General features: G+C 35.9%; 32 protein-coding genes and 1 non-coding gene across 46 annotated transcripts; 17 read left to right on the top strand and 16 right to left on the bottom strand.

Moving 5' to 3' along the window:
- The first annotated feature begins 6,561 nt into the window (after positions 1–6,561).
- LOC147296646 (zinc finger protein MAGPIE-like) lies at positions 6,562–9,631 on the top strand. Its single transcript, XM_086251069.1, has 3 exons — positions 6,562–7,012; positions 7,115–7,511; positions 8,135–9,631. Exons 1-3 carry the CDS (start codon positions 6,880–6,882, stop codon positions 9,120–9,122), a joined length of 1,518 nt encoding a protein of 505 aa, XP_086107195.1. The 5' UTR covers positions 6,562–6,879; the 3' UTR covers positions 9,123–9,631.
- A 1,620-nt stretch (positions 9,632–11,251) lies between these two features.
- Positions 11,252–14,556, top strand: LOC147296645 (S-adenosyl-L-methionine-dependent methyltransferases superfamily protein). Its single transcript, XM_086238913.1, has 2 exons — positions 11,252–11,975; positions 14,243–14,556. Exon 1 carries the CDS (start codon positions 11,287–11,289, stop codon positions 11,956–11,958), a length of 672 nt encoding a protein of 223 aa, XP_086095039.1. The 5' UTR covers positions 11,252–11,286; the 3' UTR covers positions 11,959–11,975; positions 14,243–14,556.
- LOC147296644 (NAC domain-containing protein 73-like) lies at positions 11,969–15,661 on the bottom strand. Its single transcript, XM_086238901.1, has 3 exons — positions 15,465–15,661; positions 14,995–15,190; positions 11,969–14,371 (listed from the first exon to the last, which is right to left on the bottom strand). Exons 1-3 carry the CDS (start codon positions 15,570–15,572, stop codon positions 13,833–13,835), a joined length of 843 nt encoding a protein of 280 aa, XP_086095027.1. The 5' UTR covers positions 15,573–15,661; the 3' UTR covers positions 11,969–13,832.
- Positions 15,662–16,106: 445 nt separating this feature from the next.
- Positions 16,107–21,128, top strand: LOC147296643 (palmitoyl-acyl carrier protein thioesterase, chloroplastic-like). Its single transcript, XM_086229501.1, has 6 exons — positions 16,107–17,328; positions 17,444–17,577; positions 18,483–18,596; positions 18,721–18,895; positions 19,001–19,069; positions 20,874–21,128. Exons 1-6 carry the CDS (start codon positions 17,167–17,169, stop codon positions 21,126–21,128), a joined length of 909 nt encoding a protein of 302 aa, XP_086085627.1. The 5' UTR covers positions 16,107–17,166.
- A 1,285-nt stretch (positions 21,129–22,413) lies between these two features.
- Positions 22,414–25,825, bottom strand: LOC147296642 (receptor-like protein kinase 5). Its single transcript, XM_086242555.1, has 2 exons — positions 23,213–25,825; positions 22,414–23,036 (listed from the first exon to the last, which is right to left on the bottom strand). The coding sequence occupies exons 1-2, from the start codon at positions 25,791–25,793 to the stop codon at positions 22,639–22,641; spliced, it is 2,979 nt and encodes a 992-aa protein (XP_086098681.1). The 5' UTR covers positions 25,794–25,825; the 3' UTR covers positions 22,414–22,638.
- Positions 25,826–31,912: 6,087 nt separating this feature from the next.
- Positions 31,913–32,548, bottom strand: DMP7 (transmembrane protein, putative (DUF679 domain membrane protein 7)). The gene has a single exon (XM_086229955.1). It carries the CDS (start codon positions 32,546–32,548, stop codon positions 31,913–31,915), a length of 636 nt encoding a protein of 211 aa, XP_086086081.1.
- Positions 32,549–35,308: 2,760 nt separating this feature from the next.
- RLT2 (Homeodomain-like transcriptional regulator) lies at positions 35,309–50,970 on the top strand. 2 transcript variants are annotated; one of them, XM_086244979.1, is made up of 19 exons: positions 35,309–35,483; positions 35,882–36,034; positions 36,131–36,580; positions 38,491–38,576; positions 39,270–39,692; positions 39,769–39,858; positions 39,936–40,100; positions 40,178–40,400; positions 41,453–41,553; positions 42,545–42,631; positions 42,760–42,912; positions 43,017–43,172; positions 44,802–45,011; positions 45,099–45,788; positions 45,874–46,425; positions 46,814–47,440; positions 47,539–47,643; positions 48,867–49,130; positions 49,962–50,970. In XM_086244979.1, the coding sequence occupies exons 1-19, from the start codon at positions 35,480–35,482 to the stop codon at positions 50,790–50,792; spliced, it is 5,370 nt and encodes a 1,789-aa protein (XP_086101105.1). In that variant the 5' UTR covers positions 35,309–35,479; the 3' UTR covers positions 50,793–50,970. The 2 variants fall into 2 exon arrangements, with proteins under 2 accessions (XP_086101105.1, XP_086101115.1); XM_086244989.1 differs by lacking the exons at positions 35,309–35,483; positions 35,882–36,034 and having other exon boundaries at positions 36,445–36,580; positions 39,270–39,429; positions 39,498–39,692.
- Positions 50,971–53,181: 2,211 nt separating this feature from the next.
- On the bottom strand, positions 53,182–55,976 carry LOC147296639 (DNAJ heat shock family protein). The gene is made up of 3 exons (XM_086238759.1): positions 55,639–55,976; positions 54,714–55,144; positions 53,182–53,816 (listed from the first exon to the last, which is right to left on the bottom strand). Exons 1-3 carry the CDS (start codon positions 55,801–55,803, stop codon positions 53,378–53,380), a joined length of 1,035 nt encoding a protein of 344 aa, XP_086094885.1. The 5' UTR covers positions 55,804–55,976; the 3' UTR covers positions 53,182–53,377.
- Positions 55,977–57,491: 1,515 nt separating this feature from the next.
- LOC147296638 (taximin) lies at positions 57,492–58,290 on the bottom strand. The gene is made up of 2 exons (XM_086229285.1): positions 58,054–58,290; positions 57,492–57,854 (listed from the first exon to the last, which is right to left on the bottom strand). The coding sequence occupies exons 1-2, from the start codon at positions 58,149–58,151 to the stop codon at positions 57,731–57,733; spliced, it is 222 nt and encodes a 73-aa protein (XP_086085411.1). The 5' UTR covers positions 58,152–58,290; the 3' UTR covers positions 57,492–57,730.
- Positions 58,291–67,860: 9,570 nt separating this feature from the next.
- Positions 67,861–73,293, top strand: GLK2 (GOLDEN2-like 2). 3 transcript variants are annotated; one of them, XM_086252749.1, is made up of 6 exons: positions 67,865–68,719; positions 69,173–69,313; positions 69,578–69,949; positions 70,644–70,700; positions 70,932–71,054; positions 72,805–73,293. In XM_086252749.1, the coding sequence occupies exons 1-6, from the start codon at positions 68,147–68,149 to the stop codon at positions 72,952–72,954; spliced, it is 1,416 nt and encodes a 471-aa protein (XP_086108875.1). In that variant the 5' UTR covers positions 67,865–68,146; the 3' UTR covers positions 72,955–73,293. The 3 variants fall into 3 exon arrangements, with proteins under 3 accessions (XP_086108876.1, XP_086108877.1, XP_086108875.1); XM_086252750.1 differs by lacking the exon at positions 70,644–70,700 and having other exon boundaries at positions 67,861–68,719; XM_086252751.1 differs by lacking the exon at positions 69,173–69,313 and having other exon boundaries at positions 67,862–68,719.
- A 6,931-nt stretch (positions 73,294–80,224) lies between these two features.
- LOC147296636 (E6-like protein) lies at positions 80,225–81,418 on the top strand. Its single transcript, XM_086229605.1, has one exon. It carries the CDS (start codon positions 80,556–80,558, stop codon positions 81,261–81,263), a length of 708 nt encoding a protein of 235 aa, XP_086085731.1. The 5' UTR covers positions 80,225–80,555; the 3' UTR covers positions 81,264–81,418.
- A 1,067-nt stretch (positions 81,419–82,485) lies between these two features.
- On the top strand, positions 82,486–91,948 carry LOC147296635 (26S proteasome non-ATPase regulatory subunit 2 homolog A). The gene is made up of 25 exons (XM_086250074.1): positions 82,486–82,677; positions 83,023–83,123; positions 83,982–84,102; positions 84,182–84,241; positions 84,407–84,474; positions 84,636–84,678; positions 85,083–85,148; positions 85,614–85,652; positions 85,783–85,865; positions 86,474–86,588; positions 86,702–86,776; positions 87,243–87,401; positions 88,106–88,213; positions 88,335–88,439; positions 88,533–88,673; positions 88,749–88,853; positions 89,143–89,364; positions 89,620–89,733; positions 89,813–90,028; positions 90,443–90,502; positions 90,587–90,700; positions 90,794–90,879; positions 91,028–91,136; positions 91,239–91,417; positions 91,499–91,948. The coding sequence occupies exons 1-25, from the start codon at positions 82,564–82,566 to the stop codon at positions 91,572–91,574; spliced, it is 2,679 nt and encodes an 892-aa protein (XP_086106200.1). The 5' UTR covers positions 82,486–82,563; the 3' UTR covers positions 91,575–91,948.
- Positions 91,949–93,035: 1,087 nt separating this feature from the next.
- LOC147296634 (WD repeat and SOF domain-containing protein 1) lies at positions 93,036–100,546 on the top strand. 2 transcript variants are annotated; one of them, XM_086241123.1, is made up of 18 exons: positions 93,052–93,128; positions 93,293–93,370; positions 93,464–93,553; positions 93,663–93,774; positions 94,342–94,369; positions 95,268–95,366; positions 95,496–95,565; positions 95,655–95,689; positions 95,799–95,873; positions 95,978–96,073; positions 97,641–97,704; positions 97,848–97,901; positions 98,390–98,475; positions 98,582–98,642; positions 98,738–98,802; positions 99,028–99,133; positions 99,413–99,501; positions 100,049–100,546. In XM_086241123.1, exons 2-18 carry the CDS (start codon positions 93,305–93,307, stop codon positions 100,206–100,208), a joined length of 1,356 nt encoding a protein of 451 aa, XP_086097249.1. In that variant the 5' UTR covers positions 93,052–93,128; positions 93,293–93,304; the 3' UTR covers positions 100,209–100,546. The 2 variants fall into 2 exon arrangements, with proteins under 2 accessions (XP_086097241.1, XP_086097249.1); XM_086241115.1 differs by having other exon boundaries at positions 93,036–93,370.
- A 3,679-nt stretch (positions 100,547–104,225) lies between these two features.
- CBP20 (CAP-binding protein 20) lies at positions 104,226–109,867 on the bottom strand. The gene is made up of 9 exons (XM_086244127.1): positions 109,734–109,867; positions 109,221–109,303; positions 108,005–108,228; positions 106,934–107,072; positions 106,818–106,851; positions 105,922–106,032; positions 105,035–105,088; positions 104,801–104,907; positions 104,226–104,472 (listed from the first exon to the last, which is right to left on the bottom strand). The coding sequence occupies exons 2-9, from the start codon at positions 109,236–109,238 to the stop codon at positions 104,398–104,400; spliced, it is 762 nt and encodes a 253-aa protein (XP_086100253.1). The 5' UTR covers positions 109,239–109,303; positions 109,734–109,867; the 3' UTR covers positions 104,226–104,397.
- A 369-nt stretch (positions 109,868–110,236) lies between these two features.
- Positions 110,237–113,880, top strand: LOC147296632 (protein NUCLEAR FUSION DEFECTIVE 6, mitochondrial-like). 6 transcript variants are annotated; one of them, XR_015124199.1, is made up of 4 exons: positions 110,237–110,471; positions 110,623–110,744; positions 113,446–113,514; positions 113,634–113,880. XR_015124199.1 is itself a non-coding variant. In XM_086256706.1 (4 exons), exons 1-3 carry the CDS (start codon positions 110,320–110,322, stop codon positions 111,656–111,658), a joined length of 282 nt encoding a protein of 93 aa, XP_086112832.1. In that variant the 5' UTR covers positions 110,237–110,319; the 3' UTR covers positions 111,659–111,707; positions 112,030–112,272. The 6 variants fall into 6 exon arrangements, 5 of the variants coding, with proteins under 5 accessions (XP_086112832.1, XP_086112819.1, XP_086112815.1 ...); XM_086256706.1 differs by lacking the exons at positions 113,446–113,514; positions 113,634–113,880 and adding exons at positions 111,651–111,707; positions 112,030–112,272; XM_086256693.1 differs by lacking the exons at positions 113,446–113,514; positions 113,634–113,880 and adding an exon at positions 112,964–113,342.
- Positions 113,881–114,548: 668 nt separating this feature from the next.
- On the bottom strand, positions 114,549–116,400 carry LOC147296631 (uncharacterized protein At4g28440-like). Its single transcript, XM_086240972.1, has 2 exons — positions 116,022–116,400; positions 114,549–115,048 (listed from the first exon to the last, which is right to left on the bottom strand). The coding sequence occupies exons 1-2, from the start codon at positions 116,281–116,283 to the stop codon at positions 114,861–114,863; spliced, it is 450 nt and encodes a 149-aa protein (XP_086097098.1). The 5' UTR covers positions 116,284–116,400; the 3' UTR covers positions 114,549–114,860.
- A 1,537-nt stretch (positions 116,401–117,937) lies between these two features.
- LOC147296630 (pentatricopeptide repeat-containing protein At2g13420, mitochondrial-like) lies at positions 117,938–121,097 on the top strand. Its single transcript, XM_086228692.1, has 4 exons — positions 117,938–119,605; positions 120,245–120,349; positions 120,444–120,565; positions 120,640–121,097. The coding sequence occupies exon 1, from the start codon at positions 118,000–118,002 to the stop codon at positions 119,551–119,553; it is 1,554 nt and encodes a 517-aa protein (XP_086084818.1). The 5' UTR covers positions 117,938–117,999; the 3' UTR covers positions 119,554–119,605; positions 120,245–120,349; positions 120,444–120,565; positions 120,640–121,097.
- Positions 121,098–122,110: 1,013 nt separating this feature from the next.
- Positions 122,111–124,705, bottom strand: LOC147296629 (reticulon-like protein B17). Its single transcript, XM_086229401.1, has 8 exons — positions 124,051–124,705; positions 123,790–123,940; positions 123,630–123,704; positions 123,404–123,545; positions 123,234–123,303; positions 123,069–123,134; positions 122,858–122,980; positions 122,111–122,410 (listed from the first exon to the last, which is right to left on the bottom strand). The coding sequence occupies exons 1-8, from the start codon at positions 124,580–124,582 to the stop codon at positions 122,244–122,246; spliced, it is 1,326 nt and encodes a 441-aa protein (XP_086085527.1). The 5' UTR covers positions 124,583–124,705; the 3' UTR covers positions 122,111–122,243.
- Positions 124,706–130,424: 5,719 nt separating this feature from the next.
- Positions 130,425–132,258, bottom strand: LOC147296628 (zinc finger CCCH domain-containing protein 2-like). The gene has a single exon (XM_086256735.1). The coding sequence runs from the start codon at positions 132,096–132,098 to the stop codon at positions 130,791–130,793; it is 1,308 nt and encodes a 435-aa protein (XP_086112861.1). The 5' UTR covers positions 132,099–132,258; the 3' UTR covers positions 130,425–130,790.
- Positions 132,259–141,760: 9,502 nt separating this feature from the next.
- On the bottom strand, positions 141,761–147,121 carry LOC147296626 (uncharacterized). Its single transcript, XM_086229493.1, has 3 exons — positions 143,863–147,121; positions 142,879–143,763; positions 141,761–142,749 (listed from the first exon to the last, which is right to left on the bottom strand). The coding sequence occupies exons 1-3, from the start codon at positions 147,119–147,121 to the stop codon at positions 141,761–141,763; spliced, it is 5,133 nt and encodes a 1,710-aa protein (XP_086085619.1).
- LOC147296627 (small nucleolar RNA R71) lies at positions 146,511–146,617 on the top strand. The gene has a single exon (XR_015120130.1). It is a non-coding gene; the product is annotated as a small nucleolar RNA R71 (small nucleolar RNA).
- Positions 147,122–150,145: 3,024 nt separating the features above from the next.
- Positions 150,146–157,830, top strand: LOC147296625 (double-stranded RNA-binding protein 1-like). The gene is made up of 6 exons (XM_086251483.1): positions 150,146–150,546; positions 153,074–153,247; positions 153,709–153,944; positions 154,088–154,307; positions 155,273–155,455; positions 157,352–157,830. Exons 1-6 carry the CDS (start codon positions 150,222–150,224, stop codon positions 157,645–157,647), a joined length of 1,434 nt encoding a protein of 477 aa, XP_086107609.1. The 5' UTR covers positions 150,146–150,221; the 3' UTR covers positions 157,648–157,830.
- Positions 157,831–159,004: 1,174 nt separating this feature from the next.
- On the top strand, positions 159,005–161,172 carry LOC147296624 (large ribosomal subunit protein uL23). The gene is made up of 4 exons (XM_086243645.1): positions 159,005–159,071; positions 159,192–159,257; positions 160,414–160,777; positions 160,912–161,172. Exons 2-4 carry the CDS (start codon positions 159,245–159,247, stop codon positions 160,994–160,996), a joined length of 462 nt encoding a protein of 153 aa, XP_086099771.1. The 5' UTR covers positions 159,005–159,071; positions 159,192–159,244; the 3' UTR covers positions 160,997–161,172.
- Positions 161,173–161,486: 314 nt separating this feature from the next.
- Positions 161,487–162,095, bottom strand: LOC147296623 (putative RING-H2 finger protein ATL53). The gene has a single exon (XM_086229478.1). The coding sequence runs from the start codon at positions 162,093–162,095 to the stop codon at positions 161,487–161,489; it is 609 nt and encodes a 202-aa protein (XP_086085604.1).
- Positions 162,096–162,878: 783 nt separating this feature from the next.
- Positions 162,879–165,223, bottom strand: LOC147296622 (uncharacterized). Its single transcript, XM_086229374.1, has 2 exons — positions 165,107–165,223; positions 162,879–163,952 (listed from the first exon to the last, which is right to left on the bottom strand). Exons 1-2 carry the CDS (start codon positions 165,149–165,151, stop codon positions 163,029–163,031), a joined length of 969 nt encoding a protein of 322 aa, XP_086085500.1. The 5' UTR covers positions 165,152–165,223; the 3' UTR covers positions 162,879–163,028.
- A 17,742-nt stretch (positions 165,224–182,965) lies between these two features.
- Positions 182,966–184,459, top strand: LOC147296621 (aquaporin TIP1-2-like). Its single transcript, XM_086233192.1, has 3 exons — positions 182,966–183,178; positions 183,581–183,831; positions 183,935–184,459. Exons 1-3 carry the CDS (start codon positions 183,046–183,048, stop codon positions 184,307–184,309), a joined length of 759 nt encoding a protein of 252 aa, XP_086089318.1. The 5' UTR covers positions 182,966–183,045; the 3' UTR covers positions 184,310–184,459.
- A 1,046-nt stretch (positions 184,460–185,505) lies between these two features.
- Positions 185,506–188,220, bottom strand: LOC147296620 (Protein-tyrosine phosphatase-like, PTPLA). Of its 2 annotated transcripts, XM_086249394.1 has the most exons (9): positions 188,090–188,220; positions 187,924–188,009; positions 187,783–187,830; positions 187,601–187,686; positions 187,203–187,256; positions 187,063–187,130; positions 186,871–186,917; positions 186,643–186,740; positions 185,506–185,870 (listed from the first exon to the last, which is right to left on the bottom strand). In XM_086249394.1, exons 1-9 carry the CDS (start codon positions 188,146–188,148, stop codon positions 185,766–185,768), a joined length of 651 nt encoding a protein of 216 aa, XP_086105520.1. In that variant the 5' UTR covers positions 188,149–188,220; the 3' UTR covers positions 185,506–185,765. The 2 variants fall into 2 exon arrangements, with proteins under 2 accessions (XP_086105520.1, XP_086105527.1); XM_086249401.1 differs by lacking the exon at positions 187,203–187,256.
- Positions 188,221–190,412: 2,192 nt separating this feature from the next.
- On the bottom strand, positions 190,413–192,073 carry LOC147296619 (transcription factor MYB59-like). Of its 2 annotated transcripts, none has more exons than XM_086237341.1 (3): positions 191,877–192,073; positions 191,641–191,770; positions 190,413–191,343 (listed from the first exon to the last, which is right to left on the bottom strand). In XM_086237341.1, exons 1-3 carry the CDS (start codon positions 191,998–192,000, stop codon positions 190,806–190,808), a joined length of 792 nt encoding a protein of 263 aa, XP_086093467.1. In that variant the 5' UTR covers positions 192,001–192,073; the 3' UTR covers positions 190,413–190,805. The 2 variants fall into 2 exon arrangements, with proteins under 2 accessions (XP_086093467.1, XP_086093476.1); XM_086237350.1 differs by having other exon boundaries at positions 191,848–192,071.
- A 10,037-nt stretch (positions 192,074–202,110) lies between these two features.
- Positions 202,111–205,856, top strand: LOC147296618 (UPSTREAM OF FLC protein (DUF966)). Of its 2 annotated transcripts, XM_086229965.1 has the most exons (4): positions 202,120–202,543; positions 202,622–202,691; positions 202,782–203,699; positions 204,990–205,856. In XM_086229965.1, the coding sequence occupies exons 1-4, from the start codon at positions 202,309–202,311 to the stop codon at positions 205,168–205,170; spliced, it is 1,404 nt and encodes a 467-aa protein (XP_086086091.1). In that variant the 5' UTR covers positions 202,120–202,308; the 3' UTR covers positions 205,171–205,856. The 2 variants fall into 2 exon arrangements, with proteins under 2 accessions (XP_086086092.1, XP_086086091.1); XM_086229966.1 differs by lacking the exon at positions 204,990–205,856 and having other exon boundaries at positions 202,111–202,543; positions 202,782–203,703.
- Positions 205,857–213,502: 7,646 nt separating this feature from the next.
- MBD7 (methyl-CPG-binding domain 7) lies at positions 213,503–216,958 on the bottom strand. The gene is made up of 6 exons (XM_086254094.1): positions 216,630–216,958; positions 215,495–215,614; positions 214,540–214,656; positions 214,228–214,347; positions 214,019–214,141; positions 213,503–213,920 (listed from the first exon to the last, which is right to left on the bottom strand). Exons 1-6 carry the CDS (start codon positions 216,837–216,839, stop codon positions 213,684–213,686), a joined length of 927 nt encoding a protein of 308 aa, XP_086110220.1. The 5' UTR covers positions 216,840–216,958; the 3' UTR covers positions 213,503–213,683.
- Positions 216,959–221,910: 4,952 nt separating this feature from the next.
- Positions 221,911–222,688, top strand: RHL41 (C2H2-type zinc finger family protein). Its single transcript, XM_086249011.1, has one exon. The coding sequence runs from the start codon at positions 221,991–221,993 to the stop codon at positions 222,549–222,551; it is 561 nt and encodes a 186-aa protein (XP_086105137.1). The 5' UTR covers positions 221,911–221,990; the 3' UTR covers positions 222,552–222,688.
- Positions 222,689–226,296: 3,608 nt separating this feature from the next.
- LOC147296615 (DNA-binding protein) lies at positions 226,297–229,146 on the top strand. The gene is made up of 6 exons (XM_086256620.1): positions 226,297–226,463; positions 226,717–226,852; positions 227,282–228,346; positions 228,435–228,500; positions 228,607–228,805; positions 228,916–229,146. Exons 2-6 carry the CDS (start codon positions 226,850–226,852, stop codon positions 228,978–228,980), a joined length of 1,398 nt encoding a protein of 465 aa, XP_086112746.1. The 5' UTR covers positions 226,297–226,463; positions 226,717–226,849; the 3' UTR covers positions 228,981–229,146.
- A 1,495-nt stretch (positions 229,147–230,641) lies between these two features.
- LOC147296614 (ras-related protein RABE1c) lies at positions 230,642–235,141 on the bottom strand. 2 transcript variants are annotated; one of them, XM_086235612.1, is made up of 9 exons: positions 235,021–235,141; positions 234,711–234,852; positions 233,851–233,923; positions 233,655–233,755; positions 231,963–232,028; positions 231,724–231,821; positions 231,366–231,428; positions 231,194–231,286; positions 230,642–231,087 (listed from the first exon to the last, which is right to left on the bottom strand). In XM_086235612.1, the coding sequence occupies exons 2-9, from the start codon at positions 234,781–234,783 to the stop codon at positions 231,004–231,006; spliced, it is 651 nt and encodes a 216-aa protein (XP_086091738.1). In that variant the 5' UTR covers positions 234,784–234,852; positions 235,021–235,141; the 3' UTR covers positions 230,642–231,003. The 2 variants fall into 2 exon arrangements, with proteins under 2 accessions (XP_086091738.1, XP_086091730.1); XM_086235604.1 differs by having other exon boundaries at positions 234,952–235,110.
- Between the last annotated feature and the right edge of the window lie 1,395 nt (positions 235,142–236,536).

Genomic DNA, 236,536 nt, shown 5'->3' with positions numbered 1-236,536 from the left:
TATTTGTTGATCTTGTGCTTATATTTATAACTACATCCATTTAGACTTCCCTTTTATATCTTTTCAATACAAATATATATTATATCACTAGACCCTAAACAAGCTAAATTCAAAACGTTTTAAACTTTTTTCATAGAAGAAAAAAAAAAACTTAACGCACTCTTAAATTCCTAACCAACTTCATTTGGATGTAATATATTAAACACAAGGTACGCAGCAGATGATCGTAACCAAAACTATCACGTACAGAAGGTGTTTGATTAAATCTTGCACATTAATTTGCTTTCTTTCAATAAACATGGTACATTTTTAAAAAAGCTGTACCAAACAACTGACAGCAACTTCATTTTAAAGTAATTAATATTCTCAAATTAACACCAAGACCATCTTTTCAAAGTGATTCAAATCATGTCATGTCGAGGAAGAGATCGAGTACTTGAGGGGTTAATGACCTGGTCAATCTAAGAAAGCTAGAAAACCCCATTATATATTATCATCCACCAGGTGATCGACATATGCATGCTTTATATTCTCATATCTTTGTTGCTATAGGCATGTACTATTGTAGATGTGTTCATGATTGTTAACCTATAGTGAATCATGAAAATTACTATTTAAAAGGGGAAAAAGAAAAATATGTGAACCCACCATATATTTGTCTTGTTGGAAATATTTGTCTTTGCATGGTAAGTGATTTGGAGAATATATCGAGGAGGATCCAATTTTTCTCACTTCCTTCCTAATATATCGTGATGCATGCCACAGATCTATATATGTCGGCATGCATCGAGGAGGATCCAATTTTTCTCACTCCGTCCCCAATACATCGTGATGCATGCCTACAGATCTATATCTGTAAGTATGCATCACGATGTATAATATATTAAAATTGTTCAAGTGATGATAAATTTTAATCAACTGGGAGAGATTAATGTATAATTACAAATTTTAAATCGAACTTGGATACATTGTAAGTAATTTTACGACTCTTCTCTAATTGGACTACCCAACAACTATTAATTTTTTAAATTAGATCTAACCATATATTAAGTGAAATAAGTGATTACTAGTACTTAAAATTTGTCCATAAATGAACTGGACTATATAGTATATATACCTGACACCAAGTTACCAACAGCTTACAAACCAATTGTGATATTCTTGCATTTTTCATTGCCCAAACGGCCAAACCTCATTAAAGTTTTTATAACAAAATATATATACAATTTTACAGAAATAGTAGGGGCCAAATATGAATATCTGTATAGTACGTGTGACTCATAATTTTTTTTTTGGTTACAAATAAGGTAAAAGAGGAATGTTAATTCAACTTTCACATTGACTATGAGGGTGGTGATAAATGTTTCATCACTACATATATAAGGATTACTAGAGGATCCAAATCCTTACTTTTTAGGTACAAATTAAGGAGGTCAAAGGGTAGCATGATTTCATATTAATTGTCAACACGTGATACCTATACACTGAGCCTCATTGCAAACGTTTTGAAGCGTAACTATTGAACATTATGTAATTAAATAGACTCAATTAGTATTTATAGCCTTATAATTAGATACTGTGCTCATTCAATATTAGATTAATGCTCGACCTTCTCATCATGTCGAACCTCTCTTTTTAAGTGGTAATACATGTAGACAAATAGTTAAATTTTCGGTGGCCTGAACATCCTTATTAAGATAACCTAAATCAACACTTCATAGTCATTTCGAATTTCAAAAGTTTAAATGTTAAAGCTGCCAAATATAAAGGAAGTTGGACAATGCACTTCCATCACATCCTTCTGCCCAATCGAACCTTATTGAAGAGGTTTGCTTTTTTTTTTTTTTTTTCTTTTTGAGAAGGCACATGGTATTGTTATTATTTTCTGGTAGAACTTGACCATTATATATTGTAAGATCGAGAAATATTATATGCCTTCTCAATTGTGCATTTTTTCTTCTCATTAATTTCCAATTGTAGTGTACGTAGTCTCATGATTGAAATTGTTAATTTGCTAGATCATCTTTTAAATATCATATTTTCAAACAATTAACTAAATCAAAAATTATTTAGTCATATAATTGTTATCAAATAAGTAGACAATTTTGATAATAGTAAGAGTTACTGTCTATTTATTTGATAACAGTTACATGACTAAACGATTTTCAATTTAGTTAAATTTTTATAGATCTAATATTTAAATAGTGATATTTAAAATGAACGATTCTAATTATGAAATTATACAGCATAATAAATAAGAGAAAAAAACATAAAGAAAAAGATGAGTATTTCTCTTATTGTAAATTAAAAGTGCAAAAGCCCAAATCCAAAAGAATATTCATGCTACTATTTATAAACTGTAAAGAAGGTTGCAAAATGCAATGAGCCCTTCTAAGATTCTGCCGCGTGTATGGCATATAATAATAAAGTGAAGAAAAAGGAGGAGAAAATGAAAATAAAATACCTGGGTTTGTGAAAAGGTACATATTCTCCAACTTTTAATAAGCCAAAAGCATGTGGGTTTCTGTAATATGGATTCCTAGATCCAAATCTGCTTTACTTTTCTGGAATTTTTATTTGAAAAGTTTATAGCATTCTCCCTCTTCCAAATTTCCAAATCTTAAATTGACAATTTTGTCCTTTGAAGTCCAGTTATGAAACTTGAGATTCATTACTATATGTCATTTATTAACCTACAATTAAATAGCAAGCACAAGAATTTTCTATTGGGAAAGCGTCAACAATATTTCTTTTACAATATAAATTGTCACTTATTTGAAGAGGCATGACACGTACTCAATCTTTCCTCGAAAAAAAAAATTGTTGCTACACAACCCCTAGGGTTTGAATATTAATTACAATTAAGTTGCAATTATACGTGTACATATATGCTACATGACACAAATTTCATACCCTTTGTTTTTCTATAAAACATTCCATATATATATATATGTGGAATAAATTAATTGATTAGGTGTACTGTAATCTCACATGAATAATTAAGGAAGTTTGGTTTGAAGTTGGGGACATGGTCATGTCTTGAAATTAGAAAATACTTGTTCAAGGCTAGGTGGTTTGAATTGCTCAAACACAGTAATACTAGTTAAGCAGTCTTCATTTCAAAGTAAAAGACAAGCCAAGAAAACAAACATACCCTTGGTGACAACATTTTGCTTTTTCCCAAACCCTTCTATTTAAATACCTAGCTATATGCATGGTTCCTAACTCGATCATACAATGCAACACAAGTCTCTATTATTGTAACTCTTACCAAGAGAGAATAAATGTCTGATCTATTTGTTTCTTTTCTCTATAAGACTACAAGTTGGTTCATTAATTAAAATTTAGTTCATTATATATAATTAAGCAGACAAGAGAGAGAAATGCATATATGTGTATATAAATATAATCATAACAATAATGCTAGGTCTATCAAATATATTTATGTATTAAATAATCTGTCTGTATACATATATTTTACATTAAGAATTAAAGTTTTCAGTAACAACATGTTAGTATCTGACTGATTAAAAATAAATGAAATTTAAAATAGATCTAGGTTTGAAATAAATGAAATACAACTACGTAAGTTTGCTAACAAAATTTGATAAGTATAGCACTATTTGTATATATATGTATATAAGAAGTAATACTGTGGACTGTACTTAATTATTTGCATATAATATAAATAGGAATCTGTTAGAGCTAGAGGGGGGACCTAGCTTGAAAGTTGAATTGTTTGGGGGAGGAGAAGTAGTAGGAGTGAGTGTTGGGGAAGGAGAGAATATTCTAGGGCCAAAAGAGTTCAACAGCAAAAATCCAAAGATCAAATACTAAACAAAGTTAGAAAGCAAAAACATGATTAGATTATGATTAAGGGTGAGCAGGAAAAGTCAGCCCACAAGGAGACGACTGCTCACACTTCCAAAAATTCACTGCCTTTGTCAGCTCGCTGTCTAGCTTCGATCTCATCCCCTCCAGTATTAGTACTATTTATATGTGTAGCTAATAGCTTTCAGCACTATTTAATCCCAGTACTATAATTAATTCACTACTCCTAATTTCAAGTACTGATCGTTGCAAGTTTCCCAGATTATCTTATGCCCAAAACATGTGGCATCTCTCTGCACAGTTGTGCTTGTTGCCAAGAAAACCCTCGTGAGTGAATGTTTATAATATATGACCTAGCTAGTTTCATAAAGTACTGATGAGAAAGAGTAATACTACTATACTAGCTAGCAAGTTTAATTATATATAATATGCTCATATTAAATAATTTAAATGTATAGCCTAGCTAGTTACAATTGTATTCTAGCCATTAAGGGATAGATAGTAATTATAAGATCTTTAAATCTTACTGGCCGAAAAACCCGAAAGGGAAAGAACAAAAAAAAAAAAAATGAGAGCAGATAGACTCCATTTACTTATAAAATTCAATATCTTATAACTATTTAATTTTTTCCCCCCATTGAAGAATTTCATCGTGAAAGATTTTTTAAAATGAAATTTTTGGTAGTCGAAGACCATTTTCTTTCTAAATAAAATGAGTAAAATTAATTGTACTACATTCAAGGATATATTAAATTCTATATCTAATAGAGATGTGTATAAGTGGACTCGATCCATCTTTATTTTTATTTTTTAGTTTGATCTCTACCTTTGTTAGAAATGTAGTCTATGAATGGTCCATAAATGTGACGGAGTCCAGATCTTGTGTTGATATTTTTAGTGTGTTGTTTTTGTACTTAATTATGTCTAAATATACGCTGTAGACTTTCATAATATGTCAGTGACCATTAATTTGTTTTAGTGGATGACATTCAATCTCTCATTTATTGAGAGAGGTGATCATAAGTCATGTACGATAGTTGATTAATAAAAAAAATTATATTTCTAATATAAATGTTAAATACTAAACTCTAAGCTCAAAGTGCTTTTTTTTTTTTGCCATCTAAGCTAAAAGTGTTTAAGTACTCTTAAAACCCTTAATTCTTAAACTCCAAAAGGACTTAGTTTTGGACACGAGTACATGCAAAATCAGCAGTGAAAGATCAGTAGAAAATCCTATTTCAAATGTCACCTCTTTAACATTACTCAATGAAAATATATGAAATTCGTTCATGAAGTCTATCAAAAAATATCAGAAAAAGCTTAAAAGTGGCCGGACTATCTACCATTCAAAAATATAGCCAATTAATAACCAAACGTTCCAACATTTCTATATGATCATGTGGAAATTTCATGTTACATCATTCTGAGTATTTACATAATGATGAAGAGATGATAGAAGGCCCACTTGGTGATGATGGTGATGCCCTGGTCGTACTGTCATGGGGACGATTATTCCCTTTTATGTGTTCAATTTCGTCGTTTGCTGTGGATTCATCTTCCTTGGACAGTTGGGCACGTGCATGCATGGATGCACGTGCATGAGATATCGATTTGCAAGATTTCCATGTATAATCATGTAATCATATATAGATCGATATGTATCCCCTTGATTTAGAATAGCACAAAAAATTGATCATAATTAACTCGATCAGAAAATGAATCTCGACCGTCTGATTAATTAGTTTCAAGAGATAGCTATTACTTACAAGCCCAAATCTAATCTAGTTATCTTCTTGGGGAAGTGCATGCCTTAAAGTTTCACTTTGACTAGGAGGTAGCAAACTGAAAAAGATTTTGCTTTTGTGGAAAATAAGGATTAAAGAAGGTAGGTGTCTCTGATTGGATATAGACATCTCTAGCTAGCTAGCAAGTCACCCTCATTCGAATTCAGACAATTTAGGCCATTTTGGGGAAATCCATTCAAAAGTTTTTCTTAGAAATGCTTATAATTCATCTATCTTGTATATCATACCAAACCTAGCTAACTCTTTAAATTTCCAAAAAAGTGTGGAGGTATGCTTTATGTCACTATTTAAGGAGGCCTTCGTCAAAACCGCGCAATATACAACATAATTATTCCCTAATGAGACTCTCAGCAATCGCTTATATAATTTAGGAAATTGTAATACCTCTACGAATTAAGAAAGGTATTGAGCATATGAAATGATGAAAAGCATATATAGTGAATTGCGATAAGCAAAGGTAATCAAGAGAACTAAACCAATGCTTTCACTATATACTTGGAATATACTGTTCACGAAAAAATATTAATATAATTTTGAGCTTCCATGGTCAATTATATCCTACCATCGATGGTAAAACCAAAAAACACCATCCTCTACTACTTGCTTTTGAACACATATCGAATCTATGTATATATATAACCTAGCTAGGCAATATTCCATAAAATATTTGAGTAGTGGGGACCTTCTAAACAAATTATAAATAAAAAAATAAATACAAAGTGGATTATATTAATATTGGAAAACTAAAGGCAAACAAATTATGGGATAATCATTCCAAATGGTAAAGGCATGTAGACAAGCTTTCTCTCCGGGCCTCATCATATGTGTCATCATGCACCTTTGTTCTCTCTTAAACTCTCTCTCTCTCTCTCTCTCTCTCTCTCTCTCTCTCTCTCTCTCTCCCTACCTCCCTCCCCTCCCAACTTTAACTTTTCACCGCCTCCCAACAAATATTAGTATTCCATTCCCTCCTAAAAAGTAGATAATTAAAATGACTGCAACATAAGAGAGAGAGAGAGAGAGATCAAATCTTGCACAGATATTAATATATATATATATATAGCTTTTGTTGTTAGGGTTGAAACAACATATATTATAACCATTACTCTTGGGTTTTCTCTCTTAATCACAAGTCTAATACTACTAGTCCCTTTGGTGAGAGCTTGTCTTCTTCTTTTCTGGGTGTCTTATAGATTGAGAGTCAAACTGAGAAGAGAAGAGAAAGAAAGCAATTAAAGTTTGGATGTTAGAAAACATGGCTGAAGAAGCAATTATTAATCCAAATGGGTTTCATGCCCAAAACCCAGTTATAATTGCAGGATCCAATCCCCCTCCACCTCCTCTGAAAAAGAAGAGAAACCTCCCCGGAAACCCAGGCAAGCAAGCAACATATTCTCTGATTAATTTCTTAATTTGCCGAATATTTTCCAATTTTAATTACCAAAAATATTTGTTATTATATATGAACGTACGTGCAGATCCTGAAGCTGAAGTCGTAGCCTTGTCTCCAAAGACTCTGATGGCCACCAACAGATTCTTATGTGAAATATGCGGCAAGGGGTTCCAGAGAGACCAAAACCTACAGCTCCACCGCCGTGGGCACAACCTCCCGTGGAAGCTGAAGCAAAGAACGAGCAAAGAGCCGAGGAAGCGCGTGTACGTGTGCCCTGAGAAGAGCTGCGTCCACCACCACCCGTCGCGGGCTCTCGGGGATCTGACCGGCATAAAGAAGCACTTCTGCCGGAAACATGGGGAGAAGAAGTGGAAGTGTGACAAGTGTTCCAAGCGATATGCTGTGCAGTCGGACTGGAAGGCTCATTCAAAGACCTGTGGCACTAAGGAGTACAAATGTGACTGTGGGACTCTATTTTCACGGTAATTAATTAATTCATTATTTACTTATTTAATTTCTAACTACTTCTTTTGGTAGATTTTATATATATATACTCTGTGTGATATTATGAAGAAGCTATAGAAATTATACATGGATGGAAATAAAAGTGATCGATCAGTTTTGTGGGTTGTAATATCTTTGTCTGTGTTGACAAGCTAGCATATCATTTTGTCTTCATGAACAGTGAGGAATCGATCAATCAAACACCTCCCAAACAAGTAAAACAAGAAAGCAAATAAAGCATGATATGATAGTGATTTTTGTGGCCGGCTCTGATGGATATCTACTTTTCTGGCCGGACATCTATCTCATGATCAAAGTCATGGGATTCATCTTAATTAGCGATCGATGGGTTATGATAATTAAATAGATTGTTAAAAAACACGCACTTAATTATATTGTTCATCCCCATCGTTGAATTTGTTGTCTTAATCTTGCTAAATGTAGTTAACCATAACATATATTGTTGGGTTTCAATCAATGCCATGTTTTTTCTTTTTGAATTATTTTCTTAATATTCCAATAACTGACCTTATTTAATTTGTCAAATTGGGTTTTTTTTTTTTTTTCCTAATATATGTAAATTAAATTTTGTTTGACACAGGCGTGATAGCTTCATCACTCACCGGGCCTTTTGCGATGCCTTGGCTGAAGAAACAGCTAGAGTAAACGCAGTGTCACACATGAACAATGCAATGGCTGGTAATATGAATTATCATTACATGGGAAATTCCTCACCATCACTACTAGGACCTAGCAATATGGCACAACATTTTCCTTCAATTTTCAAGCCAATCTCAAACAATGATGAAACAATGAGTCAAACCACGCGCGGCCTATCCCTATGGATGGGTCAAGGATCCCAAGGCCATGAAGCTATGAACAATAAAAACAATAATTTGCAAGAGATTCATCATCATAATCAACTCGGGTCTGTGAGTTCAGCTGGGACAATATTTGGTGACTCTATTGTCTCATGCTCTGAGGCTCCGCCGCCCTCCGATTATCAACTAAATTGGGTTCTTGGAAATAAGAATATTTCTTCAACCAATGCTCATCATCAAGAGCTAACAAGCAGTTTGAGCAATAATAATGTTAAGGATGGTGGAAGCACTCATCATCAACAGCATCATCAGCTGGTTATTGTTCCTTCCTTGTACAGCAGCCAACAACACCATCACTCTCATCAAACACCTTCGGCAAACATGTCCGCCACGGCTTTGTTGCAAAAAGCTGCCCAAATTGGAGCAACTTCAAGTGTCGACTCATCATTGCTAGGAAGTTTTGGGTTGAAGTACTGCAACAACAATAATATGGGTACGACTCATCAAGTTCAAGATGGGAGCAAAGTTTGTGGACTCTATGGTACTAGTTCAAGTAGTGCAATGTCAAATAGTACTACTACTCAGCACCATGGATCTAATATGGACCAGCCTGCAGGGGACCATCATCTACAGCAAATGCATCAGGCCAAACGCCGCCACATTATGCAGAGTGATCAAGATAGTGCAGGAGGGCAAACTAGGGATTTCTTAGGTGTTGGTGTGCAGACCATTTGCCACTCATCACCAATCAATGGGTATTGGGTTTGATGGTCATGTGGGAACTCTAGCTATGAGATGCACATTTTTTTTTTTTTCTCAATGGAAGGGCAAAGTTGTAATAAGAGAAGTGGGCATGAAGTTTTAGAGAGAGAGAGAGAGAGAGAGAGAGAGAGAGAGAGAGAGAGAGAGAGAGAGAGAGAGAGAGATTTAAGTATTTGGAAAGGTTGCAGGGGGATGAAAAGGTAGGCATTGAGTGCTTAATGGGGGCTAAAAGTTTGTGCGTAGAAAAACTATTGATGAAGGAGCAGAAGAACGGAGATCCATGCATATTCTCTTGAACCCTGAAAGCTGATCCCTTTTAAAAAATGGTGGCTAGCGTTTATTTTAGATAAAAGAGGGGTGGTGGTGTAGTGGGAGCAAGGCAATATAACCCCTTTTGGACTCCATTATTACACTATTGTGTTTCATCTCTGTTCTGGTTTGTTGTCTTTTCAAACTGGGCTAAAAAGAGTATCTCAGTTCCAATGGAAAAAAAAAAAAAAAAAAACTTGATTATAGTACTAGTAGCTAGGCAAAGCCTATTGTCTAATACACTAGCTAATGCTTGCTTTTTATATCACCCAACCATGCATACTAGCTTGCATTAATATGTAAGGAGATTAGCTTATACAGGAAAAAATAAATAGAGAGAAAACACAAGTGCTTCATTTGTGGTGGTTAGGTACGTTACAGTAAATATGGGGATTAACAATATTGCAGAAGGTCATATAAAGTATAGCAACCCTTCATTTTTAATTAATTGAAGGATTCCCCAAATCAAACCTAGCTAGCTGCATCAAATTATTGATATATGAGAGTAAGAGCTAAGAGCACCTCCAGGAGAAGAAAACAAATTAAAGGCTCAGCCTATTAATTGGAGGATGGCCTTCAACGTAACGCAGCTTCTACATTCAAGCTCAAACACATAAAATCATATGACAAATCTCTATTATGTTTCTTTAGTTGTTCTCTACCGAGACTCGCTAAATTTGTTTGTCAAACTTTGTTCACCAAATAATGTAGCAATGTTTCACTTATTAACCTCTAAATTCATTTTGAACTTTATTTATTATTAATAAGTCGATATTTACATATATTCTATTTACACATTATTTAATTGGTGATCAAATTTAATGACTTGAGCATTATTGCTCTTTACTTTGCCCAAAACTTAATTCCTTATGATCGAAGTTTCTTCAGCACTCGAATCAATTGAGTTGACGCTCTTTATTAGGGCACAAAACTACAAATTAACTTGGGTTGATCACATCAACCTCTTGATTTTTCTGTCATAATCAATTAAGTAGCTAGATAGCCTGCTTAGCATTGAGTGCACACAGTAATTTAACATGGCTCAAAAGAAAAAGATCGAAAAAGGGAAATAGGGAAAAGAAAAAGAAGCCAGATTCTATCCCTAATTTCTTGTTTTATGTAACTTTTTCTCTTACATGATTGAAGGAGTGCGGTGCATCCGTGCATGGTGGGTTATGGCAATTTAAGAATCAGTGCTGCACACACCACATGTTTGTGTCAAATTTGAGTAGACATGCATATCATTCAGAACTTGAAGCTCCAAATGTGAGCTTTTGCAAGATATATGGTCCAAGAAAAATAGGAAGAAAGTCAAGGCAAGCAACACAACGTGTTAATTATTGTGTATGTGTTTGCCTTTTGGGCAATAGCCAAGAGGCCCATGGGGACATCAAAAAATTAAACGTACTCAAAGAGATAGGGGTTTTATTTCCTGGATTATTAGATGCAAGAGAATGTGCAGACTAAAAGACTCTTACGTACGTAACTAATCTCATTTTGATTTTGTGTTAGGATAGTTTCTTTTTTTACGTAACTAATCTCATTCCTGGATAAGATAGTTTTTTTTTTTTTTAATTGAATGATAGCCAAACCATAATTCAAGAAAACAAATAGGGTATTACATAGTATCATTAAAAAGTAAAATTAGTAAACGCATATGCAACTTGATTACAATTTCAAGAAATATAACTTGGCCGGGTACATGTAGAAGATAAGCCCATCCCAAATAGCCTTCTACTTCAGCCCACAGCTATCAACTGGGCCCAAATTGGAGTCCATTAGCCCAAGCGCCCAACCAGTCGACACTAGAAGTAGAAGATCTGTATTTCAAGAGCTCACAGACAAGTAGACAACAGTAGCCATGAAGTTCACTGACTCACCAGTGATAGAGCTCCCAGTCCGGGACTCCCTCCTCTCCTTCCAACAAGACAACGGCTCCCTCCACGTCGGCACCACCGTCTGGCCCTGCTCCCTCGTCCTCGTCAAATTCGCCGACCGCTGGGCCCCACCCAACAATCCCCAAAACCCCTACTCCACTCTCCTCGACTTCCGCGGCAAGCGCGCCGTCGAGCTCGGCGCCGGCTGCGGCGTCGCCGCCATGGGCCTCCACCTCCTCGGCCTCACCGATCCCGTCCTCACCGACATCCCCGCAGTCATGCCCGCACTCAAGCGCAACCTCAAGCGCAACAAGCCCGTCCTCGGCAAAACCCTCAAGCACGCCGTCCTGCACTGGAACAAGGCCGACCAGATTAACGCCCTCAATCCTCCGTACGATGTCGTTTTGGCCACCGACGTCGTTTACATAGAGGAGACCGTGGGCCCGCTGGTGAAGACTATGGAGGCCATGGTTAAGGACGACGGCGTCGTTTTGCTTGGGTACCAGCTCAGGTCTCCCGAGGCGCACAAGCTCTTCTGGGAAATGTGTGAAGCGGTTTTCGTGATCGACAAGGTTCCGCACCAGGACTTGCACCCGGATTACGCGTATGAAGAGACCGACGTCTTTATCTTGCGCAAGAAGAAAAAGGAGGATTGACTCACTGCTCACTCCAGGTTTTTGGGATTTTCTTCCTTTTTGTGTTGAAATTTTTGCTGGCTTTTGTTTGATTTTGTGATGATTCTTGTGCTGCTTTGATCCTCTCATGGAACTTGAATTGGGTCTTTTGGGTACTACATGCTCTGTTTTGTTTATGCACTGGACTGAAATTTGAATACACTTGTTGTAAATATGCTTACTAATTGATAGTAACAAGCAGTTATATTTAAATTGTTTGACACATGCCCGACATTGATACTCATATTTTGGGGAGTAAATGAGCAAACATCATGTGAGTTGAGCACATTTTAGAAGGGTGATAATACAAAAAGTGAATAAATTAGGAAAACGAGGTTACTGAATTAGATTATTAACATCATACACAACTAGGAAAACACTCATTTTTTCGTGGAATCGGGCAGTGATGGAGCCAGGATTCTAAATTGGGTAAAGGATAGAAGGAGAGAAGCGTGAGCCAAGGACTTCCTAGCTCCCAACTTCTGCGCAACTAGCCGATAAGGCTTACACTCAATTTTTTTTTTGTCAGTGAAAAATTTCTCCTGAAATTTTAGCAGTCTAATTTGTTTTCTTTGACGTTTTCCAAATTTACAGAACTTGTTAAAACACTTCTGTTTGTTTGATAAAGTACAAAAATCAAAGCACAAAATCAATAGAAATTCAACTGGACTTTTTAGGCATGAGAATTAGATGCCAATGCTAGAACAAATGATACCTGACCATCTGTTTTTATTTTGTAAAGGAGTGCTCGAGTGGTTTTAAATGAGAGAATTGTATGTGGTCTTCCTACTTATAAATACGCGCTCAACTGCACTTCCATTTCTTAGTAACAATCAAGAGGTTCCGATTTAAAGTTTCCATGGTTTAACTTATACTTTTTTTTCCGTTTTGTTATGACTAAGTAGTGGACTGAACTGTTCTTGTTTTTCTTTTCCTGAAAGTTCTTGTACATGCATCTTCTCTGATAAAATTTATATTCCTGAAGTCATATAGATAGATTATAGATAGGAATTTGGTGCTGGACAGAAAAAATCTATGCATGAAATTCTAAAATATTACTTCTTTAGATGATACTATAGTAAATTAGTTTATCAATAACTTAGTTTATATTTTTCATGCAAAATAATAATTTAATTCTAAACGGTTTAAAATGTGGACCTGGTAAATCAATTTGGGTTGGATATTTATGTATGTATGTGCCAAATATAGAGCAGAATTTGTTAAATCCAAAGCATTTTTGTCTTGTTCCCTTAAAAGTTAAAACATCAATTTGCTTTGGATTTAACAACTCTTCCCGTCTCAATTCACAAAGATTGTGCAGCTCTCTAGCGATTGTAGACAATGAATTGGAAGATTCAGTCTAATAATCAAAACAAGAATGGAATAGTTTACTTCTGATACATTTTGATGTAGACCTGGTAAATTTGAAAACTATATTTGAGAAACTCAATGAATATACTATTAGACCAGTTAAGGTAGGAGTAGTTTTTTTTTTTTCAGCTTTAGAGTACTATACGCTGTCCCAGATAAAAGGGTCATGACCCAGGTGATATATATTTACATCTTCCTGTCACTTACAGAGCATGCACAATAATTTCCCTTCAGGAGTCATCTTTATCTACTTATAGGAAAGAAAATTAAAAAAGCAGAAACAGCTAAATTAACTTTTCCTTATTCTTTTACCCTTTCCCCTCCTAAATCAGCATATGAAATTACTTCATCTTTCCACAATTATTGGAGCCAACAGTAGGCCAGACATGGCAGAGCCATATCCATTTGCTTTCTTATTGGATGAATATATATAATTTGTTCCCCTTCATAATTAACACCTCCAATTACTGCATCCCTCATTATTTTCAAGAAACAAAAGAACCACCATGAGCAGTACTACTAAAATGAGGAATTATTTTAGCAGTAGTGTTTGATCTATCTTGGCCATTTTGATCAAAGCACATAAAGGCAGGATTACAATACCCAACAAGTGCCTCATCATGCCCACCACTTTTTCCTCCCTTCATCAAATTTTCAGGACTAATAAGCAAGTCCTTCATATTAGTACCACATTGTCTAGGTTGTGTTTGGTAGAAAACTTTGGAAACCACAACTTCTCCATCTTTCTCTTCTTCATTGTTGCCAAGGTGGTACTGGTGCATTACCCAATTTGTTTTCTCAGGCTTTCTTTGCTTCCCATAGTTGGTGTAGAGCACAAGTATCTTTTTGTACCCTTTCACCTTGCCACTAACAATTACTGGTCTTGTCTTGCCAGTCTTGTGCCACCGGGTCTCGGCACCCTCACTGTGATCAGTGTGCACTTTTCTCCTTTTCCTGGATCCTGTTGTGTAAGCCTTGGAAGGTCTATGAAAGAAGTGGCGGACCAGCCCATCTTTGCTAACTCCTGCATAATAACAAGGTGACAATATCACATGATTCGTTTATATAATTAAAAAAAATGTGTTCTTATAAAACAATCTGATAAGTGACAATGTAACTTAATATTGTCATACTTAATTTGAATCTGAATTATTGTTAAATAGACTCTTAAATAAATGCGTGGTTTAGATTTATAGTTTGACAAGAGAACATTATCCTCATTCACATTCGATTGTAATTTATGTTATACTTTAATTTGTACAAAATGCTGATATTTTGATGCTAAAGCCACCAATTCATGTTGATATTTTGATATTACAAGTAGTGTTATAAAACATGCCAATGTTGAAGAATATTGTAGCGGAATTTGAAAATAAATAAAAGTAACAATGAACGTAAGTTTTTTAATATATATATATATAATAAAAAACTTATATTCCATATGTTGATCTTCTAACATTCTACATTTATCAAATTTGTTTACCAAATAGGCCATGTTGATCTCCTAACACGTACACTACATTCATCAAATTTATATTTACCAAGTTTTATTTGTGACAATATTTTCAAACTTTAATTCATTTATCTGTAGTTGACAATCCATAGAAGAGTAAATTACATATATTTTAGTCCCTTTTTGATGATCACCTGGCAACCTGTGCGGATGAGTGTAGCAAATTCCATTCTCCCCGTCAATTGTAGGGATGAACTCATCTATGAGAGGATGATGAAACTTGTTGCTGGCATCAGAGCACACCTTCCCCTCCAAATGTTCAAGCAGCTCTTGATCAGTTGGATCAAACTTCACTCCCGGAGGCAGCCCCGGCAAATTTTGAATTCCGCCCTATATAATTAATTTTTCTCATTAATTTACATAATTTTCTTCTTAATAATCTTAAAATTTTTGGATCACATTCCTAATCACAAAATGAGTCTCACTTCAATAAGTGATGTGGTACAGAAATGTAGTCAAGATCGATAGCTAGCATATATTACTCTTAAAACAAAGAAAGCGAAGAACATAGATATATATATATATCACAATAAACCAATAAACCATTTAAGAAATTCAAGGAATTGAAGTGAGAAAGGGAATCCTAAATCCCTAATTACTTTACCTGCTCTTGGTATTTGATCTGATAACCACATGAAGGACATGTTCTAGTTTGTCTATCTTTGTATCCATTGGCAATGACCAATGTTTGGTCCTCATTGCATTGAGACATGTCCTTGCTTTCTTTCCACTTATATGCCCATCATTCCGAGTGGATATAGGCTCTTTAATTTATTGTTTCCTCAACAGCTATATCTCCAACATGGGAATTAATCTAAGAAGAAGAAGAAGAAGAAGAAGCTAGAAGGGGGGGGGGGGGGGGGGGGGGGGTGTTAAAGAAAGGAAGAAATTAAAGCAGACTTGTACCTTTCTGAAGCTTGAGGGGTTATTGGGGAGCAATCAAATTACTATTGATCACTTTTTCTCCTCTGCATGCATGAATATTCCTTGATCCCAGCTCCTTAATTGCTCCCACTAGTGAGATAGATCTAAAGAGAGAAGGAGACCTGAAAAATAATAATGAAAAGAAACGAAAAAATAGTATAAATTAGTACAGTGAATTTGAAGAAAGGAATGAAAGACAATAGGGTTGCTTGGATCTCAAGTTTGGTTGTTCTTGTGTGTGTATATATGTATAATATATGTGAAAACTTGTAGGAGGATAAATGTAGTTCTGGGTCCTTTTTTAATACACTGTAAAGGCATAGCTAAGCTTTGATTTGTTAAAATTGAGATTTAAAAAAATGAGCAAATTACATATTAATACCTTATTTTTCAAGTTAGTACTCAACTTAAAAAAGTTGCAAAAACATACCTCCATTAACTTGAAAAATGAGGTATAATTGAAGTACTAATGTGTAATTTGTTTTAAAAGAAACAATTAAAAATTGGTATGGGTTAAGTGGAGATGGGGCAACGTAAGGAATGAGAGAGAAGAGAGGTGTCAGCTACTATGTCACCCTAGAGTAGTGAGTATGAAGGCTAAAGTATTATAATTGAATATTGATACTCATATTTTGAGGAGAATATGAGCAAACATACATAACCAAGAAACAAGACAACATACATAACCAAGGACAATTTGGGCAAAATATCATAAACTCATGGCTATTTTATTTCATTTTTGTGTTAAAGAAGCAATGCTTTCACTCTTACCCAACAACCCGGTCAAAATTATGGGAGGAGTTCCCAAGTGCAAGACAAACAACCTTCGTTAGGGTAGCATCTGTCTCATTGTACTATATATATATATAGCAGTGAATTCCGGTGCGACCATTTGCATTATGATGTGTTGTGACATTTTAATATTTTCTTAATTAAATAATTTTATTTTTTTTAATAATCTGAGTCATATTGTTGAACTTTTGTAACATCAAATACTTTAGGTGAATAATTTTAGGGAGACTTAGGGCCTGTTTGGTATCCTATTCAAATTTTTTTTTCAAAAATTAAGATTTTTTTATATTTTAAATATGAGTTTTCAAAATCAATTTTTAAAATTTGAAAACTTGTTTGATATGAAATTCGAAAATAGTTTTTTAATTTAAAAAATGATGACAACTAAGAAAGAAGGAAGTGTAAAAATAAAATAAAAACGATGTTTTATCATTTTTAAAAAGAGGCATGTTTTTTAATTTTTTTCTAAAAACTGTTTTTGAAAATAGTCTACCAAACAGAGAGTTTGATGGGAATTACCAAACAGAGAGTTTTTTCAAAACAGTTTACATGTTTCTTCAAAACCTGTAAACGTTTCATCAAAACATACCATGAACTTAGAAGCCAGAGAGTTTGATGGGTTGGTTTATGACATGTTTGGTGGGAAATTGAGGCAGGATGGGCATGTTTTTCGACAGAACTTCTCCATCAGATCATATGACTTAGGCCCAGATGGCAAAGCAACAGTTGGGTCCTTGATGAAACGTTTACAGGTTTTGGATTCTCATCTTAAATTTGTTAAAGTGATAGCAAAAGTAGTACTCCATCGATCTCAAATGAGAGCTTTATGTATGAGTAGTTGTTCATGGCTTTTGTTTGTATGTGTAGGAAACTTCAGTTCATCATTTATGGAGTGCTGGGGTCTCTTCTAGTGGTTTCGGTATAACCCCAGAAATTAATAAAAGGGGCCTTGTATGGGTGCTCCGTAAGTTGCAGATGGTAGTGGAAAACTATCCTTCTTGGTAAACCAATATACTGTAACATTATCACACTTTTATCGATCTGCATATGTATATATAATTATAATTCTCAGGTCCAGACTCCCGAACATTCTCAAATTCCAGATTCAGTGCCTATCGATCGGACGGTGTTTGATCAATGCTGTAGAAATTTCACAGCCAGAAGCAACATTACTTCGATCGACAATCAATTTTATCACTTTTTTTCATTTTGATCTTATTCCCAATTGAGTTACTTATTTTAGAGTGTAGGTTCACTATTTAGAGCTTATATTTAAATTTCTACTCTCGAATTTGGCTGGTAGTTCAAAATTCAAGAATTAAAAATTAAAATATAAGCAATGAACGAGCGTCAATCAATCTAACAGGCATTATATGTATACTTAAAGTTTAAAACTTAAACCTAACAAGACAACATGCATTTAATGATTTATGGCAATGTTCTCTTACTATATATGATATGATGTGTTGTCAGACTGTATCTAAAGATTTTGGACCATAAATTCAAACAAAAATCTAGCTTATTAATAGTCTAAATCCACAATAATATAACATATATGACAAATTGTGTGGCGAAAAAGCACTTTCTCAATAAAAATAGAAATTTTATTGAGATCCATGTATATGAAGAGTCATCTTAACGAAAAATTATTGGGTGTAACCGATACACTGATATGTGGTGTAACCAATCCAATGTGTAAGGATATTATTAAACAGTATATTTATATTAGTAAGGTATAATATTAATAACATTCACTCATATAATGATATTTTGGATTAATTACACCACTTAACGGTGTATCGGTTACACCAAATAATTTCTCCATTTTAACTTGTATATTTGGAGCTTATAGCTTATCTTGTGCAGTTTTTGTAGAATTTGGTTAATCTTATGTTTGTCTTTGAAGGGCTGATGTAATTCAAATAGACACCTGGATTAGTGCATCAGGAGATAATGGATTGTGCGGGGAGTGGATCTTTCGTGATTACAGAACTGGAGAAATTCTAATGCGAGCAACCAGGTTGGAGCCCACGTACACTATGATAGTTGTCAAATTTTAATACCATCTTTAGTCTTGAAGCTCTGATTAGGAACTTTTTTTTTTTAATGGTTGTGGTGGTTTGATATGGGCCCTATATATGCAGTATTTATGTGATGATGAACATGAACACAAGGAAACTTTCCAAAATTATAGCAGAAATCAGAGATGAGTTCAAACCTATTCTCATGGATTCTGATCCTCACATTGACATCAACAACACCAAACTTCGACAACTGGATATGGATGATGCCAGAAATTATGTTCGAACAGGTTTAGTAGTAAGTATCTACCTTATGCTTAGAATATATAGAGGTTGAAATATTAATTATTTGATTTTCTTGAAGCAGTGACTGACTATGCTTACCATCTTTAAATTACTGCAGCCTTGTTGGAGTGATTTGGATGTCAATCAGCATGTGAGATATGTAAAATACATAGACTGGGTTTTTGAGGTAGATCTTTTTGCAAGGCTGCTTGTTCAATTTTACCAACCAAGAAATTTGATGATTTTTGAGTTTTTTTTTTTTTTTAAAATAAAACAACCCGTTTTCATAGACTAATTAGAAAACTCATCATCTTTTTAAGACAAATATGTTTTAAATTTAAAATGACCATAATAGGTCGATATATGAATTGAGATATGGATCGAGATTCGAGAACTTACATTCCTATCTCAACTCACGTCTAACTCAATCTCGACTAAGACACTACATTGACATAGTCCTTTAAAACATGAAAGCAACGCAAGTCTTGGGCTTTTAAAGGCATGAGACAAACGATAAAAATGGAGCCTTCTGTTTTCTTTTGTATAAGATTTCAATATATACTCTATAGTAAATTATACTGAAGGTAATATTTGTTTAAAAAGAAAAAAAATCTCAAAAATGAATATATATATATATAGGAGTATTCTAAAGCTAACCAGTTAGTAAGTTAATACAAAGCTAACCATGCTTTTGGGCCTATCACATAACTAATTTCATAATATGAACCATCAATTATTTAAATCATACTTCAAAGATCATCATTACAAAAAATCAATTAAATCGGAAATCATTTAGTCATCTAATTAAGATCAAATAAATAGACGATCAATATTTTCGATAAAAGCATATAAATAGTTATTATTATAATCAAATGACTAAATGACTTCCGATTTTAGAGATTTTTTACATGGATAATCTTTGTAATAGGGCCTAAAAAATAGACGGTTCAGATTTTGAGTTTACATTATGCAGTAGGCCCAATAGGGTGGTTAGCTTTGTATTAACTTACTAATCAGTTAGTTTTAGAGCATTCTTAATATATATATTATTAATATATACAGACAAAAATAAACTGATAAACACTCGGTCCACGTGTCTCTTTAAACATTGCCAATCGATCGGTTATTGAAGTGCAGGTGCAACTGCATTACAAAATTTTTTCCCTGTTTTCTACTTATTTCTTAATATTGTTTAGGTTGATTGGAGCTTATTTGAGTATGTCTAAGTATGATTAAACAAGTTTTAGGGGATTTATGAGCTTTATTTTTAAAGGATATAAGTGTAACTGCAGTATAAAAAAAAAATGTAAAAACAAATGCAACTGCATTGCAATACCAATCGATCAGCGTATAGCTTTGACTGATCGGTGCTTTTTATGTCCTTAGAATTTAAAAACTTATGTATAGCAGGTTATTAAATTGTAGGTTAAATGTGTATTAGGCCTTTATTAGTCATAAACCTTTCAATTAAGGGTAATTTTGTCATAAAAATGATTGAGCATATGAGTTTAATAGGAATGTTGGGCATTCAATAAACATCATTAATTTCTTTTACATTAAGTAATATATAAGATAGATTTTAGTTAATTGGGGATTATCTAAAGGTATAAATTTTGGGGTCCGAGATAGTTATCTCATTGGATCTTGATATTTGCATGTTTGTTATCTCAAACTTAAAACCTTTCTCAATATTGGGTTTGTTTTCAAATGAAAACATGTAAACAAATTAATTTTAGAGGAAACTTTTTCTCTCTCATGTTCAAAGTGTGCGTTGTAATCAGAATATTTGTTCATAAAAAAAGTGTCAATCATTTGAGTACATTGTTTGTTGTTTCAGTAGTGTTCTTAATCTTGGTATCTCTTTATTTTGCTTTCAGATTATATATATCTCATGTTCATATATATACTTCATGTTCATATATATACATTGGTCCAAAATTACTCTCTTAATTTCTATAGGAAATTAATTCATATATACTGGTCAATATCAGAGTATTCCTGTCTCAATCTTGGAGAGTCACAAGATGTCCTCTATGACTTTGGAGTTTCGAAGAGAGTGTAGGACAGACAGTGTGCTACAGTCTCAGACTGCAGTTGCTAGAGATGGAATATTAGGCCATTCTAGGCAGGATGATGAAGATATAGAGTTTGATCACTTGCTTCATCTTGAAACAGGGCCGAAAATTTTGAGGGGAAAGACCGTGTGGAGGCCAAAGGCTCACTTGCTTCCTATACTTATTGCTTGAATATTAATATATTTTAGGTCCATTAACTTTATGTACCAAATTGTAATGTTTTTTCATTTTAACTATCAAAATATTTATATAATTTCACTTTAGGTACTAAATTTCAGTTTAAGTACCAACTTAAAAAAACATGGTTATATGGAACTGTGACTGTCTAACAGTCATAACTTTGTTATTGATTTGTTGTTTTTTCAATATTTGCAAGGCTTAAACTTTAATGTTTAGTGTTTGGGTTATAGGATTTTATCCCCAAAACCTAAATCAAAAGTATGAAACCCTTAAAAATTTTGATTTTTTATAAATTTTAAACAATCACAACTGTGACTGTTCGACAATTACAACTGTAACTGTTCGACAGTCACAATTGTTTAACAAACTGATTTGTGACCTAATCCAAAATGTCTTACTCTAAGTTAATATCTAAACTAAAAAAATTAGTATCTTACTGTTTTACTGAAAAACTATTGATATTTGGTATTTAATCCTAATTTTCTAATATATTTTTGGATCAATTGCAAATAAATCAATAAAATTTTTCACAATTACATATAAATTAATGTATTTTTTTATAATTTTATTTTAGTCATTGTTGATCAAAATAAAAAAAGATAAATTACAATAGATTAATAAGCATATATTACTATTCATATTTAAATTTGTATTAGATTTGTGTTTGACTGTTACGCATCAAAACGACTTAGGATTAGACATTAGAATTATTTTCTTAATCCTCAACTTTCTACATTAATACCATGAGATAAAAAAATCAATAAAACAACAGTTAGCAAAAATGAAATTAATAGGAGAAATTTGAGTAATATTGGGACAAGTTCGGAAGGCAACAGAAACATATCACTATAACACAAGCTCCAGACTTATTGACCCAAAATCTATCTCTCTTTTTCTAATATGGAGAAGAGATAAACCACGAAACCACAAGCTATTTGCGTATTTGGTGTCTAAACGAGTCGGGTCAATAAGTCATAGCACCTATAACCGACCTAATAATGTAGTCATTTTCCTGAAAAATACACTCCTTGATTCGTTACCAAACTCTCACGCTATATAGACATTGGACATGGGTCCCCAGCTGCCCATTCACTAAATGGGGGACAACCATGGGAGGCAGACAGTTGCATCTAAACACCATAATAAAAAAACCAACAGAGTTGTCACTACTGCTAGTTAGAGAGCCATTTCTGCACTAGTTTCACTGTCTAGTGCAGGAGATGGGAGACAACTGGAGGGAAAGTTCAAATTTCGGTTAATGTCAATTTCACCAACTGTTCATATCTGTTGCTAATCAATGGAAAATCTCATCTTTGACATTTCTCACATTTGCACGTTACAACCACCAAACAAAGCAGGAATTCATTCTATCCAGAAAACTAATAAACCTAGAAGCATCACATGCTATTAGGTAGTAATCTGAACCACTACTACTACTACACCATTTTCTTCCTCTCATATTGAATAGGATACAAAAAGTGTTTAAAAAAAAAAATGACCTTTAGACCATGGTTCCTTGGTCAGAGGCATCTTCATAGAAGTAAGGGGAGAGCTTGCCATCCTTACTCTTACCAGACTTGGACTTGCTATATGTGCCTGCTGCCTCCTGCAGCAATTTTACCACCTTCCGCATCGAAGGCCGGGTGATCGGAAGAGAGCTAGTACATTGAAGGCCTACATTGAGAACCTTGCTTATTTCTTCCTTGTGAAGGGAATCAAGTTTGGGGTCTATCACATGGTCTAGTCCTTTCTGATCCAAGGTTGTGCAAACCCATTTCACCAAACCTTTCTCCCCAAACTCTGGATCAACTGGGAGTCTACCTGTCACCAACTCCAGAATGACCACTCCAAAGCTGTAGATGTCACTCTTTTCATTCACTCCAAGAGTATAACCATATTCTGCATTTAATTAAGACACAAAGTAACCAACTAAATGAGCAATAAGCTTCTGATATTATGTGATCAATCCATACAGCTTAAGTTCATAACTAATGTTGAATATGTTAAAATTTAGAGAAATGAATTAGGAATCAAAAATATGATTTGTAACTTTAAATAGCAAATGAAAAAGATACCTGGTGCTATATATCCACAAGAACCTGCTATTACAGACATGGCATCACCAACAACTTTAGCGAGTCCAAAATCTGCAACTTTTGCTCCAAAATCTCCATCTAACAAAATGTTGTTTGATTTCACATCCCTATGAACAATTGGAGGAACACAATCATGATGCAAATAAGAAATCCCTTCAGCCGCATCCAAAGCTATCTTATACCTTGTTGGCCATTCCAACAAGCCTGCCTTGCTACTATGCAGCAAATCCCCCAAGCTTCCATTTGGCATATACTCATACACCAGAAGCTTGGAATCTCCACCATTGCAGCAACACCATAACCTTACGATATTTTTGTGCCGGATCTTTCCCAATGTTTCAACTTCAGCTTCAAATACATCTTTCTCAGAATCAACACTGCCATCCTCTTTCATAGGTCCTTTCCATAGTTTCTTCACTGCCACTACCTCACCATTACTAAGCACCACCTTGTAGACTTTCCCAGAAGCTCCACTGCCAATCACATTATCTTCTTTAAGGCAATCAACAATTTCAAGTTCACTGAAACCAAGTTTGTGGAACGACCTCCACTTCGATATAGCAACTCCTTTCCTGTTCTTCTTAAAAGTTCGGTACTTCCAATAGAACCAAACAACCCCAACAACAAGAACAACGGCAGCAAGTATGAATATCAATCGGAGAATCCACAAATACCCCAAGTTCTTACTTCCACCTATCCGTGGACAAAGATCAGGGAGGTCACCGCACAACCCAGGATTGCCAACAAAACTATTCCTATAATTCTCATTTTCATAAAGAGGAGGAAGTACACCAGAAAGCCTATTACTCGACAAATTTAACAAATTAAGCTTTAAATTCTGCAATTCCAGAGGAATTTTCCCAGAAAAGTAGTTCCTTGAAAGATCAAGATAATTAAGCACCGATAAACTCCCAATTTCATCTGGGATTTTACCAGATAACCTATTGTTAGCCAAATTGAGCTCATTGAGCTTCTTCAAAGCTTTAATTCCCACCGGAATCTCCCCAGAAAGTTCATTATCACTAAGATCAAGCTTTCCCAATTGGCTCAAGTTAACCAAACTCGGCGGAATTCGACCAGTAAGCCTATTATCCCTACCAGAAAATTCAACAAGGTTTCCCAATGACCCAATTCCCTCTGGTATGGACCCGGAAAACTGGTTTTTCGAAATCAACAAAATTGAGAGATTATAAGCACTATAAATTCTCTCAGAAACAGACCCAGACAGGGAATTCTCAACAAGCTCAACCAAATACACATGAGGTAGACCCCAGAATTGCTCAGGAACAGTCCCAGAAAGCTTGTTGTGCTTGAGCCTAACCCGACTCAAGCTCTGGCATTTTCCAAGACTCTCCGGAATTTTCCCGGAAAACGAATTGTATATCAAAATAAGATCCTCAAGAGCACCATTATCGCACAAATGTTCCGGGATTTCTCCGAAAAACCCATTGTACGAGACGTCGAGCTTCTGCAACCTCGAATTATTGCCCAGATCAGAAGGTAACTTCCCACTGAGCTTGTTGTTGAACAACATGAGCTCGTAAAGTTTCGGGGACTTGGCTATGCTCTCAGGCAATGACCCTTCGAACCTGTTGTCGTACAAGTTGAGCGACTCGAGCTGCAAATCACACAACTCGTCCGGAATCGTCCCAGTCAGCTCGTTCATCGACGCGTCGAGTCTCAGCAACTCGGTCAGGTTCGAGAACCCCAGAGGTAACTCGCCCGAGAGCGAGTTTTTGTAGAGCTCAATTTGGGTTATGCTCTTCAACTCGGTAATTGAACTCGGGATTAACCCGCTGAGTCGGTTCGTGGATAAGTCGAGGTTCGTCAGCTTACTCAGCTTGCCGAGACTCGCCGGAATCAGACCCACGAGGTTACAGCTACTGAGCCAAAGAACCTCGAGGTTCGTCAGGTTACCGAGTTGACTCTGAATCTGACTCGGCTTGAAGGGGTTGTAAGCTAGGTGAAGCTCTTTCAGACTCGAAACGTTGCCGAGCGAAACGGGTATGGGCTCGGTTAGAAGATTGTCGACTAAACGCAGCGTTTCGAGGGTCCGAAACTCGCCGAAACGGTCGGGAATGCCGCCCGAGAAGTTGTTGCCCGATAAGTCCAAGTGCTTGAGTTTCGGGAGCTGGGCGAGTGTTTCGGGGATGGGGCCCACAAGGAGGTTCTGGGCGAGGTTGAGGTAGGAGAGCTGCTGACACGTGGCGATGTCGGAGGAGGGGAGGGAGGAATTGATGGAGTTGTTGAGGAGGGAGAGGAAGGAAAGAGAAGGGAGGCGGCAGAGGAAGTGGGCCGGGAATGGGCCGGCGAGTTGGGCGTGGGAGAGTTCCAGTGAGTTGACCCGGCGAGTGGAAGAGCTGTCGTCATCGCCGTCGCATGTGACGCCGCGCCAGTTGCACGGGGTGTCGTCGCGGTCGGTCCAGGAGGAGAGGGAGTGGGCCGGGTCGGACAGGCCCTGCTTGGCCCGCAGCAGGTAGAGGCCCTCTTGGTTTAGAGAGAGAGTCAGGGGAGGAGGAGAGAGAAAGAAGAGGCACATCCACACAAGTATTATAAGCATTTTCAGTAGAAGTTCAGACTCAGAGAGTCGAAGAAAATGTGTGTGCTCTTCTTGGTTGCAGGTCGAGCAACATATTTGAACATGAATGGAACCAAGATGGTTTTCTCACCTGTGGGTCCTACTCCTCCTGTTCTTAGTTGACGGATGAGGATATTGAATAAGAATAAAAGCAATTTAGATGAATATTAATTTTAAAGATTTTTCATGGGTTCAAGAAATTAGTACATATTTTTATATAGGAATATAGGATAGGATAAGAAATGAGTAAATGGATAGTGAAAAAGATTTCCCACAAAAAAATATTTAATTAATAATGATAAGGAATGTTCATGTTGTGGTATTTGTCTAGTTAGAGAGTTCCTAAACTCGAATCTTCTTTCTACCATTTTTTCTAAATGTTGTTTAATACCCTATACATACAAGAACGGTTTCAAGTTCACCTCCTTTCTTAATATTTTTTTCTCTAATTCTCTCAAATGATGTGAGATTAAACATTTAAACCTTGGTTCTAATGTTCTATAGTACTTTTCTACTAAAATAGTGAAATTGGGTTTCTCTCTCTACCCATAAGCTTTTTCTTTTTGTCACCTGCTCCCTTTAACCCAGTCAGTCTTGAATTTTGGGTACATATTCAATTCCAATGTTAACCCAGTTAGTCTTGAACTCACCGTCAGTAGAAAGGTAAGTTACAAAGATGATTTTACTATGCTATATGTTGATTACTTGAGTACTACTTTGATTATTTTACTGTCCTAATATTCAGATCGGGATAAATTACAATTTTGATGGTTGTGATTTAAGTTATATTATATTTTGATTCTCACAATCTTAATTTTGTCAATCCATCTCTGCAATTAATTGACAGTTATAATAAAAATTAAATTAAAATTTATGTTTACTTAATTGACAAAATGACATCTATAGTGCAGGCAATTGATCAAATTGAAACTATCATATTAAATGAAAAATAACGTCAACTATGAAAACCAGAATTTTTTGTTTTAACCGGGAGAGGAAAATTCGAACTTTAAAATTTTAACATTAAAAATATAAATATTATTAAATTAATAATTATTTTAAAAAAAAATTTAAAGAAGGAAAATCAAACTTGAGTATAGAGTAAATAATTCTACGACCATTTGAACCAAATTACCTAACAATTGCAAACTAACGACTACTTAATAAATTATCCTCAGTAATACGCGAAATATACAGATATTTGATTTGGTGTAGCTAAAAAATACAGATGTGTTTTTGCCTTTTTTGATTCTTCTCAAATATAGAAGCATATGATAGCGACTGGTGTATAGCCACAGTGACAATCACATGATATGGCCATACTTGAAAACTGCACACTCAAAAGTCAAAAGTCTACTTGGCTGGTCAAAGTGATGGAGATGGTCAATGTGAAAGAGATAAAAGACAGCAACAAATGTCTGGATTTTAATTACTTGAAAACAGACTGCAGCTGTGGAGGACCTTCTTTGGACTTCCAAGTCCGGAGTTTTGAACAAATAATGAGACCTTTGAAACTCCACTATGCAGGACTACAACCTTTCCTCTCCTTTTTTCTTTTATTGAAGGATATATGGAGCAAATCTGAATAGTTATGAGTTTAGAGATTCACGATATTATATATACGCAGGCTCTTTCTATTGAGGTATATTTTAACTTATTTATATTGAGGTATATCTTATTATGGCTCACACTAGTCGTTTTGTATTGATCCGAATCGTTCATTTTTTACATTTTCATTGATAGATCATATTTGCAAAAAATTAGAAAAATCAGAAATCATTCGTCTATCTAACTTTAATCAAATAAATGGACAAACCAAATATTTTCGATGAAACTGCCCATTTGTTTTATCAAAGTTAAATAGGCAAATGATTTTCAATTTGACTAATTTTTTGCAAATATGATCTATCAATGAAGATGATTTTTGCAAACGATTCGGATCGACACAATCAATATGTACGGTTAATAAAAAAACAAAATCAAAAATACACTATATCTAATAACATCCCCTTCCAAAACTAAATGATCTTCCTAGCCCAAAAATAAAAAATAAAGGATTTTTTTAATGTGAATTCTTAATCAATAATTTGTTCTATGTATATATTGAATAATGAATATAACTCAAATAATTTGTATAGGAAAAGAGAAACAAAAATTAAATGATACTATTACAGTATTACTAATAGTATTGTTGGGGCCTGGGGGCCATGAAAAAGGTCAAAAACAATGATAAAGGTTCAAGGGATTCAAACCCCTTTGTGCCTTTGGCATGTTTTTCCTAAGTCAGTCAACTAGTGGAGCTACCTTGTTGAAAAAAATATGCTATTCTTGAAAAGACAAGCCCTCTACCATTAAAGTTGGATTAATTAATTGACAATCTGACAGTTAATAAAAAGAAATTTGACAATTTGACACCACCAATTATATTATTGACATGATGACATGTATTAATTAAGATAGCATAGTAGGTTTCAGTATGTTAATTAAAATCACAAGGCCCAAGTGCCGTATTCTCTAAGTCATGAGAATTAACATTCTAGATTCACTTGTGTATTTGATTTTTTGTGAAGCCCTAGTGCATATAATAGGCTCACATGTATACTATATTTAAATGAGGTTTACGTAATGAATGATTACAAACTTCTCAGAATTAACACAGTAACATCAAAGGGGTGAAGGTAGTGAGATCCTCATTATCTAATAGGCCACTGAGATTTCAATTTTGTCCTTTTTTTTCTTTTCTTTTTTGGCTTAATAGTTTAGAAGCTTATAGCCATATCCTGCTACTGAATTGCTTTAAGTTACATTAATCAACAAGTTCAAATTGGTATAATTCAGACTCCGAAAGAATTTCTAAAATTTTTCTTATATATAAGCATATGACATATTTTGTAAGCATGCATAAGTATAAGAATGATTAGTCATTGAATTGTATAGTACCTATTAAGCTCTGTTTTAATTTAATGACTTGTATTTCTCATTATTTTAGTATTTTATCATACTTAAAAGAAAACTTCTCGGGCATCTATATATGTTAATAAGAGTTGGTAGTAGGAAGCTTCGCGCGGTTCAGGGGCAGTCGCCGGCTCCAGTTCTAAAAACATAGAAAATGACGCAAATGCCCTTAGTCGTAGCAAGTAGAAGATGCGGTCGAAGTCATTTTCTATACAAGTTGGTTGGAACCTTCTATTAGATTACCTTCCACTACCATGCTTTCTGCAATTTCTCCGAGCTCAGTCTACCAATTAAGCATTATGGGGAATAGAATATTGAATCCAAAGTTAACTTTAATCCAGTCAAGATTGGCTATTTACTCAATTTCCTCTGGTAAGAGAAATTATTAAGTTGTTGTGTTATAGGCTTATAGCCACCAGTAATCTCCATTCTCATCATGTTTTCTATTGAATGGATGTATGTTTTTTATTTAAAGAACTAACATGTATTGTTTTTATGGCGTTTTATTAAATTTTTATTTTATTTTTTGACTGAATTTAATATTTTAAGATATAGAATCATTTTTCGATGTTAGATTTTATATTTTAACTCTCGAGTTTGAACCGTAGCCAAAACTCAAGAGTTGAAACTTCAAATCTAACTAAGAAATGACAGCCCAAAATTTGAGAATTAAAATTTAAAATCTAACTAAGAAAAGAAAATCCAAACCTTGAAAGTTGAAATTTAAAAGTTAACTAAAAAATACATCTCAATCAATAATATATACCTTAAAATATTAAACACTTTTAAGAATGAGATCAAAAAGTGTAAAAAACAAAACTAAAAAATATATGTATCCGTTCTTTAATTAGAAAACATAAGTCCGGATCTAGAGAGAAACAATATATTTTCTATTTTAATTATATTCATCAAAATTAGTTTGTATAGTGTGAAACCCATATCCCAAATTCCCCACAATTGATTAAAAACACTATATAATGTTATATACATTGTATATATATTAGTATCTGAAAGATATAGCCGCTAGTGGGTCTTTCCAAAATATGTGAATGCAAATAATTAAAAAACATGTTTCGGATGAGCTTCGCTGCCCGGTGATTGTTGTAAATTGTAATAGAAGAGACATTTGGCAATATGCCTGTGTTTATTTCAAAGGATTATGATACGCACTGCAGAAAACTGAGCCCCATAAATTCGGTTGCATCAAGGTATAGAGAGAGTAGAAGACTATTTCATGTGTTCTTTGTTCCAGACGGCTTCCTCAACTCCAATTTAGTCATGTTTACTAGTTTATCATAAACGGCAGATGTGTGTTGTACAAATATAAAACTGTATAAAGGGGTTGTAACGGAAAAATTATTATATATGATTGCAACATTACGTGGCATGATAACGTGACGTTACAAATTTATTTAAATTATAACATATGTATAATTTTAAGAATATTTTTTTAAGATAGATTTTAAAAATTAATGATTATACACATGTTATTGTATAACTAAATAGATTAGTACTACGTAATAATTTTTCGTTATAATGTGGCTGTTTTTTTTTTCTTCTTTTAAGTAGTAGTGTCTCTATGTTATTTCTTAAAACAGTATATAGGACTATAGGAGTTATTCTTTTTCCGTACACATGGAGGAGTTATTCTTTGATTAAAAAGTAAGATGATAAATTCTATGATTAATAACTTAAACTAAAAGAAAGGCTCCTAGAAAAAGAGTTATGGCTGATCAATTATCATGAGTTGAAAAGGTGTTTTTTTTTTAGATGTAAAATAAGCGTTTTAACTTTATGAGAAATTCCTTGACGTTAAAAAAAAAAAAAAAGAAAAAAAAAAAAAGCGTAAAAAAAAAAAGAAGAGAAATTCTATCAAATATAATGTTAACCTTATATAGAAATAGATGGATTCATTACTATAACATCCCCACACAAACTAATTAAAGGGTAGTAAACTTGTGCAAGAGATATGACAGAGAGACAATTCACTTTCAATGATATGAAAAAAAAAAAAAAAAAAATTCCTTACAAATAAAGAAAGGATTAGTACGTAGAGACTAAATACTAAGTTCAAGTTTTTTTTTTTTTTTTTTTTTTTTTTTTTTTTTTTTTTTTTCAGTTTTGGCCTTTCACATACAGGACAACACACATGTTGAAGTGTGCTTCGCCTTTTGGGCTTAAGCTATTGATCTTGCCATAGAACAGCAATAATTAATTAATGAACCCCAAAGACAGAGAAAATAAATAAATAAATAAAATCTCTTTGTAGGAACAAGAACTAATTAATCCGTGCATGAGTTATGAAACCTATAAATAACAATGAATTTTAGGTGGTAAAGGGAAACAGAACTATAAGGAAGATATATACAGAAGAATGTTAGCTATGAAGAAGATGATAATGGTGTTGGTTTTACTTGGGTCAGTTATAGCGCGAGCCAATGAGGAAGAGCCTCAATATTCTCTCCCTCCATCTCACTTCCCTTCTAAAATTCCATCAAGCCTTAGCTCATCCCTTTCATATGGTGATTATTTAATTTCTAAAAATAGTCCTCCTAGAAGGCCTAAAGGTTCTAACATTCCTATAAGGTCCCCTCAGGTGCACGGTCGGTCTTGTTGTAAAAGTAGCAACCCTATGCTTGTACGGTTGTTCTGTTGCTATCAATGAGTACGTGCACAACGTACTGCTTGTGCAAAGTCATTGAGGTCCAATTTCAGATTTCGTAAGAGCTCTCGATCTTTCTCTCAAAAAACACACGCATGGGCACATGCACACACATATACATGAGTGCTTAATTGGTATGTACTTTAGTAAGGAACTTACTATATTCTAAGTCGTTGGATAGAACTTAATTTAATGATTGAAAGGGCACATATATGTCACTCACTCACATGTTCTAAGTGTTTGGTTTACAACATTTGTAAGCTAGTGCTTTAAATTGGAAATGCACTTTTCTTTTGTAATTCTAGCATATATTGAACCCTGAAGAGGTCTCATAATAGATACTATAAGGATCACACCCATGACTCATGCATGCATGTTATGTATATGCATTTTAATACAATATATATCCAGTGGTGTAATTAAAAGTAAAACACAAAAAAAAAGAAAAAGAATAAATTAAAATGGATGCAGCTAGCTAGCTGGTTTAGCTACGAGAGAGAGGGAAGCCAATTCCATGGCGCCTGGTGGGGAAAAGCAGAAAGAAGAAACTGCACAGAACACCAATCCCAACCGGCAAGCCCACGAGGAGCTGCTTGGTCTCCACAGATGGGTTGGGAACGAAGCAGCTGACGACATTCTGATCGAACAAAGCCACCGCAGCAAACACCATTATGGACATCAAGGCATGGAGCAAGTCGATGAAGCTGAGCCTGTACTTGGCCGCCTGGTCCGGTCCAATCTCCAGTTTGGTCCCGTCAATGACCCAGAGCCCCTTGAACGTGGCCAGCCCGTACCGGACCTTGCCCCGCTCATCCCGGAGGCTGTCGGTGAAGCACAGGACGAAGCAGGAGAGGCTGCAGAAGACGAGGAGGCCGACTGTCATGCTCTGGTTCAGGACGGTGGGGCACTTGCCTTGCCGCGTCAACCCCGGGGACAACATTTGGAATATCAGCACCGTCCCTGTCGGCAGGAGATTCGACAACTGGGCCGTGCCTTTGAAGGTCTTTCGAATGGCCTTTTGGGCTGCTGTTTTTCCTGCTTTCGGGATCGGGGGTATTTCCGGTATTTCCTCCTTATTACTGCCCAGAAGTGGTTGCTGTGTTTCTTCGACTGAACCCATCATATATTATCAACACCCAAATTGATCTCTTCCTCTATATAGGATCGAAGTTCCTCAATTTATTTATTTTTTGATTCAGCTAGTGCTGCTTTGATATGAGAGGATCGATTGGAATATATCCTTTTGTAATATGGGGGGATGTTGTTCAACAAACTGAATAGGACAACAACAAGAGAGGAATTTAATTGGTTTTCTGTTTGTTTGGTGTGTTGGAAAACAAAAATGCAAAATGCATGGTTTTTAGGAACGGATCAAGTGGTGAACTGTTTTCATAACGTACTCTCCTTCTAGTAACTGCATGTTGTGAAAATTGGTTTTTACTTTTTAGGGAGTGTTTCATTCATTGGTTTTTAGGGAGGGGTTGTGTTTGCAGAGCGTTTGTTCACTACCAGAAAAACGCCAATTAGGCACGACAAATATAGTTTTGTGACACATTTTTTAAATATATTGAGCACAAATATAAGTAGACATGTGCTCTATAATTTGTGTCTTTACTCACAACATAAAATTTTGAATTGTGCTCTATGTTATTGGTAACGCCATTACAGCCGTTTACATAAAAATTATGATTACATTGTTATCAATAACATTAGGACATAATTAATTGTGCTTTTTGAGTAAAAAAGACACAAATAAAACATCGTGTTTTGTAAAGATTTTTCTTGCAGTGGGTCAGTGGGTCAGTGGGTGTGAGATTGAATGGACGGGAGTAAGTATGAAAAGTTGGCATTTGGTCTATTAGGTTTTAATCATTTTTCACTTGGTTTGTGTCACCTTTTACTTTAGGCTTTGCAGTCCACGTGGTTTACTTTTGTTTGCAATCAAAACCAAATTCATAAATGAGAAGAACTTACCTGCAACAGCAGGTATGCCAGCTGTTATCACACCCCCCATCTCTCTCTCTATCTCTCTCATTCCCTTTCTCTCACTTTCTTTCTCTCTCTCTGTTTCTCTCTTCCTCTCTCTCTCTACTGGGGATAACACCTGTCCCTATAACAGGGACAGGTAAGTTCTTCTCTTCATAAATACCTCAAATTTTTGTTTGTTGATGATTTGATGATGTAGTGGCTCATACGTGCCTAAAAGCAAAACGACCAAAATACTCTATTCATAGCAATCTAGAAACCATCACGTTATCTTCACATTCTCTGTTTTTTTTTTTTTTTCTGTCTGAAATCTCACATCAAGCAATAAAAAAATTAAGTTGACCGGTTGAGCCATTAATTTTTATGAATTTGGTCCTGATCAATTGCAGATTAACATATACCACCTTGATCTGATTGAAATTTTTTAAAACCATATAAACTAAAATAAAAAATAGCCCAAACTCCTAAAAAAAAGAAGAAAAGAAAAATAGCCCAATCTACAGTAAAATAAGAAAAATAAAAGAGTGGATCCAAACAAACCAACCTCTTTTGGCACTAGTGTACGGTACAAGAATAACCCCTTTCGTGACTGTACAGTGAGGGCTGACAAACATCTGTCACTAGTGTTGGGCTGGGGGCTGACTCTTAAAGTTGCAAGTTTTGTTTGGACCCAAAAGTAACTGTTGGACTGTTACTGTTTAATTAATCAATTAAGTATAATATATTTATTCTCTGAAATCAATTACTGCTTATTTACAATTTGGATTTTATTATATTTTTAATTATTTGTTAATTGAAAAGCCTTACATTAACCGGAATGGAACCTGCAATCTGTGTCAAAGCCACACTCAGTCCATACTAAGCAAGTTGATACGGATGCAATTATACGCAAGTTTTTGAGTCGTTCTATTGTATTATATCCAAAGTTACCACCATAATTTTAAGCTAGAGAGAATTATAACAGTGATTTTTTACTTTCCTGGAATATTACTTTGGTTTACAAAATTGTTTTTATAATTCTATAGTACACAAACTTTCATCCATATATTATTTAAGTTTATTTCGTTAATTCTATTAATTTTTTCGTCAATTTTAATCATGTGTATCACTTTTGAAGAAAAAAATAGAGATAGATTATCATTTTTATCTCTCAAAAGAGTCACATGCTTGACACGTAATTAAAATTAAAAGAAAAAATAGATGAAATTGATGAATAGACTTAAAGTGAAACATGAGTGAAAGTTAATGGACTATAAAATTTATGGACCAAAATGACATAAGACAGTTGTATTTGATTTTTTAGGTTACATATTCCTTTAATGTAAGTATAGATAAACATAAGAAATATGAAACCTTAATTTGCAAAACATTTATTAAAATCTTATAATCAAATAACTCATATCCCACGCGCATATGTACGCTCAACTTTCTCAAAGTTATAAGAGAATCATTCATAATTGGTCTACCAAAGAAAATTACTGAACTGACGTTGACATTGCTGTCATTGCCTTCTCTAAATCCCTGCTGATTGGCAAGGGAAGGAGTGTTTAACTTTTATACATATGTAGAAGAAAATTCACTAGTTAGGTGGCTTTTACGCGCCTTTAGAGCTCGTAGGCATACAATATCCCGACAGCTTCGTACGGACCGAAATAGATAAAGAATAAACCCGCAGAGGAAGCCATTTGGATTTTTGTAGTTTTTTTATGGGAGGATCGCAGATTTTCGAAGAGTATAAAAAGCCAATAGAATCCATATTCCATATTCCATAACCCAGACCCGAAAACTCATAAACAAATCACCAAAACAGAAAGAAAGAGAAAGAAGCCTTAAAAAGTCACATATATAAATAGAGAGAGTGAACTCACCACACAAAACCACAGAAGCCTTTCTTGAATCAATCACACTCTCTCTCTTAGTCTCTCACTTTCTCACTCTCAAATTTCCAAAAAGCATCTGACAATACCAACACCAAAACCCAATTTATATTTGACAAACAAAAACCATTCATTATTATTATTACCCACACCAATTAAATATACTCACAAAAACACTAGAAAAAGAAATGGGTGAGAGAAAGACTGTTGCTCCCAGTAGTACTTGTTTTTGTTCTTGTTCTTTAATTCCAATACCCCAACCCCAACAACAACAATCCCTTGTGGCTCTCTTTTATTTTATTTTTTCAATCAAACTATTTAATTAACTATAATTATTATTGTTGTTGTTGTTGTTAATTGCTATGGTGGTTGTTGTTGTTGGTGTTATTCCCCAAATCTCACCGCACATCTCAATCAAAACCCAAATCTTCGATTCTTGGTGCATAGAGAGAGAAGGCAAAAGTCAGTTATTTTAGAGAGAGAATAAGTCTTTTGATTTTTGTGGGTCAGACTCGAAAACCCAAGCCCTAATTGCACAGAAAGGGATTGAGATGAGGTTGTGTTTGTGCTGAGAGAGTTTTGATTTCTAGGGTTTTACGTTTGTTGGGGAGGTGAGCTTGTGTGCTCAGCAATGGAAGCTGGTTCAGAGGGAGAGAGAACGAGGCCACAGGAGGGTGAGATTAAGACCAAGCGGAAAATGAAGACTGCTTCACAATTGGAAGTTCTTGAAAACACTTATGCAGGTTTCTGATTTTATTTTTGTTTTTGGGAATTTTCATTTTAGTTAATTTTTTGATTGAGCTTAGTGTAATGGAAATGTGTGTCTGGGTTTTGTTTAGTTGACCAGTACCCGTCGGAGTCAGTGAGAGCTGAGCTATCAGGGAAATTGGGTCTCTCTGATCGGCAATTACAGATGTGGTTTTGTCACCGGAGGTTAAAGGACCGGAAGCCAACTCCGGGGAAGCGGGGAAGGAAGGACTCTCCAGCTGGGACAGGTGTTGCTGAGGAAATGGTGGTGAGTGAGTTGGGAAATGAGCCTGCTTCCGGGTCGGGTTTGGGGCACGCGGTGGATTTGCGGAGAGCTGTTCCGCGGCCTCCCGTGGCTGTCCCGAGGTTTGGTGGTGATTTGTCGGCAATGAGGAGGTATTACGAGCCGCAGCAGTCGATAGTGGAGCTTCGAGCTATTGCTTTTGTGGAGGCCCAGCTCGGGGAGCCGCTGAGGGAGGATGGGCCAATTCTTGGGATGGAGTTTGACCCATTGCCACCAGATGCATTCGGGGCGCCCATAGGTAAATTTAGTTTTTAGGTTTTCTTGGTCCTTGTATTACAATTTTCGTGCTGGGTTGCTGGCTGTACTAGGAATATATTTATGTAGTTTGCTTGACTACATAGGGATAGAACTTCTTTTGTATTATGAATTCTTTCTCAGTGGATTACTGGGTGCTTTCTTCTGCTCTTTGCATGTCTCTATGATTTGGGCTATTGAATTACAGCTTTCTTCTTTGAGATAATACTTATCGCCCCCGCCGGGGGGGGGGGGGGGGGTTGGGGTCGTATGAGCATTTACTGCTTTACTGCCAATGCAACTTCAATGGATTAGTGCTGGGCATTAGAAACCACTTGTGGTTAATTTATGAAATGGACGCGATGAATCTGACAAATCCTAGTTGCTGTAGGCATTTATGAGACAAGAATTTTGAGCTTCTGTAGCCCAGGTTCAGGAGGAGCTACGCACATTGGTTCTATTTGCAAAGTTTCTTTTTGTTGAAGAAAATGGTTTAATACAACATGTGACAAGGTATTGGGTTGATTCGAATGAGTCTTGAAGAATACATAAAGAGTGTAGAGATGTGGAATGCTTAGTAGTTTAGTAAGTAGTTCTCAACTCTTTGGAGAATAATAGAAGGGATAGAATCTCAGGTTCTGCTACTGTGGTGCAAGTTTCAATTTCAGTGCTTTTTGGTTTTTCTTTTAACATGCTTGGGGTGTACTGGCTCCATGAATCTTTTGAAGATACATTGGTGTTGGAATTTTTGTTCTGTCACACAACTGGAACCTTGAGTTCATGATTGTGTGTCATTTCACGCACCTTTCATTTTCTGCAGCATGAATTTGAGTAGGCTGTATGAAAAGAAGCCAGAAAAACATAACCTTGCCTCAACGATACACATAGATTGCTGATGTATCATATATGTCATATGCTATCATAGTGGAATTTGGGGTGGACTGGTTTGTGATATTCAACTTTATTGAATCTGTCAGCATAAGTTCAGGCTGTATGAAAGAATTTTGTTTGATTGGTTGAGTTTGGTGTTTTTTGGTTATGTTTTTTTCTTCTGGATTTAGATAAATATGCATTCTGGAGGTAAATCTGATTACATGTCTGAAATTGAGAATAGGTAAGGACTATAATTTCTTGCATTAAATGAGGCACTTCTTTTGTGTCCCTTTGTTATGTATGGACTCTTCTTATTGCATTCCTCAGTAATTTTGAGATAAGTCCTCTTTGAGATTACTGATGTACATGCATTAATCATGGCTGATAAGGTTTCAGCAGCAGTGCTACTATTGATTTTTTTTTTTTTCCCCTGAAAGTCTTGGAGGAAACTCTCTGATTACTATTGAATAGTTTTGCGATTCATTACTATGAATCAATGCAATGAGATCTTGACGATTCATTGTTACTGAAATATATTGGGCATCTTCTTTTTAGTGCAAATTAATATATATATATATATATATTCTGGTTTTGAATAGTAGATTAGTGTGCTTCCTATGATAAAGAACTCGTTCCCTTGCTTTTTTGTTTTCTAATTTTTTTTCCCAGTATTGCTTAAGTGAGTCATTGTGTTGATTAACTTTATTGTACTATTTTATCTAGAATAAGTTCATCCACCTTGTTTGAAATAGATTCCATGCTGCTCCTCTCTGGCCGCTCGTTAAACACAAAGAAATAGAATGAACAAGTGCTATATGGAAAACACTATCACAGGGTTTTGATCTTTCTTTTGACATGCTCATGTTCTGTTGTGTTTACTTCCTGAATTGAAGGTCATATGCATAAATTCATCTTTTTGTTTCAACCTGTCTTGTATTCTTTTCTTATTGTCTTTCTTGAATTCTATCTTTATTTGCATGCATCATGGGTAAAGGTACTTTGTAACGATTGTGCCCTGAATCCCTTTTTAAATTGTATTAGGAGTGGTAACTGTGAGGCAGCAGAAGCAATATGGATGGCCTTTTGATGCAAAAACATATGAGCAATCTGATGCTAAACCCATCAAGGTTAGATTTCATATACTTCACGTATTGAAGACTTTAGCTGATGTAATTGATGCTTACATTCTTATCTCTTCTATTTATGATAGTCAGTTGTCCTCGTGTTGATTCTGTGTAGCTGATGTAGTTGATAGTGATACTAGCATTCTTTTCTCTTCTATTAATGATATTCTCTTGTCCTTGTGTTGATTCTGTGTTGCTCTTGTGTCAGGTCAGGATAATTTGTAGTTAGCAGTACATGCAAATGAAAGACTGTGAGCATCAATACACATTATACGTTTGAATTTTAAAATCTTGATGCATATTTTTCTTGGATGCATATCTTGATTATGTGATGTTATTGCATTTAAAATCATGGGCATGTTTGTTTATTTTTTTTTCTTGGTGGTTCCATGTGAACTACAAGACTGTCGGGTTTCTAATTTTTCATATTTTGTAGGTGTTGCTCTCTCTCTCTCTCTCTTGTTCACTCACTTGTGCATTCTGTTACTCTGTAAATCAGACAGCATTTTTTGTGCCATCATTCTCCTCCAAAATATTTTCTAGCAGGCATTTTCTTTTTCTTTGGCATCTGTCTCTTTTTGATATCCTATTATTTGCTTGTGATGGCACAATTTTTGGTAGTTTTTTATTTACTTATATCCATTGGAGAAGAAGAAAAAGGTTAACCAGCTAAATTTGTGCCCATGTTACTGTTAGGGTGCTTCAAGGACTCTCCATGAATACCAGTTTCTTCCAGAGCAGCCAACTGTCAGGACAGAAACATATGAAAGGGCTGCCCCATCTTACCACTATGGTTCACCAACTGATGGTCCACATTCTAGGACCCCATCATCTACTGGGCGCTCGTTCATGCATGGTAATGAACAAGTACCCACTGTATATGGATTTCAAGGGCAGCTGACTGGACTAAATCTTGTGTCGCAGCAAGGCAGGCTGGGTCACTTCTTGCCTTCTGCTTCAGAAGAGTTTGACAATGTTCATCAGAAGAGCTTCACAAATATTACTATGGATGCTCAATTTGGTGCTCACCCGATTACTCAACTGGACAATCCTTTTATACCATCTGACAGAAGGGTTTCACATGAAGAGGATGTTTTACGAATGGAGAGGAAGCGCAAGGTCTCTAATGCACTACAAAATATTTCTTAACCTCTTACTTTGGATCATCATTTCAAGCATCTTTATTTATTTTCAGAGTGAAGAGGCAAGAATAGCGCGGGAAGTTGAAGCCCATGAGAAAAGGATACGAAAAGAGCTGGAAAAACAAGATATCCTGAGACGAAAGGTTTGGTTCTCTCACCAATCATATTTGTTTTATGGAACTTCTTGTAAGCTGATAATTTTTTTTTTTAATATGTCAAGAGAGAGGAGCAGATAAAAAAAGAAATGGAGAGGCTTGATCGTGAGAGGAGGAAGGAAGAAGAAAGGCTATTGCGTGAAAAGCAGAAAGAGGAGGAGAGATATCTAAGAGAGCAAAGGCGTGAACTGGAGAGGAGGGAGAAATTCTTGCAGAAGGAGTCAATAAGAGTAAGCTTTGAACCTACTTCTTAGCTACTTTTCTATAATATGGATATTTTAGTGACTGAGGTGTTTGATGTGCTCAGGCTGAGAAAATGAGACAAAAAGAAGAACTACGCAGAGAGAAAGAGGCAGCAAGGCTTAAAGCTGCTAATGAGCGAGCTATTGCTCGTAAAATTGCTAAAGAATCAACAGAACTCATTGAAGATGAGCGCTTGGAACTCATGGAGTTAGCTGCATCAAGCAAGAGGTTGCCTTCGATACTGTCTCTTGATTATGAGACTTTGCAAAATCTTGACTCATTTAGAGGTAGGCATTGGCTTTGTCCCTTGTGTTGTAATTGGATGAACTCTTTTCACATCTTTGTAATTGAAGTCGAAGCCAGATGTAACGTTGTATTTTACCAAAGTTGGATAATTATTTCCTTTTTATTTGGTATCCAACGTTAATTTAGTTCCAAATTTGGCTTTATTCTCATATATATATATATGTGTGTATATATACACACACCAGACATACACACACAATAACTCTCTAGAGTGGACATCCAAAAACTTGAATTTGCGGATGTTATTGTAACAACATTGTTGTCCTATGATTTGATTTTTCCATTTTTAAGTTCCCCTTTGTTTTCTTATGATATTTTTATGTTTGAAATTTGGTCCTTGAAAATGTCTTGTGAGAAACCACAAAACAACTTTTTTTTTTCTGTCTTTTGACTTTCCTTTTTCTTTTTTTATTGTATTCTACCGAACTCAAAAAAATCCTTAACCCAGTTTATTTAGCTCTACAGGTTGCCTTCGGTTAATATGCTTGAACTAGTGGCAAGAAGTAATATATTTTTTCAGAAAGATAATGTTAATATATGATTTGCCTTAGTATAACACCCCCTTGAGAAGTATAGCAAGTTAGCAACAAGGGTTTAGTCGAGTGGTCAGGCCCATGGTCTGCTCCTATGTGGTCTGAGGTTGGACTCCTCAAAGGTACCTATCTAGTTATTGGCTAGAGTTTCCTGCCTCCCAAAGATTGTAGGGTTTGGCAGGGGGCTGCAGTTTCAAAGCCGGGTCCACTTGGGAGATTTCTGGTTATTAAAAAAAGAAAAGAAGTATAGCAAGTCATCTAATATGGTTTGAACTTTATCCATAGGTGCATCGGTGATTATAAATTTATAATTGGAAAAGTATATGCATTATTCATTGTGGTTTAATTTTGCTTAACTTTATTGTCATATCTCAATCTAATGTTGTTTTGTTTTCCCTATAATGCCACTTAATCACCTAATTTTATTCTTAAATGACTGTAATATGTATGGCTTGGTTGATATGATGGAGATTTTGGCCTAATTTTTTTTTTCTTGTTAGATATGTTGGCTACATTCCCACCCAGATCTGTGCAATTAAGAAAACCTTTCGATATTCAACCTTGGATAGATTCTGAGGAGAACATTGGCAATCTTTTTATGGTAAGTTTGTAGTTCTTATGTCTCTCTCCATTTTTCTTTGTGTCATGAGATGCTCCAGGAGACTCTTAACTGGAAATACACAACCTCTCTGTACATCCTCTCCGAGGAAGTGACCCATTAATATATCGTGTTCTTTACTCATATGTAGATGTAGGGTAGGGGTAGGATCAATTAACACAGGTCTAAAAATAGCAAGTTTAACACTTGTTAACTTTTTATAGGATTTGTTTTTCATGGATCCTACTTTAGGCTTATTGTGTTAATCATGTTCTGCATGCATATAAAATTTAAAGTCAATCCAATATCTCTAAAAATTCCATCAACTTTGTGTTATTTTTGTATTTTTCTTATTCTACACTGAAATTTGAGCCTTACCAATGGAATGCCTATCTGTATTTTGGCTTAAAATTTTCTGAACATTATGATAAGAGCATTTAATCCAATGGTAGGATAGGAATCAGTGTTATCTTTACACACTGGGTAAGAGCATTTAATCCCTAGTTTTATTCACAGTTCTCGCTGGGTAAGATTTACACCATTATTTATCTTTTATACATATTATGGTTGAGTTCAGAAAACAGTGTTAGCTTATTGTTTGTGCAAGGTTATTTGTATTTAAATGAAATGCAATTTTATTCTCACTTGGTCAGTTTCATTGTTAAGGGTAAAATTCCTTTTTTTCTTCAAACCTAACATTATGTCATTTATTGTATTAACAGCTAATGGTGCTTTCATGATTTTCATATTCGTGAACAACATTATTTATGCTGGCACTCAAGTATATCTTTACCAATCTATGGAGGGCCTAACAAGTTGTTCAACGAGTGATTGATTGTGTGTTTAAACCAAATTTTCGAATGGCTTGTTTGTTTTTACTCAAACAATTTAAACCTGTAGTTTATTTAAGTAGTTTTAACTTGAATGACTCATTTTTATCTATAGTTACATGAAATTTTCCATTGCAACTTGTTAACTTTGAGCTTATTTCTAGGTATGGAGGTTCTTAATTACTTTTGTGGATGTTCTCGGGCTTTGGCCATTTACTCTGGATGAATTCCTTCAAGCCTTTCATGATTATGTAAGTTGTCTTATTTATTTATCTATTTTTTTTCCGGTTGAGACCTTTGTGTTGTGTCCTGGTATTGATGAGGATTCTGCCTCACTATATATGTGTATTTGATCATTATCCACTCTCTGATGTTTCAGGATTCTAGGTTGTTGGGTGAGATACATTTCGCACTTCTAAGATCCATCATTAAAGATATTGAAGATGTTGCAAGAACACCCTCCATGGGGCTGGGAGCAAATCAGAACAGTGCTGCTAATCCTGGAGGTGGTCACCCACAGATTGTTGAAGGGGTAAGCTGTTATGCGGCTGTTGTTACAGCTGCATTTTAATTTGACTTTATGTTTGGTTCTTTGTTCCACATTTAAATACATTTGTTGTTGGCATGTTATATTAGGCATACGCTTGGGGTTTTGACATACGGAGTTGGCAGTGCAACTTAAATCCACTGACATGGCCTGAAGTATTGCGGCAATTTGCTGTCTCAGCAGGATTTGGGCCACAACTGAAAAAAAGGACTAGTGAACCTGCATATCCTTGCGATGACAATGAGGTGACATTTTTTTTTTTTTAATGAAGATTTTGAAGTGTGGAAGTGGGCAGTTTTTATTATATTTTGTCTTTTATCTCGTGTCTTCGTTTAAAGCATTGCTATTGTCTAATGTTAAGGAAGTTGGTTCTTCTATTTATTATCTTTAGTCACTTTAATCTGTTAACCATGACTGTCGTTATTCTTGCTCTTCCATTACATTGTTACTATTTACAATTTTATAGCTTGTTTAAGAATTTCATTTACATGATGAGGTCTTCGTGCCTTATGGACAACACATGGTATGAAGGGCACGGGATTGGTTTATCCTAAACTGAGTAGAATTGTTCTAATTGTCTGATTTTAATCTAAAATTGTGTAGATAAGTCATAATAAGCATGTATATATACAGGCCCCTTCTATAACGGGATCCTGCTAACGGGATAAGGTTCTTTTCAAATGGTGCTTTGAAAAGATGCCAAAATGTGCCTGTTTAGAGCTTAGGTTTTAACTCTTGGGTTTTGGGCGTTAGGTTCTACACCCTAATGTGTGTGTATTATATATATATATGTATGTATATAAGTTATGTATCAGCAGTTTGATAGAGAGCATATCTGGGCTTTAACAAAAATCTGGATGTTTGGATTAAGAGAAACTCCCTATACATACATATATATATATATATATTTTTTTTTATTGATTGTATCCATGGTTATTCAAGTTTAAGTCAAAAGACTCAAAACAAGATATTCTATATGTGAGATTTTTGGTGCTCAGTTTGGGAAATTGTCAGAAAGATTGATTTGGAGTTTTTGTGGATAGAGCCTGAGTTAACAGTTTGGATCCACCCACCTGAAGTAATTGACCCAAAACAGTAACTTGCCATCTTAAATTAAAGAAACTTAAAATGACCCCAAATATCATCATAAAAAGACAAATATTTTACTTGTAGTTTGACCATAAATGTTGAATGTATTCTGTGAGTTTGTCACTGATGTGGTTTCTGATACTGCATTGGGAAGTGTGTTATTTATTTTTATGTAACATCTTGGACTTATTTCTTTGAGTGAATGCATTGGAAAAGAATCTTTGTGACACCTGTGCAGATTATATTGACTGTTTGAGATTTTAATAAATAAGAATCTACGAAGACTGGGCCATCAATTACTTTCTAATTGAGCTTTTCACCAAATTTCTTGTGGTTGGTATTGGAGGTTGAATTGAGGTCATGTTGTGCATGTAAATTTAAGGGAGGATGGTATAAATCGTAGTTCTTTGTGAAAGAGAAAATAATTTTTGGAAGTCATTGATGACAGTTGGGATGTGTAACCTGGTTTTATATCCATGCTAACTGCTTGAAGTGAATATTAAGATTATTGTGCTTGAAATACTTGGACAAATCACAAATATGTGGTTGATGAATTATGACTTTGAGAATGAGTTGAATATGTGGATCGAGGCTTTTATTACTGTAGAGTTCCCATATTATGTAATACATATGATGATTGTCTATTTTTGTGAAGTAATATGGTAGTCAAAAGCAATCTAAAATACAAATATCATCTTTTCCAAGAGTCCATTATCTTATTGATTTGAGATTCAGACTACATTGTTTCATATTTTTTTGTAATATATATTTTGATGCAATTGCAGGGTAATGATGTCGGGGATATAATTTCCAACTTACGCAATGGAGTAGCCGTAGAAAATGCCTTTGCTATAATGCAAGAAAGGGGCTTCTCTAATCCGCGCAGATCAAGGCATCGCTTGACCCCTGGAACTGTTAAGTTTGCAGCATTTCATGTTCTTTCTCTTGAGGGGAGCGAGGGCCTTACCATATTAGAAGTTGCAGACAGGATTCAGGTAACTTAAGAGCTGGTTACTATGACCTTTTCATTCTAGTAGTATTTAACTCATTGTGTTTATTTATGTATCTATTTTTTATTTAAGAAATCTGGACTTCGGGATCTTACCACGAGCAAAACACCAGAAGCCTCTATAGCTGCTGCTTTATCTAGGGACTCAAAACTGTTTGAGAGGACTGCTCCTTCAACTTACTGTGTACGTGCTCCGTACAGAAAGGACCCAGCTGATTCTGAGGCAATACTTTCTGCAGCCAGGGAAAGAATCCGAATATTCAAGTGTGGGATTTTGGATGTAGAAGATGCTGATGATGCCGAAAGAGATGAAGAATCTGAAAGTGATGCAGCAGAGGATCCTGAGGTTGATGATTTAGGTACTGAAATAAATCCAAACAAAGGAGCTTGCAGTTCTCAAGAAAAAAAATTCAGTGAAAGAACTTTGGCAAATGGAAAGGAGAGTTATAAGGTTAGGGAGACTCCACAAGGAGACCTTAGGAATGTCAGTGAAGGATTGCCTTCAATGCATTCTGAAGCCTACATCAAGGTGAAAGATATGGGTTGTTCCTTGGATCATTCTGTTGACACTGCTGGAATCTGCAGTGTAGCTAATCTTGATCAGGAAGATACAGATATTGATGAAAGCAACCCTGGTGAACCATGGGTTCAAGGACTTATGGAAGGGGAGTACTCTGATCTTAGTGTTGAGGAGCGCCTCAATGCACTTGTTGCATTAATTAGTGTGGCAATAGAAGGAAACTCGATTCGAGTTGTTCTTGAGGTATTCATTCTTTTGTGTTAATAAAATTTGATAATTTTCCCAAGTGGATTTAGTTTTTGTAGATTTAAATGTTAGGTCTTTTCAGGAACGTTTAGAAGCAGCAAATGCTTTAAAGAAGCAAATGTGGGCAGAGGTGCAGCTTGATAAACGGCGTTTGAAAGAAGAATGTGTCATCAAAATGCAATATTCACCTTTTATGGGGAGCAAGGCTGAACCTGCAATTCCTTCATCAGAGGGTAGGCAAAGCCCATTACTTACTGCTGATGAGAAAATTATTGAGACGACAGTGGAGCCTGCTGTCCAGCAGGATCAGATAATTGATCCACTGAATAGCCAAAATGATATTAACAGTTTTCCCTCTGAAGGGAACCTTCAAATGCAAGAGTTCTCTACTGGTCCAGACAGTCACGCATTTCAGCAATCTGTTCTTGTTGAAAAGTCACGCAAACAATTAAAATCTTTTATTGGACACAAAGCAGAGGAGATGTATGTTTATAGATCATTACCTCTTGGTCAGGACCGTAGGCGTAATCGATACTGGCAGTTTATTACATCTTCCTCTCGAAATGATCCTGGCTGTGGCAGGATCTTTATTGAGCTGCATGATGGTCGTTGGAGGCTTATTGATTCTAAAGAGGTAGTTTTCTCCAAGTGCCCCTTATGTGCTCTGGCAGTCCATATGGATGAAGTATTCTATTCTGCTTTCTCCTACTTAAGCTTACTTTAATAGTGTCTGTCTTCTCAATTTTTATTTGTCCTAGAGTATATGATGGATAAATAATCAGGAATGACAAGATATTTCAGAATTTTAGGTGCTTAACAGTTGCACATCCATGCCACTTTCAGTGTTTGCTTTTGGCTTTTGGCAGAGCTGTAGCAATTTTTAATGTTGTCTGCCTTTTGTGATCTAAGTGCTATTTACTGTGAAACAGTGACCTATTAGCTTCCTTTATTCCCACTAATTTCCTATATCTGCTGCTTTATTTTGCATCTGTTGGTTTTCATTTCCTACAGTCTGGATGCAGGGCTTTGATGCTCTGTTGGCATCTTTGGATGTACGTGGGTATAGAGAATCCCATTTGCAGACAATGTTGCAGAAGATTGAGATTTCCTTGAAGGAAACTGTTGGAAGGAATATTCTACATGCTAACAGGGGGAGGCATAGCAATGACAGTGTCAAAACAGAAGCTGTTGAAATGCCTTCTGGCGTTGATTGCAGAGTTGGTACAGACAGCCCTAGAAGTACTGTTTGTTGTGCTGATTCTGATATGCCAGAGACCTCAACAACTTTTTTGATTGAGCTTGGTAGGAATGAAACTGAGAAAAATGGTGCTTTAAAGAGATATCAAGATCTGGAACGGTGGATTTGGAAAGAATGCTTTGGTTCTTCAATATTTTGTGCTAACAAGCATGGGAAAAAAAGGTGCCTCCAGCTGCTGGATATCTGTGACTATTGCCATGGTATCTATTATTTTGAAGAGAACCACTGCCATTTTTGCCATAGAACCTATGGTAAGAGCGACGTAGATTTTTCTGAACATGTGGTACAATGTAAAGAGAAACTGAAGTTGGATCCTTGTTGTATTTTGTGTGGCTCAACCTCTTCTCCCCTAAGAATCAGGTTGCTCAAAGTGTTATTAGCTTTGACAGAGGTAACTGCCTTTCGCATTCTTGCTTGATCATTGAGTAGTTCACGTTTCTGCTTTATCTGTGATAATTTTGGAACTATGTTTATTTTCTGGCTTCATAGGTTTCTGCTCCATCAGAAGCTCTTCAACCCCTTTGGACTGACGAGAACCGTAAATCTTGGGGTAGAAAGTTACACTCCTCATCAACGGCTGGAGACCTTCTCCAGGTTACAGATTGGCCTTACCCTTATGAATATTTTTGGGACCTTTCTAATCTATATCTCTCTCCCTCTCTCTCTTGCACACACACAATCAAAATTTACTTGTCTATATTCAATCATGAGTTTTGGCTGACTACTGATTTGTAACAACTGTCTGGTGTATCGTAATGAACAGTCCATTAATTTCGGGACTGACAAAAATAAGTACTGTGCAACTACATGATGCATAAGGGTCTCCAGTTCCAAAAATAAAGTCGGTGTCCTGTTTCTTTTTAAGCAAAATGGAAATGTTTCTGAAGTGCAATAAAAAATTATATGATGTAGTTGAAAGATTATAATTTCAACGGAAGTGAGGATGCTATTGCTTTTCATTTTAGACTTAAGTGGCATGCGCCTCATTTCCTTCTCTTTAATCTCGCCTTCATAAGCTTTCTAAAAATGATTTTTTAAATCAAGGCTAAATTGCATTTTTATTTCCCTATATATTGGACCCGATTGTACTTTGGCCCTTATAGTTTCATTTATTGCAATTATACTCCTATAGTTCATAAAAGATTGCAATTGGGTTGAAATTACATTTTTGTCAATTTAGTTGACGGAAATGCCACGTGTTTATCAATTTTTTTTTTGTCAAATGGAAAGCTTATTATAGTCATTTTATCAGCACAAGTAACACGTGGCATTTCTGTGACCAATACAACATTTTCATCTACTGAATTTATGGAAATGTGATCTTGGACTCAATTGTAACCCATAATAAACTATAAGGGTATAATTGTAAAAATAAGAACTATACGGACCAAAGTGGTATCGGGTCCAAACTACATGGTTAGAAATGTAATTTAACCTTTAATCAAATGTTCAACTGCTTATCATAATAAGGCAATTTGTTTCTATTTGTTGGAAAATTCATTTGATCTGGGATTATATATTCTGTATTTATTGGTTCTGCAGTTGACTTTTCTGGGCCAAAGAATGGATTTGTGGTTTTCTTTTTTCTAAAAATAAAAAAAGAAATTATTTGTCACTCTACCATTTTGTTTTCTACCCACATCATTTCATGCCTTCATTATCATTTGTAGGGTAATTCTTTGCACAGCATGTGCTAGGCTGACCTATCTAGAGTGCTTTCATTGTTTTCCTATTCTTTTTATTATTGTTACTTGATATGGTCTGTACCATTTTTCTCTTATTAAAAGAAGTAAAATCTTGTTTGTATTTTTTTGTAGGTTCTGACATCATTGGAGAGTGCCATAAAGAGTGACTATTTGTCCTCAAACTTTGAGACTACCAGTGAACTGTTGGATTCCTCAAATGCAACAAGATGTGCCACTAATAATACTTCATCTCCTGATACTGTTTCTGTGCTTCCATGGATACCACTAACAACAGCTGCTGTGGCTCTTAGACTCATGGAGTTTGATGCGGCCATCTGTTACACGCTACAGCAGAAACTGGAGACTCAGAAGGAGAAGGAATCTGGGGATTTTATAGTAAGTAATATCCTATCATTTATTTTTATACATAATCCAGCACGAATATAATTCTTGGAAGGAAAAAAAAGAAAAGAAAAGAAAGAATCACCTGCCTTGTAAGTGCAGGCAGACATTGTGTGGCCTAACCAGTAATTTTCTCAAAGCCATTAATTATGCATGTTTGATAAAAAGAATCCAGGTGTGCGTGTGTGTGTGTGTGTATTGCTAGAACTAGTATTGTTCTCTTACCAAACAGTTGTATAGAAATAGACTGTCTGTGATCTTGATCAACTACATGCATATACTGATCAGTGGAATCACATTTGTGTATCATGCCAGACTGTCTCGAAAGAAAACATCATTCTCTAGTATTACTATAATTCAATTGCAGCAGTTTAGATGTGCAAAATGTGAAGGTGGAAACTTTTATTTACCCTTGCTATGCATTTTAAGTAGCATTATATAGAAGACATAAAATCAAGTTTAGCCACGAGTACGTCTTTGTTTTTGTCTGGAAGGTATCCATTAGACTGTTGCTAATCTTGATATCTAATCCAGCATTTAAATTTAATTCCGTCAACTATAAAAATCTTGGGTGAAAAGGAAATTGCAATAATTTGTTAATCAGTTTCAAGGTGCATCATTGGATTGATGGGCGAATTTCTATTTTTATTTTCCTGACATTGATGTATAGATAGTTTTATTTCTTTGAACAAAATAATAATTCGTATCTTTGTAGCTTTTGTTTCTTTGTCCAAAAAATAATTCATATCTTTGTAGTTTTATTTCTGCAGCAGTTGTTTCTTTGTCCAAAATAATGCTTCGCTGATCTTTTTATTGATATGTTAGAAGCTTGGATCAAGATATGCTATCATGAAGAGTTCCCAAAATGAGGAGACAGTGCAAACTCCACATCAAACTGAACATTTTAAAGAGGGCTACTGGGCTTATCCGGGGACTGGACCTACGAGCTTTGGCCGCGGACGAGGCCGTGGTCAAACCCGTGGTGGCAGATTGCCAAAAAAGACAATTGGTTCTAGAGCAAAGTCTAGGAAACAAAGTATGACCACAACTAAGGAGAGATTAGGGAAGGTGCAAGTACTGAAATGGAAAGGCAGACCACGTGGAAGAGGTGGCCGAAAACGTGGGCGCCGAAGCATTAGAAGCAAGCAGACAGCATCAAATAGGATAATTAAGATTGGTGGAGAGAGAAGTATCACCAAAGAGAGCGTTTTTAATAAATCACCAAGAGGCCTTGTCCAGGAGAAGTGGAATGAAGGTGAAACTGCAAGGTTGCAAGTGGAAGATGCAGCAAAAGCTAGCAGTTATGGAAGATCAGAGTATGAAGATGAAAATGTTCAAGCATCAGCAGATGAATTTGATGATATGGTTGTGGATGACTTTGGCGGTGGCTTCAATGGCAAGTCTGATGACTTGTTGGAGGGCAGTGATTATAATGTGGATGGGGATGAAGATGATGTTGATGTTGATGATAATGATGATGGCGAAGAGGAAGAGGAAGAGGAAGATGATGCTGCAGAAGATGAACGGGGGGATTTTGACATTGAAAATTACATAAATGGGGACTCGGGTGAAGAGGAAAACGGGGCTGGTGACGTCCAGCAAAACATGGAGCTGGATGAAAGTACTGGATCCTCGTCTTCAGACTACAGTGACTAACTAAACTTCACGATAATTGCAGAAAGAATTGTCAACTTGAAAGTGGTGCAGGACAATCAATCGCTGTTCCAATATGTATTTATAGGGTTCTCTTACTTGAAAATGATCAATACTTTTCAATCTGATGGCTCTGCTTTCGAAACAAAAGTACTCAATACCATTGGAAAAATTATGTTTATCAATCAATGTTAACGACTTAATGTAGGAAAATGGATTTGTTATGCACGAAAAGAATCATTGCCAAAAAGTCCAAATTAATTAGGCAATCCTATTAAAAATGAGAACAATTTTGTTCACTGACTTTAATTATGGTGTAGCATTGAGAGCAATATATACACTTGTGTATTGAGTGAAAGGATAATGCTACATATATACATGGATCCTTCTCCTTAATGTTAATCCTTTTTGGTGAGCTGTCACACATTCTTAAAGAGGAGTGTACTTAATACATTATCCCTCCCTTCTAAATAAGGTGATAAGGATACATTCTTATAACGCCCCATCAAGAAAAAAAAAAATTTATAATGGGGAGTGTCGGCATGTCCTATAAGAGCAACCCCAATATGGTTGCAGTTCAAGTCAATAAAATAAATATATTAAAGTTGCAAGTATTAAACCTCATTTTTAACTTCTTAGTTGAACCTTACTCCCAATGGTGTTGCAACTCTATAGTTGCAATAGCACGTGGCGCAATCCCATTGGGTGTTTGACTGCCTTGTGTGGGTCTTACGTCCAAATTGGAATAGGTAGGTGCTGCTGTGTGGGTCCTATATCCAAAAGCATATGCAAGTCCCTTTTTTGCCTCTTTTTCCGTCAGCTCAAGTTCAATGAAGAGTGAGGCTATGCAGAACACCCATAGCTGCTAAGTTGACCACCTTAACATATTTTTTTCAAATTTTTTTTTATTTTACCATTTATTGCAAAAACATGATAAAATCACCCAATTCATTCGGTGGTCATCTACCGAAACATTCACCAATGTTCGGCAGATAAGTGTCGAATAAATATAAATATTTTGACAGATAACTATCGAATGCCTTTTTCATTTCCATTCGATAGTTATCCACCGAATAATCCACCAATATTCAGCAAATAACTGTCGAATAATCATAAATATTTCGGTAGATAACTGTCGAATGACCTGACGAACAAAATTAAAATTTTTGTTTTAAGGGTAAAGTTGAAATTTTAAAATAGGGTGGTCAACTCAGTAATTTTGGGTGATCGAAATAGCACTGTCCTTCCATGAATTGCAAGTGTGCAACCCATCAAAAATTAACTCTGCATTTGAAATTTAATTTTCAGCAAAAGTTGCAACTTCTGCACTTGACCCAGTGCATTGGGCTTAGAGCAAGCCCAATTTCAAGTGCATCGCTTGCAACTTTTGGTGAAAATGGGTGTTCCCAACGCATGGTTCGAGTTGGTGTGGTTTCATTTGAAATGTACTTTCGCTTGAACTGGGAGATGATATGCAACAGCTGGTTGGATGACGGGCTTACGGGACTCTGGGTACTTTGCAGTTGGGTTACATGTGATCTAGTTAACATGTGGCGCTTTGTGGTTGCAGAAATTACTAAAATATCAACGTTTTTAATAATATGCAACTATGGAGTTGCAACCCCCGTTGGAAACCCACATTTGAGTTCAACTAAAAAGTAGAAAATGAGTTGCATCACTTGCAACTTTAATATATATGAGTTCAACCCCCACATATCGTAGGAAGCACTATTGTTCAATTGGGCTTTTATTAGAAGTGTTTTTATTAGAAACGTTTTTATTAGAAGTAAATAAATTTTTTTTAATAAAATTTAAGTGCTTCTTGTAATGTATTTGAAAGCGCTTCTTGAAGAAGCACATGGTGTCACCAAAAAGCGCTTCTAAGAGTTTTAATAACTCAAAAATACTTTTAGGTTTTTTTGTCAAATGCAAGCAAAACCGCTTTTAAGCCTTCCAAAAACACTTTCAAGCAAATCCTAAAATGGTGTTGAATTGAAACCCACATTGGGGTTGCTCCAAGGACCTATGTCTTGTAGCTAAAACAAAACCACTTTTCATTTCTACTTTGTTAAAAATAAAGGGGAATTATAATTTTAGTCTCTAAAGCTAAAACAAACCACTTTTGGCTTCATGTTTTGCAATTGTCCTTTTAGTTAGTTAACTTACCAATTAACATTGGGATTCTGTTAATGCGATCTGTCCTTAATTGTGATCTTAACAAACTAACTATTGGGAGTCGATTTTTGCAAAAATCGAAAATTATGGGGAGCAAAGTGAAAAGTAACCCCAAGCTACAATGCAATTCAATTAGGTTGCCACTTGCCCACCTATTGTTTTAAAGAAAGGAATCACTATTACGAACAACATCAAGCCACACTTGAGAACCAAGTCATTAAAAGAAAACGACAACATTAATCTTTATTTAATGATATGGTTTCTCAACAAATTCAACCAAAAATTACTATCAAAACCAATCATAAAATTTGCACTAAAGGTTTCTCCATTCTAAGACTAAAATTGTAGAGATTTTGAATATATATTGACAAGATGTTCTCCCTTGTTTTGAGTTTTGCACGCCAACACCAATTTCAGGAACCCAAGAGTTTCTTGATTCCGGCCTTCTGCTCTGCGGTCAACCTTGTTGGGAACTTGATGTTGAATTTGATTCTCAGGTTGCCTCTCTTGGTGGGTTCTTTCTGGATTGGCATTCCTTCCCTTGGAACAACCTCTTCATAGTCCGGATGAATCACATTATTGATGGGGATGGTTAGATTTCTACCATCCAGGGTGGTGAGATTGACAGTGCAACCAGTAAGAGCTTCAGCCAAAGATATCTTCTGTGTGACTATCAAGTCATTTCCTTCACGAGTGAACACCCTGTGCGGTTTCTCATCAATGATGAAAATAAGATCTGAAGGAATAACGTTTGGCTGTTCATTACCCTTCTCCGGGAAGGTGATTTTTGTACCCTTCTTCCAGCCAGGTTTGATATCAATTGTTAGAATTTCCTCCACCTGCATACCCTTCCTGCATCCAGAAGAATAGTGATGCATAATTCATCAACATGCTCTGTTATATAAGCTACTTGAACACTTAACCAAAAAAAAAAGCAAAGAGCAAACAAACATAATGATCGACGATGTAGACATCTGACCAGTAAGCATTCAGCAACTTCCTTTTACCTAGAAAACCCTCCACAATTCAGGACATGAAGTACTAAAATTGCTAACTCGCATCAACAATTTCATATCACAATCTTGCGACTTGCAAGGTACATTCCATTTAGACTTTGGAGCCTGTCTATACAGTTGAGGTGAACCAGCACTACGTAGAATCAACAGCTTTGAAGGAACAAATATCTCTCTTAAAAGACTAAAAAGTCTTACGAAATTCAACAGTTACTTCAACCTTTTGTAGAGCAAGCATTTATCATTTGGAATACAAACATGTTTTACTTGCCCTACTCTAAACAAAAGCAGAAATAATAGAAAGCCTTAGAAGGGACCCTGTCCATGTTGGTTATCTGCAAATTCAGTGTGCTTCATTACCATTATTTTTAAATTCACATTAAAGATATTATGGACTATATTTGTTTATAATCTAGGGGTAATTTCAAATGGGAAATCCAATACATGACTAGTATTTGAGTTTTCAAGCAGCAAATCAGACCCTCAAGCTAAAAAGTATGGAAGTATAAACAATAAATCCTATAAATTAAACCAAAATATGACCTCTTCTGATGAGAAACCAGCAAAACCCAAATTCTTTGTATATAAGATTAATTAAAAAAATAACTAAATCCCTCCTCAATTTGATAAAACATAAAATACCCACAAGTCAAATCAAATTCACAAATAAATTCAATGAACCAAAATCTGACAGGACATAAAAGATACTGATTATCAATAGAAAACAGGTACTCACCCACTGGTGTCAGCAATTTCTCTGGATATCTTCATCTTCTTGGCAGTCCCTTTGTAAAGCTCTTCAAGGCTACAAGGCAACCTATTTTCAATTGGAGGAGCTTTACGAGGAGCACCACCTTGGTTCATTGAACCACCTCCACCTTCACCAAAAGGCCCAAATATATCATCACCAAAAAAGGTACTTGAAAACTTTGTGCCTCTCATGCCACTCCCCATCCCTCCTTGTCCTCCAAAGGGGCTAGCAAACCCAAAAACCTCAGAGAATATATCGTCGGCATCCCGGGGATTGAACTGAAACGTGGTCCTCGTTGCCCCATCTCCAGTTGAGAAGAAGGAAGCTCCTCCAGAGTCAGGTGGTGGCACTTGACCCTTTAGCCCCTCCTCACCATACTGATCATACACTGCTCTTTTCTGGGGATCACTGAGCACCTACAAGAATTCCCAATATATTACAAACAACTACGAGAATCTTTAGCATCAAAACTAATGTGAAATATGAAAATATCAATTAATAACACAAGACAAGCCAGTTTCACAACATGGGTAATCCTGAAAAACAGAATGTGAGAGAGAGAAGTTGGGGGTTGAAGTTGAGAGACAATATGAATATGAGATTCTAAAGGAATCAATGCCCTTCAATGTGTGTGTGTGTGTGTGTGTGTGTGAGAGAGAGAGAGAGAGAGAGAGAGAAGTTGGGGGTTGAAGTTGAACATATATACAAAATCAATTGATAGCACAAACACAAGCCAGTTTGACAACATGGGTAGTCTTTGACTCTTGAAAGACAAAAAGGATGGGAAATTACACATACCCAACACCCCCAATTCAGTGGTCATATGAATATGAGATTCTATAGGACTCAATGCCCTCCATTGTGAGAAAGAGATGTTACTATGTTAGGGGTTTGAAGTTGAATGACATACCTCATAGGCTTCAGAGATTTGTTTGAATTTGGATTCGGCTTCTTTCTTGTTATTTGGGTTCTTATCAGGGTGCCACTTCATGGCGAGCTTCCTATATGCCTTCTTCAAGTCCTCATCTTTCGCATTCCTATCAACCTGCAATAACTTGTAGTAGTCCACTCCCATTCCTTATTTCCTCAACCTCTGTATATCTCTCTTCCTCGATCACTTTCTTTATTTTTCTAATTTCTTCGACTTGAAGAAGCTCAAAGCTTTCAATGGGTTTCGTAGGTTCTAGGTTTTATTGTTGATGACGGATGAATCGATGATTGTGTGTGCGTATGTCGGTATGTGTTATGGCGCTGAGGTTATTATTGGTGCGGTGTCTGCGTGGGAAACGAATGCTTGCTAGCTAGTACGTTTTGATGTTTTGAAAACACTGTGGAAGGTTCCAGAAATAAGTGGAGTAGCCTCCCACTCATTCAGAGTTGTGAAGCCATATATTATTTTCACAGCCTTTTCTTCTTCTTTTTTGGATTTTTTATATGAAATATATATGGCTTTTTTCACAAGTACCACTCATAAATTTTATTTTTTACTATATACCACCTAATATTTGTTAATATGTGACAATGTGACATTTACTGTGAATCTTTAATTTAATACAATATTATGTAAATGCTACATATAAAAAGATTCTAAGGTGAAATTTAAAACCTCTTCTTAATTCTCATCGTATAATTTGACCATAGATTATGGAATGAAGTCATTGAATGTTGCATGGAATATATCCTCTTTTATCGAAGATGCGATATCCTATGTTGCACACACATATGTTCTCATACACAAATCACTATACTTTAGTTACATATAAATGAACTAAGCCCATGATTGGAGCCTATAGAAGTTAGTATTGTCAAAGAATAACAACCAATATATGGAGCAATCATGTAGTCTCAAGTTTAGGGATCATTTATATTATGGCGACTTAAAATTCGTGTTTGATGAGTGAGCAAAATTTCATTAAGGCTTTTGATATGAGTAGTCACATTTAGTGTATCTCGATTATACTTGATCTATTAATTGGCACCTATGATCGTTTTTTAGTATTAATTTACACATATATAGATAACCTGAGATTGATTATTCTTGTCATTAAATAGAGACAAATCATATATGTTAATCTTATTGTATCAGATTATTATTGCCCAAATAACAATTTTATGGCTAGGAATAGATTAGGAATAAGTAGTTAAGTACTAAATTAAGGATTCTAACTCGTAGAACGTTATTCTATTAACTTTCTCGAATTCGTTCATGCATGCATATGTAATGGGGATAATACATAAAAGCTAAGGTTGTTTTATTAAGTAAAATATAATATAAAATATACAACTTTAATTAAGATTAACTTTAGAATATATTTCTAATATTAATTTATAGTAGTAGTTCTCCGCGTCCCCTAGAATTCCTAATTTAGGAAAATTCTCAAATCAACACTGAATAATCGTGTATAACCTAGCTATATGGCCAAAAAAAACATTGAAAATACCTATAATTTGTTAAGCTTGGGGACTCGAACCAAAGAGCTGATGGATTCGACCATGAAGATGACGTGACTCGTCGTACTCAGAGACAGTCAACTCAGAGGTACGTGAAGGTTGTAAGTCTTTTGTAACTGCATTGATTTTCTTCATAGTAGAGTGATTGCATTTTGTAATTTATTTATTTATTTTCCTTGAATAAGGTTTAAGATTTGTCTATTAATTAAGAAAGTCGCATCTTTCCGAGAAGGCCCAAGAATACTCAATTATGTTCCTGAAATAATTCAAAGTTTATAATTACGAGATGCTTATGGTGCATGCCATGTGATCAGCATTCCAAATTTCATAAAGATATATATATATATACTATTGTTCCCAATGATCAACCTCAACCATGTCAACAGATTAAGGAAATGAACAATATCGTGAAATCAAAACATGTCGATCTTAATTACAAATCGATCATGAATTTCCTCAAGAACCCAAACAAATATTTAACTGTGTAAAACTAGAACAACCAAAAAATCAAAAAATTTAGAAACCGCAGTACGTGGATGGATCTCATATCTTCAACAAGGGATCTGATCAATGAACCATCTGATTACTTTGACAGGAGCCTTGATAAGAGATACTGCCAAATTCGCCAGTCCACCAACGCAACAGCAACATGGGCACAAGCAACTAAACACAGTCCTGCACCCAATTAAGAGTAATCAAACAAATTATAAGCACACATACAAATATACAATTCAAAATTAAATGAATTAAAAATAATTAGCTGGGGTTCATCATATAACAAGAAATCAAGAAAGGCATTGCATCATATAAGAAATTTAGTAATTTCTAAGAGAAAAAAGGAAAAGAAAAATGAAAGAGATATATATGAACTCACCCCAAAACCCAGATAACTGCACCCACAACAGACAAGACCAGTGCCACCAAAGCAAAAGGCAGACCCAGCAAGAAACCCAATGGCCTGCAATCTCCCATTTTTCACTCTTAATTCGATCTCCAAATTCTTTGTGATCTGTCAAAAACTCCTCTTCTCTTCTCTTCTCTGCTATATGGATTTTGATCGAGTGTTTGTGAAGTTGTTTGTTTGTTAAAAGATGTTGAAGTTGTCATATGATTTTTTTTGTATTAATTCAAAGGATACCTACTGGGACGCGCAAGCGGAATATAACCGCCGCCCTCCATTCCACGTCTAGTGATTGACATTTTTGCCCTTCGGGAGTTGGTAAACTCAGTTGCTAACGTACTAACGTGAGGTTTTTGGTATAGGCTGTTGGGGTTATTTCGGGAATTTGACTTTTGGAAGCTTCGATTGCATTTCTTTTATGGTCAGAGATTGAATGCGATTTGCGTGTGAAGACTTCCGCATGGTTTCCACATTGATATTGGGATTGAGAATTAGTAGAGCGACTTCCTATCAAAGTTCAAATTTTTTTGTTCAATCTTTTTTTTTTTTTTTTAAGCCCATTGTAGAAAATAGGCTTTTTTTAACTCCATTATAAAAAATCGGGTTCATTTTTTAATGAAACACGTGAAAGCCGAGCACATATCTTTTTTTTTTTTGTTTATTTCATATTTAGTACTTAAACTTTGACCCTTGTTTTAATGTGGTACCTAAACTTTTATTTGTCCCAATTGAGTACCTAAACTTTTATTTTGTGTCTAATAGGTACCAAAATGAATTTTTGTTAAAATTGTCAATAAAAATTAGGGGCAATATAGTCAAAGTATATTTTAATTATTTTCTTTATATGTTTAAAATTATTAAAAAAAACACACAACAAACAAAAAAAATTAAAAATTAAAATTAAAAAATAAATTTTTTGAAGTGACTATATTGCCCCTAACTTTTGTTGATAATTTTAACAGAAATTCATTTTGGTACCTATTAGACACAAAATAAAAGTTTAGGTACTCAATTTGAACAAATAAAAGTTTAGATACCACATTAAGACAATGGTCAAAGTTCAGATACTAAATATGAAAAAAACCCTTTTTTTTTTTTTAGTCTACGTCAGGAGAATTGCCAGTACTATTGGTTACTGCTCTGCAACAACACTCGTTAAAAGAAACTTATATAAATCCTCTGTATTTGCCTTGATTTATATATGCCAAAAAAAGCATAAAATTAACATAAAATGATTAAACTCAAAAAATTAATAAGTTTCAGATTAAGCGTGATGAATCTACATTAATTTCCTAGCGATCAGCTCTGTAGAGATCAAAGAAGCAACATTGCTTCTATTGGTAGCCACTACAAATTGGCTAAGGTCCAATATTTCAGAGTTAAAAACGAAAACCTAAACTATAAATGAGTGCTGACCACTGAGAAGTCAAATTTTTCAACTACGTACAGATAGATCAATGCCTGCATCGGCATCATGCATGTATGTATTATTCTTAAACCACTACGTACGTACTCTCCACCACATAAGCCTTTATATAATACCACCGCAAAGACAAAAACTTCTTCTCCACACATATCTTTACTTGCATACTTGCATATGGTCCAGTACTTAAAATTATCATTTCCCTTATTAATAGACAATTCAGTATTCATTTCATTTTTTTATTCTTATCATATATATACGTTGTAATCATATTTACTAATATACGAGCAAAAAATACGTTTAAAATATATACATGTATTATTCAGAAGAGTGTTGCTAGGGATTCCAAATTTGTATCCCAAATATATGTAGCAGTGTGCAGGGACGGATGCACAGCCAAGGTTGGGGGGTCGCCCGACCCCCCGAACGGCAGAGCACGCAGGCTTGGACCTCTGAATGGCGACACCAGCGACCCCCCGACGTGAAGAAGGCGACCCCCTGACCCCGACGGCCTGACGTGAAGAAGGCGACCTCCAGGGCTCCACTGCTCCAGTCGTCAGCCTTCCAGGTGATGAAACGCCATGAAAGTGTTCACTGAGAGTCTGAGAATTGAGAAACAGAGAAAGAGAGGAGAAGAGAAGAGCTAAAGACTGAAGAGGGGGCTGGGCTAGTGGGCTGCAGCCTGCGGGCTGTTTATTTTTTGTTTTTAAGTTCCTACTCAAAACGACGTCGTTTTGAGCTAGGAATTAAAAAAAAAAAAAGACTTTTGCTCCCAGTGACCCATGTTGGGCTCTTTCAGCCTTTTCCTCAATATCAATCCTCATTCATTAACAGCAAAACCCACACGGCCACACACAGAGGACAAAGTCCAAGTGCCCAACCCAGCCCCTACCACCGGAGCCAGTCACCTGCCCCGATCCCTAAAAAATTTTGCCGCCGCTTCACGGCGCCAGGCTCTACCTAACCATGACCCCCCAGGTTGGGGATATTGGATCCGTCCCCGGCAATGTGTCATAAATGATAGATTTGTATCATGGTCCATTCTAGACTCATTTATTTACGATAAGCAAAACACTAACATATGCACTACCACATCATTTGAGATTTATGCAACTTTGAGATATAAATTGAAGATTCATATTCAAAATGTTTTCTTTAAATATACACTGAAATATTTGGTTATATATAATTTTATTTTTTTATTTTTTTATTTTCTAAATTAAAGTAAGTCCATCCACAGTTTGCTCACTTCCCTTTTAGCTTCAAAAGCATCCCCATGTCGGAATATGGTTATCCTCGTTAAGCTAGATATCTGGAGCTAAAAAGATAAAGTAATTATCAACCAAAATTAATCCAATGAAAAATTGTGGAAAATCTGAGTAGACCTGGAACAATTAATCAATGAAAAAAATAATTATATAATCAATCAACCACCCTCTCCCTCTCCTCTCTCTCTCTCCCCTGCTTTTCTCTCCCTCACTTGACGCTGCACAAAGCCAGACATCTAGAAGCCCACCATTTTTCTTCATCATTTAAATTTTTGGAGTGGGTTGACTGCACATGTTCATGGGTATTTGATGGTTGATTTAGATGACATCAATAACAACACCTTGCTATCGTTTATTCTTTCTTTTAAATATAGACCTTATAAAAAATGGACCAACTGACTGTATATAAAGGGACAAGTGCAAAGAAAACCAGAGCAAAAGGGTTGAAAAGAAAATGCCATGGGCTTCTAGATATCTGGATGTGTGCAGCGTCGCGAGAGGGAGAGAAAGCAGGGGAGAGAGAGAGAGGAGAGGGTGGTTGACTGGTTGCAGGTGGTAGGCGCGGGCGAGCTGGGCTGAGGATGGAGGTGCAGAGAGAGAGAAGCACGGGGATGGAGAGAAAGGAGGAGAAGGAAAAAAAAAAAAAAAGGGAGTGGAAGTTTGGACTTCTATTTAATTATCATTTTAATATAAACTTTAACAATAATGTTAGTTGTCCTATATTTTTTTTCTCACATTTGTATCCCACATGATGTGTCATTACTTTATTGGAAATGTATTTTTTTTTTCTTTTTTAGGTTTTATTTTTTAATTTTTAGTGTCCAATATGAATGTCATGTAGGATAGTATGAAATTATGGTATAAAAATGTGGTAAGTGTAGCATTACTGAAACTTTAAATATCAGTAATGCTACACTTACTACATTTTTATACCACAATTTCATACCATCTTACATGACATTCATTCATTGGACATTAAAAATTAAAAAATAAAACCTAAAAAAAAAAATACCCTTTCAATAAAGTAATGACACATCAAATAGGATATAAATGTGGGAAAAAAAATATGGAACAACTAACATTATTGTTTAAATATATACTAAATTGTAAAACCAAAACGCTTAAGGGCTTAATTCGTAAACTTTAAAAGGACGTGGTGATATGGTGGACATAAGCACAAGAAATCAGTTGAGGATTATTTTTCCCATCAAACAAGATAATTGATAGAAAACTTTTTTGAAATAACTTCAAATTAAAGTTAAATTAAAAGCACTATGATAGGAGTGCTACTAACAATTATTCATGCTCTGCCCTCTTTTAAATTCTAACTTTAATGATAACTTTTATCTCCATATAATGACGTTCCAACATCTCCTACACTTTAACAAGCTATGCATGTGAGACACTGTCACTGAAATGTGACAAACTTCTTATAGTGATAAAAAGGCAATGTTTTAGTGGAGATAGAAATGTACTTTGATTGTTCCGGCATTAAAAAAAAAAAAAAAAATGTTCCTCCTATCAGTATAGATATGTCTGGTTTGTGGTCTCTACATTATTAATTGTACAGTACTATATATAGCTACCTACCACATCGATCAAAACGACACCAACAACCCCACATAGCCAACCTAGACTTTTGGTATATGCCCATCAATCTAAAGCGTTATCATACCCAATCTTAACATTAATCATAGTCTGATAATTACACCCATTGTCTAAAATACCTAATCTCTTCGTGAAGAAAAAAATGATAATAGAGCTAGGCTAGCCCATAATTTTTGAAAAAAAAACCAACGCTGACATAAGATACATTATGCATATAACCAATTTGGGTTAAATTATTGAAAAGTGTGTCTGGGTCAGGCTAGCTAGTTAGCTAGGTTTGGATTATTTTAGGGTGTGACAACTGGGGACCTCTTTGAAAATGACCAATTGATAGAGAAGGTCAGATTCCTATTTGCAACATATATAATCACCAGCATCCAGCAATTATTGTTATTTTCAGGACCCATTTTGACATGTGTGTCCATGTGGACTAGGACCATCAATGAAGACGTCTATGTCCTTTTTAGTACAACTAACAAAATTGTCAATTGTCAAGAAGCATCCCTAATTAATGAATCTTGATCCATATGGACTAAAGTGACCCCCCCGGCTGTTTACTTGTGAAAAATTTAGACCATTCTATTGATGAAAGTTGGTTCAAAATGAAACACAAGGGTTTGCAAGTTGAACTTACCGATAAAGCATTACATTTTAACATTCTTATTTATTACCTCTTACTACCAAACAACTAATATACTTAACAAGAAGGATATTGAGATACTAACTTAACATAAATGATAATCTATGCAAGTAAACCGCATCCTTCGACATCAATTTGGCTGTTGAGTGCTTGGTGTTTGTAAAGTGTTCGGTAGCTGTATTTGCAATTACCGTTTGATTTTTTTATTTGAATTTTAATATTTGTGGAGTTGATTAGGTTTTTTATAATATGTTTTTTGGAGATTTGTTGATTGAATATTTTACAATTAGGGGTTTGTATTAAGAATATATAATATAGTTGCAATGTTGTCAATGCAAATGCAATAATTTTTATAGATATAGCTGTTGAAGGCACTGAGTGCCTAATAGAAATTTTTTTCCTGGAAGGTCTATAAGTGCTTGGGCCAATTAATTTATAAGTGCTTGGCCCTACCCAAAAGGGTTGTTATTTTGAATGTAGTAAACCACATAATTAAATTTGATTGAATTTTTTAAAACCACAGAGATTAGAGTAAAAATGTTCCAAATTAATCGCAAGGACCAAAGAGTAATGTGGCCTAAAGTTCTCGGAGCGGATGAAAAAAAATGACATCACTGTTTTCTTTCTTCCATGTGATACTTGGTCCTTAACGACCAGTTTAAGACAAAAACTTTGACAGTGAAATTAAGTGCGCTAAAGATGCAGACAAACGCTCTTGAAGATTAATATCTTAAATATGCATCCAACAATAATGTGCCCAAAGGAAAGGGGGACATGGGCAATTGCTCATTGATGTTCAAACATATAATACAAATTATACAACTCACCTTGAGAAAGGACATAATTAAAACTCTGACAGTTCGTGTTGTCTGACAAAATTTAGTTCAACACCTCAACAATTTCTTTTATCCATGGTCGTCATGTTGTGGATGTTAAATTGTGGCTTAAATTAACCAAATTTGTGTAGTTTCTCTTTTTTATTTTCCCACTACACGCCTATTAATCTGGTATAATATGAAAGCGTTCATTTATTATTACTAGTCTCTTGTGAAACACCTGTTGATTTATATTTTTACTTTGTTTTTATTTTTATTTTGTTCCTAAAATAGTGGGATGTGTTTTTTATTTTTAAAATTTTATTTTAATCGTTATATTTTACAACTATACCCTCATTTATTATATTGTTTTAAAATAATTATTTGTTAAATAAAGGTATTTTAGGCAATACTATTTGTTGTGAAGTATGTAACACCAAACTTTTCTCCTGACTTTATAATAGTAAATATTATTTACCTTACTTAATTATTTTTTACAATTATTTCTTGTTTGTTTGTATTTTGTTCTTTATTCTTTTGTAAGAGAGTGCTTTAGGTGTGTTTGGTTCTTGAGTTTGTAATTTACTCTTTCGTAATCTCTCTTTGACATTAGTGGAATTTCCTCGCAATTTTTGTCTCGGATGTAGTTCAATTACATTGGTTGAGCGAACCCTTTTGTATTCGTATTCATGCGATTTGTTTAATTTTTTATATTTTGCTTAAACCTCATATTTGTGGTTTCCATATAATAAGTGGTATCCCATAACTTCAGGGTCGATTTGGGGCTATTTTGGATTGCTCTTAGTTTCCAAATTTTTCTAGGTTGTGTACCTGCTAATTTATTTATTAGGTTTTCAAATATGTCGTAAAATATGAAATTTAGAAATTCAGTGGGAGGAATAATTTTAATCTTTGGCTTGTGAAGATGTGAGCCATATTAGTTCGACAAGGGTTGCTTAAAGAGCTTAAAAGGAAAAGATGTTTTGCCAACATCGTTCTCTGATGATTAGAAAGAAGATATCTTGGATTGGGCACATAGTGCAATTCAGTTGTGTCATTTTGATGAATTGCTCCGTGAAGCTGTTTATGAGACGGCCACAACTGGGTAAAGGTTTATAGTTTATACAGTAGAAAGAGTGAAAGACCCAATAACGCGTGCCAAGAGGCTTAAACATATATATAAATAAATTGGTTGTAAAAGCTGAATCAAAAATATTGAAAATGAATAATGCTATATTTAACATATTTTTATATCATCTTACGTGTCATTATTTTATTGGATAAATTTTTTTTTTTTTAGTGTACAATGCATGAATGTCATGTAAGTTGTCATATAAAGTAGTATGAAATTATAGTATAAAAATGTAAAATATCTAACACTACTGTATTGAAAATAGTCATAAAACACGTAACATAAAAAACATATATAATAAATAATAATATTGAAAATAGTAATAACAAATTAAACATATATATTAATAATATAAAATTATCCATTTCAGAATATATTGATGACCTTTATGCAAAAGGTTAAATGACAATGATCGAGATTCGAGACATATGGTGAAAGAGACAGAGCAGCAATATTATAAGAAGAGACAAGAATAACACGAGACAGTAGATAGTGATGGATGTAACGGCCCTTACAAAGTAGTATGTTATTTCAATCAAATTTTTCTGCACCATTCATACACTATTTCAATTCTCAGTTGAGTCGGTTTAAATTAATAGGAACGTCTTCTAGAGATTTACATCTAATTCAAATGGGAACACAAAATATCCTTCTACCCTTTTCTAAGTAAAATTTCATATTATTGTCATAGTTTTATAATTAGAATAGCAAATTATATTATTTATTAGATCACTTTTTAGTTTGGATACTAATATTTAATAGTATTTTAAATTAAGTACTAGTTAAAAAGTCAAATATAATAATATAGTAAAGGGTACTATAATTCACAAATATTATATCCTATGTCACTATAATAAATAAAATATGGTCAATTACAAATCAATTAATAAAAAAAATATGAGGTTTGTATTTAACTGCTACGTATCAAAATAGCTTAAGGTTTAACCATAAGCTCTGGAATCCTAAACCTCATTTATATACCATGCACTCTATTTTTATACCTTACATTACATTTTTATCCCATAAACTAAATTAAAGGCAACGTTGTAATTTTATGCTCAAAAGTACAATTAGATTATATTAGTCAACTTTTAAGACAATATAAAAGCTTTAAGGAAAAAATGTCAAATGGAAAGGCCCAAAACAAAAGGGTTAACATGTGTGATCTAATCTTAAAAATGACATTTAAATTTAGTAATCCAATTGAAATATTATATGGTCTTCATGCAATTTTAAAAAATTATTAAGATTTGATATTTAATCTTAATTTTCTATTAATTTTAATAGATATTTTTTGAAAAGAAAAATAGACTTAATTTATAAATGACAATATTGTCAAGAAAAGAGACGAATCAAATTCATTTACTAATATACTAAAGTGATAACAAGTTGGAATCCCCCTTCTCCTATTTAATGAGAAGCAAATTAATCATGATTATTAATATCCTTTTTTTAGTCAACGGCATTTGGATTTCTCCTTTTTTTTTTTTTGTGTTTTTTTTTTCTTTCCAGCCTGTGGCTACCACGTTCCTTAATTTATACTACGAGTCTACGAGTATGTGGTGATATATCATTTGGTAGAAAATTATACTTTGTTGGATTCAGAAGTAGCACAAATAATTTTATCCGGACCCTCCAGTCTCGTGACAGATGTTCTTTCCAATGAAGAATTGGCCCTACCCAAATTAGAAAGTCTCCGTTCATTATGAATGGGTTTACCAGCAAATCAAATTACGTTACTTATAAAATTAATCTTCTCAGAGGTTCTGTTCAGACTTGATTTATATGCAGATATACCAAAACTCCTCTCTTTATCTTATGTCTAATTTATAATAACCAAATGTTCTTTGCTAACCCAAGAAACAGATTTTTTTTTTTTTTGGGTAAGGTGTCACTTTAAAGCTAATTAGGCAATAGGCATTGCCCATCTTACAGATGAGAAAAATTCCACAGACATTTTTATCTATTATTAATTAATTTTGAGTTAAGTGTTTTAATTTTTTCAAAATATTAGAATAGCTAGACAATTTATGTAATAGGTCCAACAATCATACGCCAATAATCATTTAGTGCAATGTATGACACTAAATTTCTTTTTGTCAGAGTAAGTTCTAAGTTCAAAATTCATAAATAATAGTTTATTAATCATTAAAAAAAAATCATAAGATTATCTAAGAAATTCCTCAATGAAATGTCTCTCTTGTTATATATATATATATACGAAAAACATAGAAAACAACACATAAACCACTACTATTCAATGAGAGTTGAATTTTGTTTTTTTGTTTTCAAAGTTTTCCCTTACCGATCTACACACCGCAATAAATCCGTGGCTTGTACTAATCTCTATCCCCTACATATTTAGCCTTGACCTTTAAAATAGTGTCATTTTGGTCCTATAAGGCTGTAATCACTTAAAAGTATGATACATGTGAGGTTAATAAATTGTAGCAAACCATCATGCAAACAAATAGTAATGAAATTGTAGCAAACCATAATTGACCTTCCAAATAAACTCATTACATGGAGAAAAAAAGTACAAAGGTCAATTGGGTTTGTCCACAAGGTGTAGCACATCATTTTATTTTTCACTGTGCAAATGGATGTACATGAACTGACACTATCAATCCATTTCCAATTCCAGCCCCACCCAGCTGACAGCGAATTTGGAAAAAGAAAGAATTAATTAAATAAAGCTCGCGAGCAGAACTTTGAAATAATAGATTTTCAAAAGCTTCAAAAAAAGGCCATCCACAAACCAAATATATACAAGAAAAAATCATACGTAGCATCGCCATACAAAACAAAAACATAAAAACAAAATCTAGGAGAGATCCCAATTAAACACAAATTGTGGTTGAGATCCAACCTCTGTTACACTCTCCCACTATGCACTGCAAAAAGGCCAAAAACCAAAAAACCAAGCTCCAACCCATTACCACTTACTTGTCTCCTTCCTCGACTCCTTTTCCCACACCGACTGGAAAACGAGTCTCCGAGAGAGGAGTCCTACTACAAGTCCAGTAGTCGATCCTCTCCTCTATATTGTGCTTGAAATTGAAATTTTCCAATCAATTAATAAATATTATTATTTTTATTTTTACGTACGTAGTTGCACCATATATATATAGAGTATTATATATTTGGGGTGTTTGAATTTCCGTTTGGTTGTCTGAATTGATGCTTATATTATCGCCTTTGAGGGATCCGCACCACAACAACAACAAGGATGAAAACCAAGGACAGATGGTTGATACTTTTGGGGGAGGCGGCAACATGGGGGACGACTTCCAGGACTTTTCGGGGGGAAACTTGCTGGACAGCATTGACTTCGACGACCTTTTCATCGGCATCCATGACGGGGACGTCCTGCCGGACTTGGAGATGGACTCCGAGATGCTTGCCGAGTTTTCGGCTAGCGGCGGAGAGGAGTGTTCGGTTGAAAAATTCGATCAAGAGGCGGATAACAATAACACATCCACCAAAGATGAAAAGGGTCATTCGGGTATAACCACTTCGGGGCTCAATTATTCAAGTTCCAGCACTACGCCGGGAGGAGATCAAGAGTTTCTGAGTAAAAGAGATGATGATGAGAGTGTAATAGCACTCAATAATCATAATCATAATATTAATAATCCGTCGACAATACCCAATAAAGAAGCTGATGATCATAGTAATAATAATAAAAAAGCTCGAAAGTCATCCTCCTCATCAGCTCACTCCAAGAATTCTCATGGGAAGCGAAAAGTTAAGGTAATTAATAAGTTTTAGTATTTGCAGTTCAATTTTCAGTTCATAGGCTCATAGCTAGCTAGCTTTTGGACGGTTTCGTACTATATGTAGCAGCTCGTGCTATGGATAACTAGCTAGTCCTCTCTCTCTCTCCCTCTCTCTCTCATCATGGTCTTCACAAACTTCATGGAACCGCAAAAGGTTCACGGGAATCATGCAGGAGAGGCAGAGAGCTAGAGAGAGACAGTGTTTTAATTATTAGTAATGAATTATCAAGTATAATATATTGTCAAGGCAATAACTGAGATCAATTCAGAGTGAGATTCTGAGAATCATAGCTAGATTTTTATTTTTGGTGACTTTATAATTTAAATTTTTGTTTTTGTTTTGTGGGATATTATCAATTAAAGGGCCGGGGGAGCTAGCTGAGTCTGAGTCACTGAGTGTGTGTGATGTTTCTTGAACTGTGTGTAGGTGGATTGGACACCAGAACTGCACAGGAGGTTCGTGCAAGCAGTAGAGCAGCTAGGGGTGGATAAGGCTGTGCCTTCTAGGATTTTAGAGCTTATGGGGATAGATTGTCTCACTCGCCACAATATTGCTAGCCACCTTCAAGTACACATCTATCTATATATATATATATATATATACTCACCTCTCTATTCTCTACCTAATTTGGCTGTTTTTTGATTTAGATAAAAGGGTTTGATCCAAAAACAAATATAAAAAATGGGTTTTCTTCAAAGGGAAAAAATCTATTTGGGAATTGCAAGGAAGTTTGTTTCTTTCACAATTATATATGGAACTGGTCTTAAGTTGGTTAATTAATTTACATATGAGGAGTACTTATTTAATTTGAATTATTGATTTGTTGTGCAGAAATATAGATCGCATAGGAAACATTTGCTAGCCCGTGAAGCTGAGGCAGCAAGTTGGACCCAGAGGCGGCAAATGTTCGGGTCTGCAGCTGCAGCTAGTGGGGGAGGAGTAGGAGTAGGGAAGAGACCAGACATGAGCCCTTGGCTCGCACCCACTATGGGCTTCCCTCCCATAACTCCCATGCACCAGCACCACCACCACTTTAGACCCTTACACGTGTGGGGTCATCCCACGGTTGACCAATCCATGATGCACATGTGGCCAAAGCATCTTGGCCCCCATTTCCCATCTCCACCAGCACAACCACCTGCATGGCCTCCTGCTCCTCCACCCCCACCTGACCCTTCATATTGGAACCCTCATCACCACCGCGTAAGTTCTCTCTCTCTCTCTCTCTATCTTTTTTTTTTTTTTTTCCGATCACAGCTAGCTATATGCATTCTATATATTTATCTCTTTTATCAGATAACGTGATAAGAGAGACGTCTACATATATACACCTCTAAATTAAAAGTTTATTCTATCTAAATATTAATATATGTTCGTCGGCGGGTTTAGATCCAGATCCTTTAATTGTTGATGCTTTTTATATTCATACTGTACTTATGTTAAAATTACGTTTTTTTACGGTTTCATATATTTAATTATTTTGTAATATAAACCTTAAATATAAAAGCTCAAAATATTTAACAATAAATCTAAAACAAACTAGTTTTTCGGGTTTTTTTCTTCTCAGTTAAGCCTTGTATCTATACTCATGCAACGCATGTGCTGGCGTGGTTTGCATTCTCTTGTTCAGATCAACTAGTCTGGATGGAAGATAGTCCATACTAGTTGGCCAATATCTTGGATGAAGATGTATATCTTTCAATTTAGCTAATGAAATGTGAAGCAGATAATTGAAAAAATAAAAATAAAAAAAATCACATACATATAGAATTGGCGTATAGGATGTCAATTTCATGCGAACCACATGCGGATGTGAAATTATGCCAAAGTTCATATTGATTTAGAAACTGCGTCGGGAAAGTCTAAAAATTAAGTTGAATAATATATGTTGTTGCAGGCTCCAAACGTACTAACCCCAGGAACACCATGCTTTCCAAGGCAGCTGGCTACTACGGTAACATTTCATCCCTTGTTACTGTTTTGGAGTAGTCGTTGTTTTTGGTTTTGGTACAATAATTATATTATACTCGTTTGGTTTTGGAATACTCTTTTTGGAGTCTTTGATGCTAGCTGTTCATATTCTGCCATATTGGAATCTCTGTATATATTGAATGTGATATATCATATATGGAGCAATATTTTGGCTTTACTTGGTTGAATTAATCTCGTGCATATATATGTGTAGAGATTTGGCGCTCCAGTAGTACCTGTCCCGGGCATTCCACCGCATGCCATGTACAAAGTAGACCCAGGCATTGCTGTCCCGACCGGACAATCTGGCCCCCACCCTCTAGTGGATTTTCATCCGGTGAGTACATACTAGTACTATAAATGTATATTTATAACTTATTCTATTGAGGTATATTTCAACTTATTTATGTTGAAGTATACTCTATTAGAGTCCACAAGAGTCATTTTGTGTCGATACGAACCGTTCATTTTTTACATCTCCATTAATAGATCATATTTGCAAAAACTTAGTCAAATCAGAAATCATTTGTCTATCTAACTTTGATCAAATATATGAACAAACCAAATATTTTCGATGAAACCGTCTATTTATTTTATCAAAGTTAGATAGTCAAATAATTTCCGATTTGACTAATTTTTTGCAAAAATGATCTCTCAATGAAGATATAAAAAATGAACAGTTCAAATCGACACAAAACGACTCGTGTAGGCTCCAACAATGTTATACGACTCATACCTCAACACAAATAAGTTGAAATATTCCTCAATAGAAGGAATATGTATATATATATAATTAAGTTTTACTACCAAATTACTAATATACTTAGTAAGAAAGACATTCAGATACTAACTTTACCTAAAAACAAGAGCTGTATCCCATATTGAGTTGCATCTGTATCTTTGAGCAATTGAGCTACATCTCATCTTCGATTTTGTTTTCTTGATTTTCTAATTGAATTTTAATATTTTCGGAATTAAATTAAATATTTTATAATGTGTATTAGGAGATTTATTGGTTTAAAATTTAAAATTAAGAATTTTTTTTTAAATATTTAATGTAACTGCACAATGCACATGCAGACTATGCAGTAAATTTTTCATATAAATTTTTATAGATGCAGCGGCCGATTTTGTCCTAAAACTCAAGTTGTTAAGTCAATTGTCCTTCTAACCAATATTATTATTGATATATATATATATATATATCCAGTCCTTAAAACTAAAGGACCCATAATTATACTTGTTTCCCACGTACGTACCCAAATTAATTTCAAAGGGGCACAACTTTATGACTTACATGTTCAAATTAATCTTTCATATGATTTATAAGGAAAACTTAATGATTTATATGTTGAAATCTGTAATTTAGTACAGTATAGCTTTTGGGGTTCCGTATTTGCGAAACCCTTGTACGTACTCCTTCACAATAACACTATCATTACAATCATTACAACAATTTTATTTACACTTACAAAAAGAATGTAAATTAATAGTTTTCGGAGAGCGCAAATAACACTGTTTTTATCAACTAGTTATTATACTAATTACATTTATTCTAGTGATATTTCCTTAAAGTTGTTGAAGGAAATTCAAGTTTGAATTCTTCCCCTCTGGATGAAAAGAAAAATAGCAATCCATTTTATCATATATATTGAAATTATTTACATTCATCTTTTCAATTTCTTATTGTTGTTATTCATTAATACTACACACGTCACATATCAATCTCGTGATGTTGCATATAATAATTTTTCTTTAATAATGCTTAATTCAAATCCTTGGAAGATGTGTTATTTTAACTTCATTTTCTAGATTTTGGAGAAATAAAAAATCAATTACTAAATCACTCAAAAATATAAAATTGGTCTCAATCTAAAAGAAAAAGTAACAGAAATACTTATTTTTTTGTCAACACTTGATACAAACAATATTAACTAAATGATCAAATCTAATTAAATCAACCAAATGTTTACTCAAAAAAAAAAAAAACAACCAAATGTAATTATTAATATATCTCTTATTACTAATTAATTAGTAAAATACGTAACTGATGATATTATTATTATTATTATTTTGTTTTGTTACAGTCAAAAGAGAGCATAGATGCAGCTATAGGAGATGTTTTATCGAAGCCGTGGCTGCCTCTCCCTCTTGGCCTAAAGCCACCGTCTACTGATAGTGTCATGGTGGAACTCCAACGACAGGGAATTCCAAAAGTACCCCCCTCCTGTGCTTGAACCCAACCCACCCTCACAGCAACTATATTTCTCAAAACCAATTAAGGTTGTAGTTGTTTGATGGTGTAGTACTGTTCAAGACAACTAAAGAGAACACCCCAAATTTGACGACATGTCCTGTGATCGATAGATGTACTGTACACATGCATCGATCGATCTCATCATCTGCGAATTTTTCTTTTCTTTTCCTTAATTTCCCAGATCATTTTTCTAGCTCTTACTTTCTCTTTGCCCAAAAAAAAGCTCTTACTTTCTCAGATCATATCTGTACAAGAACAGCTTCTTCGATCTATTAGCATATATGTAATATGTGCAATAATAAAGCGAATGATTTTTGTAGTGGCTCTCCTGAGTAAATAAACCTCTCAAAATTTGTATGTGTTTTTATGTGCCACTTACTTATTATTATTAAGAATTTAGGACTATTAATTTAGGGTGTTAGCAAGGAATAAAATTTCGAGCTTCGAGGAAATTTCGATGGAAATTTCGATGGAAATTTCGACGGAAATTTCGAAGATTTTTAAATTTCGACAAAAATTCGACGGAAACGATGGAAATTATTATCAAAATACGGAAATTTTGAATGAAACTTCACAATATGTTTATTTAACATATTATCTACTACATTGATAAAAAACATTGAAAAAAACCAAATTATATGGTAGGTTTCATGTGATATGTGATGAATATAATGCGCGCTGGAGTCAAATACTGTTAAATAAAATTAGTATAAAATGAAATTAGTATATTATCTATACTCTATAATATATACACTAAACCCTATATATTCTATATTGTTTAGGATATAGTATATGATTCTAGGGTTTAAGCCCTTTAGGGTACTTTAAATTATTTTTTATATAAAAATATATTATAATTTACTAGTTTAGGGTTTAAAAATAACTAAACGAAACTCCAAAACGGGCAAACAAAACTCCAAACTATTTTTTTTCTTCACAATTAACCCAAAGGCCCCAAATCCCAAACAACTCTAAACCTTTTCTTTTTTTTTTTTCTTTTTTTTCTTTTTTTTTTTCTTCTCTTTCTTCTTTTTCTTTTTTTTTCTTTTTTTTTCTTTTTTTTTTCTTCTTTTTCTTTTTTTTCTTTTCTTTTTTTTCTTTTTTTTCTTTTCTTTTTTTTTTCTTCTTTTTTCTTCTTTTCCCTTTCCTTTCTTTTCCCTTTCCTTTCTTTTCCCCCGAGGCTCCACTGCTCCAGATCTGTTTTCTTCATTTCTTCTTCTTCTCTCTCTCTCTCTCTCTCTGCAACTCCCGCCGCCGTCGCCCCCTGCCCTTGCCCCGTCGCCTCTCTGCCGTCGCCCGTCGCCCCCTGCCCTCGCCCCGTCGCCCGCGTCGCCTCTCTCCCTCGATCTCCCCCTGCCGTCGCGCCTCTCTCCCTCGATCTCCCCCTGCCGCCGCCTGCCACCACCCCTCTTTCTCCCTCGATCTCCCCTCTGCCACCTCTCCATTTTTCTGCAAAAAGCCAAAAACCCAGCTCCAAAACCAGAATACCAGATCTCAAATTCAATGGGTTATGGGCACCGTCGAAATTTCGCCGAAATTTCGACGATTTCGGCGAAATTTTGATAATTTCGACAATTTCGACGAAATCATCCCGAAATTTTGGCAAATATGGGTTTCGATTTCGACACCCCCAAAAATCGAAATTTTCGGCGAAATTTCGCCGAAAACTTCGAAATTTAACACCCTGGGTGTTAGACACTCATAATGCTCCCTTGTTAAAACTTTGTTAGGAAAAATCTAGGGAAACAAAAACCTAGTCGAACAAAAAAGACCTAGTCGAACAAAAACCTAGTGAATTTCCCAAGTCGTACCTTAGGGTATCTCAAGTCGTTCCTCAAGGCATCCCAAGTCATTCCTTGAGAAATTCAATTCGTAACTTGAGAAATTTTAAATGTTTATATACCCTTGATGCATTTCAAATTGCACATTTTACATCTCAAGTCATGTCTTGACGATTTTAAAGTCACACCCTAGAGTTTTTCAAATCGTGTCTTAGGGCATCTTAAGTTGTGCCTTAAGGCATCTCAATTCGTTTCTTGAGAATTTCAATTCGTAATTCCAAACATTTTAAATGTTTATACCGTTGATGCATTTCAAATTGTACATAATGACATCCAAGTCATGTTTTGACACTTCCAAAGTCATATAATAGAACTTTTCAAGTCGTTCCTTAGGGCATCCCAAGTCGTTCCTTAAGAATTTCAGTTCGTAGCTCGAGACATTTTAAATGTTTATACTCTCGATGTGTTTCATATTGGACCTAATGACATCTCAAGTCATGTTTTGACGCTTCCAAAGTTATACCCTAAAGTTTCTCAAGTCGTGCCTTAAGGCATCTCAAGTCGTTCCTTGAGAATTTCAGTTCGTAACTCAAGACATTTTAAATGTTTATACCGTTGATGCATTTCAAATTGTACCTAATGACATCCAAGTCATATTTTGACACTTCAAAAGTCATACAATAAAACTTCTCAAGTCATTCCTTAGGGCATTCCAAGTCGTTCCTTAAGAATTTCAGTTCGTAGCTCGAGACATTTTAAATGTTTATACTCTTGATGTGTTTCATATTAGACCTAATGACATCTCAAGTCATATTTTGACGCTTCCAAAGTCATACCCTAGAATTTCTCAAGTTGTGCCTTAAGGCATCTCAAGTCGTTCTTTAGGGCATCTCAAGTCGTTCCTTTCCTTAGGGCATCTCAAGTCGTTCATTAAAAATTTCAGTTCGTAGCTCGAGACATTTTAATTCTTTATACCGTTGATGCATTTCAAATTTTAATTAGTGACATCTCAAGTCATATATTGACGCTTCCAAAGTCATACCCTAGTGTTTCTCAAGTCGTGCCTTAAGGCATCTCAAGTCGTTCCTTAGGGCATCTCAAGTCGTTCTTTAGGGCATCTCAAGTCGTTCCTTGAGAATTTCAGTTCGTAACTCCAGACATTTTAAATGTTTATACCGTTGATGCATTTCAAACTGTACCTAATGACATCTAAGTCATATTTTGACACTTCTAAAGTCATATAATAGAACTTCTCAAGTCATTTCTTAGGGCATCCTAAGTCATTCCTTAAGAATTTCAGTTCGTAACTCGAGACATTTTAAATGTTTATACTTTTGATGTGTTTCATATTGAACCTAATGACATCTAAAGTCATGTTTTGACGCTTCTAAAGGCATACCCTAGAGTTTCTCAAGTCGTGCCTTAAAGCATCTCAAGTCGTTTCTTAGGGCATCTCAAGTCGTTCCTTAAGAATTTCAGTTCGTAGCTTGAGACATTTTAATTGTTTATACCCTTGACGCATTTCAAATTTTAATTAGTGACATCTCAAGTCATATATTGACGTTTCCAAAGTCATACCTTAGTGTTTCTTAAGTCGTGCCTTAAGGCATCTCAAGTCATTCTTTGAGAATTTCAGTTCGTAACTCCAGACATTTTAAATGTTTATACCGTTGATGTATTTCAAATTGTACCTAATGACATCCAAGTCATATTTTGACACTTCCAAAGTCATACAATAGAACTTCTCAAGTCATTCTTTAGGGCATCACAAGTCGTTCTTTAAGAATTTCAGTTCATAGCTCGAGACATTTTAAATGTTTATACTCTTGATGTGTTTTGTATTGGACCTAATAACATTTTAAGTCATGTTTTGACATTTCCAAAGTCATACCCTAAAGTTTTTCAAGTCGTGCCTTAAGGCATCTCAAGTCGTTCCTTAGGGCATCTCAAGTCGTTCCTTAAAAATTTCAGTTTGTAACTCGAGACATTTTAATTGTTTATTCCCTTGATGCATTTCAAATTTTAATTAGTGACATCTCAAGTCATATATTGACGCTTCCAAAGTCATACGCTAGTGTTTCTCTAGTCGTGTCTTAAGGCATTCTAAGTCGTTTCTAGAAAATTTTAGTTCGTAGTTCGAGACATTTTAAATGTTTATACTCTTGATGTACTTCAAATTGTATTTAGTGACAATTCAAGTCAATTTTGACGCTTCCAAAATTATATTTTAGAGTTTTTCAAATCGTGCCTTAATTAGGATATCCTAAGATCCCAAATAAAATATTCAAAAAAATTTCACTTATAAATCCATAGCACCATGATATGGCGTTAGGCCTTAACCTGCAGTTATAGAAGCCTGAAGGTCATGAATTCTTTTGATTTAAAAAATTGAAAAATGAAAAATGGACGATAGTAAAATGAGAAAGTTAGATCTGGATTTGAAGTTAGATGCCATGAGTGAATAAATGGGTTTAAATAGCTTGAGTTTTCTACGATGCTCCATCAATTTTTATAGACTACTATCATATATTCATATGATAGATTGAATTGTGAATGTCTCTTTAACCAAAAAAATTGTTATGAATCAGTGGCCAAAACCTTTTTATGAATCCACACTTTCTCCACAAATATTTCTTAAGATACAAACTGTCAATTCACTAAAGCGACTCAAATAGCTTATTAAAAGAAATGGGTATAAACAGATTTACCCGTACCCTTTTATTATTATTATTTTTTGCCTCTCACCCATGCCCTTTTTGTTTCTTAATTTCCCCACCATTTCTGGAGCAGACTTGCAATCAAAAGTCAAAAGGTTGGCTCATCAAAAGAAAAACATTCACAATATTTGATTTTTTTGTCGGAATTCACAATATTTGATGTGTTGGCATTCTTTCTGCTTTCTAGTAGTTGCGCCCTTGGTCCATTCACTCCCTCAAAAGATTGCTTAGAAAAAAATCAAAGATTGTGGAAACCATGCATGTCTTTGCTCATAATTATAATTTTAACTAATTAAAAGAGGGACTTCTTGCCTTTTGCAGTTGTAATTATTTTATGTCCCTTGGGCCCCAGGGAGTCAGGGACCTCGTGATGCCCTTGAAGTTGATTTCGTTTTATTATTAAAATTTTAATTTGTTTATCTCTATTTTTTCATAAGATTTTTTTAAATATTTGGAGTATTTACCACTTCAGGAAAAAAATATAAATAATGGGTTAATTACATATATATACCTCAACTATACACCAATCATCAGTTGGGTACCTCAGGTTTAAAAACTTTCATTATGGTACATCAACTTATGTTTTTTGTCAATTAAATACCTCCGTTAGTTTGACCGTTAGTCTGACCGTTATCTACTGAGTTGGCGCTGACGTGGCATACGTGGACCCCACCATTAAATATTGACTTGGCATTTAAAAATAGCCACATGTACAAAAATTAATAAAAAAATAAAAAATCCATCAAAATTATATTAAATAGAAAAAAAAAAGACAAAAAAAAAAAAAAACCCGCCCCCCCTGGCCCGACTTCACCTCCCTACCCAGCCCCCTCCCTCACCCTTCCTCCCCTACCAATCCCCGCCCCTCCCTCTGCCACCCAGCCCCAGCCAGCTCCATCGCACCCCCTCACCCCAGCCCGCCCCTATCCTGCCCAACCCAGCCTCTTCCTTTCCTCTCACAAAGATGCTACTAACGTACCCACAACAAATTGGAACCTGAAATTAAAACCAAAATCCCATTAAACTCAATTATAAACTATTGAACCAAAAACCCACAAATATGAATTTGCAAACTCACCACTGCAAGCTTTTCTGAATGTGAAACTAAACCAACAAATATGCACCACCTGAAATTAAAACCAAAACTCAATCGAACATATGCAACAACAAAAAAAACAACTCAAATGGGTTTCGGTGGGCTGGGGTTGGGTTATTGTGGGAGGGCGGCAGGTCGGGGCTGGGGGAGATGAGATTCGGTCTTGGTGGGGCTGGTGGGTTTCGGGGCTAAGAAAAAGAGGAGAGGTAGGGAGATGAGAGAGAAAGTAAGGCAGAGAGAGAGAGGATACATGGGATGGGTTTCGGTGGGCTGGGGGTTGGGTTTTGGTGGGAGAGTAGTAGGTCGGGGCTGGGGGAGATGGGATTCGGTGATGGTGGGGCTGGTGGTTTTCGGGGCTAAGAGAAAGAGGAGGGGCAAAGAGAGATGAGAGAGAAAGTACGGTAGAGAGAGGAAGGATATAGGGGATGGGTTTTGGTGGGCTGGGGGTTGGGGGTTGGGTTGTGGTGGGAGGGCGGCAAGTCGGGGCTGGGGGAGATGGGATTCGGTGGTGCTGGGGCTGGTGGGTTTCAGGGTTGAGAGAAAGAGGAGAGACAGAGAGAGATGAGAGAGAAAAGAAACAAGAAAAGAAAATGCAGATTTGAAAACCCAGATTTGAAACAAGAAAAGAAAATGCAGAGCAACCCAAATTTGATCCAGTGGTGGGTCTTGCCCTTCTAAGCGACGACGGCGGCGTACCTTTGAGGCGTGTTATTGATGAGTGTGGGGAGGAGGGGTGGCTGGGGGCAGGTGCAGGGGGTCTGGGCTTTGATTTTGGTGGTTAAGGGTGGATGAAGATGATGATGATGAGAGTAGTAGAAGAAAAAAAAAAACAACTGGGGATTTGATTGAGGGATCTGTGATCTGTATAATGATGGAGATATTTTTCTGGTTGTGCAGGGGAGGCGGGGGGAGGCGGTGGGGATTCTGGGCTTTTGTTTTTTTTTTTTTTTAAATTCAATTATTTTTTAATATTTTATATCATTTTCAAAGTTTTATTAATATTTTATTATTTTTGGTTTACGTGGCTATTTTTTAATATTTAATGGTGGGGTCCGCGTGTGCCACGTCAGCGCCACGTAGGCATTTAACGGTCTTCCTAACGGTCAGACTAACGGAGGTATTTAATTGACAAAAAACATAAGTTGATGTACCCTAATGAAAGTTTTTAAACCTGAGGTACCCAACTGATGATTGGTGTATAGTTGAGGTATATATATGTAATTAACCCATAAATAATTGTATCATCAAACAAATACAACAATTTTTCCTCTTTAAAAGAAAAAAAAGAAGCGCTCATATGCAAAGATTTTACGTGTTCAATTTATTAATTAATTAAAATTCATTTCATTGTGTGCGTCCGACTTATAAATATAATATATAAAGTTGATTATAAAAATAATGAATCTCATATTTGTACCAAGAACTCGACACATTGTGTCGGACATGGTGCCATTTCAAAATTAGAAGTACTAACAAAAACATTCATGGCTTTTCCTCATAACCATGACAAAAGATACAAGTCCAACTTCACAAACATTATGTTTGTGAAGTTAGAGAAGCAAGATCAACCCATGGTAATTATGGTTGGGACCTCTCAACCTCTTTTACTTTTTCCTTTTTCTTTTTCACTTTTCCTTTGCCTAACTAACTCAACTGCATGCTTCAAAGTTCAAACTGAAATAGGACCCTCATTTTAATTTTCGGATGCCCTAATTCAAAAGCAAAAGAGCAATCTGTTTGAATAGCTAGAAAAAGAAATGCCACCCTTTTGACTGAGACAGTGTTTCACAATTAAAGTGTCCCTTGTTATAGACCTTCTCATAGATTGCACATGCAGCATGCCTCATATGCCATTATTTTCCAACCCCACATGCCCTTTTTTCCTCAATCCACGCATAATTGCTCGCCCAATTAAGACAGCAAACAAAGCAAGAGTCTATATAAGTCTTTAGAAAACACAACATTTTGACACCACCAAATCCTCAAAATGGCTTGCTTTGCAAAAGCACTCTCATTTTTCTTCCTCCTAGTGCTTTTCTCTTCTATGCAAATTGAAGCTAGACAGAGTGTGTTCTTCAGCAAGTCCACAACCCATTACAACAAAAATGGTAAGGAGCCCAAGATCTCTATCACAGAAGTCCCAACACCAGCACCATCACCAGCACTAGTACTAGCAGAGGCACCAGAAGTAGCACTAGTACCCGCACCAGCACCAAGTTACACTGAGACTGAGTATGGTTATGGCCTATATGGTCTTGGCTCAACAAAGGAGAAACCGACCACCATTGAGGTCGAAGACGAAGAAATTGTGACTGAAGAGCAACCAAGTGGTGGTGAAAGCTTTAAGACAGCAAGCTATCAAAACACCAACTTGTACAACAACAAAAATGGCTATGTGAACAACTACAATGCCAATGGGTACACCAACAATTACAACCCCAATGGCAGTGGCACCAGCCATGAGACGGAGCAACAAGGGATGAGCGACACAAGGTTTTTGGAAAATGGGAGCTACTATCATGATGTGAAGAATGAGAAAAATAATGATGATAATTTCAATTATGGTTATGAGTCATCTGGGAGAGGAAGCACAAGAAATGAGGGGTATAATGGTAATTACAGTAAGCACTCCAATGAGTTCAACACCATGGAGGAGTATGAGAATTACCAGGAGAGCCAAGGATATGTGCCTTAAGTAGATGTTATCCATTTCCAACATACAGAGAATGAGAGAGAGAGATATATATGGATCATGTATTTATGAATGAGACCAAGTTAATTATAAGAGATCCGTTTGATTGTTGTTTTTGGAATCCCCACTCGTGTTTTTAGTTGTATCACTTTATGCTTTGAAAATTAGAACGCATGAAACTATATATGAAATGGGCTAATGCTTGAAGCAGATTCATTTTATTTAATATTCATGGAAAACCATTTATGAACAGAGCAGATACAAGGTTGTATGAGTGGCTGAGTGCATTACCAAAATATTCAAGTTTTATTTAAATATCTATTAATTCCACATTCAATTAACAGAGTTACGATTGTGACTGGGCTTGATTGAAATGGGATATGAGTAACGCGTGTGACAATTGTTCTCTCCAAAGGTCATGTTACATTGCAATAGTCGTCAGCATTACACAACACATAACTCCCTTTATTACTCTTTTAGCACATAGCACAAAAATTAGGAAAAAAAGAAAATTGATAAAAACTATCATTAATAAAATAAGAATTCATACTATGACCTATGATTTTCATAGCCTAATTAATAGAATAGTCACATGGCTGACTTACTCCTAAATTTATCTTTCTTGATGGGTAAATTTGAAATTGAACAAAAGGCAGAAAATCCATAAATTTGGGGGGTTGTTTGTGAGACCAAAAATTAATAAAGCATAGAGAAACCTGTATTAAATATTAATATTGTTGTAAATATCAATATTTATCTGATTGTCCACAAATGGACTTAGTTCAAGATAAAATATTTAATTAATTAAGTCTCTTTATTATATAAATTTTTTTGGAGTAGTCAATAAATTAAACGTGGAGTAGTTAATAAATTACCCGTAAATCTATAAATAGGAAGCTTAACGAGAAGAAAAGACACACTCAATTCTCCCACTACTCTCTTGGGCTCTCTTCATCTATTTTCTCTCTTTATTTATTTTTGTTTCGATTTAATTTTAGAACAGTTCTTGGTTTTCTTGCTTTTGAATTTTTTTTCCCCTAAATCAAATTTCCCACACGTTTTTATCAGAAAGTATTGTATGGGCCGCACCGGGCTATTCCTGTAATGCAGAGGCCCACAAATAGAATAGAGAGAGTTTGGATTCCGACCCAATTATGAAACGGACCGGGTTTTAAGAACCCGTTGATATAAAATAGTAGCCAGCAGAGAAAGAGTGAGAAAGAGAGCAAAGAGTTCTTAGCTTTTCTTGTGCAAGAGGAAAGAGGAGAGAGAGAGAGAGAGGAGAACACAAGCTGAATTCAACATGGCGCCACAAGATCCAAACGGAGCAAGCAGCAGCGGCAAGCGCGACGAGGCCTCAGTGAAGGCGCCGGCTAAGGATCCCAAGAAGAAAGATGAGAAGAAGGACGAGGATTTGGTAAGCAATTCTAAGGAGTTAGGGTTTCTTCACTGCCTGTTTGGTTCCTGAGAAAAATTGTTTAACCTGAACTTCTTGTATTAGACTATTTCTAACAGTATCAGTTTTAGGGTTTGTTAATTTCTATTTGCATCGAGTTGTTGTTTTCCAATATGAAAATGAGGTCTTTTTTCTTTTTCGGACTGGATAAAAGTAGTGTTTGTTTAGGTAATGTTTTTCTGGGGGATAGAAACTACATTGATCGAGTGAAGTAGTACTGATGCGTTCGGCTATTGAGCTGATTAACAATGGTTTTTGCTTGTGAGTTTGGTTCTTTTATCTGAGCTGCATCAATTTTACTTGCAGTCGGACGAAGATTTGGCGTTGAAGCAACAATTAGAGTTGTACGTGGAGAGGGTGCAGGATCCTGATGCTGGGTTGCAGAGGGTTGCTCTAGAGAGTATGAGGTACAGCCTTTTGTTGCCCCTTTAAAAGTTAGTAATTTACAGTCGAGCAGTCTGTTCTGTAAGTTAATAACTTGTGTCTAGTGGTTGTAGTGTTGGCCTTTTAACTGTCTATGTGACTTATGTGCTGTACTTTCTTCTTTCTTTTGAGTCTCAATTTATTTACCTCAACGTTTTGTGACCACTTTTTTAATTTTTACGGGAATGAAGCAATGTGGGGGAAAAATGTGGAAGAAAAAGAACGAAGAATTTTCATTCAACCGAAAATTTCTCGGTGTTTTATCTGCTGTCTTAGGTTTGATTGTTATTTATCAACTTATGGCTGCAGAGCCATTGAATGAAAGAAAGAATCACGAAGTTTGAGCCCGTTTGTGTTATGATTCTTTCTTTCATAGTGAAGAAGCAAAGCTAGAGATGGGTTGATTTTGGGGTAACAATTTTTTCCTTCAAGGATTCTATAAAGAGACAGTGGTCGTCAGCAATAAGTATGGAACCCTATGGCAAATCCAAAAGGTTCCTTGGTGGGAAACAGTTTTATAATTGTTTGGATGCTGTTAAACCTGGCCTTTTACCTGATGGTAAAAGTATGGAACATAGCAGCTTTACTAACTTTCACCAATGTTGTTATAGTTGTGCGTTCTTTATTTTTATTTTGAATGAAATTTACATCTGATAGTCATCTATTAATCAGAATAGAAAGTGATTGATGTGTTATTTTCACTGTTTTACTTAGGTGTTAGCTCTACTTAGTTGTCTCCTTTACCTGGCTGAATTTCTTGATTGCAAGCAGCAATTCTTTTTTATATATATGCATCTCCTATGTTGTGGCTCAGCATCACATAAATTTTTTCTATCTTGTAGGCAGGAAATCCGTACTTCAACTAGTTCCATGACCTCAGTTCCAAAGCCATTAAAGTTTCTTCGCCCCCATTATGGAACTCTTAAAGCATATTATGAAACAATGGGAGATTCGGAATTGAAGGTATAATTTATCTGTTTTACCTTGTCCGCTTTAATGTTATTTACTGTATTGTAATTAACCTACCTTCTCTTACATGCAGATGTACCTAGCAGATATATTGTCGGTTTTGGCACTGACCATGTCTGCCGAGGGAGAACGGGTATGCCTGACTATTTTAGGGTTTCTGTTCAATATATTCTCTTTGTTGATTGATTTAGTTATTATGTGTGAATACTTGTATCCTTGTCCATTTTAATTCTGGTTTACCTTTGTTATTTTTTCCAACTTTGTGTTTTCATCATGTCTATATGTCCATCACTTTCAGGAAAGCCTAAAGTACCGATTGTTGGGTTCTGAGGGTGATATTGGTTCATGGGGCCATGAATATGTCAGGTCAGCTTCATCTGGTTTAGTACATAGTGATTAGCATAGCCTCTAGTAGATTTTTATGGTGTTACCATCATTGTAAATATGTATAGATTTTTTTGGGGTTTAAAGAGGCATATATAAAAGAAAATATTGTCCTCACTACTTGTTGATTTTCTTGTAATCAGGAACTTAGCTGGAGAAATTTCTCAAGAGTATGCTAAACGGCAGGTTTGAAATCCATCCTATGCATGCGTTATAATAACGTTTTTGTTGGGAAAGTTAATTTAAGTTCTCAAGAGCATTGTTTATATTTTCCTTAAATCATTTCTTACTATGTACGTCTTGGAAATACTGATTCCTGTGCTTAATCTTTCAATGATAGCAGTATGTATCACACAAAATGCATGCTCATTTGTTTTCCTTGATGTGTATGTCATTCTGTAGTGTTGGATAGTATCACATTTTAGTTCCTTTCTGTATTGTGTTATACTCTTATATCCTTATTGGAGTTGATTTGTTTTGGGACATGTTTTGATAAATAATCAAGACAAAACTTTTAATGTTTCATGCTATAGTGTATACGGTTTCTTAAGAATGTATTCTAAATTTTACTTTATCATACACTGTTACAGAGTGAAGAGGCGCCGATTGATGATCTCATGGACCTAGTACAGCAAATTATTGCTTTTCACATGAAGGTAAGATTTGTAACATGTTTGCGCTTGGATTTTTTTTTTCTCTTCAATTAGGGACAGAAGATCAAGTTACATCGTATGTCATGACTACTTAAAATTTTGCAAATCCCCCTGAAATTGGGTTGATATGTAAAATACAAAATCAGGCTTCTCTTCATTTGTCTTCTAAATAGTGTTTTAGTTTGTATTAGCTGTTTGGTTGCAATCAAAAGCTTGAAATGGATTGTAAATGACGTGCCAATTGTAATGCATTACAAAACAATGTGCCAAATTTAAAAGGTTAAATGCAGCACTGCTCCTTGTTATGCATTTCAAGTCATTAGATGGAAATTGAATGGATAGAATTCAAAAGCTGGACCCCTACATTTGGAAGATGGTCAGAGAAAATCCAAATCTTTAAATAATAAACAATGTATGGTAGGAAATCTGTGTTGGTTTTGGTTCTAATCAATTTGTTCTGCATTGCAGCACAATGCTGAACCTGAAGCTGTTGACCTTTTGATGGAGGTAAAATTAAATATTTTCTATCTTAAAAATAAGTTGAAGCTAAAAAATTTAATATTAATTTTTCAATACTCTTTGCCTGCAAAGCCTGCTTTTTTCCTTTATGCGTGGGACTGATAGTTTGGCATGCCAGGTTGAAGACCTTGATCTGCTAGTTGAGCATGTTGATAAGACAAATTTTAAGAGGACTTGTCTCTACCTCACCAGTTCAGCAAGGTAAGCAGATTGGACCCTGAGTTAAGAAATTTTGGGGGAGGTGGCATAGTTTCTCAGGACTACTTCTCAGAAGTACGCTTAATTGATAATAATTCCTTTTTATTTTATAATAAAAAAGTTAGGAGAAATTATTTTATTTATTTTAATTAGAATTGTAGGCATGTCTGGAGCCGTCTTAGTAAAAATTGAGCTAATTCTACTGGAATAGGTACAAATATCTGCCCTAAGGTCTTGAAACTTCACAATTCTTCACTTTTGCTTCTTCCTATTGAGATTCTTATTTTTGGGGGGCCGTACATAGAACATTGAGATCTAAATGTTATGGTTGGGAAGTTTGGCTGTAAAAAATAATACGCCAGGTTTCTTTTCCTTATCATCAGAGAATTTTGTGCATCATTTGCTTCACCAAGTCATCAAACTTTATATTAATTTTATATCATATAATAAGCGACTGCAAGGTGCCATTGTGATTTTTTTTTTTTTGCATGAGCTACCCCTCATGCAACGGCAAGGACCCGCAACTCTCGAGGGGGCCACCAACCTTTGAGTTTTCTCTTTCCTCTCCTCATCTCCCATTGACATTTTCTTCTTATCTTGACGGTTTGCAGGTACCTTCCTGGACCAGATGATCAGTTAGTTTTGGATATTGCGTACATGATATATATGAAATTTGAAGAATATCCAAATGCTCTTCAGATTGCACTTCTCCTTGATAAATTGGAGGTTTGTGCTATGTTACAAATTTGGAATTTTTTCATAGGACATGTATTTTCATGTATCTGTCCCGCACAAATTTCTTATGGTTTGTTATAACAATTCTGAGTGTATGTTTGCAGTATGTAAAGCAGGTTTTTACATCTTGTGATGATCTGCTGCATAAAAAGCAATTTTGTTACATCCTTGCTCGACATGTAAGTTTTGAATTTTCCTTAGTTTGATTTCTATCCTCTTCATATGAAGGAATGAGTTCTTGTATGCCTTGCTAGAAATCTAATCCATGTTCTGATTTAGAGTTATTTTGTTCTCATTATACTAAGTTCTTTGGTTTGATTCAATGACCATGAAGTAATTGGACTGTAATGGTTTTATGTTTTTTTTTTTTTTGGGGGGGGGGGGGGGTGGTGGGTGAAGTGCACCCTCTATTTTCTTGTTCTGCTCTCTCTCTCTCTCTCTCTGCCCCTGCTTCTCTGGTTCACTGGAGGTTAGTTGGCTTGTTATACTAAGATGAGGGGGCACATCTAATTAGGTTTCCTTGAGCAAGTGATAGCCATTAATTGCTTGGAAATATTTATAGTCATCAATTTGACATTAGCGTTGTACGGTTTTTTATGATTGTTTTCTTACTGATTCTGATTTGGCATTATACGTTTCATACAGGGCATTAGTTTTGAGCTTGATGATGAGATGGTTGCAGAAGATGATGACAGAGAGGCATTGCAGGATATTATCAACAACATTAAATTAAGTGAAGGTTATCTTACCCTTGCTCGTGATATTGAGGTCATGGAGGCCAAAACTCCTGAGGATATCTACAAGGTTTGAACTTTTGATTATCTATAATATTTGATATAGATCTGCCATGCATTTTTAATTTTTACTAATGTTATATGTTGATATTTTATAAAGTAGTTTCTGTTGCAAGGGATTGTACTGCATTTAATGTAATAAAAGTTGTGCTGTCATTAGTTTTATTTACCTCTTATTCATTTCTGGTAAACATACTATTGACTCATTAAAATATTATGAGTAACACACCATGGGTAACAGACCTATATCCAGCATGATTTCCATTTCAGGTGAAAAAGAAGAAGTTGTATCCAGTTGTGGTTCTTTGGGTTTAGAAAATTGTAATATGTTCTTTTGCCTGTCATGTCCGGGGAATGGATTTAAAGGTCTAATGAACAGTTTTATCTTCTAGGATGGAGTCACTGTGCTATTACATTATAGATGCTTTCGATATATGATAGATAAAGACACAATTACATCTTTCGAAAACAATACCTTCATTTCCATATTTTGTTGGCCGTGAATGATATGTTGGTCCTGATGTAAGTTATTAGAGAGTTAATTTATTTTCATTCTAGGTGTTCTTTACTTTGTCAATTAGTGATAGTGATAGAAATTTATTCAAAATGACGGTGTTTTTTTTATTCCAGTTGTGTAATTTGTTAAACTTGATGCTTGCACTATCCTTCACTAAATCCCTTGTCTGATAACAATTTTCTTGGAATTTTGTTAAGGCACACTTACTTGATGGCCGCGCAAGTGCCGGTGCTAGTGTTGATTCAGCAAGACAGAACTTGGCTGCTACATTTGTTAATGCATTTGTAAATGCTGGCTTTGGTCAGGTAAAATTATTCAGACTTGATGTCCCTGCAGAATATTGTCGGATTATGGATTTTATTGGCATTTTTTTTTTAATATATATAAGAACTGACATTCATTCTTTCATTCTTATTTTTGGTGCAGGATAAGTTGATGACAGTCCCATCAGATGCCTCAAGTGGCGGTTCTTCAGGAAACTGGCTTTTCAAAAACAAGGAGCATGGGAAGACCAGTGCTGCAGCAAGTCTGGTATGTGCTCATTTATTACCCTGGTTATTTGCCAGTCTTCTTGAAAGTTTTGAACTGCATTTTTTAAATATTATTTGCTATTCTTCGTGACAGGGTATGATTTTACTGTGGGATGTTGACTCTGGACTTGCCCAAATTGATAAGTACTTCCACAGCAATGACAACCATGTTATTGCTGGTGCATTGCTAGGGGTTGGGATTGTCAATTGCAGTATCAAGAATGATTGTGATCCTGTGAGTGCCTTAATCTTTTCATCTGATGAATATAGCTTTTGAACTGTATCTCTAAATCTTAATCCCTTTTCCCAGGCGCTGGCACTTCTGGGTGAATACATTGATAAAGAAGATCCATCTATTCGAATTGGTGCAATAATGGGTCTGGGGATTGCATATGCTGGTGCTCAGAATGAGCAGGTAAAGTGTCTTTTCTTTTTGCCTGTTGATAGATATGGTAGGCCACAGCTAACCTTTTTTTTTTTCCCCTTTAAAATGAACATGACCTACTCCTTGTGTCATTCTTGGCTCAAGAATCACATCAGTAGAATTACAGTCGAACCTGTGCTGATCTCTAATAACGATGCGTTGACTATTAAATATTATTAATTTGGTGGCATATACATTGAAGTAGTTTAATTAGAGTTTGGCTTGAGCTGTTGTACTAGGTTTATTTCCATTCAAAGCTAACTTATTTTTCTTTTGTCAGATACGTAGTAAGCTGACTCCTATACTTAATGATGCAAAAGCTCCCCTTGATGTGGTCACATTCACTGCAATCTCATTGGGGTTGATATATGTTGGTTCCTGCAATGAAGAGGTTGCTCAGGCAATCATATTTGCGTTAATGGATCGAAGTGACTTAGAGTTGGGGGAGCCCCTTGCCCGGCTAATTCCCCTCAGTCTTGGTCTTCTGTACCTTGGGAAGCAGGTAAAATACTACTTACAACTTTTTAGTGAATCTATCATTACTGCTAAACTTTCTGGGAATTATTGGTTCGAGAAATAAAAATAAGAGGATTAGTATTGCTTTTTCTTTCCCCACTTGATGTTAGTTTCATTTGATGTTTGTTGTCTATTTGAAGCTTGTCGGCTAACCATTCTTGTGGCCAAAGAAGCCCTTATGATGATTTTAACTCAATAATTTCACCATTCTAATGGTTTTTTTAATTTACTTTGGTCACAGGAAAGTGTTGAGGCCACTGCTGAAGTTTCAAAGACATTTAATGAAAAAATCAGAAAACATTGTGATATGACTCTGCTTTCTTGTGCTTATGCGGGAACAGGCAATGTTCTCAAGGTAATCTTTTACGGCCTACTCAATTCTCATATGAGTTTTCTGTCACATATATGAAGTAGGGAAGTGTTCTCTCATGCAGGTTCAAAACCTTCTTGGTCATTGTTCACAACATCTTGAGAAGGGTGAAACTCACCAGGGACCTGCTGTGCTTGGAATTGCTATGATAGCAATGGCTGAAGAACTGGGACTTGAAATGGCTATTCGTTCATTAGAGCATCTTTTACAGTATGGAGAACAAAATATTCGCCGTGCAGTTCCTTTGGCCCTTGGTCTTCTTTGCATATCAAACCCAAAGGTAATAATCTGGTTAGGTCGAGCTGAGCATCTTTGCAAGTGCTGAGGTTGTTTATAGAAGTTATTCAAGGACGTTTCCCATCGGTGCGAGTGATTGGCTTCTAATTTATTACTATTCAAATCTGGAATTCTTTGACTCATTTTGGAGAAAGCTAAAAGCCTTTAAAAGCAAAACTTTTCCCTTAAATGCTTAGCCAACTGGCCTTCAAATCTAGCCATTCATAAGTGTTGTGAGAGACATGGAACAATGATTTGCGCAAACAAGCTGTTGCTTTTATGCACTTATCTTTACTAGTGATTCTATATTGGGTTAGATTTAGCTTCTGGTAATAGTGCTGGCTCTGAAAGAGAGGCTTATTGGTGTCTCTTTCAATGAATTTTGCCTCATTATTTTGTTGATTGGTTGTTTCACCAGGTCAGTGTTATGGACACATTAAGCAGGCTTAGCCATGATACAGATTCAGAAGTAGCAATGGTAAGATATTATAGCAAGCTTTGTATCCATTGTTGACATAATTTCCCATTTATTTAAGTCTAATATTATATTTTGATGCTTCAGGCTGCAGTGATTTCCTTAGGTGTGATAGGTGCAGGAACTAACAATGCTAGAATAGCCGGCATGCTTCGCAATCTTTCAAGTTATTACTACAAAGATGCCAGCCTTCTCTTCTGTGTAATACATCTTACGAGTTCTGTCCTTTATTGTGCTTTCATTTTCCCATAGAGTTTCTTAGAGTTCATTTATTTTCTTTGGTCACTGTTGCAGGTGCGAATAGCTCAAGGTCTTGTACATTTGGGAAAGGGTTTATTAACTATAAATCCATATCATTCTGATCGCTTCTTACTATCACCGTAAGTAATCCTGTCGCAGGAAGATATTCAAACACCTCCTGTCATCTTCTCTTGACGTTTCAACCACGGTTTAATCAGATGGCCTTTCGCATCATTATTGGCTTCCTTGTTTCAGTCTAATTTCTGTATATTATCATTCTGCTTACAGGACAGCACTTGGTGGAATCATAATCTTGCTGCATGCATGTCTTGATATGAAAGCCATCATTTTGGGGAAATATCATTATGTTCTCTACTTCATTATTTTGGCAATGCAGGTTGGTGTTTGATCACTATATTTTTATATGCTGTCTTTTCCAGGGTAATTTAATTTGTTCTTTCTCATGGTCAATTTGTAATTTTCTTTTTTCTTGTAATAGCCGAGAATGTTGTTGACTGTGGACGAGAATCTCAAACCATTGTCTGTCCCTGTTCGAGTGGGCCAAGCTGTTGATGTTGTTGGCCAGGCTGGTCGTCCTAAAACAATCACTGGTTTCCAGACCCACTCAACACCAGTTCTTCTGGCTGCTGGTGATAGAGCAGAGCTGGCGACTGAGAAGTATGAATCATTCCCTGTAAAGTTTCTTTTTTGCCTTTGTGTTGTTTGACCCACTGAAGACTAATAAATGCTTTTGTACAGGTATATTCCCCTTTCTCCCATCCTGGAAGGGTTTGTCATTTTGAAAGAGAATCCAGAGTACCAAGAAGATCACTGAAAGTCAACCATGGCATTAGCCGAGCTTGTCTCACTATATACATGACTGGGTTCATTCCTATAGGAAGTGTGGAGTTAATATGAACACCAACTTTGGGCGGTGAGGATTGAATTTGGATGCAGGTTGCTTACGACCATTGTATTCTTTGGTGTTCAACCATTTAGCTGGTGCATTGGTAGGAGTTAGATGAATGCACGTTTAAAATGCTATGTTGAGAGAAAATGTGCAAGGACTATTCAATGCCAAATTCAATAGATTTTTTTTGTTTTCTTGCACTGAAGCATGTTGTTTTTGTAACGTACTGTAACATGCCAACTCTTGATCAGTTACTTTTAAGATTAAAGAAAGACCAATTCGTGCTTTTACAATGTCAATGTTACAATGAGTCGTTTTAGCTTGTTGCTGAGAATGGGGGCAGTGATTGAATTTGGACGCTGTTGGAAGTAGTCAACGTGGTTTTAATTAAGCTTAATTTTGATTTTGACATTGCTCTGCGAATGCCTTCTAAAAGTTGTGTAGAAGAGTGTACATGTGGAGCTTTCAATCGCTCCATGTGGCGGCCCCTAGTTCTTCGTCTGTTTGAATAGTGCGCCAAGCTCATCTTATTGATACATATTTTTCAGAGTTTTTACATATTTTGTGTTAACTTGGAAATTGGAATTCAAGTAGGGAAAGGATTTGGAAAGATTATAATACCTTTGGAACTAATTTGTGCGAAGTGCATATTGATCCAGTGGATCCGAATTATAATACCTTTGGCCCAAAGAAAAATATGTCTTTACGTCAATTTGTAATTAAATGCATGAATTTAATTATGTATTTATTGCTTGCAAAACTAAATGATCCTAATAAGTTTAATTAATTTTGAAACATATTTTCGCGGCGCTATGGTTATGAGTTCCAACAAGTCAAAGTTATTCAGTTTCATCATGTTTTTAGGGAAACATTCTTGGCCCAAAAAAAAAAAAAAACTTTCTTGCACATACTTTTTTCTGCTCTCAGGTAGTTGTTCTAAGGCTCAAATGCTAGTAATTGCTAGGGATGGCAAAATCTTCTTGCCCACCAATGCACACGGGCCCCTTCCCGATTAAGCTAGTTTGGGACCACTTTCCACCTGGCCCCACCTTGTATATCTGTTGAACTTAATAAATATATTATATAATATACTTTTATAATTATTTTTTAATATTGTTTTAATTTTTTATATGTTTTTTAAATTTTGTAATGTAAATTTATGATTCAATGTTATTTTGATGTAATATGAGATGTGCTAGTATGTTTTATATATATATTATATTATATATTTATGTTGATTTGGTATCATTTTAATAAAAAAAATGTTTTTAAAAAAAGATATGAAGATATCGAGGCCCTGCGTACTCGAGCTTATTTTTGGTCAACGACAAGAACTTATTTATAGGCTAAACTTATTTAAACGGGTTGAATACTATTCAGGTTTCGGATCCTAGCATGACCCGTTGAGAACCCATAGGGCAACAGAAAATCATACAGCAGGGTTTAAGCTCTTAGCTGCTATCTTCACTCTTCTCTAGGGTTTATCGCTCCACTCCGCTCCTTGGTTTTCTGGTTGTAGCTCTCAAATTCTCACCACCTCCTCCCTCGTCCCTCGTCCCTCGTCTCTGACTCTCTCTCTCTCTCTCTCTCTCTCTCTCTCTCTCCCAATTTAAACACAATTTTTCTAATTCTCTTGAAAGCAGAGCCTAATCGCAATGAAGGTGAACGTAATATCTCGATCCACAGATGAATTTACAAAAGAACGAAGCCAAGACCTCCAGGTGAATTTTCACTTTTTCTTTTTCTCTCTTTCTCTCAGCTGAATGCTCTTCGCTTTTTTTCTAAAGCTACGATTTTTGGTTCAATCACCATAGAGGGTATTCCATAATTTCGACCCCAACATCCGAACCCAAGAGAAAGCGGTCGAGTATGTTCGGGCTTGCAATGCGGCCAAATTGGAGAAGGTAATTTGGGATTTGAATTGTATTTTTTTTTCTCTGAATTTTCTACTTTATTGAATAATGGGCATTTGGGTGTCTAAATTTGGTTGCTTTATTTCTTGGGTTAATTCAGATCTTTGCGAGGCCGTTTGTTGGAGCAATGGATGGGCATATAGATGCTATTTCGTGTATGGCAAAGAATCCGAACCACTTGATAGGAATATTTTCTGGTTCAATGGATGGAGGTACTTTGATTGTTCTCTTAGTTATGTCTCTAATGCCTTAATTTTGATAATATTATCTTGCTTCTAAAGCTAAGAAACATAAAAGTACAATCATTTCATCTTTTGAACCAAAAGTACGGTGGCGATAATTACTTAATCCTGTTAAATTGGAGAAAGCACTTGTTCCGATATGTTTCAGTAAAACTTACATGCTAGGTAAAAAATGTATGGTTACCTTCTGCCTCATTTAGAGTCTAGACTAACTAGCTGTTTGGAGTCCCAAGTATTTTAAATATCAAATTTGTTAGTTTGTTGTCTGATGTATAGTAAAAACAATTACTGTCATTTTGTAACTGTTTGAATTTTCCATGTGTTCTTGTAACTCTTGTGGTCTAAATGGGCTGTGATATTTGTTGCAACATTTATAATTAGAGTGGTCTATCTTCTGAGATCAAATTCGTGAATTTATTTGTCTTATTCCTTGTATTCATTTTGGTATTGCCAAATGTAGTATGTTGTTGAGTCATCATAGTTTGAATATGTATATTTTCTCAAACTGTAATAGCATTAACTTCTTTATTTTTGCAGATATTCGGCTGTGGGATATAGCTTCCAGGTACACACACTACTGAATTGGATTTTTTTTTTTTTTTTTTTTAATTTCATATGGAAGATATAGAAACTTGGTATCAGGCACTCTCATTTATTAGAGCACCCATTTTTGCACATAAAGTTTGCATGTTTTGCATATATACACATACACATGTATATTTGGCCATGTGCATGTCATATTGTTCATTTGTAGTGGCAGGATAAGTGGACCACTGTATTCGATACTAATTCTTATTTCATATTGTTGCTGCCTCTCATATGATTTCTATTTGATGGTTAATGAAAATAAGCCGAATGTTTTGAAGAGGCAGGCAAAAAGTGCGCCAGTTCAATCATAATAAATTTTTTAGGACCTTCCTAAAAATGACTGGTGCTATGTTTCTTATAAAAAATAACAAATAAAAATGACTTTTGGTGTGTGAATTAGGCCTGAATAGGTTTCTTGTCTACTTTCTGGTTTTGTTCAATATCCTGGTTACTGTGTTGAAACTATATAATTCTGTGAGTTATATATATATTTATATATATATATATATGATATAGATTCTTATATACATTACGACCTTAATTGGGCATTAAATATATTTGGTAGGGTTTGGGAAGGTGTACTTGAATGGAATTGAGTTGGATAAAATGTTTATGGTATAAATAAAATCGGGTGAAAGAATGGTACATATTTGTTGATTGACCCTAAAACAGTTTGAATCTGATATTATGACATCATCTTGTGTTTTTTCACGAAAATTATATGAATTGATAGATATTTTGACTAGATGCCCCTAATTTTAATATTTGTATTTTAATTTTAATACGGCTTTTGGATCCTTAATCTACATTTCAATACTTCATGTATAAGTGGTTGAATTTACATGTATCATTAACAATCTTATTAAACAAAAAAGGCGAACAGTTCACCGGTTTTCTGGTCACAAAGGGGCTGTACAGGGTTTAGCAGTATCTACAGATGGACGTGTTCTTGTTTCTTGTGGAATTGATAAAAAGTAAGTTATAACCTCCTGGATGCACTCCCCTGTCCCCTCTAGACTGAGTTTTTGTATTCATCTTATGAAGATTTGTCCATGATACATCTCATTTTGCAAAACTGTATGAAACATTATTTTCATTCTCAGAGTCAGGCTCTGGAGTGTACCTGTTTCTACTATTATGGATGCAGATGCCTCAAATGATAAGTCTGTTGAGGTATTGTCTTCCTAATACTGTCATTGTCTTTCCAATGAATAATTTATCTACATCATACCTACCTAACTAGTTATAAATCATATTTCCAGCCACTGGAAACTTATTCCTGGGAGAAGGCATTTCAGTAAGATTCTAAATTTTCAGAGAATATGTTGCTTAATTAGTTAATTTCACACATTGATTGTTAGTATTTTCATTGTTTCTACTCTTAAGGTTTACATTCTAATTTTCAGGGCTGTTGATCACCAGTGGAATTTTGATCGTTTTGCCACAGGGGGATCTGGAGTAGGTATATGGAACCACAACAGGTTTTGATCTCACCTGGTTATTCTTCTATTACCAATTTACCATTAAGAAATATAAAAGCCTCTTTTTCCCCCCTTAACATGACAATGTACTTTGTGATGCATAGGTCTACACCGGAGCAGAGTTTTGAATGGGGAACAGACACAGTTCTATCTGTCCGATTTAATCCTGGACAGCCAGATATCTTGGCAACATCCGCAAGGTATGCATTTATAATACCTTTAGATACGATACTTATAAAGATAATAATAGTAAATACTTTTGCAGTAGGTATATTAGATATCTTGTGCTTGTTCATAATGATTTTTAGTTCTGATTACATTGCTTTCTAGTTTGAGCATTGTGTTACACACTTACACTTGGTTTTGGTTTAATAGGGAATGATAACGATAAAAGACTAGTAAGTGTCAGTGTTTTCATAGGCATTGGCTGTGTTTAAAGAAATTCCCTAGATGTGGTAAGGCGCACATCGCACACCTTAGGGCAATTTTTGTTAACCTCCAGCAGCTTCTGTCAGAGGTTAAGAAAAAAGAAAATAGAAATTCCAGAGTGAATTCCTGGTTGGCCTTGTCTTTTCAAAGGAAAGTAGAAAAAGCTCCAGCAACACCTGTTGGCAACTGAGAAAATTCCCCATATCATCACTCTTCTTTGGCTGCTCCAAACCCAAAACCCATAAATATTATCTTTCTGCACGATATTGTTAGCTCCTTGAGTTTGATGGACTTCCTGGACCTCCTAGGCATGCATCCTAACTCAACCCTCTGGTGTAGAGCAGGAAGTACTTCAGTTTCAATTCAGGGGGTTTGGTCTATTGGGGTTTAACTTCAACTTGAGATGTGGTTTGTTGTTTACCTTTAGGATGTGGTTTGTTGTTTTACCTTTAGGATGTGGCTGACACTAAGGCAGCATGGCACATGCTCTATCCCGTGGTTAAAGATATTTTCAATGGAAGACATCTTCAGTTTGACCCAAAAATAAAAGGAAATTAACCTGGCCCACTAACAAACAAAAAGTATGGGCCGAAATCTTAATAAAGACTATTAATACTTAATAAATTAAGTCTACTAATATCTGCTGCTAATACTAGCATATATGGGCTGAAAACTTCTTTAATTCTTTTATACTAGTGGATATAAGACTTGCAAGTCACCTTGTGAATAACAAAACGCCTTCCGTTATACCTTTACCTTAGAAAACATTGGTAAGTATTTAGCATCTTGAAAAAAAAATTATTTATTTTAAAAGAAGGTTCAGCCGCATAGGTTATCCTCTGGTCAGTGCCCTTTTTTTCATGCAAACTTCTTCGTCCCCTTACTACCTCTTCCTCTCAATATATGTCAATTTGAAAGAAATATGAAATTCCACATTGTAGTAAAAGATGACCAAGTACTAACCTAATTTCAAAATGGAAATTAGGAAGTTGGTTTCCTTCGTTAGAATAGCATAATGGTTATAAAGTGGAAACTTGTAGTAAGGCCGTGCACGTTTAATAGAATTACATGTTCTATTGGATAGCAAGGAGATACCTTGGGGGTGCTTACTAACACTTGCTCAAGTGACCTGTATATACCATATGATTAATATCTACTTCTTTGAATAAGCTGTTAAAATAGCCATATGTTGTTTGGATGGCTGTTCTGTAAACTTAACTATTAGTGTTTCTGTATGCCGTAGTGATTCTATTTTATCTATTATTATTTGTTCTCTCTGTTTAAGTTATAATATTATTGTATTTAGGAGAGAAAATAATATATGGTTTTATTTTGTAGTGACCGTAGCATAGCACTATATGACTTGCGAATGGGGAAACCAGCAGCGAAGTTTATTATGGGGGTATTGATGCCACATCATAACGATATGATTTAGTCCTAATTGTTTAATATACAGTTATTTTAAACTTATAGTTCTTAGCAATATTTTTCGGTCTCTTGAAGTTTAGCATGTTTTGATATTTCTGACTTGCATTTTTTTTACAGAAGAAAACCAATTCTATTTCTTGGAACCCAATGGAGCCAATCAACTTCACTGCTGTAAGCACATCGATTGAAGTTTGCTTCTTAAGAATGTGTATTTGTGACATTTGTATTAATTAAGGGATTGGTTCCCGATCATCTTTGTGCATCATTTACAGGGTTTTAGGATATTTGATCATCACATATCTGTCTGAGAGTTGAGTTGATTTAGTCATTGAAATTTTGGATCTGTCAATAGAATGTAACTAGGGTAACATAATTTGGAGTGAATTCTCGTTGTAAAACCTCCTAACCACCATATGCAAAATTGTTTTAACCTATGGTTCTTCCACTATAAATTTATAATAGTCTTTAGGAAAACAGTCCTTTTGCTTTTTACTGTGTCTTATTGTATTAGATTATTCAGGCCCCCATGACATTGTAAACATTGGGATCTAATTACTTCCAGTAATGCACCATGCTAGGATGTGCAGACTTTATTCTCCCTTGTATAGCATTTTCTTATTCTATGCAATGAAGATTCTAACCTAATTCCTCAATGACAGGCAAATGAGGACTCTAACTGCTATAGCTTTGATTCTAGAAAACTTAGTGAAGCTAAGTGTGTGCACAAAGATCATGTTTCTGCTGTGTAAGTTATCTATTTTGTATTTGAATTTGTATTCATATATTATATGTATTTGTCCTATTTTATATTTGTTACGGAAATTATATATACCAAACTTCATTTTTTCCAGGATGGATATTGACTTTTCTCCAACTGGTCGAGAATTTGTAACTGGGTCTTATGATAGAACTGTGAGTTCCTTGTTGTATATGATTAAATTCCATTTCAAAAAGGTTGTTAATGTTAAAAATGGCCTTAGTCCTTGACTAAATTTGCCTTTTTGCAGGTCAGAATTTTCCAATATAATGGTGGCCACAGCCGGGAGATTTATCATACAAAGAGAATGCAAAGGTTTGGCCTTCATGTATCTCTCCTCTTATTTGGTTGGTTGGATTTGCTGACCATATGTAAATTGAATTTTATAATGTAAATCACATTCTGTTCCATTTCTTGAACAATGGGGTCGTTGGATGCCAGAGTGGATTGTTTGACAGAAGAAAATGGAAAATATATTTTACACTGAATAATTTGGTGATTTCTGACCCTTTTGTTTCCTTTTTCCCACCTTTTATGTAGGGTGTTTTGTGTCAAGTTCAGCTGTGATGCCAGTTATGTTATTTCTGGGAGTGATGACACTAATCTTAGGCTTTGGAAGGCCAAAGCATCGGAACAATTGGGAGTTGTAAGAAATTTATTCCTTTCCTCATGTTTCCATTGTGGACCTTGGGGTTACAATATGGCTTTCCCCTTCTTCCACTACCTATTTTTGATATTCACTTGATAAAATCTCATACTTTATGTTGTAACTGTTTTGCCACATCTCTGTGTTTTTCGATGGTTGGTTTGACTATAGAATTTTGTTGTTACCTTCCACAGCATTGCCTACTTGGGCTTCGAATATCCCCTTTCCCCCTCTTTTTTGCCTTCTGATATAATCCTTTGACCACTTGTTATGCTGCAGCTTCTTCCAAGGGAACAGAAAAAGCATGAGTATCATGAGGCTGTCAAGAACCGCTACAAGCACCTTCCTGAAGTTAAGCGTATTGTGAGGTATAAAAGGATGCAATCAATTATGCTCTTATTTTGGGTCTATAGCTATTTGCTTTCTGAATGTGTAATTATGGTCAATATATAAAGATCCTACGAAAGTTTCCTGGATAATTTAGGTGATTTTGTGGTCAAAGGAAACAAGGATGTAAGGGTGCCTTTTGAAAGGCCCCATGTTTTTAGACACCATTGTCCATCCATTGTGTGTTGAAGCTTTCAGTTTCAAATTTTTATGTATTAGCACTTTCCAAGCTAAATCTCTATAATAATGGAATATATGAGATGCTTGCAACTTATTATAATTCTAGGTGGGTTTGTGGGTTAATGGTCCCTATTTTTTAACATGCAAACCGCACCTTCTGTGACTGTTTTTAAGCTGTGGGTTACATAATTAACCTCTAGTGATAGTATGCAATTTTCGGAAAAACTCTGCAAAGACTGGGCTAACATCAGAACGTGTTTATAAAATATTGAATTGTATATGACAAAAAAAATGGTCAATATCTTTGTGGCTGTGTGCTTATTATTGTTGTGAATGGTGATTGTGTAGGCATAGGCACCTGCCGAAACTAATCTACAAGAAAGCTAAGGAATTACGTACTGCGACAGAAAATGAGCGTATGAAAGAAGAGAAGAGGAAGGCGCACAGCGCCCCAGGAAGCATTACCACAGAGCCATTAAGGAAAAGAAAAATCATCAAAGTTGAGTGAGTTATACAGGTGGGTGCATGTTGGTAATCAGCTTCTGCATATTTATGTTAGAGGATGGATCATGCAAGTTTCCGTAACTCCATACCAGTGGCTGTAAGCACCCTGCAGTCTAGTGCATGGGCGGAACATAGATGGGGCTAAGAGGGGCCATGGACATTGCAAATTCTTGGAAAAAAAAAAATTCAATATAATGTTATAGAAAACCAATGTGTTGAGCATGTGTCGCTTGTAAAAACTGTCTTCTCTTCTATTATTCTGTAATGGAATTCTCAGTTAACTAAATCAATTACCACCTAACTTTTTGATCTTTGCGGTATATGAGATTGTATTTATTTTTCTTTTGTATCTAATTGATTAAGATTGCTTTTGTTTTTTGTTGGGAGTAGGCTTCTTTTTTAACCCAATTATTATGTATCTTAAATCTTGACCAAACTTCTTTCATCAAATTTTTTTTCCCACATTTATCCTTGCAAAAAACTGCAGCCAAACCGCCCTTTATCTCTCCACACACCCACATTTATGGCTGGCGAATTGCGGGTGCTCTCTCTCTCTCTCTCTCTCTCTCTCTCTCTCTCTCTCTCTCTCTCTCTCTCTCTCTCTCTCTCTCTCTCTCTCTCTCTCTCTCTCTCTCTTGTTTCCTTTGCCCCGCGCCAAGGGCAAACCCTTGCTACATGGAACACTTGGCTCCACTCCTGGAGGGATCAATGTACGTTCTACATGAATATGTTATTATATTGATGTCAAAATCTCAAATATTTGGTATCACCAAAGACAAACCCAAGCAAGTGAGATCCGTTGATGAGAAAGTACATATAAAGCTCAGTTAAATTTATTCAAAAAATTACAATTATAAAAATCAAAGTGTCACATCCCTAAACGCATACATTCACAATATGTGATTTGAACTTCTTTTTTTTTGGCCAAATATGTGATTTGAACTCAACTTACATAACTTAGGTAGTGTGAAAAGTTTTTCTTCAATCGAATCAACTAAATCATGTCTTACATTCTCAGAAAAACCGAATATTAAACTTAATTGTCTCAAAATTCAGAATGAAGATTAAATTCACAAATTAGACAACAATAAAATCCTAAACCCACAAATAAATCTTAAATCTTCTAATAATAAACTTGACATCATAAATTCAATATTTAAAATAAATAAAGAATAAACTTGAAAGCTGACAGTCAAATGGATACAGCTCACATTAATGGTGAAAATATGAATTACCGTTAAGAGAATAATTTTTTGGATTGAAATGCTGTCGTTTACCAAATTTAAATGTTATATTAGATTGAACCAAATGTAGAGCTATCATAAGGTTGATGATAATTCTGTTACAGCTCGTTAAACACCGAGTGGAGAGAACATTGTATTCAATTGGCTTTGTGCTGCTTGTGGTTCGAACCTTGACAGATGTGCACAAGAACTTCATTGATCCTCAAGTGAAGGTCTGGTAATTACAAATGATAATGGTTCGATCTCGACAACAGATCGAGTCAAATAGACTCAAGCTTGGCCTAACAAGTTGTTGATTAGTTAACATAATGCGTTGATTCATTATTGATTGATTTACTACTAATGTACATCCACCTATTTTCAAACAATTTTTAATAATAAAGATAAAGATTATGTAAACTAGATAGAGCTTCAAGTGAGAATGTTCTCCTTTTAATAAAATGGTGAACACTGTTTTTTTGGATTATTAGTTTAATGGTCGGAACTGTCCATGTTTTAGGTCTTTTCTTAAAGATTATCTCTGTAAAAAAATCAATAAAATTAATATTTTTTTGGTTATCTAAATTGTGGAAATAAACATATCGAAGTATGTCAAATAAAATTAATGTTGATTATAATCAGAAGGCTAAACAATTTGTGATTTTGCTGATTTTTTTTTCAGTGATGACGGATTCTGATGTAAGACATCTTCGAAGGATGTCATAAAATATGGATCATTCCAATTATTGAATTGTGAGCCCGATGTGCTCATTTTTCATTTTTGGCCAGGGTCCTCATTGTTCTTAAATAACAACATTCTTACTTAATGCTTCTTTGTAAACTAAACATTAGAAAGTTACATTGATTGTAACTATAATACTAGTAACCGCAACCAAGATTGAATATGGTTGTTGTGATACTGAACCTCTCGCTGCAGCCATGTCTAAGTCTAAGAGGACATTTGATACCAAGCTTGGCTGGACTGTATGGTAGAAATTTTCTCTCTCATTCTCTTCTACTTTCCTAATCTTTTTTTCTGCATATTCGGTGAGTTCCTGTGCTTCTTCTTCCTTTTTAAGTTTTCTACAGTTTTGTATAAGCAATAAATTAGCCTTTTCTACATCATTTTCTTATTGTTCATTTCATCATTGATTTTAGTGACCTGTTCATTCTTTTTCGACATTATAATCTTCCCTATTGTCATAGGTTTAAATATTGGTTTTGATGTAAGAGTTAACAAGTGGGTGTAGGTACTACTCAAAAATGGGAATGACAACGTGATTTGAGCAAAAAATTGGTTTTGGGTATGAACTTGGTATGTGTGATTTGAGCAAAAAATTTGGACATGCAATAAAGTGTGGTTGGACGGTCTTATTCGTTTATTGAATACTTATTTTGTGTAATGAGTATGTTTTGGTTTAAGAGAGTTTACTGATGTGCTAGGTGTTGGAGGTATGACTATAGGTATGGGTGGGAATGAACCATGTGTTATGTGTTGTGATGAGGGTTGAGGATGGATGGACCATGATGTATTGAAGGACTTTATTTATTGCTTTCTTTTATGGCATAATACTATAGTATTACTTTCAGATTATTTTTTGTTACATTGGAGAGAATCAAATCGTAAACTTATCATAATCTTAACGCATTACTCCACTGTACCTTACCACTTGGCTAACTCAAGGGCTTGTATACTTTCAGATCCTTGATGGGGTCGAAATAAATTATGCAATCTCGAGTATAATTCTTACAGACTTCGTCAAGGCCTTAGCTGCAGTGTACGTAGTATATACTGTATATTTTTGCTGCATTGAGGGAATAAGTCCATTCCAAGACCTAGACCAGTTTCAAAGATATACAAGTGCCGCTGCAGCCAATGCCAAGTCAGAGACCCATGTTGATACCAAAGACTACCCAGGCTATAGCAAGGTTTAGCAAGGACAAATTTCGCTGCAGCCAACTCAGGTTTGGGATCAGATGTCCTCTTAGACTTGGATATGGCTGCAGCAGAGTTCAATTTCACTGCAGCCATCTCCAACCTTGGCTGTGGTGTTTTTGCTAGGGGTATTTTAGAATTTTCAACCCGAAAAAATGAGTCATTTTTCTCATTTCCTTTTTTCTAATTTTATGGGTGCAGTCATAGATGAATGCAGTGCTGTGCTACTACTTTACACCCGCAGTAGCTCAAGAAAGATGGAAAATGAAAGAAAAACATGGCCAGGAATTTGGACGATAAATTTTGAAAAGAAATTTAAGACTAACTGAAGAAATGGTCAAGTAGAATGCACCCATCGAATGAGTCAATGACCTTAGCCTAAAAGCACCTCCTCCATCAAGAAAAAAGATGGAGGGTTAGTTCTGGGTATAATCTCCAGTAGGTGTGTATAAAACCTAGCCAAAGAAAAAGTATAGAATGCAGCAAAACTGCGAATGGAAGGGAAAGGGATCTGATTCTCTTGGGTTTCTTCAATGAAATAACCTGTTTACCTAGGTATATTAGAATACTAACAAATGTTCTGGACTTCAAAGGATCAAGATGGAATCTATGTTAGTCAAGATGTGAGTCGAGATCTGGAACCCCTATCTCAACCCACATCTCAATTCAATTAAATTATCAAAAATTTTATACCACCTTAACATAGTTCAAAGTAGGTTGGTTTATAAAATTGTTAGTTGTCAATGTAAACGGGTTATTTTGGAAGAATCCCAATTCTTTTCGCAGACAATAAATACTATTATGTAAAGCTAACTTCATTTTGAACATATGCAGTTGATCACTTCTCCTATGCTAGACTAAGTGCGGAAACTAAGCCTTCATGAAATAAAAATCTCAAAAGAAAAATGACGTCTTCAAGTTGTTTGGGGTACAATTCAGTCCACATACAAGTTTGGACACCACTGCTTTCTATCAGTGTGCAGAAGTCCCTAAAGTATCAATCCACTGATCAATCCCCAGCAGCAGGAGTCCGATTAAGATCGCCGCTTCTTCTCATCTTCTTCATCATCATCAGAGTCACCACTCTCACGAAACCGTGGATTTTTCTCCTGTTGCAGCAAAGAGATTAAGCAATATAAGGGAATGAATATCAAATAAAAATAAATAGAAAAATTCTGGTCCTTTTCTCTTTTAAGGTTAGGGTTATCCGCAGTTCTTGTGGGACATTTAACCAGTGAATAACTATAGTACAGTTGCCACCTCGTTGCCATTCCAATGAGAAAAGAGGTACATCATTCAACATTTGACCTGACACTTTTTTCAGTCTGGATGGATAATTGCTTAAAATGGAATACTATTATTGGCAACAGGTTGGCACTGAAAAATAGCATAAAAGAGGATTTACAGTGAATTGAAATGCGAATTATAACAAATTACCGGTCTAGATTCGTGATCAGAGTTCTTCCGGGATTCATAATCCGAGTTTCTCTTTGAGCTTTCATATGAGTGGCGGTCATCATCTCGGTGTCGTTTCCGATGAAAATCTGATTTCCCAAATAATGTTCAAATTAAATCCATTGAACATAAGGAAAAAAAAAAATAATAAGGAGGCTGAAACACCAGAAGAAATCTGGTCCACCAGATTATAGAAATCTTTTCTATGGTAAATACCTCTACCATGCCGATGAGAACCCCCTTGGCCATGACCTCCACCATGTCTACCATCTGAACAATAAAAAAGTCATAAAGCTTCAAGAGAGAAACTACCATGTGACATGTATATTAGACTAGATCAAACTCTAGTTTGCACCAGCAATGGCAAAACAGTCACATTACAGCATTTCAACAAGCTGGCTCATAAAAGCCTGTTGTTCCTCAGTAAGTTACATTCATTCCCAATTCAAACCTAAGGTCTGTAACATGAATCATATGTATGTTTTCCAGCATTAACTCTTACTTCAAACTACCACTGAACAATAGGAGAAATAAAATATGAACAGAAGATAGACAAAATGAAATCTACTTCCAATAATGTTTTCATTGGCTATTCAATTTTGTCTGATAAGAATCACTTAATGTTAGAGAAATGAGATGTCTTTCAATAATCGAGTGATCTTTTTGGTCATGTGTACACATTTACAGCTGTACTTTGTACTACAGGTGGAAATGCCCAGGCAGTTCTAATTAATATCTGTTGGAAAGACAACCTGGGGACCCTGTCCATGCCTATAACCTCAAAGTGCAATACAAAGTTGTCAGGCAATGACACTAAACCATCCATGAGCTAAAATTTTCTCACATCATTTCAGGTTATAATCTAAGAGTTTTCTTCATATCCAAGTTCCACTTTCAGTCTGGATGCTTGGCGGCACCTACCTTGCCAGGTTGGGCCCTTTGTTAACAAAGGATGTAATTGTAAATATGCAGTACACCCACAACCAACCTACTCTAAAAACCCTAATGCAATGATACATGCAAAGACAAAAAATTCAGTAAATTATCCATTTTTTTTTTTTTTAACTATACAAACAGTTGGAGCTAGAAATAGATAAACTTACAGGGAGGTGGCATGACTGGAGGGAAAGAGCCCAATGATCCAGTACCATAATCTACAAGCGTTCTCTGAGCTTCCAACTCTCTTTGAACTAATTTACCATATCCTCCTCTACGTATAACATATTAAGGAAACTGAAGGGCAAAGTTTTTTCATCTCAGATTCAATATAAATCCATCAACTGCTCTGCATTTTGAAAGTTCTGTTCTTTCTTTAAATAGAACATTCAGAAAACTGAAGAGAGATACCGGAAGTCAGTTTTTAAAAGGGTGCGAAGGAATAACTCAAACACAAAAGAACCCCATCAACTTTAAATTGATTGCACAAACTAATTTCTAAGACTAAATGTCAGATCAAAACTAAAGCCCCAAATAGTTAAAATCAATTTATATCTTCTTTCAGAAACTCTAACTAGAAGAATCTTAAATCCATTCTATGGGCTGAGAAGGAATACAATATTGGCTCAAGTTTTTATGAACTCATCTGAGAAAATTTAACTCATATCCTGCAATTTGTTGTCCTTAGCGTCGGTTCAATAAGTTCAAATTTAAAACTAGTATCTCATTTGCAATATAAATTGAAGTAGCTACTGGTTCACAGCAAATGCACAACCTATGGCAATTTATTTATCCACCTAATCAGTCTTTTAAGTAGAACATATAACCCTACAGACTTTTAAAGCACATACAGGATGCTCTACCGACCACTCTCCACTCCTCACAGTTCTCAATTTTATGAAACAGCAAACATTATAATAGCAAAAGAACTTCAACAGCACTGAATGCAAAGACAAGGAAAATAAAATTTCAATACGAGATACTCTATCTAGAATTGCAAAAATATTATAAACCATGATGAAGAAATATTTTGCAAACATTCTATATTAAATCAAAAGGATATCAGGATCATAATCAGTCCGATATTCATCGCGGACCTGTCAACAGGGAAAAAAGTAAAATCAACACAAAATCAGAAGGGTAGATTTTTCCCAGTTAAAGGCAGGAATACTAACTCACCTGTCCACCACTTCGCCCTCGGCCCCATTGCCTTCCTTCTTGGAATCCCCAATCAAAATCCACACGAATAGGACGATCATCAAGAATAGTCCCACTTATATATTTCACAGCATCCTCAGTATCCTCTCGAGAATAGTATCTGTTGATACATGCATATAGATTAGGAATCTAACTCCCGGAGGAAAAACGTGCAGTTCTTATCATTCTCAAGATACAGAACCAAGTTACAAAATACAGGAATCTTTACGAAGCAGGATACAATCAATTTTAAGTCCAAAACATGAAAAACTTCCATGAAAAGTCAAAAGATCAAACAACTTGATGCAGTTTCAATGTGTAATGGTTTCCATCCAAATAGTTTAAGCAATAGAAATAAATGGGATGGGAGTACTCCCACACTTCCTTGAAAAATCTGATCCAAAAGAACTTCCCATGCCCACATAATTAACCAAGATTGATTTATCTAGAAATTCTCACACAGAAAATGAATGGAAATATGCCTTCATTTGTCTCAAAATATGTCTCTATGATGCTCAAGAGAAGATGTATTATTGCAATTAGCTAGAGAAAAAGGATTCATGTGAGTAAAGCAAGAATTATTCATAGTAAAGTGATACCATCAAATTGACACAAATGTTATGTCCAAAGAGCATCTCAAGAGTAAAAATGCATATGCAGTCAGTCAGCAGAGAAGACAAATATATATGGATGTGTGCATGTGGGCATGTTTGTACAATTTTGATCTGCTACTCACTGGTGGTGGTGAGCATGATATTCATGCTTAATAACAGTAGGATCAAAATTGGACGGCTAATATTCAAATTCTGATCTAAATTTTCTTATCTGAATGAATGTCGGCTGTTTGATTTAATCCAACCATTTGAGCATGAATTTTCCAGATTACTGATGAGTAGGAGACATACTTAATAGAGAGGGTGACACTTCTAATATAGAAGGTAAACAAAGCCAATTAGTTAGTGCAAAATTGACCCTTTAGTCTGTATACCCCTTAAACTGTTTTCCTTTCAAGATGTTAAGTTGTTAATAATATAAAGAAGGATGAAGCTTTACAGGACAAAACAGAAACCACAAGGTGTTTTGGTATTCTTATCCAAGCCCATAATTATCTTCTTAATTTCTCCAGCACGAGAGAAAAGCTCATAAACTTGCTCTTCTGTTGTATAAAATGACATATTCCCAATATAAACAGTTGTTGATGCCAGGAGGGCTTGTTCAAATTCCTCTTGCGATCCAGGAAATCTTCTATCCCGATATTGTGAAAGCTTGGCTTGATCCTAGCAACAAAATAAAATGATGAAAAATTAGGTAAATGCAGATAGAGATCAAGTAATTATAAATAACCATGTTGGAGCACAACTAAGCTGTGTTTTCATCAGTCTTTCAAAGTCGGATTCTATATAGCATATAATTATCTCGCCAAATTAACAAATACACACCAAAAACTGCAGGCATTGGAACTCTTTTTTTAACACCAATGCTTATGAAATAAAATAAACTGAATCTAAGATATCACAATGAATAAAACCCACTCAAACATTTAAGTCGCATGAATAGAACATGATACTTGAAAAAAATTAACAATTCTTTTTAAACATTTGATAGCATTTCTCTCACTTAAACACATGTGGAACCAATAGGACACTGCAACTTTTATACTCTATTTTTTCTGTTTTTAAGAAAAGATAGAAAAGGGCAGCTGAATTACTGGTGTATAATAATTGTTCAGAGCCATTTACAGTATATGTTGCCAGGATGCCACTTCAACAGAGCTTGTTCATAATTCTTAAAGCATATTGAAAGTTATTTAAAAAACAGAAAATAGCTCCAACATATTTGATTCACACAAGAGAAAAGGAGAGAAAATAAAACTTGGAAAATTCCATTTTCTTTGTTTGGTTCTTAAATAGAAGGGAAGAAAAGGAAAGGGAAAATAACTTCTAATTTCCATCTCTCACCCACCAAGATTTTCTTTTCTTTTCTTCTCTTTATATCATCTCCACTTCTCACATTACCAAAATGCAAAAGAATACACACTTCCTGTCTCTATTTCTATTATTGAAAGTAACTACACAAAATATAAACCCATAATCAATCAGACAACTCTTTATCGGATCACTTCTAATATTTACAAACAGAAAAAGAAAAAGAAAAAAAAGCAAAAAGTAATATATTGTTTTTTAATTTTCAACAGTTGACACTGCTCACAAAAATTAAATTTACAAGTCAAAATAGAGACGAAGATCAACACAAGCCAAGAATAATTTACCTTGAATAAAGAAGCCATCACCGCCTGTAACTCAAGAAAAATCACTAAACCAAAACTTAACGAAGTTCCAGAATTTAACAAATCTGCACAAAAAATGGCAAACCCACAACATTAATAGAGCGGGAAAAATGTCAACTTAACATGAAATATAAAAAATATAATAAAATAAATAGCATAGAATGTTTTATTTGAAGCTCGTTCCAAGATACTTATGTGTTTGAAAAAATTACATCCAAGGAATTTATGATAAAACCCATATGAATTTGAACCTTTCTATGCCATAATACTCAAGTAAAAGTGCATTGCATGAGAATAGAGAACGCAAATTTGCACATAATATTAGCTACAATGCACACAGACACAATTACCTAGCTGTCTAAAAAATTGCCTTAAACCCTAAAATAGTCAACCAGAAGTCCAGAACACACTGCATTCAAGAATATTTCTAGCTCAACAAAAGCTAGAGAGAGAGAGAGAGAGAGAGAGAGAGAGAGAGAGAGAGAGAGAGAGTACCAGGAGCGCAGCCTTTGGTCCAGGAAGGAGTGAGAGTAATTTTATTTTATTTTTTATTTTTTTGTTACATTAGAAGACGGCCTAAGTGAGAGTAATTGGAAAGGTAGACGAAGAAGAAGAGAATTTCATTTCGGGTTCGATCCGGGTCGGATTTTATACGCTCTCCTGAACTTGAATGTCCCGGAAATTCTAAACAGACCCTTTGGATTGCTTAGTTAACCTCCAAAAATTATTTTTTACAACAACTCGTATTTTTCACTTCAAAAATTAACAAACAAATTTAACAAAATTAAATAGACAAAAAACTAAAAGATTATGGAACCGCCCGGCATAAGAATTATGGGGAAAGAAAAAACTTTGGGGGGTCAAATTAGTAATGCTTGGGAGTGCATTTAGACCCTTTCCCCAATCCATGTGTAGGCTATGACTGCCTCCGTACCCAAACACCCCTTTAAAGCATCTAAGGTTTAGGGCTTTGAACGTTTAGCCACTTCCAACTTTCTCAGTCCTAGTCTTCACTCTTCGCTTGCAAACCTCAAAAAAAAAAAAAAAGCCGCACACACACACACACACTTAAACCCTCCGAATGGCCACGTCAGCCGCCGCCAGATCCATTTTCCGGTCCTGCGCCGCCCGAACCTGCGGCTCGGCGGCTCGGCTCGCCTCCGAAGCCAAAGCCGCTCGCAGCTCGCCGTTTCGCTTCGCAGCCAAGCAACCTTCATCATCTCGTTCTCTAAGGTAATAGAAATTTTCTACTTTATCTTTTCCCCACATTTTCTTTGCAACCAAACAGAGTATTGTATTCAAGTTATAGTATTTCCATTAACATTGTAAGAGTTCGTTTGTAAAAAGTGAATGTTTTTTGTGTTTGTGGTTGTGGTTGTTGAAGGTGTCCTGTTGAATTGAGCTTCTGTGTGGAGTCGATGCTGCCGTACCACACAGCAACAGCTTCGGCTTTGATGACTTCGATGCTCTCCATCACTCGCCGCAGCTACGGTTGGCTTCCGGAAGGTACTTTCAGTTTATTCACTCTCAATGCCAATGTAAATTTGCTTGTTTTGTGTTGGAATGAGTAATTGTTGAGGTTGTGAATGTTTGTTCGTGTCCTATTTGTTATGCTTGTGTTCTTTTCTGGTGACTGCTAAGTCTGCTGTAGCGCAATTGTGTTTGGAGCTCCAGTTTAATGCCAAAGTACTACTGCTTCATGCAATAGGAATGATTAGACTCGGTATTCCTTTCTATTTGTTTCGTGAAAGTAATGGAATAGGAGTGGGAATCTGTGCCAACGTCTTGTTTGCTAAATAAACACCAGGGTGGAAACCAAGTTTATGCGTTTCTCAAATATGCCCTTATACGTGCAAAATGCAAAATATAGTGTATATTATTCAGAACTTTTTTTTCCGATGAATGAAAGTATCCATTGTTTGCTTTATGTTTGTCTTTCTGTGGGAAAGGCGATTCATTTATACATATGCATATGCATATATACATATAATGTATATATTACATATATATCCCACTCTTTTTTTTTATTTTTTGAGGAGGTGGGCCTGAACCAAATTTCTCAATGCAACTATATATTCAACATATATATATATATATATATGTGTACATACTATACTCAAACGTGTCATTTTCCTGGCCCTTGTAAGTTGTAATGTCCTTTTTTTATTTGCTTAGTAAAACTAAGAAAGGAACCAATGAATAAACCAAATGGGACTATTTCCTATCTCCCTAAGCAATGGCTACATTCTCTCAATTTCTGATTCTTCTTCTGCTTCTCACTCCTCCTCTTGCTAGGATTTTAGTGAAATTGCATTTTGTCATGACAAGCAGTCTTGTTTCATTATGTTCATCAAAGAATTAGTTTTGTTTGTTGGCCGTCGCTTAACCAATGGGTTTTTATTCTTGAATTAGGTATCTAGCGAACATGTGTAGGGTCCCTTGATGTCGTTTTCTTCCTTCTAATTTCTGGTAAGATAGTGGTTATTTATGTTGGGTTTCAGATGTTGGATAATTAAATTTGGAATTGTAAGCAGAGGGTCATATCATATGTGTCTGTTTTGATACGGGATGTGGGCTAAATAATTTTTTATGCTCTTTAACTTCCAATTTCTTCCACAAATGAATTTGTTAGGTACTAATAGCTGAATATGGTGGTTTCAATTTATGCCCTATCTCTCCACTTTTTGGTCCACTTTTGTCTCTTAATAACTAAGTCAATATCCCATTCTCGTACTCCTTGAGTCCTTGTTTTAAATGAAAAGGTGCAAAAAACCTCTTTTTATTGTTGTAGGCCAAGACAAGACTAGATGAAGATCAAGAAGCGAAGTTGGAGTGACTTTGATTTGTTAAAATTTCAAGCTTTTAAATTTGTAGAGATGCTATTATCCTAATGGACTGAAGAACATTTCTGTTCTTTAAATTTGTACCTTTTTCTTTTTGAAAGGACTATGATATTTTATTAGATGTGTTGAATTCTTCTATAGTTTCACATGGCAACTTATATGAAACAAGTGGAAACAAATTTGTGATGGCCTATTCAGTTGTATTTAGGAATACTCTACATATGTGTTTGAATCTTTGGAGGGGTTTATTGAATATGATTGAATCATGAATGGTTGATAAACTATTGAAGAGAAGCTGAAATTGTATGTTGTTTATTGTTTAAATTATGAAAAGTGTTCCTAAGTAAAGATCTATTCTCTGCTCATTTCTTTACTTTTCTTCTGTCACCACTCTTATTTTCTCTGTTAACTTAAAATGCCAACTCAAGGTTGACACCTATGATGGGTTCTGAATATTTTACTTGTTTAAGTTGAGTTTAAAAATGTTTGAACCACTATGATCATAAAGTTAGTGTACTGATCATTTTTATTTAATCAGCTTGCAATGATGATGTGTGATGAATGTTCCAAGGATTCAAGGAAGTTTTATGTACTTAATTCTTCAGTTTAAGGCAGTGACTGCTGGTAATATAGGTGTTTTGAGTGAGCTGCAGAAGAGAGAAGTTGCATGTCCTGAGATTTTAAACCTAGATCAACTATTAGTATTGGTTACTTATCTCTAAGTTATAAAGACAATTCCTTTCCTGTTCCTGTTTTGTGATGCTCAATGTGTAGCTCATAGACTTAATAAGTAGTCATCTGTATTGCAGAATATTTAATTTGTTTCCTTTGCATTGATGTTAATGACCAAGGAATCATACTAATAACATTGTATTCAATCAGCTTGCAATGATGATGCATGATCAATGTCCAGTGACTTCAGTAGAAGTTTTGTTCAAAATTCTTGCACTTGAAGAGAATGATGACTTTGAAGCCTTACTGAGATGCATGCTTACAGGACAAATCTCTTCTGAAAATAAACTTTAACCCTTTTGTTTGTTGGTGTGTGTGTTTTTTTTTTCTCTGAGAGCATGGGGGGAATATTACTGGCCTTTAGTGTAAGCGAAATGAGAATTTAAATGTAACAATTTTATGACTACATTTTCCAGATTAATATCGTCTTCTGTTACTGTTCTGTTATCCCGTTTACCAAGCTTGCAGACAATCAAAAAAGAACCCACTTCTATGTTTGGCTGTATGTTCGATAATTGCAATATAAATTGTCTGTGATTGAATGGTAATGAGCTTTGTATGGAGGTCGGGTTTTTCTCAAGTCAAGCTTGGATTTTTGTAATACTTGATCTAGTGGTTTGCAACTTTTTCAGCCAGTCAAGTTTGATTTCACAAGCATTGAACATGCGTGATCCATGTTAAGCTAACTGAAAGGTGTCAAGGTTTTAGGAGCTGTGTGATTTCACTTTTCACTATTCTTTTATGGTTTTGCCATAGCCCTTCAAGATTTCCCGAGTAAGCTGACATGTTTCTTATTCTTCCTTTTTCAATCTGTGCGCAGATTCTTGAGGAATGCAGGTCCATCCATCCCCCAAAATGTTGACCTCAAAAAGTGTGATAAATAGCGTTTCTGGTCCTGAGCTTACTTCAAATATCATCCTTTTCATTCGGTCACTTTTTGTAATAGAGCAGCAAACAGACTCGGTCCTGACCACACATACATTATGTTTCCCTCCTGTTTAGTTCTCTGACTCGCATTCCTTTTGAATTTGTGGTTAGAGAGGATAGTCAATGAGATTACACACTACAATCCTGAACAGTTTGTGCACATGAGTTTACTCGCACATGAGTTGCCACAAGCATTTAGCCTTCGTTATTTATTTGCTTGCCGAACAATCCTTTCAAACAAGTGAGAATGCTAACACTGGTTTTGATAAACAAGCGAATGAGTCATTTGCAGTGTGAATGACTACGTTTAACAAAGCATCGGATACCATGCACGAGTGAATGGTTAACAGTTGTTTAACAAAGCATCAGATACCATACACGAGTGAATGAATGATTAACAGTCGTTACTTGGGGTGAACTCTATAATCACACATGTCAATGACTGTAACAAACCATCAGATGATTATATTGCTTTTTTTCAGTTGACTGGGAGCCAAAGGCCCCAAAAAAATTAAGGAAACTAACTAGCTACAAAACGGGAACGAGCAAGTCCCAAAGCATCCTCAAAAAGACCAGGAACTCCGTGGGGAGGATGGTCAAAAACAAGACCCAACTCAGAATAGTGACCTAAAGTAGCAAGCCTGCAAGCCTATTAGCCGCCTGATTCAGATGATATTGCTACCAAAACAATAATTACAACTCCAGACAACGTTACTGCTACCCAAAAACAATGATAAATAATAGTAATCATCAGATAATGTAAATGCATTTCACTTCCCCCATACTATATTCTGTAAAACAGAAACAATGACATCTTAAAATTTAGCATGTTCTGGAATCAATTTGATATAATAATAGTTTCCTTACACTGAAATTTTGACCCAACAAGATGTACAAAATACTTATTATATATGACCATATACTTTTCCAAGTTCTAATCACTAACAGACCACATCCAAATCATTTCATATTACCATCTCAAACTCACTAATGTAAACACAGCAATGCTAAGACTGAACATATCTTCAGCAAAATTGGAGAAGGAGAGCCCCATGTCAATTGCATCCGAGTAACTGAAATAGACTAATAGTTAGGAACATAAATCTTCAATGCACTTCTATCACTCTTCAACATTAACCAGTTCGTACTCAACAAGAGAAAGATTGTTTTCCTCTTTAACTTGGAAGTCAGCTGGTTCGGTGACTTCAACACGTCCCCATTTGTCAACTGCTAACCTCATTGTCCCCTTGAACATGTCAATCTTTGCATTACGCAGGATCACAGTAGTGCCAGGCGTCATCATATCAACTGCACATATCAAAGAAAGACCCAAAATGTAAGTTCATCCATCATTTACAGTATATAATACCCAACAAAACTCCAAAATTCCTTTACCAACCACATGAATGCATAAACATACCGAAGAAAGACCCTAACAACAGAGAAGACTACCATCTACAATATGTAGGCAAATACATAAGCTAATGATCTCTCACTAAATATATGCTATGATATAATGGTAAGACTGTCAGCCTAGATTCTAGACAATACATCAATCTGATATATAACATATACGGCATGTTATTAGAAGTGCTCACCTAAGAACTTAAGTTTGGGGACAAGTGAGGGACTAGCATTTAATGGTTGGATTTGCCGAAACTATTAAAACCAATAACTGATTGAAGTGAATTGAGCCCTGAAACTCAATTAAGTCTTTTAGGTGCATGTTATGTTGTTTAACTATTGATTTAGACAGTAGACTGAAACAAGATTCCACCTAATCAATGGTCCATATTGCCAGCACCACCATATAAGATACCAAGACTGTTTGGCAAGAAAAAAATTTCCTTACACAGACATATCCTTACACATACAAACAGACACCCGAAATGCATCCCTAAACAAGGAAGATGACAACGCCACCCCCATATCTATAATTTTACAAATTCACTAGAGATACAACTCTGAAAGCGCACCATATTTGTATACCACATTGCACCAATATCACAAATAAACATCATAGTCTGGTCCCCAAACAACGAGGAACATAATAGCCAAAGCAGAAATTTAATTCCATTTTTTAAAATTTCTCATGAACCAAAACAAGCCCAAAACAGAAATTCCCATCAAAATCCGTTGTTTTGCTTTCTAGTCAACCAAACAGTTAAATACACCTCAAACCATATAAACCCATCAAAAACCGACAACCTAAAGGCACAGAACGCCACATATATATATATATATATATATATATACACACACATAATCATAAACTATTTACCTTGGTCATTGCGAGCAGTGAAGACAATGGCCCCAGTCTCATCACCTATGAGGCACTCAGCGATTCGAGCGGGCTGAACAGGCCGAGACGACAACGATGATCGACCGACGTTCTTGCTGGTCACCTTCACCGGCGTCGAGCTCACCACCTTGACTGTGAGGGTGTGGCCGTTGGTGCATGGCTGAAGCTGCTCCACCTTCACGAACACCGGCTTCCTCTTCGCCGTCACTGACCCTGAAGCGTTCGCTGTCGCCGTCGACATTGTTCGAAGATCGAAACGTTTTGGGGAACGATCAAGCTAATTTGTTAAACCCTAACCCTAGGTCCAATTTGGGAGTAGTTGGGGATTTTGAGATCGGTCTTTGATTGAGCACTAGAAGGAGGCTTCTTTTATACTGTTTCGAAGCTTCCAATTCTGTCGGGTTTGGGCGGATTCTCTTTTTTTATTTTTCTTATCATAATATTTGGCCCATATTCAAATCTGAAAATCTAAAGGCCCATTTGGTAATGTTTTACAAATTAATTTGGTAAAACGTTTTGGCAAAATGAAAACGAGATAAGACAATAATCTCAAAAAAGGGAATACAATCGTAAAGAACTAAAGACAATAATCTCAAAAAAGGGAATACAATCGTAAAAAACTAATCTTAATAAGATAATACGATGTTAATTATTATTTTAAACTTACTACATAATATAATTTTATAATCTAAAATTGTTTAATATTTAAGTTTTTATTCTAAGATTATGTTTGTAAAAAATCAATAAATGAGTGAAGATTTAAAATATAAACAGTTTGAATCTTGATATTATATTATGTGATTGGTCCAAAATAGTGGTTAGTACTATATTATCTTACTAATTAGTTAACATTAAAAAAATTGTGTACGATGACCAAAAAATCAACGTTGAAATTAAAAAATAAGATTAATAAGATTAGTGATGTGGTTTAAAAGAGTGCTTAGTTTTGTGTTTACTTATTAATCAATTAGCTACTCCTGAAATGAATACCTCTCGTGACTAGGGATGGCAAAATTTTCTGCCCCTGAAAATTCCTGTGGGGACCCGTCCCAATTAAGTGGGTATGGTAATACCATTCTCGTTCTCGCTCCGCCCCGTATATCCTTTTTAATAAAAATATTATATTATATAATTATATTATAATTTATTTTCTTAATTTTTGTTGCATGTCTTTAAAATTTAATAGTGTTTTTTTTTTATGATTTAGTGTTATGGGTTTTTTTTTCATATTTAGTACCTGAATTTTGACCATTGTCTTAATGTGGTACCTAAACTTTTATTTGTCCCAATTGAGTACCTAAACTTTTATTTTGTGTCTAATAGGTACCAAAATAAATTTCTGTTAAAATTATCAACAAAAGTTAGGGACAATATAGTCACTTCAAAAAATTTATTTTTTAATTTTAATTTTTAATTTTTTTGGTTTGTTGTGTGTTTTTTTTTAATAATTTTAAACATATAAAGAAAATAATTAAAATATACTTTGACTATATTGCCCTTAATTTTTATTGACAATTTTAACAAAAATTCATTTTGGTACCTATTAGACACAAAATAAAAGTTTAGATACTCAATTGGAACAAATAAAAGTTTAGGTACTCAATTGGGACAAATAAAAGTTTAGGTACCACATTAAGACAATGGTCAAAATTTAGGTACTAAATATGAAATAAACCTTAGTGTTATTGTAATATAATATGATGAATTTTAATGTATTTCATCTATTATATTATATATTTATATTAATTTGATATGTTATTAATAAAAAAATTATTTTTTTAAAAATAATAAAGGTTTCGAATATTTCTGATGGGACCCGATTACCCCCCAAAGCGGGTATGATATCGGCAAACCCGCACCGTTGCCATCCCTACCCGTGACTACCTCTTGGAAGTTGGAACAGTCCACTAGCAAGTGCAAGTCTGTGACGTAAGTATTGTAACCAGAGGTTGGAAGGATGATGATGGCCCAAAGTCGGTCCATCGCCTACTCAGCATCTCTCCGTCTCTTCTCCTCTCATCTTCGTCTCCCTTCAATCCGCCGGTTCTCTTCAGTCCTCAACCCAAACCCGAACCCAGATGACGCCGACGCCGAACTGATATCAAAGATCCTTCTCCACCACCACAACCCCTTCCACGCCATGGAGTCCTCTCTCCAGCTCCACGGCATCACTCTCTCCACCGACCTCCTCCACCACACCCTCCTCCACCTCCAGCACAATTCCAAAATTGCCCTCGCCTTCTTCCACTACGCCAAGTCCCTTCCCAACCCTCCTCTCTCCACCGCCTCCTTCAACCTCCTCATCGACATCGTCGCCAAGGTCCGCCAGTTCGACGTCGCTTGGCAGCTCATTATGGAAATGGATAACTTCAACCTCACCCCCACCACCGCCACGTTTCTCGTCCTCATTCGCCGATTAATCTCGTCCGGCCTCACCCGCCAGGCCGTTCGGGCCTTCGACGACATCGAGACCTTTGTCCAAACCAAGCCCGGTAACGAAGATTTCTGCTTTTTGCTCGATACCCTTTGCAAATATGGCCATGTTAAAGTTGCAACCGAAGTTTTTAACAAAAGGAAACATGGGTTTGTTCCCGATGTCAAAATGTACACTGTTTTAATATATGGGTGGTGTAAGATTGGTCGCTTCGATATGGCTGAGAGATTCTTGAACGATATGATTGAGCGCGGTATTGAGCCCAATGTGGTAACTTACAATGTATTCTTGAATGGGATTTGTAGGCGGGCGAGTTTGCACCCTGAGGACAGGTTTGAGAGGACGATAAGGAATGCAGAGAAGGTGTTTGAGGAAATGTGGAAGAGAGGAATTGAGCCCGATGTCACTAGTTTTTCGATCGTGCTTCATGTTTATAGTCGGGCGCATAAGCCCGAGTTGTCGCTGGATAAGATGAAGCTGATGAGAGAGAGAGGGATTTGCCCGACTGTTGCGACTTACACTTCGGTTATAAAGTGTCTTTGCTCGTGCGGAAGACTTGATGACGCAGAGGAGTTGCTTGGTGAGATGGTGAGGAGTGGGGTTAGTCCATGTGCAACGACCTATAATTGTTTCTTCAAAGAGTACAGGGGGAGAAAGGACGGTGAAAGTGCTTTGAAGTTGTACGGGAAGATGAAGGAAGATGGTATGTGCGTGCCCAGTATGCACACTTATAACATATTGGTGGGAATGTTTTTGCAGTTGAATCATATGGACACTGTGAGAGAGATATGGGATGATATGAAAGAGAGTGGGGTGGGACCGGATTTGGATTCGTATACCATGTTGATTCATGGGTTATGTGAGAAACAAAAGTGGAAAGAGGCTTGCCAGTTCTTTGTAGAGATGATAGAGAAGGGGCTTCTTCCTCAGAAGATTACTTTTGAGACACTCTACAGAGGGTTAATACAATCTGATATGTTGAGAACTTGGAGAAGATTGAAGAAGAAACTCGATGAAGAGTCTATTTCTTTTGGATCAGAGTTCCAAAGTTATCACCTTAAGCCATATAGGAGATGATATACCATCTGTATGCAACTGTAGGAGGAAGATGAAGTGTTTACTTCTTGAGGTAGTATTGAACAGCTGCATTTTGTCATATTTTTAAGTTTGGTTTGGTCATTGTTTGTAAGGTAACTTTGTTTATTCACACTCAGTATGCTCTCTTCAGGATGAAGTGTTTACTCCCCTGAGGGCCCACATCCTAACAACTTTAAGTTTTGGGAATAGTAGTAAACTACTTTATCATGTTATGAGATCCTGAGTTCATATCTTTGCAATGGAAGCCTCTTATTATAAGTTGAATTCTACATGTTGGGCTCTAGTAGCGGGGAGAGTCCCTCATTTGAGAGAGAGTGTGAGAATATAAAATAATTGTTGTATCACACCCTACATTTTAAGATTTTGGGAATAGGTGGTAAACCATACTTTTAGTTAACATTGATGCTTACATTATCTTTCACTAAATCCCTTCTTTGATACCCTAATTTTCTTGGAATTTTTGTTAAGGCACACTTACTTGATGGTTGGCAATTGCTGGTGCTGGTACTAATTCAGTCAGACAGAACTTGGCTGCTACGTTTGTTAATGCATTTGTTTTTTTTTTTAATTGTTAATGCATTTGTAAATATTTGAGACTTTATGTACTGCGAAGTGTTGTCCGGTTGTGGATTTAATGACATTCATTCTCATTGACTTGCTGTTGGTGCAGGATAAGTAGATGACAGTCCCGTCAGATGCTTTGAGTAGTGGTTCTTCAGGAAATTAGCTTTTCAAGAATAAGGAGCATGGGAAGACCAGTGCTGCAGAAAGTCTGGTATTTATTCTGTATTACCTTTACCTGGTTATCTGCGTCATGTCTTAGAAGTTTGAAACTGTATTTTAAAACTTTCTGTTCTTCTCTGTGTCAGGGTATGATTTTACTGTTGGATGTGGACTTTGTCATTGCCACATCAATGACAACAATGTTATTGACGGTGCATTCTTAGGTGTTGGGATTGTCATTTGCGGTATCAAGAAGGATTGTGATCCTGTGAGTGCCTTGATCTTTTCATCTGCTGAACATAACCTTTGAAATGTATCTTTAAATCTTTTCCCTTTTCTTAGGTGCTGGCACTTCAGGGTGACCACATTGATAAAGAAGATCCATCAATCCCAATTGGTGCAATAATGGGCCTGGGGATTGCATATGCTGGTTCAAAACCCTTCTTGGTCATTGTTCTCAACATCTTGAGAAGGGTGAAACTCACCAGGGAGCTGTTCTGCTCAGAATTGCTATGATAGCGATGGCTGAATTTCTAGTTAACTCATCTGGAATTCTAAACTGATTGTGCTGAGTTATTAAGGCAACTACTCTCAGTGGTAGTATGGCTGAAGCTGAGTAAGGAGAAAAGAGAAAAGAAGAGGAAGGGGCACAGCGCGCCCAGGATGAATTACCAAAGAGCCATTACGGAAAGAAGAATCATCAAAGTTGAGAGAGTTATATTGGTACTTCTATTAATGAAGTAGAAATGTACTCCTACAAATAAATTGTGCAAAAGTCAAGCACTTCAAGTGCTTCTTTCTCCTTAGCTGTTAATGGAGTTTTCTTTTCTTAACTGGGGTTAGCTACCGTTGTTACTCTTTGGGTTTTGATTTTCCGATAGAATCGCATTTACTCTTCAAATGGAGCATGATGTTATGTATAAGATCAGTGACAAATTTGCAGGCAGAAATATAAAAAGCTCGGTACTGTTTAAAGAAATCCTTGGCCCCTATTCTCTTTGTTGGTTTTTTTTTTTGTCGGATGTTTGAGTCTGTTTCATACTTTCATGTACTGAGAGTTGTAGGCAGCTGGCAAATCATTAGAAAGTCTTTTGTTTAATTGGAGTTTGGATGCAATTTTTTCAAGATAATATCTGAGAATTCTGTGAAGATGCATTAATGCATATGATCGTAGAATTACCTTTTTCATTATCCAAATGGGAATCAATTACCCGGGCCTAACTATTATTTGGTTTTGATCAAAATCTGGCTGCACATGATTGGCCAATGTGAAAACCCGGTAAAAAAAAAATAAAGTTGTCTATATATCAGAGTCAAATTAGTATGGTCTACAGACCTTGTGCCTTGAGATTTCTATTACCTTCTTTGTGCACTTATCCTGTACTAATATGATTTTCATTTGGAACTTGAGTCCATGAAAGGATATCAGATGAACCTCCACCACTCAAGATGGAATTTATCTGCATTGTATGCGATCTTTAGGTAATTATGAACTATAGATTGGTCAAAAAAAAGAACTATAGGTTAGAATGCCCAGCAGCAGTAGATTTGACATTGAGTTCTCTACTAGCTAATTCTTACATTTTTAGTAGACCATATAGCTCTAATTTAAAGAATGCCCTTTTATGCAATATTATTAGGCCTTTTCTGTCATTGTCCATGATCACAAAGATACTACCATTCAGTTCTTCAATCATCATCACTGACACCGAAAATCAGATATGGTGTTGAGAAGCTGAAAAGTGAAAACTTAAAACAAGTTTTCACTTTCCAGGTTTTAAACAATTCACAGAGCTGATGAGGGCACTCCAAATAAAAAAGTCGGAAACTATTTTTATTTGTACATCTTAAACATGGTCCATGGATCAGTCACTATTTATTGTCAACATTGGATCAGGTACAAACACATTAGTGTTAGAAATGTGTGTTGGCAAACTCAAACTAAACTACTGATTGCTTGCCACTTCGGCTACTACTAATGCCTGCTGCTGCTTCTCCTGTTTCCCTTCAGCTTCTTCTGCTTCTTCTGCCACCACCTGCTCCTGTTCCACATCTTCCAATGGTTGCACCATATGTTGCCGGTAGTATCGAAGAATTACAAGAGATATAAATGCTGCAAAGGTAATAAATAATTCATATGTTGCCGGTAGTAACAAAGAATTACAATCTACAAGAGATATAAATGCTGCAAAGGTAATGCATAACATCACACATAAGAATTCATACAAAGGAAATGCCTGCTTCTCCTACGAGATTACAAACAGAAGCTATCTCTTGGATGACTTTTACATTCTCAGAAAAGTATATTTTTAATTTAATCAGGGCATTGATCTATTTAAATCACTAGTCAGCCACTGTACCTATAAATCACCAGTCAGCCAAACAATGAATTGGAAAAGATTACAAGGTCACAAATTAAAGGGAAACTAACACTGAAAACATATATTCCAAACTCTATTATATTTTCCTTTAGGATATTTGTAAATTTCACTGTATTCTATATAATTGCCACATATGTTGTTCCAGAGATCAAAATATTATGCAATGTGATAAAAATTACCTGTGAAAATACGGGTTTTTACAGTAGACAGATTCCAAAAAGCTGTGGCTGCTGATGCTGCTACAACCTTTTTGTGTGAGCATGCTCCCCATGCTTCCAACACCCACCATTTCAAACACTCAGCTGCACACCCAAATTACATTCCTTTAATGCCACATGAATATAAAGACAGACCAAATAAAATCCAAGTACATTAGGGGATTCTAGATACCTTTTCTGTTCATTTGAATGGAGTAGCATGAGTACAGTTTTGGGATTGTGAAGCTAACAAAAAATGCTAGCCATAATTTCACAAAATAGTTAGCAACACTATATACACATAGAAGGAAATAAAACAATGGACAACAATGAAGAACAGTGACCATAGTGATCATACCAAGCATACATAGCCTCCACAGTGTTATAAGATGCCCATACTCTGCTCCTAGAAGAAAGAATGGAACTACCTGTAACCAGAAAATTGAGCTGACTTTAATAATCATTGGACATTGAACAATCTCAAACTCTGTCTTATGTATGAACAATCAACTTTTGTATTGTGATTACCTTGAGGGTCATGGATGGCTCTCCTGAGAAAAGCGCTCTTGTCTTTGATACTGCAAGATTTGCAGCAGGAAGTATCATTTTGGCCACACCAAGAATGTCGTCCTCTTTAAGCATGAAATCACGCTTCTTTTCGGAACTATTTCTGTGGATTTAAATATGGCCATTGGTAAATCTTAGCCAACAGAGAAAGATATTAGCCCAAAGTAATACAAAGTGAAAGTTGTACCTTTGACAGATTGAATTGGAGACGAATGAAGCACCCAAAAACAAAAGTCCTAGTTGGGAAATCGCAGAGAAAATGCTGAAAACATGGGATTGGATAGAATTAGATGTTTGATACTATAACTAAATAGGAGAGTGAGGGAAAAGTGAATGAGAGAAGTCACCTAAAGTTAATTTCTTTGGCAAAGCAAGAAGAAAAGAAGAAAAGAGACCCAAAACCAAACCAAAGGCTTGACCTTGCTACATCCCTCCACATAATCAGATCATTCATTAGCTGCCCAATTCGATCCAGACTACCCCTATCTTCATCATCCACTGCCAAAGAATGAAAGCATAAAACATGAAGAAAAAAAAAACAGAAAAAACCCAAGAAATTGAAAATTCTAAGGAATCAAAGAAACAGAGAAAATAGGAATTAGAGTTACCTGGTGATGAACTTGGGGAGGGCAGACAAGGGACCAAGCTCAGCCTTTCCTTCTTGGACCGCCCACTAGGCCGCCTTTTCCTCGGCTTTCCCATCTCTTCCACCAAACCCAAATCCTTATCTTCTCGAATCTCAAGCTCCGACCTTCTCCGCGACCTTCGAGTGTTCCTCGGGGAGGCACAGCCCAGTAAGCCCATCTGGGCACCTCTGCTTTTGCACCTCCTGCGTGGCCCTGCCGGCTCCACGCCGTTCTCATCAGCCATTTCGAGCCTATCCGCAAGGCCGGTTTTGGACCTTCTTCCAAGAGGCGAAGGTGAAAGCAGCAGTAGCTCGTGAAGAGGGACAGAACCGGAAGATTTGAGAGAGTGAGTGGAAGGTGAGGGACTTCTCTTGGGAGATGGTGTTATGAGACCGAGAGAGAGATGAGGGATTTGTTCACTTTGGGCGAGGCGAGAGGCTGATTTGGTCCGGGACCGAGGCTCGGATCGAGAGTGGTGATGATGATGATAAGGAGGTGTTGCTGGGGAATCCATGAGATTGATACAGATTTTATAGGATCAGATTCTGAAGGATTTCTGGGTTTTAATGCAAGATTTATCAGTCTCTTGGTGAAAAATTTATGGGTTTTGATTCAAGTGCAAGATTTCTGGGTTGCAATTAAGAGATTGTGGAAAATAAAATCTTGGGGTTTTGGGGAGGGTTTGATTGTTGCTTCTTTGAAAATGGACTTTTGAGTTTCCGGTCTCTAAAAGTAGCCGTTAGGGGAATAAAGGGTTTATTATTTGAATTTTAACGGCGGCGATGGTGGGCCGTGAGCTACAACGGTAACACTTCTAACCCAGCCGTTTGTTTGGTACGATTGGTAGACAACAAGCTTCACTGGTAAACATTTATTAATTATTATAATGGAAAAATTTGGAAACTAATCCATTTTGGTTTTCATTAAAGATTTTTAATCATTTTTTTATTATTTTTTTAGAATTTTGACCCTTCTCGGTGGGCTTGAGCACACTTGCGGATAGGCTCGAGCACTTCTCGATAGGAGCTCGACATTACTCGAGGTCAAATTTTTAAAAATTTAAAAAAGAGATTAAAAGTCTTTAATTGACTTTAATTTAGGTTAGTTTTTCAAATTTCTCATTATTATGTAGATAATTAATATTTAGACAACATTTGTAAATTATGAATAAAAAGCAAAAAAATATATTAAACATTTATTTTAAATGTAATTATCATTATGCTTAATTGATGATGATATTTATTAAGTTACAATGATGCTTTTGTCCATGTTAAATTTCATTTTTCTTTCCTTCTATCATTTTGTCTATGAAGCTCAATCCTTATAAAGAATTTTGAGTGTTTTCAGTAGTTTTTAGTTTAATATATTTTTACTCTTCTTAGGTAGCTACGTATTCGTTCCTCAGTCTAATAGGGACATTTCCTATGCAAGTAAAATATGCATCAAGAATGCATTCACAAAGAGCTGTGAAAAAGAAAAGGAATTAAGAAAATTTTTTTTACCTTGGACATATAATTGTTCCAAATATAATCTCTTTAGAAGATATTTGTCTCATGGTCATGGTAGCCTGCTCCATTTCCCTTGTGAAACTTTCTTTATTTAGTTGGCCATATACTTTATTTGTTTCTAGGAATTTACATGGCATGATCATATCGATATTTCTTTTAGTTGTAGGTTAACTATTCATGGGCTAGCCAATGTCACAGGTCCCAATAATTCTCTGGAAACTAATGAGGGACCTAGAAACAATTGGGATTTTTTTGATGCTGCTGTAGATGAAGGGTTATATTCCTCGACAAGAAGGTGAATATATGTGACTTGATTCAGAGAAGGAGACCAAGTTGTTGTCTATCTCTCCAATGGTGCATTATGTGCATGATGAAGGAGGAGAGTGCTGATGATATCTTTGTGCACTGTCCAGTAGCTTTAGGTTTATGGCACAAGCTGTTTAAAGAGGCCGGATTGAGTTGGGTGTCAATCTTTGTTAAGCGAACAGCGCGCATTTTGCATAAATGATAATTAATTCACTGCAAATCCTGTGTCCGCTACTTGCTTTATGTACTTTTAATGAGCAATTAAAACTCGCAAGTGAAATTGTTTTGGAGTATGATGTAGTTTCTGGCAGTGGATGGTGCTTGGGCTACAATCATTTTATTTTAATTTTCTGGTGAGGTAAAAGGCTCAAATTATTGCCTGTCCATTTTTCTCTATTAATAATATGTGTTACATGGGTGGAGTGTTTTTTGCCAAATATCACAATGAGATGACATATGTTATCAAAATATTAATTTGGACCATAGATTTTGTTGGTGTCAAAAAATAGTCAATCAGAAAAGTATTTGTAAATTGGTGTCAAAAAATGGTCAACCAGGAAAGTAAATTTGTAAAATTACAATCACACAAAACATATGTGGTGCAGTTTAATTGCTTAGCTAAAAGATATAAAGAGTGTGGATGGAGAGAGAACCCTTTTGTATGTGGGGAAGGACCCTTATATAGGGCCCTTTTGTATGTGAGGGAAATATAGGGAAGCCAAGGGCCCTCCCTTTTGTGATCTTCTAATGTGGGATCCTCTTTGTAATAATCTGATGTGGGATTTTAGTTTGGCCAATATGGATTAAGGGTTGAATTTGATAGTCTAATATATAACATAACATGTAACAACATAAAAAAATTTAACACATTAAATGTGATCGCCTATCTCGGGAAATCTCAAGCATAATCTGATATGTTTTTTTCTTTTTGGTCTGGAATTTGATCATATCTTTATTACTATACATCTTAAAATGCACAGATTCAGAGTGTGATATGTATGTAGAATCTGCAGTGAATGACATTTCCCTTCAAGTAGCATAAGAGGACTGAGAACATATCAGAGCTGGGGCTTAACCATAAATGAGAATGAATATATAGGATTTAAGATCATATATGGAAGTGGATCCTCTGTTGATCCCTAAGTAACATGCTGATATTATGCTCTTAAATTGTCATGGCCTATCAATCAAAGCCTCTAAATCTCCTACTACATACAATTTCTTGTCATTCTAGCTCCTCCCCCTCCCCCCTCCTTTTTTTTGGAGTTGTTTTGGGTATAAAGTAGTCATTTGTTAACTTTTTTTTTTTTTTGAAGTAAAACATCTCTTGCTTACCAAAAAAAAAAAAGAAGAGATGTTTTACTTCCTACTTGAAAAAATAATCTGATAAAAAGAAAAAGCAAAAGAAGAAAAGAGAAAGGACAAGCTAGTAGGCAGAAATTGAAGCAAATTTTATGCATCTTAAAAGCACCTTATAGACAGTAGAAGTAATTTCTCAAATAATCCATTAATATATACACCAAACAGAATCTATTGCTCTCGAATATCAAGGCCACCCATAAAAAGTTTGGATCCCAAATCTTAAATACCATAATACTTTACCTGCAATCCATATGCATGTGCAGTTCACAAGTTTCTGCCCATTTTATTTGCATGTCAGAAGACTCACCACATATAATAAGTTTTGGCACAATCAAACATTGAGTTTGAGGTCACTCCCATCTCAATGCAGAAATTGATCAATATACAATAAATTTATGTCATACAGCCATTGTATAATATACAATCATTTTTTATCTTTCAATGTTAATGGGTTCAGTTTTCGATTAATGCACAATAAATTTTTTACAATTAAATTCGATTATATATTTATATGTCATACAACTACTGTATCCAAGACAACTCATGTATATACGGGATAAAAAATGTAGCCATTCAAAGATGTCAGCCATACCTTTCTTGCTACTAAAGTAACTAAACTGTGTCACCAGCATGATTGATGGAGCTTGGGCCTTTTGTCCCCAAAACGCAGGATTTAATTAAAGGAAAATGAAAAATGTGACCCCCGAAAGGTCAAGGCAGATAGGGTCATTTTAGCATGGGCTGCTCCCCACCCCCACACCATTTAATTGTAGGTTTTGTGATCATGTGATGAGTGTGTGATAGGGACAATCATCATCAATTACCAACCCAGCATTGCATGCATCTACCCAGCAAACCTTACTAGAAAAAGTAGTTATATTCCAAACACACCCTCATGGGTTTATTACTTATTTCCCCACCATCCTAGCTGTCTTTCAGATAAGTATCCCTCCTAGGAAACAAAGAGTATGCCCATAATAGACTGGTACATCATCCCAGTACGTATATTACTACTCTGAATTTTAAGATTATTATATGGTAGTTGTCAGTTGATGTATCTATTTAACGTACAACTGCCAATAACCAAGTGAACTTTAGCTCTGAATTGTACGTGTAATGTACGTGGTAAGCTAATATTACCTTTCTATCATTAATTAATAATATGAGGAGATTGGGAATGCTATTAGAAGTTTTACAACTCCACAAATGCAGTCCCCCCTGCACTTCTGAGAAGTGCAAAAATACAACAATCGGAGAGTATTAATTAATTAATAACTCAAGGTGACTATGAAGGTAGATGAAGTAGGCAATTGTTTTAGGTTCGATATGTTAAATGTCCTTAAATTTTATAGATCTCTTATATACTTATATATTATCTTAAGTTTGTGTAATATACATGAATGATTGAAGGGCCAATTTTTATATTTAAAAAGTATTTGAAAAATTTGTTTATTTTGTGCTTTTTAATTGATAAGTACAAGATTGAGAAATTTTTCTATGCTTGTTATGTGGCATATATCACACATGTGAAAGGGAGGTTTGAAATATTGAAATTTGGGACTATATAATAGGGATAGAGAATTTTTCTCAAACTAGTTATCTTGCGCAAGTAAAGTTGTCTTATATTTTTTATTCTTTTTTCTTTTACAATCTTACTCTTATAAATACTTTGAAATTAAGTTTTGATGCTTCGATCAGTTCTACGATCTAATTTTGTCTCTACAAATTTTGTTCTAAGGGATCATTTTGGGCATGCAATCATAGCTGTAACCAAAGATATATATGGATACATATATCGGTAACACACCACCAGTTTTTCAAGCAGCTAGAGACCAATTTCTCCATTAAGATCGAGACGGTCTTTATTGCGGTATGCAGGATGACTATAAAAAAACTTGTCATAGAATTAACGTGATCCAAAAACGCTTATCGATCTACTTCTTCAATCAGCTCTAAGGATTCTTTGGAGAATTCATACCCAAAAGATATATAGAGGATATATAGCTTATGTTCAAATTCTTTTAAAATACTTTTAGAGTTTTAGATTCCCCTGAAAATGTGAATGTAACAAAAAAAAATATTATACAGTTGACTGGGAAACTGTGCCCTCCCCTTTTCCACCTGGATAATTGCAGACACCTCAACCGCAAAATTCTAAGAAACATATCCAAGTCAAGCCAGAAATCAATAGTGCATGCTTGCCACGTACCATTGAACATTTGCCATATATGCCACCTATATATGCACACAAATCTCATTAAAATTAGGAACAAAAAAAATCTTAACCATTCTTTTCTTTTACTTTTTTGAAAAGGTGATCTTAAGTCTTAACCATGATTCTCGAACCCAAATCATATATCTTCGTTAAGAAAATGTTTTGGTTAAGGAAAGTTGTCTCTATTTACTTGTTTTTTAAGGACATTTAGGCATTCATTTTCAAACTTACATTTACTTGTTTTTTAAGGACATTTAAATGTTCATTTTCAAACTTACAGTGAGAAAAAAAAATTATTTATACTTATATAGGTTTATCGTCTTTTTATATATTTCATACAATTTTAAAAGATACACATACACCTCATGAAGTTGCAAAATTGTTACACATAATTCTGCAAGAGAAAACAATAAATAAACAAAGAAAAAATATTTGTATTGAGATTGAACCTTACACCTTAAATAATCTTATTAGGCCATTACACCCTTTTAACATGTTTTTTTACACACCTTCTTATCATTTTTTATCTCATTGTAAGGGATATGTGCATCAATCATTTTTCGTCTCATTGTAAGGAATTATGTGCATTAATTTTAAAATCTCAAATGGTATATGTATAATTTTTTAAACCCCAGAAAATATATGTGAAAATACGATAAATTTTAAAAGGTGTAAGTATAAATAACTAAAAAAAAAAAAAAAACTCCTATTGAAGGACAAAAAATTATTAATTTTTTTTCTTCTCTAGATTTTTGACTATGAAAAACAATGAGTGACAATGGCTATGGTAAATAGTAAATACCCATACAATCTGAAGATATTGTGCATTTAAAATTTAGGTATTAATGCGTAGATTTTTTTTTTGGTTGGATAAAGTTGGTTGATTAGGTTTGACACGCAAGTAGTGTACGAAGAAAGAACTTGAAAAGTAAAAGAAATATATATATGATGAAAACGAAATTGCATTAATTACTCTCCAAATCAGTACATCAATCCCAATAAATACATGAAAGTAACATCCTCGATCATCATCATCACATCTAGTTCTCTCTATTGAAATACAAAACAAAACGATATTTCAACAAGACAAGTTAAAACTCTTGAAACAATTACAGCAAATTAAAACAATAATTCATTAATGACAACAATAATTTACACCAAATCACACATATATATACGTACTGATCGATCATATATATGTATACGGCTGGTGCATTTCTATACACTTGCAGATCTCACCATCTTCTCTAATTTGTCATCATCATCATCATCATCATCATCATCATCAGCAATTCGAAGAGATGTGTTATGGGGTCACAGCTGTGTCCTTTTTACATCAAGAGATCGTTAACCCACCCAAGATCCGGGTCCGGGCTAGACGAAGACCCGGCTCCATTAATGTCATTCATGAGCTTCTCATGATGATCAATATTGAACAAGCTCTTTCTTGATGAGCAATCCCCAGTAGTACTGAAATAATTTCCACACGGGCTTGGAATTGAAGATGGTGAAAGAATGAACTGTTGCTGATGGTCTTGATCAGCAGCAGCGGCATTGAATGAAGAAACATCAACCCAATTCGGGACATTTGATGATCGGTTAATAGGTGAAACAATATTAGGCGCTGATGAAGTTTGATCATTGACTTTCATGGCCTCCAAGGAACTCATCAGCTCCGCCAGAACATCTTTGTAGGTCATCATATTCCCACCTGCACCTGCATGCATCTGATCATACCCACCACCAGAGCTAGTACTGTAGCGAGACATTGGGGATGATGATGAATGAAACCCATTTAGTGATGATGATGATGAGCAGTGTTTGTTAGCAGCAGGAGACAGAGGCGGCGACAGTGGCGGCGACGACGACAAATGGGACATACTCAATAGAGTAGAAGTGGGCGAGGAAGTCGCACAGTTATGGCAGTACAGACAACAGTGGTTTGGCGACACGGCCGCCGCCGCCGCGGAGTTCAAGTTCAGGTGGTACTTCTTGGAAGGTGCCACGGGAGAGACCTCGGGGGAGGAGCTTCGAGACGACTGAACAGGGAGAACGCGGAGCTGGCGAGGCGTGTGGGCGAAGAAACAGACCTTTCTCTTGCAGTTCTTGCCGTCTTTGCAAGCCTCGGTTCGGTACCTGGCTGGGTGCAGCCAGCACTCGAACACCCCGTGCGCGAACTCGCAGCTGTCCCCGCGGCTGCAGCAGCCGCGGCGGTAGTCCGCACACACGGTGCCAGAGTAGTGGTGGCGGCGGGGGTCGCGGCGCCGGGCCTTCTCGCCCGGGTGGGCGAAGGGGCAGTCGGTCCAGTCGTGGCTGCGGCTGCGGGTGCAGCGGCGGACCTTGAACTCGAACATGCGGAAGTGGTCGGAGGAGTAGGGGTCGGAGGCGTCGGGGTCATCGTCATCGTCGTCGGCGCCACTGTTGTAGGGGAGGAATTTGCGGAGGAGGGCCTCGTCGGCGGAGGAGAAACGGGGGGAGTCGGTGGTGTAGATGTCGGAGGGGATATATTCTTGGTGGTGGCGGCGGGTGAGGAGTTTTCTTGGTGGGATGTCAATTTCCCGGAGGAGGGATTTCTTGGATGATGAGAGGAGCTGGTGGGAGGGTTGGAACTTGTGCTGCTCTGCACAAACGCTGCCCATATTCAAAAATTCAATGCAATTAATACACGATTTGTGTGTATAAATTCCAGATCGGTGAGAGAGAGAGAGAGTGATAATACGTGAAGTAGTACTACTTGGTGTTGATGAGGAAGGGAACAAGGGGGTGGGTTATATAACTGGTTAGGGGAGAGACTTTTAGTGTGTGAGAGAGAGAGAGAGAGAGAGAAGGATGATGACAAGGATGGAGAAGAGGGCCGGTATGGGCAGAGAGATGCGTGGCTGCATAGTATTTGGGATCAGCATGCAAAGAGGGGTATGTGGCAGCTTCACAGTTCATGGCACGCAAGGCCTAGGCCTATGTGTTTGCTTATTGGAACATCTTTAAGTGATGTTGGGGTCACCGATAGATGGTAATGGTATCATGATTTTGGATCCTTACATTTACACCCCCCACACACACTTTTGTTGATATCCGAATTGTCACGTTGGGCCTTGGCGTATATTAGGCTTAGGATTGTATTGGGTCAGGTCATATCTTATATTGTATTGGGCCTTAGTTATTGTTTATACTATAATTAGGCTTTAGTTGTATTATATTTCATGTCGGATGTCACCTCAAAATATAAATAAAATCACCGAACCTCTTTAGTGAGTTGAAGCTCATTAGGGCTCTCATATGATTGTAAGATGTAATCTTTATTTTTCATAGTGAATTCCTAAAACACAATAAAGTGGACCTAGCTCGAATCCAATTTGGTTAAGGGAACCATTATACATTCTTGTGTTCTTTATGTGATTTATCATTTTAGGGTTGATTATAATCATTGATGACTTGACAAAATTTCATGATGTCCTCTCGTGTCGATCTTCTATGTCCACCATAATTCTTTATGATGTAGCCTCATCTCTCCTCTCTAGGGATTGTTTATGATGTAGCCTCATCTCTAGGGATTGATAAGGGCGTAGTCGTGTAGATAGTATTCTTCTAAGATTTCTTCCTTGTATTAGTGCTATATTTGTGGGGTCCTAGCCTCTGGTTCCTTTAATGTACGGATGGCAAAATTCCCCGCACGGACCGCATCGATCTTCGAACTTGGTACATTTATGTGTTATTTTTATCCCCTAACATTCTACGCAGTGTTGAAGGAGCCTTGGACGAGTCTTTAGTACCAAAACACTATGTGCTTTTCCCCGGAAGCTTCCGAGAAATTCCCATGCTTGTTGAAGATGTCTTGTGCAACAATTGCAACTAAGTGCTTGGCTTCAAAATTGTCAAGACACAGGATCCCTGCATCGCATCGATGATGGCTGACAGATACATTCTGAACGAGGAACTTATTGAGCATGACTTCTAAGAATGTATTTGTCAGCCATCATCGACGCGATGCAGGGATCCTGTGTCTTGACAATTTTGAAGCCAAGCACTTGGTTGCAATTGTTGCACGAGACATCTTCAACAAGCATGAGAATTTCTCGGAAGTTTCCGGGGAAAAGCACATAGTGTTTTGGTACTAAAGACTCGTCCAAGGCTCCTTCAACACTGCACAGAATGTTAGGGGATAAAAATAACACATAAATGTACCAAGTTCGAAGAATTAAAGTAATGCAGCTGGTTTAGTGTTTCTTACATAGTTTGGAATCGCAGCAGGAACTCATCGATCTGAAAAAGGTCAATGTTGAAAATACATTATCGATAAAAAAAATGTCCAGAAGTACATAGCACTCAGAATCTGAGAAAAGAAGAACTAAACCCTACAAACTTAAAGAAACTATCCTCTAAACCCTAAATCAGCATCGCAGCACTCAAAATCTGAAAAAAAGAATAAGTAAACAGTAGAAGAACTAACATGAATCTTCAAAATATCAGACACAAAATGCACAAAATCCAAGAGAAAAATCAAAATCAGATGCATTAGCAACAAAAGCAGTCAGAATCTGATAAAAGAAGAACTAAACCCTAAAAACTTACAGAAAAATGTCCTCTAAACCTAAATCAGAATCACAGCACTCAAAATCTGAGAAAAGAATAAGTAAACAGTAAAAGAACTAACATGAATCTTCTTAATATCAGACACAAAATGAAAATCAGATCCATTAATAACAAAGGCACTCAGAACTTGAGAAAAGATGAACTAAACCCTAAAACCAAGAAGATAATGTCGTCTAAACCCTAAATCAATAAGTAAACACTAAAGAACCAACATGAATCTTCATAATATCAGACACAGAACGCACAAAATCTAAAAGAGAAATCAAAATCAGATGCATTGGTAACAAAAGCACTCAGAAACTGGAGAGATTGATGAATATGTGGTGGTTCCGATCACTGGAGGGATGAGAGGAGGGTCTAGATAGGCGTGGGACGTTTGGCTCGGTTTGTTTTCCTCTACATGAAGAACAGAAGATTCGAGGTTGGAGATTGGAGATTGGAGATTAGGTAGATCTGGGAGTTGTTGGCTTCTTTTCTCAATTGCTCCTGCTTTTATTTATTTATTGGACTGTGCTTTCTATTTATGATGGGCCGTATACCTTTTCTTGTTGGACCGTTTTCATCCTTTTTTTTTTTTGGTCAAAAAAACCATGGACATGTGTCCCAGAAGGATTAAAGACCATATATGTTGTATGTACCCACCCATCAACTAATACTAGATTGCTAGTATTGGAAATTGGAATACTAAAAGCCTTCTCCAGCCATCAATTAAAATTAATAGTTTTGGAATACCAAAAGCCCTCATTAGTCCTCGATCAATCAATTCTTTATTCTTATGCATGTGTAGAAGAGTATTGGAAATTATAAACTTAGGTAAATTACTTTAAAGGGCATCTCACTGTTTTTTTTTTTTTGGTTAAGAAAAGGTATAGATATTGAAGGATAGTAGCCTACAAGGCTATAAGTACTCAATATCCATTTGCCTGAGCAATTAGCATTTCCAGATACGTCAAATTCTGAAGCTAAATTTTTTTGAAAATTTACATTTCAAACAAATCTATAGGTACTCTGGATGTGATTTATTTAATTTGAGAAAGCTACTTGTCTCTACGGTTTACACCCACGAAAGTTCATCTGATTTATATGAATTTACTCTCTACTACTGAGTCTACTTCTCCCTTTCTATCTTGTTTGCATTCGCCATGATTGTTGCAAGAGTTTTGGTGAAAATGGAAGGTGGTGAGACAAGAGAACATTATGTGACTGCTTTTGCATTTTTGTTTTTTGGTGAAAAGGTAATGAATGCCCAAAAGTTGGAATAGCAATTTATTAATTTGTGCCTCAAATATGATTAGTCTAAAATAACTTGATCGATCACCACAAATTGTGAATCGAAATACTTGTTAATACGATGGAAATACGTTGGGATATAATTTTTTAGAAAATTAAGTTTAAATATCAAATTCTAATAATTTTTCTAAAAAAGTATTAAGACGCTAATTTTTATTTTTTGTCAGTTTAGGTACTAACCTATGTTAAGACATTTTGAATTAGGTCACAAATCTGCATGAAACTTAAATTTTTTGACACCGATCGCTCAAGAAAAGTGCTGAGTATTCGACGATTTTCCATTAGTTTTTTTTAGTTTGGTTATAGTTGTGACTGCGTGAAATTCTCAAAAATTATAAATTTATACGAATTGTTATTGTTTTAGACTTGGGGATGATGTACTACTACCTAAAGACTAAACATTAAATCTTAAGCATCACAAACATTGAAAAAAGTTATGACTAACCTTGGAAACACACTAATTGAGAGCAAATTTGCTCACTACCTTAACTCATTAAAAAACTGCCATGTGACATGTTAGCTAACTTTGGTCAAATTTTTATATTTACATATTATTAATATTTCTATTAATTTTTTAATGAAAAAATTAGAGTTAGTCCTTCTAACATTTTTTTTTTAGAAAAAAAAACCTTATGACTTTTTTTTTCCCAAATAAAGTCCTTATTTTTTCTGAATAAAGCCCTTTGACCCTGTTTTGTCAAAAAAAATATGTCATTATTTTTTTATTTTTTTAGGGTATAGGGTACGAGTTCATCTCATACTTTCCTAGAGTATAGAATAAGATTTGTGGAGGCATATTAGGTTTTAACTTTGAGGTATATAATGAGATTTGTGGAGGCTGCATATTAGGTTTTACCTTTGAGGTTTTAATTTGAAATGCACTTGGTATGAAGGGGAGCTAGGTGGGGAGGAGCTGATCTGGGGGAAGGGTTGGGCTGGGCTGGGCTGGGCTAGGAGGGGCGGGTTTGCGTGGGGCGGGGTGGCGCTGGGTAAGGGAAAAAGATAAAGGGGCGAGGGGGGGCTGTTGCTGGGTGGGCGTGCGATGGAGTTGGGTGGGCGGGTCTGGATGAGGGGGCTGGGTCGAGGGGGGCTGGGTTGGGGAGGGGCTAGGTGGCGGGGGAGGGAGGGCTGGGTGTGTAGTGGAGGAGGGGAAGATTGATGTTTTTTTTTTGTTTTTTAATTTAATTTAAAATTGTTAAAACATAAAATTTTTTAATTAATTTTTTTTGGTCTAATAAAATTACTCAAGGTGTAAGGTCCAACCTCAATACAAATATTTTCTTTTTTGTTTATTTATTTTTTTTCTCTTATAAGGGGTTATATGCAACAGTTTTGAAACATCAGGTGATGTATGTGTAATTGTTGAAACCTCAGGGGGTGTATGTGAAAAGACGATAAACCTCAGGGAGTGTAAGTGTAATTAACTCATATATGTTGTATGTACCCACCCATCAACTAATACTAGATTACTAGTATTGGAAATTGGAATACTAAAAGCCTTCTCCGGCCATCAATTAAAATTAAGAGTATTGGAATACTAAAAGCCCTCATTAGTCCTCAATCAATCAATTCTTCATTCTTATGCATGTGTAGAAGAGTATTGGAAATTATAAACGTAGGTAAATTACTTTAAAGGGCATCTCACTTTTTTTTTTTTGGGTTAAGAAAAGGTATAGATATTGAAGGATAGTAGCCTATAAGGCTATAAGTACTCAATATCCATTTTGCTTGAGCAATTAGCATTTCCAGATACGTCAAATTCTAAAGCTAAATTTTTTTGAAAATTTACATTTCAAACAAATCTATAGGTACTCTGGAGTCTGGATGTGATTTATTTAATTTGAGAAAGCTACTTGTCTCTACGTTTTACACCCATGAACGTTCATCTGAGTTATATGAATCTGCTCTCTGCTACTTCTCCCTTTCTATCTTGTTTGCATTCGCCATGATTGTTGCTAGAGTTTTGGTGAAAATGGAAGGTGGTGAGACAAGAGAACATTATGTGACTGCTTTTGCATTTTTGTTTTTTGGTGAAAAGGTAATGAATGCCTAAAAGTTGGAATAGCAATTTATTAATTTGTACCTTAAATATGATTAGTCTAAAATAACTTGATCGAGCACCACAAATTGTGAATCGAAATATTTGTTAAAACGATGGAAATACCTTTGGGATATAATTTTTTAGAAAATTAGGTTTAAATACCAAATGCTAATAATTTTTCTAGAAAAGCAGTAAGACACTAATTTTTATTTTTTTCAGTTTAGATACTAACCTATGATAAGACTTTTGAATTAGGTCACAAATCTGCATAAAACTTGAATTTTTTGACATCGATCGCTCAAGAAAAGTGCTGAGTGTTCGACGATTTTCCGTTGGGTTTTTTTAGTTTGGTTATAGTTGTGACTGCGTGAAATTTTTAAAAATTATAAATTTATACGAATTGTTATTGGTTTAGACTTGGGGATGATGTACTACCACTAAACATTAAATCTTAAGCATCACAAACATTGAAAAAAGTTATGACTAACCTTGGAAACACACTAATTAAGAGCAAATTTGTTCATTACCTTAACTCATTAAAAAACTGTCATGTGACATGTTAGCTAACTTTTGTCAAATTTTTATATTTACATATTATTAATATTTCTATTAATTTTTTAATAAAAAAATTAGAGTTTAGTCATTCTAACATTTTTTTATTTAGAAAAAAACCTTATGGCTTTTTTTTTCTCAAATAAAGTTCTTATTTTTTCTGAATAAAGCCCTATGACCATTGCCTTGTCAAATAAATATGTCATTATTTTGTTATTTTTTTAGGGTATAGGGTACGGGTTCATCTCATACCTTCCTAGAGTATAGAATGAAATTTATGAAGGCTGTATGTTAGGTTTTACCTTTAAAGTTTTAATTTGAAATGCACTTGGTCTAAAGGGAGTTGGGTGGGAAGGAGCTAGTCTGGGGGAAGGGCTGGGCTGGGAGGGGCGGGTTTGCGTAGGGTGGGGGAAAAAGATAAAGGGGCGAGGGGGGGCTGTTGCTGGGTGGGCGTGCGATGGAGCTGGGTGGGTGGGTCTGGGTGAGGGGCTGGGTCGGGGGGAGGGGCTGGGTTGGGGAGGGGCTAGGTGGCGGGGGAGGAAGGGCTGGGTGTGTGGTGGAGGAGGGGAAGGTTGATGTTTTTATTTTTTTTAATTTAATTTAAAATTGTTAAAACATAAAATTTCTTAATTAGTTTTTTTGTCCCAAAAAAAGAGACGAAATTACCATTATGTCATACCATAACAGCGCCTGGTAGGTATTTTTGAGATGCCTAAAAGAAGAGACAAATAAAAACCCCAAATTAAATTACTCGCAAGCGCACAAGTCCGTAGTAGAATAGAGTTACGCAAGTACGAGGTCGAACCACAAGGATTGGTTAATCAACTCATTTGAACAAAGATATTGAAATTCACAATAAATAAATAAGACAATATTTAATTAAGATATGGGCAAAGCAACGAGATATCAAAGTGACGTTAACAATCAATTAAGTAAAATACTAGAGCAAAGAATCCACCACTAAAAATCCTGTCTAACTTCTAGTCACTTTACCTTCGGTTCACTTAATTAATAGTGTTGGCTATCCTTTTGGACACGACTTGCCTATGGTATTTAGAACAAGTCTATTACTTTCACATGCAAGTCGCCTATGGTATTTAGAACAAATATGTCATGCAAAAGAGTCTTTTGAGTTCAAAGAATTTATTAACTAGCCATGCACATCCCAAGAGTATGGTATTTACCCAAGGCATATACAGACCTTATCCACATGAAGCTAAACCCAAACCCTGTATGGTATCTACATAAGTTTGCATCAAATAACTCAATTAACAACCCAGATGGTGATCAAACATCCATGTAATTATTTGAGTATGAATCGGTGAATAAGAATCCCACTATCAAGAAAACAACCAAAGATAAAATAACAATAGAACTAGATTATCATCTTAAGGCTTCATCCTGCCCTAGCAATGTATTTAGTTACACAAATCCATCAATAAAAACCGAATAAAAGTCATAACAAAAACCACCCAAAACTGCCTACTGCTCTTCTCAAAGTGGCGTCCTTTCCTCTGCCAACGTCTGCCCTTCCCAGTCTCCCTACGCCTCTTGCCCTCTTATATATTGTCCCCTCTTCCGCAAGTCATCTCCTCCTCCTTGGACTAGGTTGCGGCACACCTAGGAAATAGGGGCTGACTTGGAGTCCTTCTTTCATTAGGAAAATCACCTAGCCTTGTCAGCAAATATCCATTCCAAAACTCCTACGGTGGTCCCAGCAAACTGAAAGAATGAAAAACAAAGCAATAAGTCCTTATTTAACCCAAAAACCTTACAAAAACCAATTAAAAATAAGATTAAAAACAGAGACATTAGACACCCATCAAATTCCCCCAAACTTAATTCCTGCTAGTCCTCGAGCAGAACACACAATAACCCAATTAAGACAGAACTAATTACAAACCCCAAGTGTGCCTCAAAATTCCACTATGTTAACAGCCCAAGGAATCGACTAAATATTGTACGGGTTCTACACATGATGCCAAGATTAACAATATCTCACCATAGTCAAATTAAAGTGTGTATGTGAATAGCCAAAATCAGAACAAAAACTTGCAATCCAATAGGCACATGCGCACACACTTTACTCACAGCCACAATTTCATACCCCATAAGCTTGCTCTTTATATCATCTCTCCACTAATGTAAATAAATGCAACAACACAAGATCAAAAGGGCTTTGCAATGGTTGTAGCACTGAGTGGGGTACTTGGCTAAGCAAAGACATGAGAATGAGAACATCAAAGTCTAGAGAACTAAATGAGCACAAAGTGGCAGCACAGAAGATTTGGAATTTGTTATTATGCATAGGATTTGAGAACATTTAGAACCATTTCACAATTTGCAACACTTTGAAAACAATAGTCGGCCCAATTTGTACGGCTCTTCACCCTAGATCCTCCTGATTTTTCACCTCAATGATCCCCTAGGGTCGTGACTTCTTTGGTCACACTTCACTAAATTTCTTCTCTTGTTTTTTTTTTTTTTTTTTTTTTTTTTTTTTTTTTTTTTTTTTTTTTTTCAAACATCCAACTTGTTTCTAACAGATCACACCGGGTGCAATTCCTATATACTTCCAGTGTTCCCACACACTTTGCCTCACTAGTTCTCTAGACAAGGAATAAGCAAATGTGTTTGAGGTTTAATAAGGTAGAAATGTGGGGGCTGTTAAGGAAAAGGCTTACAGGGGTAATGAGGACTTCGGGCTGGCTACCAAGAAAAACAGAATCAACAGTCCAAAGATGGCCTAAATCATCTCCCAGCTGTTGCACTTATTTAAAATTTCGCCTCAAGTGATACTTAGAACAAGTTCTAGAGTATGTCTGACATTAAAGTAGAATAACATGTGCCCTTAGACTAACAAGAACTTGCACCAGCTTGGTAGAGTGCTCAAAACAAGTTTACGATTTACCCTGGGAGACATAATTAACCAAGTACTCATGTGAGAACACAACAATACCCAGCAATACCCATTTCGTTCAACATAATAGAAGTAAGAATAATGGTAAAAATTGAACCAATCAGCGTAATACCCAAATAAAAGTAATACCCAGTAAGAATCACACCCTCAAATCCATTAATTCCCCCAAACTTAAACTGAGCATTGTCCTCAATGAGAAACACAAGGAAATCACGCAAGGACAGAAATAAAACAGGGAGATGAGGGAAAGAGAGCACCTGGTGGGCTGTGCGTTGCGGAGGACGGCCAATGAGTGGGATGACGGCGCGGGTATACGGCGTCGACGGCGCTGCTCAGATCGCCCAGACAAAGGGCATGCCCTAGCCTCCTCGCGTCGCCTCTGCTCCCCAAAGTATCCAGCTAAATGAGAGAGATGGTGGGGACCGAATAATGAAGAAAACAAATGACCCTCTCACCCATTTAATTCCTTTAAACACTTGGTGGGCCACATGGGCCTCAACTTAAACCCACCCCCAAAACTTGTGAGACAACATTGGAGCCTGGGAAAACAGCCACCCCCGACCCAGTAAGAACCTCTCTAAAGCATGTGCAGGTGAACACCACGACTACCGCAGAAGCTCAACGATTAGATGCAAATTCTCTGGGCAGTAGAACATGGATGAGCTTCTTCCAAGTTGGACTTGGTGGTAGAAGTGTATGCCCCTCCCAAACCTTGAATTTTGTCCTCACCCTGAAGGTAGCAACGAACAACTGAAATTGAAAAAGAACATAGTAAGTTGCAGGAGTAATGACACAATCACAGTAACAAAAATTAAACGAAAAACACACAAAGAAATAAACAAGGAAATGCTTGGGTTGCCTCCCAAGTAGCGCTTAATTTAACGTCATTAGCTTGACATATCGAATGGCTAAGGTGCTGGGGATGGTTCGGCCAAAGGTATTGAGGACTTCTCAATGTTGAATGGTGATTCCAGGTAAGGCTTTAGGCGATGCCCATTCACTTTAAAGGTCGTTCCATTCTGAATATGTCGTACTTCTACAGCACCATGGGGAAAAACATGAACCACAACATAGGGGCCATACCACCGCGACTTGAGCTTGCCTGGAAACAGGCGAAGTCTTGAGTTGAAAAGTAGCACTTTCTGTCCAGGAAAGAACTCCCTCCTTAAGATGGTTTTGTCATGAAAGAGCTTGGTCCTGTCCTTATATATTTTAGCATTCTCGTATGCATCATTTCGAATTTCATCTAGTTCATTGAGCTGGAGCTTCCTCTGTTCACCAGCAGCACCATAGTCGAAATTGAGTTGCTTGACTGCCCAGAACGCCTTATGCTCAAGCTCCATAGGAAGATGACATGCCTTTCCATAAACTAAACGGAATGGGGACATGCCAGTTGGTGTCTTATAGGCTGTCCGATATGCCCACAGCGCATCATTAAGCTTAAGGGACCAATCCTTGCGGGAAGTACTCACTGTCTTCTCTAGAATTCTCTTTATCTCTCTGTTGGAAACCTCAACTTGGCCACTTGTTTGTGGGTGGTATGGCGTAGCAACTTTGTGAGTGACATTGTATTTTGACAAGAGATTCTTTAGGGGTTTGTTGATGAAGTGTCGCCCCCCATCACTGATGAGGACACGAGGAGTTCCAAACCTGGGAAAGATGGTGCCTTGTAAAAGTTTCAAAACAACTTTGTGATCATTAGTTGGGGCAGCCACTGCTTCTACCCATTTGGAGACATATTCCACAGCCACTAAAATATACTCATTGCCATATGAAGAGGGAAAAGGCCCCATAAAATCCACCCCCCAGACATCAAACAATTCAATTACTAAAATCCCATGCTGAGGCATCTCATTTCGATTAGAAATATTGCCCACTCTTTGGCACCGATCACAAGCTGAACACCATGTGTGAGCATCTTTGAATAAGGAAGGCCAATAAAAACCACTCTGTAGGATCTTTGCTGCTGTCCTTTTTGAGCCGAAATGGCCTCCACATGCATGATCATGTGCAAATTGTAAGATGCTTGCTTGTTCAGTAGTGGGCACACACCTCCTTATCATCTGATCAGAGCAATACTTGTAGAGATATGGTTCATCCCAAAAGTAAAACTTGACGTCATGGAGAAACTTCCTTCGCTGCTGGGTGCTCAATTCAAGAGGCATCACCCCTCCAGCCAGATAATTGGCGATATCCGCATACCATGGTGTGACATGTTGGACTGCAAACAGCTGTTCGTCAGGGAAGCTCTCACGCAATGGCACAATGGTGTCTTCATTTTCGTGAGTGTGAGTTAGACGGGAGAGATGGTCAGCCACCACATTCTTCACGCCTTGCTGATCTCGTAGCTCAACATCAAATTCTTGTAATAATAACACCCACCGAATGAGCCTTGGTTTTGCATCCTTCTTGGACATAAGGTACCTTAATGCAGCATGGTCAGTATAAACAACGATCTTAGAGCCAAGCAAATAGGACCTAAACTTCTCAAGTGCAAAAATGACAGCGAGCATCTCTTTCTCAGTAGTGGAGTAATTGAGTTGTGCATCGTTCAAGGTTTTTGAGGCATAAGAAATAACATGTGGAAGCTTGTCCCTCCGCTGCCCCAAAACAGCACCCACTGCGTAGTCACTAGCGTCACACATTAATTCAAATGGGAGACCCCAATCTGGAGCTATCATAATCGGCGCAGAAGTGAGTAGAGATTTCAAAGTGGTAAAAGCTTGTAAACATGATTCATCAAAGTGAAACGGAGTGTCCTTAGAAAGAAGATTGCACAAGGGTCGGCTGATTTTGGAAAAATCCTTAATAAAACGCCGATAAAAACCCGCGTGTCCTAAGAAAGACCGTACAGCCTTGACTGATGTGGGTGGTGGCAAATTGGCAATTAAATCAATCTTCGCCTTGTCTACTTCTATCCCGCGACTTGAAACCAAGTGTCCTAACACAATTCCCTGCTTCACCATAAAGTGACATTTTTCCCAGTTGAGAACAAGGTTAAATTCCTTGCACCTTTCCAAAACCATCTTCAAATTTCCAAGACAGTTATCAAAAGAGAAACCGAAAACAGAGAAATCATCCATGAAAATTTCAATTATCCTTTCGACCATATCAGAGAATATACTCATCATGCACCGTTGGAATGTAGCTGGAGCATTGCATAGGCCAAATGGCATACGCCGGTAGGCAAAGGTACCATAAGGGCACGTGAATGTTGTTTTCTCTTGGTCTTCGGAAGCGATAGAAATCTGATTATAACCTGAATACCCGTCAAGAAAACAATAATGTGAGTGCCCGGCTAACCTTTCCAACATTTGGTCAATAAACGGCAAGGGAAAGTGATCTTTCCGAGTTAAGGAGTTCAACTTCCGGTAATCTATACAGACTCGCCAACCTGTTTGCATTCGAGTGGGCACCAATTCCCCAGTCTTGTTCTCAACCACTGTGATTCCTGACTTCTTTGGTACAACTTGGGTAGGACTAACCCACTGGCTGTCAGAGATGGGGTATATCACGCCTACATCCAGAAGTTTGAGTACCTCTTTTCGGACTACTTCTTTCATATTTGGATTCAAACGCCTCTGAGCTTCTATGGTGGGCTTCGACCCTTCTTCCAAAAAAATCCTGTGCATGCAAACCGCGGGGCTTATACCCTTGATATCAGCAATGGACCAGCCGAGAGCTGACTTATTTTCTCCTAGAAGCTGCAGCAATTTCAGTTCCTCCGTCTTGCTCAAATCCGATGCTATGATCACTGGCAATGTGTCAGCTTCGCCCAAAAATGCATACTTCAAGTGAGATGGCAATGACTTGAGTTCTAATACTGGTGGCTTAATTACGGAAGGTACAGCAGCTGGTGGTGGCGTGCCAAGAGGCTCTACGGCTTGTCTCCATCGCGGTGCTGCAACGGGATTCGCCTCAAGTGCAGCCACTACCTCTGGCGTCTCATCCTCAGCAAATTCTTCAAACTCAGAGCACGTAAGGCATGTCTCCAGCTCATCACTTGCTGAAGAAATTAAAAATTGAGCATGTATAATCGGGTCAAGGACATCTACGCGATGACACTCCTCCACATCACTGGGTTTTTTTAAGGCGCCAAACATTCGAAACTCCACTGATTCACCATCAATTCTGAGCTTAAGAGTACCTTGCTGCACGTCTATTAATGCACCAGCAGTAGCAAGGAATGGCCGGCCGAGTAAAATGGGAAGATTCCTATCTTCTTCCATGTCGAGCACCAGAAAATCAGCCGGTATCACAAATTGCTCCACTTTAATTAACACATCTTCGACAAGGCCCTTAGGATAAGTGACTGAACGATCCGCTAATTGTAGCGAGACAGACGTCTTTCTTAGCTCTCCAATGCCCAGCTGCGAGAAAATAGAAAAGGGCATAAGATTAACACTAGAACCAAGATCCAAAAAAGCTTTATCAAATTTAGATTCACCAATAATACAAGGCAAAGTAAAACTCCCTGGATCTTGTAATTTTGGGGGCATCTTGTTGAAAAGGACGGCGCTGCACTCCTTAGTGAGTTCGATTTTTTCATGGTCCACAAATCTTCTCTTGTTAGAGCACACATCTTTTAAAAACTTGGCATATGTGGGAATGTGCTTGATGGCTTCTAATAATGGGAGATTAATTTGAACCTTCTTAAACACTTCCAAAATGTCCTTCATGTGCTCACTCTGCTTCTGTTTTTGCTGCCTGGAAGGAAAGGGTAAAGTAGGCACATATTTGTTAACACAAGGCAACTCGGAAGCAACATTTATTGGGCTTTCAATTTCGCCACTTTCAGGTGCAGCGGCAGGTATGGTTTCCTCGGCTTCCTTTTGCTTTTGTGCTGCAATTTCTTCTCTCCGATCATATAGCTTACCACTCCTTAAAGTCCGGACAACCTTAGCATGCTCTAATCCTCTTGGATTCGGTTCAGGCTGGCTAGGTAGTCTACCCATCCCTCTTTCGGTCAAAGTAGAAGCTAGTTGGCTGACTTGTGTCTCCAGACTTGCTATGGCCTTGGTGTTAGCTTGCTGGCCCTTTTGAGACTCCTGAAACATTTGCTGCATCTGAATTTGATTTTGCATAAGCTGCTGCATCATGTCTTCCACCCCAAGTTTTTTCGGCTCTACTGGAGCTTGAGTCTGCTGAAAGGGAGGGTTACGTGGAGCTTGTGGTTGATTATTGTTGCTCCATGAGAAGTTAGGGTGATACTTCCAGCCAGGATTATATGTATTTGAGAATGGGTCAGTCCTAACATTTCGATTGTAGGAATTCACCAAACTTGCTTGTTCTTGTACAAACTCCGGAAAATCAACCCCATTGGGACAAGAAATCGTGGCATGACCAATGACATCGCAAATAGCGCAGATTTCTTGTGATGGCGTCCTCCCATTCATAGCAAGTAGCGCATCCAATTTGTTGGCAATGGAATCAACCTGCGCCTTTGAAGCAAAAACATTCGAATGGTTACTCTCATTCACTCCAGCACACCTTTCTCTAGCATCAGAATGTTGTGTTTCCATTGCTAGGCTGTCAAACAGAGTTTGACATTCAATTGTGGTCTTATTTTTAATGGATCCACCTGCATAGTTATTTACTGCAGCCTTACTAGAAACGGTCAGTGCCTTATAAAATATACGCATTAAAACAAGGGAAGGCAAACCATGATGAGGGCACTGAATTAACAAATTATTAAATCGCTCCCACGCCTCGGAAAACGACTCATCTGCATGTTGACTAAATTGCATGATCTTATCCCTTAATGCATCGGTTTTCTGGGCTGAGAAAAACTTCTCCAAAAATTTGTTTTGAATTTCTGTCCAGCTGGTTAGTGATCTCGGCCTCAAAGAATTCAGCCACATCTTCGCCTTGTCCTTCAAAGTGTAAGGAAAGATCTTCATCCTTAAGTGCTCCTCCGTGACTCCTTCTGTCAAAGGCATATTAGAAACCATGTTAAAGATGTCACGAATATGAACTAATGGATCTTCATTATTTAAACCATGAAAGGAAGGGATCATGTTGAAGTGAATATTTTTTAATTCATAATTCCTGGCTGCCGCAGGGAGAACGATGCTCGACGGTGATGTCGGAATTGTTGGGATGTCAAGGTCTCCCATTGTCTCGTTGGGTACAAGAGCCATCCTTTCTTCCCTCTGACGAATGTCCTCTTCTCTAACCTCTCTACGTTTCCTGCGAATTTCCTTGAGCTTTTGTTCAATCTCCGGCTGAAATTCTACAAGTTCACAATCCGAAGATCGTGTACCAGTCATCCACCATGCAAAGGACAGTTTAATGAATTGAATTGAGCGCAATCCCCGGCAACGGCGCCAAAAACTTGGTAGGTATTTTTGAGATGCCTAAAAGAAGAGACAAATAAAAACCCCAAATTAAATTACTCGCAAGCGCACAAGTCCGTAGTAGAATAGAGTTACGCAAGTACGAGGTCGAACCACAAGGATTGGTTAATCAACTCATTTGAACAAAGATATTGAAATTCACAATAAATAAATAAGACAATATTTAATTAAGATATGGGCAAAGCAACGAGATATCAAAGTGACGTTAACAATCAATTAAGTAAAATACTAGAGCAAAGAATCCACCACTAAAAATCCTGTCTAACTTCTAGTCACTTTACCTTCGGTTCACTTAATTAATAGTGTTGGCTATCCTTTTGGACACGACTTGCCTATGGTATTTAGAACAAGTCTATTACTTTCACATGCAAGTCGCCTATGGTATTTAGAACAAATATGTCATGCAAAAGAGTCTTTTGAGTTCAAAGAATTTATTAACTAGCCATGCACATCCCAAGAGTATGGTATTTACCCAAGGCATATACAGACCTTATCCACATGAAGCTAAACCCAAACCCTGTATGGTATCTACATAAGTTTGCATCAAATAACTCAATTAACAACCCAGATGGTGATCAAACATCCATGTAATTATTTGAGTATGAATCGGTGAATAAGAATCCCACTATCAAGAAAACAACCAAAGATAAAATAACAATAGAACTAGATTATCATCTTAAGGCTTCATCCTGCCCTAGCAATGTATTTAGTTACACAAATCCATCAATAAAAACCGAATAAAAGTCATAACAAAAACCACCCAAAACTGCCTACTGCTCTTCTCAAAGTGGCGTCCTTTCCTCTGCCAACGTCTGCCCTTCCCAGTCTCCCTACGCCTCTTGCCCTCTTATATATTGTCCCCTCTTCCGCAAGTCATCTCCTCCTCCTTGGACTAGGTTGCGGCACACCTAGGAAATAGGGGCTGACTTGGAGTCCTTCTTTCATTAGGAAAATCACCTAGCCTTGTCAGCAAATATCCATTCCAAAACTCCTACGGTGGTCCCAGCAAACTGAAAGAATGAAAAACAAAGCAATAAGTCCTTATTTAACCCAAAAACCTTACAAAAACCAATTAAAAATAAGATTAAAAACAGAGACATTAGACACCCATCAGCGCCATGTAGGCGTTTAACTGAGATGTTGACGGAAAAAGTGAAAAACTAACGGAGGTACTTTAGCACCGCTTATTCGTACTATGAGTACCTTAGTGCCACTTTTTAAAAATGAGGTACCTAATTTTAAATAGATCCAAAGTTGGAGTATATAATTGCAATTAAGACATTTTAGTTCTTTTTTTTTTTTTTATATAAAAAGAAAGATTTCTAGACCCAAAAGGAAAACCAATAATAAATACATAAATAAATAAATTGTTAATTTCATTTATATACCTCAACTATACATCACTTATCAACTGGGTACCTCTGGTTCAAAAACTTTCATTCGGGTACCTCAACTTCAATATTTCGTCAACTTAGTACCTTCGTTAGTCTGACCGTTAGGAAGACCGTTATCTGCATACGTGGCGCTGACGTGGCACACGCAGACCCCACAATTAAACGTTGATTTGTCTTTTAAAAAAAGACACATATACAAAAATTAATAAAAAAATCAATAAAACCCTTAAAATTATATAAAATTGAAAAAAAAAAAAAAAAAAAAAAGCCAACCCCCACCTAGCACCCTTCCTCCCCCACCCTGGCCACCCCCTCCACCTTCCCTGCCCCTCCCCCCCAAACCCAGGCCACCCCCCCACCTCCCCCGCCCTTCCCCCCCAAACCCAGGCCACCCCCTCCACCTCTCTCGCCCCTCCCCCCCAAACCCAACCTCATTGCCAAGATTGAAAAAATTAATTATTTAAGGAAAACTCATCAATCAAAACCATCAAACATCCAAAACCCATCTCCAAAATCGATTTTTCTTCCTCAAAATTTTTTTTAGCTAAAATCAAAGTTGATTTGAAAAACAAGAACTAACCATCATTCAAGAGGAAGCCCAGAAACCCAGCAGCACCTCCGCCTCCCTTGCACAGCCACCCAACTGCTGCCTCTCTCATCGACCGCCACCCTCCCCCCTTCGTCATTCCGAACCCCTAGCCCTCACTTTCTCTCTCTGCCTTACTCGATCTCTCTCTGCCTCACTCTCTCTCCTCGTCCCTCTCCTTTCTCTCTGCCACTAGCAGTTTGTGCCTCTCCTCGTCCCTCTCCTTTTTCTCTGCCTTACCCCAGCCCCGACCCCACATCACCACCGAAAACCAACCCAACCCATACGCATCCCCTTCCCGCCCAGCCTAGCACATACCCGGGCCGCATCTGTTTTGAGAGGTTGGTTTCTGTTTGGGAGGTTGGTTTCAATCTTGGCAATGAGTTTTTGGATTCTGTTTGGGAGAGTTTGGGAAGGGTGGAAGAGAGGTTGGGGTTAGGTGGGAGGGGGGTGTGACGGGCCAAGGGGGTTGGGTTTGGGGGGGAGGGGCGAAGGAGGTGGAGGGGGTGGCCTGGGTTTGGGGGGGAAGGGCGGGGGAGGTGGGGGGGTGGCCTGGGTTTGGGGGGGAGGGGCAGGGAAGGTGGAGGGGGTGGCCTGGGTGGGGGAGGAAAGGGAGGGAGGGTGCTAGGTAGGGGTTGACTTTTTTTTTTTTTTTTCAATTTTATATAATTTTAAGGGTTTTATTGATTTTTTTATTAATTTTTGTATATGTGTTTTTTTTTAAAGATAAATCAACGTTTAATGGTGGGATTCGCGTGTGCCACATCAGCGCTACGTATGCAGATAACGGTCTTTCTAACGGTCAGACTAACGGAGGTACTAAGTTGACGAAATATTGAAGTTGAGATACCCGAATGAAAGTTTTTGAATCAGAAGTACTCATTTGATAAATGATGTATAGTTGATGTATATAAATAAAATTAACCCGTAAATAAAACAAGCCCGGACAAAACCGCAAACGCAAGCAAATTCCCCACATGGACAGTCTGCACATTTTGCACAGCGGCCATAGCCACTGAGCCAGTGAGAAACAATGAACAAGTCGAAGCTGCAAGAGCTGTGTCAGAAGAGGGCATGGGCCTTACCCGAGTACAACAACACGAAGCATGGCCTCGACCACAACCCTCGCTTCTCAGCCACCGTCACGATCAACGGCATCACCTTCGAAACCGTGGAACCATTCAAGTCCGTCAAGGAAGCCCAAAACTACGCCGCAAAGCTCGCCTTCGACCACTTCTCTGATCCACAACCCAAACCCAAACCCAAACCCAATATCATTCCCAAACCCAAACCCAAACCCAATCCCATTCCCAAACCTTCCTCTTTCCCTCAACCTTCTGTTCCCTCCTCATCCGCAGGTAAAAGGTTTTGGGTTTTTAGCTATAATCTTAATGCTCTGTTTGGCTGCTGAAAAATTTGGTTACTGTTATTGATTTGGAATTTTCTTGACGTTTTTGCGTTTAATGTTCTGTATGGTAGCTGAGAAGGAAAGGAAAGCACATTCTTTTTTTTAATTCCATGCTAGTTTGGCTTTTTTCTATTTACTTTTCCCCAGAATTAGATATTTGGGTTCTCTATTTGCAAACCATGAATATGTGTGTGTGTGTGTGTGAGAGAGAGAGAAGAGAGAGAGAGAGGGATTTTTCTTTATGGTTTATCAGATTAGTTAGTACTGGATGCTGAAATTGATAGTTTCTGCGAATGCTGATCAATTAGGTATTGATATGGTTTAGTTACCTGGTCTGAAATATCTGTCTTGATGGAGATTTTGAAGTCTGGACTTATATCTTGGTAATAATATTGGAATTGGTTGTCAAACATTGGACTTCATACATTTTTGGATTCCATTAGGGCGAGGACAGCCCCTAGATGTTTGGTGTTGGAAAGTCTACATTGTTTAGTGTATAACACCCCAGTTAGTATAGTATCACTTGATTCGAAAACCTAAATAGTAAAGATACGGATAGTTTTTGTGGAGCACTAGTATGTTTCATGTTACATATTAACAACTTGGTTTCACATAGAATTCCTAGGAGGTTTGTGTTTTTTGTTTAACAGTAAACATATAAATGCAACGGTTATATGTTAGTGAGTTAGTTCGTGCATGGAAACCTTTTGATATCTTGTTACCATTAATAACGTTGCCATATTTTTTTAACTATATTTAGGACCCTGATGGTTTTTCTATTACCTTTAGTTTATTTAGTAGGTTCCCTTATTGCATCATTTGAACGAAACATTTTTAATTCATGTATTATCCGGTTTAAGTGTATAAATGACATACTATGGTCGTCATTAAATTTTTTTCTTTCTATAAAATTCTTCTTCCTTTTTCCCCCACTACCAATTTGTTTTAAAAATCTTATATTGCTGTCTCCGTCTCTAGCCCACTCAATTTTTGCTCTTCGCCTCCAAAACACTTAATCCTTAAAAGCCAGTTCCTCTAACCTGGCTAATACGTCTCCTCTCTCCCTATTTTTTTCACCGTCTAACCCTGCCGTTCCTTCCCGTAAATCCTATTCTTATAATCTTACCTCCACCACCCTTTTTCCTTTCCCCACCTCTTCAAACACCTCCTTACTCCAATCTTTCAACTTCCCCTTTAAAAATTTTAACTCTGTCATGAATTTATATCCAATTCCCAAACCTTCCTCTTTCCCTCAACCCTCTCTTCTCTCATCCTCAGGTAAAAGGTTATAGGTTTTCAACTATAATCTTTCTGCTCTGTTTGGTTGCTGGGAAATTTGGTCCTGTTTTTGTTTTGCAATTTTCTTGACGTTTTTGTATTTAATGCTCTGTTTGGTAGCTGAGAAGAAAAGGAAAACACATTCTTCTGTTTGATTTACATGCTATTTTGGCTTTTTCTATTTTATTTTACTTTAATTTTTAAGGGTCTTCCTCCCCTAGCATTGGATATTTGGGTTCTCCATTTGCAAATCCTGAATATATGTGTGTGTATTATGTATGTGCAGAATCTTCTTTATGGTTTATTCAATTAATATGTATTGGATGCTGAAATTGAAAGTTCTTCGAATGTTGATTAATTAGGTATTGATACAGGTTACTTACCTGGTCTAAAATATCTTTATTGACGGAGATTATGAGGTCTGGACTTGTATCCTGGTAATAATATTGATGGAATTGGTTTGCGAAAGCCAGTTCTTCTAACCTGGCTAATAAGTCTTCTCTCTCGCTCTTTTTTTCACCGTCTAACCCTTCCCTTCCTGAAAATCCAATTCTGTTAATCTTACTTCCGCCTCCCTTTTTCCTTTCCCCACCTCTTCAAACACCTCCTTACTCCAATATTTCAACTCCCTCCCTCCCTTGAAACTGTTCTGATGTCCACTGTTCCTTGAATGCTCCAGCCACATGTTTTTGAATCGGAAATGTTCTGGACCCCATCCCATGTATTTGTATCTAACCCTATTGGACAGTGATCAGATGTTGCCCTCACCAAAGCCCTCTGTCTGACATTTGGGAACAAATCTCCCACTCTAGAAGAAAATGAGAATCTGTCCAATTTTCTACACACTGCTGCTTTTCTCGTACTTGGCCAAGTAAATTCAGCATTAAGTAGGCTTGGGTCCCTCAAAATTATTATCTTGGATGAAATCATTAAAAGCTTGCATACTTCTGGGGGAATTGTCTCTGTGATCTTATGTGAATCATTGGCCAATTTTACTTTGGCCTATTAGTTTCTGTTTAAATAGTAGTTCAAGGCTTTTATTTTTCTAAATAATTTTTTGGGTCTGTGGATCTTTAAATTGCTCTTACTATTGGTGAAGGGAGAACATGAATCAATTATGTTTACTGTGAAATTTTAGTTCAAATTTACTGCGTATTACTTTAATTTCACATTTTCACATATGGATTCTATTATTCCAGCACTTCCTTCGAGAGTGGACACTGATTTGAATAGTACACAAGACGCAAAACAGACATTGCAACCAAAGATTCAAGAAATGCATCAAACACCTCAGGTCAGTGGTAACAGATCAGGTGCCAGTTCTCAGGCCAATGGCAGCACATCAGGTGTTGAAGATGGTACTAGATTTAGAGGTTAGAAATTTTGTTCACTCTACAATCTTTGGACTCAATCTTTGGTGATTGAAACTGAGCCTAATATTATTGCTCTCCAATCCTTCAGTTTCTGCACTAAAGTATTTTATAATCTTTTCACAGTAACTAAGGTTTTTGAGGATTAATACAGAAAAAGAGATCCTACATAAGCATCTCTTTAATTTTATGTGTGGCAGTAACTGAGTCTAGAAATAACACTTCTCATCCTTCAATTGTGGAGCTAACTTATTGGAAACTCTTGGAAAGTAAACTCAGAGTTTAAAGGATTTGAGAAAAGGAAATGGCACAGAAAGTATAAAATGCCTGAAACTCTTTAGCATATGCAACATTGTGCATCCCACTAATGTTTGTCTTAGTTTCCCAGTGTCTCAACTTTTTCTTGATTAATACTTAAGTTATTATATGATTTACAACTTATAATCTTTTAATATGAGGTGTAGATATACAACATATGTACAAGAACCAGCTGCAGACTTATGCACAGAAGAGAAATCTTCTTCTACCTGTGTATTCTTGTGAGCGGGAAGGTCCTGGCCATGCCTGCCATTTCAAGTGTAGGGTAACAATTGATGGACAGACCTACGAGGGTCAAGAATTTGTTCCCACACTGAAGGAAGCTGAACATGCAGCTGCAAAAGTTGCTTTGATGTCCCTGTTGCCAAATGGAGTTCAAGAGGTTATTATTTTGATAACCTGTGGCCAATTTATATCAATTCTATGCTTATTTTCATAACGGTGGTACTTTAGAGCATCTCTAAATTTTTCTTTTGTCTGTGTGTGTTTTTCTCTTCTTCTTTTTTTTTTTTTTTTTTTTCCTAGGATGATTGTGGTTTATACAAGAATCTTTTGCAAGAACTGATGCAGAAAGAAGGTGTTTCTGTTCCAGTCTATAGCACAAGAAGATCTGGTGAACCTCACATGCCAATTTTTGTTTCAACTGTGGAGATAGAAGAAGAAACTTTTGCAGGTGAAGAAGCAAGAAGCAAGAAGCATGCAGAGATGAGTGCGGCAAAGGTTGCTTACAATATATTGAGAGAGCGTAAGTATATATTTCTTTTGACTTACTATCTCCAAATTAATGTTAGCCCCTAGGTAGGTATTTTCTTTTTATTTATGCATGCATCTGTGTGAGTGATGTTGCAGTATAAATTGACTCTTGGAATATGGAAATAAATGAATTCTTAGGATGTTTTCTCTTTGGAACATTATGTGCTTGCAGCTTAGGGAAAGTAATTCTTGTACATCATCAAATGGGTTAGTGCTTAGTTGATTTTATAGTAAGAAGAAAGACGTCTTCTGAAGCTGAGAAGAAACCTATTCAGTGTGTTTATAGGTTTAAGCTGCACATTTTGCCCACAATTATGGCACCTAAATTGTAAAACCGTTTTTATTCTTTTGGGTCTTTTGAAGAAAATTGTTGTGCTCCAACCATCATGATTTCATAATGATCTAACATAAGCCTCTTGAATTTGTCTGTTGTCTCTAATTGATGAATCAATTATTTGATTTTAGAGGACATGTAGGACATTGTAATTCTTAGTTTTTTGAATAATTATTAATGCCTAGACTATACTTTATGTTAATTCTCTTGTTCCAACTTGAATAAATTCTCATCATTTAACTATAGAAAACATATTCAGTTTAAGTCCATGAAATATGTTCTCTATAGCTTTTATGGTATGAATACTGTATGTTAATTATTTTTTTAAGTACATTTGTTTCTTCAATACATTTGTTATGTCATAGTCCATGAAATATGTTTTCTATAGGTTTTATGGCCTTCTTTCAGTTTCATATTTATTCTCAGTAACTTCACTATTAAATAATTCTCTTACAAAATCATGATTAGTAAGTAATTATTGATTATCTGACAAAAAAAAAAAAAAGACATTATTCTAAAATAATATCTGATGGGATGGGGAAATAAATGATTGGTCATCCTCACACTTGCTGAAGAATAAAGTCTACTGCATGCTTGACAACATATTGTGCCTTCCTCTTCAGGTAAGTCGGGTCAAATCCATTTGGTTCTGTCCCCTACTCAGAAAGCGCAAGATGTTTCGAAGCTCGTATCTTCTAGCTTTCAGTCAAACCTAGCTGCTGAGTTACAACAACAAGCCAGACCTAACACCCCCATGATCTCAATTCCGAGTACGATTACTAGGGAGCAAACAAGGGAGAATAGTGGTATTTTTTTTCCCCCCAAAGCACTTTTGTTTTCCTAAACCTTATACTATACTATCATTGCCTTCGTATGTTCCTTTATGTGTTTGTTGGGATCATGTTCTTTATTCTTAGATGCTTTTGAATCTGTACACAATATTTTTCTGCTGGCACCATTTTCTTTCACAAAATAAGTATATCGAATTGGAGTATATATGGTTATATCTAAGTTATCAAACAGATAGCTAGAGATGATGTTTTTGAGCTAATATGTCAACTCTGAAAGGAGCTGGTTATAAGGAGGGTAGCAACTACTCTTCTTATGTCATGACTTGAATTTGAGTTGGGCAGCCCAAATTTTTTTTAATCAGTGAAAATATCAATAGTTACCTTCTGTTTATTTTTTTAGGTAAAAACTTTTTATTAACATAAACAATAAGGTACAAGACAGTGGATAAGGTATCCACTAAGCTTAAGATGTTAAAACTTCAGTTACCTTCTGTTTAATTGATAATTTTTTTTTTTTACTTCTAATTTGAAATATTTGTTCTACTTATCTTTATGCATATAGGTGTTGACTTTTAATGGTTTTCTCTTCTTAGAGTTTTAGATGTCCTTTCATTTGCATATGCCTTTGAAAATGCTTCTAAAATGCATTGGTTGACTTTCAGAAAATCCCCGTGATGTCTGGCACTAAACAAAGAATGTTCCAGTCTCTCTCTCATTCTTTTAAAGTATTGTGTTAGAGCAAAGTGAAGATTTGAATTAAATACAGTTTATTCAACAAAATATCACATATGTATGATCTAAAATATCTTAATGAATATAAACAACTTCTGTAGTTTTACAGTTGATGCTTTGGCTAACCAGCTTGTTATAGTAGTGGGTATATATCATTGTCAAGTATATGCCAGAACATTGAGTTATTGAGTCCAGATTCAAGATTTTGGGAGAAAACTCATGGCAATACATATGTGAATACTTTAGAATTGCTGCATCATGAAATGATCAGATACAAATAAGCATCAATTGGAAAGCTTACAGAATTAAAGCCAACGGAAAAGTGAATTCCTTATGGAGTTCATAAAACGTGTTAAAGCTATGCCGAGGTTTTCCTACATACATTAATTAACATGTACATGGAATTTAGAGTATTCAACACAAATTATCTTTATATGTTTCATAAGCACCTTTTTAAAGCATATAATGTGCTTTTACATACATGTATTCTTTCACAATGTAGGCACATATGTCTATACATGCATATGCGGATGCATACAAAATACATAATATTTTGTAATCAATGATAAAAACTCACTTGTTATTCATAAGTGATACACACACGTTTATTTTATTATATTTAAGTATTTAATAAGAAACAATTATATCCTTAGGCCATGGCTTTAGTGGAGAGTTTGGTGAGGTCGGGTTAGGTCTTTGGTTCAAACGAACAAGACGGGTAAAGAAAGAAATATCACATTTATGTTTCCTTGGTTCTCTAGAGGTCCTCTGGGTTGATGAGCTACAGGAGTCCATGCAATAAATACCTCTGCTCCTGGTTAATGCAACTATGGTAGGTAGCACCTCTAAACATATATGTACCCAATGCATGCCCAGTTGGGGCAGTGGCCCCATTAAGCATTTTTTGTTGTTGTAAACATTTAATTAGTGGTATTTACTTAGTGAGATCCAGAGTATCACTGAAAGGAAAATGATGGTATCACATATCCTCACAGGATTAACTCAGAATTAAAATAGGGTATGAAGACTGACGAAAATAGATGTTGATATTCTGATATGCTCTTTATTTTTTAACTTTAAATGTAATTGATATCTTCTTGTACTCTCCGCAAAGATCATAATCTGAATTGCATATAAGTAAAGTTTTCAAATCATTGAGCTTATCTGCTTTGATTCCAGTAAGTGCAGGAGGAAGCAGTCATCAGCCTGCTGCTGTGTCCCAAAATGGTCGTGCTCAGGAGAGATTTCCTTCTCCCCCCCCTAGGTTCCAAAAGGGCTTGTCTACAACTTCGGCTTCTTACAGCTCCACTAATTTAAATATGGACCCTACTCTTGAGCCACCAGCGAAAAAGAGTATGTCATCGTATAACAGGGTTACTGTTTATCCCCGTGTTTCAAACATGACAATTCCAGAGGGCAGCACTGTGTTGCCCATGAGTGATGAAAAATGGGTTGCTTTCTCGCACCCGAAGTGAGAAATTATGTATAGGTTTACGAAGTTCCTGGTTTAAATAAAAGAGGCCATAGGCTCACTACATTCCTGGTTTAACTGACGGTGACCATAGGCTTACTAAGTTAATTGCTTACAATGTGTTGCCTTGCTCACCTTTATGAAGTCCATTGTATAGGGTTTGTCTATATTATATGCAATAGTATTTACCTTTCTTTATTCTTATATATGTGTTTTGCTTGAATTTCTTAAAATTTTCCATTTTGCATGCATTATGTATTGCTGAAAAACAATTAAAGATGCATTTTTCTTTAAATTTTTTCTAAAATAAAGGCTGCAAATTTGACTTTTGTAAAGCAAATTACACGTAATGGCTCTATCTGTGACGTACTGATATTTGCCCTTACAATAAAAGATCCTATATAAAAGCACTAATAACTTAAGGAGGGTCTAAACGCAGAGGGATGCTATTGTCAATTTGTCATCCACCAAAATGTTCTTCCTACCCCATTTTTTAAATAAATGAATTAATTTAATTTTATAATTATAATAGATTACTTACAAGAACACATTAGAAAAAGAAAAACTAAGCTCCTGTCATGGGAGGCAGCTCCCTAGAAATAAGAGACACACCAATCCAAGTCTACTATTTGATGTTAACAATTTTCCTTGTCTCAAAAGGATATTTTGAGAATATTGGTGGGTGAGTTAAGTAGAATATATGTGGCAAAAGAAAAAGGTAGAAAAGAGAATGTTACTAGCATGTTATGAAAAGAAAAATTAGACGGATGGAAAAACGGAAAAAGTGGGTGGAGTGTGAAACTTGGTAGGTGGCAATGATGTAAAAATTGTCACGCATTAACAGTTGAAAGACTTCACCGTCTGTAATTCAAGCCCAAACATATGATAAAGAGCCGAAAATCACAAAAATCTAATACTAGCAGGTTCAGTTAATAGTAGTTTTTTGTTTCCCTTTCACATAGTTTTCATATAAGAAAAAACAACAATGGAGTTGGACCACTAACACAATTCTCAATCTTTGTTTGTGTACACAACTTTGAGATGAGAAAGATAAATGCTTGAACTTGAAATATGTTGGGACATAATAAACAGAAAACCCTCTCCTTATCATTAAACCCTAAATAACATGAGAGAATTCATAAGTTTCTAATGGATGATTTTTTTTTTAATAATTAGGAATTGTCAAGACAATGAGAGATCGTAAATACATAGTTCATAGACCTCATTTGAGCCCAAAAAATAAGAGAGACAAAGCCCTCGAATTAAACAGTAGCCCAGTCCAAATTACATCTCTGCGAGGAAAAGCCCATGCGGGTAAATAAGAGGACAGTTATGGACATTTATGTCATTTCAATAGACCTTTTATATATCCCTGCTTCCTTCTCCTCCATCCCAAACCCTACTGGTTCCTCCGCTTCACGCCGGCAGGTCTCTCTCTCTCTCTCTCTCTCTCTCTATCTCTCTCTCTCTCTCTCTCATTATCATATAACGTTTTTGAACTCTGTGAAGTTATTGAGCTTTACGTGCTATATTTTTGTGTTCTCTTAGGGTTTCCAAGTGGTTAGAAGGGCTTATAAGCAGAGCTTCGTCCTCAGCGAGCAATGGCTCCAAAAGGTACTCTTTCTTCAGTCTCTTTGTTTCTTCGTACTATTAATTTACCATATTTGCTTTGTTTTTTGTACTTTTATCAATTTCAATTTCCGTACGTCGCTCTTTGGTTGCTGAGAAAATGGAGGAAAACAAGATATTTTAGCATATACGTGCTGTACTATATTTATTTCTCTCGTTGTTATTTCTTAGTTTTAATTAGTGAAAAATGAACCCAAATTAGTCATTTAATTGTTTGAGCTGGATTTATTATTGGGTTATTGCTGGTACCTAAGCGAAATGGATCAGGGTTCTACTATGTTTGTGTAAAAGGGTGATTTTTCTGCTGAAATGTTCATTGTTTTACTATGGTTGGGTGTTCCTTAATCTCAGTACAACTTTGTTCTGCTATTGATTCGTGTCAGTTTCAGTGATTATAGTGGTCTCCAATTTTTCCTTCAGCAGTGGTTGCCATTGCCCATGAAACTTGAGTAATTGAATTAACTAGACAAAATAAAGTTTTGTGGTCATATTTGGTTTCTTGTCCTTTAATGTTAGCAATGTACCCTAGCAACGACTAAACCAAGAGGTTTAGGGCTGCAGTTGCTTTCTTTCTTATTTTATATCTCAGTCGTTAATTTATCATTAATGTTTTAATTCTTAATGTTTATGATTATGTGGTCTTCTTTAAGGTAGAAATGGTACTTGTCATAGTTGGTTACATGTGTCTGTCTTACAAGTCATATGAGTTTTCTTTTTGTATGGCGCAGATAACCCAATTGAATGACAACTTTTACATCTAGTTTATTGAGTCCCATGTCCAGGTGCAGGTAGGCTCTAGGATTAGCAAGGGAATTTTAACATCTTAAAGTGTGGTTTTTATTTAAGTCTGATCTATTAGTATTATAGGTCTAGAATAATGGAATTTTGGAAGATACAAATTTTCCAAAGTTTGTCTTCATTTCCTTTCTTGGTTTATACTTGTCAAGGTAATGTTATCATCTTAGAGAGTGGTTTTAATTCATGGCCCATCCGTACTCATTGCCTCATGTATGCTTTTTCCCATCTTTACCCTTCGGAGTTTTCCCTCATTAATGAGCTGCTCATTAGTAATCAATTATTATTATTTTTGTTATTTTACAAAAAAATTGTTTCCTTGCTGATCAGTGCATATTTTTTGCAGGTGATGTTTCAAAAAAGGCTGATCCAAAGTCTCAAGCCTTGAAGACTGCAAAGGCATTGAAATCAGGTTCTGTTGTCAAGAAAAAGGCTAAGAAGATCCGAACATCAGTTACATTCCATAGGCCTAGGACATTGAAAAAGGAGAGGAATCCTAAGTATCCTCGTATTAGTGCTCCACCAAGGAACAAGCTTGATCACTATCAAATTTTGAAGTATCCTCTTACTACTGAATCGGCAATGAAGAAGATTGAAGACAACAACACTTTGGTTTTCATTGTTGACTTACGTGCTGACAAGAAGAAAATCAAGGCTGCAGTCAAGAAGATGTATGACATTCAGACCAAGAAAGTGAATACCTTGATTAGGTGAGTAACCGAGTTAAGTTTTGTAATCATGGCATATGGTGGATATGTGAGATAACTTGCCTAGTGATGCTTACTTGTTTCTGTTTCTCTTTCCCTGGATGGTCTGATAATCTGAATTAACTTTTTTGATCCAGGCCTGATGGTACTAAAAAGGCTTATGTGAGGTTGACCCCAGATTACGATGCATTGGATGTGGCTAACAAAATTGGGATTATCTAAGTTAGTGTGAGGCCTCCTCAAAGAGTGAGAGAGTTTTGTGAGCTTTTGAGCAGACACATATTTATTTTTGAAGTTGTAATTGTTTTTGCTACTGGTTAATGATTTTGTTGTTTTGTGGTTGACTGCAGTTCTGACCTTGTAGGGTTGAATGAAATCTTTTTTATTTTGAAACATTATTTGAATGGTCTTTCATTGCATATGCAACCATATTTCACAAATTTGAATGAATTGCGTTGCCGTTTATCCTTCCAAGTTATTATTTGAATATGTAATTGAATTCTGATAACATGTCAGATTATCTTATAGTTCTCAAAAGATATATTCCACTGAATTGATTAACCAACTTTTGCATGTTCATTTTTATTCCAAAAATTAAGATGATATACGGCAGAGAATGCTTCATGCTGCCCCTCGAACCTTTCAAGCAACAGTAAATCTAGTAGAGTGTATTTTTTAATTGTAATCCTTGGGATGGAAAAACAAAAACGAATCAAATGGCCTGTCTTGCTTCACGTCCAAGTGGTGAAGTCCCCAAGATGGCTGAGCGTATTATTTGGTAATGTGATTCCCTCAACGTCTCTAGTGGAGTGTGCATAGGAACAGGACACTCATGGTCATGGTCCATACCAAAATCGTAGACCTCTGATCTGCATAGAGGACAGTTTGAGTGAGCCACAAACCAACTATCAATGCAACAAGTGTGGAATGCATGAGTGCAGTTGGGCAGATGTCTTAGCCATTCGCCTTCTTCGAATTCACCCAAGCAGACTGCACAGTCTGTGTTGCTCTGTGTCTGTCCTGCTTCATTCTTCTTCTTGAACTGAGTTATGGGAAGAGATTGAACCACCGAGAAATCTAGTCCGTGGCTGTGAAACTGCAGAGAGGGGTCGTCGGGATTGGCATCGTTTGGAAGGGTGCGCCTTTGGTTCGGGTTTCTTAAAAATCTTGCACTGCCAAGTGTACAAGAAAGCCGTCTCAGTATCATGTACCAACTGAACAAGAGGATGAAGGTGCAAATGATGCCAACCGAAGAAATGACCCACGGCTTCCAATACGGATTCCCATGTTGACCTAAAATTCCGATTCTACTTGGAGACATGCTATTTTCAGGTGATCTGTAAATAGATGGAGATTATCAAAAATTTCCAAGAAGGGTTTGAATAAGGCTAGCATTACTGAATATATTGCACCCAGATAAAATTGTTTTTATCTCAATTTACAGGAATGGAAAAAAGCAATATGTGAAGAACGATTAAACCAAAGAAAAAACAGATGCTGACATGCAAGGCTGCAGGTACCTGGGGATGATATCAAGGAACAAAATGGTACGAATTTTCAGGGGTGGATGATACCAAAGTCTGCTTCAGATTTTCTGAGATGACCACGACTCTTTTAGTGGAGATTCCTACAAAACAACTACGTACCTTGTAGTTTAAATTGCAAAAAAATTAATTTCTTGTAGCACATTTCAGTCATAACAAGCAGCTTGAACTGGGTTCTCCTTTACCATGCAAGTAAGTATTTCCAAACCCCAAGACATTTTTAGATTCAGATTTTTATATATTTAGTGGCTCCCAAGGAAGAGAGATGGGTCTGACATTTTCAGAAAAGTATATATACTTTCACAACCTCTGCCCTCTTGGCACTCATTTCTGCAAACTACATTTACTGCAGGCTGCATAAAGCATACTTGAATGTGTTTCGGTGTTTGTACTACTAGTAATGCACTTCAAGTTAAAAGCATATTGTGTCCAACTTGGAATGCCATGTAAGAACTCATTTGAGATTAAAAATTATAATTTATTTGGTGCTTGTAATATCACTCTAAGATTATGTTGGTTTTTGCTTATACTTTTCTCTGCGAAAATGAACTAGCAAAACAAAGCAAAAATATAAGCAACTTGCTTATACTTTATGATTAAATGGCTATGTCACTTAAAGTTCAAAACCAAGAAAACAAAAGTATCCCCCATTTACACCATGAACCGCTCAAACTTGATTTTTACACAAAAAGAGGCAAATTTCAGCAATCTCACTGAAGCCTCTGTCGCTTGCCAGTTGGGATCTGGTGGTCAATACAGGAACTTGAAGTCAGCAGGCTTGCATTGTTGTTCAGGTATGGCACAGAAGGACCATTGTTGAAATTCAACATGGAAGCTGAACATGTTTGAGAAAACCCACGAGACATCTCAGGATATGATGTCAAATTCATCGACCTAGGGAACACATAGCTAGGATTTGCCACAGGTTTCTGATCGAAACTTGCAGCTTCACAGCCTTTGATTGAAACAGGTGGGATTTTGAAGGGCTGCAAAGGAGGGGGATTTCGCCAGCGAGGAAGAGGTCCGGCAACAAGAAGTGTCTGAAGCAGTGGACCGGCATTCGTCACAGCAGTCAGGAGTTGTCCTTTCTGAGGCAGAGTCTTCCCTTTCACCAAATTGTCAATTACTGCAGAAGCTGGGTCAGTTTGTGTCATGCCTGAAGAGACTACAGCTGTGGATGTACTACCATTATATTCTTGTACCATAGGCTGGTTCACAAAGGCCATGTTAGCAGAATCAGCCATGTTGATATTTGAGAACTCTGGTGAAGAAACTGCATCAAACATGGAATCCACAGGGGAAGAGCCATGTGATTGGAGATTGTACGTCTCAGAGAGACTATTAGATTCGGTTATGCTTGAGTTTGCTTTGGTGGGTATTAAAAGTGGGCTTTCAGGCTGGACATGATGAAACATATTGGGCAATTGATCAATTGGGCTAGAAGGTGTGATCTTGTTCAGGACCTTCTGCAGCTGATCTCTGGCGTCATCTCTTTCTTTGTATGCAGCCTTTAAAAGATTGAGTACATTATTCACATTCTCCTCACTCTTTCTGATCTCCTCATTTGCTGAACTTTTTACTGATTCCAGTTCAAGGGTAGCGTACAGAAGCTTCTGCCTCAACTCCTCAACACTCTGTCAATTCATAACAGGTTGGTTAGTATAAGAAATGAATTTCAATTCCACCAAATTGATGAAACTAAGAACATGAATAGAATTTTCAAGATCATAATCATGAATAAAATTCTTAAATAAAAGCAAAAATAAATTAAAAAAATTAAAGACTGAAGGGTATCATGACAAACCAAAACCAACATCAAGCCCAAATTAAGCTTTTCAAACCAGACATGAACACTAAACTTTTGAAAAACCAAAAATTCTCACTGGCACAAAAGGAGGTAGGAAACAATATTTCAAAGTTAGGAAGAACAGTGAAAACCCAACAAGGGCCCATGCAAAACCCACGTTCTGGTCAAATCATGCATTCTTTTTGAAAAAAGAGAAGGGGAGCAAAAAGAGAATAATACAGAGTTACCATTAAAACCTACCCTTGTAACAGACATCGGCACTGGGCCCTATAAACTTATTAATGCCATGAAATATCACAAGCTTCCATCAATACCAACACATAGTTACTCAAAGATTCAACTGAGACATATTCTGTTCATAACATATATAACAGAAAAAAGTACACATTTTTCCATAAATTGTATAAAAAATTAATGCTGAAAAAATTAAGATATGGGCCTAAAGCACTTCTTAAAAGCAATTCACACAAGAACCTTGACTTCTACTTAAAAACAGGGACTATTACTGAAAAACAAAAAACAAGAAATCAACATAACTATAATCATCTTGGTAGTAATTAATTAAAAGTTACTAGAGAACAAAAATGGAGAAATGAAAATTTTCAAAAAGTTGAACTTCTATGTTTTTTTCAGAGAGAAAAATAGCATCTTCTTTCTTTGTTGAAGATTATAGATAAAAATTATGACAAATTTAAGGGCGAAGGATTGGCCAGACATGGAAGATCCATCACTAGCAATTAAATTCACATAAAAAAAAAAAAAACTGAAATTGAATTGAAAGAGCAATGAAGGAAACCCAAGAAAGTATATATGTTGAATTGAATGTGAGATGATACAGTAGAAACCACCATAAAAGCACACAATTGAAGTAGAAAAAAGAACAGGCTTTGATTGAAGTACTGCAAAAGAAACAAGAACCCAGAACAAAAAAAAAAAATGAACAGGAATGTCAGTCAGAACAAGAAATGAGGAGTGACCCACCTCTTGAAAGGTAGTAGTACTCCATATAGAACCCAACTCATCCATGGTATGAGTATCACCACCTCTCTGGGTGAGTTAGAAAAATAGAATGGAAAAGAAAAAAGCAGAGAAGAAAATCAGAGTAATAGGAGTTAAAGTAAGGTGGAATGTGACTCATTTATAGAAGAACAATGAGGGCTGAGCATATAAGACAAGAGAGAGAAGGCTCTCTCCCAATCTCTCTCCCAAAGATCCAGAAAAGCCCAAGTCCACGTCATAGAAAGTAAGGAATAATTCCCAGACATTAAATTTTGGAAATTCCAATTTTTACTCTCTCTCTCTTTCTCTCTCTCTGCAATATTGAATTTGATTGAAATTTTCCCACTGTTTAAGGACCTTTGTCTCTTACCCAAAACTAAAATTTTTCTTACTTACCATAAACAAAATTCTAAACGGCTGGTTTTATGAATTCTCAAAATGTTTTATAAAAGCTAGTTGTTGCCTATTGTGGTTTACGCGGTTTTACATTATGGGTATCAGGGTATGGTAACTTTCCATAAATGCCCCTATTTTTTTTTTTAAATTCCCTCCGGCGGCTCACGGTGAACTAAATGAGAGGATATGTTACTGTGGAGTGACAGACCATGAAGAATAATGGTGTGCCCTCCATTATTGGACGACAAAAGAGTGCCACCAATAATCAACGTCGTTCGGTTTATTTTTGGACAGCTTTGGCCATTTTCCAATTAGATGTTAGCTACCTTTTTTGTGTTTTTCTTATTGGTCAGTTTTTTAAAAATATTTGAACTTTTTTACTAAGTTTAAGGATTTGTTTTGCTTGCAATGGAAAGAGTTTACTTTTATCAAATCTTATCTTATCTTGTTACATCCTAAAAAATTAGCAACTAAAAAAAATTAAAGCAAAACCAAACAAATTATTTTGGATTAAAAGTTGATCCCGCTTTTAAAAGTTATATAAACTATTTTGCTGCATAATAAGTTGCTTCATTTTGTACAGGACTACAGGTTTACAATCTGTGTATATGTCGGACAAAAAAAAAGACAAGCATGTATGTGTGTGTGTCCATAATAATATATATTAACATTTTAATTAAAAAGAAGTCAGATATTTACAAGAAACGCTCATTTTAAAATAAATTGTCTAATTTTAATTCAGAGGTTGGGACCCTGTTTTAGAAATCTGTTTTTTTTTTTTTCCGGTATTCAAACACTAAAATGATCTGGTGGTGTTTTATTGTATTTTTTCCTTAAATATCTCTTTGTAATTTTATAAACACAATGCCACCACCATGACACCATCTTTCAATTGAATGTTAAAATGATCTCTTACCATATTAGATGTTCAATTACTTTCAATGCACCGCAAAATTAGAAGAGAAATTTGTTTTTCCTCAAAAAATATTCCCCCCCTTAAAAATTATGCTTTACAAATTAGTAAATTACAATGTACCGCATACCAATTAATTAATTAATTCATATGCAATGAAATATACATATATCTTGATTTGTTTAAAAAATTGGGTTTTGGTTTGGATGATTATTTTATTATGAAGGATGGACCCAATTTCTTAGACTATCTTGGTAGGTTTGTACTAGATTGAATTGTGAACTGCCCGAGGAAACTGAAATCAACAATATATATAACGGTTGACTTGCTATGTTTCTTCATCCAATTCTATATGCTAACTTTCCCGTTACATAATAGAATTTTAGGGCTACAAAGCCTCATAGTGTTCAGTTTTTAGGTCACCATTACCAATATGTGCATAATATATAGTAGTAATAGTATAATTGGTACTACTCACTATGGATCTCTTATTTATAGAATTGTTTTTGGGCTTAATTATTTTTCATTCACTTTAACTTAGAATCTACTAGTGTCAATTGTTCATGCGCATATGGACAACTATAAATGCGCGTATGGTCAACTATAAATGTACACATAAACAACTAATCGTGGCTAACAAAATGTTTAACATTTTAAAGATTAGGTATATATGTATATTTAAGTAGTTATCTTTCCATTAGGACATGGTGCAGATCCACATAAAACAAAACCAAAAAGAAAGAATTGATTAATATATCTTATTATTTACATAATTCATCTTGAATTTTAAGAAGAAACCAACCTGATAAACATCTTTCTGACATAGACAAAGGCATAATGCACATGGATGATTTCCCCAGGAATTCCGTTGTAAGACACTAAGACCACAATATTTCTTTCTTTATTCCCGACAAGCGGTTTCGGCACTCTTTACAATTTAAATATCATCCTCCCTATATTTTTATTTTAAAATCACACATGATAATACAAAACCCCCATGCAACCTTCCATCTCAGTCACCCACGTAATCTAATATTAATTGTGTCATTATCTGTATTATTAAAAGAATACTGCTTCGCAACCATCATCTATAAGAAATATCAACTATATTCCTCTTTGATCAAATCTTTTAACAACACATTCATAACCTAAGATTATTGTGGTAATTATATATTTTCTACTTTCGAACGGTACATTGTCTTTTTAAATTTGTCATTACATTACACATGCACACATCTGTGTGTATGTACACAATTTATTTAGTTAATTTATTTATTAATTCTATTGTTAGGTCTAAAACACGCGCAGTATGCATGAACCATACAACTAGTCAGTAGGAAATGTATTAGTGTTCCCACAATGTTATTTTATTTGTTGGGTTAATTTGTTTATTTTGATTAATTGTGTACTTCATGTTGAGGGTTCTCTTTAAACTAGGAAGAGGACAAATTAAGCTGCTAAATAAAAAAATATACTTGGTGTACGACAAAAGCTACTAAATTAAAAACATTTGATTCTCTTTGAATGCAATTTATCTAGTTTGCTTATACCGTGTGTATGTGAGTGAGTGATTATATATGTCTACTTATTGTTTAATCTTCGCTTTATGGTTTGGGCACCTTCATTAGTTGACCACTTAGTTTTATATTGGCATCAAAATTTATTTGATTTAGACTTAAGAGGGTCTAACCATTGTACCTTATGTTCTATCACATCCTTGAGATTTTAGATGAACTCATCAAAAATTACACATTAATGGATCTCTCACACATATTCAAATGAGAATAGTACTAATCTTTTTATATAGGCAAAACAAAACAAAAATGTAAACTCAGACACTATAATAATTTAAATTTGTTTATAAACATTATTACATGGTTTCATAGCAAAAATAATTCTCACATTTCAAAAGTTTAAAATAAATCATAAAAATGGACTTGATTTTATGTACAGAATGTGATCTACATCCTTATTATGACTGATAAGCAACTAAGTTGTATTCTAAAATAATGAAAATATAATTTTAGGGTGTAGTCTATGTTTCAATTTACTTCCAAGTGAAAAGAAAAAATTGTGAGTAATTATGTCGGATCACGAAGTAATGGGGGACTAATTATGTGGATGCATCCTCGTTTGAAGCATACATGTTTTGATGAAGGATAGAGAGCTATGAGCCTATGCAGCCGCATTTTAGGGACATTATAGTAATTGTGCTTGACTAACTTTGAAGAATGGTCCTAAAAAGTTGAGACCACCTCCCCCTTTTACTTCCTAACTGGTAACGACTTTACCTGTCGACCTAATCATGTTCATATGGAGAAAATAAATACCAAAAAGATAAAATAGAAAAGAAAAAAAATTCTTCCCTCCTCCTCCTCATAATTAGACGGTGCCACTTAAGTGAGAATCTATTTTATGGCCAAGCACTTTTCCGTTACCGCACCACCTCATAATTAATCATAATTTCCATGAAACGCAATTAAGTGCTTATAATTAAAAGGAATTAACTAAAACGTCGTGATCATAAGCACTGTTGGAGCAAGCCGATGGGGTTGTCCTGTAGCGCAGTTGCACATGGCGATTAGGTACGAGTCATGTGAGGGCCATCCACGTCGCGACACGTGTAGAAAACACCAAAGGCTCGGAAGCAGAAGAGAACGAAGTCGCACACGTGGCGGGTTCACCGTGCGGCGAGCACATGCGAATGTGCGTCTCTAAGGGCATGGGTAGGCTGCACGTGCCTCAATCCTCTGAGGAAAAATTGACCTCAAGACTCAAAATAGTAAACAGTAAAAGTGGTCCTAGTCGGGAGGCGTTCCTAGTTGGGAAACCAGTCTACCAACGGCACTGCCATAGTTAGGCTCGTGCAGGAGGGGAGCGAAATGGTTTTGTCTAAGTTGTCTAACCATTCTTACAAGTCAATATTTTAAATTTTTATTTCGGATTTAAGGTTTAATATTTTAGTTTTAGGATATTATGTTGATATATAAACTGTTAGTTTGAACTATTATTATTAAGAAAATGTTTTTTTTTTTTTTTTTTAATGTATGATTTAAATTTACAATCGAATGGAACATATTATATTAACAGTTTTTGCGTTTACATAGTGCAATGTTTGAGTCAATATGCGGTTCTGCATGCTGGGCAAAGAAAAAGGGTGAGTCTACATGACAATACGTATACGTCAATATATATTGGTCATTAATTTGTTGTATGTGAAGATTTCAACATTCTAGAGTTTACTGCCCGGCCAATACACAATCTAATATGAATAATTTCTACTCCAATGCTCACCCAAAATTCTCTCTCTCTCTCTCTCTCTCTCTCTCTCTCTCTCTCTCTCTCTCTCTCTCTCTCTCTCTCTCTCTCTCTCGTCCCATTTACAGTGATTTTGTCCCTGCTAGGCTGCTCATTAATCTATACCCTGTTAGAATTATTTACATCAATGCAGTAATTTACATTCAGTAATGTAACAGTTGACATCTCATATGGCAATTACTACAGCAGTCGAATGTCAATTCGAAATCAAATGCCAATTGGAAATCAAACTGATAGTTCAGATTTCTTACTGTGCGGAAGTGTCTTGAATTAGTGTACAATATATCTCAAGGATAATGAAGATAAAATCAGAGTTACATACCGTTGTTGGCCATTGAGAATTGATGGAGATTGGTGATTGAAACTTCTTTGACAAAACTTAATTCTGAGACTTCTTCTATTCTCTGTCTCTCTTTACACAGATTGTTTCTTTTCTGATGGAATAGTTAAGTACCAATATGTTCAAGAGTCTGTGTCTATTATAGAGGAGAGTAGAGGGCCACAGAACTGATAAGAACGTGCTATTTAGAAAACCACCCATCATGGACTTTTATCTAAAAGCAGTTATGTGTTTACTGGCTTCCTTAATTTGTGGAGTCCAACATACATGAAAACATGTAGTGGCTAAATGGGTCACTAACGTGAAACTAACATACCCTCCCAACGCCCACCTTTTAAAAACAAGAAGAAGAATAGGGTTCTATTCTCCTCATTAACCAATACCATGTTCCCTAATTTCTAACTCAATCATGGTCGTGTTCACCTCTTGATTCTCTTGCATGGACATAAAGTTTGTCTAGATCCATTATATATACCCTATTTCTACTAGGAAAATAACTTACCTATTCTTGTGATAGGGGATAAGTGGTATCACAAGAGAGAGAAAGAGAGAAGGATAGGGATAGCAGGTGGTATCACCCCCGTTGCAGATAAGTTCTTCTCTTCTACTAGAGGTGTGGATTCTATTAAATCCCAAAAACACAAATAAATCAATAAAATGTATATATTAATATAAGTGCAACCTCACTCTACAAGTTAACATGATAAATAAAAATTAGAATATATGATTTACCAAAAAATTAGGGTTCTGGTAACATATTAAACAACCACAAAATTTTAAAAATTTAAGATATTAAGAAATAGATTAACGACCTATATCAAAGTAACTGGTCTACTTCAATTAGAAATATATTGATGTAGTTAATTTAGGATCTGGTTCGTGTACGTAACATTGAATAGTCGCATATCATCATATTCTAAGCAACTTGTCTAGGGCAGTGATCGAGATTATCCTTGGCCCTTAGCTATAATGGAGCAATCTCTAATAGATGCTTCGTCATAATAGTGATGATGATGACCACGAGAATGGACCTCTTAATTAAGCCAACGTTAGTTATTAATTACTAGTTTGGTTTGTCAATTGCTAGAAACAATGTCTAGCAATTATATCAAAGAACCTGCATTGAATAATATCATTCGAGTATGGTGACCTTTATGGTACCAAATAGCTAGGGTTATCATGTCTTGGACCATTGTCTGCCATTATAATGCTATGGACCTTATAGTTGGTGCATGATCAACTTGGCAATTAAATATGATTTCTAAATGGGTGATTAATTAAATTAACCAATCATTAAGATTGTAACTAGATCATTGCATTCATTGGATACTCTAATCGACGTACATTACAACATATATAAATTTATAAACCAATCGAAACCGCCCAAAAAGTGCTTCCTAATTTCAACATGGATTTGACCCAATTGTGCAAAGCGGTTGGTGTTTGGTTTGACTGCATGAAGTGCATATATGCAAAAAAGTGATAAGCCATATATGCTCTATTGCTCTCTTGGTCTCTTGGTCTGGCTTTAGAGAGTAAAAGGATGTCCAAAGTTTGAACAGACCAAAGCATGCTCTTTCTATTGTAGGAAAGGCACTTGATCATAAAGATAATGCTCAACTTTATTAATGTTGTAGGGGAAGGGGGGGCTAGTTTGGTGCATGAGTAGGTGTGTGACGGCAAAGAGAGAAAATGAACTAAGGCTTTGTCATTGTCTCATTTTTAAGCATGACCCATGTGTACGTGAAATAGCTTCCAAATTATTAGATTTAATTAGTTGGGCGTTTCTTTTTTCTTTTGGTTCATTAATTAGTCGGAGAGTTGGCATTGTTAAAAATGAGTATAATTAATAGAATATATATACATATATACATGAAAAAATTCTAAGCTTTTTACATTATGAGTGGCTTTGAGAATAAGCGAATGAGTTAATTGTTTTAAGCTCCGAAATGTTGAAGGCCGGCCTCCAAATTTTATAAATCTATATACTATATTGAACCCAAATAATGTACATAAAAGGATGATGTCCCTATTTTTATGGTTTACCTCAGAACCCCAAATTTTAAAGTCGACCTGACTAACATATAATTTTACACACACTCAAATAGTGTAATAAATCCACCTCCATTTTGTGTTTAAGCATGCATCAACCAGATTATTAGCCATTAATACAACAAAAGTCGGTTTCAGAATACTCTTTTGTGCATGTACAGTAGAACGGAATTGATCAGCTTTGTTTTGTAAGCTTAGACTTGCTATCATACTGAGCCTGGTATGGTGTATGGTTTAGGATGTTTGGGCCGACTCAATCTCTCCATCAGTTTTTACGGTCCATTAAGAAAGACGGTTCAGGCCCATAAGATCATGCAGCAAGACTAATCCTTTTCCATTCTTTAAAGGGCCCATCAAAGCTTTACACTGACGGGGATTTCCAAAGTTTTAAGTGGACTCTGGTAGTTTGTTCTTTGGGCCTTTGAGCTCCTTGCAAGTTGTTTGGTTCTTTTGGGTGGCCTTTGCTCGTTCTTCCTCGTACTGTTCCCCCTTCAAATATTTGGAACATTTGTCAGTACTAATATATATATATGTTTTCATACAACTGTTGTATGTGACATATTTCTCATAAAACTAGTCACATATGACTACTATTTGAGAATTTAAAGGTGAGAGATGATTCGACCAAAAAAAAAAAAAAAGGTGAGAGATGTGTTGCATACAACAATTTGAGTGTGTAAGATAATATATAGTATTATCTCTTTTATTCCACTGGGTATACAATTTACATCACAAATGAAGTCTGCATTACAGAAAGAAATTGTTTTTCCTACACTTACAGTTACTCTCATTTCTTATATGTATCTTCTCATGAAACATGAGAAACAATTAATTAATGATGAATGTCATGCATCATCATGTGTACGTCAGTAATTAAAAGTCAAAATTACAGTCTGCAACGCTTGGGAAGCCACCAGCACCAGCACCATCCTCACTCCACCCCACGATGATGATGCTGAAGATGATGGGCCTCGATATCCATGACCATAGGTCCATAGCTGATTGTTATGGAGCTCATATTGCTTCTACTCTAGGGACATTGTTGGATGTTGCAGTAGTAGCTTCCTCTCGTTGTCTTTGTGAAGAGAATGCACGATCCATAGACACTGGTGGCAAAACATTTTATCTAGTTGATCCTTGTTGGGTTGGAGTTGTTTGTTTAGTAGAGCTAGCCACGATTCATCTTCTTCGTCCCTAGCTACGTAGTATGAGTATAGGGGGTTGTATAGGGTTGGTTGTGTACGGGTTTTGCTGTTGGTGTACGGGTTGGGGCAGTTGGTGTTGGTGTTAGCCTGGTCGGCTGCTATTGTTTGGCGAAGTTGTTGTTGGTGCTAGCCTGTTCGACTGCTATTGTTTGGCTTCTTGTTGTTGGGGTTTTGGTTTTTGGGGTTAGTGGTGGTGTTTGAGGAGGGCTTGGCTACATCAGTTACCGAAAAAATTATTAGGTATATCCAATATAACACATGATGATATATCGGTTATACAAAAGAATTTCTCAAGTTTTTGGCCTTAAGCCGCTTTTTATGGAGACTTACTGTTCCCTTGCCTGGAAAAAAAAAAAAAAAAAAAAAAAAAAAAAAAAGCTTTATAAGTTCAAGAAAACATGAAAGAATATTAAATAGGAAAGATCGAATTAAAGTTCAAAATTATATTTAATGTTTGGCCCATGTAACTGAATGTTATATACATAATACATAAGACAAGCTAACCACCAGTTTTTACTCATCTACTGTGTGTGCGTGGAAGATGCTTTTTTCAGTTTTTCATGTTGTCTTTATGTAACGCAAGTCCTGCCAACCAATTGGAAACTCGGAAGCTAGCATTTCAAAAACTCTCAAAGGCTGCCAAGTACTCGTGCTACGCACGTGCTTAGTCCTAGTTGTCTAGTCAATGTTACCAACGCACCTTCCCATTTTGTCTTGATTAACTAATTCCCAAAAATATCGTCATCATAATTAGAAAAGGTCAAGGGCAATATTGTCACCATGCATGCAACTCAAACAAACTTTACTTTAATTTGGAACAAATTTTGTTTAAGAAAGAGAGAGAAACTCACAAGGTTCTTGCATTTGTGTTGGTACAGAATGCCTAAAGATCCAACATCACTGTTCTTCAACTCCTTCAGCAACACTCTTAGTTTCTGTCCAACAGAGGGCAAAAAAATAATAATCAAGAAACATATATACACAGAATTATAGTGTAAATTAAGAAAAACAGAACCGTGCAAATTGAAATTTGAGACAAACCCACCTTATTATCCGGAGTGCAGAACGCGTAGAGGTCCTTGTTGGGGTTCTGCATATCAGAACCAGCACCAGACAACGCGGCTGCCATAAGCCTTCTATCCTCCTTCTGAGTTGAAGCAGAGCCACTGGAGCAGGTGCAAATTGGCGGCTGCGGACAACGTGGCAAGCAAATTATGCGCATGTTGAGGAGTATACTGGTGCTAGGCACTGACCCCCGGATACTAATAGTACTAAGAGGCTGAAGAAGTAGAATGAGCTGAAGGGAAGTTCACTGCTGGTTCATTGCAAATTAAGTCTCCCCAAAAATAGCACACCACCCACCTAGACCTCTAAGGTTGTTTTGGTTAGAGCGTTTTAGTTTTAAATTTAAAATTAAATATTTTTATAAAATATATATTTTTTAGTTAGGTAATGTTAGGAATGTGAGTAAACGATAGTGATAATGTTTGGAATGTGAGTAAAAGAGGGGCATCAACCCTTGATGAACTCAGTGAAATTTGTGCTTTCATCTTGGCCTTGATTCGAAACACTTCATGGTTTGATGCCATGTCTTGCTTGTTTGTCATTTGTTCAACCACAAAGCACGAATCGAAGCCACCTCTAAGTCCATCCTGCATCAAATAGATTTCTTCATTAACATGGTTGCCCGTGGTATTTTAATTAGTCAACATGGAAAAAGATAACCTTGAAAACATTTAAGAGAGAAAATTAATAGCTAATAAGAAGGCATGAGTTTTTACAAAAACAAATTATGTACCCTGCAGCATAATGAAGAGACTAGCTACCATCTTTAACATCAGACAATATTGAAAGAAAATGAAAGTTTTGCTACTTTTCCAATATTTAGTGAAGGAAAAAAATTGAAAGAAAATAACTCTTGCATCTTTATTACACTATCAGCATTAAATACCATCTACAGAAGGAAAAAAATTTCATGGAGATGGGAATGGGCACTTTCTAGATATGCTTGATATGATATTTTTCATAAAACCTATATGAATATTGTGTGTACTACATTCGTGTGTATATATATACATATATATATATATATGTGTGTGTGTGCCTGCCTGTGTATGTATGCACATAAATATATATAATTAGATCTTTAAGCTATCCTTTAGGAACCAAACACAAGAAGATTAAGACTTTCAATTGCTAACCACATCAATTAAGCTAACCTCGAGTAGTACTGACTGAAAAAGAAGAGAAATTTGGAAAACTAACCTAAATTGAAGTCAAATAAAGACTTTTAACCTCTTTTTTTAATTTTTAAAAATTTGACCCTCGAGTTGTGCTCGAACCCCCCTCAAGAAGTGCTCGACGAGTAAGGGGGTTTGAGCACTTCTCGATTGGAGCTCGAGCACTACTCGAGGGTCATGTTTCTAAAAATTAAAAAAAGAGGTTAAAAGTCTTTAATGGCAATCAAAATTGGTTAGTTTTCCAAATTTCTCAAAAAAGAATCTATAAATAATAATTTGTCCATATAAGGTGATCCAACAACACATAAGACAATCTGGAAGATCTTAATTAAAGGCATGATAACTGGAGTCATTTATGCAAAATCCAAACACACTACCTGCTGATCGAACAAACAAATCTGTATATATCATAATAACAATGCAGAAGATTAACAAAACAACCTGAGTTTCTCATTAGTAACAAGCATGATATTTGAATATGAATTAACCTCATCAGATGAAATCCATACGATGCAGTATTGGTGCCTAGTACTTACAAAGTTGGCCACAGAATCACTGTGGCATGCAGATTGACTAGGAAATTTTTCCATGGCAACGAATATATCTTATATTCATCACCAGTGTAAACTTCAACTGCTTCAAGGATCTTTTAGGAAGAATTAAAAAGAAGATTTGATAGCACTAACAGTGAAGATAAAAATTTGAGTACTGAATTGTGAAGAGACCCTGGGAAAACTTCGCTTTATATAGAGGTTGATAAAGAGAGTTTAGACAAAGCTGCATGCAACCGAGCACGCCTAGGTGATTACACCTGCCCCCGACGATTCTAACAGATGTCTATCATGGAGAAAAAAGCTCGAGCTGTTGAGAACCTTTTCTCTACCCCCAATGGTTCTAACAGATGTCTATCATGCAGAAAAACGCTCAAGTTGTTGAGAACCTTTTCTCTACACGACAAATTGTGTAAGTGTTGCGTAAAAAGATGCACATGCACAAGGCTTGCTTATCCCACTTTCAGAAACTGAATGTGTTTTGGCCATCCAGTTGGCATTGATTGGCTTTAATAACGTAAATTTATCTGAAGCGTTAACCGGATTCTACGGATAGAGAGAGAATACCATATTGGTCTAAGTCTCACCAGTCAAGAAAAAGTATGCCAAATATGCCTTGCACAATTAAAGCCATGAGTGAAGGCACGCATGATCAAGAATGGTGTTATATAGATTAGCATTTCATCAATTTTCAGTATAAGAAGCGTTGCGAAAAAAGATGCACATGCACAAGGCTTATCCTACTTTCAGTTACCTGAAATTCAGAGTTCAGAGATGGAAATGCATTCAACAGCTACAGAATAAGTGCATTGGCTAACCAAAGATCCACCTAACATCCTAAGACTATGTAACATATGCTTTGGAAGACTTATCAAATTTAACAAGGGTTGTTGGCTTAACAATAGAATAGGATTTCTTACTTGGTTAGAAACTAATACTTGAGCCTCTAGTTATATTCCATTATTTTGTGAATATGAATTTGAGTTTAATTGCGTCCAAATAGTGAAAAATATCGGGATATATAGTTTTAGCATGCTATATAGTCAACACAGCTAATAACATGAGTAAGCACGTTTATGATAAATAGCATCTCATCAATCTCCTGTAACTCAGAAGTAATTTAGGTTTGTATTCAGAAAGCGTTATAGATACTAGATTTTAGACCATCTTTAGAGATTAGAAGTTATAATTATTAATATGAAGTGAGGTTTAATTCCTTTCATAGAGGGGGGGGGGGGGGGGGGGGGGGTGTAATACAGAAGGAAAACACACATCATCCTTCCTGTTGTATGGAAATATTCAAATATTTTTGTACAAAACTGGAATTGATGAGACTTATGTTCTTTCATAAGGGTTAGTTTATTCAATATTGTAAGTTACAAACAAAATATATAGTTGATGACGCAGAGTAAATGAAAAGTTCAATATTATAGCAGAAAAAAGGGTTGATGTAGACCCTCAGCTTGAGGGTTTTAAAACCTTTAATTTGAGTTTGTTAGGGCTGTTTGAGTAGTATAATTGTTGTCAGACAAAAAAGTTTAAGAGAAAAAATGATTACACAAACATTAAAAAGAAGAACTAGTTGATAATAATAACAATGTTGTTAAAAAAAGGTAGTTAAAGAAGAAGAAAAGAAAGATGAGCATATAGACCCTCTAAGTATTGATCTTCAAATCTGAATTCTATTTCTATTCACTTAGAAAAGGATGCAAAATGAAGTCATTTGAGCATAGATAATTCTGTGTAATCTATCAAAATATTGTCTCAGTTTGGAATACCCAAACTGATCAATCTACATAAATTAAAACTGTCCTAAGACTAAGAGAAGAGGGACGAAACAAGGTTATATGAACAATCCACTCTGCATCCCAAATAACAACCTTTAATTAGTATCTGTCCAACACCCTGAATAACTTGCTTATACAACACACTTCTTTTCATGCAAAGAAATCCAATACTGTAAAATACAACAAAGAAATACAAACATCCTGTTTTTAGCCAGAATAGCTAGTAAATTTACACACATCAGAACTTGCAACGACTTTGGTGAGTGATGCTAATTGGGTACAATGGTACATTTTGTCGGCATTAGGTATTGAATTGCAAGCACTACTCAATGTTCAACTATAAGCCTATGAAATCTTCAAAAGACAAAGATCTAGGCCAACATGGCTATTTAATAAAATCTCCAGGGATAGGAGAATCTGAAACCCCAGCAGGGCAAAAGGAGGTATATATTTAGAGATTAAAGTTCATTACAAGACTACCTAAAGTAGATACAATATAGTTCTACCACATTCATTGAACAAATAATGATAACCCAACCAGGACAAGGTATAAATGCATAACTAATTCTCTAGTATGTCTAGACGGAAAAGGTATGTACAGACCAAAAATAAATAAAAGGTATGTAGAGCAACATGTTCCTGAAATAAAAAAAATATGGCTGTGTGCAGGGGAAAAAACTGATGGGTTTTATAAGATTCTGAAGCATGAAGCTTTTGTTGGTTGTTTTAGAAATTTTAAAGGGTCCCAACAGTACATAAAACTATAAATCTTCAATCACACAACTCTATGACAGCCTAAAAATGCCAATAGCAGTCAATCCACTTCAATCTAAGCAACTGGTAACTTAAAAAACACCATTGGTCAGAGAAGACAATTGGGCATTCTGGTTAGCACTTTCAAATATAAAATTTAATGCAAACACAAGGGCAGGGGATACTTCACAGATATAAGTTCCCTTTACTGTAACTAAGGTAGTCATAGTGATACATACATATATAGGATACTTGCAGGATTTACATGAATGCTACGCAAAAGCAATGCTGAAATTGATAAATATATAAATAAGTCAGGGGTAAGCATAATTTCCAGCAGGAAGCATTTGTTTTACACATTTATAAGCACTATTGCTTTGTTTTTCTTACACTTTCTTCAGTAATGCAACATTAACAAGGATACTTGTTTGGCAATTTAGATGGCCAATGCCCTATTGAACTGAATGTCACCATGATTTTCCAAGACTCAAAGTAATACTAAATGATATCTCTATGAATTTGGGCAAGTAACAATCTTTTAAATGAGGCTTAATTTTATAGTTTCTGCTACTTTCCTCAGGCAAACAGATTTCGACCATGAAGTTTCCAATGCAACTATTAATCAGATAAAGACCCATAAACGCATCAAGGGGTTAGAATATGAACCTGTTCTTTGACAATTTGCACATATGGGATAAAAAAAAAAAACGTACTGATGAGAATGGGGAAGAGAGGGTTACGTCATTGTCACCTGAAAAGATGGTCACCGCGTCTACTTCTGTAATTACCGTCGCTAGCAAACACAATGGAACTCAGGAAAGTTGCACAGGGAATATGCCCCATCTCGGTTGCCCTGTTGCCCGACTGAAACCGTCCACGCTCGTCCAACCGGACAACAACGCACCCTCTACAAAACGTGATACCATTGACCATTTTGGTTGATTCATTGAATACACACTTCTTCTAGTCAGGTTGGTTCTGTGGCGTTGGTAATTTTCCAAGTTCTAATGTACAACTCAGATCATTTGGTCTACATAGTTTCGATGATTTTACATCTTTGTCCCTATTTGATTACATTTTTTTTTTTTCATTCTTAAAAGAGGGGAGATTGAACTTGATATATATTTCAATATCTGAAAGAGCAATATTATTAAACCCTTGGGGTTCAGAGTTCGATTCCATCAATTATAGCTAGTTTGAACAATATGCCTCATACCTACAGATTGGCATTATTCCCATTTGAAACTATTGAGACACCATATAACAATGAGCTGTTTAGATGCTAAGAAAATCCTTCTAGCACCTACATATTTTGTGCTCTCTCTCTCTCTCTCTCTCTCTCTCTCTCTCTCTCTCTCTCTCCAACAGTCCAACTCACTAAGCATGCATATCCATGGACCATAGCATGTGCTACTAGTTATTGTTTATCCATAATCCGAAACATTCATGTCCATAATCTAGCATTTACTAGCCGTCTCAAACCAAATTGGCTATAGTTTACAACTCTACCCAGGCTGGCTCTCTGAGTTCAGCTTAGATCTGATCCAAAAAACTATATATAAACTAAATACAGGGATCATTTTAATTGTGAGTAGTAATCGTCAAAGGCCCTATTGAGCCGTCCTTTTAATTAAATTAGTGAACAGATAAGATATAGAATATGGATAGGGAGAGTGATGGATAGACATAGACCTTATACATGTCAGACATTGTTTAATAATAATCAAACATGGCTCTTGATCCATGAAATTCGCACACAAGAACAATACAAATGAAAATCAACATTGTTAAATCAGAGGATTTGTGTAATCCTCACACTATTTACGAGCCTTTAGAATTGAAAATGCTCAAACGTTTGATATGCGGTTGGCTCTTGGTCCCCATCATCATATCATATACTTGTGTATAAAATAAAGGATTTGGATTTTATATTTTTCTTATTTTTCCATGTTTTAATCTTAACCATATAATATAAAGTGTTACAAATTATTTCATTTTTTACTAATATCAAAAGTCAAACAAAAATAAGTAGAAAAAAAATCATCCGGATGCCTGAAGTGAAACCATTATATAGAAATACAATCATTTGCTAATTTTTTAGTGTTTTTTTTTTTTTTTTTGTGTGCTTACATCCAAAATGAGGTCATTTTAAGTTAATTTAAAAATTAAGAATTTTAGATTTAGTTGAGTGCCTTTAGAATTAAAATGCTCAAACGTATGGCATATATATATATGTGGTCGGCTTGATAATCTAATGATTATACACTTATATATTGATCGAAGTAGAGACAAATATTAAGTCCACCATCTCCTACATTACCCACTTAATTAATTAATATACTTTCCTCCTCCACAAAATAATGAGAGAGAGTGAGAGGGAAGGATGTCATACTACGGTCCAGAGTAGTTGCGAAATCATGGCATATGACAGCAGAGCGAAAAGAATGACATGTGAAGAGTATGATGAAATCATATTCATCATATTTAATTTATTGTCCACAGAAGAAGATGATGATGGCCACAAACTCTACCAGAAAAACTTTGAAACTGGGAAGAAATTGTATTACAATTTCCAATCAAAAATTACTTGGTACTTTGTTATGACTACCATTAAAATTACTAGGTAGTTGGTAAAACATTTTATGGAAGTTATGAACTATATATGTGGTCACACAAACTTTATATTTCTAGTGATTAACACACATAATCAAGTCCAATGAAATTCTAATTCGAGTTTGAAATGGCAGCAACTTGGAAAGCTATTAAATAGAGTAACTATAGAGATACAAACTGATATGTGGACGGCATTTCGTTTGTTTATATCTAGATTCATTCACTTTAAATTTTATTTATTTATAACAAGTAATATATATATATATATATATAATGAATAAGTCACCAGCACATCATTTCATCCATGACTAAAATTTGGGAAAAACTTTAGAAGCTTTAGTATTATTGCAATTTGCAAGGATGAAAACCCAAAATATTTGATGAATTGACGGCCAAAATAAACATAATTAGTCATATGGCATGGTATGGTCGACTGCTATGTCGACATGAGAATATGATGCATTTTGCTTATTTGCTACTCATTATTAGATGACAATGACGGTTCATCGCTATGATTTCAAATAAATCTAAAATGATAAGTCATATTGCATGTATTTGATAGGTCATATCACATGTAGGCAACGTTTTTCTGTAATTACATTAATAATGCTAGCAACCAGAATAGGGTCATTTTCAGATAAGAACAATCAGAGCCCTCCATAGACCAAATGGCCTAGCTCTCCAACTTTACTCATTGTTTTTAACCTAGTTACAATATTATTACTGAGTGACAATTACAATATCACTGATAAAAAAAAAAATTAAAAAAAAAAAGAAGTTTGCCGATCAATCCACACACTTAAAACTCCAATGAAAAAAAATTGCATGTATACGTTTGACAATGAAACTTCGACAAGGGAGTTTTCAACAATTTTCTAAAAAGAATATACCATCTATTGCTAATTCCCCTGCCCCACCCTAATTTGAATTTAGTTTTAAAATAATACTTTAGCTTTTAAAAATTACAATAAGCTGCTTCGTTCTAAAGCCTTTGTTTATTACAATTGAAAGATTAATTTCTCATTTTATTAAGAAGTAATGTCACCATTAATTTGTTTTCTTCGATCACCATTTTAAAAATTAATTCCACGTGATATCGAAAAATATTGCAGCAAATTAATAAGCTTAGTAAACTAGTGTATATTGCACCAAAAACTGAATTTAATCACTATAATTATGTCGATTTCTTCCTCTCTGTTTTTTTTTTTTTTTTGGGTGTCGAGTATAATTATGTTGATTAGACTAGTGCATGATAAAATGACAATGAAGTGAAGCCAGCACAACTAATCACCAAAGCCACCAAATTATAAAAATAAAATATAATAGGTCGGTGCATGAAGCAAAAACTACAACAATCATTGGAGGCCCAGATGCGCGCGAGGGCAAAGCATTGGCCGGTGAATGCGATCAAATTTCTCCTCCACCCTGATCGGTCAACCCCAAGTCGTCACATCAGCCGTCCACGTGGCACGATGAGAACAAATGGGAGGCCCGCCTACTAGCTCACCCAGACAAAGACAGGTGGCCGCCAATTGTACACTGTCGTTGAAATTCAGCTGTGACCGGGTGGTAACCGGCTCTCCCGGTTACGCAGCCGTTAACGTTGTCTTTAGGGACCCCTATATATAACTGTCACCAAGACACTAAGCAAAGTACTCAAAGCAACACACAGCTCTCTTTCTTTTCTTGTGGATTTGGATTTGGATTTGGATTTATTTTCTGAGGCTTCAAAAATCCAACGTACTTTGCAAGAATGCCGATTTCTAGAATTGCAGTGGGAAGCCCAGCTGAGTTTGGGCAGCTCGATGCTCTCAGAGCAGCTCTTGCTGAGTTTATCTCAATGCTCATCTTTGTCTTTGCTGGTGAAGGCTCTGGCATGGCCTTCAGTATGTCCCTCACCTTGTCACTTTCCCAATTTTTTTAATTTATGTTCCAATTTCGGGTTAAGGTGTATTGTTTGATTGTCAATCTACAACAAATATTCTGTTATGATTCATTTTCAAAGAATTTAAACTTTTTAGGTTCACTTGTTATCTAACATGATATCAAAGTTTTAATTCTAAAATGTTCTAAGTTTGAAATCTCTATTCCTAAGCATAAGGGAGAGTATTGACTAGCTCGATATACATTATTGATTATTTTTGTAACACTTTAAACTTTTGAGATTCAGTGATTGTATAACATATTCGGTTTGTTTGAGAATATAATATATCATATTATTGAAAACATAATGTTTCTTTACTATCTGTTACTACTTATGCTTAATGTTATATTTGGTGTATCGGCAGACAAGCTGACTGACAATGCTTCAACAACCCCGGCCGGCCTTGTAGCCGCAGCCTTGGCACACGCCTTCGCACTTTTCGTGGCGGTTGCCATTGGTGCAAACATCTCCGGCGGGCATGTTAACCCTGCTGTCACATTCGGTGCCTTCATTGGCGGCCACATCACTCTCATCAGGAGTGTTTTGTACTGGATTGCCCAGTTGCTCGGATCCGTGGTTGCTTGCTTGCTTCTCAAGTTTGCCACCGGTGGATTGGTAAGCCACTGAGCCATTGTTACTAAACATGCACTTTGTCTCGGCAACAATAAACCCAATTTTTCTTGACAATAATGGAATGCTGTTAATTGATCTGATGCAGGAAACATCTGCTTTCTCCCTATCATCTGGTGTGGGTGTGTGGAACGCACTGGTGCTCGAGATTGTGATGACCTTTGGTCTGGTGTACACAGTGTATGCAACAGCAGTGGACCCCAAGAGGGGAAGCATCGGCATCATTGCACCTATTGCCATTGGTTTCATTGTGGGTGCCAACATCTTGGTTGGTGGCGCCTTTGATGGTGCATCCATGAACCCAGCAGTCTCCTTCGGACCCGCTGTGGTCAGCTGGTCTTGGGCCAACCACTGGGTCTACTGGCTCGGCCCATTCATTGGCGCCGCCATTGCTGCCGTCATCTACCAGTTCATCTTCATCGCCCCAGACACACATGAGCAGCTACCCACCACAGATTACTAAGAATTTTAAGTTTTCAAGTTTTCTTCCCTCTCAGTTAGTTCAAGTGTTGAAATGGGTTTTTGATATTTCTTGTCTCAATGCTGTGGGTGGTTGGTGAAGTTTGTATTTGGCTGTTGTTAATTGTTGTTGATTCCTGTGGACTTTGTATTGTTTTCTTAAATCGTTCTCTTTTTGTTTCTGTTCCATTTGTGGTCATTTTAAAACATTTTAGGTGTAAAGAGGCATGTTCTTCATTAAAATAAGGATAACTAACCACCTACTTACAAAGTTAATTAACAGATAATGGGGTGGCTAAGTCATCCAAAAACAACAACAAAGAGGGTACAGAGTGGCCTGTGGTCCACTAATGAATATGCCATTGTAGCAGCATGTTCTAGTGGTTATGTTTATCTCCATAAAAAAATCGAATTGCAGATGTAAAAATAAGAGGGTATGCAATTTTCTGTTTCTATAATTTGGCTAAGACAGTCCAGCACATGGATCACTCTTTAGCCCACCCTAACCTGCAAGCCAGACTCTGCAAGCCAGACTCAAAGGACTCAACAGGCAGCTTAGACACAAAGCCACTTGTAAGTTGTCCTCTACCTACCTGCTACAATGACAATAATTAAAAGCGAGGAACGTCTAGACTCTAGACAATAAGAGGACAACAGAGCTTGAAAGAGACAAGTGATTTGCTACAGAGAGAAGGGGGAAAGAAAAGTCCTCGAGCTATTGAGTGGAAAAGGACAATGGAGATATGTTGTTGAATAATACTGAAATGGATTATTGCCTGTGATAAAGAAGCAATGATATTATCTACCATGAAGAGACACAAAGGTGACAAAGTTCTATTCATGAAAGTAGTGAAGATAGGGTGAACTGTGCACAAACACGGCTTTGGAGGCCCATACATAAAGATGTACATTGAGAAAAGGCATACCTGCTAGTAGACATCCTGTCTTTTCTCCTTTCAAAATAGTAATGGAAGCTTTATCTAAAAAGCAAATGAAAAAACTACTTCTTCATCTATTCCTTTTTTTTTGTCTTAAAAATTTCCAGACTCCATCCACACGAGCTGTTTCGGTAAAAAGAATACACACCTTGAGTGAGCAGAATTTCAAGCTACAACTCCAGAGTCTCCAGTACCAACATATTTAGTGCCAAATACCATTTGTTTTCAACTTCTAATATAACCATTGTCACAGACTCACAAGTGCCTCAAGTTCACAACCAATATATTATCATGATATAAGTTGGACAGGATTGAACAACGGTGATCAGGCATCTAAAATAGAATGGAGAGACAGTTTTAGACTTCAATAATTAAATAGTCTGAACTGTTAAGTGGTGGATCAAGCGAGAGATTCACTGCAAGAATTTTATTAAAAGCCAATTACATGCTTCTCTGTATGTAGTATGTGCTCCTGAATCACCAGCAACTGGCATATAACTGGTGCCTACAAAAGGTGGCCCTTCACCTTTTCTTCTTCTTGGGGTGTTTACGCAGTTTTGATCGCCGTTGCTTGAACATATGCAGGTACAGTTTCAAGCAGAGGAATGGGTAGCAGAAAAGCAAAACCTGAATAAGAAGAATCCAATGAACATTAAACAAATATATATATGTATATGTATATAAGCAGAAGGGAGACAGTTTTCCCTTGTTGCATTGTATCTGATGTGGGACTAAAACCATTTATTGAAGGAACCACATAGAAGATTTATGGAGGAATATAATTTAAACAGTCTAGAACTACCTTACTGGAGGATCAAGAAAACCATGGTATATTTTCCTGGAAAAGCCTCATATCGAAAGGTCTTGGCAATATGAGCTTTAAGCTGGGGAAAGGAAATGGGAGACCATACTGTGACTTTTATTTATTTATTTTCTTTCATGGGGAACTTTGGTTTTATAAAATGATATCCTAGTAACTCAAGTCCATCCTGGAGTTAGGGATGGCATTGGAGTTAGATTCGAATAGTGCAATTCCAACCCAAACCCAACCCTTCACATTTGGGTTCACACCCGCAAAGAAAATGGAAGATATTTTCTGAATCTATCCACTTATCAGCTAACAGGAAAGCACCCAAGAAATATGTGCCTAATATATGTAAATACTAAATACACATAGACGAGTTCCCAAAAAAACACATGAAATTAAGAAAATTTAAAAATTGATAGTTTCTGCTAGAATTTGTTTGAAATTCCCAACCAAAACATAATAACAGAAATCTAAACCACGTCTCTGCAGAGCAGACAAATTGCCAAATTATCCTACCCTATTACATACTTAAGTTAAAGGTTTAAAACATATTAAACTAAACTTGATGTCGTGGGAATACTCAGAACATACCATCAGAAAGTTATAATAGCTGAAAGAGACGCCAGGGATGAAATCTGGGAATATGTTCTTCTTCTTTACAAATGGAAGTGCTTGGTACATAACCCAGGCTGCATGATAATCACCAATCATTTACAGAAAAATGAAGAGAGGAGGGGGGGGGTTGTATTTTCCAATAACAAACTCATTCATATAACCAAAAAAATTGAAGGCAAGACCAAATGGAAACTATGAACTTACTTTCACCAGCCATCCCTGGAGGATACAAGACAATGAATGCAGTGTACCTAGTAAAAAAGCAAAAGCAAAAGTATTATAAATGGCAAATAAAATCATATTCTTCTTGTATTGTATAAAGTTTTGTTGAGAGGTAAATTTATAATACGTGTATGTAAATTTCAAATATATGATCATAATTAGAAAGAAGATAACCTGAGATAGGTGATCCAAGATGGACAACTTCCCAAGCAATTCAAAGCATAATGTGGATACCTAATAACCTACATGCAGGATCATGCTTATATTCTATTTGATCAAAATTTGACTGTTGTATAAATATTAAACCAATGTACCTCACTTAGGCTCCAAGCAACAAAAGTTACAAAGACAGATGGCAACTCTTGGACCTACAAAAAAAAAACTTCAAAACAATGAACTGCAATTAATATGTGCACAAAAGCAGACCACATAAATGTTGAGATTGTGACAAGAATTAAGAATTTCTGCAAACTTTAGAATTTAGGATTCCTTTTTATGCAATTTTTTGCTTGATTTTGAAAATTAAGATTAGAGTCTTCACATCCCCAAAAATAGTATGGCATATATGCATTCAAGTCCACCATTGCACAAGCAAACACCCCTAAGAGACTACCAGATTCTGCACTTGCCCCTTCCCTTTTGTACAATGGTATTTTAGTGCTTAAAAGCAAGTTAAAAGAACAAAAAACAAAAGAAAGAAAAAGAAGATAACCTGATGGGTTTGACGCAGAAGCCACACAAAGTGAGCCCTTCCTGCCCATTGCATCAAAGGAAACACCACTCCACTCGGCACCAGACCTCAAATTTCATAGCATAAATAAGCATGTAAAACATAATCTTTCTAAAATTAGAAATATATATATATATATATATATACAGCCTCAGAAAACCTACCTATGGCTCCGTGTATAACTTCCAAGAACGCAACCATTTGGAGCAAATCTTCAGCGAAAAATACAGACACAACACTTGGTAAGAAAGAACAATTCTTTGTATAATTATATCAAAATTCGAACAAACAATAGAATTACTGACAGATAAGGTCTCCAGCAGAAGCAAAAGCTCCATTTATGGCCTTGGTGGATATGGCGCTGCTCAAGCTTCCATAGAGACAAACTGCCCTGCAATAAAAATTTCACTTCAAAAAAACCCGATTTTGAAATTTTGAGAGGTGGGTTTTAGGGTTTATTGCTTTACTTACCATGCAACGGCCTGAAGAGAGTTGTAGGCCAAGAGATAGAGCTTGGATAGCTTAGGCATGGTAGCTTCAACTCTCCAAATTCCAACCGTTGGACTTCACTATAATATTCGTTATTTTTTTAGTCAAAAAACTTCACTAATTTTCTGTGACTTGGCGGGTTGGTGGTTGTTGTTATGGACCTTTTGGATTGGGCCCAATTGGGTCAGAGTCTCAGAGATATCATTGGCCTTAGAAAATTACGCAATGGGCCAGATTATTATTTCCTGTCAGGCTGTCACTATGACATGTCCTCTGACAAAAAAAATATATGATGTCCTAATTATGAACCCACATTTAAATATTTAAGAACCCTGAAAAAAGAAAAAAAATCAAAATTAATTTAGACCATTTCAACTGATGATGTATTGTGTTTCTCTTTAATAAACATAATCGATTGAGATGACACAAGTAATTTTATTCTTCAGACCCCCACCAAAATACGTTGTTTTAATTGGCTTGGTATTATGGGTGGGATAAAGAGTTTTTTTTGGGGGGGGTCAAAGGGGTTTTTGTTACAAAAAATAGACTTGCCTGTTGGAGTTATAAGGGTTGTGTTCTATGTAACTTTTAGCAAATGCTTCATTGAAACCAAGATATATATCATATTTTCTGAATGTAGCTTCACAGAGGATTTGGACCAAAATTCTGCAGGATTGATCTATTATAACAAGTATTAGCTCTTGGGATGCTGACACCAATGGCTGATCACTGTGAGTGCTGTTTTCTTCCTATGGTGTTGGTTTTCAGCAGCTGCTTGTGTACCATTTGGTTTGGGAATACATAGCTTGCTCATTAAAGGAGAAGAAAAAAAAAAAGGATGAGTACTTCCAGTAGGCCCTACAAAGGATGATGCAGATCAATTTATTGTAGTTGCTGTTCCATAAGTGGAAAGCATATTCAATTGCTTTATCTTCATCAACTATTTGGACATTGACTTACTGGAAGAGCAGAATAGAATCCACGTCTAGGCACTATAAAAGATAATGTTAATATCTCTGTACTGCATGTTTTGTCAACTAATTGTTAAAACTAAAGATGGATTTGACAACGAACATGTCTATTTTAATTCATATTAACGAACTTCTTACAGAGAAATAGATTGTTATAAGCATTTTCTGTCTCTTCTTGCGGTTAGTGTGTGTTGTGCCACCTTTTGGTGGCCTTAACTTTTTAACAATTGGAGACATAATATTGTGTTTAATTTTGTTTTTTCTTTTTCTTTTTCTATTGTGAACAGTACTACAGTGTACTTGGATTCCCATTTATAATTTGAGAAAGTAGAAGTATATGCCCAAAAGTAAAAATCAAGAAATCCGAGGCTACATCTGCAAAATCATTTGGAGAGATCTCCTGGGCTTTTCCAAGTGCTTTCTGAGTATTTTTCATCAGGAAATGAAATACTGAATGGTCTTGGGGGCATGAAAGGATGATGTTATTGGGTTTGGGTGGACATGTTTGTGCAGCTTTAAAGGGACTACAACTATGAATAAATAAATACATCTTATGGAACATGGATTTGGACATCTAACCACTAATTGCACAAACGATTAAACAAAAAGATAATAAGAAAATGTTACCTGGATCACACTCCTCAAAAGGAGTTCTTCTCCATGCCGGGTGTGGTAGGCTGCTAGCATGTGTACTCCTTTTTAACTTACTTTTAACAGGACATTACTGCCCAGTTAATCCATTCCATCCCCACTTGTTCACACGCACACATTCTTTTTTTCAACCACTTAATGTTGTTTAATTTCTTAACCATTTAATTAGTTCATTAAAATCTTATTTGCTATTTTTGTTGCATACAAACTTGTAGACCAGATACATGGCAGAGTATCTGGGGAAAGCTAGGAGAAGAGTGAAGAGTATTTTCTCTGTCCAGAAGGTTCTTATGCCCATTATAATGATTCTTTTGAAGGGAAATTATGCCATTAGGCATAGTTATAAAGGAATATTGAATAATTATTGGGTTTAATTATTTGAGTGAAAGTTCCTCTGGCTATAATAATCTAGCTAGTAAATTGGAATCAAGCACTTGATGACCAAAGTGTTGTGGAGCTAATTGAAGTGCAATTGATGAAAGCTTTGGGACTGTCAGAACAAGTTCAACAACCAATTTTCTGTAGAGTCTGCAACGGCATGTTTCTTTTGAGCATAAAGGTATGCATAATAGGAAAAATCTCTCTTGTTTGACAATTTGGTGTGTCAATCTAGACCATTGATATGACGAATTCTTGTTGGAATGTATGGTCTAGATTGATATTTTGGAAACGAACATGCCGGATATCTGGTAAAAAAGCATTATTACCCTATACACATAAGCTACAGAATGAAAAATTCTAATGTTACAGTGCATGACCAGCTTGATTCAAAAATTAACTCTTCAAAGACATATGTACAATACTTCCATGGAGTAACTCATGGACATGCCATAAACTTCAAGGTAAAGTTGAAAGTTCTCTCTTCCTCACTAAAAATTGAAAACACACAAGACAGAGGACAGGAACTACAGTAATGCATAAAATAGTGATCTGCAAGTAGCTAGCTGATGATGGCTGATGCAGACCGGTATCTCAGAAAAAGCTTAGAGATCATACCCATGTTATTATTATACAGGTTAGAGCTTCCTTAGGACACTATTTCACATATGAACAAATCTTAATCAATAAAATCCCAATCAGCCAGTTAGAGATGATGCTTTTCCATATTCATAACAGGGCAGAAATTGATCACTTGAAGTAGGCAGAAACATCTTACTTTCTTCTTCATCCATTTTCCACAATGAGTCTGAGCAATACTCCCATGGGGGAGGAGAAGCAGCCATTAAAGGGATTGAAAATTTGCAACCCTCTTCACCATAGCCATCATAAACTGGTTCAATGCTGTTCACTTCTGGCAGCTGAGTGATATCTTTCCATATATCATCCAGTGAGTATTCCCTTTGGTCCCTTTTGCCTTCCTTCTCTTGATCTCCACCTCCATTGATTTTCTTGTTTCCTCCTGAAGAAGCCATGATTTCAGGCCCACCAGTGTCATAAAAGCTTGCTCCTCCTTCAGTTGTGGTGGTGTTTGATGATGAGGAGCAATTGGAAGAAGATGATGTTGGAGACATAACCCTCTTCTTCTCTTGTGCTTTCTTCCTCATATGTGTCCTCCAATAATTCTTAATCTCATTATCAGTCCTCCCAGGCAATTTTCTAGCAATTCTTGACCATCTGCATCAAATTTTCATTCCATATTCAGTAAAATCAATATCGAAGAACCAAAAATTAAAGATTAAGGTCAATTATCAAACATGTTATGTTGTCAAACTGCGGCGAGATCAAAATTACCCATTAAAGGGTGATGATAACCAAGTGATGGAATTGAACATGTTATGTTGTCAAACTGTGAATTACGACTGCAGTTCTAATTCGGAGTCTAACTAGGCCTGAGATCAAAATTGCTATATAATGATCATAAACAAAGTGATGGAATGAAAACATGAAATTAATTATATGGTTTTGTCAAACCTATTTCCCCATTTAGAGTGAAGCTCCAAGACAAGGCGCTCTTCTTGGGGGGTCATCTTGCCTCTTTTGAGGCCAGGGTGCAAGTAATTAACCCATCTCAACCTGCAACTCTTACCTGTTCTGTTCAAACCTACAACAAAAATCACAGGCCAAGTGGGGTTAAATGGTAGCTCCTTGCAAAAGCCCACCATCTCCAAATAACCATACCTATTATTTGTCTCCCGCCACCTTCAAACCTGAAACTTTGGCTATGAAATCCCATCGTCTGTCTCCAAACAAGCCCACAAAGCACACCAGTTGGAAGTCCTCTTGTTCTGTCCATGGACCCTTTCTGATATTCTGTTCCTCTTGCTGTACCATTTTCACGCTCTTTTTTCCTTTTTTCTTTTTAATTTCCCTTGTGACTCTGTCTGACTCTGCCTCTCTAGCTCATTCGTTGTGCTGCTACTTTCTTGTTTTTTGTACATGGAAACTTTGCTGTCCAGTACTGATTTATATACACAACCCAGTTTCCATTACTATGATGATTGTAGCCTGTAGGTGATTATAATATGCTGATTTTGCATCCTCGCCGTCCACGTGTTGCGCGCATGCTTTCTTTGTGATAAGCCACTTTATGAACCTGATGTCAGCCACTACGAATGAAATAATCGAGGTCAGAGATATTGATCTGTTGGTGTAATTTTCATAAATATTTGCATCATATCAGACAGAGACCAACAAAGAACAAACAGTATAACTACCAAATCATATATTTCAATCAAAATTAATAGTAATTGGTCCATTTTTAGATGATTAATTAATGTTGGCTCTGTTGCTAGAAGAGGCTTGCTGGGTTCCCACACAATTATTTGTAGCACATATTAAGTAATCTGCCCATAAGAGACTACGTTAGCTTTGCTGCTTTGTCTTCCGTTGGATAGCAGGGAATAAGTTGATGGAAGTCACTACAAGTTCTGCTTCATTCAATTTGAAGGAATTTGATGAAATGATATTAGTGCCTCTTGACTTCATTAAGGTGTAGATGCCAAGGGAAAGATAAAGCAGATGAGGACAAAGCTTGAAAAGCAGGGAATAGGGAGAGACTGTACTTTGGGGGTGCCCTATAGGCTAACTGACCCATTTTTATTTTCATTAAAATGAGATATTATTCTCAGAAATCTATTGGTAAATGTTTAATTGGTAGATTGAGAGATTCAATGTATCCTTGCCGCTTAAGAGGGCTATACCAGTGCCAGGGTTGATTTGGGTGTTGCCCCCACCAGTAGTCTTTAGATTGGGCTCATGCTTGGGGAATAATATTGGCTTTATCCACTTTGACAAGTGGGAGTTTTCTGAAAAAAAAAAAAAAAAAAAGTGAAAGTTTAGGGCCTATTTGGTATCCTATTCATCAATTTTTTTTTTTTTTCAAAAATTAAATTTTTTTTTTAATATGAGTTTTCAAAATTAATTTTTACAATTCGAAAACTTATTTGGTATGAAATTTGAAAATAATTTTAAAATTTAAAAAAAAGATAATTAGACTTGAGTTCTTTAGAAAAATAGTTTTTAGATAGAGATCGAGAGTGTTTTAAAATTTATAAAAAAAAAATTTAATTCATAATAAAGTCATGTAATTTATAAGAATTTTTTTTTTAATTCATAATAAAATTATTTTAATTTATAAAAAAATCTTTTAAATTCATAATAAAGTCTTCCCCCCGACTTGAAGAGTATTTCCCCCAATTTGAAGGGTATTTACCATCCTAGGGTGTAGAGTTGCATTGTAGCCTAAAATTTCAGAGTTAAAACCAAACATAAAGCCGTCAAAAAAGAAAAATAAAAGAACTTGATTAAAAACTCTAAATTACTATCGGTCTTAGTCAAAGAAAGACTCATAAAATTGACTAAACTCTAAGTCTCCCTTTAAAAAATGATGGCAGCTAAAAAAAAAAGGAAGTTTAAAAAAACAAAAAGGAGAAAAAAGATGTTTTATCATTTTTTTTTTTTTTAAAAAACTTGTTTTTTAATTTTTTTCTAAAAACTGTTTTTGAACATTTTCTACCAAACATGTTTTTTTTGTTTTTGACAAAAAAAAAGTTTTGAATAGGATACCAAACAGGCCCAAATATAAAAAAAAAAAAAAAAAAAACTTATGTATAATAGGGACACAATTTCTTACTCTCACAATAAGTAGTCATATGACTAACATATAAGATGATCTTATGAAAACCGCTAATTAAATCTAACATAGTAACTCTGATGCAACGGATTATTTCAAATTTATCTGAACAAGACTGTAAGAAGTACTCTCTCAATCACATTACATTTAACATTTTTATAGTACTTAGATCACCCGCAATAAAAACAGTGGAAAATTTAGAAATTTTTCTTCCTAAGGGTGTGATAAAGAAGGAATAATAAATTCGCATGCACCTGCCTCATCCTCAAAGAGGCATTTTTATTAAGTTGCTTGCCTCTATTTTAAGCAAAATATCAAGGAACACAAGGTTGAATTAATGGATGAAAAGAGTGTTGAGTGAAATCAATTATCTTCACTTCCCTTTATGAATCGTTCACGGACTATTTGGGTGATAAAAAACTAGGACTTTTTTAACCACGCTCATTTTAATACACCATCCGCCTTGGGCCTGTTGTAGGTTAGCTTTTTTTTTTTTTCTTGTATAAAATTATAGACTTAATATCAATATCTGTGTTGAAAGTGTTTGTATTGATTACCTATGTTATATGCACATTCTTTGTTGATCATTTGCTAGATTAGAACCATCTTGAAGACTACTAAACTATTAAGCCATATATGGTTTCCCTTCTACTATTTTTCTTTAATTAACATACAAGACAAGAATAGATCTCAATACTAAATCTTGGCCATAGATTCAATATTATTGAATTGACAGCTACATAAATTAGAGAGATATATATGTGTTTAGTGGTATATGGCATCATCATCTGCCTCGATTAGTATTAACAATAATATTTTGTGGTGGTGAATTGATGGCGTCTGCAAAGAAGAAGAGAAATCCTTGCTTTATGTGCCTCGTAGACTTGTAGTGGAGTGGACTACAAAGAAGTAGCCAGGAATATGAACCTGTGTGACGTGTACACCACACGCTTGTGGCCACCCCACTTAACTTTAGTACTCTCACTGTTTCACTCTCTCTCAGACACACACACGACATAAAACTTTAGACTGTAAATCCAAATTATTAATTATGTTCGATTCTTAATTGATGTAAATTTAAATTATTACTTATGATAATTCTTAATTAAACACAAAGTATAGATCCTTAATTACTGAGTTTGGAGTTTTTAGCTCGGATTGGAATGCACAATCAAGATTGTGATTTATAGAAATGGAATAAATATTCTTACTATTTTATTTGAAAACATCCAGCGCATTTAAGCTAATAATCTTCTCATTTGATCGACAAGCTTTTACATGGCAAAGCAATACATCATTGAATATGTATCAAGTACCTTCACTAATATTATATTAACTGGCATGATAATTTAAAGAATGTATTAAGATAGCATAATGTGTGGTTTGCTTTTTGTATTATGGTACGGATTAGCTTAAGTAGGATTGCAAATTAATAAAACTTCTTAATTTATGTTTGGTCCGGCAAGATGAAATGATATTATAGTGCAAATTGTTGTTCTTTACATTGTAGTGTGCAGTAGTGGTGTGGAGGGAAGAGAAATGTATGAGTAAACTAGGTTCCATAGCTTGGCAACTTTTCTATCATTCATAAGCTTACCCTTATTAGGTTGTGATTGCTACTTATAGCAAATAATTTGTCATATCTTAATGACAATTTACCTCTTTATTACCCAAAATACATATATTTAATACATATATATGTGCTATTTTTGCTTAGCTAGCTAGATTTCAGTGGGTTTTGTTTTTGGGATCTAAATGGGGGAATCCTTTTTCTACCTTTCTTTTCTACTAAGATCAGTCAAAGGGAGAGCAGTGATTGCAATCAAGATGATTAACAAAATACTGGGATCAATATTCCATGCATGTTCATTACTTCCACTTTGCTTGGTCCTCCTTTTTTTGGTTGAGGAGCGTGTTACTGTTGTTGTCTTTTAGTACAATATAAATTGTTTTTAATTTATAAAAAATAAACAGATTCAAATTCTCTGCTAAGTTTTAATAAGCTTGTGTTTTCTTAAATATTCTTAATCGTAATTGTGTATTATAAAATCAAGTATGTGGAGCAAAAGAATAGTAAATTCGTAATACTTGTATAGGTGCATAAGATTACATGTTAAATGCTTAAAATAAACATAAAAGAGAATCTATTTGCGTAATAAACATGCCAAAACGATTTTAAGGAATCATACATACTAATGCCTGAGCTTAATTAATTAAATTATTAATTGATTGGTGAATTTGGGTGGATTCAATCAAGCATTAGATCAGTAGTGGGAATGTGGGATCTGCATTTGTCTCAATAAATCCAAATATACAATAATATGGCAGCACTCTAATTGTGGACTGCAGAAGTCTTAGTAGCAGAATATATGGCAACTATATATGATTGGTCATTTCCTTTTTTATTAATTATAAACAATGAAACCATTTCATTTTCATGATGTAATGATTTGAAGATAGCTATTAGCTAGAAAGAATGTTATCTTTTTGGTCTCTTAGAAGATTCAATGCCCTTCATTTTCATGTCTACCACTTGTGTAATAAATAAGGCTAGCAATGCAAAGTGTATCCCATAAAATGGAGACACCTTTGGCGCTGAGTCTTTGAGATAAGCTGATAAGCATCATATTAGCTAGCTTTGTGCATATATAGTGGTGTTCATGCTCACAAGTGCAATGCTGTCCAGGCACGCACATCACCTCCTTTAATTTTATAAAATTAAAGGTTTTTGGGATGAGATGTAAACAGTAAAAAGCATGGAGTTGTGACCTCATGGGCTATCCCCACAGTTGCTATCTTGAAATCTAGCACAAGTAAGTCAACATCTTGATATGATCAATCATCACTATATGACAATATGTTTGCTAAGGTATGGGAAAATGAGAGGTACTGCTGTTGATCGTCGGCAGAGAAGAAGAGATCGATCCACTTAGAAATAGGGGAAGAACACATGTACAACTATTTGCTAATTAATAAGAGTAATCATGCCTAAGTTTTTCTCTTCTTTTATTAATGAAGGAGGATTCAAACTCCAATATTGTGAAAATAGATAACATTAGATCAATAATTAGTTATTAATCAAGCTTTAGTTAAAAGTATTAATTTAATGAAAATTACATTCATTCGTTACAGTATTTTTAACATTTTTCCTCATATATAAATATTTTTGTGAGAATAAAAGTACGAGTTGAAGATATATTATTGTCATCTCAACAGTTAAATTATGCCGTAAATCATACAATTGTTTGTTCACAATCTAAAGAGAGTGATATTAAAGGGAACCCATTACAACGTATTGATATATCTCTTAACCAATAGATGTATGATTCAAAATAATTTTGCATTCTTAAAAGTAGAATCTTTTCACTCTAATACTATGATAAATTGAGATTTAGATCCTATGCCAATAGAGTTATCAGCTACCATATCATGATGATCTAGTGGGAAAATTAAATATATCAAACTTAAAACAAAGTGTAATATTATTTTTATTTTCAAATTACAACATGCAATAAAATTTGTAAGGAGTGACATTTTGAAGCAGCAGCAAATCAATTAACTGCATCAAGCGCGTGGAATTAATAGCATGCGTTCCAAATCTCCAGATATTAGGGAGCTGATGGCCCATATGACAGCTCTGCATGCATGATTGAACCTCTTTACTTTTTCAATTCCTTTATCTTCAAATAAAGTAAGCCTTTCCAACAGTCCAAAAAAAACGAGTAAGCCTTTCCATGCACTTACCCAATGGTGCGTGCACGATATAGTATGCGGGAGCGTGGACCTTTCCCCCAGCTTTCCACCCTTGACCCTTTTATGCATTTTATTTGTGTTAATTTAGTTTCTGCAAAAAATATAAGGAAATAATAAATGTATTTCAAAATTATCATTTCACACTCGTTTATACTCTTACAAAAAAAAAAAAAATAGTCATTTTTTGAGTGCAAATAACAACTCTCAAAATATATGATATATATATGTGGTGTGCTTGTGATGCAATCATACGAATATTTACACAAAGTTGATTGCGAGCACTGTTGTCCATCGATCAACAAGACAAAATTTACAAAAATTTGCAGCACAAATCTATCGACATGAATTCATTACTTAGTAGTTTATCAACCTATAAGATAGCATATCATCAATTAATTATTGATTTGTACTTTTCTACCCTTTGTTAGAGAGATTTTGAATTTGAATCTCCATCGTATAGAAAAATGTCTCAATAGTCAGAGACTCAGAGTGTAAAATCTCGGAATCATTTTTTCTCAATCAAGAATGCCTCAACTGAATAAATTCACTTTTTCACACAATTCTTCTGGTCATGCCTTGATGTCGTCCAAGTTTAACTTTTGTTCACTTCCACAACACACTGTCCTTAACATTTCTCTAAAAATATATATATATATATATATCTCTCTCTCTCTCTTTTTAAATGAGAAAAAAATCTTTTAAAGGCACTTTGACTATATACATACATACATAAACTAGACACCGTGTTTAAGGGCTAGGTGGGCTTTTGTCCGACCGAGCCCACTAAAAAGAATTCTGTAAGTAGAATCTCAAGGCCCAAAACCTTTCAGCTCACTTCCCACCTCGGCCCAACACCCATTACCCCCACAAGCCCACCAACCCCAAACGGCAATCTCCCTTCTACTCCCAGCAGTTCTCTTCGCACCTCATGTCATCTTCCTTGTTCTTCCCCAATTCTTCTCTTCTTCTTGTGCCTTAATCTGTTCAGTCGGCTCCCATTATTTCACCTTCTTTTAATTTCTTCCTTTTTTACTAGGGTTTAATTTAGGGATTAATAAATTAAGATTGTAGAGTGTTTTGAGGCTTTGAGCTACATGATCTTTATAATATTGCTTTGGAGTCCCCTTTCCCTAATCACATGAAGTAGTAGTACACTTACATGTGTAATGCCATATTATTTGGATCCAAATTTAGGACATAAATTCAGAACCCTAGTATTATTCTTAAAATTTTCCTAACCTACTTGATTTAGCCTGTGGGCTTATATATGAGTTAATTACACTTACACTCCCTGAGGTTTATTGTCTTTTCACATACATCTCCTGGGGTTTCAACAATTACACATACATTCCCTGAGGTTTCAAAACTATTACATATAACCTCCTATAGTGAGACAAAAAATGATAAGAAATTATGCAAAAAGGTATGCTAAGGGGTTAAATGGCCTAATAAGATTACTTAAGGTGTAAGGTCTAACCTCAATACAAATATTTTCTTTTTTGTTTATTTATTTTTTTCTCTTGTAGGGATTATATGCAACAGTTTTGAAACTTCATGGGGTATATGTGTAATTGTTGAAATCCCAGAGGGTGTATTCGAAAAGATAATAAACCTCAGGAGGTGTAAGTGTAATTAACTCGCTTATATATTTATGGTGTGGATTTCCAACAAAGAAAAAACACTGTGGATGGGCTTTCGGCCCACCGAGCCCACTAAAAAGTTTAAATATAATTTTAAGCCCAAAAAGTTCAAAAACTCTTCAGCCCACTGCCCACCCCAGCCCAGCGCGGCAGCGCCCTCCTACTCCTACTGTTCAATCAGCTCCCACGCAGGTATTTCATCTTCTTTTGATTTTTTTTTTTCCCAATTAGTATTTAAGTAGGTTTTAATTTTGACGTTTAATTCACGGATTAGTTCAGAGCTGCGTGCAAGATCTATGTAATTAAATTTTCCAAGTAATTATATATTAATTCCTTTTGTCAAAAAGAACAAAGATTGAACACCCCCATGCTTTTATTTATTCATTTATGGAAGGGGGTCTGAGTCGGTGGACACAAGACACTGAAATGCACACATTCTGCTGAAAATTGGGCCCTATACAACGTTGTCTTTACTCTTTACACAGTCGTTGCACGAGCTACTGCATGTGAACTTCCACGTGCGAATGATCGTCTAAACCCATGGAAAACATGTAGTCTGAACGTTGGACTATTTTGCCGATAACTTGGACTAAAGTCACTAACCGACCAATTTTAATTCCTAATTCAGACAAAAAATTGATCAAATTAAAAAACTGTAGAGATGCACGGTCATGAAAAAGGACCTGAATCTTTAAACACGTGGCACAATCTTGTCTCTTAGTATTTTAAACGGCTATGATTAAAAGCCGGTAAGGATCCTGATCCCATGAAAAAAATCTTGTACCAGCCACCAGGTGAAGAAAATAGAAATGGATGATGAGATTTTTCTCCATATCCAAAGATTTTGACCCAAAAAGACATTATTTTCTGGCCCGGAATTTAAGTTTGGCCCCAGGCCCCCAGCTGGGACTTGAGAAATATGTCACCCATATGGCCTACTGGGTCCACATTAAATGCCATACTCTCAGACATGGAAACGACGACGTAGGATGTACCTTGAGAAAGATCAAGGTTGGATGACAAGGACTATACAGGACTACCCACCTAAAGATTTCACTGCATCTACTAGCAGATCTTCTGTACCTTTTTGAATCATCTCTTTTAATCTGGATCGTCCACATTTCCTGAAAATTCTAATCAGAGTTGTACAATTTATCATCCTTGATGGGTATGCATCAAACTCATAGTTCACCAGAATATAAAAAAAGTATTGGTTATCTGGCCAAAACAAAAAGTATTGATTATAAATGTGGTCAACGATTTAGGTTTAGGAGAACGCGCTACGTCGGCAGGGGTCCACTTGTTCTGTTGTTACTTTTCAAACTTGCAGAAAGGGCGTTGAAAACGCAATTAAGGTCCTTGTAGTCAAAAGTTGGGTGGTCCAAGTAAACAAATAAACAATGATTAGTCAACTCATCTTGTGGGGGTTTTTTTTTTTTTTTTTTGGCCAGGGCATCTCATGGGGTTTGATTGTTTGAACTTTGTAAGAGTTTTTAGAATTCGAGCAAATAAGCCCAATAAATACAATGTGGTATGTGGTTTGGGAGGCAATAGCCTTTTCAAGAAAGAAAAAACTCATGGAAAATGTAGGACTTCGAGCTTCACAATATTGCATGGGGTAATGCAAAAAAAAAAAAAAAAAAAAAAATTTGAGTCATTAAATGAGAAATGACACAGAAAAAGCCACATCAGTTGATATCACAAATGTGATACAAAAATAGATGGTCTTCATAGCATTATCCTATTGCATGAGTTACATAAAGATAATTCTTTATTGTTCTTAATTATTACTATTAATTATTAAGAGTTTAAAGATTTAGGATTGTTACTTTAAACAAAATATATTAAAAAAACAAAAAAACCTAGTTGTGATGTAAGCTAGTTAGTTTGGTTTTTAAAGATAATGTAAGTTTATAACATCGACAATATTTATTATGTAATCATAATATATTGAACTTATAAGAGTACATGCATACGTATAAATTTATGGATTAACATTGACATGATGTGAAGTGAGCTTGATAAGATTGTGTTTGACAGCTCCTTGCTTACTTAAAGAGTTAAAGTTTAACTAACATGGATTTCTTACTTTCACCTCATTGCTTTTCCTTGAGAACATAACTTTATGAGTCAAATTTAAGAACATAATCTCTAACACACTCATAACTTCGTGTGCCAAAATTGAAGGATGAAACTTTAAAAGAGGCTGGTGTAATTCCAAATATGCAAATGTGAGAAGAATGGTTTAATTAAGCATGTGAAGTTACGCGTAAGTATAACAAAGTTAATCTCTCAAAAAAGTATGACGAAATTAAAATATCTCAAAGTGACGGGTGATAAAATGTTTTTATTTTTTTAATATAAAGTCACTATATATAAATTCTAATTACTGATAAAATAGGCACCGACTCTTATACAAACTTAAAAAATACTAATTAATGTGGTATAAATCTACTCAGACTGATATGTTTCGTATTACATTAATTGATAATTAAATTTGGTGAAATAATTTGACGCTTATAGTATTATTGTTATTAACAAGTGATAATAATATCATTTATCAAATGAGACTCGATTGTGTGAATAATAATGATCCAAGTACAACTGGTACGTGGAGGTGATTATTATTTTTATTATTAGTTTGATTAGTACTTTTTTTGTGGTCCGAGTTTGATTAGTACTCAGTCCATTACTATTATTTATTTTGAAAAAGACATAATATGGTATATTAGTAAAAAAAATTGAAAAAAGACATAACAGAGCAAATTAGTGTTTGGATGATTGGATCTGAAGATTAATAAAATAATAGAATTTACAGTGGGCTACATAGGTGTTGCCAAAATTCTGAAATCTAAAACGGCCCTTATTTGTTTGGTAGTAGTTGTCTGGCGCATCCCCATTTTGAATACATCTGCCCTCCAAATTCTGCCATTTCCATTCCCCCGTTCACACACAACACCGTCTCCTATATATAAATACATCCCAACCCCTCCCTCCCATCTGCTTTCTCTCTCCCGCACTTATTTTCTCACCCACTGCCACTTATTTTCTCAGTAATCAAACACTTGTTCTACTCGACGCGACGCTAGCTAATTAACTCTGTGTTAGAGACACATGGCTGTCACTTCCAGAGGATCACGGGCAATGACCCACCTCCAAATCCCCAACAAATGGAGAGACGCAGAAAACAGCCCCGACCGGAGTACTACTACGGAACCAGCTCCTAAGCTCAACTACATGACTCAGAGAAAAGTCCCTGTTGTTTACTACCTCTCCAGGAATGGCCAGCTTGAGCACCCCCATTTCATGGAAGTCCCTCTTTCTTCTCCTCGAGGCCTCTTTCTCAGAGGTAATTTCATCATATTTTCCCGCTACTTTTTGAGCAACCAAACACTCATCACTCAACCATGTGAATTCATTTTATCAGATGTCATTAACCGCTTGAACTTGCTCCGAGGCAAAGGCATGGCTACCATGTACTCCTGGTCTTCAAAACGGTACCACCTCACTCACTGCATTTCCAATCCCTCTCATCTAATTACTAATTTTCTTACCATCTCATCTTTCAATTCTATGATCAACTTTAGGAGCTACAAAACCGCCTTCGTTTGGCATGATTTGTCGGAGAACGATTTCATACACCCGTCGCACGGCCACGAATACGTTCTCAAAGGGTCGGAGCTCCTCGACCCGCCTATGAATAATCCTATGTCCCTGGAATCGGCGTCGTCGAGGTCTCTCAGACCACCGCCGGAGGCCCAGAAGTCCGCCGACGGCGACAATTATGACTTTCCGTTGGTCGTGCGCCGGCGAAACCAGTCCTGGAGCTCTATCGACCTCAATGAGTATAAGGTGTACAAGACCGAGTCGGTCGGCGAGTCTGCCGGAAAAGCCGCTGCCGACGCGTCGACTCAGACCGACGACAAGAGGCACCACCGACGACGTGTCGTTCGGGAGGAACGGGACGACGACGTGGTCCAGGGAGAGAAAGCTCAACAATGTCATGGTCAGAGTCAGAGTCAAAGTCAACAACGGGAGGCGTTTCAGAGTGGTCAAAGTACGGAGCTTAGCAGGGACGAGATTTCGCCTCCGCCGTCGGATTCGAGCCCCGAAACGCTTGAGTCGCTGATGAAGGCCGATGGACGGCTGATGCTTTCCACGAACAGAGCGAATGAGGATGATCTGAATCCGACGGCTGAGGCTTATCCAGGTGGCAAAATGAAGGCGTCGTCGGTTCTGATGCAGTTGCTATCTTGCGGTTCGATCTCGTTCAGGGACTGTGGGTCGACGGCGGTGAGGAACCAGGGCTTCTCGCTGATAGGGCACTACAAGGCCAGATTGCCACGCGTAGCAGGGAATCAGAATCCAGTTGGGACTGAGACGGTAATTTCGAATTTTGCGGGGGTAAAATTGGAAGATAAGGAGTACTTTAGCGGGAGCTTGATTGAGACCAAAAAAGAGACGGTTCCAGCTATGAAGAGGTCGTCTTCTTACAACGCAGATCGGTAAGTGGATTAATATACGGTGTCGTTTTGTGGTCTTATCCTCTTAATTATATTTTCATTGGTACATAAATTATTTTTCCCCAGTTAATAGGAACCCATTATCTTTGTTACATAACTTACATGTGCAATTAATGAGAGGTACCAACCTATAATCTAAGGTAATGGCTTCTAGTTAATTAATATTAGCACACTAATAATTGTCACTTCTAAATTATTGCATTCACAACTGGTTTTTCTTCGATATACACTATGAAGTGGATTAAACCAGCAGTAGAAGTAGAACTCTTATTAATTATTATAAGAAAAATGTTAAATATATTCTCATTTCTTACATTACCTGATCATATTTATGCAAGAAATGTGACTCATTGACTCACCTAGAAAATAGAAGTGTGTAAATTAGTTTCATCTTTGTTAAAAAATTATTGTACGTGTCAGTTTATAATTTTATATGTAATTGTCTTTTCACAATATGTAAACTAGAGTTTTTGATCTTTATGAGTAATGTGATAGTAAATGTGATGCATAAAGTGTCATATATACTCTATTCCTTAGTGGTATTACTACCTTAATTAATAGTCGATTTGCATTGGAGTTAGGTGTGTTCATTTGTTTTAGATCACCTAAGAAGGTTTTGCGAAAAGGAGGCAGAAATTTGAAGTAAGAATTTAAGGCATTGACAAGTAATGTAACAAAAAGGTTGATTTGAAATTTCACTTGGAAAGTAGCTTCTCTTTTTTTTCAGCAAGGTATTAGGTATACCTTATACATCATGTGGGTTTCTTTCTAGTCAGAAATTTTTTGATTCTCTGATAGCCCATTTGGGATGCTTTTGATTTGAATGAAGATTCGTACGGCATTTCACACACAGCCAGCTGGCTCTCTAGTCTCTACTCTCTTTGCTGCAGAATGGTAATCATCAATTCATCATCTGTGACTGTGGTGTAATTGTATAGCTCAAGCGGTTCCCTGTCATATTAATTAAATTCTGACGGTCCATTTAAGTGACCATATTTACTCTTTGTTTATCTGGTCATTGTGGGTCCCTGTAATATATTTTACATATTATAGTTGCAGTTTGAGAATTCCGTGAACCCCCTCTCCCTTTTACTGTTTCACACAGCAGAATCAAATTAGTGATTTCTTTATTTTGAAGGAGTTGACTTCTTTGTGTAACAATCAAATAATGGAGAGCAATCTCTCTCTTGTTTTTAATAATTATTTAAAAAAATTCCTTTGGAAGAAATGCTTTATTGTTTTGATTAATTCATAATATGCATGGCCTTGCAGGAGCACACAGATGCAATTAGAGGAAACAGAGAAAGATGGAGTAAGAGCAAAATGCATACCCAGAAGGCCAAAGGCCTTGCCCACCAAGAAAGAAAGCAACTACTTCATCACCAATAGCGGTAGTAGTAATGGCCAAGTAGGAGGCAGCAAAAGATTTGAGGTTGGTTCATCAACAAGTTGAAGTACATGGGGCACATTGAAACCTGACTTTGTAAATTGTTGCTCGAAATTGGAAAGCATAGGTAGAAGTAAAAGCAGAAGCTAGCACATTGCAAGTCACGGCACAATGGGCACAAGCATTGAGGAGGAGAAAAAGTATGGCATGGGTGTGGGAATCTGATAAAAGTTTTAAGGCTCTGTTTGAGTTGAAGCTGTGGGGATTGTCTATTTCATTTTGAAGTTGTTTTGGGTCAAAATATTGGGTTGTCTTGGTTTTTGTAAGGGATGGATTTGGTTCCTTAATTTCGGTGATTAGTGGTAAAGTCCAAGCCTTTTTGACTTTTGGAACACGTGAAATAGAATTAAGTCCTAGGTTTTACCAACCACTTTGGGCTGCAGCTTCAAAATGCATCGTTTTTAAGCAGGCACGTGAGCTGAAGGAGGTGTATGGAGATTGAAGACGTAATGGTTCCTCCAAGAAAGTTTTTAAATTGGGCTTTTGCTTGCTGTGTCATATTTATAATGACAACCTCACAAACATAAGCAACCGTGCAACTTCTTGTGCTACCTCATGAAGGAGACAAATGGGGGTTAAGTGTGGAAATGATGTAGAAAAGTAGACAGTGTTTGTATTACAAAACTGTTTGATGTAAACTGTAGGTTCTGCATATGGTATTAATCTATTAAAATTACCACAATTTTCTTGCTTGTGTACAGTGTACTCCGCCTACGTATTACCGTATCGGAATAAGGTTACAGAAAGTATTTTTGTTAATTGCATTATGTGACAGATAATGTGTTTATTAACAATTAATAATAATAATGATTTAGCAATATGCATTGTTGATTTATTATTACATAAGTTACGCTTTCAAGATTTAATAGTTGTTGAGTTACAAGTTTACAACCGGAGCAAATCTGATATATAGTGTGGATTAGTAAAATGATCATTTTAGCATTACTCTTCTGGCTGATGGCTCGTACAGAGTCGATCTTACCTGGGTCTTGTTGATCTTCTTGTCAGTTATTAATTTTTTCAATCAAATGACAAACCTCTTTTTTTTTTTTTTGGGGCCAAATGGCAACCTAAATTTCACAAATTCATTTGTTTTCGTTTGGAAAGCGTGCCATAAAATTTTCACAAGCATTTTAGTAAAAGCTTGGGTTAGGTGTGTGGGCTTAAGCTTAGCCTGGTTCTATTTATTGGCCCAATGCCGTTGTTAGCTTATCTAATCTCTTTTTTTGGGGCCACGGTTAGCTAATCTAATCTAACTCCATGGGGATTAAAAAGACTGCAGCCTATTTTGAATCACAGGCTTCACAGCCCATGCAATATCGTCAAAACACTATTGATATCATTTTCTTTTAAAATTTTATGTTGGTGCAGATATTGTATTTGACTTTCTCAAAAATATTTGGCTCTCTAAAAAATTTAACTCATTTTATTATTATATTTTTACTATAATTATGAGTTGGTTGATAGAATTTTGTGGTTCTGTATTAGTAAATGCGACAATATTTATGTCCCGTTTTTTTTTTTGTTGGATAGTATTTATGTATAATTGATATCATACAACAATAATAGAGAAAACTTTCCAATAATAGAGTACGATTTAGTTGTAACACTACAGTATTTAATATTGGTGCCCAGTTGTACATTTAAATGTTGTCAATAGTTATAGACGGTCACGACGGTGGACCATTGCCTGGCCCAAGGTTGAAGTCCACGATTAGCCCATTGTTTTGTATGCATCATTCAAATGTTGTAATGTTTCATTTATTCATACTTGACCCACTTGAAAGCTTCTTTACTTCACAACAAGTAAACACTAACTAATACATTGACACATTAAGGAACTTGGGATAAATGGATAATGAAACATTATCATATAACTTCGAATCTTTAGCACGTATGAAATAAAAGTAATTAAACAAATCAGTAATCAATATAAATTTTTTTTTTTTGGGAAGAGAACTTCTCATAAACATTAATGTCATTTTGTTCTCCAAACTATTACATTTGTATCAGTTTGCTCCTCAGACTTCTAATTTGAAAAATAAAGGACTTTGACTTTTTCAATTTTGTCAATTGAGGTGAATTCCGTTAATTTACACATTTTTCATCCAAAGCTCCGTTTATAGAGGAATGATTAACCCAAATTTAGCAGGAAATGAATGAGTGAACAAGGGTGCATGAGGGAAAAAGGATAAAATCTAAATGGAAGAGATTATTTTGCCCTAAAAAAGGATCTCACGTGATTGGCACATGGTGCTATACAAATGGAAATTTGGATGAAAAATGTGTAATTTGACGAAATTACTTCAATTGACAAAATTGAAAAAGTCAGTCCTTAATTTTCCAAATTAAAAGTATGAGGAACAAAGTGATACAAGTGTAATAGTTTGAGAAACATAGTGACATTAATCTCAAATAAACATTTTAAATGAATAATAGGCCTAAAGCCCACAACAGATCATCCCAAAACAAAGGCCCACAGTCTACTCTTCCAAGCACTAGTCCCCCGCCCTCAAAGGCCCAACTCACATAGGCATAATGATATTATGTTATTTGAAGAAATATTTATCAAATATTTTATTATGAAGCGTTAATGTCAATCCTCATGTAATCGAAAGGAGTGCTCTAAAACTAACCAGTTAGCAAGTTAATACGAAGCTAATCATGCTTTTGAGCTAACCACATCACTAATCTCATAATCCGAACCATCAATTATTTAGGCCATATTTCAAAGATCATCATTGCAAAAAATCAACTAAATCGAAAATTATGTAGTCATCTAATTAAGATCAAATAAATAGATGATCAGTATTTTCAATAGAAGCATAGAAATAGTTGTTATTATAATCAAATGACTAAATAAATTCTGATTTTAGAGATTTTTTACAGGAATGATCTTTGAAGTAGGGTCTAAAAAATAAACGGTTCAGATTTTGATATTACATTGTGCAGTGCACCCAACATGGTGGTTAGTTTTGTATTAACTTACTAACTAGTTAGTTTTAGAACATTCTTGTGTAACCGATTAGCTTGTAGTCTAATATTATTTATTTTCCTAATAATTAAAAAGGACTCAAGTTCGAAACTTTGAATCTCACCTCTCCCAATATAAAAAGAAAAATTTAATTGTTTTACAATTAGTTCCATATCAATGACTGACTACAAATTATATGAGCGACAAATAAAAGAAAAGCGAAGTGTGAATTAAACATATTCAAATCAAAAATGGTAAATGGATTACTTACCAAAATAATACTAGTAAAAAATATAATAAGAAAATTAAGATAGATATTACTTTCAAATACATTAAATGAAGATAAGCGTTATTTGTACTTTTCTAGAAAAGAGTCTTATACTTTGTATAAGATTTAAAAAAGTGAAAGGCGCAGATAACATTTTCCTGAATAATAAGTATTTATTTTGCAGTCTCCTAAAAAAAAAAAAGCTTGTCAGAAAAATATATTATTTTATATATTAAGAAGTTGTAGTTTGTAGGTTTATTTTCTTCACAAAGAGAGGGGAGGGGGGGAAACGTTCCTTTCCATGTCGCTATGTATCACAGAATTTACACTCCTTTTACCATTCTGGGTATGCCTAAAAATAGGAGTTAATGGCATATTTGTCATTCTACGTTGTGACTTGGCCCTCATTGCGTTGGTCCGACACATAAATCGAAAGGCATGAGAGAATTGCTTTCTGGCTTTCTTAAATTTCAGCGAGAGACTCCAAGCAATCTAAGCAAAACCTCTCTATAAAGTACACACATCTCTCTTTCTCTCTGAACTATATGCACAAGTGCGAGAGTTAATCTGTGTCAAAGTAGCAGTGTCCTTGTCTCTCACTTCTTTTGCCACATTGTCTTAAACAAACACCAGCCCACATGTGTAGCTTGGATTTTATATCACTTCCTACATAGCTTCTCTGTCTCTCTTTTCTTCCTATTTCATCAGAGCTCCTCTCTCTTTTCTTGCATGTTTCAAACACCATCACACACAGCCATTGGCACACAGTAACTAACACTCGCTATTCACAAACTCTCTTGCATGTCATAGACCTCTGCTGCTATTCACTAGTCTCTGTTGATCTCTCTGTATCTGTGGTGAACATATATCTGTATCATGGCAAATGGGTATTGATTTTTTCTGTGAATTGTAACAGGGTTCATATACTTCTTGTTGTTTGAACCTGGTGGGTTTCTGGGTTTTTATTCGATTTAGTGTTTGTGCGCTGATGGGTCCTGTGAGGGGGTTGAGAAAGAGAAAGAAGACTGAGAAGAAGGCTGAAGAAAATGCTTCTGGTTCTGGGTCCTCAGAGAAGGAAGGTCCTCTGGATTGGTGGGATGAATTCTCCAAGAGAATTAATGGTATGTTTTCTTTGATATTATGATTGCTTTACTGTATCTGGTTTTGTTTGTTTTTCCATTTGCTTTATGATATGCTGCTTTATACAGCTTTTGCCAAACAGTGATATCATGTTGCGTATGTATGTTCATTTAGTGTTTGATGGCTTCAAACTGGTTTTGTCTAATTCAATTGGGGGTTTATGTTTTATTTCTCATTCAACTTATATGCAATATAGTGCGAATGTATATGTATTCACATTCGAGAAAGATCCCTAATCTGACTTTAAAGCTGTCCCTTTTACCTAACATTCTGGATTCATGATATATTGCGTTCTTGAAGACTTGAACATTGGAAAGGATAAGATTGTACTATATATAATTTTGACAGGCATGTAAAGAAATCTAAGACAATAACAGTATCTAGGTCCTTAGACAATGCCTGTGGCTTATTTGCGCTCTATATTTAACAGGAAATGTAATAATTTATTTGATTACACAGTCAAGAACTCAAGAGTATTTAAATTATCTTAACATTGGTGTAACAGTTGAATTTTGTGAAGAAGTGATTCCTTTTTTCTTTTGTTCTTATTCACTGATTATCTTACTTTGCAATTGAACAAATTTAATAACATTGCTTGAAGAACATATCAGTAATCCAAATTTGAGGTAGTGGCAGTCTGTTACTAGTTACTACTATGGAAGAGTTATAATGCACAACTGTCTTTACAGATTAATTGGAATACTGCTGTCTGATTAGATTTCTGATCATATAAATGGGTCAACTTGTTATGTCTCTTTCAGCTTAGGATTAATTTTTAAAAAAATTTGGTTAATGACACCATTAAAAATCCAATTCTCAATTGTTTTAAGTTTAGAATTGCAGATAAATATAGTTTGAGCAATACATTAAGTGGGAATTGATAAGCATTCTGCCACTAAAAAGGTGAAGGTGGTAGTAAAGAGGCTTTGGTACAAAATTTTGAGTCTTTGATTGGGTAACATTCAGAAACATGAAGCAACAGATTAAGTAGGCAAGAAAAAATCAAGTTATTTCTTACGCAGTGCTTTATTGAAGTTTGTTCCTGAGAAAGAAATGTTTGTTAATCTTTGTTGTTCACCTATATTTTAATGTATTAGTGTTCCTTCTGTTCTTTTCTCAACAAATGTTGGTAAATTTCATGGGTCTGCTGATTTATTGGGCATAGAGGTAGGAACTCACACTCAAAATTAGAGCAACTATATATAACTGTAGTTGCCTATAGTCTACATGTTTAAATAAAATTAATCTCATATGTCAAGAACCTCATTCTGATTTTGAACATGTTTCAGCCAATCTTAGGGTTTTATAATAAAAAGGCATGCATCAGCATCATCATAGCTTACAATTGTATGCTCTGTGTCTCATCATCTGTTTTTCTATTTTCATTAATCTACTTCCATATATTATATCTTTGGTGAATACTGTAATTTTAGTTTAGGTCTTTCCATGATCCATTTTCAGGTACCATAGTAATAAGCCCTTAAGTTCTTTCAATAACCTTCACAACAGTATTAATTTTAAGATTTTTGTTTTGATGGTCCAGTAGTCCTATTACCTTGTCTTTTTATCATTTTTGACAACTAGAGATGCTACAGAATGCTTAAGGGGATCATTAAAATTTGAAATTGAAGATAAGGCGTAACCCCCAAAAATGTGAACAAAATAAATTCGTGTTTTGATACAGTTGTACAATCATATCATGTCAGTCTGATACACATTATATATCTGTGGATTTTGGTGTCATACTTTGCATGATTCATGTTTGAATTGATTTATAACTTGACTATGCTGGCTCCATTATTCCCAATCATTTTGGCACTCGCACCATAAAGTGGTCTCTACTGGTATGAGAAGTAGATCTGGAGCTCACAATCCTTCTCCTAGCTGTGTATCTGCTGTGTTTTGTGCAATGCAAAAAGAAAAGAAAATAACGGTCATGATTTCTGCTTGTATACTTGAATCCTTATGTGATTATTTTGCTTCTATTAGTGTAAAAGACTCCCATAAAAGCATTCAAAGTAAAATTTAAATACTCCACATTTGGAATAGTAAAATTCATTTTTTCTTTCCCATCCTCTCTGCAGGTCTTCAGTCTACATTAAAGGGTTTGAATAAGTTCGAATCTGTTTTTAAGATGTCCAGAAAAACCTTTGACTACATATGTTCACTTGTGAATGAAGATATGATGGCTAAGTCAGCACATTTTGTGTTTACAAATGGTAAACCATTGTCTTTGTATGATCAAGTCGCTGTAGCTTTAAGAAGACTCAGCTCTGGTGAGTCACTAGTGACAATTGGCGATTCATTTGGGCTGAACCACTCAACTGTCTCTCAAGTGACCTGGCGTTTTGTGGAAGCCATGGAACAAAGGGGACTTCACCACCTGCAATGGCCTTCCACAGAAGCAGAAATGACAGAAATCAAATCCAAATTTCAGAAAATAAGAGGCTTTCCTAATTGTTGCGGTGTTGTTGATACTACCCACATCATGATGTGTTTGCCTGCTTCAGACCCCACAAATAATGCATGGCTTGATCAAGAGAAGAATCACAGCATGGTCTTGCAAGCCATTGTGGACCCTGACATGAGGTTCCGGGACATAGTCACTGGATGGCCAGGAAAAATGAAGGACTGGTTGGTGTTTCAGAGTTCAAATTTCTATGAACTCTGTGGTAGAGGAGAGAGGTTGAATGGGAAAACATTGGAGCTCTCCAAAGGATTGGATATAAGGGAATACATAATTGGGGACTCAGGCTTTCCTTTATTGCCCTATCTTGTAATCCCCTATGAAGGGAAAGAACTCCCAGAGCCGAAAGCTGAGTTCAATAAGCGGCATTGTGCTACCCAGATGGTGGCACGGAGAGCATTAGCAAGGTTGAAGGATATGTGGAGGATCATTCATGGAGTGATGTGGAGGCCTGACAAACATAGATTGCCAAGGATTATTCTTGTTTGCTGCTTGCTTCATAACATTGTTATCGATATGGAAGATGAGGCGCAGGATGCAATGCCATTGTCTCACAACCATGACTCAGCTTACCACCAACAGATTTGTGAAACTGTTGACATAAACGGTGTTTATTTAAGAGATAAGCTGTCTCTCTACTTGTCTGGAAGGATGGCACCTTGATTTTTTTTTTTTTTTTTTCCATTTCTGATGAGTGTTTTAGGTATTAAAGATTGTTGTAGTCTTTAATTTTAAAGTGTTTTTGCGACATGATTTTGTATTGCAAATTATAAAGTTGAAGTAAGATTTTCCTGTGTTTTAGTTTTGACTTGTAAGGTGTTAGTTTTTTTTTTTTGTTTTGTTAAAATCGTAGGGTGTTTAGTTAGGCGGGTGAGACCCTGAGAGAGTGAGAGAATGTGTTATTGTATTAGAACAAACATAGATTCTAGAATGTGATACCGTACTAGAACAAACATAGAATGCTCAATGGAATGGTGGGACTTGTCAAATCTTGGAGCGATATTTACATGAACCACATTGAACATGACTAATAGAGGTGGAATCTGCAAATACATATGGATTTCACTTCTGAGATGTGATTGTTGGACTGTGTCAATTTGATTTTGGTGTCAGATTGCTCCTTGGAATGATGTGATAGTCCTTTTTGTCAGTATCTTTGCTCAAAGTTTGTACAGTATCACATGAACTGTGACAATATTGTACCCTGCATTCAGCACTGAAAGACAATTTTGTACCTTGGTACTCAAAATTCTTTGTACAAGTGTATAAACCGCCACACTCCACCAGATTAACCTGGATTTGCCTCAACAAAAGCTCTATCAGCTTTAAACATCATACATTTTCACCTCAATACATCAGCTGTTAGTCATTAGAAGCATACCTAGAATTGGGACCAATGAAATTGTTTAACTAAGATCTCTATTCTCTAATCATTACAACTGCTTTTTTTTTTGCATTCAGTCCACACAAAACAAATTGCATTCATCACCAAAATGATACTGCATTCATCACTACCTCCTCGTTACAGTTGTATCTAGATGCATACATCTACTAATCTCTAAAAGATTTAAGGATCTGGCAAAACTTACGTGGGCTAGGGGCTAAAATAGATAAATACACAGTATAGATTACATCATTACAGAAGCTCCACTTGGCAGAACAGATAATAGTCAAAGCCTTGGTGCATTAATGATTCCATCATAGATGGATGATATGAAAGTCTCGGACCACTTTTGCTTTACAGATTCTGATATCATAGATTTATCCATGAAGGGGTTCCACATATTCCCCCCAGGACCCGCGAGGACCCAGTTAACTTTTGTTGGTGGGCTGCCAATATTGAGTTCCGAGGGTCTACTGTTCTCGCCAGAAATATTTTTCTTCAGAGGACTAGAATGCTTTGAAGTCTGAAAGGGAACAAAAATGGATATAGTAAAAAATGATAAACAAAAAAGGCAAACAAATTCTCGTTAGAGAACATAATTAATTAGTTTATCAAACTCACCATTGAACAAGAGTTTAATTTTGTTGCATTGAGTGTGGTATTATATTCTGTCGAATTTGGTGGATGCTTAGAAACAATTTTCAGGGACCGAAACTTCTTCTCAGTGCCAGAGCCATGTGAAGGCTGAAACACAAGCAAAACTGGACAAGGTAAAGGATCATGGATGATCAAATAAACTTTGTTTTATCAGTAATTGTAATAGAACCTACAGTAGGCTTATTGGCAGGTATCAATGCCTTAAGTGGAGCATCCTCATTAGCTTCTGATAGATATCTCTCAACAGCTCTTAAAGAACGGAACCGCTGTCTAGTCCCTGGCTCAATATAATACTGCAAGAAAAAAAATATACAAATAAAAATTCATGCATACGCAAATTGCACATACGTGCCCAGAGACCTGCATCTGTGCAAGTTCACCCTAGGTTGCAGAATGCAAGTATTTTCAGCAAGTACAAAGCTAGATATTCCCTTTCTACAACGAAGAAGAGAAAAACCGCCAAAACTTAAAAACAAAACAGGTACCTTGTCAACAACACCAGAATAATTACTGTTGCTTCGCGGCTTTTCCTCAATTTCCCAATCATCAGGTAGTATGAAGGATGAAGTGCTCCTGAAGAAGGTGCGTGGTGTAGTTTGCATCTGCAGATTGACACTGTCAATGAGGATTTTCCCTTGATATTTTAGCCATTGCACGATTAATTTATTCAATTTGGACTGCTATACGGTGATCAGAGATACTTCTAAAATCCATTTATGGTTTAGCTCCTTCCTCATGATTACATGTTGCCTGTCTATGGATTCAAAAGGGCCTCACTAGATTTTAATTATATTATGTTTTATATAATATGGTATGGACCCTTTAATCGGTGCACACCATCTCTAGCAATGGCTAAAATTCAAATACATAACCATAATTGAATACAGTTCTGGAATCATGTTGAAAAGTATAGTACTGAAAGAAGAAAAAAAAATCACACTGAATTTGGGACCCTAATCTAGCAGACCCTCTAACAGACCATGTGACTAGAGTATGAGACATTGTAATCAGGCCCAAATAATTCTTCTATGCATTTTCTCATGGAAAAAGAAGACAAATGCTACAATATTTTTGACGATATCTTGGAAAGGGTCTGGACGTATCCTATGAGATCATCAAGATGGACCTCAATTTTTGTTATTTAGATTCCTCATAAAGTCTCCACCACATTCAGTAAAAAAAAAATGTCTTCACCACATCATTTCCTATCTAACCTATGGATTGTTAGACCATGCTATAGCGATTGTGGTAAGTTTATAGCAGAGGATAAAAGTGGGGAGAGAACTAAGCACAACGTCTAGGTTTATGTTACCCTTTTTTCTAAATTTCTCTTCCCACAGTAAACCTTATAGCAACACAAAAACCAAACTTAAAATCCTTTTAGTGACTGAATTATATAGATTATCATTTGCTGAAAAATTAGTGAATCTTAGAACTCACATTGGATTCACTGCCTGGCTTTAATTTCTTGGTAGGTGTATAGATTCTCCCTTCTGTTAGGTATCTCTGAACAGCTACTAATGAACGAAACTTCAGTCCCGTGTCAGGATCAGTGTAATACTGCAAAATTAGATGAAAGGTCTAAGATCTGACCCCATAAGATTGAACAGAATAACTTCAAAACATGATAATCATAATAGTGAATTTTCACAAAAAATGAAATATGATAGTGTGGTAGGAGAAGATTTGTACAATTTTGGGTGACCTAAGAACCCATTTTGGGATGTGTAGCCTAAGCGATCATTATTGCTCAAGCATCATGCTATCTAGATGGGATTGACAGGTTCTTTAAGAGAAGACCATGGTTAGAATTTCAGAATTCAAAGCTTCATTTCATTATAGACTATCGGTGTTATCCTATAAGATCATCAAAATGTACCAAATGAAAGTTTCAGTGACAGCAGTAAAACAGAGAACATGTGCAACAGAAAAGTCAAAAATGAGAAAAAAAAAAAAAAAACAATATTTAATGGTAGACCCTCACACCTGATGTTTATTGGGTCTCATGAAGACCCAGATTATCTTATAGAAAGGGGGAGTCCTTCACTGGACCAGAAAGCATGTGCAAAAGCAATTAAATATATTATTAATGATAGATCCTCACCCTAAATCTTTATTGGGTTTTAAGAAAGACCCAGATTTTCCTTTATCCAACAAAAACAAAAAAGACCCAGATTTTCTTATGAGAAAGACAAACCTTGACAGGATCAATTGGCTCTAAATAGAGCCAGCCAATGAACCAAAACTCCAATCATTTTTCCTTCATTCTTTTTTTTTTTTAATTAAAAATTCCTGCTAGTAAGATTTTACAGATACTCAAATTCAGATAGACTCCTAGTAACAGTAAATCCAGAATCCAGAACAATTCCTTGAATACCCATAAAATACCACCCTCAAGCTGCCTGATTTTCGCTCTGCAATGAGAAAAATCCCAGAATCTATGCAAAAGCACGCCATGAATTTTAACAGCAGTCAAAACCCAACTAAAACCACCACAACACAGAGACATCCATCCATGCATGCAAAGCATATACATTGTACAAGTTTAGAGAGAGAGAGAAAAAGAGCGAGAGACCTTGTCGACTCGGCCGGGATGAGAGGGAGAGTTGGACCGGGGTCTTTCCTCAACGGACCAATCATCGGGGAGTCTAAATCTGAAGGGTGTGGTGGTGACAATCTGCATTTGCCTTTCGGGTTCGTCTTCTTCTTCTTGGGCTGGCCTCATCGTCAGAAGCGGAACTGGAATTGGCTTCGACGGTGACGATCCGCCCTTCCTCATCCTCATGTATTTCGGCACTGTCAAGTGTCACTCCGCCTCGGACCACTAAATCACCGACTGGTTTAGAAAGTGGGTTGTGGTTGGAATTAGAAAGGGATATAAACTTCAATGGAGTATGTGTACCATTTCGGATTCATAACAAGTATTTAGCCAATCACCAATTTCATTATCAAAGGATTTGACTTGATTTATTTATTAATTATTATTCAATGGGTATTATTCTGATTCATCTTTTAATAAAGTTATAAAAAACTCAAGTTCAGAACCTTGAGGCGAAGAGTGCTCTCCTATTCCGACTTTTCTAAAGCATTAGACAGCACAGCCAAAACAGCGATGGTTTTCCGTCCTCGCGGGACGAGTGTTATTATTAAAATAGGTGTCAAGTTAAAGTGAAAATATAGTGATATATATAATCTAAAAAATTATTATGTATTAATGTAAGATCATCATATAAAATAATAATATAGAGTTATCAATTTATTTAAATTATAACACGTGTATAAAAATTTAAATAAATTAATAACACCACATCATCAAATCAGATAATATTACAATCACATATAATAACTTTTCATATAATTGAGACTTTTTAACACATCGGTAGACTTGAACCTTATTCCTACATGACATTGACTTCCTAACAAATGAATAAATATAAAAAAATAACTTATGTCCAACAAATTCTGTCAAGAAAAAACAAAAAGAGCAAATATTTGCAACAAATGAAATAAATCATGAATTATACTCGTAAATTTATGAGTTATTAATGTTGAAAAAATGAAAAAGGAATATATGAAAATAAGAGCCATTAAAGTAAAACTGTGAAAGAACAAGCAAATATTAAAAGGAAAAAAAAAAAAGGTACCGCCTCGTAGATGCAAGGTCTAGAAGATTATAACAAGAGCACGAGGCCAACAAAAAGTCCAAATCTTATAAACCGTACACATTATGAGTAAGAATAAGACTATATCATCCATACTCAATATCAGTTAACATTTTGAAATAACATTATATAACAGTTATGCTAAGACTTTATTTTTTGGTTAAGGTGTGATGCATGCTAAGACTTTGTCTCATGTTGGTCCAACATTTCAAGCAGGCACACCTAACACTAACAAGATGGGAAAATATATATGTTAATGAATTTAGACCGTTGATTAATATGAGCTCGATAATATGAGACTTATCAATTAATCATAGCTGTGACCATAACTATAATGCATGTGACCAACATTTCAATTAGGCACACCTAATACTAGGAAGGAAACCAGGATTCCAAACTCAAGTACTCGGCAGTCGGCACATAAAATTGGTAGGTTGTGGACTGAAGTAACCTAAGAAAAGCTAATACGTACAAAAACAAGCCAGGCTACAACACATAAAACCCCCCAATATAGTTTGGTCACTGCCTAACACTAATAAGATGGAAAAGGATCAATGTGGCTTTAAGCTTTTAACAACTTATCTTAGCCATTTTTTCCATGACATATTCATACGTACATTGTTCACATGTTGGTTAACAACAATATAATTTGTCAAATTATTTGACAAAAGAACACTAGTATATGCCGTATAAAATAAATAATATATAGACAATAATACATTAGACCATACACATATTCATTTATTCGTGGTACAAATTAGACCATGTAAATATTGATTTATTTATAGAAAAGACGGTGATAGAATTATTATACAAAAGTGGTGAAGCAGATGACTGAAGCAAGGAAAGGCATGATATGAGGTGGTGTGAAAGTAGGAAGCTCACACTGACCAACGTACGGTGGACGTACCGCGTAATTAAGATTTGGGATTTCCTAGTAAGACACACTTAAGTACGTGTGTGCTTGCGAGGCACGTTTCCTACTTTCCTTTTCTTTTTTTTGGTTGTATGATTTGTATCTTCAACGGGGAACTTCTTTTTGGCTCACTCGCTTTTTCTAGTTCATACTCAAATAATCACAGGATCCTAACTGTTCACGCGCTGTGTCATATGCACCGTGCACGTCATCTTTTCTTCTTGTACTACAACTCTAGAACCGTCAAACATATACTATTATTACATATGCATAATTGCATTTGGATAAGGATTCAATTTCACTAGAAAAAAGAAAGAAAAATATTATTGGATAGAGTTGCCACCTAAGAAAGACATAAGGTTCAATGATAAATGTTGATGCAAATTTCCGTAAGAAAGTTACAACAACTTAGGGGTAGTGACCTGGCTGATCCGAAGTCCTGCTGGATGATGACGTGAGATCTTCCTGTAGACAAACACAAGATCAAAGGAGATGGACCGGTGTGGTACCAGCCAAACACGCTCCGATGATGAAGTCAGTGATGTGTGTTTGATGGTGTTTGAATGGAAGTGAGGAAGAACATGTGATGAACTTGGGAGAATGGGAAGAACAAGGCAAATGTTCTGGGTTTATTCTCAGCAAGTCCAAGTGTGTTTTTGGTAAGCCAAAGTTTGTGCAAGTGTTTGCTTTGTGATGGCTGGATGGATGAGGGCCCTGGCTTTGTGCATATAAGTTGGTTTATATAGACAAGGGAAGGTGTGGAGAGTAAGTTACCTGCATGTGATTGAGTGGCTGAGAGAGATCCACGCGTTCGGTCATAACTAGTAGCATGCACAGCTACTCACCTCCTTTGCATTCAATGCTGCATTGAATGCAAGGATGGAAGATCAGGTGGAATGCCCCAATAGTCATGGCTGTGAGCTGGAATGTCTTATCTGTCAGAGAGTCACGTCAGGTGCACTTGAGTATGGCGGTTCGTCCCAACGTGATCTTCTTTAGGATGGCGGTGGGAGGCCGAGCCGATCCGAACATATGTCCTCACGTGTAGACGTGAAACCCATGTGTGATCGGATCGGATTTAGACAAGTCGGCCAAGCCGATCAGGTAGGTAGTGCAGTGATCCCCTCAAGTGAAATCCGGCCGCAACTAGGTTTTGAGATGACGGTCACCAAAGCCGAGCCGATCCGAACTGGGAATGGAATGGACTGAGTTGATGTGGTGACGTGGAGATCCACGTCTGATCGTGATCGGTCATTGGGCCGGGCCGAGCCGAACCAATGGTTGAGATGATCAGGTGCTGACAAGATTGTCGAAGCACGTCTGATCGTGATCGGTCATTGGTCCGGGCCGAGCCGAACCAATGGTTGAGATGATCAGGTGCTGACAAGATTGTCGAAGCACGTCTGATCGTGATCGGTCATTGGTCCGGGCCGAGCCGAACCAATGGTTGAGATGATCAGGTGCTGACAAGATTGTCGAAGCACGTCTGATCGTGATCGGTCATTGGGCCGGGCCGAGCCGAACCAATGGTTGAGATGATCAGGTGCTGACAAGATTGTCGAAGCACGTCTGATCGTGATCGGTCATTGGGCCGGGCCGAGCCGAACCAATGGTTGAGATGATCAGGTGGTGACAAGATTGTCGAAGCACGTCTGATCGTGATCGGTCATTGGTCCGGGCCGAGCCGAACCAATGGTTGGGATGATCAGGTGGTGACAAGATTGTCGAAGCACGTCTGATCGTGATCGGTCATTGGGCCGGGCCGAGCCGAACCAATGGTTGGGATGATCAGGTGGTGACAAGATTGTCGAAGCACGTCTGATCGTGATCGGTCATTGGGCCGGGCCGAGCCGAACCAATGGTTGAGATGTGACTGGAGAAAGATGATCTCCAGATCTGAGCCGAACTGATGGTGTTCGAAAAAGATAATCTCTCGAATTCCTGGTGGATCCCAATGTCGGTTCGGATCGGACATGGGTAACCCGGAGGTAAGAGCCGATCTCATATGTACATGCTGTTGGCGTTGCTAAGCTGAGATGATGACATAGATGGCTGGGTCTGACCAAGTTGACCATCAAAGAGTCTGAGCAAAAATGGGACTTGGTGTGCCACGTGTTGGTCTGTGATTGGCCATTGAATCCATGTGGATTTATCCACAAACAATAAATAAAAATCTTAGATGATAACACTCTTAAATGTCCACTCGGAAAATTGGAATATATGGTAAGATAATCAAGGGTCCCATTTTGCTGTGTAATTTGACTAAGTTTTTCCATTTTAGATTCTTTTAATTAATAGGATAAAGATTTCTTTCATATTGATGATAATAAGTGTATTGTATTTTCACAATAAATATGTATAAGATTTCTTACTTATATAATGATAATATAAAAAAGTAAAGCATATGAAAATTCATATAGATATCATAAATAGTATGAATTATCAACTATCAATATTGACAATAATTTGTTTAAAGTGTGAAATTTTGAATGAAATGCTGAAAAATCTTATACCAATTATCAATAATGCATTAATTATTATGACCCGCCCTATGAGAAAAACCACTACGTACTATTTCATATCTCTTTTAATCTTAACTGTAGAGTATATATGAATCTTATTTCTTATTGCAAATAGTGTACACGATAAATCTGGTCTCTATGTTTTGGATTTTTTTCCACATATATTTTGTAATTTCAATTGTAGTTAATTAGCATTAGCAATTAAGAATAAATTAAGAATTGTATCGATTCATTGTAAAAATAGTCATATATATTTCGCATAAGAAGATATGGGTATAAAGTATAAACGCATAAAGGAGCTAAAAAACTTAAAAAAAAAAAAAAAAAAAACCACCAGAGAAAGTAATTTCGTGTGACACGCGCCATGGGTGCGCCTGAACTTAGACGGCGAGTATTGAACGCTCTAGAAGACTAGGAACTGTCTGAATCTGAATGTTGGTTCAAAGAATGTTCGTTCAAAGGACTCCTACTACTGGTTGCCTAAAACGACCGCGTCCCGAAGTTTACTCCTCCAGCAACGCGGTGACGCAAATTAACGTGACCCAACTGACGGCGCTAATCAGTAATCACAATCCGACAATTCCCAGTCCAACCCAGAAAACATAATTTACGAAAATACCCAACTCTTTCCGTTACTTAATCCCCAAGTCACTAGAGAGACCGCTCTCCTTACTGTGCACGGCGACACGTCATACTTAGCTTCCTAACCCAATATATCCCCCTATATATACCACACATCTATGTGCTTATCTTTCATATCACAGACACTCAGCAAAGACACCTCTCTGATTCTTGCTTGCTTAGACCTTCGAAACCCTAAATCAAATTAAACCGCTATGAAGAGAGATAGAGAAGATGAAATTGAGACCCAGACCAGAGACCTGGTGAATTGCTTGATGTTGCTATCGAAAGTAGGGCAAAGCAATCTGTCCTCCGAGGTTGTGACCAAGAAGCAGAAGTTGCAGGAGCCGCAGCAGCAACAGAAGAGCCGCGTCTTCGTCTGCAAGACATGTGACCGGCAGTTCCCGTCGTTCCAAGCCCTCGGAGGCCACCGCGCCAGCCACAAAAAACCAAGACTAATGGCCGGCGGCGCCGCCGACCTCTTACAGATGGGGCAGTCGCCACCGGGGTCGCCCGCCAAGGCGAAGACGCACGAGTGCCCGGTCTGCGGGCTTGAATTCGCAGTGGGGCAAGCGCTGGGGGGTCATATGAGAAGACATAGGGATGTTATGCAGGCCAATGCAGGTCGGGTTCGGTCTCCGCCGACGCCACCGCCCATTATGTCTGTGCTGAAGAAATCGAGTAGTAGCAAGAGGATTTCGTGCTTGAATCTGGACTTGAACTTGGCACCACCAGGTTATCAACAATACGATTCCAAGTGGCAGAGTTGCACTTGATTCCTTCATCAAACCTGCGTAGTTAGTTTTTCTCGGATTGCTAGTTAGTTGTCAATTCTATTCACTCATTTTTTTATTCCATGTTGATATAGGATTGGGATTTGCCTCGAATTTTTATGGGAACTGATTTTTCTTAATTTTTCGGACCTGTTATCGGATTTTCTTATTATATATATATATATGCAGCTAATTAATTAATATTGGATTTCTTTTCTATTTCTAATTCGACATAATTAAATTAGATGTTCGATGAGAGTGATCATTCAAACGGTTGGAGTGGGCCCCAAGCTGGAGTGGGACTGATGAATTTTAGCAATCTCTAGATTTGTTAATACATAGATGTTCGATGACAAATAAAAGTGTCTGATATATGTGGAAGCGATATCAAACACTTTTATTTGGTTATACAATGATACGATCACAAAACACTTTTATTTAACCAAAATTTTTTATTCAGACAAAAAAAAAAAACAACCAAAAACTTTTATAAATAATATACAAACGTACATCTCAGTATCTCACATATGTTTGCTTATGCACTGCACACCTAGCTCATTATTATGGAAACCAATTAAAATAAAAAAACCAGTATGTACTGTACCTGAATGAAGAAGATCAAGAAAGCATTGCATGAAGGACGGAAAGAAAGAATGTGTTGACAGAAACCCAATTCCAGTTCAGCACATCGCCTCTTATACCGAAACAAAGAGAAAACTGAGTTAATAATAATAATGGGTTCTTCTTTGACCAAAATAATAATAATAATAATGGGTTATTCTCATTTTTTTGGCAGAACTAAATAGCCATGATTTATTTCTATAGCAAGATGCCAAGAACCGAGATTGTTTCTGTGATATGCATAACAAACTTGCTAAAGATGATAAATGTGCTGGGGCAGATTGGCGTGAAGTTTGTATGACAGTTGTTTGATTGCATATCTAACTAACTGAAAAACACACTTTGTTATATTCTTTTTTCCATAATTTCTTTTTAATAAAAACATGAACTTTTTTTATTATTATTGTCCCTCCTCAGCAACATTGAGCATATAAGTGTTAAACGGGTCGGGCCGATCTGAGCATGACACGATTAAATGGGTTGGGTCGGGCCGAAATTTTTAGCTCATTCAACATAACATGGCACGAGCACAACACGGGCCAAGCACGGCATGAGTACGGACACGAAATAGGCCCGAATTAGGCATGACTCCTTTAATATTGTTTTTCCATTTTTAGATAATTTTTTAATAAAAATATTCAATTTTCATAAAAACACGATGTGCTCAATTTAAACGGGCCGGGCCAACCCGTTTTACATCTCTATTTGAGCGAGCCACAAGAAACTGCAACGAATGGTCGGCAGCTCTCTAAGTCTCAACTCTTTGATTCTTTAAAAATATTAACTCAGGTAGTATGTACTTCATATGAGGTGTGTTGGAAACTTGGTATAACTTGCGAGATATGCAGTAATTGTACGTAGTGGGGTCGTGTTTAATTTGATGGAGGAATATTGTTTTTCTTCCTTTTGGACCTTATTTCATGTATAATTTTAGGGTTTTTTTCAATTTTAGTATCTGAATTTTGGGCTTTGTTTCAATTAGGTGTCTAAACTATTATTTGTCCTAATTTCATATCTAAACTTTTATTTTGTCATAAATTAGTATACAATGTGACTTTTGTGAAAAAATACTAACAAAATTTGGTCATGTGTGTTACACATGTCTTATATCTAGGATTAATTTGGTCTATTCACAATCCTTTGTTGACTTAAATGCCCTTAATTTTGATGTATTATTTTAAAAAAATCACCTTATATACTAAATTGGGATAAAATAAAAGTTTAGGTATAAAATTATGACAAATAATAATTTAAGTATCTAGTTGCATAAGACCCAAAGTTCGGGTACCAAAATCGAAAAAGACCCATAATTTTATTTGTCACTTTAACGATTATATTTAATTTCTCTCACTTAGCTCCCTTCATAAAATATATTGATCAAAAGAGCCTGAGGCCCTGAACTCATAAACTACAGATACATAATATAATCAAGGCACATAGATTTAATAATTTCGTAGCTAGTAAATAAAGCAAATCACATTTACTCTCAATAGTTAACAAAAGGTCCCAAGAGTGATACTATTTATATCACATAAAGGTGACCAGTAAATGTCTTACAAAATAATTCTATTAACTAAGATATTTAAAATATGAAATAAACATGCAAGAGCATGCAGTATATCCTCCTAGAATGTGTATGACTTCCGCCTACAGTTTCCTTGCAGTGTGTCTTCTTCGGGCTTCATCATCATCCTCAAGCCTGTGCACAAACAAAATCTTTATAAACAATGCAATCTTAATATACATATTCAATAATGTTTAAGCACAAACCAACATGCGCGCAACTTCATATAACATATACTGTTTTTAATTTTCACATACAATAAAGAATAGGCTTCAAGATTATTATCCAGAAAATCACATATGCATAAAGAATATTTCAATAATAAAGTAATAGTAAATATATAAATTATGATTCAAGAACTCATGCATTATGTATATACTCACTCTCCATAGCTGAAAAAGGAACCAGGTTGGAACTTTATGATTTCTCCTTGCTTTTTTTCACAACTTGACTTGCTATCATGGGCCGAAGCACTAGGGTTCCAATTCCATGGCGTCAAGAATGAGTTATCAGTCCTCGAGAATGAGGTCAGCCGATCGTAGTCAATGGTTGATGCATCAACACGATCAAACTTAAGCCTTGAGTCTTCTTGTTGGTCCATTGTCCTTAATTGATCGATTTCTTCAACTAAGTAAATTGTGATGCGATATTAAGCTTCCACTATTATTATTTTTTTCTTTCACTCAGAAGAATTGGTCGACTTTGTGTGAGTTTTAGCCCATATATATATATACAAGTGGGTTGATGGGGGTATTCCTACTTGGTATAGGATTCGAGTGACTTCAATTCAGAACAAGGAAAGGCATACTTATGAAGAAATAAAAGGAAGCCGAATATGTCCCTAGAACTTTATAGGAAAGTTTACTATTTGTAACAAAGAAAACAAACAAATTTTAAAATAATTATTCATGAAAGGGAAGGTTCTAGAAAAAAAAGGATATATTAAAAATAAACACCAATTTATTTTTTCTTGTATTACAAGTTTACAACCTCTTATACCATGTTCTATCAAAATTTAGTGTTACACCGTACTTTTCCGTATGTAGCATAGCATAATTAGCATTGGTTTTCTTTTTTTCCTATTGAAAAGTGAAAACACAAAATCACAAACCCAAACTTGAGGGAGACCGAAATTGAAAATATCAAATAAATTAAAGTCTAGTATTACTATCTTGGCCAAAAAAAAAGTCTAGTATTACTATAGTCAAATAGTCATGGCTCATGACATTATTAATAGTTACTAGCTAGGTGAGGAAAATATTCTCTTTTTAATGAAAAAAAAAAAAGTTTTACACTATTATGATTTAGGACTTACGAGTGCGGTTGTGCTGTATGTATGTTAGATCTTGCAACGTGTCGACACATGAGTGGTTACTCGACACCACCCAACCACCACCGGTTTTCGATTCTCTTACCCGATGAAGAAAAAGACGAAAATACGCTTCAGTCAACAATTTCCTCGTAATTAACGGATGGGATTCACTTGAAATCACACACGTGGACGATGCTGATGATGGCATCATTGACTTCTCTCTCATGCGGGTTCACCCAATTTTATTTCCTTTTTCCCGAGAAAAGATCGAGTGCTCCTCAGACACCGTCTTCCCAACTTCCCCCCTCTCTTCCTCTCACACACAAAAGGTTTCAATTTTTAATTTCGTCGCCGGAGTTGCTTGCCGGAAAATTGATCGGTTAGCCATCGACGATAAACCTTCCGGTTACCTTTAAAGGTACGGATAATTGTACTCTCAATTTCCTTCTTCAATTCTTCAATTTTAGGTTACAGCATTTACTATCTCATGCATGTCTAGGATAATTCGAGGTGATTTTTGGTAAAGAAGAAATTTGGAATATTTTATGGAAATTTTGAAGTTTAGTGTTTGGTTTGATAGAAAAATTCTTCGTTTTCCTATTGGTATTTTTGAATTTGTCCGTACACTGAGCAGCTTCTCTACATATACGTATGTATGTGCTAATGTGCAGATGGAATTCTTCACTTTCCGTACGTATTGACTCGTAAAGAAAATTCTTGAGGACTAGACAGTCTAGACCGAAGAGTGCAAGTGGAATAACTGTTTAGTTTTAATATTTTCCACTGCGAAGTATAAGAAGCTAAATGGTAAGTTATGGATATCTCGGTGAAGCTATTAACTGTAATTTTTTTTGTTCACGGTCGGACTTTGGTGAATGAGCTTTGGTTGCAGTAATACATGGCCAGAGTTTATATTATTATTTATATATGCATGTTGTTGAAGTTTTTATTCATTTTTCTTTGGGATATCCTGTGCTTTTATAGATTTTTCAGGTGTTGGGGTTTGTTCTATTAGGATTGCTAGATTTCTTAAATTCTTAGATAGTCCAACGTTGAAAGAATTAAACCTGGTTGTTGAATTTTGTCCTTAATTTGATTTAATGAAAATGCTTTCAAAGTTTTCTCTTATTTTTAAACTGTCTTGAAACTTAGACAATTAGAGAATCAACTGTGGATGTTTAAGTATGTAGTAGATAAGATTTCAAGCATTTATTGAGTGATTTTTATTACTGGCAGTCTTTCCAGAATAAGGGTTTTTGGATGGCAAAGGGTGCTGGACGTGTAAATGACAGTGATGCAACTTTCGGCAACCCTTCAAGAATGGAACCAAAGCGGTCTCATCAATGGTTTGTAGATGCTGCCGAACCAGAGCTATTCCCCAACAAGAAGCAAGCAGTACACATTCCAAACAGCAAATTGAGCTCAGGAATGCCAACTGAAAATGTCTCTTCTTGGGAGAGTGCTTCCAGTTTTCAGTCGGTTCCACACCAATTCATTGACAGGTTATTTGGATCTGATACAGCAAGCTCTGTCAACTTTGATGAAAGGCACTTATCTCCTGTTGGATCAGATAATTGGAGTGTAAGAAGAAAGTGTATTGATGACCAATTCAGAGAAGATGCACCTGTTAGTTTGTCCGTGTCTCATGCTATTGAAGATCCTGAAACATGTCTTAGCTTTGCTGGAATTAGAAAAGTCAAGGTCAATCAGGTCAGGGACAGTGACAATGGTATGCATGGTTCTAATAGGGAAAATAACAGTAGCCTGTCCACAAGTCAGGGATTTGATAGGGCAATTGAAACTGACTTTATATCAGTGGGGCAGACCTATGATAAGGAGCATGATGGTGTCACACTAATGGGTCATCCCTACAACCAGGGGGATGCCCATGTCAGACCAATAGGTCCCAACTATGGCAAGGGAGATGAGAATGTGATATCAATGGGTGACAGTTACAGTAAAGGGAACACCAATATGATATCTTTTGGTGGGTTTCCTGATGAACAAGACATCATGCCCATGGGCAGGCCTGTCAACAACTATGATCAATTATACCATCAGTCTTCAGTTCAAACATCAGAAACTGCCTGCGAGAAAGAATTGGATGCATCAAATGCCAATGCAGTTGATAATACTGCTTGTGTAGCTAAATCAAGACCTGAATCAGTTTCCAAGAATAAACCAGAGGTCAAAGCGTCAAGGAAACAAGCTCCAAACAGCTTCCCCTCGAATGTTAGAAGCTTGATTTCAACTGGCATGCTTGATGGGGTTCCTGTAAAGTATGTTTCCTTGGCACGGGAGGTAAATTCCAGCTCTTCTTGTCCTTTTTTTCAATTAGAATTGATTTTCATTGACTTATAATTATAATTATATCTCTGCATGTAACAAGGAGCTTCGCGGGATTATAAAAGGTTCTGGCTATCTTTGTGGGTGTCAATCATGTAATTATACTAAGGTAAGTCTCATATCAGTAAATTGAACTGAGGTAAGTCGTTCATTCATTTCTCTTCTTCCTTACATGTATCTTTACACTTAATGATGGATAATTTGGTTTGTGGAAGGTGCTTAATGCTTACGAGTTTGAGCGTCACGCTGGGTGCAAGACAAAGCATCCAAACAATCACATCTATTTTGAGAATGGGAAGACCATCTATCAGATAGTGCAAGAATTAAGGAGCACCCCTGAGAGCTTGTTATTTGATACAATTCAAACTGTCTTTGGTGCTCCAATCAATCAGAAATCTTTTCACAGTTGGAAAGGTAATGAACCTGCTTTCAAATTGTTGCTTTCTTCATCAAAGCTGGCCTCTCTAATATTATTATTATTATTTTTTTTTTTTGCTCGTTTAAACTTTAGTTTTGTTCCTCAGAATCATTTCAAGCAGCAACTCGTGAACTTCAGCGTATTTATGGGAAGGAGGAACTGAACTTATAGGACTATATGTAATGGCTTTCCTCTAAATGTAAGATTGAATAAAGGTCCTTTATATGCATGGAACATTCACTTTTGGTAAAGTATGTATTTTGTATGGCAGGAATGGACGTTTGTGTTATATTGTACAAATAGTCTATGTAAAAGGTGAGTTTGTGCTTCGGTTGTTCTTTGTTGGCATCAGGGGACTTGGTCCGCAGAGTGGTTAACAAACAGTATTTAAACTAGGCGCCATACTTTGTCCTCTGGATAGTTTGGCTTTAGTTGAGGCGATTAGAATTTTTTAACTTAAATTAACATCTCCATTTGTCCTCAAAAATCATTCTCATCTGAAACCAAGGCCCCCACTCTGAAGGACAGCTTTTACTGGGTTTCTTGCCCTGGTTTTATAGCTTAAACTTTTTCGAACCAGATTTTATTCGTTGATCCAGAATCTCACAAATGAACAATTCTAGAACCATTTTGAAACTCTGTCAATACATTAAACAAAACCTAGATTATAATAAATAGACGACACGCTTTAAAATACAACAATCCCTACTTTAAGAGCATGTTGTAAAACGATATTGATATTGCACAAAATCATAGCTTGTTAACAGGTTCAATTCCGAGAAGCTAAAAACATTTCCTCATTACCATCACTGTTTCTTCACAAAGCAAGAGTCTACTTGATTCCTTAGCACTCCCAACAACCTGCCCAAATTTACAAGGTAACAAACTGATCAGTAAGATTTTTGTGACTTTATTCAATCGAATCCTTGTAATCCTAAATTCTTGGTCTGATTCTTGAAATCCTCCATTTTCTTGTACAGAATCCAAAGTAACAGCATCTCCTTCTATCCTTGCACCTGAATATTGTGGCTCCTCCACATCTGGAATTCAAACAGACATCAATTTTTTTTTTTTTGGGGTAAAAAAACAGATATCAATTTCATTAGCAGAGGGTGCAAGTAAATAAGCTGTACCATATTATACAAACAAAGATAGGACTGTTATACCAATAATTTAAGAGTGATGTTAGGGCAATCAAACATTTCCCAAACGCATCCCACATCTCACTGAACCAACGGTTAGGGTTTTGCTTCTGATTTTCAGAGTTATACTGACCAAAATGTTCTTTTGCATTATCTTTAATCTTTAATATTATAAAGCCATGAAAGGGGTTTGGTGTTACAAGCTTCACAAAAAATGAGACTGTCTAAATTATCCTTCATTCAACAAACAGTCTCATAAAAACAACATAATAAATAATAAAAACTACCTCACCACCTTAAAATATGGAGAGAGTGATAGAAAGTTATAAAACTAAGAACAAAATACAAAAAGTAAAAAACACAATAAAAATCCAATTAATAGAATGCCAAAAGGCTAGTTATTTAGAATGCCAACTCTTTCCAAATTTAAATGAACAAAATGTTTTTAGTTTTGGGAGACACTTTAGCCAATTTTGTTTCCAAATCTAATTGACCTTTTTAAACCAAATTTTAACAGAAATGCACGTTTCTAATTCTCAGCATACAAAGTTGGTTACTAGTGTGAGATGGAGCATACATTTTCTCAGATTTTCTCGAACCTAGACTAGTCTTTCTGCACAGTAAAGATTTATACAATTTACATAATATGCATTGAAATTTTTTCCACCAAAAATATTACTAGAGAAAGAATATCTGCAACATTTAATTTTTCCACATTTATAGAATCTCAGATAATAAGCATCCATCTCACTTTAACTGTTTAACACACTAAGATAAGCCACAAGCATGAGAAAGAAAAGGGGCAGTAAACAAAAATGTGTCTGCCACAGGTTACACGTCAATTCTTTACCACAAAAAGAAAAAACCTGAAATAATAAGAAACTACATTTCACACACTAAGTTTCGAAAGAATGAGATTAAAGAAAAAAAAAAAAAAGAAGAAGATTACAAGCACCATCATATTGTATTGTCATACAATTAGTTTTGTTTTGTTTTCAAACATAAGTGTAAGCCTCCAATGCACGTCCCCCCTTGGTTATAATGTAATCGTCTTAAGAACCACAGCAAGCAGATTTTTGCGCAGCTTGACCAGCCCCACCTGCCTGGTCTGGTTGATTGATCTTGATCGTACTAGGCTGCAATGGCAGAACCACAACAAAGTGAATTTAAACAAGTGAACTCTAAATAAAATTTTGTAACTTCTTTCTTTTTAATTCAAAATAGGGAAAGTATATATAATACCTCAGCCCTACTGTCTGTGTCTGCAAGCCGTTGCTTTATATCTCTTGCTATTGAAAAGAAAACTTGCTCCACATTTAGATTCGTCTTTGCACTCTGCAGAACAGAAATATCTTTCAATACATACCAACAATTATCCCAACTAGTTTACAAAATTCATAAGAGCATTACTTACAGTTTCAAAGAACTTGATCCCGTATTCGTCAGCAAGTGCTTGGCCCTTGGCGGTAGGCACAGCCTAACAGGTAGGAGAGATAAAATCAGGAATAGCACAAACATTCATTTCCATTTTTTCCATTTATTTTCCTTTTAGCTACTGTATAAAATTAACGCAAATTAGTTTGACCTTAAAAAAAAAAAGCCTTATTTACTAAGACTAGGGAAAAAAATCTCTATGCTCAGTTGTGTTTACCAACTAGTATCCCAACACGCAAGCAATATAAGAACATGTTTGCTCAATGATTAGTTACTCAAAGCAATCTGAACAAGAATGACAGTTGTCTATTGATAATAAATTTCAAGGACAAACTCACCCTTTTGCTTTCGTCCATGTCAGCCTTGTTCCCTACGAGTATTTTGTTAACATTATCTGATGCATGCTGTTCAATGTTGCGAATCCAATTCCTTATGTCTGAAAACAGTGACAAGTGAGGGGAAATCAAGAAACTTTAAAACAGTAGGAAAAGAATCTGTGTTCCAGAACCAAGAGAAGCAGAGAGCCAGATTATGACCATTAAGAAAAACATCAGTACAGTAAAGAAGAGAAATTTACTATTGAAAGATGACTCATCGGTAACATCATAGACCAGCAAAATGCCCATGGCTCCACGATAGTAAGCTGAGACAGAAGGAATAGTTATTAATAAAATGATTGAACTACAAAAGAATCTTTATTAATAATTGCAGCAACAGAAAAGAATGAAAACACACACAGGGCAATACAAAGATATACCTAGATAATCATTTAACCTAGATAGGCAATGATGACTACTATCTATAATCTTCTAATAGATAGGCTAAACAGAAAAGAATGAAAACACACACAGGGCAATACAAAGATATACCTAGATAATCATTTAACCTAGATAGGCAATGATGACTACTATCTATAATCTTCTAATAGATAGGCTAAACAGAAAAGAATGAAAACACACACAGGGCAATACAATGATATACCTACATAATCATTTAACCTAGATAGGCAATGATGACTACTATCTATAATCCTCTAATAGATAGGCTAAACAGAAAAGAATGAAAACACAGACAGGGCAATACAATGATATACCTACATAATCATTTAACCTAGATAGGCAATGATGACTACTATCTATAATCCTCTAATAGATAGGCTAAACCTAGAGATTTCTTAGAACATACCAGCCTGATGGATGATTCCATCGATTTTGTCTAACCTAATTCATTATATAGGGGCCAACTTATCAGTCATCAGGAACCCCATAAAGACATGGGGGATATGGATGCCATGGCACAATCCAGTCATGCCACCTCAAAACTGTCCTGATGCCGAGTTGTCATACATTTTCACCACTTCTGTTCCAAATATTTCCATAATATGGTCATCCAGTATGTGTTAGGCTTCTATCCTCTTAGTTAAAAGAGGATGGGCCACTTCAATGTGCCTCTTTACAGTGAGGCACCCAGAAACAACTAACAAACTAAGCCAGCAGCTAGTTACAAGTTACAGTTCCAGAAACTAGATAATTTGCGGGAATTGGACTAATGCGCTTGCAAACCCCGTGCTAGTCCTAAGCTCTGCCAGAGACCATTGAGGATTTCATTTCATCATGGACATGACATCAGTAACCCAACTTGTGAAGTTACCTCTTTTATTTATAACTTTCATCCAATTTGCATGCTAGTAAAATATCCCCCATTGACTTTGCAGCATAGAATGGTAGGCCTACCGCCAAATAGAAGGAATAAAGGTGCTGCATCTGACTATCTCTGCCTGCTTCATGCTTTATTTTTGGAACACCTTGTCCAACATGCCTGTGTGGTGCTGTAAGTCAAAATGACCTATAACCTTTACCATGGCCCATTTTAAATGGTTGTATTTCCTCCATCATTGGCTCCCAGATTTCCCCAAGCACCCTTCTGCTAACAGCCTACTCATAATCCACCCTTTCAAGGCACCCTCAACTTGCCCTCTTCTCCTAAAATTCGTATCCTTTTTCTATCACATTATTTGGTTTCACACACCTTTTTGTTCAAGAAACTGTAATCTACCAATGAACTACAACTTTTTTTGACACTTGTTCGAAAAGAAAAAAATGCAGACTTTAACAACCTTATCCCTGAAAAACTCCAAAGGTTGGAAATGAAAGGTGTCAAAAATCCCATGCTTTCCATGTTCCATCAAGTGCAACATGAGCAACAAATACCACTAACACCAATCTTTCAAAAATCAAAGCAAGTAACCATTAAGATCATAAAATATTACCAGTAGTGATTGTACGGAACCGTTCCTGACCAGCTGTATCCCAAATTTGGAGCTTAATCCTTTTCCCATCAAGCTCAATGGTCCTTATCTTAAAATCAATGCTGCACAAGGATGATTGACCTCACTAAGTTTAAGAAGCTTCTCAATAATAAAACTTATGTGATGAAATTAACTCAAACTTTCAGGGAATACACACCCAATGGTTGTTATGAAACTAGTGGTGAAGGAACCGTCTGAGAAACGCAAAAGAAGGCAACTCTTACCAACACCTGCAAAAGTAAATAGCAATTATCAAGTAAGGCATGTATCAAATATAGCATTGGTTATCTTCAAAGTACATTACAATATACAAAATTCTGATATTATTGTTATATACTACTTGAGTGGATGATAAACAAAACAGATTGCAGCAAAAGCTCCTTATATAATAGATAAACAGGTTCATAAACATGATAGTTATGTTCAGCAACCTTAGACAAATAACTAAACCATCCAAGATAAGTTACTAGCAACCTATACAAGGAAAAACTTATGTGACCAAACAGAAAGGACATGAAAGCATTCACGATCAAAACAATTAAAAATAATAATAAACCATTACACATAAATGCTAAAATTAATTCGACAAACCATTTCTGATTCAGAACCTCAAGCAGCCATTTCAATAAATCAGGCTAAAGAACATTCCTATTCAAATGCTACACATGCTTTGACTCCAGAAGCTCATAAATCAGGTTAAAACAATTTGAATCCTCAATCAACCCAGATCCAAACTAAACCCAAAAAAAATTAAAAAAATCCTTTTTAATCTGTATAAACCCTCAGTTCAACAAAGCTTAAACAAGAAAAGAAAAAAAGAAAAAAAGAAAAAAAGAGAAAAAGCCTACAGCCAACCTCTTGTGATCTCAATGTCAAAATATTAAAACTTTGACTACATCACACATCATAGCATGCTGCAACTTTATATGTAACAGCATAAAAGTGATCTCAAAAATTAAGGTCTGTTTGTTATCGAGAAAGTGAGAGAGAAAATGAAGGAAAAAGAAAAAGACTTACCGCTGTCACCGATCAAAAGAAGCTTTATGAGGTAATCGTAATCGGCTCTAGCCCTTGCCGGTGGAGCAGCCATTTCTGGGTGTTTTTATCAAAAATCAATGAACTCTAACAGGTATTTATGATGAAATTCAAAACTTTCTCTCTGCATATGATAATCAAAGAGAAATTAAGATCAAAACCTAATCATTCTATCCAAATAAGAAAGAGATTGCAGAAATTAACAGCAGGAAAAGCAAAATACCAGATCAAGCAAAGAGATTTAGAGAGAGAAAGAGAGGGGGCTTTTGGCTGTGCCAAAATTAGAGGCAACCTTGAGCGGTTCACAGACCTAACAAAGCTCCTTCTCCGACTATGGTGGGTGGGCTTCGCTCTAATAATGCGCCACTGTCACTTTACCTTTTTCACCCTTGCGCACCGTGCGCACGTTAGCAGCTCCCAATAATGTACAGAAAATATCGATTATACAATTACTGAAATGCCAGCTAATCAGAATCTAACAGCTTGAAACGGTTTTGCATACCACGTGTTGTGGGTTTAGTGGCTGGGGCTCAACTGGAGGAGAAGTAGGAAGAGAAACTTATGACTTATGAACAATGGTAGCACATGATCAATGAATGGAAATAGGAAATTCTACCTAGTTAGTTTTGGTTTTATATTGCAACAAATCTGTTTCAAATTTAAGTGATAATGTGATTCAATTTTTCTTTTGGATCACAATGTGAGACGATTTAAAAAATTTAGATAGTATAATTGTAAAAAACTCTATTATTAAAAGAAACATTTGTAATCATATTAAAATGTTTTTTGGTATTGAAAAGCTTTTTTTTTGGTAGGAATATTGAAAAGCTTTTAAATGAATGTTTGACAATGTGAAATTATATTTGAATGAGTAGTCATAATCCATAATAATCTAATAAGCTTTTAAATGTCTTCCAAGTGGGTGCATGTGTATGGAAGCAAGAAAACTGACGCTGGTTCCATGCTAAACCGCGTAACACAGCACATTTTTCTTTGTATTATCTTTTTGATGTTGGGTTTTTCATTTGTATTATTTGCGTAAACAAAAGATGTGGCCATGTGGGTGAGTTAATCAGTATTGAATAATAGATTAATAGGGCAAAGTGGGTGGACCCAGAATACGTGACTTTGTCCTTACTGGGGACAAAACAGCATGGTTCTAGACTCCAAAGTGGATGAGGCTGTGACAATGCCCAATGGTGACTTACTGACATTGACCGGCCAAAGCTAAGACATTGTCTTGGTTGGAGTAGGGCTAATCCAATGAGTTAAAGACCAATTCATTTTGCTTGCTGTTGCCTGTCATGTGTTTTCTTGTTTTGATTCATGAATTTCATAGATAGATGTTTCGTTCTTGACCCTTTTTCGGTGGTATTAATATTGCACTGTTACTTAATTGGTAAGCTTTTAACAAATTAGGAAGAATTTTATTCTACGAATACCCCGTCTAATATACAAACAGATTTAATAATTTATAAATATATACTTTTGTATAAAAAATTGAATTTTGTCCAACCGATAGAATTTTCCAAATTACAAGTTGACAACCATAGAATTTTCCCAGAGATGGGTTCATGGGGATGTGGCAGATAACAAATTGACAACAATTATAATAAATACAATTATTGGATGCTAACAGCAACAACAAGATATAGGCCAAAGGGATTAAGTTGTTTCTATTTCTAGCTGGGTTATAAGTTTCTCAATTTTTCTACTACAAGTGGATGATATTGCTATTTAGCCCCCATCTTTAATACATGCACACTGTACATTTAGATATTTTCAGCAGACAGGTGCACTATTTTGTG

Source organism: Dryas octopetala, chromosome 1, assembly GCF_963921425.1.
Source record: "Dryas octopetala chromosome 1, drDryOcto1.1, whole genome shotgun sequence".
In the NCBI taxonomy this organism is placed as follows: domain Eukaryota; kingdom Viridiplantae; phylum Streptophyta; class Magnoliopsida; order Rosales; family Rosaceae; genus Dryas; species Dryas octopetala.
Note: the sequence above shows the minus strand (reverse complement) of the source record. Positions and strands in the feature narration are given on the sequence as shown.

Coding starts and splice junctions, on each gene's coding strand:
- LOC147296646 (XM_086251069.1), top strand. CDS start 6,880: ATGTTAGAAAACATGGCTGAAGAAGCAATTATTAATCCAAATGGGTTT. Junction 7,013..7,114: donor AAACCTCCCCGGAAACCCAG/GCAAGCAAGCAA, acceptor ACGTACGTGCAG/ATCCTGAAGCTGAAGTCGTA. Junction 7,512..8,134: donor TGTGGGACTCTATTTTCACG/GTAATTAATTAA, acceptor TGTTTGACACAG/GCGTGATAGCTTCATCACTC.
- LOC147296645 (XM_086238913.1), top strand. CDS start 11,287: ATGAAGTTCACTGACTCACCAGTGATAGAGCTCCCAGTCCGGGACTCC.
- LOC147296644 (XM_086238901.1), bottom strand. CDS start 15,572: ATGTCTCAATGCAATGAGGACCAAACATTGGTCATTGCCAATGGATAC. Junction 15,191..15,464: donor AGATCAAATACCAAGAGCAG/GTAAAGTAATTA, acceptor TTAATTATATAG/GGCGGAATTCAAAATTTGCC. Junction 14,372..14,994: donor TCATCCGCACAGGTTGCCAG/GTGATCATCAAA, acceptor GTTATTATGCAG/GAGTTAGCAAAGATGGGCTG.
- LOC147296643 (XM_086229501.1), top strand. CDS start 17,167: ATGAACTTAGAAGCCAGAGAGTTTGATGGGTTGGTTTATGACATGTTT. Junction 17,329..17,443: donor CCTTGATGAAACGTTTACAG/GTTTTGGATTCT, acceptor TTGTATGTGTAG/GAAACTTCAGTTCATCATTT. Junction 18,597..18,720: donor ATTCTAATGCGAGCAACCAG/GTTGGAGCCCAC, acceptor CTATATATGCAG/TATTTATGTGATGATGAACA.
- LOC147296642 (XM_086242555.1), bottom strand. CDS start 25,793: ATGCTTATAATACTTGTGTGGATGTGCCTCTTCTTTCTCTCTCCTCCT. Junction 23,037..23,212: donor TTGTGGATATATAGCACCAG/GTATCTTTTTCA, acceptor AATTAAATGCAG/AATATGGTTATACTCTTGGA.
- DMP7 (XM_086229955.1), bottom strand. CDS start 32,548: ATGGGTTCAGTCGAAGAAACACAGCAACCACTTCTGGGCAGTAATAAG.
- RLT2 (XM_086244979.1), top strand. Junction 42,632..42,759: donor TTCAAGCCTTTCATGATTAT/GTAAGTTGTCTT, acceptor CTGATGTTTCAG/GATTCTAGGTTGTTGGGTGA. Junction 42,913..43,016: donor ACCCACAGATTGTTGAAGGG/GTAAGCTGTTAT, acceptor ATGTTATATTAG/GCATACGCTTGGGGTTTTGA.
- LOC147296639 (XM_086238759.1), bottom strand. CDS start 55,803: ATGGGAGTGGACTACTACAAGTTATTGCAGGTTGATAGGAATGCGAAA. Junction 55,145..55,638: donor AAATCTCTGAAGCCTATGAG/GTATGTCATTCA, acceptor GAATTCTTGTAG/GTGCTCAGTGATCCCCAGAA. Junction 53,817..54,713: donor GAAATTGCTGACACCAGTGG/GTGAGTACCTGT, acceptor TTCTGGATGCAG/GAAGGGTATGCAGGTGGAGG.
- LOC147296638 (XM_086229285.1), bottom strand. CDS start 58,151: ATGGGAGATTGCAGGCCATTGGGTTTCTTGCTGGGTCTGCCTTTTGCT. Junction 57,855..58,053: donor GCAGTTATCTGGGTTTTGGG/GTGAGTTCATAT, acceptor AATTGGGTGCAG/GACTGTGTTTAGTTGCTTGT.
- GLK2 (XM_086252749.1), top strand. CDS start 68,147: ATGCTTATATTATCGCCTTTGAGGGATCCGCACCACAACAACAACAAG. Junction 69,950..70,643: donor GGAACCCTCATCACCACCGC/GTAAGTTCTCTC, acceptor ATGTTGTTGCAG/GCTCCAAACGTACTAACCCC. Junction 70,701..70,931: donor CAAGGCAGCTGGCTACTACG/GTAACATTTCAT, acceptor ATATATGTGTAG/AGATTTGGCGCTCCAGTAGT.
- LOC147296636 (XM_086229605.1), top strand. CDS start 80,556: ATGGCTTGCTTTGCAAAAGCACTCTCATTTTTCTTCCTCCTAGTGCTT.
- LOC147296635 (XM_086250074.1), top strand. CDS start 82,564: ATGGCGCCACAAGATCCAAACGGAGCAAGCAGCAGCGGCAAGCGCGAC. Junction 90,503..90,586: donor CAGATTCAGAAGTAGCAATG/GTAAGATATTAT, acceptor TTGATGCTTCAG/GCTGCAGTGATTTCCTTAGG. Junction 91,418..91,498: donor GCAGAGCTGGCGACTGAGAA/GTATGAATCATT, acceptor GCTTTTGTACAG/GTATATTCCCCTTTCTCCCA.
- LOC147296634 (XM_086241115.1), top strand. CDS start 93,305: ATGAAGGTGAACGTAATATCTCGATCCACAGATGAATTTACAAAAGAA. Junction 93,775..94,341: donor TTCTGGTTCAATGGATGGAG/GTACTTTGATTG, acceptor TTATTTTTGCAG/ATATTCGGCTGTGGGATATA. Junction 97,902..98,389: donor AGCCAATCAACTTCACTGCT/GTAAGCACATCG, acceptor CCTCAATGACAG/GCAAATGAGGACTCTAACTG.
- CBP20 (XM_086244127.1), bottom strand. Junction 107,073..108,004: donor TGTGGTTTCTGTTTTGTCCT/GTAAAGCTTCAT, acceptor ATGTATCAACAG/ATACTATTCTCGAGAGGATA. Junction 104,908..105,034: donor TTCTCATCGGCATGGTAGAG/GTATTTACCATA, acceptor TTGGGAAATCAG/ATTTTCATCGGAAACGACAC.
- LOC147296632 (XM_086256693.1), top strand. CDS start 110,320: ATGGCCACGTCAGCCGCCGCCAGATCCATTTTCCGGTCCTGCGCCGCC. Junction 110,472..110,622: donor TCATCATCTCGTTCTCTAAG/GTAATAGAAATT, acceptor TGGTTGTTGAAG/GTGTCCTGTTGAATTGAGCT. Junction 110,745..112,963: donor CTACGGTTGGCTTCCGGAAG/GTACTTTCAGTT, acceptor GTATTCAATCAG/CTTGCAATGATGATGCATGA.
- LOC147296631 (XM_086240972.1), bottom strand. CDS start 116,283: ATGTCGACGGCGACAGCGAACGCTTCAGGGTCAGTGACGGCGAAGAGG. Junction 115,049..116,021: donor CACTGCTCGCAATGACCAAG/GTAAATAGTTTA, acceptor TGATATGTGCAG/TTGATATGATGACGCCTGGC.
- LOC147296630 (XM_086228692.1), top strand. CDS start 118,000: ATGATGATGGCCCAAAGTCGGTCCATCGCCTACTCAGCATCTCTCCGT.
- LOC147296629 (XM_086229401.1), bottom strand. CDS start 124,582: ATGGATTCCCCAGCAACACCTCCTTATCATCATCATCACCACTCTCGA. Junction 123,135..123,233: donor GTGGAGGCTATGTATGCTTG/GTATGATCACTA, acceptor AATTATGGCTAG/CATTTTTTGTTAGCTTCACA. Junction 122,411..122,857: donor AAAAACCCGTATTTTCACAG/GTAATTTTTATC, acceptor TTACCTTTGCAG/CATTTATATCTCTTGTAATT.
- LOC147296628 (XM_086256735.1), bottom strand. CDS start 132,098: ATGGGCAGCGTTTGTGCAGAGCAGCACAAGTTCCAACCCTCCCACCAG.
- LOC147296626 (XM_086229493.1), bottom strand. CDS start 147,121: ATGACTGGTACACGATCTTCGGATTGTGAACTTGTAGAATTTCAGCCG. Junction 143,764..143,862: donor GAAGATGGTTTTGGAAAGGT/GCAAGGAATTTA, acceptor GCGGGATAGAAG/TAGACAAGGCGAAGATTGAT. Junction 142,750..142,878: donor GCCCACTACTGAACAAGCAA/GCATCTTACAAT, acceptor CATGGTGTTCAG/CTTGTGATCGGTGCCAAAGA.
- LOC147296625 (XM_086251483.1), top strand. CDS start 150,222: ATGAACAAGTCGAAGCTGCAAGAGCTGTGTCAGAAGAGGGCATGGGCC. Junction 153,248..153,708: donor AGATGGTACTAGATTTAGAG/GTTAGAAATTTT, acceptor TATGAGGTGTAG/ATATACAACATATGTACAAG. Junction 155,456..157,351: donor GCAAACAAGGGAGAATAGTG/GTATTTTTTTTC, acceptor CTTTGATTCCAG/TAAGTGCAGGAGGAAGCAGT.
- LOC147296624 (XM_086243645.1), top strand. Junction 160,778..160,911: donor AAAGTGAATACCTTGATTAG/GTGAGTAACCGA, acceptor TTTTTGATCCAG/GCCTGATGGTACTAAAAAGG.
- LOC147296623 (XM_086229478.1), bottom strand. CDS start 162,095: ATGTCTCCAAGTAGAATCGGAATTTTAGGTCAACATGGGAATCCGTAT.
- LOC147296622 (XM_086229374.1), bottom strand. CDS start 165,151: ATGGATGAGTTGGGTTCTATATGGAGTACTACTACCTTTCAAGAG. Junction 163,953..165,106: donor GTACTACTACCTTTCAAGAG/GTGGGTCACTCC, acceptor ATGAATTGACAG/AGTGTTGAGGAGTTGAGGCA.
- LOC147296621 (XM_086233192.1), top strand. CDS start 183,046: ATGCCGATTTCTAGAATTGCAGTGGGAAGCCCAGCTGAGTTTGGGCAG. Junction 183,179..183,580: donor AGGCTCTGGCATGGCCTTCA/GTATGTCCCTCA, acceptor GTGTATCGGCAG/ACAAGCTGACTGACAATGCT. Junction 183,832..183,934: donor AGTTTGCCACCGGTGGATTG/GTAAGCCACTGA, acceptor GATCTGATGCAG/GAAACATCTGCTTTCTCCCT.
- LOC147296620 (XM_086249394.1), bottom strand. CDS start 188,148: ATGCCTAAGCTATCCAAGCTCTATCTCTTGGCCTACAACTCTCTTCAG. Junction 187,131..187,202: donor TTGCTTGGAGCCTAAGTGAG/GTACATTGGTTT, acceptor TCCTGCATGTAG/GTTATTAGGTATCCACATTA. Junction 186,741..186,870: donor TCCAGGGATGGCTGGTGAAA/GTAAGTTCATAG, acceptor ATTATCATGCAG/CCTGGGTTATGTACCAAGCA.
- LOC147296619 (XM_086237341.1), bottom strand. CDS start 192,000: ATGGTACAGCAAGAGGAACAGAATATCAGAAAGGGTCCATGGACAGAA. Junction 191,771..191,876: donor TTTCATAGCCAAAGTTTCAG/GTTTGAAGGTGG, acceptor TTTTTGTTGTAG/GTTTGAACAGAACAGGTAAG. Junction 191,344..191,640: donor CACTCTAAATGGGGAAATAG/GTTTGACAAAAC, acceptor AATTTGATGCAG/ATGGTCAAGAATTGCTAGAA.
- LOC147296618 (XM_086229965.1), top strand. CDS start 202,309: ATGGCTGTCACTTCCAGAGGATCACGGGCAATGACCCACCTCCAAATC. Junction 202,544..202,621: donor TCGAGGCCTCTTTCTCAGAG/GTAATTTCATCA, acceptor TCATTTTATCAG/ATGTCATTAACCGCTTGAAC. Junction 203,700..204,989: donor TCTTCTTACAACGCAGATCG/GTAAGTGGATTA, acceptor ATGGCCTTGCAG/GAGCACACAGATGCAATTAG.
- MBD7 (XM_086254094.1), bottom strand. CDS start 216,839: ATGAGGATGAGGAAGGGCGGATCGTCACCGTCGAAGCCAATTCCAGTT. Junction 214,657..215,494: donor AGCCAGGCAGTGAATCCAAT/GTGAGTTCTAAG, acceptor GTCAATCTGCAG/ATGCAAACTACACCACGCAC. Junction 213,921..214,018: donor AATTAAACTCTTGTTCAATG/GTGAGTTTGATA, acceptor GTTCCCTTTCAG/ACTTCAAAGCATTCTAGTCC.
- RHL41 (XM_086249011.1), top strand. CDS start 221,991: ATGAAGAGAGATAGAGAAGATGAAATTGAGACCCAGACCAGAGACCTG.
- LOC147296615 (XM_086256620.1), top strand. Junction 228,347..228,434: donor ATGTTTCCTTGGCACGGGAG/GTAAATTCCAGC, acceptor GCATGTAACAAG/GAGCTTCGCGGGATTATAAA. Junction 228,806..228,915: donor ATCTTTTCACAGTTGGAAAG/GTAATGAACCTG, acceptor TTTGTTCCTCAG/AATCATTTCAAGCAGCAACT.
- LOC147296614 (XM_086235612.1), bottom strand. CDS start 234,783: ATGGCTGCTCCACCGGCAAGGGCTAGAGCCGATTACGATTACCTCATA. Junction 233,924..234,710: donor TCTTTTGATCGGTGACAGCG/GTAAGTCTTTTT, acceptor TTACTTTTGCAG/GTGTTGGTAAGAGTTGCCTT. Junction 231,429..231,723: donor ACATGGACGAAAGCAAAAGG/GTGAGTTTGTCC, acceptor CCTACCTGTTAG/GCTGTGCCTACCGCCAAGGG.